We start from the raw sequence: 288,358 nt of genomic DNA on the forward strand, positions 1-288,358 counted from the left end.
ACCAAAACTATGTAACGACTAAAAAATTATGGCTCTAAAACAAAATGAAACATATTTTCAAATATTTTACATAAACAATTTTATTGTTTTAAAAAATCTTACAATTAATAAAAATTACAATGTACTTTGTGCATTGCAATTACTAGATGCTTTCTCAGTGGAAAATCCACTACTTAAAAAAATGTATTTTATCAAAGTAGAACCAGAATGTACATTAAAATAATAATTTAAAAAATCCACATGACTGAATTGAGAATTTCTTTTTTTAAGTTTGTTAAAAATCACCATGGTGATTTTTAAAAAAAGTTTGTTAAAACATCGTCATAAAATTAATATTTATCACGTGTCAGATGTTCAACAATAAAAGCTGGGTAGAATATATCAGCAGTTTTTAATAAATAATTTCTTATTTGTGTTACGTTGGTTTCCTGCTTAACTTCACCATGAAATTGAGCTGATTGTTTTCAAAATTTGAGTTTAGAATTTTTGACTGACATGGGGATTTGAGTAGTTTAGTTCAGTTTTATTTTACATTTCTGTAAAACAATAGTACTCATTTTATAATGGAGAAAGACTTCGATTATTTTGTGTCAGAGTTTAGTAAACTTGTTAGTGGAAGAAATGAAAGTGATAGAGAACACATGAATAAATTATTTGATCGCTTGAATGCCATTAACTACAGAGGTTATACTAATTTAAATAACGATGTTAGTAAATCATTGGTTACGTTCTTACGCATGTTTTTTATACTTAACATAGTGATTTACATCTATGTTTAATTTTTATAGTAAATGCTTATAATGTCTTGCTTGTATATTAATCTCATTTAGGTTATGTTTACTGAAAATAGGTTAGTTGGTATTCATCAACCTTATTATTTCTATACTTAATAATGTTATGGTAGGTGCTGATTTGATGTCAACATTTTGTTGGTACATATATTTGTAAGTTTGTTGCAGTTTAGTTCACTTGTGTGTTGTTATTTATATACTGGATTTATTATATACCCGGGTTTTGGCAAATATCGAAGTTACAAAGCCCCCTCGTCCAAAAAAAAAGTTAGTTGCTTTTATACGGTTTTGAATACTAGACAGTGGATACTGGTGGAGAAGGTGGTTGAGGTTTAATTAACCACACATCTCAGAAATTATTGGCCTGAGTCTGTACAACACTACCTCATTTACATGTTGTACATATTCTCATCTCATTGGGCCATGGGCAAAGTTGCTTATTGTTCACTAGTTGAATAGATTGTAACACACATTAGGGGGAAAAAAATTATGAATTAGTGATGTTAAAATTTAGTTTATATTGTTACTTTTTTATTTTTATTTATTGTAAAGCGAATTACAATTTTTACAGAGAGCAGTTTTACTGATTCATCAATGCTGTACTTTAGTCTCACCATCAGATACATTTCTTGTTGCGAAATGTTGCCACCTTATTATGAACCTGGTTAGTAAATTAGGGGTTCAGATTAATGGTAAATCACTGGTGGTTGTTGTCAATTGGTGCTGTCAGTCACTTAAATCTTCAGCAGATGTTGCATTACTAGATGTTTTACAAGCATTACATGCAGTTATAAATAGTCAAGTATCATCAATTGAAGAGGTAAGGATAAATTTTACCTTAAACATTTGTAAGTCTTATTCTTAAAATGGGATTTTGAAGTTATTTATTTGTTTGATACTTATGAATATTATCTTATAAAATTATTATTGTGTAATACTCATTACTATATTAGGCCTTCAGATTAAAGATATAGTAATAAATACATACAGTAGTAGTAATTCTGAACAATTGCTTGATTACCTTCAGCTTTCTTTGTATTTTGATATATCATAGTAGATAGGATCAGGAAAACACAAAATCTAAATGTCAGAAAGAGGTTTGGACAGGGGTGACCCATGTAAGATAAGTGTATGTCGCGTTATCAGTAGTACTCTAGTCAATCAACAGTCAGTTTTGCTAGTTATGACGAACTGTGCTTTGGCGAGAGGTTAGGGTTAGAGTAAGGTTAAGTAAGGGTTAAGTAGAGTAAATAAGGGTTAAGTAAGAGAAAAGAAATAAACCATAAACTCACCTTAATATTCATCAGACTTGTAGTAAGCCATTGAAGATGACTGATGAACCTCTTCATAAGGTGATTATCTGTCATACATATGACTAGTAACACAGAGTATGTGGTGTAGTCTCTTTCTGTAGTGACTTTATTTCCGTTTAAACATAAATTTAGCAAAGGTGCCGTATGAGATGGTGTTAAATATTGCCATAATTTATCCCTAACCTCTCTTCAAAATGTCCAACCTTAACCGTAACTTCTCTCCACAGAATGGATCAGCATCACAAAACTGATAGCTAATTGTCTAGAGTACTGATAACATGGCATGGACTTTGACTTTGTTGAACCTGCTGTCTAAACATACTTTCCAACATTTTGTATGTTTTTCTGATCCTGACCATATCTACTATGGTATATTAAAGTATGAACAAAGTTGATAAATTAATTGCTCAGAAATACCAAAATAGTAATAAAGCAAATATGAAGATAATAAATTTTTAAAGAAGTACACAAAATAATGATAATAATTTGAGCACATATTGTTAACATTGTAAATAACAATACTGGGATTTTTTTTTAGCAATTAGTATTTTAAATATCCCTTGCCAGAATAAAATTTGTTTATAGTTGAAAATATTTTAATCTTATTTTAAATAAATTACTGGAAAGGTCATGTAAAATGGGGTGATTGTTTAAAACAGTTTTAAATAAAAATTGCAACTGAAACATAATAAAGCTTAAATAATTGACAGCTTAGAATCTTATTAAGTTGTTTAATATTTATTAATAGGCTGTACTTTTTATAGGCATTCGCCTCCTATCACAGCTCTTTACTTTGTATTATTACAGAAGAAAATTGAATATTACTACAGATTATCTGTTTATAATGTTTTGTTAAAAGAAACTTCATCTTTATTAGTTTGTGTAAATTACACATAATGTAAGTTGTTAGGCATCTCCTGCAAGTTGGCATTTGGGGTAGATACTCCCCTTGCCTACTTCCCTAGTTTTGTCTGTGTACTAGTAATATTATGATTGAAATTGTTAATAGTGTCTGTGCATTCTGAAACTTCTAATACTTTCTTTGTTGAGGTTTGGCCAGCCTAATTTCTAACCCAAATAACTAATTTGAACTCTAAAAATAATTAAAATATCAAAATAAAATAAAATTTTGAAAAACTAATCAAGAATGAAACATTAAGGAAAGTATATTATACATTATTTATGAGAAAAGAAACCAATATTTATCTTATGAAGTATTTCTTTAGAATGATGAAAGATACTATCTATATCTGAAGCCAATGAATCACTAATTTTACAGGCAATCCTCAAAGCTTTCTTCTTTAGTCTTTTTGTTCTATATGAAACAGAGCTTAAGTAATAATTAAGTGAAATCATCTATAAAATACAACATGACTGAAACCTGGTTAACAGATACTTTTTCAACCAGTAGTAATATTGGCAGGATTCTGTTCAGGATGACCAGTGACCCAATAAAATTGTTTAGCTAATGAATTCATAAGTATATCATGTTATTTATTAGATATTATTTTTTGTAAGGCATCACCATCAAAATATTCAATTTTATTATGTTAACTAACTGAATTGTAAATAAATCATGAATTTACAGTATGTTAAAAAATGCTTTAAGTTGGCAGATCTGCTTGTAATGTTTTAATAATAATATTTCAAACAGATTTATCTCCTTACATTATGTAGCCACACATTTCATTGCATGATTTCAAATTATCAAACTGTTGTAGCTTTTTTTTTTGTAGGAGGAGGGAAAATCTGCAACCAGACGCAGACGCCCAGCAGCCTGTGTTACTGGGAGTGTGGGATTTCCTGCATAATGTGGGGACCCACTAAAAACACCTCCCCCTTATGCAGCAGTCCAGATACCTGCCTTGTGGTATAACTCTTGTACTGCTGTTCTGCCTGCGGGTTTTCTTTGGGTGGGTTAGGGAGTCCCAGGGCAGCAGTGACGACCACAGGGGGACCCTGACTGTCTCCTTACCCAGAGGCTGTTCCCTCACCATTCACCCATGTCCCTTGTCCTCCAGCCAGACCTTCACCAATCTGATGGCCATGTTTGCTTTAGTGACCAGCCGCTGAGAGTCCTTGTGAACAGCAACTAGTACAACGTTGTCAGCGAAGGCCACTGCCTGCACTCTATCCAGTCAGTCAAAAGGTCAAATATGCCCATCATACATAAGATTCCAAAGCAGCAGTTTTCAATAATGACCCATGAGGCACCCCCCCCTCCTTAACTCTATAAAAAACTAATTTGCTTCTCTCATTTGATGACGTTCTCAAGATTTTTCTCTGACAGGTAGTCTTGAATCAACCTCAGTAAGTATGGGGAGATATTTCTCCTATACAATTCCTTCAGGATTGCAGACCATTTGATCATATTAAAAGCAGTTTTGATATCCAGGAATACAAACGTAGGTATTTTCCTGGAATGTCTAGTTCCTTGGACTGCTGTATCAACAATAGTATTGACTCTCAAAAGTATTGAGACAAACAAAAGTATTGACTCTCCTCCTTAGGGTGTCTATGGTTGATCTCTCTTCACGGAATCCAAACAGTCGATTCGAGAGGCCATCTCGACTTCTCTCTTGAGCTTACTTAAGAGTAGTGCCTTGAAGAACTTGCCATTTGTGTTCAGCAGGCATAATGGCCTGTAGCCCACAGGATAATCCATAGCACGCATAATCCTATAGCACGCTTCCACTTTGCTGGGATAATCCCAATGGTGATGATGTGGTTGGCTATTTACAACACTGTCAAAGGGTCTACCTCCAATAGGGCCTTCAGTAGTTCTACCAGAACCGTCGTAGCTAGGTATAACTAAATTATGACATTATCAAATGCATCAGTAAACTAGTAATAATAGGGGTCTTAAAAACAGAAATTTCTGAGATATGACACTTTGTTAATCAGTGACAATGGTATATATATATATATATATATATATATATACACACACACACACACACACACACACACACGAGGTGCGACAATAAAGTAATGATACTGGTTTTTCTTTGCAAGATGTGGCAACCCTGCAGCTTGCATAGGCACACCACCATCTTTGACCTTGGTCTATAACCTACTTCTAGTCCAAGCAGCACATTGATGCAACTGCTCAGTCGTGAGTTGTGCTGTAATAAGGGAACACGTGTTTGTTTCTCTCGTCACAGAAATGAAACTGCAAAATATTGCGCAACGGTATGCCATTTCTTTTTGTGTTGAATTAGGTGAAAACGCGACAACTTATGGTAAGCTTCAGAATGCTTTTGGAGAGGAGGTTATGTCAAGAGCTAAAGTTTTTTGGTGGCATAAAATTTTTAGTGAAGGCAGAACGAAAGTTGAAGATGAAGATCGCAGTGGACGACCATCAACCTCACGGACAGATGTCAACTTGACTAGGGTGCGTGAAATCGTACGATCTGATCGAAGATTATCTGTGAAAATGATTGCTGCAGAACTCAACATCAATCGAGAAACTGTTCGTCTAATATTAACTGAAGATCTTGGTATGAGAAAGATTTGTGCAAAAATGGTCACCAAAAATCTCACACAACAGCGAGAAACACGGAAAAATGTGGCAGCCGATCTGTTAGAGCAAACTGAAATCAATCCAGATTTGTTGAGCCGTGTTATCACTGGTGATGAAGGTTGGTTTTTTCAATACGATCCAGAGACAAAACGCCAAAGTTCACAATGGTGCTCAAAGGGGTCACCCAGACCAAAAAAAGCTCGCATATCAAAGTCAAAAGTGAAATGCATGCTTGTGTGCTTCTTCGATTCAAAGGGAATTGTTCATAAAGAGTGGCTGCCTCCTGGACAAACAGTTGCCTCCTGGACTTCGTAAACGAGTTCTTCGTGTCCATGCCAACATTGCTTGCTGATAATTGGATTCTACATCACGATAATGCGCCATCCCATACTGCTGTCAGTACACCAATTTTTAACCTCAAAACAAATTTCAGTACTACCACAGCCAACCTTATTCACCAGATATCGCTCCGTACGACTTTTTTCTATTTCTAAGAGTCAAAATGGCGGTCAAGGGACACCATTTTCAAACAACACAAGATGTCCAAAAAGCTGTGATGAGGGTCTTGGAGGATATTACAGAAGATGAGTTCCAGAAATGTTACCATCAATTGCAGAAGCGCTGGAATAAGTGTGCGCAATCAGAGGGGAACTACTTTGAAGGAGACAACATAAACATGACTAAAACGGTAAGCAACATTTTTTTCACATCAGTCTCATTATTTTATTGGCGCACCTCGTATATTATATTTATATTATTTTTGATATTAAATTATCAATACTATATGAAATCTTATATATCTATTTTTAAATTTATAATATTATATTATTTGATAAGTTTAATATTTCCATTTGCATGTAATATCTCTTTTTATTTTAAGTATATAAACAGTTTGATTATGGTAATTGAAAAATACTGAAATTTAAAAAATACTTGCTCCATCCAGTTAATACATTGTTTATTTGCCATTAAGTGTGTTAAATTTTCAATGAGTCTCAGATAAATAAAAGAGTTTTATTTCCTTTCTTTAAGGTTACCAAGGATTTAATAATGAAGTTAAGTGAAGAATTAGAAAGTGGAGCAACACTTTTATGTCCACAGGAAGTGAAGCTTTGGAGGATTCGTTGTATTCATGCATTAGCATGTACTGGTACACTTAAACCCGCCCAAGTTAATCATTGCACTAAAATTATATTTGATATCCTTACTGTCAATGTAGAATTAGAAAATTTTGGATGTGTTCAGGTAAGATTTGTTCATTTGTTCATTTTTTTTTATATTAGTCCCAAAAAACTGTCTTTTGATAAAAAGTAATATAACGCAATTTAACTTAAAAAAAAAAATATTAGTATACAATCATATTGTTTACATCTCCATGTAAAATGAACAGATTGCTTGATTAGAAACACATCTTCTGGAGAGGCACATTTTTTAGGTGCAAAAAGAAAAAAAATTTAGCTCATAGTACTTGTGTTTTTTGAGTGAAAAGAAGAGATAAAATTATGTAATAAAGAACCAGAACAATCTTTAGTCCTTGAAAAATCTACTTTTGTTTTGAAAATACTGGAAACCTTGAATAAAAAATGATCAATAACTTTTTATTCTGCCATGTGAGAAATGAAAGAAAAAAATAAAATTTTGATCTAGCCCTACCCAGTTCATAGCCCCAAAGAAATGTTTTTAAATTCAAGCAGATGTAATAGATTCATTTGAATCCTATTTGAATTGTTTATTTTTTGAGAAATATTGAATATAAAAACTTAAGATTAATTTTATACTAAAAGTTTATTTATGACGTTTTTTTACATACTAAGTCATAGGTGCTTGTATGTCGTGCATCCCCTTTGGATGCACAACATACATCCACATGACGTATCCCTAACCCTAGCAGTTTCTCTATTTACTGCTGCCTCGGCTGCTGTTACATGATTCTGCAGTTCGACCACTGTAGCTGGAAGGGGAGGCACGTTGACAGAATATTTTACAAATCTCCCCACAAGTAAAAATTGCGCACAGTGAGGTATGGTGATCTTGGAGGCCAGTGATGTAAATCTGAATTGTTAGGTACCATACAGCTGATCCATCATTGAGGAATCCTATCATTCAAAAATTCTTGAACATACAGACTCCAGTGAGGTAGTGCTCTGTCCTGCTGGAAAATGATATATTCTGAATCGGCCTCCAACTGAGGTAAAAGCCAGTTTTCAAGCATGTTAAGGTACATTGTTCCCGTAACTGTTCTCTAAGAAAAAAAGGGACCTTACACCTTTTTCCAAGAAACTACACAAAATACATTAAGTTTGGAAGAGTCTCCTCTCATGCTGTACTCATGTGGCTTCTCCATATCCCAAATTCTAACATTGTGGTGGTTTACCTTCACATTTAAATGAAAAATAACTTTGTCACTAAGCACTAAGCTTATTATAAAATTATTATCTTATGCCATCTTGTTAAGGACGAATTCACAAAACTCCACACATTGTTATTTTTCATCATAAAGAGCTTGTAGTAACTGAATACTGTACGGTTCAATAAGCAAACATCAACATAAAACACGCCAAATAGACATTATGGGAATGTTTAGTTCTGTACTGGTGCAGCGAGTTGATTTGTAGGAGCTATGTAAGAAACTCTGATGGATGTGCTCCACATCTTCGTCTGACACACAGGGTTGACCACTTTACACAGACAACCCATATCTTTATCTTTAAATTGTTTATACTATCGCCTAATGCTCTGAGCGGTAGGAGGTTCAGTACTGTATTCACAACAGAAATCACACTGAACAGTAATTACAAATTTACACTGTGCAAAGCATAGAACAGAAAAACATTTCTGTTGTGCAGTTTCCATTTTCTCTAACACTGAAGTGAAAGAACTTCTGGTGCTACCTAGCGACAACCCCGTGAAACTTTAGAGTTCCCTTTTTCTAACAGTATGCTGTTTTTTTTTTGTCTTCAGTTGTTTGACTGGTTTGATGCAGCTCTCCAAGATTCCCTATCTAGTGCTAGTCGTTTCATTTCAGTATACCCTCTACATCCTACATGCCTAACAATTTGCTCCAACAACGGGTAACAATAGAAGACGCTGGGCTCGCAATAAAATGTCCCTATAACATTCGAACTGTAAACGATGAGCCCAGACGGGTGCAGTGTACAATATTATGGCCTCGCAGATATCTTTGTTAAGAATACGCATGGTGTAATAATTTAACCTTCAATCGGGATGGATGTCTACGAACACCAAAGAAGGCATCTGCAGCCTCCTTGCGACAAACTGAAGGTGCTCCCTGAATTGAAACCTCTCTTCAAGGATGACATCTAGATATTTCTGCGGTAACACCTAAAATTGTCTACTTTAAATTTAAAATTTTTTAAATTGTCTATTTTATATTATTCCCTACAACATAACCTTTAATTCTTATTTCAACAAAAAGTGAAAGTGTGAACTTGAGTAAGCATTATTTGGAGATATCTGTAGTTCAGAAAAAGGCATTTTTCTAGTTATAGTTGATAACAAACTTTTATTTATATCAGTTATATGAATAACATTACACTACAGTCTACTGATAGATAAATTTGACAAATTAGCTAATGGGCCAGATATTTTTTTTTCTCTTCAGTCATTTGACTGGTTTGATGCAGCTCTCTAAGATTCCCTATCTAGTGCTAGTCGTTTCATTTCGGTATACCCCCTACATCCTACATCCCTAACAATATATTTTACATATTCCAAATGTGGCCTGCCTACACAATTTTTTCTTTCTACCTGTCCTTCCAGTATTAAAGTTACTATTCCCGGATGTCTTAATATGTGGTCTATAAGTCTGTCTCTTCTTTTAACTATATTTTTCTAAATGCTTCTTTCTTCATCTATTTGCCACAACACCTCTTCATTTGTCACTTTATCCACCCATCTGATTTTTAACATTCTCCTATAGCACCACATTTCAAAAGCTTCTAATCTTTTCTTCTCAAATATTCCAATAATCCAAGTTTCACTTCCATATAAAGTGACATTCCAAACATATACTTTCAAAAATCTTTTCCTGACATTTAAATTAATTTTTGATGTAAACAAATTACATTGCTGACTGAAGGCTCGTTTCGCCTGTGCTATTCGGCAATTTATATCGCTCCTGCTTCGTCCATCTTTAGTAATTCTACTTCCCAAATAACAAAATTCTTCCACCTCCATAAACTTTTCTTCTCCTATTTTCACATTCAGTGGTTCATCTATGTTATTTCTACTAAATTTCATTACTTTTGTTTTGTTCTTGTTTATTTTCTTGCGATGTTTCTTGCGTAGGACTTCATCTATGCCGTTCATTATTTCTTCTAAATCCTTTTTACTCTCTGCTAGAATTACTATATCATCAGCAAATCGTAGCATCTTTATTTTTTCACCTTGTACTGTTACTCCGAATCTAAATTGTTCTTTAGCATCATTAACTGCTAGTTCCATGTAAAGATTAAGAAGTAACTGAGATAGGGAACATCCTTGTCGGACTCCCTTCCTTATTACGGCTTCTTTCTTATGTTCTTCAATTGTTACTGTTTCTGTTTGGTTCCTGTACATGTTAGCAATTGTTCTTCTATCTCCGTATTTGAACCCTAATTTTTTTTAAATGCTGAACATTTTATTCCAGTCTACATTATCGAATGCCTTTTCTAGGTCTATAAACTCCAAGTATGTTGGTTTGTTTTTCTTTAATCTTCCTTCTACTATTAATCTGAGCCCTAAAATTGCTTCCCTTGTCCCTATACTTTTCCTGAAATCAAATTGGTCTTCTCCTAACACTTCCTCTACTCTCCTCTCAATTCTTCTGTATAGAATTCTAGTTAAGATTTTTGATGAATGACCAGTTCTCTTTATTCCGCCTAAGTTTGCTTCTGCTGACTAAAGAATTTCCTTTTTAACATTCTCCCATTCTTCTTCTACATTTTCTACCTTATCTTTTTTACTCAGACCTCTTGCGATGTCCTCCTCAAAAATCTTCTTTATCTCCTCTTCCTCAAGCTTCTCTAAATTCCACCGATTCATCTGACACTTTTTCTTCAGGTTTTTAAACCCCAATCTTCATTTCATTATCACCAAATTATGGTCGCTATCAATGTATGCTCCAGGGTAAGTTTTGCAGTCAACGAGTTGATTTCTAAATCTTTGCTTAACCATGATATAATCTATCTGATACCTTGCAGTATCGCCTGGCTTTTTCCAAGTGTATATTCTTCTATTATGATTTTTAAATTGGGTGTTGGCAATTACTAAATTATACTTCGTGCAAAACTCTATAAGTCGGTCCCCTCTTTCATTCCTTTTGCCCAGCCCGTATTCACCCACTATATTTCCTTCCTTGCCTTTTCCAATGCTTGCATTCCAATCTCCAACTATTATTAAATTTTCATCTCCTTTTACGTGTTTAATTGCTTCATCAATCTCTTAGTATACACATTCTACCTCAACATCATCATGGGCGCTTGTAGGCATATAGACGTTAACAGTCGTTGTCGGTTTAGGTTTTGATTTTATCCTTATTACAATGATTCTATCACTATACGTCTTGAAATACTCCACTCTCCTCCCTATCTTCTTGTTCATCACAAAACCTACTCCTGCCTGCCCATTATTTGACGCTGAGTTAATTACTCAGCGTGCTGAGTAATGATTACTGAGTACTGATTACTCAGTATGCTGTATATTAATTATATACTATTATACATATTACATCAAAATATATATATATATATAATTCTGTGAAATATCCTGTGTTAGAAAGTGAATCTATTACATCCACTTTAATTTAAAAAATTAATATAATTTAAAATGTATTTATACACACACACACACACACAGAGTAGCTTGCAAATTAATCTGAATACTGATGTTATTCAATGAAAAGTATATTTAAGGAAAAAAATGATACCTGTACAGTTTGTGATTATCTAGTAATTAAGATGACCTCCTTTATTCTTAATCACTTCATGTAAGTTGGCATCAATTTAACAAGTGTACTAAACATTTTTTTGGATTCATCAAAAACCATATTAGTACCACAAAAATTGAACTCACCTTATTGCTGTATAAGGAATGCTTATAAGCAATAAGGTGAGGTCAATTTTTGTGGTACACTTCATTTCTGATTTTTCGTGTTTTTTGGCAGTATGGCACAGTAGCAAATCTTTTATCTGATGCTTTTCAGACATACGGAACCCTTTGCCCCTTAAGATAAAAATGTGGCTCATTGAAAAACAACATTCTTCCAGTCTTTTTTTTTACCCAGTTATAATGTGTTTTGGCCCACAAGAGCTTTCTTTCACACTGATGTGTTAAAAGCTGCTTTTTAGATGCCCAACGAGCTTTCTGTCCAGTTGCAAGAAGTTGGTTTGTAACAGTTGTCATGTGTAAATCTGTTTCATTGGCTGCTAATTCCTGACTTATGTCCACAGCAGATAATTTTGGATTAAGTTAACTTTTTTTCACTAATAACCGATCCCGTGTTGGAGTTTTTTTTTATGGCCATATTTGCCTTTACTTTGAGGTGAAAAGAAACCAGTTTCTTTAAATGTTTTTAAAATAGCATTCACCGTCCCTAATCCAACACCATACTCAGAAGTTTGTTCTGTCATACTGGCATGCTCAGAAAGAGAAACAATTTTTAAACACTTTCTTATGAAAATATGATTTTGAAATAAAAATAAAATAAACTTTCAGAAAACACTATTTATAATATGAAAATTTCTAAATAACCAAAGAACAATAACCTCATATTGCACAGCAACTTAAAGAATGGGTGTGGTCAAGCAGTGTAGGAACATGGAAATAAACAAAAAAATCCCCTGTGTTTGGGTTAATTTGCATGTTACTGTAGAAGAAGGCTTTTTGCTAGCAAAAAGATTTAACAGAGAAAAATGAAAGTAACTTATTTAAAACTTCAAAATCTCAAAATTGTTAACTAGATCAGTGAAAGCTAATTCATTGGAGTCACAGATAACTAAACAATCAATTCGTTGCTAAGGCAAGAGAATAGAGGATACAAATTGTAACATAATAGCTTATCTTCTATCAGTTGAAAAGTATAGAATTTAATTGATTCAGCTTGTACTTCTATCATTCTTTTTAAAAAAATAATTATATGTAACAAACAGTTCAATTAGTAGTGCCTGAATATGTTTGTATTAAAATAAATCTTATTTAAGAATTCTAGTATGTATGTTTGTTGACATAAATTGCTATTTACCAAAAAATAAGTTTCTTCCTCTTAAAAAAAGCCATTTGCATTGTTTTTGTATAATATAAAGTAAAATAGTATTATATTCTCTAAATAAAATTGTACATAATAATCTTGCATATTTAAAAAGTACATAATAAAGATTTTAAAAACACAAGGAATATTCTAATTCTAGGGTAAACAATGTATAATTTATAAATGAGTAAATTTCTACTAAATTCTTTTCATTTGATAGAATCAATATGTGTGTAGATATTAAATAAGACCGAATGAAAGTAAAAGAAAAAGATTATTCCATAAAACATTTCTCACAAAAAAATAGTACTTAAGAATCCATGATTAGATCTATCATATTCTTTATATCTAAGCATTCTTTGACTTCAGTCACATAATTCATTTATATATATACTTGTCATTTATAGACATGTATTTTCTACCTTGAAATCCCACAGTACTGTATTTAACTGTCAGTTAATTCGCTTCTAGTAAGCAATACTAATAGAGAGCAACCTACTGTGAGCACTTACTAGAGGACTACATAAAGCCATGGATGTACTGTGATTTAAACTGTGTGCTGCTTGTCTTCAAATTCCTTTCTTTATACTAAGAATGAAGCTTCATCTTTTGAAAAAAAGAACAATAAATTCTATTTTCTAAGATTGAATCAGCATTTCCTTCTCATGATAATAACATCTTAAGGGATTATCAATGAATATGTATTTCCCACAAAGTTATTATTTTGATTTTTTATTCAAATTATCAAAGCATTTTAAGTTGTAGTAATTTTTAAAAATCTTGTTCTAATTAATTTTGACCAAAGAATTAAATAATTGGATGCAACATCAGTTCTTTCCCACTTAAACTTTTCTTGAAAAAGCGATCAAATATTTGCAAAGGTTTTGAAAAATCATTCAGTAATATGATGTAATATTGTTTTAGATTCTATTTATTAGTATTATACCAGAAGAAAGTATCAGAAAAATCATGTGTAAGTAAAAAAGAAAACTTGCAATTTCAATTCTGATATAAATTTTTGGCCAAAAAAGCTGACCAATCATTTTTGTATTTTTATAAAATAATATCAAGCCTTTCTTAACCTATAGTATTTTTTCAGTTTTTTTTTTTTTATAATTGGAGGTGTGAGAACTATGTCATTGGTTGAACAACAGTAAAAAACAACTAACGTGAAGGGAGCACATGCATATAAACAACAGTTCAAAGGTTTTAGCATGAAAATACAGTCTATTACCATTTTTATCAATTAAAATTTTCATGGAAAGGGATCCTACATATATCATAAAAGTCAGCCTTACTGAAGATAAAATGGGCCACCAATTAAAATTTTTAAAAAAGATTCTCCACCAGTGATTGCACGTTATGTGGGGCTATTTTCTTTCAAATATATTTCTTTATTAAATTACATCCTTAGCTAAAAAAGGAAAAGTTTTTTAGACTAACTAAATTTAAAACTCGTCTTAAATATTTTACAAGTAGAGTATTTCTACATATAAACATTTTTTATAAGTAACTATCGTTTTGTTATAAAAAATATTAAGCAAATTTTTTCTAAGTGCCATATCAGGACTATATGGTGGGGGATGAATTTGTTCCCAGCCAAATGATGCAATGAGCCGCACATGGTCAAGCATTGTTATGAAGCAGCACAATTCCCTACAGAGCATACCATGCCTTCTCTTTTGGATTGCATGATTAGTTTAGTCAAGGACTCACAATATGTCTCCTCTACCTTTACAGTTTCACCCAAGACAAAAAATCTACAAGCAATGGCCCCATCTGTCCCAGTAAACAGTGCATGTCATTTTCTGGGCTTACATTGTTCAGCCTGGAAAATAATTCAGTCATTCCATGGATTATTATTTTAATTCCAGTATAATGTGAGACCCACATATCTCCTCACCAGTAACAATTTAGCTTAAAAACAGATTGTCTTTATTGCTGTATCTCATGAGAAAATCAAAACTCTGGCTGAACGTTTGATTTTGTGCTACTCTGTCAGCATTCAATTTACATCTTGCTTGAGCACAATTTTCAATAATTTAAGCATACAGACACAGTTTCATAGAGAACACTTCCTGAAATTAAAGGAAATTGATGAATTTCGGCTGCTTTTACAGCATGTACTTCACAATTAGTAGCACTGTTTTTAGGCATAGACATTTTAAACACTCACAAGAAACTGTAAACGAAGACTAAAAATCATGTAATGGCATCTGTAGCAAGCCAATAAGTATAGTTACTCAGTGCACCTGCACAAAACTATGACAGCTACAGCCATGTTGCATATTACATATATCAAAATGTTACTTACTTAAAAATATACCTCATATTGGTTAACTGACTGTGTAGTTTACCTTGCATTATCTGAGTCGAGGTCATGTGAATGTCCTGTAATAGATTGAAATAATATCTTTTAAGACTTTTCTTAGAATCAGCAGCTAGTTAACCCCTAGCAGAGAGATTAAAGTATTTTCAACTAAGTACTCAGTAAATTTGTAAATGTTAACTTATGTAACAATTTTCTCTAAGTAAAATTCTAGTATAATTTACAGGAAAAATATTATTTTTGTGTAATATATTTTCCCCCACCCCAAAAAATTGTTTTTATTTTTTTTTGAAAAAATTTGTGAATTTACAAAAGTTTTTTAAATTCCAGTATATACATTTTGCAAAACATTTTTTTCAACAAAAATTGTATACTTTTATACGTGTGTAAAACATGTTAACTTTAAGAATAAAAGTATTGTATACATGCACAATTATTCTTATCAAAGTTTTCACTATGATGCTGTACATGATGTCAGTAGTATATTGTTTAATATTATAATAATTTATAACTAACATAATTCTGTTTTGTAGAAAACCCCTTAATATTTACATATCTCTTACAAAAACAATACAAAGGTTGTTTTTTTTTTTAAGAAAATGAAATTGTTTCTTTCAATTGCCCTAATTGATCACTATTTAAAAATCTAGAAAACATTTTTAAAAAGGTAAAAATAATAATAATAAAAATGAAATTTGTTACATGCAGAATATAAAAGTACCATATACTAGAATTACCATGTACTAGAATTTATAGATAAGATGGCAGATTTTATCATTGAATAAATATTTTTGAAAGAATAAAAAACTTGTTGAAAATATGTTTATCTTATTAATTACATTTTAAATTAACAAAATTAATATAAAAAATATACTGTGATGATCGTCAATATAATATCTCTATGCTACCATTTGAGATGAACAGATATGAGTAAAAAATTGATTTACACTAACCAATTTTATGTCTAATTTTAATTTTCCAAATCTGTACAAATTTTTGTAAGATCCATATGAAGACAATAAAAAATTGATTTTATTTTTAGTTTTGATAAGTTTATTTATGGATAGAATATCAGGAGAATCTACTAAAAAAAATTTTTTATTAGAAATGACCTAGTTTATTCTTATTTTACCAGATGTGTAAATATGAAACCGGAATTTTTGTATAGAAAATACTCGTTTATTGTATGAAAATGATAAAAAATATTTTATTCGAAATATTTTCCATCGCTAGCTATACATATTTCCCATCTCTCTGAATATTTATGAATGCTATGCCAAAAAAACTATTGCACTTTTGAGGCAAACCAGTCATCGAGCCATTTTCATAATAAGTGAAGCGCTGCTCAGCAACTGCATGTCCCATCGTTGCAAATAAATAGTTTTCGGACAGAGCCAAGTCTGGTGAGTAAGCCGCTTGCGAAAGTATTTCTCAACTGAACGCCTCAATCGTTTCCTTGACTGGTTTTACTGTGTGTGATTGTGCATTATCGTGAAACAAAATCACTTTGTGTTTCCTTTTTTAATATTCTGGTCATTTTTCACGCAATGCTTGATTCAAATCGATCACTTGTTGTCGATAGCGTTCAGTATTAATGGTTTCACCAGGTTTTAGCAGCTCATAACAAATCACACCCTTCTGATCCCACCAAACACAGAGGATTGTCTTCTTTCCATAGCGATTTGGCCTTGAAATCGATGTTGATGATTCACCTGGGGTTACTCATGATCTTTTACGCTTAGGATTCTGGAAATATATCCAGTTTTCAACACCTGTCACAATTTGGAGAAATGAATTTCTTTTGTACCTGGCGAGCAGCATTTCACAAGTGATTTTTTGGTTTTCTTGCTGTCTTTCATTCAGTTCATGTGGAACCCATTTTCCCACCTTCTGAATCTTTCCCGTGGCTTTCAAAAGTATGGAGATGACTTCTTGTGTTACATTTAATTGATCCTGAGTTGTTGTTGCATTTGAACGTCATCCTCATCCAACAATGCTTGCAATTCACTGTCTTAAAACATTTTCAGTGGTTTTCCACGTTCTTCATTTCTCACGCCAAAATCGCCACTTTTGAATATTTTAAACCATTCAAAGCACTGTTATTTACCAACATCATGCTCACCGTAAGCTTTGACAAGCATTTGATGCGATTCTGCAGCAGTTTTCTTTAAGTGGTAACATGAAAATCAATGCTGTCCGTAAATTGTACTTTATAGGTACAAAACTCAACATTTTCAATTCCAATTAAAACTGTGTTGTTTTATGAAATTTGTATTGTTGTGAGTTGAAAATCTTTATCAGCTGTTAAAAAAAGAAAATGATGCGGTTTGGCAGTAACTACATTGACAACTAGGGCCATCTACGGGCAAATTCTGGTTTCATATTTGCACACCTGGTAGTTATTTTGTTTGTTAAACAATTGAGTTTCAAGGGTGCGTTATGAAACGTCACCACCTTCAAAAAGAAACAAATTTATTAAGTTAAACTGAGCAGAAGTATTTCTCAATGATTTGCAAAAGAAAGTCAAACTATTATTTTTAATGTAATGATTAATAGAGTGAGACTAAGTTAAAAAAAAAAATTATGATGTAAGATTAAACCAAGGTAGTCAATATATCAATGTATGTTTAATGCAGTATCCTAATTTTAAGTTATATAAATGTGTTAATTCATCACAACAAAATAATTTTAAAATTTAAGTATTTATTTTGTTTTTATTTTATTTTAAATTAGGTAATAGCAAGTTGTATAGAAGCTGTACAGAGTATATGTCAAGGTTGCCCTGATTGGTTATCTGATAATCTTGGAGATGTCATAGGTGTTACTTTAGCATATTTACATTGTGGTCTTCCTGGATGGAACTATAGTCCACCACAAAGGCTTTTTCCAATACCAACACCTGTTATGCCTCGTACCTCGGAACCAAAAGTAAATATTTACAGTGAAAACTACATTCTTTTATTATAACATTTTTATTTGTTTGTTTTTTTAGGATCTTTTTGCTTATAAGTTTTAATTTGTTGTATGATTATAACAGTGACACTAATTTATATTGTGTGTTACTTTCACAGTCAACTACTATTGGTGCAACAGTATATTTATAAAGAGAAACTCTAGTGATCAGCTAAAATTTTGGGTATCAAGGTTTTTTCAAATGTTGACATTTCAAGATCTTTAGCCCAAAAACCACAAAAGAAGTTAAAGAAATTCCCAGAAGACATATGTACATGTTTTGGCATGTATTTTGGTTAATATCTTCAGTCTGGTCTACATAGATTCTTTGAAAATGGCTCAGAGAAATTTCTACATATGAGCCAATAATGTCATTATATTTTGGGCAAAATTAATAAAGGGAAGAGGGGGGGTAGTGTTTGCCATTTTGAATTTTTGACTTTTGTATAACGATCATAGAAAATTAAGCTTTATAATAAAATGAAAGTACTTATTAAATTATTTAAAATTCCAAACTTTTTAGGTCAATTGTTGTTAGTGATGGGGGAATATTCAACATTATCTATAAACAGCTTTTGCCTCATATCTCGTAAACACTAAGACCAAAACAAATTAAATTTTGCTAAATGTATAGCTGGTTTGATAAATATATGGGTCAGAACCAGGAAAGTTTTGCAATCCTTTGCCGGCTTTTCTTTTTCTTAGTGCAAGATGTAAAAATAAGTATTAATTTTTTATCATATATAGTAAATTCTGAATAGCATGACAGTACCTCCAGCCTTAGGTTGCAACCTAAATAGAAAACATAATATTAGAATTGATTTTGAACGTGTACTAAATCCATCCAAAAAAAAATGTACGGGGTACAATTATGTTATTTTAAATTTACTATATCGTATACTTCATGCTACTTATGAAGATGCTGTTTACATTTTTTGCTATTTATTATACACTGTCAAAAATTTTTTTTCAATTGATTCGTATTATAAGTTATTTGTAAACTTTACTGTCATTACTTATTTACTGTGTGAGACAAAACATTGTTGTTTCAGCAACTTGAATTTTAATCTAGATTAAAATTATATTTTTGTAGTAATTTGTTTAATCTTAAAAAATGAATAACACTAAGGTGATGATGATATCAGTTCCTGTTGCTTTTTAACTCTTGCGTAAAGAAGCAATATAGGGATTGAATAATACGTTTGGCAGCAGTATAACAATCCAGGGGGAGAAAATTAGCATATTAAGATTTACTGATAACACTTTATATAATTATATCTCACATGCTTTAAGTATTTAGGGTGTGACTTCATTTTATAAGGATGAGAATCTTTTATATAAATTGAGGAAATGTAGAGCTGTCTTTGAAACAATATATACTACTCTTAAAAATAAGACTAGAAGGGAAATTAAACTAAAATTTCATAAAACATTTGCTGTTCCAATCTTACTTTATGGGAGTGAAACATGGGTGACATTGAAAAAGGAAGAATTTATGATTTACGATAGGATATACCAGACTAGACAAGAAACATAACAAAGATGTTAGAGGAGAACTCAATATGACGCCATTGTTAGACACAAATATGAATTGTAGAGCTAATTGATGTGACCATAAATAGAATACCATCAGAACATTTGCCAGTCAAAGCTTTTGAATATGGTCCTTGAGAAAAAAAGAGATCGAGGAAGACCAAATAAAAGATGGGCACCGGTTTGGGCTGAATAAGCCTATCCTTGTTTAGCAAAAATAAAGAAGATTTACTGATGGCATGGATTTAATGGATTTGCAGAAATTTATATTCCACTATAATAAATGTCACAATTTGAGTGATTACTGTGTAGAAAAGTAATGTAGACTTACAGGTAGCCTGTATATTAATATAAATGAACTTCACTTGGCATGAAGTTCTGGGACTTGCATAACCTATTCTATTCATGAATATAACAGAAAGGCTTCATATAAACATTTGTCCTAAAATACTTTCAGCTACCCCATGAAAGGAAGTTGTATTGAAATTTATATTTAGGATATTAATTAAAAAGCCATCAGGTTGTTCTATTGGTGAATGTCTCTTCCCAAATCAGCTGATTTGGAAGGCGAGAGTTCCAGCGTTCAAGTCCTAGTAAAGGCAGTTACTTTTATACAGATATGAATACTAGATTGTGGATACCGGTGTTCTTTGGTGGTTGGATTTCAATTAACCACACATCTCAGGAATGGTTGAACTGAGACTGTACAATACTACAACACTTGATTGACACTCATACATATCATCCTCTGAAATAATGCCTGAACAGTAATTCCCAGAGGTTAAACAGGAAAAGAAAGAAGGATATTAATTAAAAGGCAGAATAAGTGATTACCAACAAACTGGGCTAAAAAACCATGCTTTTATGTTTGACATACGATAACTTTATTGAATGGAAAATAAACACATAAAACTTCTAAACAAAATTTGTAGAGAATTTAAATCTGAACAAATTGGTAAGATAATTTAAATAAAACAAAGAAAAGTAAGAAAAATATGAATTTTATTTAAAAACAGTATGTTTACTACATTTGTCAGAAAAGTACTTATTTATTGTAAACAAAGTCCAAATTCTTTTCTGGTGATGTGAAACATTTTTAAAAACAAAATTTACTGTAAAAAATTGCTGTTAAAATATATTCTTAAAAATTTGAAATTACATAACAATTATAAAAAATTAAAATTACTTAGGTAATTTTTTTATTAATGGCAGAAATATAATAAATTATTTGAAGAATTATTTCAAAAATAGAAATAAAACAACAGCTGATATCAATGCGCAATATTGTATTACTTTTTAAATCATTCTGAATGTACATTAAGTATATCGGGTACTATGAACTGTGCTGTTGTTAGCGAAGGTTTTCTGGAAATTTTAGTTTGAACGTGATTGGTTTGCCATTGAAGTAGTGCCATCTTATTTGCAAATTTGCAACAGAGGAATACACTGATATGGTATTCATTTTAGGTATGTGTGATGGTAATGCTGTAGCTATTGCAGTAGAATATGAAATATTTTGCAAATCACAGGATTCCAGATCTCAAAGTCTTTGGAAAACAGCTTCTAGTGTTTGTACCAGCTACAAATGATCTATCCAATGCGACATATTGATGAAACTATTATCGATGCAGTTCAGCACAGTCCAGGTGTCAGTACACGGTGTCTTTCTAAGTGGATTGGAGTTTCACATTCAATGGTTTGGAGGACACTTAAATGAAGCAAGTTTTATTCTTATCATAAACAGCCAGTTATCTACACCTAGAAGACTGTTTAACCCACTTCGCATGCAGTTCTGCAACTGGTGGAAACAAATCGACCACTTTAGAAGTATGCTTTATTTACTGATGATGCCATCTTGAGTGAAATTTGCCTTATCATATTTAACATATGCAATGAGCGTACATGGGTAGAAGTAAATCCTTATGAAACAGTGGAGGGCAGTTTTCAACATGGATTTATTTGTGTGATGTGGCCTACTCTCACAATCAGGAGTTTGTATCGTTAATATATTACCTGACCACTTAAATGCTGAGATCTACTTGCACTTTCTTCAAGAAGAACTGCCACAGCTGGTGAAGATGTTCCTCTAGCGCTGAGACACAAAATATACTTCCAGCACGATGGTGCACCTTCCACTTTTCTTTTGCGGTTTCCACTAATATAAATCATCATTTCTCTGAGAAGTAGATCAGTCATGGAGGTCCACATTCCTGGTCACCAAGATTGCCTGATCTAACATCTCATGAGGATGCCCACATTATGGATGCGGCTGAGCAACTTAAGAACAGCCCTGAAGAACTAAAAATAAAAAAGCAGTGCAGAAGCTTGCCAAAAAATGTGTGCCAAAAAATTGCAGACTCATTTTTGAACATTTATAACTGCTGATACATAATGTACTTTGATCTAACATACTGTTTCTAAATAAAATTCTAACTTTTTTAAAATTAAATTAAAATTTAAACTTTTTTAAAATAAAATTCTAAATTAAATTTTCTACAAGTTTTTTTAAAAAGTTTTATGTGTTTATTGCTCATTTTAACTTATTGTACGTCATTCATAAAAAAACAACAGTTTTTTACCCCAATTTATTGGTGTTCACCGCAGATTTCTTAAACTACTGCAGATACAGTTTAGGATTGTATTTTATTTTATTTTTCAGGTCAAAAACCATAAGAAATAATTAATTCTTCCTTTTAATTAACATCCTAAAAATTAAAGTATGATCTCATTTCACTGGGTAGCTGAAATCTGAGAGAAATCTTTCTCGCAAACAGAAAAATCTCTCAAACAAAGCATTTTAGAACAAATGTTTATATGAACTTTTTCCATTTGTTTTCACAACTAGAACAGGTTATGAAAGTCCCAGGGGAATTTCGTGATACACTCTGTATATATAGTGTGACAAAATATTGTTGATTTTTTTTTTAACTACAGTTACACTATTTTAAAGTTATCAAATGTTTACTTCAGCTTTAAGCTTACACTCTTTTATTTATTTATTTATTTATGAAGTTGAATATATTTGTGTTTTTTTTTAAATATTAGTCAATGTATGGGAAATGTTACTGTAATGACTCTTTATTAATTAATTTTTGTTTCACATAGAGATTTCTCTGTGGATATATTTAATTGGGTATTGTATTATATTTTTTCAATATTATTTTACCTCCTATTATTAAAAATATTGATGAATCTTTAAAAAAAAGAGAAGAATTACATTTATATTAGACTGAATCTAAATCTTCGCTTTTCATTGCCTTTTTCGTTCATAGGAGGTAGTGGCTGTTTAAGTGTGAGGGCTGGTTGAAGGCAGGAGAATTTCTTTTTAAAGTAGTTAATTTTGTGTATAATTTATTACTCTAGTACTTGTCTGCAAACTACATTTTCAGTGAACTCTCCATTTGGTTTTACCTGTACTCTAATATTTTTAAAAGATCTTTCATATGAGAGAGACACATACAGTTGTCCATTGTTGGCTGAAGAGATGTCTATTGCCGTATGAGATAACTTCTTTAATCTAATTATGAATTTTTAATAAATATGAACGGTACAACTCTTCTACACTGTGTAGTTCTGATGGCCAGCATACTCTCTGAGAATATAGTGAGTAGAGATAGTATCAGCAGAAATTCTGATAGATCCAGAAAATGATGATGTATAATACTGTATATCCTTCTCTCATCAGCAGTACTGATGGAATTAAGATGATGGATGCAGTTTTTACTGTTTTCTAAATTAAGATTTTTTAATTTTTTTTATTTTATATTTATTTCTTAATTTGTTTTATTTCACTTCACTTTAGAAATTGATTATTTATTCATCCAGTTTTAAAGAATGATTCTAATGTACAATAAAATAGTGATTTTGCAATATTTCTTGAAAATGGTGGTGTTGAGGAGGGCAGGTGATCATTGATAACATATCTAGGGATCATAGACTTTCATTTGACCAGACAGTAGTAAGAATTTACAATGTGAAAACCTACACTTGTGGAACAAGGCAAAATAAAAAATAAAATAAATATAAATTTCAGAGGTAGAGAGGCATTGGCCTTAATAACACCTCTCTTGCTATTAGGTATAATTTAAATTTTGTATATCAGATATTCTATTTTTTTTATGAATAATCATTAAAACCTGATCTGTAAAATATATTTATCTTGCTTTTTCATACTTCTTTGCTTCTACTTTTCAGCATTTGATTCTAAATACAAATATTTGTTGCTACAAATCTTAGTTTTTATCTAATTGATATAATAAAAAATTATTTATTATTAAACATATAATTAGAAAAGATTAGCTTCAAAATGATATATATCAGTAATATATATGTTCAAATCTAAAACAATCAAGCAGGTTAAAACAGTTCTTTTCAGAACTCAGTATTACCAAACTATTTACTGAACGAATTCAGTAAATAGTTTGGCATTATATAGAACTTTGTTATTGCCAATAATTTTAAAATATTTATATTAGTTAATTATTTGACTTTTATAAAAAACATTTTATTAGAATATGTAATAGAAAAAACTAGTTTACTGAGATATGTCATGGGATTAGAAAAATTGTACAGCGATTGAAAAGTGCTAAAAGTGCATTGCTAAAAGGGTCTGCATAAGGTGCAAAAAAGAGATGCCAAAACAGTTTGGATTTAGTTGATTCAAAAGGAAATGGGTTACAGGATGTTGAAGGTTTAGCTGGAGATAGAGGGGAATGGAGACAAAACATGGTATAATGGCCTGCCTCAGAGCAGATCACCATATGATGATGATTATGATAAGACATTTGTTTGTATTTCAGGGGCCATCAGTTCGAGGAAAACAAAGAAGTAAAGCAATAAAACAAGGTTTAAAGTCAAAAGAAAATGAAATCCAAAAAGAAGATTTGTCATTTTGTAATGCAAATTGTTCAAGTACTAGTTTTTTTAATGATACGCAATGGCCAACTAGCGAGTCTGATTTTTCTGATAGTGAAGGCGGTCGTATAGCAAAATCAAGATGTATTCAAGCAAATGTTCGTCTAGCTGTTCTTAATTTGTTATTGAAAATTACCAAGGTGAGTATTTTAACATTTTTATGTAGCAGTTGCCTCATTATCCTGTAATAATTGCATGTTAGTTAATAAAAAACGACATATGTATTTTTCATAAGACATTGATAGCCAAATAAAATACCAAAAATATGGAGAAAAAGTGATGGAGTTGCCAAAATTGTACTGTCTTCAATAAAACTTACATTTTTAAACAGTTTAGTAAACTTTGTGTTCCATCTTTATTTACATTTTCTTATTTGTAACACTGTTTCTTGAAATGTTTCATGGTGGAGAACCATAAGATATCATGTTATTTTAATTACAGTCTTTTTATATAAACATATTCCTGTGTTTCTAGCTTTATATATGTTAAATATTTTTGTAAAAGAAGTGTTATTCATTATACTTGGCTTAAGTTTTTGAACTATAATACTATAAGTATTTTTGAAAAGATGTTAATTAAATGCAGTTTTGGTTTTTTACTTGATTTTTACATATCCTTATACATTATAAGTGTCATTATAATTCTATATGCTATGATAGGTAAATTGAGATTTGAGGAAATAATAAGCAGGATTAAAGAAGAAAGAGAATTTATGCAAGAAGTACACTCAAGGAAAGGAAACCAGTTAGAGGGAGTGGAATTGTGACAATTGCATTTGAAGAGTCAGTAGAAGGACAAAGGAAGTGGGGAAGAAGGATGAATTTAAGAGATAGGTGAAGACTGGAAACTTCAAGGGGATGAAGAAGAAGACTTGGGACAGTGATGGATGAGACAGTAGTAGCATAAAGAATGCCAGGCAGAACACATTGATATTTACAAGTGTAAATTGAATTGAGTTAATTGTTAAATCATATAGGTGTAATAATTAAAGATGTACTTAATTTTAATGACCATCTAAACATTGTAACTGTAGAATAATTTCAGAGGCTTGGTTTCATAAAAAAAAATATTGATTTAAAGTAGGTAATATGTTATATGGCAATAAATAATTTTAAAAGTTGTATCATAGATGCAGAATAAATTGCTTTAATTAATTGAAAATTGGTCACTCACTTCTTTTTTCTATTGTTCCCATCAATTAATTTTTCAGAGAACTCTGCTTCTTCAGAACAATTTTTTTCTTAATACGACAAATTAATAAAAAAAAACAAAAGTCATTATTTTCAAATTTTAGAATATTAGAGAATTTTTTTTATTTTCGCAATCATGGAAATAAAATATTATTATTTTTAATAATAAATTATTATTTTTGGAACATTAATAAATTTATTTTTAAACAAATGTAAATTATGAATTTTGAAAAATGTTTAATTAAAATGTATTATTTCTTTAAGGTGACTATCATGTTTAAAAATTTTTATTTTCATTAATTACCTTCTTCATTCCATATTTCAAAAATTTTTTTTTTTCTTTGATGATATCACTACATAAGCTTGAAACTTGTGCGTGGGATACGGAAATGGAATTTTGTAGTGTGTAAATAATGCCACACTTGACCCGGATTTGAACCTGGGACCTCCAGATGAAAGATTGAGACGCTACCACTCTGCCATATAGGTCAACATTTTATTATATTGGCATTCTTAAAGTGCAGATACAATTGTTTTTTAAGTATATTTAACCAACTTAGGATTACTTTTAAAGTTAACAACAAAAAATGAAATTAATAGATTAATTGCAACAAATAGAATTCTATCATTTTTTCACTTTCAAAGTGAAAGTCTGTAAGTTGCAGTGCAAAGATAGAATTGTAAAAATTTCAATAAAAGAATGGTAAATAAATATTAATTTTAAAAATACAGTCAGAAACATATACTACATATAAATGTAATAATCTAACAAATAATTTAATTATCCAGATCTTATCAGAGAAAATAAAGATGTATTTTCTAGTGTAGAAAACACAGAAATTTTAAAAATCAGTAGTAATAAACTGAAATCCCTCACACTCAAAATAGTACAGGTAATAAAATAATGAGCAAAAGATAATGAAACAATAAGATTTAAACTTGTCTTAGAGAAATATTAAAATTTAATTTCTTAATTATGTTTTAGAATTATATTTTTGGTACCAAAATAATAGTTCTTCATCTGTCAATATATGAGGTGCGACAATAAAGTAATGAGACTGATTTTTCTTTGCAAGATGTGGCAACCCTGCAGCTTGCGTAGGCACACCATCTTTGACCTTGGTTTATAAGCTACTTTTAGTCCAAGCAGCACATTGATGCAACTGCTCAGTCATGAGTTGTGCTGTAATAAGTGAACACGTGTTTGTGTCTCTCATCACAGAAATGAAACCGCAAAATATTGCGCAACGGTATGCCATTTCTTTTTGTGTTAAATCGGGTGAAAACGCGACAACTTATGGTAAGCTTCAGAAGGCTTTTGGAGAGGAGGTTATGTCAAGAGCTAAAGTTTTTCAGGGCATAAAATTTTTAGTGAAGGCAGAACAAATGTTGAAGATGAAGACCGCAGTGGTTGATCATCAACCTCACGGACAGATGTCAACTTGACCAGGGTGCGTGAAATCGTACGATCTGACCGAAGATTATCCATTAAAATGATTGCAGAAGAACTCAACATCGATCGAGAAACGGTTCGTCTAATATTAACTGAAGATCTTTGTATGAGAAAGATTTGTGTAAAAATGGTCCCCAAAAATCTCGCACAACAACAGTGAGAAACACTGAAAAATGTGGCAGCCGATCTGTTAGAGCAAACTGAAATCAATCCAGATTTGTTGAGCCGTGTTATCACTGTTGATGAAGGTTGGGTTTTTCAATACGATCCAGAGACAAAACGCCAAAGTTCGCAATGGTGCTCAAAGGGATCACCTAGACCAAAAAAAGCTCACATGTCAAAGTCAAAAGTGAAATGCATGCTTGTGTGCTTCTTCGATTTCAAGGGAATTGTTCATAAAGAGTGGGTGCCTCCTGGATAAACAGTTAACCGATATTTCTACAAAGAAATTTTAGAAAGACTTCGTAAACGAGTTCTTCGTGACCGTGCCAACATTGCTGATAATTGGATTCTGCATCACGATAATGTGCCATCCCATACTGCTCTGTCAGTACACCAATTTTTAACCTCAAAACAAATTTCAGTACTACCACAGCCACCTTATTCACCAGATATCGCTCCATGCGACTTTTTACTATTTCCAAGAGTCAAAATGGCGGTCAAGGGACACCATTTTCAAACAACACAAGATGTCCAAAAAGCTGTGATGAGGGTCTTGGAGGATATTACAGAAGATGAGTTCGAGAAATGTTACCATCAATGGCAGAAGCGCTGGAATAAGTGTGTGCACTCAGAGGGGAACTACTTTGAAGGAGACAACACTAAACATGACTAAAACGGTAAGCAACATTTTTTTTTCACATCAGTCTCATTACTTTATTGTCGCACCTCGTATACTAACCTGCCAGGTTAGTCTAGTGGTTAAACTCATCATCACAAAATCAGCTGATTTTTGAAGTTGATAATTCTAAGGTTTGAGTCCTTGTAAAGGCAATTGCTTTTATTTGGATTTGAATGCTAGACTGTGGATACCAGTGTTCTTTGGTGGTTGGGTTTCAATTAACCACACATCTCAGATGTGGTTGGCCTGAGACTATTCAAGACTACTCATTTACTGGCACCTTTACACATACACATCAGACTGCGAACAGATATCTTGGTGTTTCTGAAGAGTACTGTTGAGATCATGTCACTGTGCTGTTTTTCTGTAACCTGGTATTACATAGATAAATATTATAGATTATAGTAGCAATAGAATATTTAATTTTATTTTAGTGACTGAGATACCTAGTGTGTTTACAATTATGACTTTTTTTTTGTTGAGTTGTCATATTAAAAAAAAAATTCATTCTGAAAACAAAGTTCTTGACAGAGACAAAAGAAAACAAATTGAGTAGTAGTTAATAAATAAAGCTGTAGTACATCAGTCCTTACTTTACATTACAGATTTGGACCAATATAGCTCAGGGTGTCAGCATTTTAAACACTAAAAAGAAAATAAAAAATAAAAAAAAACAAAATAACCTGAAACTGAAAACAAGACTATTCTCAACTTTTGACCCAATAATATTTCATATTATTAGATTAGTTACATTAAAATAATATTTGATTATATTGTCATTATGTACTTATTTTTAACATTTTGATTTTTATTATTAATGTTTAAAAAGATCTGTTCAAGTATCAGACTCTAGGCCAAGAAAAACAAAGCTTACCCTAGTATTTTCTGGTCCTACTTCCTATAAGTAGTTTTCATGTGACTCATCATTTGCATTTTGTTAGCTCTTCTATTACTGGAAATATTTTTCATAATCTTTTTTAGAATGGCTTTCAGATGTCCTTTTATGTTCGTTATTATGTTTTCTCTGCTTTCAAATTAAGGTCCTTTTAAGTTGCTTCTTCAGCTTGGGGAGCAATCAGAATCACAAAAAGCTATGTCTAATAAGTACCCAGAAAACCTGTAAGATTCATGCTTGACCAAGAAATGTTGGATTTGATGTGACAGTGATTGTGTGAATATTCATGATGCAATTGCCACTTTTGTGGCCTCCTTGGTTCTAGTCTTTTGAACTAAGCTGCATCATATAGATAATGCAGATACTATATTATTAAACTATACTATTGTTTATTAACAGTTTGTCCACCTGTTACATATTCTTGATACTCAACTCTGTGATAGTAAAAAATAAAAAACACAGTACGCATCACTTTCATTTTACTTCATTTTTATTGCTTTATTCAGCCTTTAGGATGATAATCATTGTTGCAGTAAACTTTGGTTTCTGTATTGTACCCATATACCAAGATAATTAATTGGATTGTATCAAGGTACTTGTACTTACGTAATACTTTACCTCTTCACTTTCCAGCAACCACCCCATTTCTAAGTATAATCTTTTTTCCAGTTCAAACGGAAGTGTTTTTTTTTTTTTAATATTCTCTGTTTCAATTGTCAAAACAGCAATCTCAAGGAAGTTGGGATTCATGCTTAATGCACTTGAGCTTGCTGAATGCAACATCATTGTTGAGGTATGTGTATATCAGTGCACTGGTCACTCGACTGAAGTCCAGCCATTTTGAAAGCAATGAAACCATACTTTAAATTGTGAAACCCCTATAACTTTGTTCTTAATCTTACAAACTGTATCACTTTGGTTACCCCCAAGATTTGGTAGAACATGATGCAGAAATAATGATCAATGCATTCCATCATTAAAAATAAAAGAAAAATGGGACAAATATTTGTACTCACAATGAGGTTGCTGGACAGTAGTTAATGTTCTGTATTATGTTACCAAAAAATATCACATGCACTAGGTACTAGTCCTGTACTTTACCAGGTTTTACCACTTGTACTTAAAAACTTATTGATAAAAGAAGTGGTTGGATAATTTTTGAACAGACCTTAAATATTGCATTTTAAAAATGAAAATGCATAGTGATAATTATAAATATTGTGCTAAAATTTATTTATGAGAGTTACTTTCCATATGTATATTCACTCATTATAATTAATATATATGAAAATAAATTTGAATAAGTTGTTTAAATAAGTTTAAAATTGAATCATTGGAAATTTTTTTTGAGAAAGTTCAGAGTTTGTACCAAAAAGAAAGGCAGTAGAAAAATCCTGTATGTTGTAAAATAAAATAATAAATGTAGTTTTAATTATTAACCTGTAAATTTATAAAATAAGTTATTTTTGTTTATGCCTTATTAATAACAATCTGTAAATGCCCAATGTAAACAGAAATTATAACTTAAATATAAACAGTATTTATAAATTGTAACTAAAATGTAATTTACCTTAAATTTTTATTTTTATTTATTTATTTTTTTAATGTATACAGTAGGTAATTTTAAGTGTTTAATCAGTCATTTTTTTCATATTTAGTTATGTGGGTGTAAGGAACTCTTTGGCTATTATAGCAGTTTGTTAGGCAGCAGTGGATTACCATTTAGTATTATTCATGAACCTGCTATTAGAGTTAGAGGTACTGCTATTGCTACTACTACAGCACTTATATCTGCTAGTAAAATCTTCTTTGCAAATGCTCAGATCAGGTCAGTATGTAAATACATTATCATGATGTATTGTATAATCCTTAATAATCTTTATTAGCAGGTTTTAACAAAGTAAAATATCTGTTTATACTAACAGAACTGTTCACTGATAACAAATTCTGCTTTGCGTTGTTTTATTAAATTTGGATTTCAGCTTGTTGATGGTGCAAGTAACTTGTACCATCAAATTACTTGAATCATTCAAGTCGCTCTGAATTGTTGTGTAAAATGGTTATACTCTTTAATTTGTGTAACCCCCATAGCTTTCTTCTTGAAACCTTAATATTATGAAATATTTTGTTTTGATTATCACTAAACGTTTGGCAGAACTTGATGAGTAACATTGTTATTATACACGAAATAAAATTTTAACAAGCACCTCTCATACTTACATGCACAATGGTTACTGGATAGCAGCTGATGCATTTTATGTAGTTATGAAAAAAAACATATGCGGACTGTATGCATCTCTTGAATTTCCACTTTGCTTATGTAACTGACATGTAATAATATTTGGACATATTCAATCTATGTTACATCTATGTATTGTTCCTTAGTAGGTTAAATGAACTATAATTTTACTATTTCTTGTTTCCTTTGTTCACATAACTACAAATTATTTCAGTTATATTAAGTTGTTGTATGACATTTCTGTTTGTGTGTAACTCTGAATTATTTAAATTCTTTTAATATTTGATTAGGTTTGTAATAATTTGTTTCATTTCATATTAAAAAAGCTATGAGTTTAGGCAGGTGGTATATATGATTTAGTACACTTACCTTGATATTGTGTGCTCAGGATTAGCATTGGGCCATGCTGCCTTGGTTTGAACAAACTAATTGTATTTTGTCCTCCAAATGAGTGGGCCAAGAGTGTGGTGTTACATACATATGATGGATCATTTTTATCTTACATTTAAATCATATAAAGACTACAAATTTGGCTCACACAATACATATACACAATTGCCTTTAGTGAATGTTGGTAAATTTAAGTAATTTTAGACTAAGTTAAATATTTTATGTTGGAATAAATATTTATATCACACATCCGGTGATTTTTTAAATTAAGTCAAGAAAATGACATAGTCTACTTCAAAACATTTTTTTTAGACCAGATCCAACATAGACTGAATACTACAAAGTTTTGTCACTTTCATTCAAATACTTTTTTAAAAAAATTATTAAATACTTTTTAAACACACTTGTCTTAAATAAAGAAGATAATAGGCTGCACCCTTGTTGTACTGTTGTTTATTGGTTTATCCTGTTTTTTCACAGATGTATAAAACATATTCCTATTATCTTTTTCCATATGTTTAAACTCACATCTTTGTCTTTCTATACACCTTTCATCAATAATTCTTAGCATAATTGTATCCCTTTTGCATCTTATATTATTGAATTTACATTTCTCTCTAACCTTATTCACCATTTTTCTGTTTTGTCTTTTTCAGTATTCTCAAACAGATCTTTGCTGAATGCAATATTAAACTAACTGATTTGTGATCTCAACACTTTACTGTATCATACATTTTTGGGATTGAAATCATGATTTTTTCTTTATAAAGAAAAATCTTCTTTCCACATGCCACTACTGTAGACTGCATTACACAAGTACACAGTTTCATCATTTTCCATATTTTTCTCCATGACCCTTAACTTCTTTCAGTATACACTTATCCCCAAAGCTTTTCCATTCATCATATCTTTTATTGCTTGTAAAACTTCCAATTTTAGGATCATTGCTTTTACTTCATCCTGACTATCTACAGGGATATCATTTGTTTTTTTCTTGGAATGGTTACTTCCTCCATATCTACCTTCCATCTTTTAAATATCATTTCCTCTTTGTGTAACTTTTTGCCATTTCTAGTGGCAATATCTTTAGTCCTTGTACTCTTCCTTTATTTATCCCATGTTACTGTTTTTACTTTTTTTGTGCATTAGTGTGTGCAACTCTTTTCTTTCTAAACATTGTTTTCTATGTGTGAACATTTTCCTGCAAGTCTTCATCCTTTTTCTTCCTCTACCTTTAATCATCATGATTTACTTTTCAATTTTCTGTAGATCCTCTTATGTTTATTTTTGTTTTTTTGTATATTTTTTGTAAATGGGCTTTCTATTCTTTTCTTAATGAAATCAGTTGTTTAATTTGTTGCTGTCTTTATACTTTATAGCATCTTTTATATTCACCTAAAATTCATTGTGTTGTTGCCTTTTGTAATTCTTTCTTTCAATACTTGAGTTAACTTCTCACCTTCTATGCCTTTTCCAAACTGTTATTTTTTCCAGGTTCCTTATTTATTTTCTTCTCTTTTTTTCTTTTTTTGGCTCTCTTTAACATTACTTTTACTGTTGCAACAGAAATAAATGATTGTTATTTACAAGGGAGAGTCAAAAATTATCTACACTTTCACCATAACACTCCTTTAAGGTTGTCATACTGCCTTATGCATGTGCTTGCCTAGAGTTGGTATGGTTGTGGTCATGTATTCAAAATTTGTTCCCGATCACATTTTCCTTTCGGCTATTACAGTATATATATGTCCGCTGTACTAGCAGTTTGAACCAAGCAGGAACAACGAGCAGCGATCCAATTTCTCTGGTCAGATGGCATGAAAGCAGTTGAAATTAATTGTAGACTTTTATTACAACTTTGGAAAGTGCTTTATAATTTAAGTGTTTTTTTCTGGATTGAGAAGTTTAAAAGTGGCCGGATGATGTCGCATGAAGAGGGACCAGGATGTCCATTAACCTCCACCACAGACAACAAGATTCAGCAAACTCGAGAGATGGATCTGTGAATAGGCAAGTTACCATCAATGAGGGAGGATCTTCTTTGAATATCTGTCATGGTTCTTCCCATCAAATCATCCATGATGTCCTCAGCTTCTGTAAATCTATGCGCGTAGGATACCAAGCAGCTCACTTGACACATGGTCTGTCGCTATACTGTTCAAACTATCAAGTTGAATTTTGAAGTACTGGAACATCCTTTCTACAGCCCACATTTTGCTACCTCTAACTATGTTTTTGGGCTGCTTGATTTTAATGCAGTGTGTGCGATTGTGCTAGTATAGTATTGTACCAGGTGACTCAGTTTGTTAATTCTCACTAGTATTTATAATACTAAAACATCTATCATGGTTTTTTCGGTAGTGATATATCTTTAAATGTAGTTGTCATGTAATTAATGTGTAATTTACTTATTTATACACAACTTTCAAGACAGTATTACAATAGCAGTTGTTTACAACAGGATAGCTCTTAAAGTGAATCAAGTATAAAAGAAAATTATTTGGATTCATTCTTACAGTGATCAACAACCTTCTTGTTTCTTTGTGTAGAATATCCTTTCTTTGTTCAGAATCATTCCTGAGCCATTTCCCCTGTTCTGTTTGCTAATTATTGTAACACCATCGTTGTTAACCTGATATTTACCTTCTCTCCTCACTCACTTACTTCAGTTTTATCTATTCTGTTTATTTTCATCTCAGATCTTATAATTTTTAACTTACCTCCATGCATAAGGGTCCTAACCTTCCATTATTATTTTCGTTCCATTTGATGAATGTGTCTTTCTAGCAGCTGATTGCTATGATGAACCTTTCATATTGCTTTCCTTGGATACCATTTCTTAGATGCTTTCATTTTTTAATGGAAAATGATTTTACTGTAGAAGATTAATAGAAAAATACATATAATATAGATAATGTTAAAACTTGGAAAAACATAGAGCGGTTGTATTCTGTTGCCTTCACCTGTACATCATCTGTGTTTAACACAAATTACTGAGTTTCTGTTTGCAGCCACTCATAACATAGTGAAAAGATACTCTTCTGAAGCCATCCTAACAGAGCTTTGTGTTTGTTGAAATTGGAAAGAAATTAATCATTATGAGCAGCTGCCGCTCGATCAAACAATTGATTCAGCCTCTACTGTCAACAACTGGTATCATTACGCCAAGTGATCAACATAAAGTGGCTAGAATTGATCAATAGGAGAGGAGGTGTCATCTTCCATCTGACAACACCGCACTCCACACATCTTTGGTAACTGTTGAAAATTGAGAGAGCTTGAATGGGAAGTTTGGATGCATCCACTGTATACTGCTGACTTTGCACTGTCAAACTACCATTTGTTTCAGTCTCTACAGAACTCTCTTAGTGGTATAGAGTTGGCTTCAAAAGAGACCTCATTTGAAGTACATCCGTCATTTAGTACAGTATTTTGTCCAGAAAATACAGAAGTTCTACAGTGACTGTATGAAGACTTTACCTCAAAAATGGCAAAGTGGTCAACCAAATCATACATGTTTGGTTTAATAAACATCATTTGAAATGTAATAAAACCTTTTACTTTAGCATTGTAATATGAAAAAACTTTTCCTCCAGCCCTTTATAACCTAACCTCTAAATCTAATAAACCGTAAAAAAAAATATTTAATATTTATATGAACAAAATTAACAAAACAAATTGAGTAAATAATTTTGTTTATGGTATTATCTGTAGAATCACCTGTGATCAGATTGATCATACTTCACTGGAAAAACAAACTCTTTTTAAACCAGTTTTACTGAACATATGAATGCATTTAAAACTGTTAACTTTAAATTATCAAATGCATCAACACAAAACAGAATTAAAAACATATCACTGTTATTATAGTTATTTTTAAATTTTAGTAATAAATAATATTTAAAAGTTACATTTTTACAAACATAAATTTATAAAATATCTAATTTATTATGAAAATTTAAGGTTTATTTAAATTTTTAATATTGTTAGAGTAATTGGAGCACCAGGTTTGACTTTTGCAAAGTCAAAACTGGATAATCAGAAACCCAGAAAATTTAAAAGGTTGATCGCATGTAGTGGACTATCATTCTAATATTTAATAGATATAACTCTTAATAAAAAGATGAAAATATAAAAAAAAAAAAAATTAATTTATTTCAGTAAAATTAAAAGATTGTCAGAACATATGTACAATATCATAAAAAATAATACAGTAATGTTACAAAAAAGTCTGTTCTGTGTAAAGTTATGAAACTTAGATTAGACAAAGAACACATTATTGTTGTCATTTATTTTGACCTACTGTACATGCACAGCAGAATAAAAACAATTATCATTATGATAGTTCTTGCTTGATCAATCAATGTGTTTCCATTGATCCTTTAGAAGTTAATTTTATAACTATGAGTAGTTTAACATTGGCTAAATTTATGTATTTTGTGCTATATGAATTGCAAAAAGTTAATCAAAAACCCAGTAAAAACAAAGATTGATAACAATTCATTTCCTGTTGAGGCTTTATTTGAATATTTTTTAAATAATGTGTTAATTTTTTTAAATTGCCTACTGCAAATGTAAACAGTTAAGTAGTTGGACATCAAGAAAATTAGAGTTTGTATGATCGGTGTCCAACTGGAGTATAGTAAATTTTATATTCATCATATAAATCATGTAATTTGGAACAAAAAACAGTAAAAACCATGTATACTTTGTGTTCTGCCTTTTTCATTATCTTCAATATTTAGTTATTTTATGTACTGCTTTTGTTTATGAGGCCTGTTTTTTTCAACTTCTGATGAACTTTAAAAAAAGACACATTGACCATAACAAAATGATATTATTACTAAAAGTTGAGTAGTATCTCAACTTATTTTTCTGCATAATTGCCAAAACAAGGTATTTGTTGTATCGCGACACCAGCTTTCCAATGCTCTCTTCAAAGATGTTTGCTACCAGTGAGGTACGGAATGTCTTGACAGCCTCCTGAAGTTTTTCATTGGTGGTGAAGTATTATCCACTCAACCACGCCTTCAATTCTCGAAAAAGGTGAAAATCGCTAGGTGCTAGGTCTGGACTACAGTGGATGATCAAAAACTACCCACTTGAATTGCTTGAGAAGGTCTTGTATCACGTTGGCACAGTGCAGTCATGGATCAAAACCACACCGGACAAAAGCATGCCTCTTGATTTGTTCTGGATCACTCTGCAGAAGCAACGTAAAGATTAACAACAAACTTCCTTTGTTATTGTTGTCCTCTGCTTCATAAAGTCCACCAACAAGACACCTTTATGGTCCCAAAAAGCTGTAGCCATTCTTTTCTGTTGCTCAGTGTCTGTTTGAACATTTTTGGTTTGTTTAGAGAAGAAGAGTGTGCATGCACGACTTAAACTGTTTTTAGTTTCTGGATTGTCATACTGGATCCAAGTCTCATCACTACCAATGATAGTCTTTAAAAAACTCTTCCCCTTAATTATCGTAATGCATCAGAAACATTAAGGCTGACACCATTCAGCCATTCAGTTGCATTTTGTGATCGTCAATCAACATTTTTGGGACCCAACATACACACAGTTTCTAGTAACCTAGGTCTTTAGTTACAATTGTGTACAGAGACCACCTTGAAATTTCTGGAATTACTGCAGAAAGTTCACTTATTGTAAACCTCCATTTGTTGTGTAAAAAATCCGACATGCTCAACCAGCCGTATAGTAGCAAGACTTTCGTCCTTGCCCATCTTCGTCATGGACGTCTACTTGCCCTTCTTTAAATTTCCTACACCACTAAAGTTTTCACCATACACTAGGCTCATTCTGCAATGAATTTCAGCAGTGCTACATCCTTGTGCTTGCAGAAAACACATCATACTTTGCAACTCTTGATGGGAGCATCAATCGTAGTGGCCATGTTCAGTTGCTCGTAGCTGACGCAATGGAGCTGACAATGGCAGAAGTGGTGGGAGGCAGGTGCAATTGCATGATACGCAGACCTGACTCCCACCTATCTCTTGTTTACTTAGATGCACAATCAGGGGTTGAAAAAAAAGCCAGTCCTCTTATTATTATCTTCACATACTTACATCATCATTATTTTATTAAAAAATTATCTTGTGTTCAATGTGGATTATAACCATTTATCACCTTAAAATGCTGAGACACTATCATAACACTATCAATGAAATGCTGTATCAGTTCCTTTCTATTATCTTTGGAATAGCAAACTTCCATTCTTGATTATATCTGTATTTTGTGTAATTATCTTACGACCTGAATAGGTATTTATTTATTTAAAAGTTTTTTTATCTTGAGCTATACGCTTCTTATTTAAAAAAAAATATATATATATCTAACTCTAATTCATAGAGATATCTGATAAACGTAATCTTTTGAAATTTTAAAAATATGTAAAAATTATTCATTGGTTTAATGGTAATAAATATATACATTTTTTTTCATTTTTTCTAGTGAAGTTTCATCATATACACCGTTCTCTGGAGTATTAGCGGATTTACTAAAATCATTACATGACTGTACAATAGAAGCATTGAAATTATCTAATCCATCACTAATATCCACTAGTCTGCTTCACTGTGCAGCTGCTTTAATCAAATCAACGCCATATCATCGTTTACATAGCGGTTTATTAACTCGTCTTTTGAACATTATTTGTTCATTCTTACATCTGAAAGGTATGTTTTATTGTATGTTACTGGTCATCCATAAATTGTAATGCCTCTTTTTTAATGATTCTGTTATAGCCCAGTGATATCTTCCTATACAGTCTTCATTACGCCAATTAATTGGAAATATACAATTACATTATTTACTTAATAATTTAATATGTTATTTAATAACTAACGTTAAATTATAAATCATTTAATAAAAAATTAAACTGTGTTTATTATTTCATATTCACATTCTGTGTCTCTCATCATTATATTTGCAGTTGAAAAATGGCAATAAGGTGTGATTGAGCATTAAGTTTATCCACACATGTCATTCTTCTCTATTTTGGTTTTCCTTGAAATTAATACAGACAGGAAATTGAGACGGAGGTAGCTGTATAAATCACACCCTGCTGACTCTTACCTATCTATAGGCAGTCTGTTACGTTGATTTCATTTTATCTGTAACTAGAATTTAGTTGAATGACTCTGTTTTGAAAATTACCACAGGTTATCAGACATATGTTACATCATTTACATGTGGTGGTGGTACATTATTAAAATTAACTTGAATAATCTTAATGATGAATTAATAGTTAATTAGTAAATTTGGATTATTTATTTTAGTAAATATATTAGATGTTTATTATGATGAAACACTAATAAAAACTTTAATCACCACATGGAAAAAACACTAGGACCATTAAAATTGCATCCAGAGACAAGATTTAGCTATACTTTAAGTTGTATAATTGCTGGCCATTAAATCAAAATAGTAGTAGTGGCACAACACTATAAACATATCAGTAATTTTAAGTATAATATTCTCAATCAAATCTGGATTACCGCTTCTAAATTTTTGAAGTAGCAAATAAGAGCTGTACAAGGTAAGGAAGTAGATATCCAGAGTTTAGACCTTGTGCATACATTATTATGCATAGAGATCAGTAAACATAAGAAATATTGCAGTGTTTGCTTATTAACTGCAGAAAGACATTCTGTATTCTCTCATCTACATTTGAATATTCTGTACTTCTTATATTTTTAAATAATATCTGCTGCAGTATTTTTTATGCATAAAAATTTAATTTTTAGTGGCAGGGAAAGTGGTATGGAGGTAAAGCGGTATGGAGGTAAGGCGGTTAAACCTTCTTCAAAAACAAATAAAAGAAATCTCTCAACAAATTCCTACCCTCTTATTTCAATGAGTTTAAGTATGTATGTACATCTATGAGTGCATGTGTATGTGAAATTGATCTTATAATCTGAACTGCAACAAAAGTTTAAAAGAAGCCGATGTTTATTCCAATCATATTTGTAAGGCAGCAGGTGAATACATTGTTGGCGAATAAATACTTATAAATGCTGTTATAAGAGTACAGAGCATATTATTTTCAACCCTTTAATACTTATGTTTCACTTGAAATACTACTGTATTTTTAATCCTGCCTGATTCTTTATTTGAATCTCTATTTTCATAATCTGTGCTTTCTGATAAAGGTGCACCTTGTAATACCTCCTATTCAAAATACTAATTTTAAATAAATTGTGGTTTTATTTGTTTCAGAAAGGAATACAACTGTAGCAATTTTGACCTGCTTTGGTGCTATGTTATGTCAGGATCCTGCAACTGATGAATTTATTAACATAATGTCATCTGCTCCTCCTATAAGTAATATAAATTTACTCTATACTAAAAGCACTGAAATAAATTTATCTAAAAACAAACAATCATGGATGATTGAACTGGTTATAAAAATATTAAACGTACGTATATTTTGCTTTTATTTGTAAAGAACAGAGTAGATCGTGTTTAAAAGTGCCAAATACACAAACTTTCAAAAATTTTCATTAGATTTTGACTTTCTAAACTATAGATTCATGTTCTAAACATGTTCAATCCTTAGGATTGTAAATCCACCAAACTGAATCATTTTGGTCTGTCTGGAAAGTATGTAACTTCAGCTGTTTTAACTCAGTAGTTATATAATTTTCAAGAAATAGAAACATTATGATTGAATTTTAGTGCTGATTGATGGCTTGATTAGTTTTTGAGAGAGAAAAGTAATTCAACTTTACTGAAAATAATATTATTAGCATATCAATTGAAAGAAAATTAAAAACTTAGAACCTGCAAGCTTATACACTAATTAGATTACAGGAGGCAGTGTAGGTAACTTTCATTATGTGAAGAGGTGTACTCGATTCACTTTAAAGAGTTTTCTATTTTAAACAAACATGTGGCAAAATAGACTGTCTCAAAAGTTGTGCTACAAATTATATGTTTTAATATTTTATGTTTGATGTATGATCTGATTTATTTTTTATGTTTCCATTTGGCGCTGACTGAATCATGTTATTTACTAATTAATTACATGGTAGCTGTATTTAAACTTAAATCTAAACTTAAAAACATAATAAAGATGATAAAATATTATGTAAATACTGGTGAGGACTAACAAATTGAATTATCTGGTACATTAGTGCGTTACACAATTGCACATGCTGGAGTAAAATCTCACTACTACAAACAGCTAGGATATCTCTTATGCTGAAGACATTATGCATTAATTTATTATTTATATTATGTTAATCTTTCTTATAACTTTGATCCATGTAAAGAATTTGTAAAAAATGGTGCTATTCACAGTACATGTGGTGAAGACAGTGATGATTGGTGTCAGTTGCAGGGCTGAATATTGCCAGCATTTTAGCATGCTAATGCTCAGGAGGACATTTGGCTAAATGAAGAAGGTTATAGAGAACATTTACATCTCAATTATCACTGTAAACCTAGTGTGAGGTAATTTTATTCTTGTGTGTGGATACCCCATTTTCAGGAATTAATTGTATTTCATGTTAGATTGTCTGCAAATAACTGCTTTGGGTATATAACCGAAATACTATACTCAAATTATTGACAAAAATTTGTTAGATTTTCATCATTATGGCATTTTTCAATTTATCATTCTTGCAAATCAGGCAGTTGTAGAAATTCTTTTATTCTCCAGTGTACTGTTCTAAACTAATGCAGCTTAGAAAAAGAAGCATTATTAATAGATATTGGGGTTAGGGAAAAGTTTCTTCTTATTCTCCCAATACTAATCAAATCTGGCAACATTTGCATTGCATGTTTTTGTAAGGTTTCATATCAGTTAGTATTTTTAGAAAGGGTATAAGTATACTAGTTTTATTTATTTAAAAGTTATTGCACCTTGAAATTGAGTAAAAATAAAGAAAGAAATTTTATTACAAAAAGTGAAGAATGAGAATAAATCATTATTGCTATAAATAAAAATCGCAGACTATATATAAAATAATTTGTCTAGTTTATGGACATGATGCAGTATCTGTATGTAGCACAAAGCTGGTTCATGCATTTTTAATCAGGATATTTTGATGTCAATTAGCACCTTATTCTGGTCACCCAATAACTAAAAAAGTTGAAATAATTGAAAAAATTGAGCAAGACCAGCACATTAGCAGTCCTCATCCACCACAAAACTGTTTTACACGTTTTAAAGAAAAAGAAACAAAAACTCAATATTTGTGTCCCATATTATTTAACAATGAAAAATTTAACAGATCAAATTTCTATCTGGGAATCGTTGCTAAAACAGAATGAAATCAAACCATTTTTGAAATGGCTCTTTATTAGGCAATGAAAAGTGGATCATATACAACAGTATTAAAAGAAAACAGAGAAGTTCTGCTGAGGCGGGATTATAATTTTACCTCAAAAATGGCAAAAGGATGTAGATTAAATGGTACATATATGTATTAATAAACTTCATTTGAAGTTAAAAAAAACCTTTGTTTACTTTTTGCATTAACTGCAAAGAAATATTTTCCCAAACTGTATATTAAGTTATTATATGTTAAAACTTGATATGGTTTGTTTCATATAGGACTGTTCAAGCTCTGTACAGGTTTGTGTTGAAGTATGGCAAGTTATTTACCATATGGCACGTCATCATTTTAACTTTTTGCATTTACAATTAAGCTCAGTTATTATATCCTTGCAGCTTTCTCTTGTTAGTTCATCAGACGTTCTACAGTTACATGCTGGTAGAGCTTTAGAACAAATTGCTATACCGATGGCAGCTACAAAAGGTAAATATTTTGTACTTTTATACATAAATTTTGTAAAAAAATTTTTTTTGTTTTTTAATTTTAAAATATGCGCTGAATTTATTTTATGTAGATGAAACTAAAATTTGACGTTATACAGTAAAACCTTCCCAAAACGGAATCTGACAGGACTGAGTAAGAATTCCATTTTGAAGAGGGTTTCCGTCTTGTAGCGTTATTAAAATTCAAGCTAATTTATCATGAGGTCCTGTGCTATGAATTATAGAAATGTAAAATGAAGTTAGACAAGGATAAATATTTGGAATAATCTGGAAATTATACTGCAGATTAAGAACATTAACCACTGATTTTCAAAAATTGTTCAGTTACATTAAAAGAGGGTGTTTTTTAGTTTTACAAGTAATTCATTTTTCATTTAAGTTATGTTTAATTAGAAAACATGTTGTTAGCCTAAAAATAAAATAAAATAATTTTCTGAAATAATAAAGTACAGTTTTGTTTCAATAACTTAACCCTTGGAACTTTAGTTTTCAATAATTTATACACTTCACTTCAAGTACACACTTTAGTAATACAAGTAAATAGAAAAAATTCACTTAACCTAAAACACAACATGATCTAACACTAATTCTAAAATAAAATCATTTTCTAAAATAGTCAAGTAGTTTTCCGTATCAGTAATTTACTCTTGAAACTTTGTTTTCAATGATATTTCTAGCGGTTAAAATATTCTGGCACAAATTATCGCTATTTATACGAATCACAAATTCTTCCAGCTGTGCGATCATACCCAAACTGTTGATTTTGTTTTCTGTGTTCTTCTTCTTCTGAACTTTCGTTAGGCTTGCTAATTGCAGAGAAAATAATTTCATCTACAGTCTGAAATCTTTCTTTGGTTACCAAATCACTATCAATACCCATGTAGTCTTCAGCATGAACTTATGTTTGACCACTTTCTATACAACAGAAATTCAACATCATGTAATATTGTTGTACTGCGCATAATACGTGTATCAGAAGCATAATCATCGGTTTCCGTGCAGAAACCAGCTTCTTTAAACGCATTATTAACACAGTTATTTGTAATTTGTTTGTATGATGAAGAAAGCCACCTTAGTACATCCAGAACAGTTATGCGCCAATTCTTAAACAGATGAACATGAATCCATATTGGTGATATTGGTGACTAGCGACTGCAGAATGTGTTTCCGATAATGAATTTTTATTATTTAATAACCCCCTGATCCATTGGAGAGTTACACTAGTTCTGTTTGGAGGAAAGAACACGTTTTATGTTAGAATAATTTCCATGAGGTTGACACGACACATTGTCTAAATACATTAGAATATTTCTATTTTCACTAACCATTTTTTAATTTAAATTATATAGCCATTTCTCCATTATGTTAAATGTCATCTAAAACTTTTTATTAGTGTACGATTTTAGTGGTAACTGAATGACATCTTTGAAACAGCAAGGCCTCCAAGATTCACCTATCACCAATGGGTTAAGCAACATACCATCTGCAAAACCGCACACTAGAGCACTCTTTCTTTGGATTGTTTGTTCCAATACACTTTTCATTTTTGAAAGTGTTTTTTTCACTAAAACTTGAAAAAATAAACCGGTTTCATCACAATTACTGATATTTTTTTTGTTTGTAACCTGTGATTATTTCTTTATTTTATTTTTCCAGTCGATAACTGTTTCTTGTGTCTACATCTTTAGCCTCACCTGAAATTTGATTGTAAGAAATAGAATGTCTCCATGAAATTTTTCAAGTCTAGAAATTCTTTCTAGTTGAAAGAAGCTTCATTGTTACATTGTTACAATGGTCAGCAGTAATATTTGCTGTGTAAAATTATTCAAAAGTGAAAAATTAATATCAGTTGTTTTATTATTATATAACGTTAAATCTTATTGTGGGAAAATTATTACTTAATTTGATACTAAATTACAATGTAAGAATTAACAATAAATAAAAACAATTAATATTTAATAGAATTGAACATAAAGTGGAAGACATGAAAACACACAAAATTACAACATCAATTTTCTGCCATAACTCGGCTATTTGTTAACCGATTTAAAAAAATAAAATGTCACTTTGTTCAAAATAAAAGGCTTAATATTTTATCAAAAACTTACATTTTGATGAAACTTATATTTATGGAGATATAATGGATTGAAAAATAAAAATGGCCGCCATTTTGTAATTTGCAAAGGTATTTAGTCCTGATTTTTTGCTAATTTTAAAACATTATTACAAAGAAGCTTACAAAATATTAATGTGGTTCCTCTATCTGAACTTTAGATATAAATTTTTATATAAAAATAACAAAATGGCGGACAGGGGGAGAATGAAGGAGAAATTGCCATTTTCCTTGTACGTTTTGTTTAGTTTTATAGGTAGAATCAAAAAAAGTGTAGCCAGCCCACCATTTTAGAAACACTATATATATATATATACCTATATTAAATTATATATATACCTATATACAACCTATATTAAATATAGGTTGTACAAGAATGTTAAGAGCATTTTATTATATGGTTCAGAAGCTTGGGAAACTAGAAAAACAGATGAGGGAAGGTTGTTTGCTGTGGAGAATGGATGTGCTGCACCAGAGTTGTGGAGTTTCAAAATTGCAGTGTGTGAGAAATGAGGAAATGAGAAGAAGAATCAGGGCAACTGGTACAGTGATTAATGTATTGGAGGGAATAAGACTACAATGGCATGTTCAGAGAATGGAGAAGTATAGATGGCCTAGGAGGATGTTGGAATGGACTCCATGAAAGAGAAAGAAATGTGGACAGTCTCCAAAGCAGAGTGGATGTCTGGAGTGCTGGAGAGAAGGAATTTGGAGGAGGAAAGTTGGCAGGATAGAAGAGTTTGGCAGTTGGGATGTGCCTTTATAACTGTGAGCACTTGCCTAGAAAAAGAAGATTGTTGTCTTTATGTATTGCTCACAGACATTGGGAATATTGTATAAAAACTCCTAGTAAAGGTGACCTGACCAACTCTACTTAATCAGCGGCTGTTTCAGCTTTGACTCATCATTTGAAGTGAAGATTCATTCAGCAAGCCTTTTCTTCAGATTTGGGAAAATGAAGTAATCGCTGGGAGTCAAATCCAGTGCAAGTGGAAGTACTTCAAAGCGTAAATCATGGAGTTCTACAGCAAAAATTTAAGATGTGTGTGCAAGAGCATTAACATGATAAAAGAGCATTTTCTTTTTGGCAAAAAATATACATTTAGCCTGAATATTACCTTTCAGTCAATCCAGTAGTGAAGCTTAAAAGCTTAATGCTCCCCAGTCATCAGGTGTAAAAAGGCATAGTAGTATGTAAGCAACTGCACCATAAGAATCCCAAACAGAAACTATAGCAATGTCTTTTCCTGTAGATGGAACTATCTTCACTTTCATTTCTTCTTGACCACTATTTAGACTGATGTTTGGTCTGTCGTGTAATGGTGATCTACATTTTATCTACTATTATAAAATGTTGAAAAAACTCAGTGGCATCACTTTTAAATAAGTATAAACACCCTTGTGAAATGTTCAGTCAAATATATATTTGAAATGATGTTCCACCACATTTAAATTCAGCAGTCATTACCATTGAAAATGAAGCGAAAAATTCTTTAAAATGGAATCTAACTTTGTACATACATCAGAGCTAAACCTTTTAAAATAAAGTACTTTGTAATGGCTAGAAGTTCACTTTTTTCCATTCAGAAGAATTCAAAACTTGTTTGTTTATTCAATCTCCTCCCCAAACAAGGAAGTAAACACACACATCTGAAACTTTGCACTAAGCCTTCTAAAGGCTTACCCTTATTACTTAACTAATATCATAATCATTTGGTTGTATTTCACCATCTCTCTGCCAGGCTGAGAACTTTCTGAATGGCCCTGCTATACTACATTTCTTCCCACTTAATTAAACTTGGCGGGCTGCCTGCAAATGCATTGGAAAGACATGCATGTGTATATGCATATACATACACAGTTATACACAATATTTACTATAATAGTAAGCATATTTCAGTATATTGCAAAAAAATATATATATTTTTTTGTTTTGTGTTTAAATTGCTTGCTAATGAGAGTGGTTTCTACACAGCTCAACATATCCTCTCATCATCACTTTAAAATGATAATTCTAATTAAATTACAATGAAGTAAAAGGAGTGGCCCTGTAATATAAACATTTTTCATAAGTTTAATTAATTATTCCTTTACAATTGAATGAATAAAGCATAATTATAATTTGAAATGATTTATCTTTTATAGGTATTGAAGAAGAATGTATTGACATGTGGAAATCATTACTTAAAGGACCACTTTTAAAAATATTACAAAGTACATTGCCATTAGCTGCTGTTGCTTGTGATTGTTTAGCAAATATCGGACCAAATATTTACCAGTTATTACCAGTAGGTTACCATTATTAATTTTTTAATATTGAACTCAGTTGAGTTTTATTTAATTGAGGTGTATTTTAATAGAATTATACTTCCCTTTTTATGGTAATCCGTAATGATTGTTGTATACACAGTACCATGGCAATTGATAGACTAAGCAGATTGTGGAAATGTGCTCATGTGGCTTTTTTTAAAAAACATTTTACAAATCTTGCTTTATTATTATGAAAAATGCAATTTCTCGGAAAAGTAACAAAGTATTATTATACATCTTCATCTCAACATAAATTTTCCCTTATAATTTTCTGCAGTTATAATTTGAAGCCAATGTTATTACTGTTAATGAATTTTCCATTAGATATTTGTAATCATTCAATAAGTAACAATAAAAACTCTATCTTAAATTGAAACAGAGTATTTCCTTCCTGAGGCCCTGTTTATTGATTGTATATATTCAGTAAATCCATTAAATTCTACCCTCAAATTTAATTATAAAATGGGCCGTGACTTCATTCCAATCTTTAATAGGATCTTGTTTGCTTTAAATATTACTTCTTTTCCTTTTGTTAAATAGTTATTTTCTTTTGACATTTCAATTTTTGCCTCCCTAATTTTGATTATTTATAAAGCTGTGACAGTGATTTATTATAAGATCTATGCAGTTTTGTTTCCGTGTTATCTTTTTGTCTTTTATATATAATAAAAAAACATATTTTACTTAAAAATATTATCTTTATTAATCTCTTTGTATTATCACCTGAGGAAGCTTTTTTTCCTGTTTAGCCTCGGGAATCATAGTCAGGTATTACTTCAGAGGATGAATGAGGATGATATGTATGAGTTTAAGTGAAGTGTAGTCTTGTACAGTCTCAGGTCTCATTTCTGAGATGTGTGGTTAATTGAAACCCAACCACCATAGAACACCGGTATTCACGATCTAGTATTCAAATTGGTATAAAAGTAACTGCCTTTACTAGGATTTGAACATTGGAACTCTCGACTTCAAAATCAGCTGATTTGTGAAGACACGTTTACCACTCGACCAACCCGATGGGTTGCCTGAGGAAGCTTAGAGAATTCTAAGTGAAAAATAGTGGATTTAATTTATAAGTTTGTATAGTTGATTGGTTAACCCAAGAGATTAATAAAGGTAATATTTTTAAGTAAAATATGCCTTATTATATTCTATCCAGTCAAGAAGAAAATAAACTTAATTACATTTAAGTTAATATTCATATATATATTTGAGATAATTATTTTAAGAATCATACTCCTCTGTACTATATAAAAATATATTTATTTTATTAGATCAACCAAAGTATAGAATAAATAAAGTAGGATGATGACGTACCTTATTCCACTATATATGCAGGAACACTTTCACGATTTACTTGCATTATTTAAAAATATCAAAAATTAATTAAAATTGAATTGTAAAAATTTTTACGTAAGTAAAAATACGACATCAAGGCATAAAATCAAAATAAAGTTAAAAATTAAAAATCAAAAGTTAAAATTAAAATAAAAATAATTTAAGGAAAGCAATTATGCATGTTGTCCATTTAACTGAACTTACTCTACTATACTGATTGAAATATATTAAATTATACATCACTATCAAAATAAATGGTGGTGCCATCTACTGCAGCTTTCAAAATACTGTCATCCTTAAACCCTGTTTGAAGGTTGATCGTATTAAATTTATTTTTATGTTGATATATATAGTATGTTTCTAAAATGTCTAATCCCTTACTATTTGTATTCGTATTATATTTTTTAATTTCCAGTATTTTTACATTTGTCCTAATATCAGATATTGTATGTTTATTCTTAATCAGATGATTAGATACATTAGATAAACCCAGTTTACCTTTTTTTATAATTTCTAAAATGTTCCAAGAATCTAGCCTTAAAGGATCTAGTGGTCTTTCCTGTATAAATATGGTCACAATCATTACATTCAACTCAGGTTGAAATGCCACTCAGGTTATATAAATCAGATGAATTATGTGTATTACTTATTAGGTGTTTTATATTGTATGGTTATTTGTCTGGTATGCGAGTTTAAATTTATTATTATCATAAACCTTTTTAATATTTTCAACAATTTTATCACTATATACATATTTTAAATATACATTGTCAACTTTTTTGTGTGCTGTTTAATGTTATTAAATGTGTATTATTTTTACTTTTTTACATTTGTTTATTATATTTATTATCTACTAAAGAATTATCATAACCATTATGTTATTTTTTATTTAATATGGCAGTTTGTTTTATAATACCTATTTCTTTGTTTAGTTTATTTTTATTTTCATTATACTTTGTGTGATTTGAAGATCTGTGTATATTAGTAGTTTTGTTAGATGTGGGTTTCCTATATACGGAATGTACACATTGATTATTTTTATTATTAATTTCAATATTAACATCTAAATTTATTTTTTATTAGTATCGAATTCAATGGTAAATTTCATTCCACTATAGTAGGAATTTAATTTGTTGAAAATGCTCATTACATATAACTGGATTATAGTCAACAAAATTATCATCAACATATCTGGTCCATAATAAAATATCATGCATATGAGTTATCTTGTAAACAACTTTACTTTCAAACTCCTGTAAATAAACCTTAGATAAAATGGATGACAAAGGAAAACCTATCTGTTTTTAAATCTTTTAATTTATTTACTAATTATTTTTTATATTATATTTTACCTAAATTTATTTGTTTCTAAGTATTTTATCAATTATTTTAGAGACAATGTAAGAAGGACCAGTTTTGAAGTTAATGAAAGGAGCAGTTTGTGTATTTTTGGTAGTCCTATTAATATAGGTGCGCTTGGTTCGTAAGGGTACAACCTAGTGTGATATGTTAAATTATTTTTATAACTGAAAATGTTGCGGTATTTTATTATTAAACTTTTAGTAATTCTTGGAAATGTTTTAGTAGGGTCCTTTATTACCTTGAAATCATTCTCCATTATATATTGTTCCATCAAATTTTAATATATCAGAATACATGATGACCAGCATGTTAGTTTTATCTGATTTCAGAATATTATTTTATTTATTTTTTTTTTTAGTTATTTTATTTATTTATATTTAGTTGTAAATTATTTTTTTATTATAATTAATAAAAGGTTTTTAATTTATATTTCCTCGTTCTATATCATAAATTTTATTACTAATGCTATTACATAAAATTTCTTTATTAGGATTTTCTCTATTTTTATTTATTTTGGAATCTACCACAATATTCATAACAATATCATTCTTATCATCCTTTGTTAGATAAAACTTATACGCATTAGCTACAATAAACTGTTCATCATTATCAAGGACCATATTTGTTAAATTATCAAATCAGGAAATGAACCGAATTTGCATGCATATTGTCTAGTTACAAATTATCATAAACGTTATCACCCAATGAATTTTCCTGTAATGTGAAATAACCCAAGCCTTTATTATTATTATTATTATTATATTAAAATTATAATTATGGTTATCATTACTCTTATAATTATTAATTTTTATTAAATTACCAATTTTATTATATTTATTGTTAAGCTTCTACTGATTCATATAACTTATACAATTTATGTGGAATTTATAAAATTAAATGTAATGATTGTGATCATATATATAGGTTGAACTAATAGATCTTTTAAGCCGATTTCTTGAGCATTTTAGACACTATAAAAATAAAAGTTGGGTTTCTCTAACATTGCTGACCACTTCATTAATAATAAACATTCTATTTTTAATATTGAATCTAATTTGGAAATATTAGAAATTAAAAAAAGGGGATATAAAAAATAATAAAAATCTTAGACATTTTGGAAAAATATTATTTTTATAAATACAACTTGATCAACTTGCAGAGTATGAGAATGACACACTTATAAGGGCGACAATAGATGGCAGCACATTTTCAGATAAAGATAATCATAATACATCAATTTTAATTACTCATGCAGTACTATAATATTTGCTGGCCAAACAAGAAGTATATTTTGTTTTTATCATATTTAATTTTATTTTATCATAATTGACATCATATTTTTATGTGTAACTTTTAATTTCAATAATTTAAATTAATATTAATTTTATCATTTTTTAAATATTATATATATATATATATATATATTAAATTTGAAAATTTTTAATTTTATATAATAAATATATATTTTAATTATCATTTTGAGTTTAATATTTAATTAGGTAGTAAACATTTTATAAAGAAGAATTATAACTGATGATGTGAATTGCCACAAAAGTACTATTGTAGACATTATGAAAAAGTAAGTTGAATGTCATTTTACTTTATTTAATTCTGTACTTGGGTGGATCAAGTTGAGTTACATACAATAATTATTAGTACAGAGGTGATATGGGTCTTGAAAAGATGGATTTTAGGGGGAAAATATATATATATATATATATATATATATATATATATATATATATACACAGCTTTTTTTTAATAGTAATTTTGAATTATATTTGTATAGGGTGATGTACAGATTCTTATAATTACCTTACTGTTTGGATGCAGTCAACATGAAGAGTCATCAGTAAGAGCATCTGCCATTCGCGCTATAGGCATGTTTCTTTCCTTTCCATGTTTAATGGAGGTAATTTTTATCATATTAATTGCATTATTTATTTTATTTATTTATTATTGCTTGCATATGTAATATTTACTTAGAAGGGGAGGCAGTCAGTTACAACAGAGTTTATTGATGTTCTGCAGCAACATGATAGAAGAGGTTCCCTCCTTTAAATCCAGAATGGCAGCTTTCAACCTCAATAGCAGCAGAAGCTGAATGGTGAGAGTTACATTCTCATAATCAAGAAGTCTTAGGTTCAAGACCCCCCTCCTATCTGTTTTATTAAATTTTCTTTTTTTCTTTTTCTGAGCAAATAATGCTTCCACTTTATCTGGACACGATATATATGTTTTGTAATAAATAAAGAATCACATTATTTATCTCAATTAAAATAATAAAATTACCATCTGCTTTACAGCAAATGGCATGAATAGCTGAAACACACTGCAGTAATTCAAATACTTGAATATAAACTGACAGCCCTAAGAAATCATAAAACATAAGATAACATTTCATTATCCCCTAGAATAGTAGTATTAAAAAATGTTAATGTGTTACCAAATTAAACATCTAAGAATTTTTAAAGAATAAATAGAGATGTTCTGGTTAAGAGATAAAATTTCTTTTCAGCTTGTAACATTTGAAAGAAAAATTAATTTTGATAATCTCTTGTTCCTGTATCCTATAATCGTGTTTGAAAATGTATTATCTTGTTTTGTGCTATCATTTAATAATTTCTTACCCTTAATTATTTAATTTCTTCACCTCTTCTCATAATATGTTCCAATATAAACTTTATTTAACAACATGATTTTTAGTGCTTTTTATTTCATAGTATCCCTGTACATTTGGATTCTGTATCCCCAGTATCAGTTGTGTGTATTAAAATATCCTAAAAGTATTAAAAGGTTTATTTTTAAAAAAAAAGTATGTGTATGATTCAATGAACTCCTGATTCTTCTTATCTATCCTTCCTTTGCCTTGAAGCATCAGACATCTTTAAACTTTGAAATTCATTTTTATTTGGTGTTATTGTATTTTTACATCTCTATTTCACATTCAGATTAGTATTCCCATTTTCAGACTGTATTTTTCTGAATCTTCTACAACTTCTCTTCATGTCGATTATTAACCCTTTAATGGAGTAACCTGGGACAGGGATTGCCTCTGTGTAGTCTTCTAAACTCACTTTATTTTGAATTTTCTTCCAAACAATTTTTTATTTCACAGCTTACAGTACTTCATTGCTAATACCTGATATGTTAGTCATTATAGAATTGTTGGGATGTAAGTGTGCTGGAGACAAGTCAGTTGCAGAAAACTGAAGAACAAGCCTTCAGTAGTACTAAACACAAATCTGTTCACTGACCCAGTTTCCTGCCAGAGTCAGATAGCCAACCTTCCACCAAGTTACTTTAACAAATGCGCCTCTTGCAGGTTTAGTGTTGCTAGTGAGAGAGGTGCTAGGTGAATTCTTTTGATTGGATTCATGTATTGTATGATGCAGCTTTTAGCCCTCATTACTTATAAGGATTCTTTCTTTTAAACGTATTCTCACTGGTAATTACAGCAGTTACCAGTTATAAATATGAAGTAATACATCTTAATTTTATGTAATTTTTTTAATTATTATTTTAATAAACTCACCGTTCTGTTCTTCAGTGTTTTTTTTTTCATGTATACTCATAAAAATTTCTATAAAATTGAACTTCATATATGAATTAATGATTTATTGCTTAGTTTTTATTACCCAGTAATTAATTTACAAAATTTAGTATTCTAACTTATTGGATAATTTATTAGGAATTATTTTTCAATTAGTATACCTTCATGTTAATAATATTGTATTCTGCATTAGTTTCAATTAAACTTATTATGTAACTAATCTATATAAGGAAAAATAATATATACAACTTCTAATAATCACACTTTTAGTGATCTGTAGTGTATTTGGATGTAATACTCATAGAAATAGGGAACTGTTGTATTTTAGTTTACTAATATAGAGCATAAGTCTTTATTACTTTATTTTTGTATTTTTTTTTTTAAATTTATTTTTAGATATTGTGTTATATGTTTTAGGAAGAACAGTTTGTATTTGATGTAAGTGAAACAGTCATAAATGTAATTAAAGATCCAGTTACTACAGTTAGAGTAAAGGCAGCCTGGACACTTGGCAACTTAACTCATTGTTTACTGAACTCGCCGTAAGTAATGATTCTTTTTACTTTTATTTCACAAGAAAAGCTATATTTTATCTCTCAGTAATTGATTTGATGTGATTTTCTTTATTAATTACTTAAAGTTCTGTAATGACTAAAATTCACTTCAGATAAAATAACTATTAACAAAAATTTAATTGTTTGAAATAAACAGAATTAAAAAGAACAATGTTGTGACACATTTTATAAAATGAATATGTAACTACTTTGTTCTATTTTCTTGTAAATTCTCTAAAATATACTGACAATCTAGTTTTGTAATACATACTCTAGGATCAAACAGAACGAATATAAATGAAAATGTTTCTTAAAATCAGATAAATGTCTTTTGTATAAAAAAGTCTTTAATACTGTTTGGATACCAAACCCAGTAAAAGGTTATTCAAGAATGTTTTTGAGCAATAATAAGTTTTCATTTGATTTGACTGATTTCCCTTCGCAGTTTATTAAAAAATTTGTTTGCCTTATAATATGGACCATTTCTATAAAATGATAAATTATGCAGATAAAAATAGTTTTCTATTTTTTTAGTCTGCATAAAATTTAGTGTTGTTCTTTTTTTTATTACAAATATATAATCATAAATTGCTGGAATTTGTAATTAATTGTATTTAAAATGAGATAGCATGATTGAAATAGAACACCTTACATTCTCTTCTGAAGAGAAAGAATATTAATTTTGAAGAATTCCTTGTAAAAATAATCCTGCAGCTCATAAGGAAAAGGAGATGACCATTACAAACTATTAGAACTGTTTTCAAAGAGGCTACCGTCTAATTTATTATTTGATCTAAATATTAACTACTTCAAAGCCACAATTATATGTATCACAGTTGTATACATTTTCAGCTTTTGAACCTGATTTAATTTTAAAATTAATTTCTTTTTTTCTCATAAACTTAGCTTTATAACAACAGTTAAGGATTTGGCAATTGCAGTAAACACTCAAATCATTCAATAGTTTTGTTAATACATTCGGTTAATTGTTTCCCTAAATTATCAAGGTTTCATTCTTTCAATCAGTTTTGTCAATAAATTGATCTATTTTAAGAAAATAGTTTGCACAAATCAGACTCAACAAGGTGCCAAGAATCTATGTGCAACCAATTCCACAAGATACAAACTTCCATCAGAAAAATATCTGTTACCATATAGTATGTCTATCAGTCATTACATCACTCATGACAAATTCCGACCTCAACCAGCATTGTTTAGTACAACAAATATCATACCAAACTAACTTGATGAGGAGTCTGTCATGTCTTACACAATCGAACACATTTGATATGTCTCAGAAAAACAAAACAGCAAGATCCTATGACCTATCTAGGTTAGTCAGAATCTCTGAAATTAAAGAATAGACATCATCAACTGTTGTACCTCTAAGACACTCATGATTTTCCCAGAACAAAATATTATTACTTCCCTAAAAGTAATAATCACACTTTAGGGGGTTTAAATTTTGTGTTATGAATAACAAATTAAACTAAAAGTCTATTTGCTTTACAACAAAACTAGGATTGAGCCAAGAATTTATCTTTTAAACTTTTTAATATTTTCTTCAGTTAAAAAGAGAGTTTGAACGATTGCCTACAGACATTACCCACATTAATTAGCTGTGACTCAACAGATGAAGAATACACTATTGTGTTGTTTTAAGATACATTAATAAAGTGTAATTAATTGCAGTGATTCAGCTAAGGTCAAATTGTTACTTGTTAGGAAAAACTTCTAAGCTAATAATCCAAAAAAGTGTGCCAGTCAAAGTGCTTTTTAAACCAAATTTTCTGTATTTGTTGATGTGTTCACAATATAAAATTTAATATATGTGGGAAGATGGATTTTATGCCTCATACTGCTAATGAATACTCATCATTGTTTGATTATCTGTTCTGATCCCTGTTGTTTGCACCAAGACCATCTAATAATAATGAAGTGAACTTTATTTTTACTGAAAAATAAAAATATACATTAAACTAGTAATTATAAAACCGAAAATGTTAAATAACGTATAATATATTTTTTTTCTTTAAATTTTCAGTTCAACCATACCCAAGACAGTTTAAAAAATCATTATTTTTATGACCTAGTACATGCTTTTAAATATATAACAAAAAGCCTGAAACTTGCTGGGGTTAGTATATAAAAATTGAGTAGAATTTATAAACTTACTCCAATTTTGTAATTTAAACAAAATTACAATTGTAATTGAGTACACCAATTGAAAAGCATACAAAAGAAAAAAAATTACAGAAACATTCTGCTTTTAAAGGGTGCAAAACACTTAATTACCTGTAGTTCAATTATTAAAAGTTGCATAATTAATACAATTTTATAAAAATAAATAATCATATAATTAAGATATTCTCTCCTATTACATTAGTGTTACAGGGTGTCCCATTTAAACACAACCCACCAATCAGCCTTCTGTAATATTTGAATTGACTGTCCAACTCCCCTACATTGCTGGAATGAACTCATCCAATAAATGAACATTGCACGAACACAGTAGACTGCTACTGAGAGCCACATCAAAGCAATCATATAAAGCTCAGTGCATTGTTAGAAAGATGTTATTTTCACAAGATGAACATGTTTTTATTCTTCTTAGCACACGATCAGTGGTTACAGTGCAAGAATCTTTTTGCCATAAGTACCGTGATAAACCAGCACCTAACAAGACATCAGTTTTGAGGCTAAATTTAGAGAGACATGTTCTGTTAATGACAAGGAAAATGAAAGATCAGTGACAATGTTGAATGCAAACACAGTCGCTGAAATCAAAGATCAATTAACTGCCTCGTCAAAACATTATTAGATGCTTATCAGCTGAAACTAATTCGCCCCGTGTAACAAAAAAATTAAACTTACAACCATACTGAATTAAAACAGTTAATCAACTTCTTGATCCAGAAAAAGAAAAACAGTTAGAAAATTGTAATTGGTTATGTCGATTCATACATGAGGGTATTCATGTTATGGACTTTATTTTTTTTAACAGAAAAGGCGTGGTTTCATCTGCATGGCCATGTAAACAGCCATAACAGTTGGATTTGGAATGCTGAAAATCCCCATGTGTATCATGAGAAGCAATTGCACCCGCAGAAGATGGGAGTATGGTGTGCAATATCACAGAAAAAAATTATTGGTCCTCTTTTCTTCGCGTATGTCTTTACTGCAAAACAATATCAGAATATTTTATTACAATTTATTGCACTTTTGGAGGATGAAGGTTGATATTGCTGGTTCCAACATGACTGTGCAGCATCACACTAAGCGCATTCAACTTATGATTTTGTTAATGAATTCTTTGGTGATTGCATTATTGGTCATGGCTTATGACCACCAAGATCTCCAGATTTGACTGCACCAGATTTTTTTTCTTTGGGGTACCTCAAAGAAAAAGCGTACAGCAGCAAACCACAAACACTTGAAGAACTGAAGGTCAGTATAGAACAAGCTGTTTTACATATCAACCCACAAACTCTGAAAACAGTTGCAAGAAACGCAGTGAAAAGAGTGGAAACGTGTGTTCATGAATATGGTGGCCACTTCCAGCATTTACTCTAGAATTTAAGGTATTGGAAAGTTTAGAAATAAAATATTTTATTTAATTACAACAAATTCCTTTTTTATATAAATATACTTACTGATATTGATGGGTTGCATTTTATATGATACACCTTTATTAGAGCCCACAAACACAGATAAGTGAGAGAACCATAACAGTGAGTCCACAAAATCAGAGAGCTTGTTCAGGCACCATATAATTTACCTGTTGATAAATAAAAATCTGAAGTAAGGGTAATAATTATTATTAATAACATTATTAGTTTTCAAATTGATCCATTTTATGTATATTTAAAAACAATTTTTTTATGTTCAAGTTTTACACTTCATCCATAAGGATCAATATTTTTATTTTGTACGGAAAGTTCTCTGGTGATCTTATTTTTCCACATAATAGAACAGCAAAAGTTTTGCATACTTATGTCTTCATCAGTTTTCTGATTGTTATAGCGTAGATAGGCTGTAGAGTTTAACACATTATAACATTCAAAATATTTTGCTTAAAAGTTCCAGAAAGTCATTTCAAAGATTAAGAGTAAAGAAATAATATATTGGGTTTGGGGAAATTTTCTTCTTTTTCTTCTGGTAGATGACTTCAGGAATCACATGGTAATCACTCTGGTAATATTAATTAAATCTGGCAAAACTTCCTGGTTTTGAAAGGTGATATATAGCAATGAGTATTTTTAGAAATGTTATGATTAAATTACTTTATTTATTTAGAAGGTATATTCCACCTTAAAAATTTGTGAAATGTTTTTGTGAAGTATTTTTTTAAAGTTATTACAAAAATTAGGAAAAATACAACTCAGACTGAAAAAAAATCTGATTTAAGAACATATCAGAGGTGTGGTACAAAGCTGATACATACGCTTTCATGGAAATTTTGATGTCAATGTTGCACCTTGCTCTGATCGATTGATAACTGAAAAAGTCAAAAAAAATTGAGCAACACTGGTACATTAGCAGTCTTGATGTCTGTAATGAACTAAACATTGATCGTAAAACAATTTTAAGCCATTTGAAGAAGACTGAATACATAAAAAAAACTTTATATTTGGGTCTCACATTATTTAACAATAAAAGATTTAGTGGATCAAATTTCCATCCGAAAATCATTCCTAAAATGAAATAAAATGGACCATTTTTGAAATGGCTCATTATGAAAAATGAATCACGTATTACAATAATAATTGGAAAAAATTATAATTCAGCCACACTGAAGCTACATAAACAGTTGCAAAGTCAGGATGGATACCAAGAAAAGAAATGCTGTATATGTGGTGGAATTTGAAAGGAATTGTTTACTATGTGCTGCTAACAGTTTGTCAGATGATTGATTTTAATCTCTACTGTCAACAACTGGAATGATTATGCCAAGCAATCAAGATAAAACAACTAGAATTGATCAGGAAAGGTATTGTCATCTTCATCACAACAACGCCCGGCCCCATGCATGTTTGGTGACATATCAGAATTTGAGAGAGCTTGGATGGCAAGATTTGGTGCATCCACCACATAGTGCTGACTTTGCACAGTCTCAGTCTGTACACAGCTCTCTTAATGGTATAAAGTTTGTTTCAAAAGGGGCCTGTGAAAATCATTTAGTATAATTTTTGTCCAGAAAATACAGAAGTTCTACAGCAACGGAATTAAGATTCTGCCTCAAAAAGTGGTCAGTCAAAACACTTATTTATTTTAATAAACTTCATTTGAAATGTAAAGAATGTTTTACTTCTGCATTTAAATACAAAGAAATATTTTCCCCCTGCCCAATATATTTTGCATTCCAGAGAGCTTTATAAGTCATACTCAGTCTCTTTACACTGTTCATTCCTCTGTTCTCCTTTAATTATTTTTATCTCCAAGATGCAGGTTTATCTCCTTTAAATTTCTTGTGAACTGCTCCTTTTTGTTTTCATGCTGGCTGAAGTTTTTTTAGAACTATCCAAATTTTAATCCTCTCCCAGTCATTATTTCAGTTATCTATTCGGTGGTAACTTACCGTATTAATTTGAAGAAACATCAATTTTAGGTTGACTCACTCACATAATGTTTATTTTATTAATATCCATCCTACAGCAATAACGTTTGGTCTATAGTTAAAAAGCGTACCATTAATTAATGTAAAAAACTAAGAAAAAATTCAACTATTAATTGGGACACTTCTATGCCTCTCTCTTGATGATACTCAAGGAAATATCCAACTGTACATAATGGAAGATTGCACTGTTTAGACTTGATTGAAGACCATAAACTCATAACATCATAAATTCCGATGTATATTTCTATCCCAATAAAGGTTTTCATTTCAACAGGTGAAATGAAGGCCTTCATTTCAGCAGACTCCCAGATCAATGTTATTTTTGGTTTGCTGTACATAGTATAAGCAAACCATATTGAGTATGACAATAGTGACTATTGTCACTATATTGTGTGTTGTGTGATAATAGTGAGTGTGGCAATCAATCATATTGAAAAACTCATCACCACCTATAAGCATTAAAAATCTCTCATTAGAACCTTGTGGTAAATCATGATTAGGGCCATAGTCATGCACAAATAAATTAGGTTTGTAAAATTATTTGGATTTACCCAGTCAACAGCTTGACATAACCTGTTATCACCTCCGGGGTCCCATCATCTAAATTTTCTCATTGCTATAATCACTGTCGTCAGAAAAATTACTAAAACTAACAGAAGAATCACTATCTTTTAAAACACTAAATCTTTAATATCACTGCCAGAAACACGATTGGCACTCGTAGAAGCAATTTTCACATAAAATGTAAATCAACAACAAAGTTTGAAAACAAAACACAGCTGTTCACATCTAAATCAGACAGTTAAAAACTTTGTACTGTGTAAAAAAATTAAAAACAACAGTTCTGTGAATAGTATTATAAAGTTTAGTTCATAAAAATAAATTAGATAGCATCAACAGGCCCATGTAATTGATGTGCGACTTTATGCATTTTGAGCAAGATTTTGGTACAGGATGCCGTGCGCTTCCATACATCACGACCGGGAGATGGTTAAATGTGAAATAAAGTAGAAAAAATTAAATCTGACAAAAATGCACTGAAAAATAGTACATTTTCAGTTTAACTGTATTTTTAAAACAGTGCCAAATAAAGGGGGTAATTATATTATTAATTTGTCACTGCTTTCAAAGTAAAAATTTATAATACATTTGAATTATTATTAGTTTATTAAAATATTACTTTTATTTTTTTATACTATTTATTTTACATCTATCCCTTACCACTTCATTTATAAGTTATCAGTTACTAAACAGTAATAACATTAATAGTTTTATTAGGAATTTTAAAATTAAATAGTTAACTTATATTTACAAATTATACATATTTGATTATAGATCTGCAGAACTTCATTATGAGGTATCATTGGAGGTGTTATTTGAAGCAACCCTTACTGCAGTACAAGATACTGAAAATGTAAGTTCCAAATTTTATTAAAGCATACAATATTCTAATCAAAATATTTATTTGCTTTTATGTATATATATATATATATATATATACTGTGTATGTACCTATTATTTAATAGTTGCTAATGCTGTAATAAGCTCCTATTATTTTATTTTCTTATGTAATTTATTTATTTACTGATCATTACAAGGTTGTAGCATAAAATAGGTAGTCTAAAAATTAAGCCTTTTGCACATGAAATAGCATTAGCATATTCTGGCAAAAGTTGAAGAAAACCAGCATGTAAGCAAGCAGTCATGACATCACCAATGTCCTAAACATCCGTCACCAATCATGTTGCTGAAAACTGGCTACAAAAAGAAGCTCAATGTTTAGGTGCCACATGATCTAACTCAGAAAAATTTACTCAGTTGAATTTGTCTGCAAAATTCTGCTGAAATGTAATGTAATTGAGCCATTCTGAAATGGCTGATCACAAGTGATTAAAAGTGGATAACCTACAACAATAATGAGTGAAAAAGATCATGGTCAAAACAAGAAGCTCCAAACTCTGTGGAAAAACCCACACTGACACCAGGCAGATTATGCTGTGCATATAGTGGGATTGGAAGAGCATTATACATCATGAGCTGCTGCCGCCACATTGAACTATACACTCAGGCCTGTACTTTCGATAATTAGCATAATTGCACCTAACGGTTCAAAAGAAACAGCCTGAACTGGTTAACAGAAAGTATATTGTATACCGTGCTGACAATAAGAAATTGAGAACTTGACTACAAGGTTTAATGTATTCACTGTTAATGGTGTTGTTAGTTTCCAAATTGGCCTGTGAAAACCACATGTCACAGTATTTTGACCAGAAACCACAGGAGTTCTATAACGACAGGATTATGGTGTTGCCAGAAAAACGGCCGAAGGTCATTGAAGAAAATGGTGCATACATGATCTCATAATGTTATATTCCAATAAAAATAAATGTATTCTCAGTTTTGGTCTCCAAAGGCTCAATACTTTTTAGATAACTAATATAATCACATAAATCATTACACAGCTACACATTGAACCCCACCGAGATGCTTAAGCATCTGTATTCATTCACTCATTCATAGTGTTCTGTCATTAGGACAGCTCCTGTTATGCTGCCGCTCTACACCTTTCCTTTGTTAACCTCTTTGTTTCAGCTTATTTTCTCTTTTCCATAATTCCATCCATCACTTGAGATCTTTCTTTCCTTCCATTCACCAACCCTTCTATTGCATCCACTTATAGCACCTGCTTCTCATACAATATTCTAGCAATTTCCTTTTCCTATATTTTATCACATTTAGCATTTTCCTGTTCTTGCTGATATTCCTTAACATCTCATCATTTGTTACATGGTCTCGCCATCTGACATTTATCATTCTGTGCCACACCCACATCTTAAAAGCTGCAATTTATTTTCTGTTTGCCTTTCTCATCATCCACGTTTCACCTTCATAGAGCATCACACTCCAAATAAAACATTTCATTAATCTCTTAACACTAAGTTTATCTTTCCACATAGCAGTCTTGCTTACTTCTTGATATTCTTGTTGTAATTTCCTATCTTAATCTCAATTCTCTCCTCTTTTCCGCCTAATACCATACATTCTTCTTTTTGTTGATCATCATACCCTGACTTTCACAAGCTTCATTTATTTAAATCTTCAAACATTTCATTTAATTTACGTAGGCTCTCCATCAGTACCACCATCTCATCAGCTAAACATATGCATTTTATTCTTCTTCTTCCCCTGATTTTATTCATCTTTTTCCTATTCAGACAGCATTTAATTATTTCTTACAGATAAATACTAAATAGTGTTTGTGACATGCAGCATCCACTTCCAATCTCTTTTAATTGATATAAATAATGTGGTATTATCTTTGTATTTTTATTTTGCTTTTAGTATAAATTATAAGCTTTTTCCTTTTAAGATCTATTTTTACACTGCTGAGTTTTAGTTTTTAATTGTCAGTTTTTAACATTTATTTATTAGCGTCAAATATATCATGTTCAGGTGATAACATGAAAGCATTTTTTGCCCAGGAAAAAACCCTTTCAATCCCTGTCTTCCTGTCATTTCATCTCCTACCCTCACTTTTATTCTCTAATTATAGTTCACCTTATTTATTACGCACCTCTCTTTCCAGTCAGCTCTCTTCTTTTTCAAAATTAGCAGTAATTTTCCCCATTTAACTCTGTCAAACACCTTTTCTTGTTCGATGAATGCAACATTCACTGTCTGCCTTCTTTCCATGTATCTCTCTCACTTATTACTCTTAGCAGCCCTATAACTTCCCTTGTTCCAAATTTATTGTATATCCTCTTATTTAGAACCCTTAATAGTAAGTACCTTAACTGCATGTCATATTAGGCTAATCATTCTATGTTCATCAAATTTCTTTTCTTTTCTATTGGTATCATTATTATATCTCAGAAGTCCTCTGACCACTTTCCTTTTTCAAGTATTCCATTGCATAGATCTATAAGTAACAATTTTCATGCCTCTCCTAGTGTTTTGAAGAGTTCAGTTGGTATTTCATCACATCCCTCTGCTTTTTTTTTTCTCATTGTTTTAATTGCCTCATTTATTTCACTTTTTAATAAATATACTGTACTCTTTTTGATCATGAACCTTGTTCTCTTCTTTCCCTTCCATATCTATTTCTCTTCGCTTTTCTCCTAACGCATGTAAGTACGCAATGTATTCTCCTCATTAAGTGTTTCCCCATCTTTTTTGCCTCTATCAGATACATTTTCTTCCCTCATTTCTCTTTAAGAACTATTTTTGAAACTTCTTTATATATTAGCTTATATTTCCCTTCTTTTTCCAAATTTTCTATTACTGTACATTTTTCTTCAAGCCAATTTTCTTTAGCTTTCTCAGTTTCCCTTTTTTAGTTCATTATTCAACCTTCTAAATTTCCTTCTACCTTCTTCTGTTAATACATTTTTCCTCTTTCTCCTTTTATTCATCTTGTCTAACATATCATTTGTAGCCCACTCTTTTCTTATTCTGTTCCTGCTTTTAAATCCTATCGTTTCTTTTGCTGTTTCCTTTAAATTCTTCTTAATTTCCATTCAGTTACTTGTGTATTACTTGGTGTACCTCCCATTCTCATTTTTTCCAGCATAATTTTTTCCATTTCCTCTATTATAGTTTCCTGTTCCCTTAGCTTTCCAAATCATAGTAATCTCTCTCCTGCCAATCCCAGTTTTCTTGAGCCTAATGTTTGCTTCTGCCACAAATAGATAGTGATCTGAATTTACGTATATCTGCATCTGGATATTTAGCATTCTTTAAACATCTAAATCTTTGTTTTATCATAATATAATCAATTTGATATCTTTCTCTGTTCATTCATGATACCCACATCTTCTTTTATGATTTTCAAACAGGTGTTTCCCAACACTAATTCCTTCCCCATGCAGAATCTAACCAAACTTTTTCCTCTTCATTTCCAATTCCTAGACCATATTTTCCCTCCACCTTGTTTTCTATCCCTCTCAACCACATCTTTCCAATCAGTTAGTATCACTACACATGCCATCTTCTTTCCTTTCTCAATTAACTCTTCTTTCCTTTCATAACACTGTTCTACTTCCTCATCTGTGTGCTGAGTGGTTGGCATGTACACTTGACTTATTACAATATCTTCTTCCTTTATCCTCATCATCATCATTACACTTTCATCAACATTCGCAACCTTTAACACTCTTCTTACCAGTTTCTGCCCATGAAAAGTAAAACTCGAGATTCCTACTTGATATCTCTCCTTCCCTTTCCATCAAAAAAATACTAAATACTGATTTAGTTATAATACCTGATGGTATGACTTAACAGGTACAGGTTTTGGATGTAATTGTGAACAAGTTTTTTAAAGATAATCTTTAAAAAGATTGTGATTATTGGATGCAAAGCAAGTCATCAGCTAAATCCTACTGGAATAATAAAAAAATCTTCCATGAGCTTATTATGTGAGGGATTATTAAGACATGGAACTTTATAACACCAGATAGCATTAGATAAGGATTTAAAAAATGTAGCATTAGTAATACATTAAATGGAACTGAAGATGATATTCTGTGAAAGGAAGAATTGAATAAACAAAACAGCATTTTATTTTCAGATGGCAGTAATGATGAGGATGATGATAACATTAATTTAAATGTTCATTTGTTGTGAGTGAAATTTTAATGCAATAATTTTTTTCATGAAAATATAGAAAAACTGTTTAGATAAGAATTTAAAAATTTCAATCATTATTTCTTTTAAAATATTTTTTACTGAAAATCTTGTGTACAATTTTTTTTTATGATGCTACTTAGATATAAAGTTTAAGCAAGTACGCAAAATATGATAAAATAGTGTAATTAAATACTTATTAAAAAAACCAAAACAGGATGCAGATGAGAGAAAAAAGAGAGGATGTGAAGGAAATTGTTCTTACACCAGAAGATAACACAGACAAGATAAAATTAAATGAAAAATTCAAGGACAAAACCACTTACTTCATACTCACAAGAAAGAAAATCACAACACGAACATTTTTAACACCAGAAAGAGCACAGAGATTGAAACATGAAAAAGTACTGGGAGGGACCGCAAGGCCTAAACAATCCTTTAGAAAAGATTTGGATAAGTGTTCCTATGTAGTCATAAAATATAAAAAAAGAATAATAATAATACTAATACAGGATGTGTTCAACTTAAAAAGACCCCATCACTCAATACTATATTCTGTTTTGTAAAAATGTGTATATTGGCGTGAGATGGGTTAAATAATGTGGAAGATGTTAGTACGAGTTAATCTAGACTGGGGAGCAACAGTCATCAGCTAAGTCCTACTGGAATAATAAAAAAACCTTCTGTGAGCTTATTGTGTGAGTGGATTATTAAGACATGGAACTCAATAACACCAGATAGCATTAGACAAGGAACCCACATTTAGACATATTTCTTTTTCTAATAGGTTCCTACCTATTTATTGCCATCACATTTGAGTATTGCCAGTCTGTATTGAGCATTGGCTTTTGAACAAGGTTGCATAATTTTGTATTGTTATTTGTTGAAATGCGATTAAATGTTCAAGAACATGTATTCATGATGGAAACATTTAGAGATAAAATGTTGTGTGTCAACAAAAATTCAGGGAGAACTCTGAAAAGAAAGCATGTCTTAAGTGTTAAGAAATTTCATGAAACAGGTTTGATGTTAGATTAGGAACATGCCTGACACAGGTCAATTTTAATGATGCAGATCATACAAGACAGTTAAGCGTCAATTAGACTAAGCCGGGAAAAGAACATTTCACTAGAGTCAAACCACATTGCATTGAGAAAAATGCTGAAATGTTATTTGTATCAAATGCAAGTTTTCCATAAGCTAACTAATGCTGATTATGTAAAAAGGTTCACTACTGTCAGTAGTTCAAGAACTTCATTAGAGGCAACGCTGACATTTTAAATGTAGTATTTTTCACAGATGAAGCATGGTTTCATTTTGGTGGATATGATAATAGTAATTTTCTTTGGATCTCCCCTACACCCGCAAAAAATAGGCTTATGAATTGTGGTTTAAATCCTATTATGAATAATAGGACCCTTTTTTAAAAAAAAAAACTGGTTGCTGCTATTTACCAAGAAATTATCCAACAGTTCACTCTTACTGCAAGTGCATGAGCATAACTGCTGGTTGCAGTAGAACAGAATCTCTTGCCATACAGCTTGCTTGACTGTGGAGATGATATAGGATTTTTTCGGTGGAAGGATCATTTCTAAAGGATTTTGGCCACTAAGATCTCCTGAATCTGATTGGTCCAGACTTCTTTCTGTGTGGTTGCTTGAATGAAATTGTTTATTGGAGCAATCCACACATCCACACAACAAGGGGCAACTGGTAGCCGATTACTAGTGCAATCCAGGTAGTAGTAGGAAACCCTTAAGGTGTGTGAGGCGGGCGCACTTGATGGGAGGGTATGCGTGGGGTACATACCTGGACCCTGCGAAGGATAGGACAAGGAAAGGCATCTCGGTAGTCCAGAAGAGAAAGTTGGGATGTTCTGATGAGCCAGAAGGGACCCTGACGGGTGGACAAGGAAGAGTCCAAAGTCAGGAGGGTGTTCCTACGCCACAACACATGGTTGTGGCCGAGGTAACGTCTTTCAGGCGGCTACCAGTTGCCCCTTGTTGTGTTTTAAAATGGTAGTAGTAGAGAACAGCTAACAAGAGTAGCCAGGAACATGGTCAGAAAAATTAATCTTTTATTGGTGGAAAGAAGAATTTCTACAGACTTTTTTTCCTGCTAATTAAATTAAAAAAGGGGGGTCGACATACATTTGAGCAAATACAGCATTTTTTATTTCACATATGCCCTACATATATTAAATATTTAAGATCTAATCCCTTTGTTCTTTAGTATGGTGACAAAATTTTTGTACTTACAGGTCAGAGTAAATGCTATTCGTGGTTTAGGCAACATAATAAGATTAATTCAACCAGAGCATTTAGTACAACCCAAATTCAAAGCATTATTAGAAAAAGCAGTTACGTTCCTTACAAAATTTGCTGTTACTGGTGGAAATATGAAGGTAAGTAAATCTTTCTTATTAGTTATCAGTAATGAATCACTGATATGTTAACATTGATTATTTTAAGTCTAGTTAACTGAACTTATGTTAGTAGTTGACATTTTTTATGTAATATAATACATAATCATACTGAATAGAACAAAACTTTTTTATTTTTTGGAGAAAATTTGTCATAAACTGGTGTTAGTAATGTTACATAATAAGGTTTGCTCCTAAAGTTATCAAAATTTGTTTTAAAAATTATTAGGTAATTTACTACTGCGCAGTGCAGGTGAGGAAGCGATTGATAGATTATACAAACTGGTGTGTAATATTTATGAAAATGGGGAATTTCCATCAGACTTCAAAAAAAGTGTTATAGTTATGATACCAAAGAAAGCAGGGGCAGATAAATGTGAAGAATACAGAACAATTAGTTTTACTAGTCATGCATCAAAAATCTTAACTAGAATTTTATACAGAAGAATTGAGAGGAGAGTGGAAGAAGTGTTAGGAGAAGACCAATTTGGTTTCAGGAAAAGTATAGGGACAAGGGAAGCAATTTTAGGCCTCAGATTAATAGTAGAAGGAAGATTAAAGAAAAACAAACCGACATACTTGGCGTTTATAGACCTAGAAAAGGCTTTTGATAACGTAGACTGGAATAAAATGCTCAGCATTTTAAAAAAATTGGGGTTCTAATACAGAGATAGAAGAACAATTGCTAACATGTACAGGAACCAAATAGCAACAATAACAATTGAAGAACATAAGAAAGAAGCCCTAATAAGAAAGGGAGTCCGACAAGGATGTTCCCTATCTCCGTTACTTTTTAATCTTTACATGGAACTAGCAGTTAATGATGTTAAAGAACAATTTAGATTCGGAGTAACAGTACAAGGTGAAAAGATAAAGATGCTACGATTTGCTGATGATATAGTAATTCTAGCCGAGAGTAAAAAGGATTTAGAAGAAACAATGAACGGCATAGATGAAGTCCTACGCAAGAAACATCGCATGAAAATAAACAAGAACAAAACAAAAGTAATGAAATTTAGTAGAAATAACAAAGATGAACCACTGAATGTGAAAATAGGAGGAGAAAAGATTATGGAGGTAGAAGAATTTTGTTATTTGGGAAGTAAAATTACTAAAGATGGACGAAGCAGGAGCGATATAAAATGCCGAATAGCACAAGCTAAACGAGCCTTCAGTAAGAAATATAATTTGTTTACATCAAAAATGAATTTAAATGTCAGGAAAAGATTTTTGAAAGTGTATGTTTGGAGTGTCGCTTTATATGGAAGTGAAACTTGGACAATCGGAGTATCTGAGAAGAAAAGATTAGAAGCTTTTGAAATGTGGTGCTATAGGAGAATGTTAAAAATCAGATGGGTGGATAAAGTGACAAATGAAGAGGTATTGCGGCAAATAGATGAAGAAAGTAGCATTTGGAAAAATATAGTTAAAAGAAGAAACAGACTTATAGGCCACATACTAAGGCATCCTGGAATAGTCGCTTTAATATTGGAAGGACAGGTAGAAGGGAAAAATTGTGTAGGCAGGCCACGTTTGGAGTATGTAAAACAAATTGTTGGGGATGTAGGATGTAGAGGGTATACTGAAATGAAAAGACTAGCACTAGATAGGGAATCTTGGAGAGCTGCATCAAACCAGTCAAATGACTGAAGACAAAAAAAAAAAAAAAAAAAAAGGTAATTTACACGTTATTCTGTTTAAAGAATACCTCTATACTGTTTATTGAACGTAATGTTTTTCCACTGTTTCCACTGTTGGAACACTTCCTGGAATTTTGTTTTTGGTAGTCTCTTAACAATTTTCTTTATCTTTTCTATTTTTTTTTTTTAAAGGTAGCCTGTCGAAAATTCATTTTTTTGTTTTTTTAAAAAGTAAAAGGCTGCAGAAGTTGAGTTGGTTTGAGAAACAGAAATCATTGTTTTCCACCAACAAATTATTGATAAAGAGTGAAGTGCGTGTTAGTGAATTGTCATAACACTATACTATCATATTTTGAATTTTATTAAGTATGACTTAAGGTTAAAATTTTATTCTTATTCACATTACAAATTCCCAGTTATACCAAATCCTTTTACAAACTACATCATGGTGTTCACTTTTATTATCTTAACCAAGACCTCTTCTTGTTAGTAGTCTTACATTTTATAGAACTGATTTTTATGCTTTTTTTCTTTGTGGCTCTGATATTGTGTCCTCCTTCATTAAAATTTCAGTTGAAGCACTGTTCTCCTTCCAGGTTTAAATTTAATATCCAAAGAAAACATATTGATGAACTTAAATAAACTAAAACACCTCTACTGTACTGTACAACAGGCCAAATCTGGTGAGTATGGAGTGTGTGGAATAGATTCAAATTTCAATTTCACAAGAGCATCAGCTATTGTATGTGATGTGTACAGCTAAGCATTATCATGTTGCAGAATTATTGGCTCTTTGAATTGCTGTACATGATTCACATGTCTCCTAAGGTATTTACAGAATTTACAGTTAACCCAGCTTCCAGGTAGTTAGTCTCGCATACAAATGTTTGGAATCACAGAACACTGTCATGAGATTTTTTTTGCAGAGAATTGTATTTTGAATTTTTTGATTTTGGTGAACCATATCCCATGGTGCCAATATCCCATGCTCTGCCATTTTTCTTCTGGATTGTAATGATGCACGTAATTGTCATCTCCCATCAAAATAATGAAAATGAAGTCATCTCTCCCATAATGAAAATATCTCAGAAGTTGTTCACAACATTCCTTCTGTTATTTGTTTTTTTCTGTGAGTTTACCTGGCACCCGCTGCAGGGAACAAATTTTACAGTAGCCCAGTTGTGCAGTAGTTGTCCAACTTGTTCTTTCGATATGCCTATCTGAGTGGCAGTACATTGTTGTACTGCAGTGATGCAACATTCATTTTGAATCAATTCATCCACTTCCTTTTGGTGTTCTCATCATCTGATTTACTTTTTCAATCACCCTTTATAACATTGTAGGTTGGTTAGCAGAAATGGTTAACTTTAAATCTTTCTTTGCATATACCCTTTCTCAATTTTATAATAATCTCTTACTCAAATATAAGAAAAATTGAAGAATTTCTTGCAAATTTGAGAAAAATCCTTTCTTTAATTTTTCTCAAATTTGCGAGAGATTCTTCAGTTTTTCTCAAATTTACAAGAAATTCTTCAATTTTTCTCAAATCTGTAAGAAATTATATAATTTTTTGTTATATTCTTATTGTATCTTTGCTATTTAGTTATAGTGTATCATTGGTTGTAAGTGTATGTGTTAGCTATATAAAAGCAATTTATAAGAACAGTAACTGTTTTGAAGGTGTGTAATAAGAATTTTATTCTCATGATTTGGTTCAATCAGCTCAGACTGCAAGGACATGGGTTGAGATTCAAAGCTACAGGTACATTGTCATGTAAAGAGTGATCATGGCCCAATATATTTGTGAACCAGAACTCATTTTGTACAGCAGCTTAATCTTCTCATGTCTCACTTTGGGTATAATATTTATGCTAGATTTAAAATTTCATCTGGTGGTCCAGGAATTGAAACTTCAGATATTAATGAGAAAGTTATTTTTGCTTCACAATTTTTAACAAAGTGTGACAAAAACAAAACTTTTTGAAAAATCTTTGATGAACCCTGCTTTCACCTGTATGGCTGTGTTGATGAAAAGAACTGTTATCTTTGGGCTGCTAAGGTTCTCCTCATCTTTTACACCAGCAACTATCATTGAAAACGTGAGAGATGATAGGTTATGTTATGGAATTATGGAGTCATATTATTATTTTTATTTTTTTTTTTAAATCAAAATAGCTGTGAATTTATTTCAGATTTCAAAAGATTACAACAACATTATTCAAATATTTCTTGGCTGTAAATTTAATAGTTATCATAATATTTATGAATATAATTTTCATACTGTTTCACTTGGTTTCAGCAGGATAAGGCTACAGCCCATAAAGCAAGGATTTGAATTTCTGGTCTACGTGATCATTTTGGTACTGAGGTCATTGCAAGGTCTTTCAATATGTGATTTTTAAATAACCAAGTTTTCATTCATTATAAAGATGAAGAAAACTTTTCGAACAATAGAGGCAAAATGGAAACTCAAAAATCAGAAGAAACAAATATAAAAGAAGATATTTAATAAATTTAACATCGTAACTGTAAGTTAACAGTTAAAAAAATAAGATGGCTGGGACACATCATTCAAAGAGAAGATGAAGAAAATTTTAAAACTGTACTAAAGAGTAGGTTTGATTGTATTAGACCATCGGGAAAATCCAAAGACTGGTGGAATGATGGAGTTATAAAGTACTAGAACGTATCAGTGATTCAAAGTAATAGCTGAAAACAGACGTAGATAGAAGTTGACATCTAAGGGTTTGGTTCACTCAGCTAATGAATTAATATTCCACAACTAAATACCTACTATATATACTCCCAAAGAAGTAATAATTTTTGTATTATAGAAAAACTATATTATATTAATGAGCTCAGATAAAATAATAGAACAGATGTGATAATGTGTTTTTATTATCTAGTTGTTGTTTTAGGAACCGTCAAACTGTTTTATAATAAGATGAAAAGTAACTTGTTTTAGAATAAGTTACCTCATATTAATGGTACCATATTTAACTAATTTATCACTTGATTGTCACTTTTTGTGATTGGCATGACTCCTTTATCAGTTTTAATTCTGTGCTAATCTCTTCAGTTCAGCTAATCAGTTCAGCTCCCTGAACTGATAATTTGGTTTCTCCAAGATATTTGATATAAAAAACTCCTCTGCATACATCCAATTCAGGTTTATATTTTCTTTCTTAAGTAGTTTATACATACTGAATGACTATTTTTTTTCTTTTTGAAAATTTTATATGTTATTTGATGTTTTTTCAAACTAACTGAAACCATTCAACTAGTACTTTTATTGTAAATATTATGTAAAATCTTTATTTCAGGAGATACGATTAAATTAATAAATCACTCTGATTTTTAAAAAATTAATATGAAAAACAAAATTACTTAACAAATTTTTTGTATGCCACACTTTTCTTAATAATTTCCATTTGTTTATTTTATGTAATTTTTATTTTACAGTTGCGATGGAATGCATGTTACGCCCTCAGCAGCTTATTAGAAAATGATGCCGTTCAGGGAAATAATTTGTCTACTTGGCAGGTAAGTTCTTCTCATATTCTATTACAGTGTTAGGTGTATGTGTAAATAAATTAAAATTTATATTTACCATATTACCATTCTGTTAAAATTATTATTTTGACAAGGAAATCATTGTTCTTAAGTTAGTAAATTTTGTGACATCATGGCACAATCAGCGTTGAGTTCATATTTGCGTTTTAGACAACAGCACAGCTTTTTATGTGAAGTAGAAATGCCATCATCACCATTCAAATTGGCAACCGCTGAACATAGTCAAATTTTTAATTTTGGTTTAAACATACTATAAAATGGCAATGAAAAATAAACATTTATGAGTGGTACAAGCATTGATGTGAAACTCATGTTAGTGATGATGATGATGATTATCTATTTCCGACTCAACTTGTAAAATTAGGAACATCAGTGGAAAATTGTCACAATATTTTCCACAACAATCTAAAAATGCATCGTGTTTGTCATTGCATTGTTCTAAGAATATTATCTATAAATGAAACAGAAACACAAGCGACATTGCTGGAGATCTTATCACTGTTACATTGCACAAATGCTACAGTAGTGACTATCATGCTCCCCACATCTGGCTCCCGTTGAGCTTTCTTAAAAGTATTGTTTATCCAGCTTTTTCTTAAAATTGCTCCTGAAAGGAAGGTGGTACAAGAATGTTTACAGTGTCATCACTGATGGGTCAAAGCAGCTGAAGAAGTTTTCCAAGATTGATTTTCTAGAACATTTCTAAAAACTTTATAAGTTCTGTAAAAGTATGTAGCTGCCAAAGGAAACTAGCTAACTAAATTTAATATATTATTTTTTAATGTACAAAGTTTTTCTGTAATTGTTTCAGGAATTGTTTTTGGCAACCTCATAAATTCTTTACTGGTTTTATAATCTAATTTTGTCGTAATTTTCTTTACCTTCACCTTTATTATTGTTTCAGGAGCCTGTTCTGAACGCATTGTGCACTGTACTCGTTAAGTGCAATAACTTTAAGGTGCGAGTAAATGCGAGTGCAGCACTTTCGAATGCCACATCTCGTCATCTCTTTGGGTCCCAGTATACTTCAGCATGGCTAGCAGTTTTAGAAGGACTTGATAATTCGCATAATATGCCTGATTTTAGAGAGTTCAAACATCAGGTCACATTATTCAGTCAGGTATTTTTCACCTTTTTTATTGTCATTTCTTTTCACGTATGCTTATTTACATATCTTTTATATATACTTTTTCTTCAGAGTCTGTTTATGATGAATGTTGACCATTCAGGTTAAGATTTTCAAGTAAAAGATTTTGAAAGTGAAAATATACAGTTAATTTTTTTTTTTTAATTTATAAGGCTTTCTTTCAGTATTATAAAAAAAAAACAGAATCAGAACTAATACTGCCACATCTGAATAAACTGTACACATTGTTACTTGGGTCAATCCATTTGAAATGAACCAAGGGTGGTTGCTTGATCAATTCAAAAAAAATTGAAACTTAACCACTTGTTTCCAACATGTCTCACGACCTTAAAACTGTTTTTTTTAATTTTCTATTTAAGCAGTTTACCTGTGGTAGCCATTTTTGTTACAGTGCACACACCTATTTTTGTGACTGTAAGGGTTTACGGAAAAAATCATAACTAAACAACTATTGGTCCTGGAAGGATGTAAAAAGCAATTTTTATTCTTTCTTTAAAGTATTTTGGTTGTACAACCTCCATCAAAACAGTGATTGGTCATTCTCACACAATCAGACAAAATATCACAGCTGTTTTAACCACACTAAATAATAAACCTTCATTGCTACAAAAACAGGCTATTTCATTGAAGAATAATTAAAATTTTGCTACAATTAATTTTTACTTCGACAGTGTTTAAAAAAATAAATCAATATAAAATTAAAAACAAATTTTAAAAAAAGATGTAGGCTACTCATTGAAAGCTCAATTTGGGTAAGTTTTACAAACATTTTTGAACCAAAATTATATTAGGTTACTGGTAATGCCTTAAGTTAAGTTATCATTAAATTACAACCTATCATTAATAATTTAAAAAAAAACTACTATTTTAAAAGTATTGAAAAAGTCAACTTCAACAACATAGGGGCTAAATATAAAAAATGTAAATTGTAAAGAAGACAAGAAACCCCTATGGAGCACTTATTTATATTTAGTGAGTCAAAATGGTAAGTTGTGCAAATTTGAGATATTTATCACCCAGCCCCATCAAGAGTTATTTGAAGCCAAGATTTGATTTAAAAAAAAAAAATTAGTTTTCAAAAATTCATAAAACTTTATGGGTAAGTATATCACTACTAATATTATTTATAGTAAAACTACTAACATATCCCTACATATAAAAAATAATTCAAACTATTTATGCCATCCCTGCCTCTTGAAAAATAATCAATAGTGAAATTTCACTGTTTTTCATGCCCAACTTTTTTTTTTCATAGAAAGAAGAGAGATAGGTAAATATATCATACCGCTAGTCCAGTCTTTTACCTTGAGAAAATATGAATAAATTGCTTTTTGTTTCATCCTTCCAGGACCAATAGTTTTTTTAGTTATGATTTTTTCCATAAACCCTTACAATCACAAAAAAAGGTGTGCACACTGTAACAAAAATGGCCACCACAGGTAAACTGCTTAAATAGAAAATTATAAAAAAAAGAAACAGTTTTAAGGTCCTGAGACATGTAAGAAACAAGTGAGTAAGTTAAATTTTTTTTTTGAATTGGTCAAGCAACCAATGTTTTTTTGGGACACTTTAAATGGATTGATCCACTTGTGAGTATACACTTTTTAAAATGGATGCTGTTATATAAGACAGTAACATATTATTTTATTATATATTAAAGTATTGCTTTACTTTTACTAAACAAGATATTGTCTTACTTGTTTAGATGTATTGTAAGAAAAGTTGTGGTCTAATCATGTACAAAAAACAAATTTTCTATAAAATAAGGTATTCTGTTTGAAATTTTAATGATTTTTAACATTACTTTTTTAAATCAGTTTTTTAATTTCTCATGCTATTCCTCATTGCTTTCTGTTCTTTGTTAATCTTCTCTATTCAACATAATTACTAAATTGTACATCCTCTGCTATCTGCTTTTTAAATCCTAATCTTTTTCTTCCTATACATTTTTTTCACTACATACTAAGAATACTACATGAACTCAAATGCATTGAAATTCGGACTCTACCATTTTAATGATGGGTTAATAAATTGAAAAAATTCTTTAATTTTACTTTTTTGACGTTTTCCAACATTTTATCATTCTTGGTATACTCCAGTTACAAATGCATTAAACAATTTTGTCATTGTTATTATGAACTTTCAAGACATAGATTAGAAGTGTAATAATTAGTAATTAATGTTCTAAAAAATATACAGCTTGTTGGCATTTAAATTGCTTTTTTCTCAAGATTTTGTGAGAATGCTCATCGTATACCATTATTAATCATTATTTTATGTAAAGTTAGAAAATATAGAGCTACCAATCTTCAAAATAATATAGTCTATTTAAAAATTCAGACACATCATATGCATTACCTTGTTTATTGTTCATATTATTCATTGTAACAACTTAATGCTATAGTGATTGTACACAGTATGTCTGAAAAGTTCCCAAACTAAATAGATTTCAAGATAAATGAATTTACTCACATCAGGCCTCTACATAGAACCCTTCCCTAGTTATACATACGTTGCAGCTCCAGTATAGCCCATCAACGCTGTGGAGAAATCACTTTGTGGGATCGCCTTCAACTACTCTGTGTAACCCCTTTGGACGGCTGGAATGTTGTTGGAAAAGCGGCCTTTCATCTTCAGCTTGAATTTTGGGAACAAAAAATAGTTGCTGGTTCCATTTCATGAGCTCGCACAAGATCACATGAACATAACATATGTGCCCAAATATAACTCAATACTGGAGTGACGAAACGAGATGTAATTTTGTACACACTCATCAGATGTCGTACTACAATAGTTCCTTGGTTGTCTGAGAGATGGCGCTACTTGTATACAGAAATTTAGTTCATGAACTTTTTGGACATGCTATGTAATTAAATCATTATTTTCAAATGAGATGTTTCTTGCACTAGAAGAAGATGATAAAACAACTGTGTAGGAGAGATTTTTGGAATTACTAAAAAAGATATTTGTAATAGTAAAAATCATTGTTAAATTAATTTATATAAATAATTTTTGTTTTAATTTCTTTCAGTTGTGTATTACATTATGTAATTTGGGAAAATTGGCTGAAGTTGAAGATTTAACACCGCTTCATGATATTCTTGTATATCGAATGGACATAGCAAAAGAGCACATAGAAAAATTTCATCAATCAGCACTTCCTGAACAAACTACTCCAATATTAACAGTAAAAAATCATGTTGCTAAACTTTCAAAAGATAAAAGAAATTTGAATAACATTCAGAAAGCAACATTATCTATGTTATCCAATATATTTTCAGTTGGATCATAGCATTTGAGGTTTATTTTATATTGTTTAAAGTGAAAGATATTCTACTTAAATACCTTATGAAGTCGATGATAATCTTTAGCTGTGATCTTGAATAATAATTAATTTTGTTAGAGTATTTATTAATTTTATAGTTCTTAACTGCTGCCTATATTATGTATCCTTTTATTAATATGTAAACAGAAAACTCTGCTACCATTTAATCTGTTACTAACTTAATTGAATTTACATTACTTGGAATCACTGGTGGTAACTAGTGATTCCAAATAATAAAATATAAGTTACATTTCTTTTAGAAATACTTATATTACCTTATAATGTTATGTTTCATTTTTGTGAAAAGTCGGCCAAACAATGCTTACCTATTCTTGTTTTGCCTGGCAGTAAAATTGTAATGTTATTAGTTCCTTAATATTGTCTTCCAGTTAATATTTGTCATTTTCTAATTTAAAACACTTCCTAACCTGGTAATTCAAGTGTTAACACAGCACCACAAACAGTACAACTACCTGTCAGTCCAGACCAAACAAAGCTGTATCAGATTCTTTGAAAATTTTCTTATCATAAGACTTAGTCATTTATTTAACATGATCATCAAAGGCATGCAAACCAGTACTAAATAAAAATCATATATTAATATATAGCATTTACACTGCCCAAATGTTTTTGTTTTTTTAATTTTATAGCATATTTTATCTTAGCCTTATTTCCTCGTGTTATTTTGTAATCTTGTCCCTATCAGATCATTCCATAAATATCATATGATTTACAATTAAACTGGTTGTAGATACTTTTAGAAAGATTTCATATATTCATCATATAATAACCTTTTTATATAAATTTCAGAAATGTGTTTACTTTATGTGACTACCATTTAAAAAAAAGTCAAAATGGTCATCTTCATAAAGCAAAATTGAAATCTACAGCCCATTTCTTCTTGGTATATTTTATAAACCATTATAGATATTAGAATCAGTTAAAAAAATTAACTTAAGGTAGTCTGATGTATAAAATAAAGTATTAACTTTTTATTTTGTGTGATACAGAAAGAATTGACTGAAAATACAGATTTTCAAATTAGTATTTATAACTTATAAAGGAGTTATTTATTATATGAAACTTTATAATTAAATAAAGGGCATAGGAATATACTAAGGAAATTAAAAAGTGTTAAAATTAATATTAAAACTCTTATTTAAAAAAAAAAAATTTTGCCATTATCAGCCATATTTGGTAAGCTATATGTAAGGAGTGGATACAAAAAAAGTTTAAATTTCACAAAATATACTCCTAGTACCCTTGGTAAAGATGTTTGCACTGTTTAATCCTCATAGTGTGATTTGATTTGGCTATTGAAAATTGTAAAACATAAAAAATACCAGTTAAAAAGTCAGGCTTTCAAATCAATATTTGTTACATACCATTCACTTTTATTTAATTTGATTCATTATGTAAGAGTATTTTATTTATAAAAATGTTCTGTTATTATTTTGATGTTATGTTGACATATTTTTGTAAAATAAAAAAATTGTTTAATTTAGTTAATGTACTTTTCATGTATGTTTTAGTTAGAAAACAGCTGTATGCTCTATTAAAAACTAAACTGAATTTATTGATATCAGTCATACTAAAATATCAAAAAAGCATTTTGAAATTCCAAATAAAATTAGAAATTTTTAAACAAAACTATTTCATCTGTCACTTCACCTGTAGAAAAAATTATTAGTTTGTCTTCAGTTCAGAACTAATGTTTTGATTCCATCCAGTTGCTATACTGAGTTCCACTGGTGAGAGTTTTCTTAGTAAATTTTCAGGCTTAACCTAACTTTATCGCCTCTGACAGAAATAATTACATCACTAGTATGAAAAATTAATGGAAAAATCATTTATTCAATCACATTTGTATTCACCTCCACTTGGCTTCTATTAATGAAAGTTGAGTAGATGCATTATATTATAATTATATTAATCCGATCAACCCATATATGATTCCCAAAAGGATCGATTTTAGAAAAATAATTACATTATAATTATAATACACAATTTTTTATCACTTAATCAGTTTTTTTATATTACTAAATTTATCCGATCTTGAAACAGTACTCACTTGTGTCTATATTTTTACTTCACTTGTGTCTATAGTTGTAACAAGTAAAAATTTGATTTTCAGTTAGACTTTGGAGATATGCTTCTTCCACTAATACCATTGGAGGTGCTTTGACATTACCTCCATCACCATTATACAACCCTTTTTGATGCACAAGTATTCCTAAATCTTTATCGTGATAATACAACTTTACAATTTTTATATCAAGCATACCATTCAGAAAAGTAGTGTATTTTTATAGCATGATGAAATCTTTCTTTGTAACTGTAAAACAAGCTCTTTTTAAAAATAGTAAAAATTATGTACTTAACTACACAAAAATAGTTGGAAATTACTTCAATCTTCTCATTTTTTAAAATAATAACAGATGGGTAAAAGTTAGCCTGTGATTCACTCAAAATGGCTGAACGTAATGCCGCATGTCTATAGAATAATGTTCATAAAATTAACCTGTTAATAGTTTCTTATACAAGGGCAGTTCAGAAAGTAACCTCAATTTGACTTTACATAAAAAGCCTGCATAGATAAAAATATTTTATTATATACAGCTAACTATTAACTATTTTTCTACATAGTTACAAATACCTTCTTCATAAAATTCAGCCGCCTAGGTACTTAGCCAACCTTTCACAGCATTTTTAAGTTTGTCATTGCTATTGAAGTACTGCAACAGAAGCAGCTACTTCAGCAGTCCACTGTGAAACTTTGAAGAAACTTAGACGAGCCAGTCAGAACAAACATCACAGTATGCTGTCATTCGTTGTTGTTTTTTGCATGACAACACTCGTCCTCACAGTGCTTGAAGAACTCAAGAACTTATGAAATAATTACAGTAGGGCATTTTTTATCATCTCCTACCATTACAGACCAGACTTGACACCAAGTGATTTTCATCTCTTCACTTACATACAGAAATGGCTTGTCACAGCACTTCGATTACGTCGAAGAATTTTAAAATGCCGTGAAAGGTTGGCTATATTTGGGATATTTCAGATGCTACAAAATTAATTTTTCATCATAAAAAAAAAAAACAAGAAGGTAATTTGGACTCCAAATTCAAAGGAATTGGTAACAGACTCCATTTTCCAGGCGAATAAATAAATTTATTTAAGACCAAAACAGATAAAACCTAGATAATTCAAGGTCAACCAGTTAAGTGACTCTGGGTGACATTATTTGCTGCATCTTACCACTTTCTATGCCTCCCTCTGATCATTTATGTATGAATTATAAAGTTTTAAAATGAACAGATTAATTTTGCTGCAATTGTGAAATTTGAGCTCCAATACATTTTTTTGGATTTCAGAATGTGATAGTGACTGAGTTTATTGACAGCTTACTGCTGTATAAAGTTAATTTTTTTTTTAAGTTATATGAAAAGTAAAAAAGTAAACTTACATGAAAAGTTTCAACACATTAAAATGAACACTCATGACAAAGAGCATTCTGGCTAACTTAAAAAGTCAACACCAATGATTTGATGAAGCATTCTGATTATGTATTTTTTTTTTAAATTCATTGAGTCACCATTTCAGATTATGAAAGTATAAGCAAAATTACCAACATACAGGTTAGTGGTAACTTTATACCAAAAAAAAAAGAAGAAAAATGCCTGCTGTAAAATATGCTCAAGATGTCGCACACTCTATACAAAATCTGCGAGGCATAACCAGCAAAATAACATGTATCCACATTTTCTAGTGGTGATATTTTGCTGAGAAAAGTTTAATAGGATAATTTCTGCCTGAACTTTTGACTTTCATCTTTTCCAAAGTTGAAAGAATTTTTGATGGCAAGCACTTTACAATGACAATGAATTGAAAGAAATTGCTGAGCAGTGTTTAAATTGACTGGCTATAAAGAAGTATGATCAACAAACGCCTCAATATTTTCAACTGTTATGTAGAGAAGTTGGCTAATATATGTTGTTCTAAATATTAAAAATTGTGTAAACAAAGTCTTTACTTATAGTCCTACTTACTTCTAGATAGTCCTTGCAGCTCATTTGGATACTTTTATATGCCAACATTGAGGAGATATGTGGAGTTTTTTTTTGAGAGCCTTTGCCTATTTTTGAATTTTTTGTAATTTCTGGAGTTAAAGAAATCTGCTTGCATCATATTCTTAAGCTGTTGATAGTAGTAGTGAGATAAGATGCCTGAATCTCCTCAAGGGTTTTGAGTGGACTGTGTGCTAGCTGTTTGTAGGAATAATGAAACTATCATCTAAGTGGGGTTTAAATCTTGTGCTGCAGTTCTTTCATAGGTATATTATCCTTTCTCATTTACGGGCCCTTTTTCCTTATCCTCTAACACTGTTGATTATGTAATGGCCTATAAATTTGGTGTAATCTAGTGGGGCTGACTGCATGTGACCCATCTTCCAGTAGCTGCAAAAAGCCTGTTGAGTAAAAAGTATATATCTTTTTAAGCCAAGCTTCTTAATCCCTAATATACAATACAATAATTGTAATCTTCATGTTGTTAAACTTTCCATAGAATTTTATAAATGCGTAAATGAGGAAGGACTGGAAGAAATAGTTGAACTATGTAATAGGTTATACCATACAGGAGAATGACTTAAAGACTCTATGAAAACAGTGATGATACCAATTCCAAAGAAAACTGATGGTACCAGAAAATTTACAGAACACTAATAGCCCATGCTGCAAAAATATTCTTAAAAGAGTTCTAAATCAGAGATTGGTAAGAATAATGGAAGAAAATGCAGAAAAGAAACAGTTTGGCTTCAGAAAATGGAAAGAAACCATTAGACTACTTAGGATGGTTGGAGAAAGATATTTAGAGAGAGGAAGAGGAATGAATGTTCTTTGTTTCATAGATTTAGAGAAGGCATTTGATGGAGTCAAATAAAAGAAAATGAGGGAATTTAAAAAATTAAAATGGGAAGACAAGGTTAATTAAAGAACTGTATATGAGACAAACAGCAGCAATGAAAGTTAGTAAGAATATGACTGGATCTAAGTCAAGGTGTTAGGAAAGCATCCTGCCTTACACCAACACAGTTTAGTATTTACATTGAAGATATACTAAAGATTATATTAAAAGAAAAAGTAATAAGTATTGGAGAATAAAAAATAGGATGCATATGTTTGCTTATGATATAGTAATTCTAGCTGATAGCATACACATGCTTCAAGGATTAACAGCCCTGGGGGAAGGAATGAAAATAAATAAAGGATAATTTAGTGGTGAAGGAAAAGTAGAAAAACTAAAAAATTCCAGATAAGAGGGTAATTCAATTATTATCAGCAATGTAGTTAAAATTTTATTGCAATACAAATAGGAAACTTACACGTACATCATTTTTCAACATAGTCCCTTTGCATTTCAACGCTCTTGGTCCATCATTGCACAAGCTTCCTGATGCCCTCATAAAAGAAGGTTTTTGGTTGAGCTGTGAGTCAGGAATGCACCGTTTCTTTCACTATTTCGTCTGAAGTAAATCAATGGCCCTTTAATGCTTCTTTTAGTGGATCAAACAAGTGGTAGTCAGAAGGAGCAAGATCAGGACTATACGGAGGATGAGCCAGTACTTCAAAGTTGGGTAGCAGTGTGGGCAGCAGTGTGGGCAGCAGTATGTGGACGAGCATTGTCGTGCAACAACACAACACCTTTCAACAGCAGTCCTCTGTGTTTGCTTCGAATTGCAGGCTTCAGCTTGGCAGTAAGCATCTCACTGTAATGCACACTGTTTATTGTCGTGCCCCTTTCCTCATAATGTTTCAGTACTGGGCCTTATGAGTCCCAAAAAAACCATAAGCATCAGTTTTCCTGCAGATGGTTGGATCTTGAACTTTTTTTTGCAGAGCGAATTTGGATGTTTCCATTCCATACTCTGCTGTTTACTCTCTGGCTCGTAATGATGGATCCATATTTCATCACCAGGGATGATTCTGTCTGAGAAGATGCCCCTGTTCATTACGATAGCAATCCAAATGTTTTTGGCTGATGTCCAAGCGCATTTGTTTATGCAACTGTGTGAGTTGTTTTGGGACCCATCCTGCACAGACTTTATGAAACCCAAGTCTACTGTGGATGATTTTGTATTCAGAACCATGACTACCATCATCTGCAAATGCAGACGATGTGCCACTTCATCAATAGTTACTCGTCTGTCTAAGAAAACCATGTCACGTGCACGCTCAATGTTTTTCTCATTTGTGGCGGTAAATGGTCATCCGGCTCCTTCGTCGTGCATAACACTTGTGACCATTTGTGAATTTTTCAATCCATTTGTAGACACTGTTTCAGCAACACACTGTTCCCATACTGTACTGAAAATCTTCGATGAATTTCGGCCCCTGATACACCTTCCGACCACAAAAAACAGATTACTGAACGTTGCTCTTGGTGCAAACAGAAAGCGGAGCAGCCATGGTTAATGGCAGAGCACCAATAATGGAACTAACCTAGCAGCATCAAACCTGCACAGACATAACAACAATTAAATCATGTATGCATAATCTACGCAACACAACAGTACTACCAACATAAACAAAAATATAACTAAATTGCCAATAATAATTGACTTACCCTCATATCTGGGGGCTACGATAAGACTGAAAGAGCGCAATGGAAATAAATGGAAGAATAGCGATGACAAATAAAACCTTCAGTAAGAAGAGGAAATTACTATGTACAAAATTATGAACTTTTGAATTTAACCAAATGCCTATGGAGTGTTTTTTTATGAAAGTGAAGTATGGACAATGAAAAAGAAGCAGAGGGCTGGATTGAGGCTTTTGATATCTGGATGCAGAGAAGGATAGAGAAAGTAAGATGGACAGATAAAGTGGGGAAGTAATGAACAGGATTAAAGAAGATAGAGTATTCAGGCAGAAAGCAAACAAAATAAAAGGAAACTGGTTAGAGCAAGTAGAATCTTGACAACTGCATTGGAAGTATCAATAGAAAGAAGGGAATTCAGGAAAAAGAAGATGGATTTTCTAATCTTCACCTCATCTATTAATTCCAAGATGATGAAGAAGACTGTGAGGCAGAAATGGAGGGAGACAGCAGTGGTGTAAGGGCTTGCTACCAGGCGGAATACCAGATTATTATTATGATGATGATGTACATTCTTCTTTTTATGAGATCAGTTCTTGTTGTATATAAATAATGTCAATAATTTTAATTTGTCTTTATGGTAATTTCATGCTGTATTGTGATGATCTGAGATTCCTTGCATTCATACTTCATAGCATTATCTAATGTTTTATTATATTTTTTTACATAATTTTCCAAGTTTTTTACCTCAAAGTATTAGGCAAGGGATTTAATGTTTAAATAATTTTTATCATCTTGTTGTAATGAATATGTTGCTAAAAAAATGACTTCCTTGTATGCCTGTTAAATTATTAAAAGTAATAAATATTAATTTAAAAGTACATAACTATTAATTTTTTAAAAGCATGTAAAATGTAATTTCACTAATAACTTCTCATTTTTTCATATTTTTTTTTACTCTCATTATTGAATTATTCTTTATTGTAATTTTTTTTACAAGTGGAGGTTAATATATCAATATATTTAAATTAAAAAAAAGTAAAATGAAAAAAGAAAGAAAATGTTGCAAACCAAAAATAATAAACAGGAAGAAAATGTTGCAAACAAAAAAAAAATTAAAATATTAAGAGATGATAAATATAAAGAGGAAGAGAACATTAAGACCAAAGAAAAAATAAAAAGATTAGGAGAGGATGATGAATATAGAGAGAGAAAATTTTAAAACTAGAGAATGTGTACACAAATTAAGATAAGAAGAATTATGTCAAACCAAAGAGCGATTAAATGATTGGCAACAAAAAACAAACAAAATAATGATTAACTTTGACTTAGGGAGAATATTGTCTGACAATATCAGAGGAGTAATAAAGTAGATAAAAATTTTTTGCAATTTATCAAAGATTGGGTATGTATGCCTCAGTGTATATGTTGTTCTTGTGAGGGTCTATTTTTCCGTCAGTCTGTAGTTAACTTTAATGTAGATAAAATTAAACAGAAATTCCAGAAGAATTAAATAAAATTAAATAAACTAGAAAATCCAAAATTAATATGATTCTAAATTATAATTTTTAATTAATATTAAATAATCAGATGTTTCACCAAATCTATTACATATACACATACGTAACAATGTCTATTAAATTACATATACACATATTTAAAAGTACATAAAATTTTATTTCAATAATAACTTCTGATTTTTTTTTTTTTTTTGTTATTGAATAATTATTTATTGTAACATTTTTTACAGTCATGGGTTAATAATTAGTAAATCAATATATTTAAATTAAAACAAAAAAAGTTAAAAAAAAAAAATAAAAGAGATTAAGTCTGTCAAACTGATGTGCCTTCCCATTTAAGATCCAAATATTTCATTAATTAAAATTTTATTTGGCTATAACTCTGGAACCAATGAAAATAAGTACTACTTACAGTATGTCGTTGAAAAGCTCTCAATGAAGGCTTATTACTACAGTTAAGAAAAAGACTAAAATTAAAATTTTTGGGGTTTTTTTATTTAAATTTTTGGTTATTGATTGCTATCAAAAGAGGGGAGGTGCACAACTAGATGTTAGCAGTCCTAAATCCAAAATTTCAACATCCTGCGGCTAATCATTTTTGAGTTATGTGAGATACGTACGTACATACATATATACATACGTACAGACCACACCAAAACTAGTCAAAATGGATTCAGGGATAGTCAAAATGGATATTTCAGTAGAAATCTAAAGACCAACATTTTTTGCAATCACAATACTTTATTTACTTCATACAAGGAAGTAAAAACTGATGACCATATATTTTTCTTATCTAATAATAGTATATTTAACATTAGATGAATAGATGTTTAGAAGCAATCAATTTTATTTATTTCTAGTTAAAATACTAGACTCTGCACTGTTTACAGAGCCACCCACTATAGTCCTGCATTTATTAGGGTGTAGAATAAATAAATCCAATAAAGTAACCTAGATTTTTTATCAGAAAAAAAAGTTGGAAGTGATAAAATTTGGCATAAATCTTAGCTTTTATTTTCAGGAATCAATAATTCAATAGAACAATCAAGGGAACCATTAGTTTTAGGGAAGAGAAGGGATACATTTTTTTTGTAAATATCCCTAAAAAAAAACAATAAACTACAAAGTTATGAATTTTTTTAACTAAATTTTTTTTATTTTTTAAATAAAATTTTTTTTTTCAAAAAAAAAAAAAATATATATATATATATACACATGAAGGGGCTGTTTTTTCAACCTTCGATAGGCTATAAAAAAAGATACACTGACAACAAAGTGATTTTATTACTAAAAATTGGATTGTATCTAACTTAATTTTCTACATAATCACCAAAACAATTGAAGCATTTGTCTTATTGTGACACTAGCTTTCTGAGAAGTTTGCTGCCAGTGAAGGTAAAATACATCTTGACAGTCTCCTGAAGTTCTTCATTGGTGGTGAACCACCATGCCTTCAGTTCTCGAAAGAGGTGAAAATCGCTAGGTGCTAGGTCTGGATTATGCAGTGGATGGTTGAAAATTTCCCACTTGAATTGTTTGAGAAGGTCTTGTGTCAAGTTTTGGCACAGTGAAGTCGTGGATCAAAGCCATGCCAGACGAGAGCATGCTTCTTCGTTTGTTCTGGATCATTCTGAGGAAGCGATGTAAAGATTCACAATAACAAAAAAATAGCAGGACTTTGTTATTGTTGTTCTCTGCTCCATAAAGTTCACAAACAAGACACCATTATTGTCTTAAAAATTTGTAGCCTTGTTTTTCTCAGTGTCTGTTTGAACTTTTTCGGCTTGTTTGGAGAAGTAGTGTGCATCCACTGCTTAAGATTGTTTTTTGGTTTCTGATTGTCATACTGGATTCAAGTCTCATTTCCAGTAACGATAGACTTTAAAAACTCTTCACCTTCATTATTGTAACGCATAAGAAACATAAAGGCTGACGCCATTTGTTATGTTTTGTGATTGTCACTGAACATTTTTGGGACCCAACATGCACATAGTTTCTGGTATCCTAGGTCTTTAGTGACAGTTGTGTTCAGAGAAGATCTTGAAATTTCTGCAGCAAGTTTACTTATCGTAAAACTTTGTTTGTCACAAACAATATAAACACACTCAACCAGGTGTACAGTAGCGACAGACTTGTGTCCTTGCCCACCTTCATCATGGACATCCATTCGCCCTTCTTTAAATTTCCTACACCATTCCCGTACAATACCATCCATCACCCATAAAGTTTTCACCATACACTAGGCTCATTCTGCAATGGATTTCAGCAGCACTATATTCTTCTGCTTGCAGAAAACTTATCACACTTTGCAACTCACACTTGGCAGGAGATTGATTGTAGCAGCCATGTTCAATTGCCTGTAGCTCAGCTCAGACTGATGCAGTGGCAGAGGTTGGGGGGGGGGGGGCACAGCATGCAGACCTGGCTCCTGAGGTTGAAAAAAAAAACAGCCCTCATATATATATATATATATATATATATATATATATATATATATATATATATGGTGGCGTTTTGAATGGATCACTAAAGTAGAAGTTAAAATTTGTTTTCTTGAGAAAGTTTGTGAAAGATAGATAATTTGAAATGTTATATCTGTCAATTTACACTGTACAGATACCATACAGAAATTATTATTATGGGGGAGATTTTGATATGGCTTAAAAATCGTTATCTTGACATATTTTATAAAACTGTCTGAAAAATTTTTAGATATTTGCAAAATTTCAGTATCCCCTCCCTTAAAAACTATTTACACCATTGATTGATTGTTCTTCAAACCCATTGATTCATGTAAGAATCAATAAAAATTAACAGCTCAATTTTCATCCCTGCAGTGTGACTTTCTGTTTATTTTTTTCTATTTGCTGACTGTAAGAGCATTTATTACTAAAAATAGTTTATGTACTATTTTCTGTGCGTTCCGTCAATTTTATTTTTTATTGACGAGATCTAGTTTTTAGTTTTGTTTTTTATATTGTTTATTTTTATGTTATGTGTTAGTTCATTAGCAAGACTCAAGTTGCTTTTTAATTGTGAAAAAATGTTATTAATCATATTTAAACTCTTATTAATTAAAAATTAATTTAAAAAAAACAAATTATTATTTTAAAATAACTTCCATGTACTGAAAAAATCAGTATTATAAAACATTGAATTGAATTGAATTCAGATTCATTTGTGAAAAAATTAAATTTCCATATATATATATTTATTATATTATATATATTTATTATATTATATATATTATATTATATTAATTTATATATTATTATTATTTATAAATTTTTATGTTTTATAGATGGAATTGGTTAATTTCCAAAAGCCATGTCATTTATTCAGTATTAAACATGTGTTCTTAGACAATAGTTATCAGAACACTTTCTTTCTCTTTTAGAAGCACAGGCAGTTAATTGCTTGTTGTCCACATAAAATCTAAACTTAAGGCTTAATATGCCTTCACCATGTTCTGACATTAATTGATGATCAACCTTGTTTTTGGTTGATGGCCAAAGGGAATCTTTCTATTACTATACTGCTAATGTTTTAGATTTACAATTCCCCTACAGACATGATCCTGCTTGATTTTATTATTTGGTTAGTAAATTAATATTATGATACTTATTAATCTGACAAATTTTTTGTCTTGATGGTCAGTCAATTACAAAAATTAATAAATTAATACTTTTTATGGCAGACTGAACTAAAATGTAACAGACATATTACTTATACCAAAAGGTTTCTTGTGTATAGTAATGAAAGCCCAAACATACTGTGCAAATTCATGAATAAGCTTACCAAATTGAACTTATGAATTCTGTATTAACAGATAAAGAAAAAATCTAAAAAAGTCTTTGATAGATGCAAAGAAGTTTCTACAAGTAGAAGATTCAATCAAAGTAACCACAGGTGAGTCAGAATTCATTCATTTATTTTATGGATTGCAATACCAGACTTCATTATTGGAAAGAGGAGGAAGATTCAGTTGCTGATCATCACTATTATTCACTGCTACATGATGGTTTATTTTTGTGTAATTTTGGATTAAAATAAATTGTGGTTGTATGACTCTTTTTTTAATATTCATTCATGTTGCTAATGACCTTCATGGCATAGTGGTAGCATCTCAGTTTTTCACCCAGAAGTTTTGGTAAGAATCACAGTCATGTTTGGCATTTTTTGAATGGTATAACATTTCCATATCTGTTCATAAGTTTTGTCAGAACTACTTGACACATAACATAGAGCACAATGTGGTATGATGATTTACACGAGACCAGTGTAACATAAATTTTTCCATATTAAAAAATTGTTTTATATCATTTAGAAATCTATTATAACGCCAAAAAATAATCAAGCTCTTGAACCTTTTTTGAAAATAAATAAGATGGAAGACTTTTAAATGGATGATGAGAAAAAAGTAGTTGCTATGAAGGTCTTTCTGTTCCTCCGTGTCATTGTACAGTAAAACTATACTGAAGAAAGGTGTAATAAGAAAGTAATTAATGACCGTTGGCTTTCTGTTTTTTTATGTTTATAGTTTTATTCAGTTATTAAAACTGGTGAACTCTACAGAACAGGGTGATCTTGATGTTGGGAGGAGGGAGAGGGTTTTCAAAATATGTCAAAGGTTATAGGTTTTAGCAGGAAAGTAATTAATACAAAAAAACTAATACGTTTTTGTAATAAGTCCTTTAATAAAGATTACAAAATTCCATCCAATTTAGTCTTTCTCACTTCATTCAATAAAAAATAAATGGATTATTATGTGTCAAATGTTTTCATTTTTTGACTCTTCAGATTATTTCAAACACTGGTTACAGCTTATATAGAAAAAAAAATATATAAATGTTTTCAAGTTGATAAGTTAAAATATCACACTAATGTCATGTTTTTAGGTTAGACAATTCCTGAGATATGTGAAAGGGCCTTGTGCATCAGTTGCCAGTTTCAACTAATTGCAGAACCATTTGAACAATCTTCCCACCAGTTTATTTAACATACAATTAAAAAAAAATCATTCAATTTAATTAATGAATTTTTAAATAATACTAATTAATAATAAATGATTAATGATAAAAAATTAATTAAAATGATGCATGATTAATCTTCAACATGTTCAAAAATACATGTGTTCAAAATAATTTTCAATATAAACTTTAAATACATCTACTTTATCTTATATTGGAGTGATCTATACAATTTATTTTTGTTTCAATAGAATAAAGGTTTATTTAGACTTATAAAGTCAGGAGGGAGAATATTTTGACCGATACAAATATTTTCCCTCCAATTATACATTGTAACAGCAAAGAGTGAAAACTGGTACTACTACAGAAAGAGTTGAATCCTAAGAAATTGTCTGTTTATTTACTTCCTATTTATTGAATTCTACAATATAAAATAACTCAGGTTAGTATTATTCACTTATAATAAAAGACCCATAACAATTTAATTTATATTTATAAGTAATTTTTTTTCTACTAAAACAACAGGGTAATTGGGAAATTACACGATTACTGTCTTAATTGTTCATTAACCGATGGTGGTATAGTGGTCACCATAGTGTCCATCTATCGATATCTTAATTGTTTAGAAAGAAACCATGAATGTTGTCTACCTTCAATAAAATGCATATTAAACAAGGTGGTTTGCTGGTGATAGGCACCACTTTTGCCTTACTCCTTTTCTTTCAGTTTGTTCATACTTTAATTTCACAGATACAATAAAGTACACTTTAATTTACTTATTTAATGTAAAAGAAAGTAATAGTGCAAAATATGTGTAATATATTTATTCATATTTGTGACAACCATCTAATGCCCAGTTCTAACCACCCTATTATTTTTCTTTGATGAGATGAAATTTATACATTAATTCAAGTATTGTTACTGCTAGATTGAAAATAGTAACACTATATTAAAAATATATTTAAACATCAGTTGCATTTTAAATTCATGTATAACATACATGATGATATATATGTATTACCTTATTTATTATCACAATACTGAAAGTAGTAATATTACAATATTAATTCCATTATTTTCTAGAGAAAGAAAATATAAGAGGCAATCACAGTCTGGTTTTTATTTTTAAAATTTCTTTCTTAATATATTTTTATGGTACTTGCGTATTAACGCCACCGCAGCTACAGCTTTATTTAAAAACAAAGTAGTCAATCGGATTTCGGTGGAAAATGAACATCTATTAATTTTAATAAATGGTTATTTATATATATTTATAAACCAAACTTAACCTACGCTCGCTAACCTTGACTAATTAATACCGTAATTTTTTGAGTATTTAATAAATTTAGTAATTATTGCAATTATTTATTATTTATTTAAATAATCAAAACACTCCTGTTAATTAGTCAAGGTTAGCGAGCGTAGGTTAAGTTTGTTTAAATTATATTTATAAAATAAATAAATATAAATAACCATGTATTAAAATTAATAAAGAAATCCGATTAATTAATACCGAAATCCGATTTATTTTATATATGTGTTTTATAATTTTATTTTGAGGATTAGAACACTTCTCAAAAGCAATATTCAAAATTACTTCTTGAAACACTTTTGGGAAATGTTTTTACTGTTACATTTTACCTCATTATCATATCTGGTGGTTTAGTTTTTGTTTTAATATATAATATAAATATATGCATCATGTACCACTGTATGGTGATTGATAGTGTTACCTTTATTCAGAGGTTCTGGGTTTAAACCCTGATTAGACATAGCTTTTTTTCTAAAAGCTACAAAATTTATTATCAATAACCATTTTGGGCATCAGTCTGTTGGTAGTAAATAAATAAATAAACGCACACTTTGTATCATATTTAATTATTTATCATTGCCATTGTTCCAAGCTCAACAGCAGAGTGATCACATCTCTGTTTCATCCTAAAGGATGCAGGTTTAAATCTCTGTTATCTGTAGTTTTCACTTACCACAAAATTCATATTTAAAAAAAGATTAGAATGTAACTGTAAATGAGCACTATCCTTTCATTAATAAGTTAATAAAAGTGTAAACATATAGTCTCCTATTGTAGTAGAAAGAGTAAACGCCCACTAATTTTAAAAATTACAAAAATTGAACTTTCTCCTTATTGCTGGCCAGAAAATTGTATTAAAAAATCTAGGATCAAGAAATAAAGATGTTTTTAGATTTGTCCTGATACCCTTCAATAAAATTAAATGTTTTCAATATTTTTTTAATCTTAAAATGGGGTTTCCTCTAGATCCTAGTAAACTTTAATAAATTGTTGTAATTCTGTTACCATAAGTTAATATTAAGTGATGATTGGGCTTGGGCTGATCATGTATTGTTAATTCTCCAAATATTTTAAACAGTAAAAAAAAAAATGATGCATTAAAATTAGTTTCATTTATTCTTTTGGTATATTTTTAATATCAAATCCTTAGCAGATAAAAATGTGTGTGTAACCCCTCACATAATTTATTTTCTTTTTTAGGAGGGGGTTACAGCTCATTACAGCTTTGGCCTCCTACAAAACAGCTGTCCAGGTTCCTTTACCGACAAATTTTCTCATCCTTTGTACTCTAGTGCAAAATCACCTCCAACCACCCATTTCCTAACTGCTCTATGTCTTTTGCATCTTGTATTAAATCTTTCTTTTAAAATTATCTTTGGTATTCTTGTATTGTCCATTCTACATATTCCCTATGCGTCTAATTCTTTGAGATTTAATAACCTTCACTATGATCCAAATTAATTCATTTCTCAACTTTGATATAAACAGTCTCCTCCCTTCACCATACTCGACTGGTCAAAAAATTCTTTGCTGCACTTTACTCTCACATTTTCTAACATTAGTTCAATCTTTTTTAACCATACATTAAAATTTGTATTGCTAAACTTTCATACGCTTAGGTGAAAGCTCAAATAATAACTGTTTATTTTAAAAGTGATTATCAGGGTGTTAGTTACATATTAGTAGTAATACCTATAGATGAATTCTTCAAAATACTTATATTATTTTTTAAATTATCAACCTTATTTCTGAATATAACTGATTAATGATTAAAATAACCTTACTTATGTTTATTCAGTTTATAATAATTCTATTTTTAAAACCAGTAGTATAATTATTATTATCATTTTATTTACTACAACTGGTATATTCATAGGGATGTATATTGATCATTATTTTTAAAATAAAATATGATAAGGGATCAGTCATATACTGATAACTTTATTGAAAATGTTTTTAATTTTGATAACAATCATTTTAATATTATTATTTTTGCAAAGTATAACTTGTCTGTTTGTTAGTACCAGGACAGAAGTGTTACTGTAAAGATGAATGAAATTATTTTGTGTTTTTTTACTATTTTATTATTTAAAGGTAATTTATCATTTTTTTCATGTGTTCTGTTATCTCCTTTATGATTTAAATTTATTTTAGTGTAATACAATAATATTTAATCAAAATTTGCTTTTTTTGTGAAATATATTTGTGAATTCAAATTTTTGTGTTGTAAGTCTTTTTACATTCTTATACAGGCTTCTCTCCTTTTTCAACATGTTCTGTTTAAAAATAGAAGTAGCTATTGATGAAAAGCATGTGTATTTTTTACGTGTTGCACATCTTTTTCTTAAAATTGATAAATTTTGATTTCACTTTTTTGTTTAGAGAAAGAAAATTTTTCTTCAAAAATTATATCGCCCATATAAATGATTTGAGGATAATTTATTTTTTTTTTTGTTGTCATTACTTTTTACTGGGAATAATGTAACATAAAGATACAAACCCTAATGCCACTTTGGTATTCAAATTATTTTTACACTGTTTCAAGAGGATTACCCTGAAAAAATAATGCATTCCTAAACTCCAGAGAACCAAACTTTATGCTTTGTAAACTAGTTGCCTTTGTAAATCTCTTTCATTATTTTTTCATACAGCACATTTTTTTATTAGCCTGTCCATATTTTAAATAAAAATTAAATTAAATTATATTGACTTACTTGTATTGTTAATTAAATTAAAGAGTCTGTAAACATTTTTTTTTTTTATTTTCAGTAATTTTAGGAAATATTAATGATGGAAAATTACAAAGCAATTCACAATATGTGCGATGCTTGCTACTTGAAAATCATCAAGATCCATGCATCATAATTGGAGGTAATGATCTTTCTGAAGTTTTATTAAACCTTCGTATTTATTATTTTTTTATTTAATATCAGTTTTTTCTGAGAATTTTTTAACTAACGATTGTCATTTAATTGTCTTCTCGTGAATAAATGAAACATTGTAAATGCACAAGATTTTTTTAATTAATTTTTTTTGTTAAATAAAAATAAAACTAAAGAAGGCAAAGAGTTATTTTATAGCCAAATAAAATTAATATATTATGCATTTATTGATTTTCCAAATTGTAATCACTGACTTCAGTGCATTTTCAGTATTTTTATACTATTTTTTTCACTATCTTTTCAAAATGTTACCTACCAGTAATTCAACCATCTATTAACATTGTTCTTCAGGCCTTGATTGCATTTAAAATCTATACAACGCAAATCATTTTTTTTTTTTTTAATTAAAATTTGAATATTCCAGACAGGAGCATTTTAGATTGACTCCAGTACACCTTAATTTAAGGTGAATGTTACAAAAAAAGTTATGTAAATCTGAAGCAGCTTTTACTCAAATAAGCTTCTTCAAAAACTCAAAGAAGTTCTCTATTCTTAAGAAGCTAAATTTTAAACAACTTAGGATCAGGTAAAATTTTCATAATTTTCTAAAAGAAATCAATTTAGTTTTTTGAATGCATGTTAAATTCATGATAATAATTTAAAATCATGATAAAAATAAGTATTTGATTTTTATTTTTGGTCTCAGGTAGTCCTGTTCCTGAACATTTAATAAAAGTATTTATAAGTCTACCAGAAAATGTTAAAAAAGTTATTAAATCAAATACATTACTTCATAAGAATACAGCTGGTCTTACATTTGATGAATTTAAGTCTATTCCAAAAACATTTTGGTTTCTTACACCGGTAAGTTAAAATATTTTCTTAAGTAGATTAATACTTTTTTTTCAGAAGTACATCAAAACTTGAAGAATCACTCAGTATATAGATTAAGAATGCGTCAAAGTATGGAAATCAGAAGTTAAAATAAAATGTAATTAAATATTCCATAATGTGAATCCAGAAATACATTTTTTTTACACTTTCTGGAAAGTGATGTATTAATTTGTTTTATATGACTGGGACATTGTAATCTATTTTGATACCAAAATATGTTAGTAAAAGCTTCCTAAAGTAATGTCTCTTTGAAATTGATTTTGATTATCAATTTAATTTTAGTAATCATGTTCTAACAATAAATTTTCTGAATAGGACAGGCTTTCTGATAGTCACGATATGTTTCTGATACATTTCAATATTTTGAATTTTATTTTTTCATTATTCTGTTAGTTGGGGATGCATAATTAAAAAAAATATTTGTAATAAAATAAAAGATAATTCCTCAATTTTAATAGAATTATAGGCTGAAATACCCTTTAGTGTGTAAGAAATCTGTAAAAATATTTTACAGGAAAAAAATTATTTTATGAATGAAATGATGTTAGAACAATATTTAAATTAAAAATTTTTCTCTGAAAATTCATTATCTTTTTTAATTAAAAGTAGCATTAAAACACTCCATTTTTTTACCTACAAAAAAAATGGAGAGTTGGAGAGAAACCACTACATATATTGTACCTTTACCTGCTGTTAAACCTTTACATATATTGTTATTTTTTGTGTGAAAACTGGGTAATATCAATTCAAATTTTTATTCCACTTTAATATTTGTATTCTTATGTAAAATATTCATAAAATATTCCTGTAAATGTGCATTTTTATTCCACAAATAATTAATCTAACTGGTTAGAAGGACATAACTCTCTTAACCTGTTTGATGCACAGTTATACCAACCTCTTGCTGTAGTCATAACAGTGTTTCTCAACCTTATCTTTTTCCTGTTTAGCCTTCAGTAATTACCTTTCATATAATACTTCAGAGGATGAATGAGGATGATATGTATGAGTGTAAATGAAGTGTAGTCTTGTAAAGTCTCAGTTCGACCATTCCTGAGATGTGTGGTTAACTGAAACCCAATCACCAAAGAGCAACACTGGTATCCACAATCTAGTATTCAAATCAGTGTAAAAATAACTGACTTTACTAGGACTTGAATGCTGGAACTCTCAACTTCCAAATCAACTGATTTGAGAAGACCATTAGACCAACCCGATTGGGTTAAAGTGTTTCTCAACATGGGGGTAGTGATCTCCATGATGGTTGGGGAAATACAAAAGGGGAGTCATGAAATTAGCCTACACCTTTATACGAAAACAATAATGAAATCATTTTATGAGAAAAAAATCATTTATTATAAACATTTATAAGTAAACATGTAAAGAAAATAAATTAATGAGATGATTGTGTTTTTTGTTAACATTGTGCAATGTTAACGAAGTTCTGGGCCTGGTGTTTTTGTTTCTGAGAAGTCTTAGTATTTTTCATACTTTTTAATAGTGTTAAATTTTTTTGTACTGTAATGAATTTCATTTAAAATTTTTATTTTTTCTGTTATCCTAGAAGGAGCCTTTTCACTCCTATCGGAGTTCATTAAATTTACTTTAATTTTGTTTTAGCTTTATATCTGTATAGTTGTTCTTTTTTGAATATTATTTATTTTTAAGTCTTTATCTGTGTTAGTTATAATAATTTTTTTAGTATGTTAGCTGTGACAATAGTTGTATGTTTTTGTGTTTAATATTTTAGTTTAAGTTTTAATTTTTGTTGTTTTATTACATTTTATATTTTGTATTTATATTTTATATTTTTGTTTTCTGGGCGATGATAACATAAAAATGTTTTTCGCCCTGTCCCCAAAAAAAACCGTTTCACAGAGGTAAGACGTGGGGAAAGGAATTAATATTTTCAATGTTTTTGTGACTAATTTCCATATTCATTTCAACGACCCAAAACGTATCTAAATCTTCAGTTGTGAATTATAGTTGTAACATTTTATCGGCAGACAATTCGATGAGCTGGTCGTAAATCTCAACTGGTAACTTAGCAGCTGCAACAACGTTTTTACTGAATGGATTCAGTACCCATCTCTTCGAGAAATAATTTTTATCTCCGGGAAATACTTCGCACATTGAATTTTTAGCTCACGCAAATACATCTTCATGCTATCCAAGTGTGGTGAATAATAGTATCTTCTTCATCCAAATTTTATTCAGTATAATCAAAAGTGAGTGCAAACATAAAAATATTTGCTCTGAAGGCGAATAATCCAGATATCAAGCTCTTTAATGAAAGCATGAATTTTGTCTGTCATTAATAAAATGTTTTATCACGTCCCTGTAAATTCACATTCAAGTTGTTTAAATGTGAAAATACATCAACTAAGTAAACCGACAGCAACATATACTCATTATTCTGTAAAAATATTGAGAATGGCGTTTATTATCCTGGAAAAATATTATTAATTCATCTCGCAGTTCCAATAACCGGGTTAACAGTTTCCCCCCCCATTATAACCATCTTACTTCTGCTTGGAAAAGAAGAGATTTTTCTTTTTGACCATTTCATCGCAAAGTTTATCAAACAGCCTATTCTGTAATAGTCGACTTTTAACAAAATTTAACTATTTTTACAGCTTTACAAAGTTTGTTTGAGATTTTCCGGCAAATTTTTGTGGCAAGAGTATATCAGCAAAGGAAGGTGAACGTCTATTCCGCCCTTTGTATAAGACGATCTTTTAATTTTTTCAGAAATCCACTGTTCTTCCTGTTTATTGCCTTTGCACCATCACTACATACTGCAACACATTTTGTCCAATCTATGTTATAGTTTTTAGTAGCTTCGTAGAAAACATCAAAATGACATTGTCCTGTTGCACGACCAGATATTGATTTTCAAAACAAAACAACATACAGTAAACCTGAGTTAACGGAATCCTGAATACAACGGGAAATTTCCTTGGTTCCGTGAATTTTACCAAAGATGTGATGTTAATTTTCCCTGAGATAACGGAAACCTGGCTGACGCGGAACGGAAAAAATCTCACGAGTTTACCGAAACGTTCTTTGAGAATCGTGTAGAGTACTGTAATTAATGCAAAAAATACGTATACCCATTTAATGCTATAATAAAGTACAGTACTAAATTTTCCCACGATGTATAATAGAATACTCTGTACAGTATTCTATATTGCATACTGTATACTCTATAGATTATACTGTACTACTCTATATTGCAAATTATTCTAGATAAACAAAAATAAAAATTAGTCATGGAAGAGTTGTAACTGATAAATTCGCATTTAACACTACATAAATGTTTACATTTTCAGTAAACTTGTCGCCAATCATAATAGGCGATGACAGACAGACAGTGTTAAAACCTTTTACAGGCGACGAATAGTCATTGTTGTTTTGGCTACTTACAGTAAACTAGCCTTTATGTCTACTGCTTTGTGAATCATCATAACTTAACACACCCATCATTCCTTATTCAAGTCAAAATTTTTATTTAAATTAATTATGTAATAGCACTATACGTAACTTATCCATGTCTCGTTTTTGTTCATTACAACAAAGTCTTTACTGTGCGTGTGTGTGTATGCATTTTTGTTTTCGGTTGATTCGCTGAATTAGTCATTTTAATTTTAATTTTTTATTTTTACGGATCCTTCTTACGGTTCAGTACCTAAAGTACAAAACTGTATAGTGCGATTGCTAATTTAGTGTTCTTCCGGATATTGTGTATTAGTGCAACAAGACGACATCAAAAAAAAGAGTTGTGTTGGACAAATACAAAAATCAAGGTAATTGAAGCCAGCGAAAAAGACTAACTGTCCGTTAAAACTTAGTCAACAAATCTGGCGTAGGTAAGATTCAAATCTGTGAAATTAAAAAAAATAAAAACAAGTTAAAAACTGAATGGTTAAAAGGGAGCGGTTCAAATAAAAGGCATGTGCGAAAAACTGGCAACGAAGAAATAAACAAAATTGTTTGGAAGTGGTTTGTGAGTGCGGGGAGAAGAAAGTTACCGATTTCAGGAGAATTGTACAGCATCAAGCAAAGGAAATTGCAGAGAAATTAGGTAGCACCAATTTCAGCATTTCAAATGGTTCTCTGGAAAGTTTTAAAAAGCAGCATCAAATTGAGTTTAAAGAAGTATGTGTGTGACGAGACAGTAACTGACTGGAAAACAAAACTTGCTACTTCGACTGAAAATTACGAACCTAGAAATATTGCAAACGGGGACGAACCAGACTTTTTTATCGTACACTACGGAGTAAGAATCTGCTTGAAAGGAGAACGTTGTACAAGAGGGAAGCATTCCAAGGAAAGGTTGATAGTTTTTGTTTGCGGTTTTATGACGGGAGAACTGGAAAAACCGCTCGTTATTGGAAAGGTTGATAAGCCGAGGTGTTTTAAAAACATTAATAAATCCTCCTGTTGTATGGAGATCCAACAAAAAATCATGGATCACGTCGAGTACTATGGAGGAGTGGTTGCATTTAAAATTTACCAATTTATATAAAAAGGACTTTTCATATCCATGGATTCATCATCAATTAATTTATTAAAACACTATATTGCTATATTGGATAATGCATTTACCCTTGTTACTTGTTAAAACAGATGGTTATTTATTTCTTCATTTAGTCTTAACACCACTGTAGGCTTATTGCACAGTTTTCTACTAATATATTACAGTTTTATATAGAAAAATCCACATATTACATATTAAACATATATATATATACTAGAAAACTCGTCATGGCCCGCACTCAATGGTTACTTGCATTTCCCGTGGCGGTCAGTTTTTTAGTCAAGTAACCGGAAGCAAGTGTAGCCAATTACGTTACACATACAGTAATAGTGGCAGTGTCTGTGTTGGTTGAACTGCCATTCCGTACACCATCACACACATTAAAAAATAAAAAAAACCCAAAAACTGTTTTTAGGTATTTATCTGAATAGTATTTGCAAGCCCAAATCTAGTGAAAATCTTGTTTGTATAGTCAGAAATGTGGAATATTTGCAGTCATTGTTCAAATTTTGTTTACCTTTCTTCACCCCTTTCAGCATTGAATTTAGAAAATTTAGAGATTGGTTTTTGATATTTATATGAAGATTACACGTACCAAAAATCAATCTGATATCATCATTTGTTACCTAGAAATTAAAAAATTTGCTAGGTTTCAAAAGAATTGGAAATTAGTTTTTAGATGTTCACATGAAGATTACACACACTAAAAATCAAATTTATATTCATTTGTTACAGAGATTTACAATCTTAAGGGTAGATACAGTAAATAAAACAAAATACCCTAGTACTAAATACACTAATTTCAAATCTTGAAAAATATAATTAAAATTAAGTTAAATTGATTTTTAATCAAATAATCCAAATATCCCTCCTATGTAAAGATTTTATGTAGAAATTAGGTAAAAGAAAAAACCTCTGTCATAAAAGAGAAAACTGTGCTGATTGTTACCAGCCTATTTTATATTAACTACGAACTTAACAAAAAAGATATACAAAAAAACAAATGAAAAAGAAAACAAGTGAGTACTGTAGCAAGAAACAACCAAAATATGTTCTTAGTATTAATTAGAAGAAAATACTAATTGTGCCTAATAACATTACCTAATACATATGTTATGCCTAATACATATGTAAATACTAATTGTGCCTAATAGCATTGAAAAGCATATAACATTTTGACCATTGGTTCTTAAAGTACCACTCGTGTAAATTACAGATCTATACCATTGAACTATTAAATATATATTTCATGTATGTAATATGCAATAAAAAATTACAATCTTTTTTGAAATATCTATTTATTTTTACTAAGATCATGTATTACGATTTTTTTTATTACAGATTTTTGATCATTTTTTACAAAACAGCTTCTGCTGTGCTTGTGGTTTGATAAGTTAAGATTTCATTATTTTTATCCAAAACTGAAAAAATGCCTTAGTTAAGAGTCCTTACCAATATATTTGCAGATATTTTTAATAGCTTAACTAATGAACAATATTCAACATTCATGTGAACTTTGAAGCATCAGGAAAAAATAGGACAGCAAAAAAATCCAGTGATTGTCTATAATATGATTTCATGATTCTCTTTTAATTTTATTGAAAGGCCACCATTTTTTAGAAATTATGTAATAAAAGGGATAACTGTAATCATCAGTAAGTTTCTTTTAGAAACTATTTTAAAAAATTGTTTGAATAGCTCCCATTGCCATACAAGAGGATTAGGGTTCAAAAGTCTGCACAAACCATGAACCATCTGCCTGACTACACTTTTGTCAACAAAGGATTTGAATGTGGATTGGATGAACTGATAATCAAACCTATTGTTTCTTGTTGAATTTTAGTTCTAACCACACTAATAGATGAGTATGTGGCAATTGTCTTTTCAGTATTCCACAGTGTGCATATACCATTTAGCAATCAGAAATCTTATATTTAATTAGATCTAATAACTGTTTTTAGTTTAAATAGAAAACACAAGCTAATTTATCATACATACCTCAGGGAATTTTAGATGATATTTTTCTTATTTCAGTTTGATTAGTATTGCACATAAATGTAATAAAAAGGCCTGTCTGGTCGTACTTCTGTATATAACACATAGTATCTTGCATTTTTTCATGCGTATATCTTGAGCCTCTCCCAAGATTTCAAGCAAATTAACTTTCCCATTATTACAACAGAAACTAGAATTTATCTCTCCATACAAATTTTTAGCTTTACAGTAAACAATGCTAATCAAACTGTCTTAAATTTAGTAATTTATCATTTTCATAATGACATTTTGATAATGTTTGGATTATAACTATATGCAAATTTACTCTGTCTCCCAATCCAGGAGTATGATTTCATCAGGTTCATTATTATTTTTTTGTAGGAATAACTGACTATTCATTCCTTTTAGCAATTATTGCTCATTTATAAATTTAGATGATAATGTTTTTTTTATCCTATAAATGTAGGATAAGCCAACATATTTAATTTTCTAAGATTGGTCAATAAAATTCATACTTTAGGCATCAAACAATGATCTGACAACCCATTTTTCATAAATCATTTATTATGAGAAAAATAGAGAGAGAGAGAGAGAGAGAGAGAGAGAGAGATGCTGATTTAATGAAGGGAAATGCCAATAACCTAGCCTTCTTTATATTTTGTAGTTAGCTTGAAGAAAAAACTAATAATGAGAAGTATAAATGTATAAGATTCATGACTCCTATGGTGGTGACAACAAATAATGGATTAAACTTGAAAGTAATTGAGACACAGTGTTACAAGAGTTTTACAGGTTTTTGGATTGAAAAGGTTACTAATGTGGACAATCTTTTAGAAATACTTTTAAAAACATTCAAATAGATTTTTATTATAAGTAAGTAAACACATAAATAGAAAGATTAAATTTATAAATAAGAGAGAAGAATGTCTGATTTAAATTAATTGTTAATTTTTAAAATGTTACAGGTGGAAAGATTATCACATTTTTCTGGAAAAGACCTGTCATCTATTATATTATCATTCCCAAATGATACAAGTATTGCTGCACAAACTGTATCAAGTTTACGTACTCCAGAACAACGGAATTCATTTTTAATTTCGGTATTTAGCAGTTCTTTTTTCCCAACTACATAATTTTTAATGCAGTTTGTAAATCTACTACCTATAGATATAATTATACTTAGATTTTTCTTTAGTCTCTGCTCATGAAGAAGGGCATGTCTCAAAATCTTAAACCTAAAATTTATATAATTACCCTTGGCCCATACCTGTCAAGCAACATTACAACCTTAGGCACTGTATATGTGAATAACAAACCATGAACTGTTCTTTCAAAAAAAAAAAAAATGTTGTTTTCATTTGGTTGGTGATTATTTTTCATTCTACAGTATGTTCCAAAAGTAATTATATTCTTACACTTATATAAACACAATATGTATTAAACGATTGTTTTTCATGCATTACAAGTAATGTTTTCTACAAAGGTCAGTAATCCTGTGTTGTGTGCAGTTTGCTTCTGCAAGCCAATCAGGCTGGTGATCTTGAGATGAGTAAATATGTCTGGTTCTTTGTTGTTCATTGTGTGTTTGTCATGTTTGAACAATTGAGGCTGTGTCTTTCAGTGTGTTCAGAATGGTTTTAACTTAGGAACAGCAAATATTTCTCATTGAATACATATTTCCACATGCACAGTAAGTACACACACACACACACACACACACACACACACACAGTGAAAGATCAGTTTTCCATAAGATTTTCAGGTATATAGATTCTTAATCGACATAGTATAAAAGCACTAATTGAGAAATTTAGAAAGATGGGATCGGTAAAGGACCACAAGCAAAGCGGTAGACTATCAATACTACAATCTGTTTCACGAAAGCATGCAGCTAACCAAAACATAACAGTAATTTAATTTAATTTAAGGCATTCCATCTGAGTAAAAGAATACTTCTCTGTACTTTTAACATAAAAACGAAGTAAAGATAACTTGTGATACAAAAATTAGAAAATTGTGATAAAGTGATATATTTATCATTTAATGATAAATATACCTATCATGCAGAAGAAAGCAGTGTGCGTAATATGGTTTCATGAAAGCGGATATGTTATTACTGTTCAAAGACTGAAGACTCTATTAAATGTTGGTATCAGCGGTTTAAGAATACCGGAAGTGTAGTACACAAAAAAGGACTGACAGACCCTGAGGAAGTTGTGGATCAAGTAAGAGAAACCTTTCAGAGAAGCCCGAATAAATCGAGTAATCTTGCGAGTTTAGAACTGGGAATACCAGAATTGAAAATTGTGAAGGCTTTTCACAAGCACCTAAAACTTCATACATACAAAATTCAGTCATTGTGTGTAAATGAAGATAACAATAAACCACCCTTTTACAATTTAGCCGTGGACATTCTTGACAAAATGAATGAAGGTAATGCATTTTTAGAGACTGTAATTTTCTCACTACCTTCCATATCACTGATCATGTTAACTGTCAATAATATAACTGTCAATTATAATTGTTGGATTTGGGCTAGCGAGAACTCTCATGTCGTTTGACAAACACAACATGATAGCCCAAAATTTAACATTTGGTGTGCATTGATTGCTTGTGAAGTTCAGACCATATTTCTTCGTCAAACCAACAGTTAGTAGTGTTACTCATGTTACAGGAGTATGCCATACCACAAACTGAAAATCAGCAATACATTGTTTAATTCCAACAAGATGATGCCTACCACACTAGGGTTTACATGTTAGGGACTACCTACAAAAACAATTTCTTCAACGTTGCATTGGCTGTGATGGACCAGTTCCCTGGCCACCTTGATCACCTAATGTTACGTCACTCAATTTCTTTCTTGAGTGTCAGAGACAGGGTAAGTTGTCAACATCAATCAACTAAAAATAAGAATTTAAAGTGTAATTAATGGATAACTCCAGATATTCTTCATAATATGAAGTGTGAAATTGAATATCTAGACATTTTACACACCACATCTCATCTGGAACTTGTTTGAAGTTAATAAATGTAAACAAAACTATTTGAAATGTTCTGTTCAACAATAAAACGGTCCTAGTCGAAACAAGGTGAAGCTCTGCAAATGGTTGCAAATGGAGGATTGACACCAAGAAAAGTGGTGCTGTGAATGTGTGTGGTGGGATTCAGTATGAGTTGCTGTCACATGGCCAACGATTGGTTCTAACCTAATCAAAAACTAATCTAATCTAATCAAAAACTGGAAGAATTATGGCAAGTAATCATGATAAAGCTATTACTTGGCAAAGAATTGATCATTAGGAAATGTGTCATCTTTCATTACAACAAACCCAGACTCCATACATCTCTAATTACACAATGAAAATTGAGAAAGCTAGGCCGGGAAATCTTTATGCATTCACCGTATAATCCTGATCTTGCTCTGTCAGACTACCTTTTTTTTTTTTGGTCATAATATTTTTCATAATAATTTTTTCAGTCATAATATATATAGTTCTACAGAACCATCTGTGTAAAGTTGACTTCAAAGGAGGCCTGTGATAACTACTTTTTTTCAAGAAAATATAGAAGTTTTACATTGATGGGATTATTATTTTACCTCAAAAGTGGCAAAAGATAGAGTCAATCAAAATGACACATTTTTTGTTTAATAAACTTCATTTGAAATATAAAAACACCTTCTTTTACTTTTGCATTATAATATAAAGAAACTTTTTCCCTGCCACCAATATACTCTATTATTATTGTTCACCTACCTGAATAAAATTACTTATTCAGTTGCTTCAAACATTTTCCAAATAATAATGAAAGTTTAACTTTTTTAGTTACCTCACATTAATGTTATCATATTTTTTCAGTTATCAATGAAATTTAATTTATCAGAAAAGGTTCAAGATGTTATAGCTGAAGCAGTTAGTACATGGAAATTAGATAGAGACTGGAATTTTATACGAGTAGTATTTGTTGGAAGTCCACTGCTTGCTCACTTCCCTCCACACTTCTTGTTTGCAAATCCATCTTCTATTACCAGATTGTAAGTATGTAAATTTGTTTCCTTACTGTGGTTGTAATTTACTTGTGAGGAAGTACTTTTATCATAAAAGTTTACTTCCTTGAATTTTTATATTTTTCATTGTTATGATGTTTCTGAGTTAAAAAAAAAGATGATTTTTAATTAAGGCTATCCATCAATTTGATGAAAGATGAGGAATTTAACAAAAATTTACTTCACTTTATTTGCAGGTGAAAGAAGTCTGCAGGACCAGGGAGGTAGTCTTTTAGCCTAGGGTGTTCAGGTCTGCCCACATTCAATAGTGGGGGGGATTGGGACTCCCCGATGATGGCATAAAGAACCCTCAAGGTATGAGTGGGTCGGAAAGTGAAGGATGCGCGAAATGCACATCTGTAACTGTTAGAGTAGGAACAGAATGGATAGCTCCTTAGCGGAAGGGCATATTGTCTATCTGGAAGAGGAATTCGGTGTATTCTAGTGAATTTGGGGAGACCCGAGTGGGAAAGTCCCAGAAGCAGGCTAGCTAGGGTGAGCAGAGACTGCTGCCGTGACACTCTGAGGTGACTGTGTTCTGCTTAACGGCGAGGACTGATTGCCTTGGGGATGTTTAAAGAAAAAAAAAACAAGATGAAAGAAGTTTATTTATTCTAAAATTTAAAATAAAATGATTTGTAAACAATTTTTTAGTAAATCTCCACTTTTAAAATAAAAAGCTAGACACATAGCTACAAATAAAAGTAAATAAAAATAAAAAATTAATAAATAGGTACAAATTTATTTAAAAATAGTTTCATTTTATTCTATTTTTTCATCAAATTTATATTGATCTGTCCAGGGTATATATAACACTACAAAAATTAAATAATTTTTTAATAGTTATTCTTATATAAAAAAAAACCAAATGGAATATCAGATTTATTTTTAAGTTTCATTTTTAAATTCCCAATTTTAAGAGAAAAATATATGTAGTATGCTTATTCTATGAATCAAGATTATTGGTTATTAAAGTATATTTTTTTTTAATTTAAAAAAAAAGATTGTCAGTATATTGCTGCTCCTTCGCTTCTATTTTATTAAATAATAAAAAAAGGACAAATGAAGTTTTTCTTATTTTTGTGTTACTTATTTCTAAAATTTTTTTTACAGAAAATTTTGATAGATTTAGTGGAGGGATTTCTAACAAAATCTGACAGAATCAGACATCTGGCTGAAGGAAACCTAAATAAAATTAATGACCCCCATCACCTTTATATAGAATTATATCATCCAATAAACTGTTGAATGAGTTTTAAAAAAATGTTTTTGAATAAAAATACTGTATAAAAATATTGATTTAATAGATTTTTATAATTTTAGCTTTTTTCTTGAAACTTTTTTATCTTAAAATCTTTTGCTTTAAAAAGAGAGTAATAAAGTTGGGGAAAATTTTCAGAAGATTACCCCACCACTATGATATGAGTTCTATAATTATTTCTAATTAAATTCTTTCAATTTGTACATTTAAAATTTAAGTTATCCAAAATGAGAGGTATTTACGTAATTAGAAGACCAGAAAAGTTCAGCTATATGATTATCTAGTTTCAGTGATCTGATAATTTGGTATATTGCTTTAGACATTACATTTAGCATATTCAAAATCTAATTTTGCTAAAATATTAAGTTTACATGGTTCAGTCACTTGTAATTATAAAAAGAAAATTTTTTTAATAGTAAAATTTATTGATTTTTATTTCAGCTCATTTTTCTTAAAAACTTGGGACAATATGAGTGATCCTGTTTGGTTAATGAAACCTGGACTAATTCAACGGATTTGGGGAAATATGTTAGCTGAAGAATATAAACCCTTATCTAATTGGTCATATGTATATATGGAACGGTAATTATATTTTATTTTTATCAAATATGTATGTATCTTACGTAAATATATTTATTTTTCCGCTCCTGTTTCTCCTTACAGCTTTTCTTTTCACATTATCCAAGTTAGATGTCATCTACAAAATTGTGATTTGCCTTATTCTGTAAGGCAAATTTGCCTTTTTGAAATTTTTTCTCCCAAGACATTTAGTCTGTTCCTCTAAGTCCTGTCAGAGCCTCTCCTAACATTTGCTGTTCTACATTATTTCAATTCTGTAACCTCTCTAATGACTCAGTTTGTCCAAACTGGCCATACTCTATGTGCAGTTTCCATTATGATATATTCTTCTGACAGCTATATACTAATAATGTAACTCACTGTTTCTTGAAATGAAACACTCATACATTGTTACAGCAACACATGAGTCAATACATTTTACAAGCAATTACAGAATGCTTGTGCATTGCTTATCATTTTCATACCTTTCCATAAAATGCTTATAGAGAATATCTTATAGTTGATTTTTTTCAATTGACACCAAAAGTTATAACTACAAAAATCAAATTGTTTTTTATTAACACTTTCAGTGACATATATGGCAGATTTATTTTTTTACTATGTACACTTCAGTAGGTGTAGTAATATTTTTTATAACTTACATTTAGAAGTAACAATAAATACTTTTTTATTCTGTTGGGTATTTATTGCATTAAATAGATCACATCAGAAATGGGCAGATAAGTTATTCCATGAATAAAAAAAAAGTAACTGCCACAGCATTTGTCTGAAAGGATCAAAGTAAATTTTGATGAAACCTTCTCAGTCCAACATCATAAAAGGCAGAATTAGTTATAAAAAAGAATGTATTTAAAGTCCACATTAATTATAAATATATATATATATATATGAAACAGTATTAAAGGAAATGTGGGGAGATGCTAAATGTTACTACAAAATTAATCACAATTCTAAAGACATTAATGAAAATTTACAAATTGATGGAAATGTACAAAATACAGGGATTTTAAACTTTTTATTATTATTCTTTAAACATTCACTTAAAAAGTAATATTGTTAACATAAAAGAAAAGCTTTTAATTGTATTTTAAATAAATTGTTGGGAAGATTTTTAAAATGATAGGTAATATATTAAAAATGACAATGGTAGCAAAATGCCCTTTCTTGTAAGTCAAACTATTGTGTCATGTTATGTAAAAACAGTTCTGTTGTCTGGTTTGACAGAGTGGATAGTGTTATCTTTATAAGAAAAGTGACTATTTTTTTTAGCAAAGATTGTACATTCATAAATATATACTCGTGGATAAACTAACATTTTTAATTTACTAAATATTGGTCTACGAGGGCTGTCCATAAAGTAACTTACATTTTGAAATAAAAAACCAACCAAATAAAAAAAAGAAATTTTATTATATACATTTGAAAGGGACAATCTTAAACTATTTTTCTACATAATCACCATTTAAATTGAAGTACTTATCATAATGATGCACAAGCTTTTCAATTCCTTCTCTGTAGAAATCTGCCACCTTAGATTTTTGGCACCCATCTTGCACAAAACTTGTGATAACCAAGCTTCTCCGATATAATTTCATGCAGTAAACTTCATGAAATTTGGGAAAATGAAGCGGGAGTTCCATAATCGTAATGCAGCAATTTTCAAGAATTTTATTGTTGATTTTCATTGTCAGTTCATCAGTCACAAGGCTAGGCCAACCACTGCGGTCCTCATCATGACATAGGTGCAGCCATTTTTAAACTGAATGCACCACTGCCTCACTCCACCTTCACTCATTATTCCATCTCCATACATTTCACAAAGTTGCCGATGAATTTCAATTGGTTTGTGGTCTTATGCCAGTAAAATCCTAATCACTGAACGCACCTCATAACTTGTGGTATTTTCTATTGAAGAGTACATTTCAATAATTCACAATGAACAAAGTAGAAAAATCAGCCTGTCATTTATATCACTGATGATGACTACTCAATCCTCTGGAATAAAATCTTTATATGTTTTAACCAATGAAATCACACAGTTGATTATGTAACTGTGAGAAATACTCATAAAAATTATATCTTATTATAGCATAAGAGATATATTTTAGCTTCATTGAGAAAAATCAGGAGCAAAAGAAAACCTTTAACAGTGAGTTCTGTTTTATTATAATATTTTGATGGTTCATTTCTTAATTACTAATAACTATTCATTTACTGTGTTTGGGGAAAGTGTATAATGCATTATTTCACAACAAAAGGGTACATAAATTTGTGGCTTTGTTTCTTTATTCTATTTGTCCCATTCTTTATTATGGCTTTGCTGCATATAAAGTATTAAAGGTACAAGAAGCACCAGCCAGTGTTGACTTCTCTGAAAGTAATGATGATGATCACCATACAGCCAATTTCTGTGATGAATAGATTAAATGTGCCACTTGTAGAGCTGAATTTCAGTGGACTTGCATACTATTGTATGGCAGTGTGTCTGGCTGAGTGGAAATGTGTTTAGGATACTAGTTTACTCTCTCTTTTTTTAAAAAACATGAATTCTGATTTTTTTGACAATAGCTGTCCATTTCCAGAAATGACTTATTCTGTCATCACTCAGAATTCAGTGATGACTTATTATGTGGTATTCTCACTTCAACTACAAATTTTTAGGTTATAATACCTACATGTAGGTTATATGCACATATTAAAAATTATTAAAATAGAGCCAGATACTGTGTTTTAATCATTTAAAAAAAAATTATATAAAGAATTAAAGGAATCTGAAATGGCTTTTTACAAAATTAAGTGTTACCAAATGTAGATACATACACAGTTACAAAAATACTATTTTATAGAGATCTTACTATCTTGAAAATCTGATTTTAATTTTTAAACGGTTATAACTTCTTATTCAGGTAAAATTTGATGAGAAAAGTTACAATAAAATCCGTTTTTTGATAGCTACAAGAGAAAATATGATGTTGGTACTTATTTATTGCATCTCACCTTCAGATTGATCTCAATAAAATACTTGTATTAATTAATATTGTAAAACAACTCCAATAGTATTATAACTATTTAACTTTTTTTTATAACACAAGACTGTGTGCTCAATTAAAGATATTTTGCAAACTTTATTATGAATAAAATGGCATTAATTAAATACTGTTATATCAGCTGATTTTATTTATTTAAAAAGGTACAAGTAAATAATTAATTTCAAGGTTAAAGATATATAAAAATGTTTGTCTCTAAATCATGTAATAAAGGAAAGTAATGAATTAATTAGGTAATAAAGTAATTTATTCATCTTTTCCAATGGAAAATATGAATCATCCTCAAAGCTAAATGAGGCAATGCAAGCATTACACAACTGGGCTGTTAAAAATCGTATGACCGTTAGCGTAGAAAAAATGTTTTATCATATCTTCTCACTGACTCACCCTGTGCCAGAAATCACCCTAAAATATGAAAGTGAAGACATAAAAAAAAGTGATAACCCCAAATATCAGGGTATTTACCTTGACAGGAAGATGACGTGGAAGAATCATATCAAACAGGTCACCAGCAAAGTAAAGGATAAGCTAAGTACTCTCAAACGCTGAACTCGTAAGAAGTGTGATAGCTGACTGTAAGTCTAAATGACACCTTCAGGATTTATATAAAATCAATGATCCTGCATGGTAGCAAAACTTTATAAATGCTGACACATCTGGCCTATAACTAGTTTAGAATCAGGCCATGCAGTTCATTACAGCTGTAAAAATAACTCCTATTCCAGCTTTTGGTCACTACTGAAAAGACTCCTACACATTCTGAGGTGCAGCAACTGGCTGTATTACAATATGAAGAATTCTATTCAATTACCTTTCATCATTTTCTTGCGAAGTTATCAGGCAGAAAATCATCACTTGAAGACACAAAAAGATTTCTTCCAGTATGTCACAGAATTAAGGAAAAGGTTTGCCCACCAGTATAAGCAGAAACTCTATTTACACCATTGTGTCATATAATCTGGAACCGTTTCTCAGCTTCACTTGATGTACAGAAGCTGGAAGTCAGGAAGCAAGACCTTATCCTATTGTCTGGCAGAAGATTTCCATTGAGCATGTGGATCAGTAATAATAAAAATTACACTTACTGCTTTTTAGTTTTTTATATTATATGAGCACTTTCTTAGTGATCACTATTTCATTAGATAAAAAAATCTTTTTTTTGAAACAGAAGAGTGTTTCATCTTCTAAGTCAGTTAATTAAAATTATTATACTGATATGCTGCTCAATTACAAATTGACAAACATTGAAATTATTAATACATTTAAAAAAATATCTAATAATAAAGAAGTGGGTGTGATCAAATTGTGTCGGAGTTTTACAAACAAGCACATTTGCAATGCAAGAACTTGCTAGTAAAATTCTTTAATAGTATTTCAGGAAGTGAATTGATGCCACCATAATTCACACACTCTATAATATTTCTGTTGTTTAAGAAGAGGGCAAAAGCAGATATTTCATTCATAAATTTGTTAACAAAATCTTTTGTTGTCATCTTATTAGAGAGATTAAGCAAGTGAGTAAAGTATAGGGAAATTATAAAGGAAAATCAAACAGGCTTCAGATCTGCATTTACATCGTTTTCATCTGACTATAGACAGATTTTTGTCTATGGAAGAGCATTTTCAGAATCGAATGGTAGCAATAAAATATTGTATAAGCAGTATTTGGAATTAACTAATTATTGAGGATAAAGTATATGTGTCAATAAAATGGGAGGTTTATGGTGCTGTGAGTAGGGCAATTGTTTCTTATGGACCAAGTCTTGGAGTATAGTATTCTGTTTCATATAAAATTCAGACCAAGGAATTGAAAGGTTTTGTTAGATTTGCAATAGACAAATGCATCGACAGCAATCGACCTTTTGTGACCTGGAGTACCAGTAGTATCCAGTGGCTCTGGGACAGAAAGGTTTTGTCTCTGTCAAACCTCTCTAGGGGTAGAGAGGTTTCATGCAATAACTGACTTTGTGACAAGGACACTCCTGCACAAAGCTAGGGAGGATGGGGTGGCGAGGAGTTGAGGGACAGCCCCCTGCGGAGCTGCCGTTCATCTGTGCTTGCACGGATGGACTTCCTCATCCTTTCATGAAAAATACTGATACCCGGTGGGTCACAGGTGCTTTATAATTTCCCTATACTATACTCACTTGCTTAATCTCTCTAATAAAATGACAACAAAAGATTTTAACAGATTTATGAATGAAATATCTGCTTTTGCCCTCTTCTTAAACAACAGAAATATTATAGAGTGTGTGAATTATGGTGGCATCAATTCACTTTGACCCGGTGGTCTTGACTCATTGGCATCAAGACCGAGTCACCGCTTCTGGGATGGGGTCCAGGAACGACATAGTCAGGCTTGGATACCTTACCTTAGGGGTTGGAGGCAGGCAAAGAAAAGATCTAACTGGTGGGCTGACCTGTTGGACTACTAGACTTATGGTTGGCGGACAGAGAGGCCCATTTGAGTAGACAACCCCCAGGGCTGTGCTTTGCTTTGTTGTGGATCCGGCCCGGGGGTAGGGAAAAAAAAGTTGTTTTGGCCTTCAAAGAACACCTCCAATTACATGCTTACTTTACATAGATATTATGTGGATTCATATGTTAAAGACGTATTATCAATATATTAAAATCTTTTTAACTACCTGCATGTAGATTGCCTTGTAAACTTGTTCATTTTTTTTCTTTGGGGTACCGTTTGCTGTAAAGAAAAGGTTAATCTGGATAATACTTACAGGGTGGAAGAATTAATAGATAGAAAAAATTAGTTGTCCATAACAAATATTTTGATAGCATAATAAATAAAATAAAGGATATAAGTAAATGGTTAGGTAGAGCAGATGAGATATAATTTCAGAGTTTGTGCATGAGATTAAATTTGGTGGATATGATTAGGGCAATTTTCATGAATGTTAAAAATATAAGTAGTATACGATTAATTCTCATAGTAAGAAGGGAAATTGTTTCTTAACTATGGACTGCACAGAGAAGAAGGAGGTATGAATCGTCTTTATGAATGATGACGTGAACAAGGATATATTCCATTTTATGGGGCGATATACTATACTGAGGTACAAGAAGTAATTAATTGCCTGAATGAGAGAAACTGGAAAAATTGCTCAGCTATGTTAAGTAGACACTAAGGTATTGAAAATTATTGATTGATAAATGTAATATATAGTTGTACTTTGGTTAAAACATAAAGATAGGCTATTTAAATTGTTTTGATCATCATTAAATTAAGGAAATGGGTTGATTTTAGTTTTTTTTTTTTTATGAATTGAATAATTTAATTTGAATAGTTGTTTAGCTTATGCAATGGAGCATGGTAGTTGATGAGTAATCATTGTATGGTGGTCACTCAGAATTTTTTTGATTGAAAATTTTTTTATAATTTTTATCAAATTAAATAAATTTTTCATTTATTTGTTATAATTTAAATTAAGGCAAAATAAAATTTACTTGTTAATCTGCCCAGTAACCACAGCCAAGAAGTCTTGTGAAATGTCTTTATTTTGAGAATTGTTTTTATTTTTACATTTAAAAATAAGCATTGTCTGTAAAATTGCCGTCTACTAGTAAAAGACTTTGTAGAATGATGCCCAATTGTTTTTGCCTAAAGTTTCAAATTTTGAGGGCATTCTAAAAGGGCCTCTATACCATTAATATTCATCAAAACAAAGTTATAAACAATTTTGTTTATTAACATGGCCATGTAACAAAAAAGTATCATCATCAGTTAAATTACAAAAAAAATTTGGGTTAGTATCAATTTTTTTCAAAATATCACACTAATTAACCTGGCAATCAAAGTCATCTTTTGAAAGTTTTTACACAAGTTGTAGCATAAAAGGATACTATTTGTTATTACAAATTTTGTGAATTGAGAAACTACTGATGGTATATTCAATAAAATCATTAAACGAGGGCCTTCAACAATACCAACAATTCATATAATGAGTTCCTCATTGATGAGAGATTTTTGGTCATGTCGAGCAGAAATGATCAGTTATACTACTCATCAATTCAAACCATTTTACTCTCTTGTGCACAATTGATTTAGTTATCTGTACTCAGTTGAGAAATCTCTCACAAACTATTTATTCTTTGAAAAAGACAAAGATTTGATTTATTACTCATAATTCTTCAGTATTGTTAATTTATAGAATTTGTAAGTTTCATATCATGTAGATGTTCTTCTGTAGTTAAATTAAGCAAAGCGTAAGATAAAAATATTTAAAATTGTTCAAAACATCTAAATTAATATTTAACAGCCGAGTTAGCATTTGATTTTGTAGTTTTGTTTCATATAAATAATATCAGCAGATTTATAGTTGTATCATTTAATGTTATGTCACAGATAATTGTGACATAATAATGTCACAAATTATCTGTAGTAGCATGTATTGTTTCTAAGCTGGCCAGTTGGTGTAATGGTTACACTTCTAGATCAGCTAGTCTTTAATGTAACCAGGCAATAATCTGGTATCTTTACTTCCTTGTACAAAGTAAAGGAAGTATTGTGATTGCGAAAAATTTTGGTTTTCAGATTTCAACGGAAATATCCATTTTGACTAGTTTCAGCGAGATGTTTCTACGTACAAAGTACATATATATCCCACATAACTCAAAAACGATTAGCCATAGAATGTTGAAATTTCGGATTTAGAACTGTTTTAACATCTAGTTGTGCACCTTCCCTTTTGACTGCAATCGACTGGACCAAAAGTGTCCAAAAAAGCCCAAAATCTAAAAAAATTGGATTTTGCAGTAATAAGCCGTCATTGAGAACTTTTTGACAATATATCATAAGTGGTACTTATTTCCAGAGTTATAGCCAAATAAAATTTAATTTATGAAATATTTGGATTTTACAAGAGGAAGGCACATCGGTTTGAATCCAACTTCATCTCCTTTTTATTTTTTTAACTTTTTTTTTAATTTAAATATATTGATTTATTAATAATTATTAACCTCTGACTATAAAAAAACCTTTTACAATATATAATAATTCAATAAGAACAATATAAAAAAAATATATATATATATATGAAAAAATATCAGAAGTTATTAATGAAATAAAATTTTATGTACTTTTCATTTTTTTTTAATGTGTATATGTCATTTAATAGATGAACAAGGAAGTCATGTAGCGACCAAATCAGTCTTTTTCACTTATCCATTTTACTTTCCTCTTTATAATATACTCAAAACCATGCCCAAAGTCATAATAATAATAAATAAATTTAAAAAAATTATATTTATCAGTATTACAAGAATATTTCTGAATATTGTTGATATGAAATACAATAAAAACATTTTAACAGCATGTTTTGTCTTGTTTGTTTTTCATGCACAGTTAATGGATATTTGCAATTTTAGTTTCTGATTTCTCAGAACAAATCATTATTGAACAATAAATTTCATAATTTCTTTTCTTACCAAATTTTACAGAAAGTAATATACTGAACATTAACTTGCTGTTTAAAAAACTAAAGTTGCATTGAAGATGACACATAACAAAAGTTTCAAAACTAATATTTTGGTAGCTGTATAAAAATGCAATTTTTGTTTTTATTCTAGTAACTCTAGACAAAGCATCTCAGTTTTTATATACTTTCTGTATAATCACCAGTATAATAAATTTTAACTGGATCAGTATTATTCAAAAATTTAATTTTTTTTTTAAGTATACTAGATTACCTCTTCATCACTTTTTATTTTTTCAACTTTTTGTAGTATTTTTCTTTCAGTTTATTATTTAAAACTTTTTTTCTTTAGATTTCACTATTTCTTACCAGGAATGTTAACGGATCATTTAGAAGATTTAAGGAAAATGAATGACACTGATTCTATTATTAACAGAAAAACTCTTTTAAATCTGCCTTTTGATATGCAAAAAGTAAGTTAATTGTTTAGTTATAATAATAAATTGATAATTTTATTGTTTCTTTAATTTTCTTCTGTTTTTTTTATTTTTTTTTTTAATGTTGGTAAATTTCTTTATTGAATGGAGACAATTAATTATAATGCATTATTTCCTACAAAAGTAGTGCATTTGTTGTGTAGTGTCAATATTGTGACATATAGATTCACTGAGGTGATAGAGTACTTATTGAATAGAATGAGACAAAAGTTAATCTATGTAAATCTCTATGATTACCTGGTTCACTTAAGATTGGGGAGAGAAATAATTCTTCAGTACAGTAAAGATACTTTTCAATTTAAATATATATTTGTGTGGCTAAAATTGATTACTGCTTCATAAATAAATAATGAATCATTTAATTTTTGTGTACATAGTGATTGTTTACATGAGAGTTAATAAATGACTCAGTTTTTTGTTACCAAATCCACATGTTAGCTTACAACAAAAAATATTTGAGCTTATTTTTTTGTTAATATGGTATAATTGGTTAATTATAGCCTCTCTTTGGTCATTCCACAGAGAGGGTATGATTAACCATTACATCTTAGCACTTCACTAACAAATATGTTCTATAGTATTATTACCCATCATGACATTAATATTATTTTCTTATTTATTATATTTAACTTTATAAAATTAATAATTAATAATTTTGTCCATAAAATTATATTTATTTTCATTTATTACTAAATTACACAAATGAGATACTGGATAGCTTAATATATTTCTATTAAATCTTCTTTCTTTAATATTTTTGTAGCTTTATATTTGTTTTGAAGGACTTCAGTTAATGTTATGATTCTTTTCTTTTGTTAACTTTTGATAGTTGTCACTTTTAACATACTTTAGAAACAAATTGCATGTAATTTTGTCTCCACATGTAGTTGTGGTCAATTTTAACATGACGTGCTAAAACAAACATTTTCAACAAATGAAAAACAAGGTACCAAAATTTTCTTACAAAAATTTTTGTATGCAAAAACTTATAAGTTATTTGTACAGAGAAAAATAAAAATTCATACAGCAAATCTATATAGTTTTCATCCATTTCTTAATTTTACATCTGTTGATATTTTTGCTAATATCTAAAGGTTTTAGGTTACTTGACAGTTTATTATACATATTGGTAGAGTTAATTTTACTACTTTTTCTATATGCTGTTCTGTTTACTATTGGAAGAACAATATTCTGACTTCTTGTTACACTAGTTATTTGCATTTATTGATTTTTCAGTTCATTATAGTGAAATTTAAGTGGCTCAAATGAAATGTTTGCGTATTTTTTAATGATAGTAGAAAATCATTATTTTTTCTTAATAATTTCAATAATCTATTTTGTAGATTTTGTATCTTTTATGCAGTTATAAATTGTACCCCATGCAATAATACCATATGTTACTATGCTCTGAAAAAAGTCTTAGTAAATTGTAAATATCGATTGCCAAGACATTATTCAACTTCACAAATATAAAAAGTAAATATTTTGTTCTCTTAATTATGAATTCAATATGGAAGTCCCATTTCATGTTAAAATCTATATTTACTACAAGGAATTTTATAAGAATCAACTCTATGGGCAGCTTGTTAACATAAATGTCAATTCTGGTAGGTCAACATTTAAGGATAACTGATTTACTCATAACCGTTCATATATTTCATTAAGCTTTTTGTTCATATTTAGTGTAGCTAAATCCCACGTATTACAAGTACCCAAAACTGCCCTATAATCTGCATAAGATGCAGTAGTAATTTCTCTAAGAGATGAATAGAATATATAGTAGGAAAACAGAGGTCCAAGTATAGTACTCTGGGGTACATCATTAATTAATTAACTTCAGAGCAGTTAAACATTTGTTATTTTTGTTGTTTGTTTTCTATTTGCCAAGCAACTTTAAAATAGATCTAATTCCACACCTTGAATGCCGTATCTATATAATTTTTGGAATAAAATTTATGATTTATACTATCAAAGGCTTTAAGCAAGTCTAAAAGGGTAGCAATTAATGGTTCTCCTAAGTACAATTGGTCGTAAATAAAATTGGTAATATAACCTAGCAGTGTTTCTCCAACATAGCTGATACTGTGGACCGAAAAAAAAGTTGCAAACCAAACTCAAGAAAGTGCAGTTGTTTTTTTAGTAATTTGCAGACTAATTACCAAAACAAGTTCAAACAATATTGTAAACTCACAGCTGTATGGCAAGCAAGTGCTCGGTTTTCTCAGTTGTATGCATTATTATTGCCATTGAAAAAACTGTTATAATGCATTTAAAGGTTGTAAAACTATGTAATAAATATAAAGAAGTTCACAAACCACTAAAATTTTTCTGCAGATCACCAATGGTCCTCAGACCACCGGTTTAGAAACAGTGACATAGCGCATCCTTTGTGCCCTTGTTTTTAATGAAACCATATTGTCTTGTCGAAATAATACTACATTCATCAATAAAGATGAAAATTTTTTTATGAATATTTTATTCCAATATTTTTGAGAAAATACTCTATTATATTTTTATAATATATAATATTTTATTATACAGAGCAAACATACTCCACTTTCCATTTGGCGAGTGATGTAATGTTACATTATTTTTCCGAATTGAATTCTATCAACTTCATTTCTGATGGAAATTTACTCCCAATATCATCATGCTTTGATTCTGTTTTATATTTAAATATCAATGCTTCCATTTCTATGAGAATTCTTACATCAGCCAATAAATAATTTACAATATTAAATTGATTTATTTATTTTACATGTTGATGTCAACCCATATTCTTTGTTGAATAAGGTTACCTTTTTGTACAGATTGTATGAATTTGATGAATTTTGTACAAATTGATTAAATTCTGTTCTTTTGACAAATATCGGATATTCTAATGTAATGTACATTTTTCTGAATATTTTAGTAAACATTTTTTTTTATTCTGTTCTACCAGGTGTACAAATATGAAACTGGAATTTTTGTATAGAAAATGATAATGAAAATGATAAAAAATATTTTATTTAAAATATTGTCCATCGCTAGTCATACATTTTTCCTACCTATCTGACAATTTATGAATGCCATGCCAAAAAAAAAATGTTGCTCTTTTGAGGCAAACCAGTCATAAAGCCATTTTCATAAGAAGTGAAGCGCTGCTCAGCAATTAAATGTCCCATCAATGCAAATAAATAGTTGAACAGAGCCAAGTCTGATGAGTAAGCCACATGTGAAAGTATTTCCCAACTTAACGCCTCAATCGTTTCCTTGACTGTTTTTGCTGTGTGTGATGGTAGGTTATCATGAAGCAAAAACACTTTGTGTTTCCCTTTTTTCATATTCTGATCGTTTTTCATGCAGTGCTTGATTCAAATCGATCATTTGTTGTCAGTAGTGTTCAGTATTAAAGGTTTCACCAGGTTTTAGCAGCTCATAATAGATCACACCCTTCTGATCCCACCAAACACAGAGCATTCTCTTCTTTCTATAGCAATTTGGCCTTGAAATCAATATCGATGGTTCACCTGGTGAACCATCATGGTAACCCATGATCTTTTATGCTTAGGATTCTCAAAATATATCCACTTTTCATCATATGTCACAATTCGATGGATAAATGACTTTCTTTTGTACCTGGCAAGCAGCATTTCACAAGTGGTTTTTCGGTTTTCTTGCTGTCTTTCAATCAGTTCATGTGGAACCCATTTTCCCATCTTCTGGACTTTTCCCATGGCTTTTAAACATATGGAGATGACTTCTCACATTACAGTTAATTTATCTGCGAATTGTTGTTGCATTTGATCATCATCCTCATCCAATAATCGCTGTCTTCAAATGTTTTCGGTGATCTTCCACATTCTTCATTTCTCATGTCAAAATTGATCTTTTTTTCTTCATCTTTTGATCTTTTTTTTCTTTTTAAACCACTCAAAGCACTGTGATTTATCAAGAGCATGCTCACCATAACCTTCGACAAGCATTTGATGTGATTCAACAGCAGTTTTCTTTAAGTGGTAACAAAAAATCAATGCTGTCTGCAAATCGTAGTTTGTAGGTACAAAACTCGACATGTTCAGTGCTAATTAAAACTGTACTGTTGTATGAAACTTGTATTGTTGTGAATTTAAAATCTTTGTTAGCTGTTAAAGAAAGAAAATGACACCAATAATGCGGTTTGATGGTAACTACATTGACAGATAGAGCCACCTATGGGCAAATTCTGGTTTCATATTTACACACCTAGTATATAAACTTTGAACAATTTTTGCCAAATTTACTTAAATTAAAGGAAGCATATTTAAATCCCTTTCCCAGTTTAGTGACTGTAGTAATTTTTGGTTCTCTATTACAGCTACTAATATTGTTTTTCATGCATCATTATATTTTCCAAGCTTTTTCAATCTTAACCTCTCCTTGTTTCTCTCTGTTTTTAGTCACTTCATTAAAAAAGAGTTTTAGATATTGTGTTTATTTGGATCATTTCATCTGGTTATGGTAAGCAGTATGTTATCAACATAACTGATCTATTTCATACATATATTTTTGAAAGCTTTATTTTAAGTGCAAACTATGCTTAGTAAAATGTTGTTTTTTAATCTTTCATTAATGATGCAACTACCCAAGAGTATACTTTTTGAGATTTTATTAATTAATTTTTTTCTTTAGTTCTAGCTTTTTCATATCTATCTGGCATTATGTTAGTAGTTAAGTTAGTTTTGCCTGATTGGAATCGAACCATTTAGTGTATTACTAATGAGGAAAATGATTAAAAGTTGTACCGTCTGTGATGTTGATTCTACTCTTCACTTTTTACATTAGGAATGTAGAATCAAATAAATTCTAAATCAAATTTTGGTGAGCGTTTGGTTATAAATGACTATTCCTAGTGGTGGTATTTTAATGTCTATTTAGTAAATCTGGATGTAGTGACATCCACCAGTGACTGAATGTAAAAAGCAACATTTTATTCTTTTAAGTGTCTTTGATTTTTGGCTACATTTTTCAAAAAAACAATGCTGTAAACCAGTTTTATCTAACTGTTTATTTAGAGAAATATTATTTGACTTGCTGAATATTTAAGTTAATCTGTAATTCTTTTCTATTTCATAATATTTTTAAACATTTTAATTTCTTCAAACAAAGCCTTTCACTTCGAAATTAGATTTAAAATTTAATTTTGTTTCTTCTAACAGACTTAAAACTAAGTAACTGTATTTATTCTACACCTAATTTTTCTTCCTCTGTTTGTTAATTTGTCAATTCTGTTTTATTTTTTAATTTATCTTGCCCTATAAGCTTTGCAACCTTGTCTTCTAAGTTTACTACAGATGAAGTTTATGATTGTTGTCGGTTGTAATAATTATAGTTTTAATACTGTTTTGTTTAATGGCCATGTGTTTCAGAGTGAAATTATATTTTATGTTTATTAGTTTGCTAACTCCCCATCGCAGCTTTACCTGTGCTATATGGTTACTTGCATTTCCCGTAATGGTCAATTCTTTTATTTTACATTCTTTAATAAAGTAACTGAAGACAGGTGCAGCCAGTCACACGTACAATTACAGTGGCAGTGACTATGTTGATTGAGCCACAACGCCATATAACTTCACACCCTTAAAAAATTGGAATTAAAAAAACCCTAAAATTTTTTTTAAATATTTATCTGAAGAGTATTTGCAAGCTCAAATCTAGTGAATATCTAGTTTCCCACCAGAACAACACATGCCAGGTACTCTATCTTTCCATTTTTTGCAAACCAACGATCGCATATTTTAATCATTGCATCAATTTGTAAATCATTACTATTAATAATCCAAATGAGGATCATATTCAAAAGCAGATCTGAACTTTAAAGTGGCTTTCCTATATTGTACAGCATCGTAAAATAAATGAATATGCTCTTCATAGTCTCATGTAAACGCCATGTATACATTTGCCTCGCATCTGTCGATTTTTATAGAAAAATTTGTAATTTTATTAATAAAAGAAAGAGATTGTTAATTAATATTTAGCAGTAAAAAAAAAAAAAGGTTTCTTTATTTAGCGTGGAGAGCCATTGCACATGGCTCCATCCATGACTCTCTCCCACTAGAAGCAGTCTCTTGCCAATTAATTTACAGATTATTTAATTTCATTTCTAAGCATAGATTATTTTTATTTATATTTTATATTTGTATTTTTATTTACTTATTATTATTTAATAATTTTATTTATTTAATTTTATAGATTTGAATAATCAAATATTTATCGCTCACAAATACCGTGAAAATAGATTGATAGATAAATAAATAAATTTAAATAATAAAATATTTATTGCCTATCACAGAACCAATATATCATATTACCTGAGAAATTGAATACAACTGCATTAACCTTACTACTACATGTAATCAAAGAAACAAATTAAAATTGTTTGATAGTCAATAATCATCGGCAGCTTACGTTCTCATGATTTTATTTTTTTAACCTTCGGTACCACTGTTAGGTATTACTTCAGTGGATGAGATGAATGACAATTTTTGTAGCGTATTAAAATGCCATGCTTGACCAGGATTCGAACCCGGGACCTCCGGAGGAAAGGCCGAGACGCTACTGCTCGCGCCACAGAGACCGGCTAATGCTATCGTAATTTTTTCCCTTTTTAGCCTACAAGAATCACCATCAGGTATTACTTCAGAGGATGATATATGTATGTGTGTAAGTGAAGCGCAGTCTTGTACAGTCTCAGGTCGACCATTCCTGAGATGTGTGATTAATTGAAACCCAACTCCTTTACTAGGACTTGAATACTGGAACTCTCGACTTCCAAATCAGCTGATTTGGGAAGACACGTTCACCCCTAGACCAACCCGGTGGGTTAATGTCTCTCGTGACATTAACCCTTTTTTTTTTCTTTTTTAAACCACCGGGATCACCGTTAGGTATTGCTTCAGAAGAAGAGATGAATGAAACACCTTTCATCCGGAGGTTCCAGGTTCGAATCCCAGTCAGGCATAGCATTTTCACACACGCTACAAATCATTCATCTCATACTCTGAAGAATGCCGAACGGTGGATCCGGAAGTTTAAAAAAAGGCCAGCGTGATTAAATAGACTGAATTTAACGCAACATGTTCGTCACCTAGCGGAGAGCTAATATACTACGTAAAAACTTGTTGCCAGAGCGCAACCTATTCGCCGCCTATTCAAGAATCAACATACTACATATGACGACGGCGAAGCATTATCTTTTTAATGGCTCTTTTTTTGTTTTTAGTGTTTTTTTTTAGATTTTTATAAATAAATATATCTACAAACCATCTCAATCATGCCAAGAAACATGGGTAAAAATTTGGTTGCGATTGATCCAGTAGTTATTTTTTTTTTAATTTACCCCGTACAAAAAACCCCCTTCCTCTTTATATAATAGTATAGATAAGCTGTAATAATATTAAAATAAATTTTATTTAGTTATTTAATTTTACTTGTAAGCCACATTTTTATTTAATAACGTAGATTAATGTAAAATAGTATTACTATTGAATAAAAAGAATGATTTCAATTAAACTAAAGCATAAATGGCAGAAAATAATCAAAATAATAATATTCATATATATCACTTTGGAAATAAAAGTTTTAAAAATAAGTGAAAATGATCCTTTTAAACTATGTAATTATTAAAAAAACTGTTTAATTGTTAAACAGGTTGTTGGATTGTTTGGTTATCAGGTTATATCAAAACGGATTTGAATACTAGATCGTGGATACGGTTGGTCTTTGGTGGATGGGTTTCAATTAACCACACATCTCAGGAATGGTCGAACTGAGACTGTACAAGACTACACTTCATTTACACTCATACATATAATCCTCTGAAGTATTATCTGAACGGAGGCTAAACAGGAAAAAAAAGAAAGGTTATATCAAAAGAACTCAGAAAATTATTATGAAATCATTAAAATCCAGGAGCTTGATAATTAATCAGACTAGTTGTAATCAAGTTGCTTTCTATGATATTAATGATGTTCATTATATACTCTTTGGCTGATAGAATGATGGTGTCATTTGTACAGCTAAATATTACTTACATTTTTTTGTTCAACATGGTATTATGTAACACTGTTTTTAAATTAATGACAGAAAACCACTTTACTCCTTACTTTCCCCAGTAAGCCTGTCTCTGGGTATATGAAAATGGATGTGCCATTTAATACATATGTAATATATAATATTACTGATACATAATATACATATATAATATTGATAAAAGTTGTCTCTTTTTGATTGTGTTAGTGATAAATTATTCACAGAGTTAATTTTCTATGTCAGTTTTTTGTAAGCTAGCTTACAGTAGATAATTTATTATATCCAAAAATGTATCTACACAACATGTAGAAAACAGGCATTTATAATTACCTTACAAGAAATGTAAGTCTTTTGCTGTATGAAAATTTTCAAAAATTTGAATTATAAAACGAGTGAAAATTGATAACTTTGGTGTGAAAGACAGAAACTATGCCAGAATACCTCATTTTGAGGTCTATTGAAAAATTCAGGTCACACTTAACAAGTGTAACCTGATGTTTTCAATAAACCATCCTTTCCTTATAAAGTTGAAGGTACTGGAACCTACCATATTTTAGTATAAATTTTATAATTTAAAATAAAAATTACATTATTTTTAATTTTTTTTTTTTTCAGACACAGTTGCTATTTGATATATTCTATTCTAAGGAAGTATTGACAAAAAAACATTTCAAAGCTTTTTCTCACTTTTTAATTAAATTATCTCCTAAACAACTTCAAAAATTTTCTATAAATGCTACAAATTTTCAAAAGAATGATGTGATTTTGAATCTTGATTATGATAATGTTAATTTTATTAGTATGAAACAGGTAAAATAGTTTTCTTTTCTTTTATTTAAGGAAATTTATTTAATTTAGTATTATTATATTGGATATTTATAAGTTAATCATAATTTCCAGTCCAATCTATTGAAAATAAATATTTCAAGTTAAATTTTCTTTAAATTAGAGAATCTCTAAATGATTCTAACATTTTTTTATTTATTTAAGATTATAATATGCAGCCCTAGCTTCCCCTTTAAACTCTGTTAAATAAATATATGGTAGTATTTGAATCAAAAATTATTTTTTTTATTGAGTGTTAGTTTTGAAATAATTAATAAAAATTAAAAAATGAGACCTAATCTTCTTTGGTTTCCTCATTTGTAAATTACAGTTGTTCTTCCATAGTATTTATCTTCTAACCTTTGCTCTCTAATTGGTTTTTATTAATTCGTAATGTACTTTTATTTAACATTTTTAATATTATTTAAGTATATTTTTGCAGATAACACAAATGTTTATAGCTGAATTGAAATTGCATGGAAAATTGAAAAGTGTTAATAGTTCACATTGGGGTTCATCGATCGGTTACTTAGGTCCATGTGTATACACGATACCTTTGCATGATTTGTTACCATATTCTATCAAACCTCCTGATGCAGTCACTTTGGAGAAAATTGAATCATCAAAATTAAGTTTTATGCAGGTAGTATTTTTTATTTATTGAGTTATAATACATTTTAAATCCGTCTACTCTAAGAAAAACTAATAACAGTAACAAACACTACAAGGTTGGCGATGGGTAGTTTTGTGAGGGAGAGTTGCTGATCAATATGGGTTGCAATGTTACACAAGCTTAGTGTTGGGGACAACACTGTGGAATATTGCGTATGACAAAGACTGTCCTTCCCATTTACCATTGGGACATCCCTGACCAGGTTGCCAAAGACTTGACAATCGAGGTCATGACCAAGTCGAAATGGTTGGTTATGGACACTGGGAATTTGGTGATAAATATTATTTTCTCATGCTTACAGGAGATTGGGCTTCAGCATTTGCCAGAGAAGACTGAAGTGATCATAGCCTTGGGTAGGTATAAGCACTCCCCCTTTCGATTTAGCCAGAACTGGTTAAATGCACTGGATCCCCAAATGTCTGTTATCCTCATGATTGTGAGAATAATGATAAATAACAATTAAAGCCTAAAAAGCTCTCTTTGCTTCATTTCCCTCGTTCTTGACGTAGAAGCTCTGATATGCTCCAGCTGTGGTAGACGAACATTCTCCTTTCCATTACCCTAGAATATTCTATATCTTGGGAAGCGGTCAAGATTGAGAGATGAAAATCTGATTCGTTATAAAACACTTAATCTATTATTTTTATGTCATAAAACGAAATCAAAAATGGTATTAAGTCTTCATCTAAGAAGAAAAATTCACAACTTCATCCCCAAGGGGGCTAGGACCTTGATGTATGACTTAAAGCCTTTTCTAGAATAACACAATTGTATCTTGAAAATTTAAAAACAATCAGTTGGTTGGTTCTCGTGTGATGTTGCAAACTTTCACATTTATTTAATAGATGATGTAAATTTATGCAAGATCTATGGTATTTTAAATAGTAATAAAACTGTTGTCATAAATAATAAGTTAAGTAATGTTAAGTAGCGCTTAAAAGGATAAACCCCTGCATAACCTGTTATCCTTTTTAAAAAAATAAACTCTACAGGATTCCTAAAAGAAGACCGTACAGTGTGGGTTTTAATATAATAAAAAATTAGTATTGTTATAATTAAACAAAATTAAATTGATTTACACAAAAGTTATTTCTATTCAACAAAAAAAAAAAATTCCAAGCATAAGGTGATGAGCTGAAGGATGGGAAATTAGTAATTGTTTAACTGGATCAGATTTAAATAAAACCATTGATAAACAATATTAGATAACGGTAATAATATTGTTACAGATGAGCAAATTATTGATACCTTGTCGGTGTACAAGTAAATGTAAATGATCAAACTTGTCTTCATAGGCATAAACTGATTTTTAAACTAACTTAAATTATTTTTTCATTACCCCAATTATTGTTGATAAAGTGCATTGTCATAAAATGATTAAAAATAAAAAAATATTCAGGTTACAGGATGAGTTGAAATGTATTTCTAATCAAGAATATTGGTGAATTTATCGCATTGATATCAGTTCATATAATAGTTTAAGCTTTGGTAATGGAATTTTTCAAAACAAATTAAAATTAGCTACTATTGGGCCATTATTTAAAAAAAACCAATTCTAATAAGTTAAGTAATCTAAGGCCAATAGCTTATCGATTTTTTAAAAACTCATTGTAAAAATTTTGAACAGATTTCTAATTTATCTTAACAGAAGAAATCTTTTAGCAAAAAAGCATTAAATATGTCATTTTCACAAAAGGAAAATCTATTAGTGATGCACTCAATATATTTTTGAAAAGTTTTATGACAGCTTAAACAAAAAGAATTAAAATAATTAGACTTTATATTGATTTTAAAAGAGTTTTCAATTTAGTCAGTCACTTGGTTTTGTTCAGGAAAATGGAAATGAGCACCATTAGAGGCAAAGCAATTAATTATTATAGATTTCCTTCCTGGCCGAAGTCAGGATTTGAATTGGAGGACAGTTAACTTCTCCTCCCTAAATATAAAAATTTGATGGTTTTAGGTAAAATTAAAATAAAATTAATTTTTTTTTAAATGTTGTTTTAACTACATAGAGTAAAATGTATTTTTCTATAAGAAAATGTTACTTCCTTACAAAACTTTACAATATGTTCTGCTGTGTGCTTTATTTTTTCCTTAATTCATTCAAGGTTACAAAATGGAAATAGTTGTCAGGGAAGGTATATGCAAAACTTACTGATAAATAGAAAATAACTAAAGTAAGTTTTTAAATATTCATCTAAGAAAATTCGGGAAAGAAGGCTCGTATCTGTTACATATATTATCTAGGGCATATACTATCTATTCAATGTTTATTTGCTTATAAATTGTTATAATTATTCTGTATGAGAACTAGCCACAGAGAGGCACATACAACAAACACATTTAAGAACTTTAAAAATTCCTAAAGTTAATAAAACAATTTTCAGGCATTCATTTAAAAATTTAGGTTCAACATATTTTAATCATTTACCTTACAGAATAATAGAATGTAGTATTTTAAATGAATTATGTACAAAAATCAGGTGTTTGCTTTTTTTACAGAGCAACAGCATTTTTAAACTGTGAATATAATTAGGATTATAGGTTAATTTTTGAGGTACCATACCTTAATTTAGTTATTTTTAATTTATTTAGTAAAATAAATTATGGTAATCACAGGAAATAAATATTACTGGTTGAGTTATAAATTGGTATGGTATATGGTTGATTTATTAAATTTTATGATAAATAGTGGTGTGACCACTTTGGATAATGTTGCATAGGCTACCTATATCTTTTCTTACATAAATAAATTTTAATGATACGGTGATAACACTAGATGAATGATGATTGAGCAAGTATGACTGTTATCAGTAAATGAAAAGCTGTTCATTAATTATATCTTTTAATTAAACTGGATTCAGTTATTAATAAATTGTTTTGAATTTTAATACAAATTTATTATCATTATTTTTTTTTAAGTTTCATTATTTTGTATATTTTTGTTTATGTATTTTTCTTATGTATATAGCTAGCTAAAATACTGAAAAACTGGCCAGTTTTTCCTAAGGCCAGTGATTATATCCTAAGTCAAGATCATATATTTTCAATTTTTTGTAAAAAAAGGAATAAATCAACTTTTCTCGGTTTATTCAAAATTGTGGTGAGCTGATAGTGTTGTGGAGGGATTAACTTGGTAAGATATACGAATAAAGTGACAAGAAGGGATAAGATAAAAAAATTAATATGTTTGAAGTACAGGCAAGGTTTACTAAAAGAAGAAAGCTGGAGAAATATAGACCAGGATGGCAAATGGTTTGGATATCTAAAGCAAAGGAGTAAAGATTGTCTGAAATGAACTTCAAAAATTATTAGTGGTTAGAAAAGAAAGAGAGGGAGGTCTGAAACAAGATAGAAAAATAAAGAACCAAAAGGCCTAAGGGAATCAGAGAAGCCTAGAACAGGAAGAAATAATGAAGAATTAAAGATGAAAATGTTGACTCCCATATGACATGAGAGAAGTAAAAGTAAGAAAGAAGATCACTTTTCATAATAAAACTTGATGATATTTTTGTTCATTTTATATATATGAAAAGTTTTTTGCATTAATGAATGTTACAATTTTTCTAAACTAGTAAATAGCATGTAAAAAAAATTATTATACATACACAAAATTCAGGTAGCCAAACTAAATCAAAATTTAAAAAAAAATTATATTTATGTGTTGACGATTTTATCGTTGTCACAAATTAGCTATTTAACAACTGATTTTTGAAGTCAAAGGTTTTGAGGTTCAAATCCTAGTAAAGGTAAATCACTTTTATGTGGATTTGAATATTAGACAGTGGATTTTGGTGTGTGAGTTTAGTTGTTGGGGTTTATCTCGCCATCACATAAATCTCAGGAATGGGCAGCATGAGTCTGAACAAAACTACGTTTCATTTACATATCATTCTCATCTTACTGGGCTACAGGGTTGTTTATTTTATTCAAGTTGAACAGATTGGAACCTACACATTAGGAATATAAAAATAAAAAGCAAATGCATTATTGTTATAAACTATTCCAAAATGGGAAAAAGATTCTGCCTAAAAATATCAGTGAATTTGTTAACTTTAAAATATTTATATTTTCTTATTATTTACAGATTTATTATTTAACTGGAAATGGTACTGCAATAAAAGCTAATAAACCAAGCACAATGAGATCATTAAAATGGATGCTAAAATCATTTCCTGCGTCAGACATAAGAAATATGAATGTGACTGATGTTGGTAGCTCAATATGGTTAATGCTGTTTTCTAATCTTCCAAGTGATAATGTACCAAGAACAATTGCATTTATAAGACAATTTGGCCATCTTTTATATGATTCTGGTAATATAGATAATATTTATTTATTATTTTTTCATTATTATAGTTATATAGTAATTTTTCACAATTCTAAAAAATTGTGAAAAATTATCTTCTTAATAATACTTTTAATTAATTATTGCCTCATATTGGAAATATACCAGCAAAATTCTTTTATTGACATTGATGTTAATAGAGAATTAATAAGATTTCAGTTAAAATCTGCTTAAATCTGCTTAGATTTCTTTTTAAATTTTTTGCAATATGTCTATTATGTTTTTAGCTATGAATAGTCCACCAAAAGATGCTTTCAATTTCAGGTAGTCATTGTTTTCATCCGGGTTAAAATATATTGTTTTCAAAAAACATTATAAACACATTCAGAATATTATTTTCTTCCAAATAGATATTTCCATACCATTGAAATTATGTTATCATTAGTATTATACTGTAACTATTCTAGTGACTATTTTTCATTTTCACTACTGAGATATTTAAAATTTCTCCTATTTTGTAAATTCTGAAAATTATTTACTATTCTATAGTACACAAAAACCAGATGGACAGTGGTCTTCAAACTTATGTTCCAGCTTTAAGACAACTTGAAGCTACATGAATATAATTTAGACTATGATTATATTGTATTTTCACTCAGAAAACAACATAATTCTCTATGTATTATTTATTTAAATGTATTCTGAACATCTTTGTGTCATTTACATATAAATATAAAAATTGAATTTTGTGTAGATTCATAAAGAAACTAATTGTCATTAATTTTATTAATTAAAAAAGGTAGTAGAAAATTTTGTATAAATTAGAAAGCTTCACTCGTCTTTTATAAGAGAATGTATTGTGATGATGCAAAAATTTTATTTCCAAATTTTATAAACCTTGATGCAAAGGATTAATTTAATTAATAGATCTAGACCTTTAAGAGTATAAGATGGAGAGAGTTATGGAAATCTTAAAAATGAATGAGTGGATTGTAAAAAAAAAAAAGGAAATAAGCTTATACTTTTATCATTATTAAACGTTTATCTTAATCACAGATTACCAAAATTATTGCGATGAAAAATATCTCTAAGCATTAGGTAAAATCAACTTATAAACTATACTGATGTGTTATTTATTTACGTGAATTAATAATTAATGAATTGTAACTTGTTAGAGTTTCATAGTGACAAATCTGCACATTGTATATAATAAAATAATTTAAAATAGTATAACATAAAAATTACTCCATTAGAAAATAATAATAATAAATCAAATTGCATTTTTTATTTATGTACTTTTTTATGTATTCTTTCAGTTACTCAAACAATCACCTGATTATAATTTCATTTTTTTTATGTGCGTGAGATGAATTTTGTGGCATATAAAAATTATATTACAAATAGGTATAATAAAATTACATTGTGGCATATTAAATTATATTAAGTATGTGTGATAATTATTTTGTAAGACGCAAGTTATATTTCCATGTCCTCAATTTGTTTAATTTTTAACCATGTTAGTTAAAAACAATTTTAACCACGGTAGGAATTGTTATTATTTTATTAATTACAGTTTAATTATTTATTTAATATTATTATTATTATTATCTTTTACGACCACATAGGATCACTTTAATCAGTCCATTATCCAAGTCTCTTCAATGGGACTGTTTGGGCCTTGCTGTCCATGAGTACTTTTTCTTACATTCCAATCATTGTATCCTTTCTAGTGTTGAAAATGTTCATGTTGTGAGTTTTTTCTTGTGAGTGTGAAGCAAGTGTTTTTGTTCTTGATTTTCTTGTTTAATTTTATCTTACCTATGGTGTCTTCTGGTGTAAAGCCAATTTCCTTCAGATCCTCTGTTATTTCTCAGACCCATCTGCATCCTGTCTTGGCATTTTTCGAGTCAACATTGTACTGTACTTGCTGTTTCAGAAGTCTTGAATCTTGCATCTTCATATGTCCAAAGAATCCTAGTCTCCTCTTATGCATGATATCAGTGATGGGTTCTCACTCTTTGTACACGACTTTGTTGGACACAATCCACCACTGCCCATCTTTCTGGTACTTTCTATTGGTGCAGGTTTTTCCAGTTCTTTTTTTATTTTCTGGAGTCTGTCTTTGATTGTTTGTTCAGATAGAAGAGTGTTTCTCAGTCATTGTCTTTTTATTCTCCTTAGGGTTCGGGCATTTCTTTAATTTGTTTTACTAGATTTTGGAAGTATGTTTCTGATATTTGGGATTGGTGAAATAACCATGCTTGATATCTTTTCTCCACTATTTCATTCACTGTTCCACCACTGGTGTATTTTAAGAAATTTTATTGGGGGTAATTCTGAAATTTGTGTAAGGTTGTTGACTATATCTTTGAGTTTATCCATGATTGTTATTTTTTTGGTTGCTTTTTCATCATTTTTATTCTCGATTAGTTGGGTAGGGTTCATTTTTCTTTTAGTTTTAGGGACTTGGTTTTGTTGTTTTCTTTGGGGAATAGATTTAATTTTAATTTTGAGTACATAGTGATCTGAGCCTGTGTCTACAACTTGGAGGAATTTTACATTGTAGATCTCCTTGTGTTGGTGTTTGTCTAAGAAGATATAGGGGCAACTAGACCATGTCTACACTAATTCTCCTTTAGTGTAGTTGGGTTTTTCCTTTGGGCGGGCCATTTTCCGATGATGTCGCAGTATCTTCTTTCTCTGCCTAGTTAAGCATCAAAATCTCCAGTTAGTTGTTTAACATGGTTTTTGGGGATGTTATTTATAAACAGGTTGAGTAAATCCCAGAACTTTTCTGTTTCTTTACATTCTTTTGGAGAGTTATTTGTATTATTAGTGGTGCATGGGTGTTTATTGTAGTTTAGATTTTATTAGATGCTTTTAGGGCGAGTGTTGAGATTCTTAGGGATTGTGACTTGAATTCTTGTATGGAGTTGGAGGCTGACTAAAAAGCCTGTTCCAAACTGTGGGACTTTTTCATCACTTTCTTCCCAGGTACACCTTTGTAGAGCCTATATCCTTGAGATTCTATGGCATCCTGGTCGATGTTTCTTATTTTCTGCAGACCCATGATGAGAATTTCATGTTGGTTCATTAGGATAGTTATTATTTTTACTTTACCAGTCTGTATGAGCGAGTTTACATTGTGTATGGAAATGTACGTAGGTGATTTGCTTTGGTTTGATTTTGGAATCTGTATTTTTCTTGTTCATGTGTGTAGTGTTGTGGCATTTCATCTGCTTCCAATCACATGTTATCTTTTAATTGGCAGCCTCCCATATCCGAATGCTGCCTTCTCTAAACTCTGGTGTTGCTTGGTTCAGCCAGTGAAGTATTCCTTAAAAGTTCTTTCATGGTTGACTGTCAAGGGGTCACTCAGGACCTAGTACCAAGTTGCAACTCTAGATGTGATCTAGTGAGATATGATTTGATGATAAATGAAGCTGTGAAGTTTGTTTAGATTCAGTTCACCAGACAAGTTTCTCCTATTTGTTCTGGATATATACCCTGGTGCAGCTTCTGGAGGCTCAATCCAGCTTTTGTTAAAGTTGTTATTTTGAAGAAAAGTTATAGTCTGATCCTAAACATTACACCTTATTTATTTATTAATGATAATTATTTTATTGGTTAAGGAATGGTTAATGGTTTATTATATATAATGTTAAAAACAGCTTACCAATATATTATTTGATTTACTCAAACCTTTTTGGTTATTCTGCCATCTTCAGGAGGAATTTATAATAATTTAAAATTAGAATATATAAAAATATAAAATTCATATGATAAATTAAAGACAACAATTGATTGTCATGAGATAAATTTTGTAAATGTTGACATAACTTTAACATTTACAACATTTATCTTATGACAATCAATTATTATGTCTTTAATTTATCATGTGAATTTTATATTTTTATATATCCTAATTATAAATTATAAATTCCTCCTGAAGATGGCAGAATAGCCAAAAACGTTTGAGGAAATCAAATAATATATCAGTAAGCTGTTTTTAATATTATATATAATAATTATTTTTTACCAATGATGCCAAGTTTGAAAAACTTAATGGTTTATTATTTTTTTTATGATGTGGGTAAAATGAATTTTGTGGCAAATGAAAATTCTCATGCCTAACCCGTATTTGAATCCAGAACCATCTGAATAAAAAGCAGAGACTGTTACATTCCATTACAGAAATCAGTAGTTACATTACATGAGGGACAGTCAAAACATTAGATGCATTGGCCAAATTTTTTTTCTAAAAGAATGTTTTGGTAAAAGTTGTTTGAAATACAAATTATATTTCCATGTCCTCAACTATGGTAACTTTAATCATTGTAAGAATGGTTAATCCATTATTGGCTGTAAATATCCTGCTTCAGTTTCAAGTAGCATTCAAATTAAAAGTCTACACAATGAATCATTTTGTATGAGTAAGGTGTAACCCTACTGAAACTTGCTGCCTCTTGAGTGAAGTATATGTTAATATATGATTTTTACATCAGATATCACAAAATTGTATGCATTTTCAAATTGGGTACACAAATATCAAGAAGAACATTTACTAGAGGGGAAGGTCATCATTTTCAACAACAGATATTAACATTGAATATATTCACAAATTTGTTTCAGCAAAGTAGGACAAAATTATGGTTGAGTTGAATATTTTGCATGGAAGAGATGATATGCACAACACCATCTCTTGCATGTCTGAACTGTCTCATGCGTGTTTGAACAGTTGTAAAAGTGAGTATTTGAACTGTGCTTGGTGAGTGCCTCATTTGTCAACAGAAGCACACAAGGAAAAACATCTTTAAACCACCTCAGACATTTTTAAACTGTTATAAAAAGGAAAATAATGAAATTTTAGAAAATATTGTGAGTAGAAATGCTTGATTAGATTCATAAATTTTGACCTGAAGTGAAATTAGAGTTCATGTCAGTGAAAAAGATCCTCAATTCCACCTCCTAAAATAATCCATCTGCCAGAAAGGTGATGGTGACCTTTGTCTCTGGCAATCAAGGTATAGTACACTCTGAATTCATACCAAAGGTTTTCTAAAAAAAATTTCATAAATATTCCATATACTTTTTTTTTATGTAGGTGCAATTAACTTTTTGATTGACTCTCATATTGTATAACTTACAATGTATTAATAATGTAATTGATATACAGTGTTAAAAAATAACCATAAAATATTGCGTAATAAATATGAGTAACTAAGTTAGAAATGACTGAATAGTTTTGAAAGACATCACATTAAAAGAATTGTACAGTGTCTATTTATCATGAGAAAATATTCAATTAATCATCAGATTGAGGTATATATAAAAAAAGCTTAATTTACCAATGAGCCGTTTTCCATTTGAGTTTAATATCTAGTAAATAATAATTGAATATTGTTTTCAGATGTTTTTACTATTGCTTTAAAAAGATTATTAAAAAATTCTTCAAAGAAAGATTACTTTCAAATTTTTCCATCACATTTTATAAAACATACTGCAAGAAAAATAAGTAATAATTTGGAAAATTTTGATTTCCATGAAATTCTGAATTTTCCTGCCAGTGTTGTAAGTAAACTTTATTTTATTTTATTTTTTTAAGCAATAAAAAAGCTGATGAATTATTTTTTTTAATATGTTTGATTATTGAAGTTTGTATTTTAAGTGAGTTATAAAAAAAAGAGGTTCTCAATTCGATGCATATGTTTTGTTTTGTGTTTTCTTTAAATAATTGATTACTTTTGAATGGCTGAATGTACTTGGTCCCATACAAAAGGGGATGATCTCTAGTTGGTCCCATCCAATTTTGGTTTATTGTGTGTGTGTGTGTGTGTGTGCACATGCACGTTTGGTTTTTCTGTCTTCTGTCAACATGTGCTCATGCGCATGTGTGTGAAGCTGAACGTCTCAAATTTGTGTTTAATACACATTATTTACATCAATTTTGTAGATAATTAGATTCTCTACAAAGTTAACTAAAAATTTTTATTTGTTTATTAGTAAATTAACAAAGTTTTTTATTCTAAACCTAAAAAAGTGTATTTTCTGACAAAACGTTTTCGTGTTTACTCTGTTTTTCCCAAAACCTAAGCGAGACAGAGATCTGAGACCTCTTTTATTCAATTTCTCTGAATAAAAACCATAAGAAGACACTTATGGTCTTCCCTTCAATTTATTTTCCCCTCAATTTGTTTCCTAAGAATTTTAGTGTAGTTTAATTTAACAGAGAGAGCAGAAAGCAGGGCTAAATTTTTGCGAGCCTAATTTGCTAATGAACCATTCTCTAACCAACATTTGTATGAACATTTTTCTTATTTTTGACTATAGATTCATTTTCCAAGAGATTTCTGTGCAGTTTGGAATCACTTTGTTTATTTTATATTTGTCCATTTTAAATGGATATAAAGAGAATTTATTTTTTATTTTTTATTTTAATTTGTATTATTTAAAAATTTATTGAAAAAGTTATTCGTCTCTATAAGAGAAAATCTTATAATTTTATTTTAAGTAAATTTGTGAGAAGATGTTTGAAATGGTTCATTAATTTAAACAAAAAAGCAATAAAAAATATGTAAACAGAATGAGGCTTTTTCTTGTAAGACAACTAGTGAGTTGAATTACATGAAAACTGTTCTGTTGTCTCTTTTGATTGAGATGGATATTTTAATTTTTTTAATAATAAGTGACTGTTTATATTTATGAATATGCAGTCTTTGATTGCATATTCATAAATCTAAACATATGGATAAGTTAATATTTTTAATTTTCTAAATATTAGTTTACATGATTCATAATTATAAGTATCAAAGTCTGATAGTCCACTGTACTAACTATGCTAACTTAAAAGTTTTTCTGACTTTTGAGAGAGTCTCAAGAAATTATTTTCAGATGGTAATGTACATAAATATTTAGTGACAAGCTTAGTGTTTTATTAAGACATGCAAATTAAACAGTATTGTTTATATATTCCAGAGGCATTGTATTTATCTGTTGATTCTGTCCTATGTGGAATGATTTGTTTGTTTGAAGGCTACATTGTATCCAGATTTTTTTTTAAATTTGTGAGCTATTTTCTCTGAGTTTTGTTTATGTATCTTGATGTAGCATATTTTTATTTTTGTTTTTAATTTTATCTATTTTATGTAGGAATGTTTTAATGAGTGTGTTGTTTTATTTGTGTATGCTAGGTACTTAATAGTGTTGAGTTCTTTTATATGGTCTTCAAGTGTCTTGGCTGTGTTCAATAGTCTATGGATTATACTTTTAAAAGGATGTAGTTTATATGAGGTCAGGTGATTTGAGGTATTGTGAATGAGATGACTGTCACTGTTGGTTTTATTTGTAATTTTAAAGTGTGTTTTTGTTGGTTGCTTTTTGAGATGATGAGATCAAGAAAATGTTTATATTTTGCTTTAAATTTAGATTTGTGGTGTACTTTATTTATGTGTATTTGCAGTTGATCACATTGTCTTATATTTGGATTCATATTACTCAAGTGAGTTTAGTTTGTGGCTTTGAACGAGATATGTGTTAAATTTTTTCTGAAAGTTTAACATATTGATATTTTTTATATCTTTACATTTGTATACATTTTGAATGAGGTCATTTAAAAGGTTAATTCTGTTGCTGTCTTTAGTACTTATATGTTTTCTTTGTATTAGTTGGTGAATGTTTTTACATGTTTTCTTTGTATTAGTTTGTGAATGTTTGTATATTTGTGCAGTTACCCTAAGTATCTTAGTACAGTTTAATTGGAATACTCTATGTTTATCATATTCATCTAAATGTGTTTTGATAGTTTGCTGAATGAGCTTGTATATTTTCAAAGCATTAGAGTCTTTTCTTTCTTTTTATGAAAATGTTTGCAGTATTTTATTGTTTAAGATGATTTTGTGTGAGCACAGATGTTTGTTAGTGCTGTGTATTTCTGTCACTAATGAATGTTTATCAATTAAAATCCACTACCAACAACCTGTGGCTCCATCTGTATAGCCTTGGTATAATCTTTTCCCATTTCTCAGTCTATGGTCCCACAATCATATAACATCCAAATTATATTTTATAATAATAGCTGAGCTTCTATTAAACTAACCGTCAGCTGTTTTCATATTATTTCTCTGGTTCAAACTCAGTAAGCATAGACATAGACCTTCCTCATTTTTTATTCTCAAACATTTCAAGAATCTCTTCAACCTCTTTTTACTTTCAACTTGGGCATTACAATCCCCAATGATGATACTGATATTTGTTTTATCCATTTCCTTCCCTTTCAGTTCCAATAGTAAGGAATCTTTCACATGTACAATTTTAGTAATTTCCTGTATGTTCCCAGTAAAATTATTCTTCCTGAAATATACTTTGTTCCTTTCAAAGCACCACAACATTTTTTCTTAATAATTGGTATTCTATTGCTAGAATTTGTACTAATTCCACTGCACAATAGCTTATTCCTCAGTTTCTTTCACTTTGTTTCTATATTGCCTTACTCGATTCAGATGCACTCAACTCTCTCACCTGTTTAATTCCACAGACTCATCTAGCGTCTTGTTTAAAAATAATACATTCACTATTACCAAATTCATTTTCTATTACATTCCAATCCAAGGCTTGATTTCTAAACTAGATTTAATTTCTATCTTCAGCTACCAATTTACTAGACTTGATCTGATCTGTGTCCAGATTATAGAACTCCCATTGGCACATGGGTAAATCTCTTCATAGCACTCCTTTAACATGCAGATTCTTTCTTAGCATGATTCCCAAACATTTTGTGACCGATAGGAGGTAGTAAGCATGTGAAAGTATGAAATTAAAATTGTACAGGTCACTGTTGGTTTAGTTACAGTTATTAGGTTTGAAATGTTTTTTTTATTTTTATTATTCATTTTCTTTTCTATTTTTTTGTTTTTTTAGGTTTCATTGCTGTTGAATGAATATCATAGTAAGAGTTGGTTATGGAATGATATTTCAAACAGCACTGCTGTACCATTACAACTTTTTATCAGAGGATTGACATGCTATGATATACAAAAACTAGAAACGTCAGAATTTATATATGTTATATCTGAATATAACAGAGAAAGAATTGAGGCTAATCATGTAAGTACATTAAAGTTATAAAATATAACAAGTTCATCCCTATTAGTTAGATGAATCATATTATTCAATTAATCAACTGATCAAAATATTTGTACAAGTTTGTCTCTAATTCTGCATTTTGTAACCTAGAGAAATGCCAAAAACCTTAAATTAATGAAATTTTAAATTGCAGGAATTTAGGTAGATGCAACTAAATTTTCAGAAAGTAATTCCATATATTACTCGCTCTTTTTTCTTGGCAACCAGAGTGGCTTTTAATATTCTCTACAAGTATGACTGCTTATCATTTTTAATGATTTTTCTGTTAGTGATTGAATTCATTATCTCTTTTATCATCTTACTTTTCTTTTTATCTGTTTCAGTTTCTTGCTCTTCCTTATTCTTTACTTCCACAATGTTTTTTTTTTTTTTTTTTACTTGTTTCACATGTAGAAATTAAGTCATCATGCTCAATAAAAAGCAAAAACAATGTGCCACTCTGTCAACCTCTGTGTGTTTATTGAAATCATTTTTTTCAAATGGTGATCAGTGGATTCATTTTCAACATGCTTTTAAACATTGCTTGTTAATTTCATCTTGTATTACTTTCAGAGGTAGAAATCAATAGTAAGTTGAATTTCAGCTATATTTTCTCATAATATTAATTTAAACATTACAAATCATAACTGTTAGCATTGGAGGAACTTCTTTCTGCATACTGGAAAATAGTTTCTGAAAATAAAACATTTCATTTCAGGAAAAAAGGTGGCATTTATAGGAAAAATAATTATCTAAGTATTACAAATATAAATGTATAAATATAATATAGATATACTATAGATATACTACTGCTGCAATTGAGAATGTATAGAATAACTTTTCATCCTGGTCAGTTATTAATTTCAACTTCAATATGTTAATAATTTTGATCTTCATGAAATATACAATCTTCTAATGCTATTATGAAGAAGAAGAGTATTTTGATCTAAATCTACTCCATAATAATCTTCATCATCTTAATCCATTTCCAGAAAAATCACATTACATGTTCCAAAAGATAACCTTAAATATTTATGTCTGTTTAGTGCAAAGCCAGAATTCTATTGCATCAGTAGAAAAGTCCATGAATGTTATTACTAAGTAATGGAAAACAATAGAATTTTTCCAACTACAAACAAAATATATAAACAATGTAAGAAAAAGGCTTGTTTTAGAAAGAAAATAATAACAATAAATAAAAATAGTATCCTTAAAAAAAGAATTAGTAATAATAATACTAATAATAACAGTGGCCGCTCATAGCTAAAATTAGTGGGGGTGCTGCTCCAGAAACATTTTTCTGGGCCTTTTCAAGGACATGGTTAAAATTTTCTGTAAAATAAAAGAACCGAAAAAAAAAGAATCATATAGAATAACTGGAAGCAGGATAATAATCATCTTAATTCTACACTTTATCACATTCAAGAATATGTTACATGGTTTTTAAGCATATTATGCTTAAAAACTGTATTCAGTTTAACCTAATAAATAATAGAATGTCAATACAGATAATATTTTTTTAGCATTATTAGATAATAACTTAATAAAATGTCCGCTTAAAAACACTATAGTCCAATGGTGCTTGATTTAAATTTCTTTGTACACAGAGACAAATACATAATTAGTTTTTACTAATTATCTTCTCTTTCATCCTTCCAGCGTGTTTTTGGACAGATTTGGCAATCAAAGATGCCTTGCTTTCTGCCATCTTTTGATCACTACCGAAAAAACAACCAAACCACTTTCATATTCCTTCCACCGACTAAACTAGAAAAGGGAATGAACAAAAGGAACGTTCCATACACATGCAAAGTAAAAAAAACTACCTTCCACCAGTACGCCAGGGTTGGCACTGTGGGAGCAACAGTGCTCTCTCTCCCTCGCAGCCTTGCGTGCAGCTTCCTATGTCCGCATGCGCACTACAGCAAAACACCATTCTGCTGGAACTGTGAAGCGCACAGTTCCATGAAAAGGTTTTTGTACCTTTTTCATAAACTGGCAGATGGCTACTTATATTAAGCTTAAGGATTATATATTGTACAAGTACAAAGAAAGAACTAAAGAAAAAAGGACTCATATTAAATGTTACCAATAATATTAAATGGAAATAGGGGATGCTGAAATTCCACAGTGCCTATACAAGAGCCATCACTCAATAACAATAAACAAAATGATTTAAGTAACAATTATTTTTGTAAAAATCACAATAATAAATAAAAATATTATAAATGAAAAAAATAAAGGAAATTAATTTTAAAAAATTCTGCTGGCATTTGATTAATTTAATTGTTTCTAAAATCAAATTATTTTTTGTTTCTTACGAGGGCTGTAAATAAAGTAATGAGACTAGTTTTTTTTTGGCAGCCAAACTGGCAACACTGTAAAGTTACTAGTAAACATATGGTTATATGAACAGCTGATTTATATTAGGTATTAATATTTTTAGTCTATTGTTGCCACATGAGACTTAAACTTTTCATGAAACGAGTTTTTGTTGTACGTTACAAAAATGAATGATACTAATTATGAACAACGTTGTACAATTAGATTTTGTGTTAAACTTGGTGAGAATGTTACTGAAATTTTTTCAAAATTGAAAAGGGCATATGGAGATGATGGTCTGTTATGAGCCCAAATTTTTAGGTAGTTTAAAGCATTTTCAGATGGTCGGGAATCAATCTAAGCTCTGGAAGACCGTTAACATCAAAAAGTGATGGCAGTGTTGAGCGAATCAGAGATTTGATTTGGTATGACTGGCAGTCATACCAAATTTGATTAACTGTCAGAATGATTGCAGAACAATTGAATTTGAGCCATAGCACAGTACATCAAATTTTGACAAATGAATTGGACATGAAAAAATTTGGTCCGAAAAACCTCACTGTTGAACAGAAAAACAGTGTGGAAGTGATCTTCTAGGGCGAATTGAAATTGATCCTGATTTTCTAAAAAACTGTTATTACTGGTGATGAATCTTGGATATTTGAGTACAACCCAGAAACAGAACGCCAGAGCAAGAAGTGACACACTTCAAACTCATCACGTCCCAAAAAACAAAAATCAGTAAATCAAAACCATCCTAATTTTTTTTCTTTGATAGTAATGGCATTGTCCATAAATAGTTTTTGTCCACAGGATAGACTATAAATCAATATGTTTATTGAGAAATTCTTGAAAGACTGCGGAAAAGTTCCCTGTGTGAGATCAGCCATCACAGATAACTGGATGCTGCATCACGACAGTACACCTTGTTACATTGTACTCTCAATTAATGAGTCTTTGGCAAAGAAAAACATTCCTGTAGTTCCTCAACCACCTTATTCACCTGACTTTAAAGTCCCTGCAACTTTTTCCTATTGCTGACTTTAAAAAAACACCTCAAAGGACACTATTTTGAAACAGTAGAAAACATAAAATGTAATCGACCATCTGAAGGATAGTTTAGTTTCTGAGTTCCAACTGCTATGAAGAGTGAGAAACCCGTTTGAAGTGTTGCGTGGTTTCCCAAGGGAACTATTTCAAAGGTGTGTAATTGGATTGTATATAAAATGTTTTTCTGATCCAGTCTCATTTCTTTATTTACAGACCTCATATATGGACTTCAATTTTGAGTAGTCTAATAGCAGGTTATTCAAGAACATATTAAGGCTTTTTAGCTGTTTTACTGTTTATTATATCCCCTTTATCCATCTAAGGTGATAAGGATTAACTGTAGGGGCACAAGTGGAAAAAAAATTATTTTAATTCTAATTAAATCTTTATTTATGAGAAGTGGGATCTGGGGAAAGGTGAACCTGTTAATTACACTTACATCCAGGGTATTAGATGTGATCAAAGTTTGTAATAATTACTTAAAAAAACATGAAATAATATTAAGGTAAATTCATGAAGATGTTAAATATAAAAAATAACAACAAAATAATTTACAATTCAGAGGGCATTAATGAAAATTATTTTAACACATATTTGTGTACTTGAAAGTAGAAAATTCAGCATTTTGTTTTTTAATTAATGTTACTTTTAGAAATTCATCAACAAAAAACATTATAGAAATTGTACTTTAAATAAATTGGTGAAGAGTTTTTAAACGGTTCAGTAATTTATTATTGGAACATAATAAGACCCTTTATTATAAGCCAAAGAGTTACATGAGAACAGTTCTGTTGTTTGGTTTGATAGAAGTGAATATTTTTATTTTTTAAGATTAAGTGACTATTCTTTTTAAGCAGAGATTGCAAATTCATAAATATAAACAAAAGGATAAGGATAAGGACAATTTTAATTTTCTAATTATTGCTCTTATGATTCATACTTACGGGAGACAATGATCTGCAGCCCTTTTTTTTTATCTTGAAAACTAATTCTTTGAGGAAGTTCAAGAGATGATATACTTAAAACAGGAATATACGTAAACATAATTAATACTTAAAAATAATGGCAAGCATAGCATTTTATTAAGACACTTAAAAGCAAAACAGTATGGTTGGATTTTGTTTGCTATAACATCAATTTGGTCATCCCAAGAGAATTTGTCATCAATAAAACACCTACAAATTTATCTTTAAGGACACAAAAATACTATCATTAATGGATATTCTATCCACATGATTAGCAATGTTACATCTACCTGAGAAGCACACAATGCAATGCAATTGTGTTGTTGAAAGCGAAACAAAGAAATCATGGGTGTACTTTTTGTGTTATTACTTAGAGGGTTATGTCTAAAGGTGATATATTTATTTAATTTTTTTGCAAATTGTTGAGGAACAACTTTATTGATTTTCATAAGAAATATATCAAATGATAAATCTCTGCAAAAATTTGATAGTTTGAAGAAACAAAACAATGCACAATAAATGTTCTGTTTTAATAATCAGTAAGTAAACTGTTTAAAACTTATGTAGTAAAAATCATTTAAGTGTACTTAGAAAGCAGATTTTAAAAATATCTGTATTATGTCGTTACATATTAAGGCAATATAGACATAGAAAAAAATAACTATATTTGAGTTATGACAATTAAAAATATATGCAATTTATTAGAAATCATCATGGAAATATTAACAAAAACAATTTAAATAAACTTAAAGCTCATAAATCATAACAAATAATAAATCAATACAATTGTTCAATTATTAAATAAAGGTAATTTAAATATTAATTGAATAACTAGAAATTAAGTATTTAGAAGTAGTTGAAAACTGGTACAAAAAAAAATAACTGAAAGAAAGAATACAAATTAAATTAATAAATATTGTAAAATTATTGATTTTACAATAATAAAACGTAATGAAATTCTATTAAAGGTATCAGTTGATATGCTATGACTAACCACATATACTAATGTTAATTGCAATTTTAAAAAGTATTATTTGGTACAACTCCAAACTACAAGAACCTATCATTAGAAATCATATGGTTTTATTTGTCTTTAATAATAAAAATAATTAATTTACTCTTTTAATAGACCAGCTGATATAATTTAATAAAGATTAACTAATGTCATTTTACATAATCTGGTTTTTGTTAATTTTTAACATTGTACTTTTCATATTTGTAATGTTATATTATTCAGTTTCTCAAATAATATTAATGTTTTTTTTCATATTTTTTTGTTGATATTTTTAATTAATTTTTTTTTTAAAGGTATTTCCAAAAAATTTACAACACTGCTGTTTTGAAAAGCTTATTAAATATTTGGAAATGAAATCACAAATAATGCAAGAGGATTTAAATGAAGGTTTAATAATGCTACTTGAACCTGGAGATATTGAAGCTGTTGGAGGTAATTTATTTGTTTGTTAGATGACAAGCATAAATATTAATAGTATAAAGAATTTGCCATTAACATTTTTCATACATATAACTTTTAATCTTGTAAATGTGATAATGTAAAGATGCTGTTTAAAACAATATGATGTCAAGTTTTCTTAAAGTTGTTTACAAATATAATGTACTGCTAATGATAAAGAGATCTATGATCTGACTGTGAATGACTATGTTTCGGACATTGCGTTTACCTAATTATTATTTGACACTACATTGTTGTCTAATGTCACTGAATTAATTGTAATAACAAATAAATAAATATATAAAACTAATATGTGCTTTATACAAAGAGTTTTTGAACATTTAAGAGCTTATAAAAATATAAAAAAGAATTTTTCAAATGTTGCTACACACCTTGTTACACACATACGAGATGTGTTCAAAAAGTAACGAGAATTTTTGTTTTATGGAAATCTTGTCTACATTAATGTTATTCCCTTCAAAATAGTCCTCGTTAGATATACACTTATGTCAGCGCTTTTTCCAATCCGCGAAACACTTCTGGAACTCGATCTTTGGAATAGTGTTTAGCTCTTTCAGCTATTCATTTTAATCACATCTATGCTTGTAAAACGACGGCCCTTTAAGGTTATCTTTATTTTTGGGAATAGAAAAAAGTCCCACGGCCATGTCTGGCGAATTTAGTGGCTGGAGTATCATTACAGCGGTGTTTTTAGCATATGGTGCAAAAGCCATGAATTGTTTCGCCACAAATCCGGGGATTGCTTCACGCAAATGGTGTTGAACTTGTAGGTAATACTCCTTATTGATCATTTGACCTTGTGGCAAGACCTCATGATGCACTATGCCGTTAAAATCGAAGAACACAGTGAAAATCCTTAGGATATACCAGAAAAAAGTCAATTCATCTTCAATGAAGTTTTGAGGAATATTACATTTTTACAGTGTTCTGAAAGTGTTCCGAAATTGATACGATAGTTATCAAACTTTTACGAAGTTATCCAACTTTTACGAAGTTATCCAACTTTATTTATTCAAAATAAAACCATTACAATTGTAAAATTTACAATCATATTCAAAACTTTTTTAACCACGATATATAATATCTATTGATGACTAAAATAATGCTAAAATTATGTTATTTGCTAGAATGTATTTCATTTTATAATTATACTATTTTAAGAATGTGTTTTAATTTAGCCTTATATCTCGAAATTAATTTTTTAAATTATAATCAAGTTTTTACTTAAAAAAATATGAATTGGATGTATACTATATAACATATCAACCTAATAAAGACCTAATTAAAATACACATTAAATATTACTCATTGTTAATTAACATTAATACTCCTTAACATTAATACAAAGGTAAAAACTTCAAAAGACATCTTATGTTGCACTGAAGTTATTAAAGTATTTTTATTTTGTGTTAATATTGTTAAGAATGAGAGCATCAGAATTATAATTCAAATTACCTTTGAAACTAATACTATGTAGCTGATGATCAAGTTGAAAAGATATTGCCAAATGCACTGAAAAAAATTTAACCTAAGTTAAAGAGAAAGATTCCACTCAAGTAAAACATCTCGACCCCCCCTCTCCACCGAGGGGAGAAGATCCCGCTTCATAGCGTGTCAGGTCGCTACACGACCCCCTCCGTTCCTTGCCAATGCTGGCTTTAACGGAGGACTCAAGTAGAACAGTAAGAATATACTAATAATGTTTTTTTTTTTTTTTAAACTCAGACGGGGTGGCCGGCATTTGCCTGGAAGGCATTACCTCAGCCGTACAATCTTGGTTTTCAGGATGCCTGTGACAAGGTTAGATACTTTTTCCCACTACAGCCGCCCCTGTAGCATGTGCTCTACCGCGTTGTCCGGCATCATCCACTCCAAGCCTGACAGCCGCCGATGGCCTGCCCATCTGGCACATTCAAAAAAAGTGTGTGCCGGGGTGTCCAGTGAGCTACAGTATTCACGGTGTTGTGTGTCCCGTCGCCCAAATTTGTAAAGATACGTGCCGAACTCCCCGTGACCCGAGAGGAATTGTGTAACACAGTACGTCACCTCTCCGTGCTTCCTCCGTAGCCACGGGGCGATGCGTGGTATCAGACGGCGGGTCCACGCACCCTTATCAGAGGCATTCTAAATCCTCTGCCACTCTTCCAGTAGTGTGAGTGCATCTCCTCTAGGTGTTTCCTCCTGCATCTCTGCATCTTAATGAGTTCTTCAGCACGAAGTTTAACCCGAGGGGGGAATCCCCGCAATGACCTCGAGCGCTACTCCCGACACCGTTCTATGTGCAGCGGTCACCTTGATTGCCGCTCTCCGTTCAAAGGAGGACAGCCGTTCCACATTCCACTTCCTGTTCAAGGCCTCAATCCAAACTAGGACCGCGTACATTAGAGAAGATAACGCGACCGTCATGATCATCTTTCGTTTGCTCGCCTTCGGTCCTTTTTGCATCGTCATCATCCTTCCCAGTGATGCGATCACCTGCTCACACTTCTTAGTCGCTTCTTGCAAATGTGCGGTGAATAGCCCCGACCAATCAATCCACACACCAAGGTATTTTTCTCAGCGCTGTTCCACCACCCTTACTCCGTCGACGTCTATTCGCAAAGGCCTCAACCGTCATCTGCCTACAATAGCGACCGCTGCCGTTTTGGTGAGAGCAAGCTTCATTTCCTTCTCCCGCATCCAGCTACTAATCCTTGCTATTGCGACACTGGCAATGTCTTCCACATCCCCTTCTGAGCCACCGGCAACCAGCAAGGCCAGGTCATCGGCATTCGCGACCACCTCTGCTCCCTCCGGGGGTTCTATCCTCACGAGGCCGTCGTATAACAGATTCCATAAAAGCGGCCCTAGCACCGACCCTTGTGGCACTCCATATGTCATATGAAAATCCACGTCCCCATTTTCCGTGTTTGCAAAGACTCTCCTATCATGACGATAGTCGTTAATCGTTGCAATCAGGTAATCGCCCAGTCCCCAAACCTGCAGTGCCTGTACAATCATGGACACTGTTGAACGCGTTGTCCATAAAGGGACAAGGGGGATCATAAGGTAGTACCACAAGGGGGATCTGTCTTCGGCGCCAGGTGCTGGCCGCCTGTTCCCTGGCCCAGTTTACCACATACTTGATGGTATCAACTGTTGATTTCCCTTTTACGAAATCGAATTGGGTTGGAGAGAGCCCTCCACCGTCCCCAATTTCACTCCACAGTCGTTCTACAATCAGGCGTTCATAAAGTTTGGCCAACTCATTAAGGAGGCAGACTGGTCTGTACTTTCCTTCCGGTTGGTCTCCTCTTCGAGGTTTCGGAATCAGAACCAGCCTAGCCTCTTTCAGACATCGTAGGAAACTTCTCGCCAGGGTCTCGATTAACGCATCTAAAACGGTCCAGGGATCTAATAACTCCAGGGACCCCGTCCGGTTCGGGACATTTTCATGGACTAATCTGCACGGCCGCCCGTCGAAGTTCATCCTCCGTGAAAGTCCTGGGTGCTATGCCCGGAATCTCCTCCCAGTCCAGATCCATAGTTGGGAAGAGACACTGCCCTCATGATCTGATCTCTAGACAGGAGAGGGAGTTGCTTACCAAATCTCTTCATTACGATCTGTTAAGCCCTCTCCCACGGGTAGTTGTTCAAGGCCTCAGTTAGGCGGTCCCGGTCCCAGGCCTCCCGTTTAGCCTTCCTGATCTCGTCCCGGAGCCGTCGTTTCGCTTGTCGAAAGGCCTCTTCAGCTTCTGCCTGTCCATCCCGTTGCCTCCCCCTGCGTCGTAAAAGGGTCCTCCGAACCCGACAGGCTTCCGTTTTCATTGCATCAATCTCATCGTTCCACCAGTATATTGGCCGTCTCTTCTTGGGCTTCGCATCTGCTTCCATGCGACACATGACTTTCAGGAATTCTTCAAGTCCGTACTCGGATCCCCTTGCAGGGCCACATCTGTCGCAGTGGCATCTACTATCCTGACCACCTGCCTTTCCGTGGGTTTCCACCTTTTGGGTATGTGATTGTCCCCTGTTATGCCCAAAAGTATATCAAAGGCTATGGCTTGGTGGTCACTTCCAGCTCATCATCAAACACCCTCCAATTCACGATTCTGGAGGCAGCGTTGTCCATTGTTCTTCTATCCGTAGGGCAGAAGAACAAAAATCTTACATCTTCAAATTAAAAAAACGTGAAATTACAAAGATTATCACATATTTACAGAAAAAAACCTATATTCATTAAGAACATCTATTTCTGTGATGATATCTAGCTTTATTTCATCAAAATTAATATTTTTTTTTATATTGTGCCGTTGGACAAACTCTTGCCGTAAATAAAAATCGAATATTTAAACAATATTATATTCCCAAACATAAGCATAAACACAGTGTGTGAATGAACATAATACATTATGAACATAATAGATTATAAGTTAGAAAACATGTTTTAATAACTAGTTAATTTGTTACCAATATTTAGTTAAGATAAACGTGGCACTTTTTTAAATAATTGTTTTTACATATACCTGATGTAATATTTTAAAACTAATGACAACCCATAAATTCAAAAAAGCTTTTTGCTAAATTGTAAGTTTACGCTAGGCTTAATACTTTGGTATATTCAGTGACTTTTGTTAATCATTTTTTAAATAATCTTTATTATAAGAATCAGACCAATTGTATGCTTATTTATAACAAAGTTTGGTAAAAATTCAAGAATTATTTGTTTAATCTGAATGATTCTTTTACAATTTAATCCAGTCCCAGAAGTAAAATTTTTGCCAAAATCGCAGAGATTTTCAAATTTATTGTATTTTTGCATACAGGTCCTATTTTACGCGCAAATTATTATAAAAAGAAGTTTGAATAATTTCTTTTTGTTGGTGTTTTTTTAAAAATGGTGGCTAGATTATTTTTTTTAGTTTTTCATAAATATCAACAAAAATAAATTTAATATGTAAAAACTGAGATCATTAGACAAAAGAGGAATATAACAAAAAGGTTCTAACAATATATTAAATTTTTATCATAACAACTGTTGTTATTTTTCTCATGCATAATGCATTTTTAATTTATGAATGAAGAGGCCAACAGTCTATACTATATGTAATGGGAAGCATATACTTGAAGCTTCAGCAACCACCAAGTTAATATCTTCTTTTTTTAAATAACAGTTTTATTTACAGGATATGTATTAGCAAGTTTACCAAAAGCTGTAATTGCCAGTTCAGAATATCGAAAGCAAATATTAAAATCTATTGGTAAACTTTCAATGCCTGAATTATTGCTTGCTGTTAGTAAACAACAAATGGATGACTTATTGAAACTTGCTTTAACTGAATTTGTAAGTATAGCTGAGCATTTATAAAATTTAAATATTATCTCTTTTTAATTTCACATCTTATAAGAATAAATAATACTAGCTACATTTTTATATAGTTTGAGATAGAGTAAAATTTATAATTTATTCCCTAAGAACTTAAAAGATTGTTGTACTTTGATATTCCAATCCATGATTCAGTTGAACTGCAGTATTGCAGCTGGCCAACTAAGGTCATGTGCTAACACTAAGCAATTACTTAGTCAAATGAAAACTTATACTATTTAATTCTCTAAGTTATATTCTACTGTGAGCTAGCATTGATAGATATTTCAAAAAGGACACAATCCTTAAAATGAGAGTGTATAATCTTAAGTGGTTTCCTTTAGTCTGTTACATCTTTCAGATGGTGAACCTTTACATAAGGTTACATTATTCCTAAAGTGATCTTAATATTTCTTAAGTGGTTCATTAGATATACACCTGAAATTTATTACTGTAAGACACAGTAAACAGGAATGGATCCAGTAAGGAAATCAGGGATTTTTTTCAGCTGGTACCTTCAACAATAGAAATAAAATGAGAAATTCATTAAGTCCTGAGAGTTGTAATTATTTCCAGCACTACATTCTAATTATATACTGTGTCTGAAGAATTCATCGGTTCATTTGTGTGTCTGCTTATAATACTCATTCTTTCAACATTTGATGTATAAAAATCATGGCAACTTTAGAATATTTCCCTACAACTGAACATTGTCTCTAATGGCTAATGCATGTAAGAATGTACTATGCATTCTCCTAATTTAAATACAACCTTCTCTAAAAATAGAATATGAATGAAATATCTGAAACTCAAATTAGTTGTTACAAAGATAGTTTTTACATATTAATAGACATACAATTTCTTATAAAAATAGTTTTATATTATAAATAGGTATAAAATTTGAATTTAAAATAAAGTGCATGTATTTTGCTTATGTATTTGTTTATACAGATGCAAGGTGAAGTCAGTAATTTAGCATTGTTTCAACTGGGGAATCTTACACTGTTTCTACGAGCTGATGATCTCCACCATGTACAACCGCCTGCTTTTAAACTTTTTATGGAACTAGATTACAGTGATAAGCGATTGTGTGCTGACAGAAGAGCTCGATTGCTGTGGTCTGATATTGTCATCAAAGCATTTGGGTAAACAATCCATTAATGGTTTGCAGCTAATTAAAACTAAATTAATGCATGATTTAAGTACTTATGATATTTAAAAAATACTGAATTTTCTTAAAGATGTTAGACTGTCTGTCTACTAGTGCACTATAAGGGACCATTAGATGAAAATTTGAAAAAAGGCACTAATTAATTGGTATTTGTGAAGTAACTCCAGTCATTTCTGGTCTAGAAAATCCTACCACAACAAATCGTATAGTTTTATTTTTTTATGATAAGAAAAATTCATTTACTCGTTTGATAGTTGTTTGCACATAATTTTTTCTTTGTTTATAGATCTCTAAAACGTTTTTTATTGAAAAAATTTTATTTTAATTTTTAGCATCTTATTAGTTATTGCTTTTCAAAAAAATTGCTATTAGTATTGGTGAGAATAAAACCAGCATTCACCTACAGTATTCAACCGCTTAGTGAGCAAAATCTAACAAATTGCATATCTTAGCCAAGAATTATATTCCAGATTTAATACATAGTTAGTTTATGGAGATACATTTTATGACATGTAAGTGAAAAAATTAAAAGAAAATAAATAATTGTATAAGTTTTTTTGTAGGAATGTAATACATTTTTGTAATGTGTTTATGATATTGAAATTCAGAACCATCCAATTGAAAAGCAAAGAAGCTAAAGAGGTTGGTTCCATTTTTTAAATGGAATTAGAATTTCTAAAAATGAGTTGTCACATAACATGATAGTTATTGTCATAATTTCCACCTTAAACAAATAACAAAAAAATAAAATAAATAAATTTTAATTATTTTTGATTCTATTTTGTTTAATTTACTGAACTTTTTTTTAGGAAACCAGAGCATTGGAGTCAAGGCACTATTAAATCACTTAGTGATTTTCTTTTGGTTATGAATGAAGAGTATCTAAATAGAATAAATAAATCCATGTGGCTTAGGCTTGGTGAGTCACTAGATTTACATTATGGTGATTCAATTGAATGGTGGTTGGAGGATACTCCTTTTTATAAGGTAAACTTATTGGCTTGTTATATTAATTTGATATTATTTAATTAATATTTAGATTATCTTCTGAATTATCAAAAAGATAAACCCTGAAGTGATATTCATTCATTTGTTTTTAGAAATTTAATTTAAAAAATAAATATTACAATTGCTGCTTATAATTTTACAACAAATCTTAAAAATATGTACTTGCTATGTACACTATTTCAGATTAAGTAATTATAAATGAATGCACAGTACCTACAAGGTAACATGATAGAGAGGAATCTTGGAGTATTAATGTAATGGGAGAATAGCAGAAAGAATAAAAGCCAAAATAGATTATTGATTGTTCAGTGTTCCTAATACTCCTCTCTCTTCCATTCATCCTCTCTATCTTTGATTCTAAGGATAGCCCAACTCTTTCCTATCCAGTATCAACAGTCACATTGCATTCCTCTGCACAGTAACTGTTATAAGATTAGTTTGGTATGTTACAAGGGTCATCTGAAAAGTTCTCAGCCAAACAAAGAAAACACAAGATTTTTCAGAATTTTTTCAATGTAATCACCATGCAATTTGATACATTTAGATCAATGACTCTCCAACTTTTATATCCTCAGTATAATGGAATTTGTCCAACTGTGCAAAATAATCAGTTTTGACCTCATCAGTTGAAGTGCATCTTAGTCCAACAAGCCTTCAGGTTTTGGGACAAGGAAGTAATCGCTGGGAGCTAAATATGAAACATGCAGAACTACTAGATCATGATATTTTGCAACAACAATTCAAGAGGCATGTGTAGGAGCATTATTGTGGTCAAAGAATATATTCTTTTTAGCCAGATTTGGGTATTTAGCCTGAATAACATCTTCAATCTGTCCAGTAGTGAAGCATAATATTCCCGGTTGTGCCTATTTCCAGATAATCTAAAAGCACACACCACAAGAACCTAAAAAAATTGTAGCCACAGCTTTTTCTGAAGATGAAACTATTATTGCTTTCTTTGGTGCATTTTCCCCTGCTCTCACTCATTGTTTGGTATTTGGTACGTAATGGTGAATCCATGTTTCATCTGTTGTTATAAAACATCAAAGAAACTTAGCAGAATTAAGTTCCCTTGAGAAGTATTCAATCTAGTGCATTTTTGGTCATTTGTTAACAGACAAAGGCTCCCATTGAGCGGAAAGCTTTTTCATACTTTAAATATCATACAAAATGTAGTATCAAGTTGTTTGCAATGTCAGCAAGTTTGCATATCTTCAGTTCATTTAATACTGCACTGTGAACCTTTGTCAGGATCTTATTGGTCATAACAGTATTTCAACGTCCCAAACATTCATCATCTTGAATGGTTGTGTCGTCAAAATTGAAGGAGAAGAATCCTTTAAAATGGATCTCTCTTTTTGTCTGTATGAGTTAAACTTTTAAAACCAAAGACTTTATAACAGCTCAAACTTCAATTATATCCATTTTTTGAAAATGTCAATTTGCATTACTCAGTCACCAAAAACAAGCAACTAAACACATGCATCTGAAACTTTGCAGCTCACTATCTAAAGGATCATACTTAACAAATATCATAGTCATATTTGGTTGTATATATGCCAGCTCTGTGTCAGGCCAAGAAATCTCCTAATGATCCTGGTATTGGCGTTATTATACTTATGCTGAAATGGTAAAATCTAAATTTGTTACTAATCAATAACAAAAACAGTTTTCCTTATTTCTTTCAGGTTTTTCTTGTTTCTTTCTCTTTTGTATGTATGTATATATGTACATATGTACATATTTGTGTGTGTGTATGTGTGTGTGATGTTTTTTTTAGAATAACAGAAGGTATATTTTTAATACTTCTAATTATTTAATTCATTCTGTAAGCAACTTATGATTTGTTTGATTATTATTATTGCTGTTATTTTTATAGGCTTGTTCTGAAGTTCTTGATAAAAGTGAACGTGGTGATTACTTAGAAGAAGTTAAAAAACTTGTAAAATGGCAATTAAAAGTTTCACAGTGGCAGTTAAACACTGTGAAGTATGCAAATGATTTTATTATTGATTATCGTTCTACAGCACCTCATTATAGTAAAATATCACCCAGTTTTTATAAAATAATAGATGGCATTAGAAGTAAAATTATTAATTTTAATAGTAACATTAAGGTTACTACAACTGATGTATTATTAACGACTTTAGTATCTGAAAAACCAAATGTAACAATTACTACAGCAACTGATGAAAATTATCCTACAAATAAATTATTAGAAGATGATAATACTAATAATAATGATAATTTTAATTATAACAGTTCAACAGCTAAGATTCTTACAGATGAGTCCATTTCATCAACAAAGGGATTTAATAACTTTAATAATAACGGCAATGAAGATTTAACAACAGTTTCTACAATTAATAATAAACCATTAAACAATAACCATAGTGTACAAAAACAAAATAGAACTTTAGTTGACACTATTGTATCAATTTTCACATTGCTTAATTCAGATAAATCAGTTTCTAAAACTACAACAATGTCTACTTTTACTTCAGAATCAGATTCTTGGGAATTAACTACAAATTTTTCTTTATATAAAAGTGATGATTTTATGCCAGCATCTACTGAATCAATGGTAACAGTCAAAAAATTAACCAATAGCACAGATATAGAACCGATTATTTTTAATACTTCAGAGTTAAATAAACCTGAAAACCTTTCTTCAACAGTAACTACAACAATGATAACTGATTTCTATTCCACTAATTCTCCTGATCACATTTTTACTTCTACTATTTTTCCTACTTCTTTTTCATCTTCATCTGATCAAAATATATTTAATGAGACTGCATCTAATATTAATTTATTCAATTCAGAAGATATAGAAAACAATACTTCAGCTGAATTAAACATTTATAACGATTCAGAAGTAACTGAAATACCTTTTTCAACAGCTTCTACCATGGAATTATCAGAAGAAAATGTTAGAAATATTACTTCTGATATGTTTTTAAATTTAAGTACTTCTGATTTATTTTCATTATCGACTACATCTGAATTAACACATCATACTACTGAATTTAAGTATCCAGAAGATTTACAAGATGATAATACTGATGTTACTACATTGTCTGAGGAAAATTCAACAGAATCTTCCCCAGAAACGACAACACATGACAATTTTTATGATATTAATGGTGCTGCATCAAGTAATAAAGAATTTTTTAAAAAAGATAATGAAACCTCTGCAGAAAATGATTTCTTTAATGATGAGCCAAATAGTCATCTCATTTTAGAATTTTCTCCTTCAGCTGAAGAAAGATTTGATCTATTTGAATATTATCATCAAAATGATTATAATAATAATGATGATGATAGTGATTATCATTTAAACATTGATATTGATGATGATAATATGAACAAATTTAGATATAAACGAGATATTAAAAACTACATTGAACAGAATTACAAAAATAGTAAAATCTATCGTACTAATCATCAAGTGAAAAGAAGACATATAACACAGCAACATAATGAGTTCAAGGTAAAAACAGTACTTTATAATATTATAATAATGTATTTATTTCCTTTAAAAAAAAACATTATCAATAACATGCATACTAATACTGTCATTACACTGTACAGTACTTTCAGATGTAGCAAAAATTAAAACTATCTTATATAGAGCGATTCAAAATTTCACAATACTTAGGGAGCTAAGTTTGCATTTACTTTGCCCTGATTCTGCTCATAGAGTAAAATGAAGTATACTGAAATTCTTAGGACTCAAATTAAGCATCAGATTTAAGGGGATTATGGTGTTTTGGCCCAAAAAATTTGAATAAAACAGGTTCAGAAACTGCATCTGTAGTAGTTTTAAGAAAATGTAGCAAAGTCCAAAAGATTGGAGTAAAAAATAAACTTTTTTAGATTTGCCATAACTTAGCTTCGTTAAATTTCAAAAAAAAAATTAAAACTCCTATCAAAATCTGTACTGAATTTAATTTTGAAAATATCAGTGTAAAGAAATTCAATAAAAAACCAGTGCAAGTTTCAAAACTTTTGGCATTGTGGTGCAAAATCCAAGAATAATTGTTGCCCATGTTTATGGTCATAACTGTACAAACTTGTAAGAATTCATAATGCATGATGCCATTCTAATAAAAAAGGAATAGCAAGGTGAACCATTCAATCCAACTTAGCATGCTTTTTTCGATCTTGGTTTTTCTGGAATCTTCCATTGGAATGATTAGATCTGCGTTTCAGTAACATAACTGTTCACCCATGTTTCATCATCTGTTGTGACACATTTGGGTAATTCTTACCACAAGATTCCCATTCTTCACAGCTTCTCTAATAGCTATTGAACAATCATTGATCATAATGTGCTTTATTTTGTCAATATTTTCATCAGTTGTTATTTTAGGATGTCCAACTATTTTGTCATCTTCTCAGCCTTCTTAAAACTATACCACTTATAATCCTAGTGTCGACATAATGTTCTCAACAAAAGCCTTCCCTATCTTCATTCCTTCACTGCACTTTATTGCATTTTTAAAGAAAAACTTAATGCAAATTCTTTGGTCCATTATTTTTAAACAAAATAAATCAACATTCATAAAAAATTGTGATATATATAAATTGTGTGTGTGTGTGTGTGTGTGTGTGTGTGTGTGTGTGTGTTACGCGTGCACACGCGTGTGATATATTTTTATTTTTCATACATTTTAATTTATTGTATCTATACAGATTATTTAGACACATTATTTAACTGCATTATCAGGTAAATAATTAAAACTTATACATACAAAATTAAAGTTTTATTGCAGATACTATGGATTATTGTTTATTAAAAATGTTCTTTGCTGTCAGTACAGCTTCATAATGAAATCTGTTGAAGCTCTTTCTTTGTTAATTAATCATAGATGAATGAATTATACAAACTATAGAACTGATGTTAATTAAAATAACAGTAGCTGCAACAGCTTTCATTCTGTACTTATCACAAGAGGAAGGAAATATTTGTAATAAATGATAATGCAAAAAAATTAAAGATTTAATTTTACATATTTTCTTAATCAGCACTTCTTTTTTAGCAGAGTCTGAAAGTTATAAATATTACCTCTTGCTTATCTAGAGTTGTACATTGTATTTTTTATTGAATTTAATTTTATTATAATATAGAGAAAAATATACATAACGTAAAGTAGAGGATGATATGTGAGTATCAGTGTTATTTGCATCTGTTGAAATTAATTTAGAATGTACATGAATATGATTCGTAACTTTTATAATTGAACTATAATAACTCATAGCTTATGATTTATAACAATTTTTTTTATACAGATATCATGTGATGCATTGCGAATTGTTGGAAGTATTTCACAGTTAGTACTTGATGAAAATCATATTAATAAAATGAGTTATGATGATATAAATGATTGTTTAGATGTATTTGGTAACATGAATCTTTCTTACAAACTGAAAAAGATGTTGTGGAATTTAACATATAATGTAAGTAATAGTAAAATTATTTTATGAATTCAATTGGTCTCAGAGTTTATGTATAAGCAGCTTATGATTGTCTCTGGAAAGTCTGTGACACACAATTTAAACTGGTTTATGACTTATATCCAAGTTTTGAAATTCCTGTACACTGAAAAAACGTTGTACTTATCTAGTGCACCCATTGATATTCAAATATGGATAGATTAACATGTAAAAAAATCAGTGTTATATGGAGGTGTTTTATCACTTTTTAAGTTTCTGGAAGACACAAGAGATTGTCCATCAGTCCTAACGTTTGGAATTAGTAGCTGCACTAACTGTTCCTGATATAAATTCTTGAACAGATTTTTTTTTTAACGTGAACACGTTAAAAAAATTATTTTTATGAACACGTGTTTTTTATTTTTCAAAATAAAAAACAAAAAATGTGAGACAAAACAGATAATTTATGTGATTACTACCTATAAAGAGTTAAACTATTGTTTCCTGTTCAATAAAATGCATGTTACATAAGCACAAAAACAAACAAAAAAATACACAAGTAATAATTAAGAAATAAACTCTAATCCAAACCAAAGCGAAATACAGTGCAGTCAAAAAGTAACTATTCCTTTGCATAGAAGTTCCGTAAGCCGAAATGGCAAATGGGAAGGCAGTTTAAAAATATTCTTTTTACTTAAAAAACAGTGTACATATTTGTGACTCAAAAATTGATTAAATATAGAATATGTTAAGAATATCAATCTAACAATTTATATAATAATTTGTGAAAAATTGATGCATTCCTGCTAGGCCAGAAGGCACTAGCACTGTCAGGCCTTCAGCAGATGGACTAAAGGGGAATAGCACTGGGAGAACAAACACATAAGCGGCTTCTTTCCCCAGGTCAGCCTTAGTAACAATTTCGGTTTAGTCTAAAGGATTGGAATGCATTCCAAAATTCCATCCATTACTAAATAAAATTAATATATAACCATCACTTTAACAAATACCCACCCGAAAATAAGAATGACAGCAGCTAGGGATCTTTGTTGAGCCTCTGCAATTAGTAGGGAGATACATAAATTTTGTGCTATGCTTGCACTCTGTTCTATTCTGAAAAACTGATCTGATCTCTTACATAAATAAAATATAGCACATTATTGTGTACTTTAGAAATAAGTCTGAAAAATTGATCTGTTGGTTTGTAAGTTTTCTAAACATTGACCTATATATATATATATATATATATATATGCAGGAAAGATTTTTTTCAAACAAAAAAAAAGGAAATATTTTATATTCTGAAAATTCAAATAATTCATCATCATACTGACCGCTGTGCCAATTAACCTCAAACAACAACAAATTAACCACCAAACACTGTAACAGAATATTCTTAAAAACTAATACTAAAGTGGACTTTCGCAGGATAGTTTTTGTTTTTGTTTTTTGATGTAATTGTAGAATTATGTACCGACTGATGATATAGGTTCCCATAAAAGTCGACTTTTGTATTACATTTTTAGGTTTTTCTGTTACTGTGGTTTGGTGATTAATCTTTTGTTGTGTGACATATATATATATATATATTATCTTGATAAAATGTAAAGATGAAATGAATTCATTCATAGTTAATGGGATTTTAGTTAGCTGTATCCTTGCTTTAAGCAAGATACTCTTAAGACTAACCTATGAGGATTTTTGCATGATTTTTCATGAAACAACAACAGTTAAATGTCCTCCAATCGGAAATTATATAAACTACAAGATGATATTGAATTAAAGTATTAAATATGATATATTCAAAAAACATTTCTCTTACATTCATGTGAGATCAATAAATATCTATTTAATTTGATGGTGTAACAGATGACTTTTATCTTATGTCATCATAAAAAACAACAAACTGTAAACATGTTTTACTCAAGAAAAATACAGTTTTTAAAAATATCTAATTTAACTAAATTTATAACTGTTTTCCTTTTTTTGTCTTATAATATCTTTTGACTAATTAAAAACTGGATGTCTGTTTTTACTTTTTGAAGGACTTACAACACTGGGACATAAATGTTACTCTATTTTATTTATACTATACAAAAGATTAGGATATTTTTTATGTGCACTCAAGCAGCAATTTTGGATCAATGATTACTGGTTATACAGGCCCTCATATCTTCAACTTTTTGGATGAATTTGTGGAGGAGGATTTTGTGAGGTCCTAATTTAAATTCATGGAACCCAAATATTTAGGAAAATAATAGGTGTGCAATTAGAAAGGGTAATAATCTATCCAAAGAGAGGAACTTGAGCTGAGTTCCATCTCCATCTAAAGAACAAGTCTTGACTAATCTGTGGCACAAATGAGAGGCTCAGTTCAACAAGTGGGTGCCCATCCCACTTTCAACTTCTCAGTTTGGATATTTTACCTAAGATATAAACACCAAATTATTGGTCAATGATTTTTTGTGTTTGAAATGTATACTGTAACAAAATAATTTTACTACCATAGTAAAATAGTGAACAAACACAATCTTCCAAAGAAACATTTTCTCCCATGGAAGCATTCATCTGAAATATAAACTGTTTGGCGAAACCTAACTTGGTTTAACAAAATATTCCAAGTACCTGATGAAGAAAGTTTGAAAATATTTTTCTATATGGAACAGATATGTAAATGTCTGTTTTTACTAATTCAAATCCTAAGAAAAAAAGAAATAGGTATACTTCCAAAACAACATTTGTAACTGAGAAAAATGCAGCTCAAAATCAGAATTTTTCAAATTGCATGTTATTAATTGTTAGCAGCAGTCTTTTATTTTTATTAGTCTTTATACAGTAATGTAATTATTTTATTCCAAACTGAAACTGTTCAACTCTATAAGCAATAAACAAAAAACAAGTTGTTGCAATATGAAATTTTATGGAATGACATTAGTTTACACCACCTCATTATGTTCATTATAATACCTTCAATAACAAAAAGGACTTAAAATCCCACATAAGTGAACGTCTATAATGTAAGAATATTCGAAGATAATTTCCTTAGCCCACCTTCAATACTAAATATTCTAATAAAACGTCAGTCTTCATATTAATTATACATTGTTCAACCTGACCCTCACTGCAGGCTACACTCACTTGTAACCTTAAGGATTCAGGAGGAAAGGGAAATAATTTGGGAGCTGATTCTAGAGCTTGAAATAAGAAAAAGGTTCATACAAACATGTCCGAAATTGCTTTGTTATCAAGTTATGGTTAGCGTAAAACTTTGCCTGGATTTCAGTTCTCTCGATGAAATGAAGTCATACTGAAATTTTTAAGGCATTATATAAGTGGGGTAGACTTGATAGTTTTTATGTTTTTGACCTGAATTATTCAAAAAAAGAAAATCTGGTCCCACAACTGGATCTCCTGTTTTTATGATATACAATATAAAACAAATATTTTCGGAAACTTATTTTTTTAGTTTTGAAGTACAATAACTTTGTTAACTAACTAATAAATGCATAAATGTTATTATCAAAACTAGTAGACAATTTAATTCTGAGAAAATTGATGTCTATGAAAAACAAACAAAAAAGATCAACTTTTATTATTAAAAACAAAACAGAACAAAACTTAACAGAATGTTATGAATCTGTAAAAATTAAAAATAGCTGTTTGAAGTAAAATAAATTTTAAACCTTTGAAAAATTAGGTTGGCTGCCTAATTTTAAAACAGGTTCAGCAACATTGAGAATGCAAGCATTCTCAATGCTTCCCTCATCAAGGAATGCTAAGATATCATTAGATTGATAACAGAAAATGTAAGGAAACTAGTTGAAAAGAGCATCAATGTCAAAGTTAGAATTTTCAAACATTTATTATAAATTATACAGTATAAACCAACCTGAGTCCTTTTTTTTAAGCAAATTAAAAGTATTTTAGTTTTTCAAATTAAAATAGAAATAAAAATTAAATTGTATTAATTTTCTTTAAAGGTCTGAATTTATTGTGCTAATTCAGCTGTTTTTAATTTTTACAGTTTCATAACATTTTTTTTGTTAAGTTTAGTTCTTTAACAAACACTTGCATGTATAATTTTTTATATTTTAATGAGTATTTTTAACTTACACACTCACAAATATTTTATACATGTATGCTGAATATATTGTGTTATAATAATTATTACATTTTATTGTGAACTTGAAATTTGTCATGTTTTATTTCATCCTTACTTCAATATCCATGTTTCTAAGTATTCCATGATCTTAAATGCCAAGATACCATTATTTTAAAAGCAAAAACTAAATTTCCTTTGGTTTTCTAGTTCCAGCCATTAAAAAAAATTAATAATTATACAGAACCCATGTTTTTACTTTCATTAAAAACTCATGGAAGATAGCTGTGAAAAGTAATACTGCTTCACATCGAAAAGCGTTTAATTGAACAGTGAAGTTCCTTTTCTTTTGGCAATTTTCATATCAAAACCATAATGAAGTAAAGGGTTTGAAATGGATGGTTTTTCTTCAACCTCTCATTAAAGGAAGTCATAATTATACAAGCACTAATATTCCCTTTCTAAAAAGAAGAATCATTAAAAACATACTGAGTGTATTTAAAATTAATGCATGGCATGAGCGCTTTCTTACTCCTAGGATCAATTATGAACCATCTTACCACTGAACAGATATTATTTGGCTACTTTGTATATGTTAAAATCAGGATTATATTAGTCAATCAGTCTGCATTCAAACCCAAGAGGGAAGATACCAATCTTGTAGTTACCCTAGCATATCACTTTAGTTTAAATTTATTAACTGTTTTTTCTGGTCTGATCTGCAGTGGGGAGTGAGGTAAATGCCACAATCCCCACCGTAGAACCATCATGGAATTCTCTAAGCTAAACTAAGTCTCTTCTGATCTGCCTAGGGAGGTCTGCCAGCTCAGTCACTCTCCCACCACTTCTCTATCTTAGACTTTCTTAATTCAACTTATGAAACTAACATAAACACTTGTATATCCTCTAATCAGGGCTCAGTGCCAATAACGCTTATCTTCAGCCAATTAAGAACCCTTAGTTCCATAACTATCCAGGCTGCTACTCTAATTTTATTGACTTAAAACCTCTTCAGCAACTATTTACACAACTAGGGATTTCTGAAAGCCTTCTATGTATGTCATGGACATAGTTCACGGTGTCCTTAATTCTATAATCCGGGCAAAGGCATGAACCAAACCAATTTGTCCCTAAATACATGGCCAATCAGAAACTGAAAGTTATACTAATTGAGAGAAACTTACCTAATTGCTTCCAACCTGTCACACAAAGGAAAATACTGCCCTTTAGAAGATTTGTTCCATCTAACCTGCCATGATTGAAAACCATATTCTTCAGTGTCTTGTCTGGGCTGGGGGGTATTACTCCCCCAGCCCAGACAAATGAGGTGAATACTCATTTACATGTCATACATATCTTCCTCAACTGATTGAGCCGTCAGGGGTTGTTTAAAGTTTTATTCTTTTGTTTTTGTTAATAAAAGTTATTTTTTTTGTTTTTCATAAACTTTATTATATTATTTTTTCAGAATTGAATTCTCTACAAGTTTTGATAATAAAATTTATGCATTTATTAGTCATTTAACAAAATTATTGTTCTTCAAACCTAAAAGCATGTTTATCGTCACTGAATTTTTTCTATTTTATGTTGTATAACATAAAAACGACAGGAAATACAGTTCTGGGACCTGTTTTATTTAATTTTTCAGGTCATAAAAAAAATCATCAAGTTTACCCCTTATATAACTCCTCAAAAATTTCAGTATGACTTCATTTTAATGGGGAACTGAAATCCTGGCAAGATTTTTCAGTAGTCGTAACTCAAAAACAAAATGTTTTCGATTATAGATTTGTATGAATGTTTTTCTTATTTCAAGGCTAGAATCAGTTCCCAAATTATTTTTCTTTCCTTCAGAATCAGTCTGTATATTAATGTGAGAGTTATAGAAATCTGTACACAGTTATTTTATATTAATCATTTTTAAAAGTGTGACTACAGCATGCACGGAGAAAGATTCTATGCAACATGAACCATCAAGTAATTAATTAGGAGGTTAAAGACACAAAAACTTGGATGAAAAGTGTATTTGTATTTATAGCAAGAAAATCTGTATAGATTATGTTTTTAGAATGAGTATTAAAGGTGAATATGAATAAAGAAAAATAAGTATATTGGATGTTTTGGAGATATAGAAAGTATTTTTGAGATTAAGAAATGAGCAGTGCATAGAGAGTTGAGACTAATAGAGAATGAATTCCTGATAATTTTGCAATACTTAAGAGTATTTATGAATATTATACATATAACATATTAACATATGTTATGGTAGACATGATACTGTACATGTTGTGAGTTTAATACACATATTAGTATTAGCAAATCTAACATAACTATTAAATAATTAACATTAATAGCATTTTATTTATTAATAATACTCAATCAATTTGTTTTACATTAAAAATGAATTAAGAACATCACAGTACACGTTTATAATTAATGTTTTCTTTGCTTTAAATAAAATTATAGAACGAATTACACCTGATGGGTTCTCTATTAGAAGCAGCAGAAGTAAGTGATATTGAAAATATTAATTTTAATTTTGATGAACGTTGGATTTTAGAGACTGTACATCTTTTTTCAAAATTTACACCAGAAAAGAAGAGTTTAGTAAGTACAGCATTTTAAAATTAGTTTTTAAAGTTATTGTTTAGTTATTTTTATAATTAATACATATTTTTTTTTATAATCTATACAATAGTCTCATTACTTGATCTGTAATTTTAATTGATATTACAACACATTAATGTGTTAATGTCTAGTTGTTACAAACTTTATTTTGACTGCTAAATTGTGTAATTTTACTTAGTTAATGCAATATTAAAAATTAGGAAAAAGTAAATTTTAAAAATTTAACAAAAAAATTTATTTTAATTTATAAACAAGTTTTACATATCAGTTAAAAATAAAATATCTTTTATAAATTATTTTTTAAATAAAATTTCAGTTATATAAATTTCCATAAATGAACAAGAAAATTATCAAGGTGAGTTCCCTCCTCCCCACGAACTTAATTACACCCCACCACTATTGTTATGGTCCTACTATATTTTTTTCTTTTAATTAAATTACCTTAAACTTTAATTAATAAATACCTGATGTTATATAATTGTAGTATTAGGTGTTGTCTTCTTTTTGGTCCTTTTTTTTAATTAAATTTATTTCTGCTTGGTTTTATTACAACTTTACTTCTTAAATTTCCTCTTTGGTTTGCTTTTACTTGTTTACTCACTTGATCCTGTTTTTTTTTTTACAATTAATAAATTTTCTTTAGTCTTATAGTTATGTTTTTACAAAGTTTTATTTCACTTTAAACTTAAATTTCTTCTTTCATTTTTTGCAGTCTCCTCTTATTTGTTTTCCTAGATTCTTGTTTAAATATTAGTAGGCTTATGTAATACTCCTACTGCATGTTGTCTTCTTTTTGGTGCTTTTGTTTATACTTTTTTTAAATTAAATTTGTTTCTGCTTGGTTTTATTACAACTTTATTTGTTAAATTTACTCTTCAATTTTAGATGTTTTTACAGCTTTTTTTTAGCAAATTTTCTTCTTTTTTTTACCAAATTAAAGTCTCTCGTTGTTTATGTCCTTTTAGATTCTTGTTTAAATCCTTTCGATTTTATAAAATAGAACTATTCATTGTTGTCTTCCTTCTAATCTCTAATGTTAAAGTGAGCTAAAGTGTTGTGGTTTTTCTTAAACAGGTAAACTGTTTAGATTGGGCCTTTTTAAGGAAGTATTATAGTGCAGCAAAACTTCAGATATACTGTTGTCTGAAGTAGTATTAAATGTAATTTTGAAATATCATGGTCGTTGTTTAGTTACCTGTTTAAGCATTCTTAAAAAAAATTAACTTTGTGTATACAATTATTTGCAAATCTTTATGTAAACACAATTAGCAGTTCAATATTTTACATTATTTGATGTTCATAAAGTCACTCAACCCACATGTAAAACAAGTTGTATTTATTTAATGAAAGAATAATTTATTATGATAATGGGAAACTGGAGTCTATATTTACATTTTTTTCCCCCACCTACATGTCATAATAAATGTTCAAACAGTCCACTTTGAGAGTTGATCAAACGTTTCTTCACGAGTTCAGTGGAACCTTCCTTAGAGTTGTTGCTGCCAAAAAAAGATGCTGTCTATTTACGATATTTTTTCAATTCATCCAAGGTTCTGGTTCTTGAAAACTGTTTTTCAGATGGCCCCAAAAATAAAAATCTGGTAGCGAAAGAACGGGAGGGGATCCATTGAGGTCAGAGTTCTTCATATTGAGTTCTGAAAATTATATGGTTATTGAAATATTCACTTAACAACTACATAGTCAAATCAGCAGTGTGGCACATAGCACAATCTTACTGTAACCAGTAGAGTTTTGCCCTTAAATTTCAAGTAAGGCCACAAAATTTGTGATATCAATGTTATCTTTAATTCTGAATAACATTCTGCAGGTAATGTTTCTGTAAAAAAATTTGTCGAATTGTTCTTTGTTGTGAAATCACATACTCTCTTGTTTTGGTTTTTAATATATCCAGAAAAATGAAACCATTTGTAATCTGAACAAAAAAAATCATCCAAAACACACACGACCCCCAAAAAGTAAAAAAAAATATATAATGAATATTTTGTGAACCCCAATGAAACCTATTTAAAACTATTCAGCTGCATTGATAGCGACAGGTATGAACATGCATATATGAAGTGTACAAACATGAGTGATTTACAGGTTCCAACTTCATGTGTACCTGGTAATTTGTAGTTTTGCTCTTAAGTGTACCTTGATGTGCTCCTTGTAATTTGGTTTGCTTGCATAATATTCACTGTGAGAGTGTCATATTGGAATATGCATATGATACATTTGAGCACATCGTGCTCTCAGCAGTGTGTCGTGCTCTCAACGCAAAGCGTGAGTCTGGTGCCTTTATTTAAGTTTTTAAAATCGTAGTTTCATTGAAAATAATAATAACTGAGGTTTCGGGTTTTAGTGTGCAGCCAAACAGTGTAACTGGTTTTTATCTTTTTTAACTGGTTTAGATTCTTATACAAAGTGAATAAATTGAACTGATTGGTAAAAAGACAAGATTGTCCAGTGACAGTTATTTAAATTATGGTTTTACCTGATTGGATGGAAAGCCACAGTGCGTTGTTTGCTTTCACATCCTCTCCGATGAAAGCATGAAGTCAACAAAATTAATTTGTCACTTGGAACTAATCATTCAGATCATAAAAATAAACCCTTGGAATTTTTTGAAAGAAAATTATATACTTAGAGAAATTAACAAGCTTTTATTTGTAAATCAAGCCATACTGATAAAAGTACATTTGAAGCATCTTATCTCGCAGTATGAAGAGTAGCTAATATGTCCAAAGCCCATACAATCACAGAAAACCTCATATTGCCTGCTGCAATTGATATGGTCAGTGTTTTAATAGGTGTGGAAGAAGCAAAAAAATTGAAAAAAAATTCTGCTTTCTAATGATACAGTATCAAGACAAATCAATGACATGGCTGCCGATGTTCATGATCAAATAATTCAGCAAGTGAGTTAAAGTGAATTTTTTAGTATTCAATTTGATGAATCAACAGATGTGGAAAAAATTTCTCAGATCTTACGTTTAGTGAGATATGAATGCAATAGGAACAGATCATCAAAGAAAATATGTTGTTTTGCAAATCAACCTGGTCTTGCAACAGAATGTCAGTTTTTATTTCTTATATGAAGCTACTAAAACTATAATGTAGATTGGACAAGATGTATTGCACTATATAGTGATGGTGCAAAGGCAATAACAGGAAAGAACAGTGGACTTTCTGGAAAAATTAAAGAACATCTTATAACAAGGGCAGAATGGACACATTACTTCCTTTACAGACATGCTCTTGCCACAAAAAATATGCCAGAAAATCTTTAATGTATTCTTTGTAAAGCTGTAAAAATAGTTAATTTTATTAAAAGTCGACCAAGGCTGTTTGCTAAACTATGTGATGAAATGGATAAAAAGAAAAAATCTCTTCTTTTCCATACAGAAATCAGATGGTTATTGAGGAGGGGGGCAATGTTAACACAGTTATTGGAATTGCAAGATGAATTAATAATATTTTTCTGTAATAAACAAACACCATTCTCAGTTTTTTTTTTTTACAGAATAATGAGTATGTGTTGCTATTGACTTACTTAGCTATTTTATTTTTGCATTTAAACGACTTGAATTTGAATTTACAAGATTGTGAAAAAACATTTTTTTAATGACAAACAAAATTCATGCCTTCATTAAGAAGCTTGATATTAGAATAATTCGCCTTCAAAACAAATTTTTTTTTTATATTCACCAGTTTGAATAGCATGAAGGTGTATTTGCATAAGATAAAAGTTCAGTTGGCAAAGTATTTACCAGAAGATAAAAATGATTTCTCAAAGAGATGGGTACTGAATCCATTTAGTGAAAACACTGTTGCAGCTGCTAATTTACCAGTTGAGATTCACAACCAGCTCATCAAAATGTCTACTGATAAAATATTACAACTACAACACATCTGAAGATTTAGATATGTTTTGGGTTGCTTATCAAAGTAAATATGGAAATTTAGTCACAGAATCATTGAAAACATTAATCCCTTTCGCCATGTCTTACCTCTGTAGAAAGAATTTTTCGTCTATAGTTACACTAAAAACGAAATATAGAAATCGCCTTTATCACTTGAAAACAATTTGGTTTTGAGTGTTGATACCATAGATCGATGCATAGAGAAACTTTTGAATAAAAAACAAACGCAACAATCTCATTAATTTGATTTTTTTTTTAATTTATATTATTTATATGCTTATAAATGCAAGTAAAATGTTTATAATAAAATGATTTTCTTTCTCATAAAATGATTTCATTATTGTTTACGTGTAAAGTTGTAGGCTAATTTTGCAACCCCACTGGGGGTTATGACCTCCAGGTCGAGAAATGCTGGTCTACAGTATTGAAGTCATTAATGACAGATTCTCCAAGTTCTTGCACTACTTGGAATTCAAAAATTAAATATGCTTTAAAATTTTCTATTGTTTTTTTTTTGTTTTGTGTTAGTTTATAGATTAAAATATATTATACTATTTCCTAGAACTGAAAAAAAAAAAATATATATATATATATATATATATATTTTTAATGCTTTATTTATCTTTGGATATTAAATTATACTCATTTACATGCGATCTTTATTGAAATATTTTTTTTATAATGATAAAAATAATTTTAATCAGCCTTTCAGCCGGAAGGTCAGGTTTGTGGTGGTCTTTGTGGTGGTAGAATTAGCTAAATGGTTGCTAGTAATGTTACACCATAAAATATGTGTCAATGATGGAATCGTAAACGAAGCTATGGGTATAGTCAAGAAATCCAAATTGCCAGCTCTTATGAGAGAGACCAGTAAGAAGATGGAGAGCAGCCAGAAGCTGCTTTAATTCAATTTGGTAGGCATTTTCATCTGAAATTTGTGGTAATCGTGAAAAAATGCAGATGGCTTCAACCGTATCTCTCAGTGCATCTTTATAAGTCACTAAAGGATATGCTGTTCTATTAATTCTAAAAGGATTAGCAGAACCATTAATTCTTTTAAGAAATTAATTCCTTTAAGCTGAACTGTGATGGTACACAAATTGCAAGCCTCAACACGCAATAAAGGTTAAAAAGGTTTTTGCAAAAGCCCAAGTTGCTCTAAGTCGAACAGAGCTTAGAAGATTAAGCTTTCTGTGATTTGGAACCTAATAAAGAAGTAAATAAACCATATGATGACATGTTGCTGGCAGAGATGCAAAGATTTTGAGGCTGCCTATTGCTGAATTTAAAAAAAAAAATGATCTGTACTGATTTTTTGATGAAATTTATATGGAGCCCCAGGGAAAGATTTCCTTTTAAACAAAAAAAATAAATCATACGTGTTTACCCATTTCAAAATTATTTTTGAACATCACTAAAAAGTATAAACATAGATGTGGGTAAGTTCAGCTTTAACCAGATATCTCCTTACATGTACCATCGTCCTTCTCACTGAACTTTTAATGTTTAAGAATATTGTAATCAGCAATGTAAAGAAATCTGTATTATAACTTTTCTTTATAAAGAAAAACTTTTTAAAAAGGATGATGAAAGATCTGTACTAAATGAAAAAATTGTAATACATGATTATGTATAAAATAGATACTTTCAAAAATAATTGTAATTTTTTATTGCTTTACCATTGTGAGATGTAAGTCCATCACTATCCTAATGACTATTACATATTTAATAGTTCAGTGGTATACGCTATTGATCAGTAATTCACATGAGAAGTATGTAAAAACATTTCAGAATCGCTGTTCTAAGAGAAATCAAGTTTGACTACCACCATCAGTATAAATGATAAGAAAGTCTAAGTGAATAGCATAGTTTGCCTGGATGTCACTGTTCTATTGTCTCCATCTGGTTTTTTCTTCACTGGATCGCAACTTTGTTAGTCTGCTCTGGGAAAATAGCTGGGAAAGTTTGGAAGGCATTAAAATAATTGTTTTTAAATAGTTAAGTTTTATAATAATTTATTATTTGTTATAGGTTCAAAGCCTAGTTAATAAAGTAATTGAATCAAATGAAGCTGAAAGAATTGGTCCAGAGGGCTTAGCAGCTTTAAGTAAGCTTATTTGTGATATGAAAACTGAAGATCGTGAAGAAATCTTATCAAAATCAAGAAATATTTCTTTAGCTGCAATCATTCTTGGACAAATTAATGATTGTTCTACTCAATGTTTATCAGATTTAGCTGAATATATTATGAGTAGTGAATATGGTTCTCCAAGTAACTGGGATTCACTAGATGTGATGTCACTTGGTATTATTCCTGCTGGTAATTATCATTCTCTCATTAACCTTATTTTCAAGTAGCTTGATTTATATTTCTATGTGTGCCAGTAATAAATGTATATCATAAAGAAAATATATTGATAACTTACTGATATATTGATATTGAGGGTCTGATAAAATATCATTTGGTATTTGTGTATCAAAGAAAAAATTTGTCTTAACAATAATGAATTAAATGAACAGATATTAAATAACTGAACAATAAAAGAACTTAAATAAATGAACAACAATTATTTAAAAAGTAATCTGTTACATTTTGTCACATAATTAATTAGATTATTTTATGGAGTGCTGAAACTTGTTCTCAGATTTTTTTAAATTATTTGTGAAAATTACTAAATATGAAATAATAAAATCATGTCAATCGGTTTTCATACCACTTAGATTATTAAATTTTATATCCTTACATAAAAGCATTTGAAGTAGATGTGTTTGAAATTTCATTATAAAAAAGTAGATATTGATCTCAGTACAAGAAATAAGTGCAGAATATGTTTTGGGTTATGGTTAAGATAGTGCATCTCTTACTACCTGATAATTCCACAACATTTGGACAACTCAGAAAGTAGCATCCTGTAAAGAGTGAATAGTAAAGTAAAATCCCAAAGGTTAAAATTAAATTTTATAAACTAAGTTACCAAAGTTAAAACAACTTTAGATACAGTTCACTTCATCCTTTTGACACATATAATGGTATAAGACCACACGTTCAATGTAACATGTATTAAAGTATAAATAAAAAAATATTTTCATTTTTTTATATAACAAATATTTGACACACCAGAACCAGAAGCACATCCAGTTAGCAGTTAATACATGTAGAGGTTTATACATTTTATACATTGTAAATGTCATTTTTTATATTTAAATTTGAAGGATCACAAGACATGTGAAACATATAGAATAGAAATAAACAGAATATACGCATATGTAGATTACAGTGTGCATAAATATACAAGAATGATGAAATCTAATTAATGAATGATGGTTTTGAAGAATGGTGTGGCACTTAATTCAGTCTGTAATAAATGAACACAATTAATTTTTCTAATCCTTTTAATTCATTTACAGAATATCTCATATCCAGTTGTATAACTAGTTGTATATTCTTGACTAGTCTTGTTTATCAATTACAATTTCTTTGATGGTTGAGACAGATTCTCATTCTAGCACTACAAATTTTATAAAATAAGCACATTAAATTATCCATTAATGTTTACTTATTGCAAATAAAAACAAATGATCATAGATCACAGCTAACACTGAATTTCCCCAGCCAAGAATTTCTCAACAAAGTGAAATTTACCCTATCGTCTCTTTTAATGTATTTATAATTTGGTTTAAATTTAAAATTATTAGCAAGATAAATATTTCATCTGTGAGCACGGTGAGTACACAAAGACAATGAAAAACTAGTTTTCCATTAGATTTCAGGTACACAGAAGACTATGAGCAAAGTGGTCAAATTTAGGAAGACAGGATCAATGAAAGACTATGAGCTAAGTGATGGACCATTACAGTTCTAGACAAAAAAACTGCAATATATATCAGCTACTATACAATCTAGTCCCAACAAGTCTATGAGAAAGTTAGACAAAAAAACATCGATATTGCAACTACAAACGAGGCAGTTCATAAGAAGTTCAGATATCATCCCTTATAAAGTGAAAACTATTCAAAGGTTATTGGCCACAGACTGTGGAAACCAAATTCAGTTCTGTGAGTGATTTCAGTAGTTTCAACTGTACAATCCCTATGATATTTTGGATCATGTTTTCCATACTGTTAATGCGTAGTTCCATTTATCAGGATATGTGGACACATAGAGCTCATGTTTATGGTTTGCTAACAATCCACATACCACACATGAAATTCCTCTACATGACCAGGAGATTGTGATATGGATTCCAGTATCCAGGAGAAAAATAATCGCCCAATATTTTTATAGAAACAATAAATTCAGTTCATAATTGAGAAATCATTTACCAATTCATGGGAGAGGAAAGGATGAAATTGATAATGCCTGGATACAACTAGATGACACAACCATGCATACAGCCAGATAGTCTATGAAATTATTGCAAGAAGTTTTCGAAGATAAAATCACTTTTAAGAGCTTGTGACCACCTTCATGAGCTGGACTTAAGCTCACTGGATTTTTACTTCTGGGGTTGTGCAAAAAGTAATTTTATCAAGGAAACCCCCACAGCCTCCAGGAAATTGAAATTGTTATTTGTGATTTCACCTAGAGCACTCCACATAAGAACTTGTGGGAGTTTTCAAGAACAAGAAGTTACGCGTGTAGATTCAGTCCTGATGTTCATGAAGACCATTTCCAGCAACTATTGTAAAATAAGTCGATTGTACATACTGTTATACTATTGTGTGACATGTGTACAGTTAATTTTCAAACTCAGTATACATATAACTTCAGTACAGTTTGTTCCTCTTAAGAAAAAAAAATCCTGTCAAGAAATGAATAGAATACAAAGATTTGGTAAACTTAAAATCCGTAAAAGGAAAAAGTATATTTAACAGAAAGAAATAAGAACCATTTTGGGTAAACAAGTATATAATAAAATTTTATTAAACACTCGTGCAAAGGAAGTAAAAAATGTTTAGGCTAAAAATACTAAAAGATTTTCAAGTGTTGTCAAAGTTTAACTCGACAGTGTGTAAAAGGTAATAATGATGAAAAAGGTAATGTTAATACAGTAAACAAAAACTGTTAAAAGTGTGGATTTTTAATGAAAGTTTGCATCAGATAATATGGAAATTAATAACTCATTTGATAAATATTTTCAAACAGTAGCAGACAAAGTTATCCAGAGCAAGAAAATAGGGTATAACAAAGATTCAATTCCCATAGAAATAGTTTCCTAAATTATTCTAATACTGTCTTAGAAAGGAAAAATTTAAGTTCAAAAATAATAGTACTGATGAAGTTGCTATATAAATATAATAAAAACAAAACCAGAAAATTACAAAGTTGGAAGTTTGCTTCCAAATTTTTTTAAGAATATTTAAAAGTGTAATGTTCAATAGGGTAGAATATCATCTAAATTAGAGTAATACATTAGTAGCAAAGTAAGAAAGTGAAATCTGTAAAAGTACATCACTAATATACATATGTATAAAAGGTGGCAGATGAATGGTTCAAGAAAAATGTTATCAGATTCTTACAATCTAATAATGATGTGACTTAGGTGTGAATTTTGAACACCTAAAAAAAAAATGATAGATGTAACAAGTGTAACTACAAACTGGTTTACATCATACCTTATAATCATCAGTAAACAATGTGTAGATTAAAGAAATAGATTGATGGAATAGTTTTACGTTATCAGTCCTAACTTCTCAGAGTATTAAATAACTAGTATATTGTAAAATTTTAAAAAACGACTATGCTTATTAGTTTACTAGAATTTTATATAGTTTATTAATTTAAATTTTTAACTTTTGTAATGACAACTCAAACTAAATCAAGTAATAAAAAGTTCTTAAAAAACTGATTTCAAAATGTTTAGCTTCTTTACAGTCATCCTCAGTGAAGAGTGCTGCAGTTTTCGTTTTTTGTCACCTATATAACTACTGGAGGTTTTTTTTTAATTTGACAGACTAATATTAATGAGTATGGTAGAAATGTTGTGTGATTTGAGTTATGCCTATCCATTTAATTTGTCATTGTCAAACATTGCCATGTGTTTGTATCATTCATGGTAAGATGTAATTCCTTTATTATAAATGGAATATGATGAATTCATCAACTTTGATGGATTTGTTATTTGTATTAATGAGGTGTTAGCAAATTTTAATTCTATTGCTGCAGAGGTCTTTTAAATATTCATCATATCTTTGTTTAAAATTGCATCCTGTTTAACCAGTATAGAAAATTGGGTATTCAGAACAGTTTAATTTATAAAATCTGGTTTCTAATCTACTTTTAATGATTTATTTTATTTTCTTCTTTTTTTTTTTTGTTCGGCAAATTTCAACCAGAATTTTTCAGTGTAGCATAATAGTGTAATATACTAGGTCTGTCAATCTTTATTTCTAATATCTATACCTATAAAGCAACTTGTCCTGACTGACTGATTCATTGACGCCTAGCAAAAACTACTGAAGCTAGCATAAATTGATGAAAATTGGTATGCCATGTTCCTTCTGGTGTAAGTACACACTAAGAAAGAATTTTAGAAATTCTGAGTATAAAGGTTTAAAGTGGAGTAACAATGAAACTTACTATTTTTTTTTAATTTCTCTGTAACAAATGAAGATATTAACTTGATTTTTGTTGTTGTAATCCTAAAAACCAATTTCTAGGTAAAAAAAATTGAACAATGATTGAAAATTTTTCCCCATTTCTGACTATACTAAACAATATATTCACTAAATTGGAGCTTGCAAATATCCTTCAGATAAATATCTAAAAAACCATTTTTGGGTTTTTTTAATTTTGATTTTTTAAGGGGTGCGATTGTGTACAATGCAGCAGTTCAATCGACACAGCAACTGTTACTGTATGTGCAACACAACTGCCTCCTGCCTCTGTTAACTACACTAAAAAACATAAAATAAAAGAAATTAAAAATTAAAAAAAAAAGAGAAATAAAGTATATCACCTCATAGTGGTGTTTGTCGAGTAATGCTAAGAATTGGGCAAAATACATTTTTACGAAGTACAGGTAACCAGTTATAACTAATATTTTTAAGATGGAAGGAAACTGTTTTGAAACCTACATTCTTAGATCACTCAAAAGTTTTGTGTCCTGTGTACTGATCAAACTGTTGCTCTGAAGAAATTACAATACACTGACAGTTTTTATAAATTGAACAGGCTTTATTTTTATTTATCATTACTATTCTTACAAGCATGAGTTTAAGCATTAGTGGGGTCCAGGGGGCAGAGCACCCTGGCTAGACAGATAGGATGCCGGTCTCTGTGGCGCAAGTGGTAGTGTGTGTCAGCCTTTCATCCAGAGGTCCCGAGTTCGAATCCCGGTCAGGCATGGCATTTGCACACATGCTACAAATTATTCACCTCATCCTTTGAAGCAATGCATAACAGTGGACCCGGAGGTTAAACAAAAAAAAAAGAAAAAAGACAGATAGGGCGAGTGAAGCGAGCCATGACCGGCTAAATATCACTGCAACAGGATGCTAGTATATATATATAAAAATCAATTACCATCTGACTTCTAGTCATTAATTCCATTCCTAATAGAATGATTTCATTCCCAACAGAGATCTCTGTTTTCTGTCTGTTGGTTGTCTGTTACTCATAGTTATCTAATACAATCAATTCTAGGTAACTAGATAAAAGGAATAAAAGTTCTTCCCAAGATTTTTAATGTATCCATAAAACAGCCATACTAGAGAGGAATGAAGTGGTCTCCCATTACCTTTTTCACTGAACTGAAGAATCCATTACATGGATTACATTATTTTGTATATATTTTTTATAAAAATATTACTATATATTCGATTAATAATTAATATGATAAATCTCTTACAGTCCTATTCAGATAATTTATCTCTTATAAATATTTTTATGATTTTTGGAATGTTAAGGTAATTCAGGAAGTAAGGAATCAACAGCTCTAAATTGTTATTTTGTTACATTTTTTTCTTTAAGGAATTACCACATTATTTATAACCTTGATGAATTGACTATATTAAAACTGGAAGAATGAAGAAACTTATGTGTGTACTACATTGTGTCTTAAATGAGTGTAACCAGAGTATCCATTCAGTTTTGTAGTTGCTGATATAACTCACAGAAATAATTGGCAGAGTGATTTAATTATGATTATTCCTAATCATTCAACTGTTACATTGACGAATCAATTTTTATAACTGTCTATCTGACAATATAAAGTATGACAGAGTTCAGTTTGGTAAATTAGTAAAATTGTTTTTGGTAATACAGTTGTGATGTGTTATGATTGTAGTACAAGTGTCTTTGATGATAATTTATTTGGTTGTGCTGTTGACTGTGTGTGTGTTTGTTCTAAACTTAATGTTTTAAATTATATGTGTATTGTAATTTAGCCTTTCACTTATCTGTTTGATAGTTTCTCTCCATAAATCAATAGGATTTGCAAAAAATAAATGATTAAAATATGTTTTCTTAATTTAACAATTTTCAAGACTCTATTATAGAGAAAATGATTTCTGTTTTATGATTATTTTTTTTGCATTAACTATTTTATACTTGTTGTTGTAAATAGATGAATTAAAAGCGACTCTTACAGCCCTAACTTTGTCTTGCTTGTGTGTGCATTTTTTTGTGAAAAGACAATATAATATATTCAGTTCATATGAAAAAATCATATCACCAATATAAATAAAAAATATCTCATAAAAAAAGTTACAAAGTCTAAAAAAAAGTAAGAAACAATTAGATAGTTACAGACTATTATTTTGTTTGAGTTTTAAACATAGTTTTTTTTTTTTTAATACAGGTTTGTTACATAAAGACTGGATTGAATTGATAATGAATGGGAAGAATCCGCTAATGGGATTACAGCCATCAGCTGCAAAATGTTTACCTCCAAAATATCTTATGGTAATATATAGTTAATTTATGAATTAAGTGCTCTTTTATCTCTCATAGTCAAACCCTTCAAAAGTTTTGTAGGTAAAATATTCTGAGTATTTTTAATAGACTTCAAAAAGGAGGTTATATATTCGTCCAGTATATTTTTTTTATCTTTGTTCATGCATAACCTTTTTTCCTATTAACCTGATTGAAATAAATTGTGTTGTAATTGATGCAGCTGCCTTTCATAGTGATGCCATGATGTTGAAAAAACTTTGTAGATGCAGAAAATTGACAAAAAAAAGAATTTCTCATCGTCCAGTGGGTAGGTAGGGATACAGGGAATCCTGATATTCTATATGTTGCATCACATTAGATGGTGTTATATGATCTTGTGTAGAAGACCATATAACAAAAATCGCCCTGCCTGTCAAAAATCAAGATATCTTTTTGAACTCTTTCAGATCCAATAAACATTATATATAATATACAGCATCGATAGGGACAAAGGGAATCTTATAATTCTATAAGACATGCGTCACATTATATGGTCTTTATGTCGGTTCAATTTTTTTTTCAGATCATGTGTTTAGTTGCTTGTTTCTGGCAATCAAGTAAAGCAAGCAAGTTTGATATTTTCTGATAAATGAAAATAGATAAAATTTAACTTTGAGTTACTTTATTTATAAGTACTTTCTTAACTAGTATAAATTACCTTATTTTAAAAGTTTTAACCCCGACAGACTTAAAAAAAGAGATAGATAACACTTTACAGTATTTTCCACTTTCTTTTCAGTGGTAAAAAAGTAGGCTGCTAAATTTAAATGTGGTCGTACATGTATTTAAGATGACAATGAACTCTCAGGACGCCCAAACCATTACGACCTACGAAACATCATAGAAATTCACAATGCCATAATAAATGATCACCAACTGAAGGTTGCGGGCCTGCTGACATTGCAAGTATCTTGATAGACAATATCTACTATATCTTACACGAATAAAATATAGTACACGAGTACTATATTTTAGAAGATATTTATTTAGCGTATGGCACTAAAACATAACACCAATTACAGTCATAATTATAAACAAAGATTTAACAAACTAATATATGCTACCGATTCTGGAGTCGCCATCAGGAAATCTTCAGGATTTCCTTCATAAGTTGTCCTAGGGCAAATTTCTGTGATGTATCTGATAGTTTGATTTTCACCACACTCACAAAGGGGAGTTGTTGTTTTACCCCATTTATACAAGAAATAGGCACACCTACCATGCTGAGTCTGTATTCTGTTTAGCGTTGACCATGTCTTACGTGGCAAGCCAAAACCAGGCGGCCTTTGAGTAATACATTGGATTTGGTTATTCTGTTTTGTGGTCCATTCTCGACGCCAGGCATCAATTAGGCCAAATCCGTTCCTCTGTAGCAGCAATTGCTGTTTTGATAGGTGGCTTTCTAGATCGAAGGCAACCACGATTGTCATCCTCAATGTCCTCATGTATTGGCAGGTTTTGATTGTCCATAATCTGTGATATGTGGCTCAATACGAGGAGCCATTCCACGGGAGTAGACCTGATAACCCTGGCAATCATTCTCATAGTGTTATTAAGTTGAGCATCAATTCTACGAACATAAGGGCTGTTAAGCTACACTGGCACACAATATTCAGCAGCCGAGAAGACAGGCTCAGAGCCGATGTGCGCAAAGTGGAAGCCGATGCTCCCCACGTCGTTCCACAGAGCTTATGTATTTTGTTGTTTCTCGCTCTCAATTTCCCTGCAGTTTTCATTAGGTGCTCCTTAAATGAAAGCGTTCTATCAAGTGTCACGCCTAAGTATTTCGGTGTTTTAGTGTGAAAGAGCCATGTATCCTCAAATAGAATTTTAAACTCCCTATTAGCAAACTTGTTACTCAGATGGAAGCATGACACCTCTGTTTTACTAGCATTTGGTTGGAGGCGCCATCTACGGAAGTACCTCCCCAGTTTCTCCAAGTTAGCCATCAGGACCTCCTCCAACTCTTCAAATGATCTACATTTTATTGTTAGCACCCAGTCATCGGCGTAGCCATGCTTTTTAGATCTTGTCTCTGGCATGTCCGCAACATAGAAGCTGAAAAGGAGAGGCGCAAGTACAGACCTTTGTGGCAGGCCATTCTTGAGTTTCCTCGGTGAGCTTATATCGGATCCCATGATAACTTGGAACATTCTGTCATTCAACATGTTATTAAGGAGGCGAGCTGTTAGTTTGCATGGGATTACATGGAGGACCTTACAAATCAAGCCTTCTCTCCAGACAGTGTCGTAAGTGGCTGATAAATCAACGAATGTAGCAGAGGTTTTAAGATTTCTTTGGAACTCTGCTTCAATGTATGTTGTGAGCAAGAGAACCTGGTCGGTGCAACTTCATTTTGGCCTAAAGCCTGCTTGTTCAATTGGTATAACATCATATATCCTCTGACAGATTCTGTTGCAGATAAGCCTTTCTAGTAATTTATATGTCATTGATAGCAATGCTATAGGCATGTAACTCTTAGGTAAGTTTGCTGGTTTCCCCAGTTTCAAAATTGCTACTACATTCAATCGCTTGAGCTCTCTAGGCACGCTACCGGTCTGCATTATGTCGGTGAAGAATCTGGCTAGCCAAAGTTTTACGTATTTTCCGCAGTTTAATAAAAGTTCCACATTAATAGCATCAAACCCTGTAGCAACATCTTTGAGCACCGACTTAATCTCTTAAAATGTAAAAGAGTTGGTGTACTCAGTATCTCCTACCTTCCTCCTGAAGTTCCTTAGTTCACGTTTTATCTCAATTGCGTGTACTCTGTCTCTTGGTGCTCTGGATGTTGCCACTACGTGGGATGCCACAGTGTTTGGGAAGTCACCTGCTTTTGGTCTCTGAATAGGAGATACGCTTCCTAATTTTCTTCAGAGTCCTTGCATAACTACTCGAGGTCTGAAAGTTCAGGCTTTCCACCGTTTCCGAACACTTCTGTTGTCTTGCAGCATCAAGGCTATGGAGAAGCTCGTCTGCCACCTCTTGATCGCCTGTCTCGAGGAAGCTTTGGTAGAGAACTTCGCTATTTTGGGACCACCCTGGGACATATTCTCTGTGAAACCCTTTAGGGATGCACTTCTTAGCAGTACTTGTTACTGCTCCAATAAATCTGCTATAGTTTTTGCTGATTGGTGGTATCCAACCTAGGCATTTATCCAGACCCCTAGAAAAATTTTCCCAATTAGCCTTTCTGAAGTTCCATCTAGGGCAGGGTACAGAGGTCACGAGAGAAATTCGGCTACCTGCCTCTATAATAATTGGACGGTGCTGGCTGTGGGAAAAGTCGCAGAGAACTTTTCAGGTGACTAGCAACAGCCGACCTTTGCTGTCAGTTGAGGTGAAACAGAGATTCGGGTTATACTCCTACCTCCAAGCCGCTGATTTAAAAGTAAATTGGTCTTTAGCATCAAAGACAAGACTAAGATTCTCATCCTCAGCCCATCTCACCAGAGCCTCACCATTAGCATCACAATCCTTATATTTCCATTGCTCATGGTGGCTATTAAAATCACCCAAGCAGACCGCAGGATGAGGCTGTATTTGGATTACTGACATTGGCCATGATACAGCTGGTGGTTTATAGATATTGGACACTGTTATACTTCCAATTTTAACTACAACATTATGAATTTCATTGTTCTTGGAGGTGGAGATGAGAGTGGCATTTTCTATATCATGCCTAATGTAAGTAGCAACACCGTATGCATCATGGTATATGGCACCAACTAATTCATATCCAGGTATTTTACCTCTTCTCTGCAATTGTTCCTCAGTGTTACAATTTGTTTCCTGGATTGCAACCAGATCAATATTGTCGTTCCTCAGTAGTTGCGATAAATACTGGCTCTTAGAATAACTTATGCTTTCCATATTTATGTGTCCTATAATTTTATATCAAGTTGCCAGGACTACTTAAAATAAATTGTATACAGTAATCAGAATTAACTGTTATCCATAAATGAATCTGGTAATTTGTTTTATAATTGTAACATTATTTTTACTCAAACTGAGGATCAACATTACATTAAAGTAGCAGTACCGCTTGTAGATACATAAAGTTAAAATGCATTCATCACAGTTAATGTTTCTTAAGATAATGAACCATATAATTTGTTTTGTCACTGCATGACTTCCTCATAATGTTTGGATGAATTATTTTTTAAATTGCACTAATAAGTTTTATTACAACCTATTTTTAAAACAAATTGATGGTTCATTATTAGGCCATGTTAATGGATCCTCAACTGACAAACATTATACATTTAATTTGCATTTGAAAAATGGTGAAATCTCATACAAATTAGTTTCATAAATATTTTCTAACTCTTTATTTTAATTAGGTCTGAAATCTTTATTATGAAGTTTATTAAACATTAAATTGTTTAAAAACTCAACAAATACACTTTTTAATTTCATATTATATTTACTGTTAATTAGCAGCTTATTGTTCAACAATTTAATTTTCAAAGTAGTCATATCATCTTGGTTTTTTTTTTGTGTCATCTGTCAGTTTAATGCTCTTCTCCTGTACTAATAATCTTTTAACCACTGCATATTTATTATATCCTAGACCCTCAATTGTCTGTTTTGTGTCTTTCAATCTTTACCTTCCTCTACAGTTTTTACTTTTTACACAATCCCCTATCACCAAATTATCTTAATCTGGATGTCTTAATACAGAGCCTACCGATCTCTTTACAAGATCCTGCCACTAATTATTCCCCTTTCTTATTCAGTTTAAGACCTCTTTATTTTACATTTTAACAACCCACCCAATTTTCATCTTAATTAATCCAATTCAAAGACATATTCTTTCCCTTTCTGTTCTTACTACTTTCATTATCATAATGCACAATATCCTAATGAATATTTTCAAGAATGTCTTTGTAATATCTAAATTTCATAATAGGAGATTTCTTTTTAAAATGAAAACTCTCCTTGCTTGTGTAAGTCTGCTTTTAGTGTCAGCATTACTTTCCTTTGTAATTACCTAAATAAAAAATTGATGCAACTTCTGGTTTATTATATTCCCTTACCTCAATATTTTATCTCATTATCTCTAACTACCAAGTTGTACTGATTGTAAAATTTTCCAAACAGATGGATTTTTTTTAATTAATTCGATTTTGGTTATTATTTTCTTTTTTCATTTTCTTTTTAATGACTATAATAATATTACTATCATTAATTTTTCTAGGGAAACTGGTTATTATTTTAAATAAAGCCAGATGAAATTACAAATACTTTAGTTTAGAAATCAATTTTGATTAATATTCTGTTGTGATATTATCAACATATAGATTTTTATGTTTCTATTCTTGCTTTTCCCAAGCTATTTAAATTAAACGATGTTTAGTTGAATTCAATTTACTTTCATAAATCCTTACAGTTATTAATAATTCATCTTTTTCTCTGAATTGTCACATTGATGATCCTAGTTACAACACTGTTCTCATTTTTATATTTTCTAGTTCAGTTTCCCTTGCAAAATTAGTTTTACTGTTAATTAATCAATATTTACCATTTCAGTAATGAATCTAATATTAACCCATATTTTGCCGCACTCTGATGCACTGGTCATGAAATCATAATATGATTTTTTATTACTTTCTTAGGTTTATAGATGCTTCTGAATTATATATATGATTTTTGATCCTCAGATATGTTTATCAATTTATGAAATGTTGCGGAAAACACAACTTCTACAGGAAAGGTTTTCTAAATTAACGCAAACTGATTTAGCTTACTATGTTTTTATATTTACAAATCTAAATAAAACTAAACAAACAGAACTTAGGATACAATATAAATGAAATGTTTATGATTTATTTCAGTATACAAAATAAATATATGAATATTATTTATTTTATGGTAATAAGTTTATTTTTTATGGTAATGAATAAAACATTTTGGGTGAAGTCCAACTTTACACTTAAAAAAAAAAAAATTGTTCGCAGCGGATTCTTCTATTACTTACACTTTTTTCAGGAATATGCTTCTCAACTGAGTGTTGCTAAGTTGTTGCAGTTGAAAACTTGTTGCTCATTCAAGTCTTTATTTGTGGAATAGCAATTTCTTCTGTGTTATTTGCCTTTGATGATAATGCGGTAACTACAAGTTGTCAAAATTTGAGTTGTTCTTTGTTCTCGATTTGTTCCTTATAGATATATTGATAAAAATTCCATGAATTTACTAAAGCTACATCAAGAAAGTTTGAAAACAAAGGCCACCATCATTTTTTCCTTTCATTGTTATTCATTAGTTGCTGACACCATTGTCCAATGAATAAACCCCACCCATATAGTGATTGTATTGATTGATGAGATCTGGCTGTTGAATTGAAATTTTCTTTTTTTTTTCACTTTAGAATACCTTTTGACATTATTCTGAAGTTGACTGAACTGAAAATTTATAATTAGAGTAACAGGAAAGTTGTTCCAGTTTGTAAATTGAATTGATGGAATCAAATTGATAATCATGTCCCAAAAGGTTCCTTACAAAAAAAACAAGAATCTTCCAAAGGGGAGTTTTGAATTCTATTTTCAATAACAGTTCCAGTTGAAAAAAAAACCTTCCTTCAGTAAACTTAATAATTTTAATCGAACTAAAAGAATCTATCAAAATAAATGCTGTGCATTCCAGGATTGTCTACAATGCACAATAAATTTTGAACAACTGAAGAACCTAATCCAAGGCTAGAAACTACTTCTGCATCTTTTCCTTGATAAAGAGAATAGTTGGAAATGTATCCTTGTGAAGAACACCACACTTTGTAGCCAAAGCACACAGGTTTTCCTTTCATAAATATTTTACAAGAATGGCAACCAAAGTATGGGTCATATGTTCATCTATTGAAAGGTGATGAACAAAAACACCATATTTGCTAAGTTTTTATTCAAAAGATCAATATAAAACTGCACTGTGTTTATGTGATGAATAAACATTCTTAACACTAATAACAATGAGTCATTCTGAATAATCACTGCTGTAGAAGTTGTGAAAAAACAACATTAAGTTTTTTCTGTCTGGATATAGTCATAATAAATAATTGACAATAAGACAAATTTACAAAGAAAAACTGTCACTATTTTTGAGTTTATAAATTATTTGTAGGTCATCTCAGAAGAAGCAGAAAATTATTAAATTTAGTGAACAATAACATAAAATAATTATTACCAACAAAAACGTTTTTCCTATTTATTAATATGCATCATTGTTATAAAAACAAGCTACTTAAAAACAGTAAAAAAAATGTTATTTCATGTAATAATAATGCATAACAAATTACATTGCGTTATCACATCTTCAGCTGCAAATGGGTTAAGACACTAATCATGTTTCACAATTTCATCAATCAATACCTTCAGTACATGACAGAAGGTTTGTATGACCTGTGTGTAAGTTTATCCAACTGTTTACATTTTCTTCAATCTTCACTAAAATTTTATTCAAAAGCTTGTATTTATTACAAATTATTAAACAGTCCTACAGGAAAACCTTTGTCTATAAAGATGCAATGTGACATTTAAACTAATCATTAATTATGTACATTTAAACTTAGGTCTTATTGTAAATTACATTAAAATATTTTTTTTTAGGCTATACCTGCAGAATCATTACATCTTTTACCATACAAAACAGTAATGGTTATAATTCGACAGTATTATCATCTGTTAAAAGAAGATCAAAAACATGTACTATCTTCAAAATTAAAGATACATCAAAATATTACTAGAAAATTGTTACCAGTACGTACTGAATATGAAATCAATAATGCTGTTACATTATTTGTATCGCACAAATTTATTTTAGTTGTAACATTTATGATATTATTATATGTTTTTATTGATTTATTTATGGAAAATAACTTATTATTGAATATAGATTTGTATGATTATTAATAATGGTGGTTTTAGGTACCAGTTTTATTCAGCAATATTTAAATATTAGTCTAGTCGTTATTATATTGATATTATTAAATATTTATTTATATTACTATAATGAACTATATACAAAGGTTTATGTATGGAGGATTTATAAAAAATCATTGGTGTACATAAATTATTTATAAAATATTATATGTGTGGAGTGAACAGTGGAAAAAAGTTGAAATAAATTTAAATTAGGATGAGTAACCATTTTCTACTAATTTTTAATTATCAAAAATATAATTGCCTTATCAAAGTTGCTGTTGTAATTTGTAAAATTATTCATACTTGTAAAAAGCACTTAAATTTACTTGTTTAATATTTTATTATATGACATCTAGTGTCATTTCAGATTACAGTTTAAATTAAACTTAGTTTATTGCTAGTATTTACTTATTTTTTAAATTCTATCCGTTCTGTTCTGTACTAATCTTTTAACGTTAACTTTAATTATTACATTTTACATCCTCAGTTAACCCATTCTATAAATTTCATTTGTTTATTTCGCTGAAGTTTTTACTCTTTACACTTTTCCTTTACAATTTTTTCATTATTACTATTAATAAGACATTTTAATTTGTATATTTAATGTGTCAAAGAAAGTTTTAATTGTTATTATATTAACAATAAGTAATGTGATTTTATATATTTCATGTAATACAAATATATTTGTGTTAGGGTACTGTAAATGTTTTGTTATATTTTATATAAAAAAATAAAGTTATTTACTGTTTTAAATTTTCTTTAAGTTATTGATGCACTTATTAATATCTTCATTGTTATTAATTTTTTAATAAAATGTACTATTATGTTGTTATAAAAGTAAAATATTAATAGTAAAGTTTTAATTTTGTTTTGATTACTAAATACATCTAGATAAAACTATTAAGATTTTTTAATTGTGTATGTACGTGCACTTTGACTGTGCATATATAGACACACATTATGTAATGAAAACATATCAGAATGTTTAAATAAAACAGAAAATTTTCTTTCCTTGTTTTAAGAAATACCACAAACAGTACTTCTTTTAATATGCACAGTGAAGAAAAGTAACATACCTACTTATTCTCTTATTGAAGTGATGTTTATTTCAAGATGTAAATGACATTGTGATCATTGTTTGATAAAGTTTTTAATTTTAAAATTTAGAAAAACCCCAATTCAATAGAACTTTAAAAAATATACAGTTGATAATAAGTTTATTTTTAATATTTGCAACATAGTATTTTTATATCATATGCAGTAAAATTATTCTTTATAATAAATACCAAAAACTTTAAAAAAATAAGTAAAATGAATTAAAAAATGACAGTAAATCTTACTAAGATAAAACAAGTTATGTAAATAAGACTCAACATCGTTATACAGTATTTAATGAAATAAAATAATGGTTGACTATCACCTTTCAGATAGTTTTAATCTGTTTAAATATATTTTTCATGTTGTAGAAATAGTAGGCATTTAAAGTTTCTAATGATAAGTTCTTACCAGGTGTTACATCAATAAAAAATTTTGTCTTTCAACGAAAATATTTAAATTCAGTCAGGGGGCTCTTTAATATAAAATAATTACTATTCAGAACTCTCTATTATAGGACAATTACTATTCAGAGCCCTCAAACGCATTTAAATATTTTCCTTGAAGGACTAAATTTTCTTAACAATGTAAGAACTGGTGAGAATTTAATTAAACATCCTTAAAGCCTGCCATTTCTGCAACATGAAAAATATATTTAAACAAATTAAAACTGACTGAAAGTTGATTGGTCACCCATTATTTTATTTAATTAAATACTGCATAATGATTTTTAGTCCTTTATTTACATACTTTGTTTTCTTTTTTTAGTTCAACTTATTGTTGTTTTTTTAGTTCAATTTATTCAGTTTTTAGCAGTCGTGTTTTGAAATTTTTATAATTGTTTTTATTATTTAATACTTTAAATAATAATAGTGATAGAGAAAAATTCACAATTCGAAAACTTATGGATATAATGTATTTAACGTACCGAGTCAGATGAGGAAGCTGTAAATATGGCAGTTTAACTTACATAGTTCTCAAGCGATTGAGTTTCTCCAGATGTTTTTTATCATGTGAATCATACAAAAAGTTTCTGGGTTCAAAACAACTATTGGCTAAATTCTCTAATTGTCTCACATGACTCTGCTATGTAGATATGGCCCTTGGCAAAAATGAGTGCTCAGATCTACGACAGCTCTATCTAGGGTAGTCCCTTGTAGTTTCTGTTCAGTCACAGCTCAGCACAATATTAATGGCAGCATACACTGTTCCACTTTGCCTTGTCACACTAAAGCATCAAATTCAACAATAGTGGGCTCGAACTTCAATCTAATGCTGACAGCATTACCACTAATCGCACTGTCATCAAACTCTACAAAGATGGTTTCTGGGAGCTCACCAATCACCAAGCCCAACCTGGTTGGCATAGCACAAGCCACTCGATTTTTCTGAATATATTAGTTAATTTTTGTTCTGGTTTGGTTCCATCATGATTTTGTATTATACTAGCAAATACCCCATTTGAATTTTGAAAATTTTTGATTGGTTGCGAAGATATAACAACATTTCTGAATAACCATGGTCTGTTAGATTGAGAGTGTACCTAATCTGTGCAAAGGTTAGCCTTCAACCTACTAACAAATACCCCATTTGAATTTTTAAAATCGGATGATTGTTTAAGAGCACCCCATTGCACCTCCAACACCAGTTCCTCAGGGGCACCCTATTTGTTACCATTTGGTGATGATTGGTCTATCCTCACAGAAGGTGCTCACATCACTTCACCACTCTAGCCTCACACACAGTCCCCACAACAAGCCCATTATTATTAAGTAGAAATGTTTTAAATTTATTAAATATTATTTTATTTTATTTCACTAAATTTAATTATATTATTTTTGTAATATTATTCATTCAATTGGTTTGAATCATTCAGTTCCAAACCCAGCTAACCTTTCTTTTTCTGTTTTGCTTCTGGAACTACTGTAAGGTTATACATAAGGTGCTTGGACATCTCCGGATGGTAAGACAGTCGATTAAATCAACCACATTGTGAAATAAAGGAATGACAGACTTTCTAATGAGAATACTAGAATACTGAAGGGAAAGGGATCAGATCACTTTCTTGTGAAGGGAACCATAATTATACTGACAAAAAGGATCACAGAAAAAAGATTTGATAAAAAAAAATTGGAGGATGAAGAAATCCAAATGAAGTTTTAGATGGAAATTGAAAATTGTCTGGAGAACCCTACTTCAGAACACTGTATGGAAGAGGTATGGAACAGAATTAGATCAGCCCTGACAGAGGCAGTGATGAAGATTTTAAGAGGGAAAAGGGAGTAAGAAAATTTGGTTTAATATGGAATGTGAAAAGTCAATTTAAGAAAGAAGGAAAGCTAGAGTTATGGCTACAAGATGTTAATGAAGGAGATATGTTGTCAGAAAAGAAACCTCAAAGAAGATTAGAGTAAAGAAACAAACGTTCTTCAAAAGGTTGATACAAGAGGCAGTGGAAGATTTCAAGAAAAATAAACCAAAAGAACAATGGAGTTAATTTTTTTTAGAAATGGTGTCAGGTTTTAGCAAGCCCTTGTCAAATATAGAAATTGTATTCTATTGAAGATATTAATCTGCTAACCAATAAAACACTAAACGCTGTTGGACTGATACTTTGATGAACTGCACAATTGCAGATTACCAAATCAATTTGCTGGATAAACAGTGCTTTTAACGTAGTCTCAAAGGAAAAGTCAATAAGAATTAATTCTAGAAAGAATGGTGACAACTATATTAGACCACCCCCACATATTTTTTTTTTTAACTTATGTCCCACCAAATTCTTTGTTCAACCGTTCACACAGAGATCAGTAAGAATGCACAACTAACAAACATGAAAATTAAATTTAAATTACCATTTGCATCAATTAAATTTACTAGAACTGACCACACTTATTCCATCATTTACTTAAATTCTCTCCTGAGAGATTCATTTCAATAAAATTCCAGCTTTTCATATTCCTATTCCATAGAATTTTAAGCTTCTAAAGATTTTGATGATTGTGATGTTTATTTGTTTTTGTAGGATTATCATGACTCCAATGAAATCTCCAATTTTTAGTTGCTTTTCAATACCTGATAAAATTAGTCTCACCAGCAACAAATGCTAACCTTTTGCCAAGGTTCTATTCTTCTAAAAACTGCCTTAATTCCCACCTGCAGAAGCCAGTCTCTGTTGTGAATCAACTGAGATAATGTGAATGTACTTTTTCAGTCAATTCCCACCAAAGTGACATTTTTTCAGATCCTTCCTTGAATAGCATGTTACCAAGATAACTCAGGATACACAAATTGTATCACAAAGTGCTCCTGGAACTTTCATAACCTTTTCTACTGTTGAAAATAATTGAAGTTCATATAAACATATGTCTTAAAATGCTTAATTTGCGAGTTATGGCTAGTGAAAGATGGAATAATATAGGTCCCAGAACCTTATCTGCAGTAGTTGTTAAGAAATCTGGGGTGAAATTCAATAAATTGAGGTAAAAAATTCTGTTTTTTATATTTAACATAAAATAACTTTGTTAAATGGATAATAAATGAATAAAACTTAGAAATTTTTCAATTTTATTTAGAAATATATTATTAAATTTGTCAGAAAAATACTTAATGTGTACAAAACCCTAATTTTTTTTTGGGGATGTGAAAAATTTGTAAAAACAAAAGTTACTGTTAAAAATTGCTATTGAAAAACGCTATTACACAACAATTGTAAAATAAAAATAACTTAGTTTTTTTTATTAATACAATACAACACCTTTGCCCCACATGTGCCGAGGAGGAGACCCTTTACATGTTTATTATAGTTGTACACAATTTGAGAATGAACGCCAAGAGATGCTAGAAGCCTTGGGCGCAGAGGTCATGTTTAATCTGGAAAACACTCAGAGAATTATGATGAGAGGACTCCTTGAATGGAAGGGTATAGAGGACTACGTTAAATAAACAGATTACATGCCTCGAAGAAATCTCAACAGGGAATTGAACGCCAAAGGGAACCGGGCTGGACAGGCCTGCGACTGAGCGCGTAGACGTTTCATCGTCTTTTGTATCGACATAAAATGCCAACTCGTCAATAGGTTTAGGAAGTCTCTCATCAAGAAAAATTTGCCTCCAAATTGTTCCACGATTTTCAAAGTTTTTTTATTCCTATCACCTCTCTTCTTTGTCAACGCTCTCTAAAAGCTGACAAATCATATCTTCTTCTCTCTGATCCATAATAATATGTCCAGTTATTATGTAATGTAAAATTATGTACAAAATAAACCTCAAATTAATAGGTCTTTGCTGAATTGTGCATGGTCGATTAGACTGTGAACAAGGTAACAATAGGGGTTGCGTATGAACGAACAGACTGGATGGTTCAATAGTCACTCACTGAAGTAGTCGGTCGAGGAAACAATGGTGTTGTAGTGTGAGCGAGTTCACAGTAAGGTACTAGGGGGGGAGGAAGCATAATATACAGTGTTTGCTGAAAGATGAACCTAAATAAAGTAAACCGGAAACCTAAATAAAGAAACAACCTTAAATAAACCTAAATAAAGTAAAAGACCGGATGCGACCCCTCACAGGTAAGAAAATTTTTTTTACAAAATTTATTTCTTCACTCAAATTGATCGAATAATTTTTTTTTTTCACTAAAATAAATATCAGCAACAAAATCTGCTATTTATTTATATATTTATAGGTAATATATATATATATATATATATATATATATATATATATATATATATATATATATATATATATATATATATATACCTTTTTAAATTTCTTCTAAAATAAGCTGTATCAGCATCTTGAGACGGGTTCATTACATAATAATTTTTTTCCAATGGATTTTTTTAAAAGTTTTCAAGTTTTTTGCATTTAGAACCACTGGCATGAATCATTTCATACTGACTGAAAATAAAATATTAACTGTAAAAATGAGTTGAATCATTCGGTTCTGAACGTATCATCTTAAATTATTCAATACATGCACACCACTACAAATCGCACGATTCGTAATTAGTATGATAAACACCTTTAATTATTTTGATTATGTAATCGACAATTGAATATCATAATATTGACAGGGTTTGCCCATGTGCGTGATTTTTCCCGAAAAACGGGATTTTCTAATGGTTGCGGGATTGATTTGGGAATTCAAATTATTGTCGATACATTTACATTACAAAAATTAATTATTTATCTAAATATTACTTGCTTTCAAATTGAATTGACATATGGAGATCTTGATTTTTTTCCATATTGGCAGCGCCGGAGTAGTGGCTGTTGTAGGCACTGAAATATAGAAATACTGGAATGGGAACTGCCTATGTCCAACGTGAGCGGAAAACAAACGTGAGACAGATAGATTTAGAGGTGTAGTTGTCATTGTCGCACAGTGCAGCGCATGCGCATTGTACCTAACGTACTGTCCCTTCAGAAAGTAATTCCATTAAACTTAATTGTAGTTAATATTAAGTGATAAAATCTCATAATTCTATTTAATTAATAGAAAAATTTCAATGCTAACTTGCGATTTGTGATGAGAGAGATCGTCACAAACATTTTGAGCGGACTGTAGAGAAAGAGAGGTATACCTCTAAATCAGCTATCTTTGTTGGCACGGATTTCTAACGCAAGTGCACATTCCAGTATTTCTATATTTCAGTGGTTGTAGGTTTATGTTTGGTAGCGATAAGAAAGTACTCACCGGGTTGGTCTAGTGGTGAACGCGTCTTCGCAGAGCAGCTGATTTCGAAGTCGAGTTTCCAGCGTTCAAGTCCTAGTAGGTCGTGGATACTGGTGTTCTTTGGTGGTGGGTTTCAATTAACCACTCATCTCAGAAATGGTTGACCTGAGACTGTACAAGGCTACACTCATACATATCATCCTCATTTATCCTCTTTAGTAATACCCGACTGTGATTCCCGGAGGCAAAACAGGAAAGCGACAAGAACATGCACACTTTTCTAGTTACAGAATCTCAAGTCCGATAAGGCTGGACTGAATAACACACCATTTCTCCCCATCGTTCAACCAATGATGTTGCATTCCACTATTTCACCCCTTATTTTTTTTCTTTTTTTAACCTGCAGTATCACCGTTAGGTACTGCTGCAGATGAATGTTTTGTAGCGTGTGAAAATGATATAACAGACCGGGATTCGAACCCAGGACCTCCGGATGAAAAGCCGAGATGCTACCACCGCGCCACGGAGGCCGGCCCATTACTTCACCCTTTCTTTTTCCTGTTTAGCCTCCGGTATCTACCGTTTAGATAATACTTCAGAGGATGATATGTATGAGTGTAAATGAAGTGTAGTCTTGTACATTCTCAGTTCGACCATTCCCGAGATGTGTGTTTAATTAAAACCTAACCACCAAAGAACACCGGTATCCACGATCTAGTATTCAAATCCGTGTAAAAATAGCTGGCTTTACTAGGACTTGAACGCTGGAACTCTCGACTTCCAAATCAGCTGATTTGGGAAGACGCGTTCACCATTAGACCAACCCGGTGGGTTTTCATTAATTCACCCGAGTAAGCATAAACGAACGCATACTTTTTGGGACAAAAGTTTCTTAGTGTAATTTATATCCTCTTGTTTGTTAAAAAAGATTTAAGTTATTATATACAAAATAATTTTATTCTTTGTAATTTGATTTTTGAGATTTTTAATTTGTTTTTTACGTTCCTATGTACTTTGGTAGTATGGTTGATACACTCAATTCAGTATTCTATTTTTAATTATTTTATTATTCTGTTACTAATCAATGAATCACTTAATCGAAAAATATTTAAACTAATTCAGTAATGTAATTTAATTTCGTTATGGAATAAAAACTTGTTGGATAAATTCGGGAATTTTCATTTCCGTTGTAGGAATTTCGGGATTTTGATGAGATCCAGATGGAAATTTTCGAGTTTGTCATTGGCAACCCTGAATATTGAAACGGTAGAGTTGGCAGTTTACCGCTCTTTTTGTTTCATCGTATCATGGCTTCCAGTGGTTGCGTTGGTGCTGAGATTAAAGTTGATAAAACGGATTGTTTAAAAGATATATTTAGTTCAACATCGAATTCGAAAAGTGTTACTTTAGTTTCAAAATTTCCCGATGTTTGTAAAGATGAAGCGTGTGTACTAGGTGTAGACGAAGCCGGTCGAGGACCCGTTTTAGGTTAGTTGTAAACAAAAATGTAACGTTAAATGTTTGATATTTATTTGGGTCTTGTAGCTGTTCATCAGAGTATATGAACCTCCTCACTTTATTTATAAAGAAATTTATTTGATCACCAGAAACAAAAAAAAAATCACTTCCTAAACCCCATCTTTATATTTATCCTAGAACAAAAAAGAAGTTCAAAATTACCTACCGCCAAGATTTCATTTTCTAGTGTTTCACTATCGTCCGTTAGGTAAATTTGTTCGCTACTTTTCCTTTGTTATTAAAATAATTAGCAAAGGTAATTTATGTAAGTGCCCTCATTATTATTACAATTTAATTGTATCTAGCATTAAAAATATGTAGTTCATTGGTTTCTAGATTTAATTAGATGTTGTACAACAGTCGGTGTACACTGTAGATACAGCCAACATAGATACACTATCTAACTGAAAATAATTATTTTTAAAGAATTGAAAATTATATTTTTAAGGTTCAAAAAATTATTCATTTGTTTTGTTGTGACCATCTAATTTTAAATATGGATAAAATGTTGCATTACACTTCTCAGGTAGACATATAACTTTGTTGATTGCATGGTTAGAATTCCCATTAATGAAAACTCCATTATATCTGTTGCCCATAAAGTGAAATTTGCAGGTGTTAGATGAAAATTTCTGTGTGGGATGAAATTGATTTCTTATACACCAGAATCAAATCATACTAATTTGGTTTAAAGTGCCTTGTAAAATGCTAAGCTTTTTAATCATTAAACACTTATCCTTATGTAGATTTCCATCTGAAGTATATTATTTCCTCAAAAAGTTAAAACAAGTTTTCAAGATGTAAAACAAAATTGGGCTCTCAGCTCATTGTGTGGCTCCCTTAAATATGAATCATGTTGCCCAGTATTTAGAAAATTAATTGTTAACTTGCCCTGGTGTTTATATTTACCAAACAACAGAACTGTGTTCATGTAACTGAACTCAGTATTTTGATTTAGGAGAAAGGTTTCTATTATGCTAACATTACCATTTTTAATTAATCACTGAACCATTTAAAAAACTTCCCACCAATTTGTTTAAAATACAATGAAAACATTTTTTTATTGAAGCCATATTATCAAACTTAAATATTAACAAAGAATTTTTATTCTATTGTTTTTAAAAGAAGGCTTTGAATTTTACTCTGTTCAACTTGTACTTATATATGTGCTAAAAAATTTTCTTTACTGCCTTCTCAATTTAATTGCAAATTAATTTTATTATCAACTGTGGAGTAACAGATTTGTCCTTTCCTGAGTGATCTGTAGTAATGTATTATTTTTTTTCATTAACAGGACCTATGGTGTATGGTATTTGTTTTTGTCCTCTATCAGAGGAAAATGAATTAAAGGATCTTGGTTGTGCTGATTCTAAAACTTTAACAGAGGAAAAACGTGAAGCCATTTTTAAGATATTGTGTGATGAAAAAGATTCTGGTATCGGATGGGCTGTTGAAGTAATATCACCTAACACAATTTGTAATAGTATGCTTAGAAGGTAAGATATCCACGAGATAGATTTAATTTGATTAGATGAGGTATTAATAGTTATTTAAAGGAGGTATTCATAGCAGTTCTCTTAATAAATTGAGAATAATTTTTCTCTCTTAATTGTATGTTCCAATATTCTTTGTTCAAGTTACAGTGTGCCTGCAATCATATTACATTTTAAAGTCCTCTGTGATTAGTTTATTGGTAAATACACTTTCATCAAAATCTGATTTTAACCAAAGTATTAATTTGCTCATCTTACTTTATGGGGTGTTTTGCTATATTTTTGTATAAATTAGAATCTTTATCTGTTGTTTATATCAATGGTTATTTAAAACTCAAGAGCCACTGGCCCAATGCAAGTGACGTTTTTAAACCAATATATTAATTGAATGTTGACAAAGGTGTAAAATTACATTTATCCAGAAAACTTATTTATTATTGTAAGAAACTCTTTTAAGTATTAATTTGAAGTTAATTAATATCTTTTTTTAGATTATTTTGAGAAAGATATAGGTATAACTTTTTTAAAACCCATATTTGTTGAACAGTGCATTCCCAGTCAAAAGCTTGTTGTACAACTTCAATTTACAGTAACGAATCACACATAAAATGAAATAGAAACTTACTTTTTTCCCTACAAGTGTTCAGTGTGATCACCTTTTTGTTTTTGGCATACATCTAACTGATAAAAGAGTTCATTCCATACTTTAACTGGCATGTCTGGATAATGGAAGTGACAGTTGTTTAATCCTATGCCTCAAATGGGGTAAATGAGTAGGTAGTGGAGGCACATACATAAGATCCTTTATAAAACCCCAAAGGAAAAAAATCACATGGAGAATACATGGTTGTTCACCACTGTTACTTTTAAAAACAGAAAATTTACAAGTGTTTCTTCCCACTCTATTGACTTGGATTCTACAAATTATTTTTTTTTCTAGAACTATTATGAAGGATAAGACATAGTAGAGTTGCTTATAACTGTTAACAATTTATTGACTTAAAAATTATTTTAAACTTTTTACATTATTTTAATTTTCGTGCTGTTTATTAATGTTTTACTTATGGAATCATTTTAGGCAGAAAAAATCTTTAAACCAAGTGTCACATGATTCAGCTATCAGTTTAATCAAGAGGGCGCTAGATGGTGGTATAAATGTTACCCAAGTTTTTGTTGATACAGTTGGACCTGCTGATAAATATCAGGTCAGTACATTTACTTACTGTTCTACTGAAAAGTAGTTTGTTTTTTTTTTTATTTTCCTATTATTCTGGCATCTGATTTCAATTCCCAGTCTGTTTGGGAGTCTTCAAATTTAAAAACATACAGGTACAGAAATTCGTCTTGGTTAGGAGATTCCATTTATCAGTTGACAGTACAAAAATTAACTCCAGATATATTGACAGTGATGTCTGGAATTACCAGTTGTTTAATGAAAAGGTTAATGAAAATAATTTTTTTTGACAAATACCATATAGAATTTTTTATCTTCTAGGCGTGTGTTCACAGCTGTAAAGGCTGTATTTCACATCCTAACCACCAAACTCTTCTATCTCACCAACTTTCCTCCTCAAAATTCTTTCTCTCCATCACTCCAGACATCCATCCACTGCTTTGGAACTTGTCCACTTTTCCTCCTCTCATGGAGTCCATTCCAACATCCTTTTAGGCCATTTATACTCCTCCATTCTCTGAATGTTCCCATACCATTGTAGTCTTCTTCCTTCCAAAACATTATTCACCATACTGGTTGCGCCAGTTCTTCTTCTAATTTCTCATCTACCACATCTATCTATTTCTCATGCACCACATTCTAGAAACCTCACAACTCTTGCGCAATACATTCATCTCCACAGTCAACAACCTTCCCTCATTTCTTTTTCTAATTTCCCAAGCTTCTGACCCGTACAATAAAATACTCTTAGTAACATTCTTGTTTAACCTATACTTAGTTGCTTTCCGTATCCCTTAGAACACCACAAAGAATTGCACTTCTGGATAACCATCTGCCCCAAAGCTATACGATGACTTATATCTTTTACACTATTTCCTTCCTGTGTTAATATAGAGCCAAGGTACTTAAAGCCATCTTGTTTTGCACCAGCCACTAGATACTTCATCTTACTAAAATTTATCTTCAAACCCCACTTAATAAAGGTTTCTGTCAATTGTCTTATATATTTTTTTTTATATTAAGTTAATCTTCAGTTTATGGTTATGTATACAAATTCTTAATAGCAGTTAATATCCCAGTTAGAACATTAAATTTGGGTTATACTAGGCCTCTCCTTCAATTTTGATTAAATTTAAATGTACATTGTTTAAAACAAAATAGAATAAAAATAACTCGAGTTGTTTTAGTCATCTCAGTAACATTATGTCCTTCATAATTTTCATAGGAATTTTGGGCTTATCTCCTATCAGATTGCTTTGCCTGATTGCATCTGGCTTTTGCACTCAGTTTTTGATACATATTAGTATGTTACAATTATCAGAAACGAGCAGATTTTTCCATGGAAACTGATAGTGACATAAGATAAAAGTAGATAATGTTATCCCCTTACTTTATATTAACTTCCAACTCCACTATTGAATGACTCCATGATTTCTATGCAAACTAATTATTTCTAAATAATGAAACATTATTGTCTTTATTATTTTTTTTTACTAAAGGCAAAAGCAGGCCTCTTCAATTCATTTCTTAAATAATAAAATTCTGCATTTTAAAGTACAAATTAAAATCTTGAATTACATGAGGGATGCCTCCATAGCTAAGTCATTTTCAGCTTAATCTTAAATGTGTTAGCTAACTTCGTAAAAAAAATATTTATTTTAAGTTTCATTGCATTTTTAAAAATCTGTTTATTCCTTTTCCTTTGTGTGTGTTTTACTCCAATTTATAGCTTTTTGTAGGTGTTTACTCCAAATTTCTATTTCATGGTTAGACTATATTTTTACATTTATCTTCAGGAAATAAGATTTGATAAAATTTACACACAAGATAGTTTTGAGAAACTAAATACTGGTAACCTAAGAAAGGCAAGATACAGTCTTAAACATCAGGACGCAACAGTTTATTATAGATTAATTTTAATAATGTGTAAAATCTTAAGAAAATAAGTAAGATGCATAATGGTTTGCTATTTTAGCCTAAATTTTAATTAGCTGTTCTCTATTACATAATCAGCAAAATACAAGTATTTACCATTAATCTGCAAAGTGTAAGTACTTATGGGATTGTCTAATTTGGATTCTGATGTTTAGTTATTTTATGACCTAATACTTTATATATGCTGTTTGTCTTCCTGTATAAATTTCAGCCTCCCGCTTCTTCTGTTATCTTAAAATTTATTTCTCTGTTGTCTTACTTTCTGTTGATTTTACTTTTGTTTATTATTATTGTAATAAACTTAATTTATTTATTTTAGTAGAATTTCTATTGCACCAGTGATTCAGTATCATTCAAATATTGCTCCCAACTCATTTTTAATTCCATCCCAAATAATATTTTCAACAGATCTTGATATTTTTGTATGTTTTTCTGCTGGGTTTAGGAGGACTTGCACTATTTCTACTCCACTTACAAGCCAAAAACCATTGGGATAGGCTTTATTTTTTCCTTATTCCTTTTTATATTTGAGCGTGCCTGTTCTTATTTTCTACTTGTACCATAGCTTACCAGTTTTAAATAAAATTAAAGTATTAAATAAAATTTTTAATCATACTTTTCAAAAGGGGATAATGTATTGCGGTTGTTTGTTTTTACTCCTGCAATTCCAGAATAGGTGGATAAATTTAATCAAGTAGGACTGAACAACTTGTCCATCATATGAGCGAGACTTTGTTTCTTAGTAAAAAGTAGGTTTCTTAGAAGAATTCATTAATAGTTTACTTTAAAAAATTGTAGAGTTAAAAAATATTAACATTATATGTTACAAATAATCTTGAAGCAAAACAAAAATATTTAAAGTAAATTGTAGCTAATCATTTTAAAATTGTTTGTATTAATTTGTTACAAAATAAATTAAAAATATAGAAATCTTCTATAAATTAATTAAGAAAAAATATAGTTTAAATATTGATTTTGTAAATGTCAGTAAATTTTGTATCTATTTCAAAGTATTAAACTTTTCACTTCCATGATATTAGTGACAGTGGGTACTTGCCAGTTTTAAAAATAAATTTAAAACTTAAAAAATATCTGTAAATGTGAATAATTAAATAAGTTTTCACTGACTTGCTTATAATTAATTTTTCATTTTTCTAAATAGTTAATAACTGAAATTTATGATTTTTTTAAATTCCTAAGTGTTTAAACAAATATATATTTATTATATATAATTTATAAATATATTTGCTTACACTCACCATAATTAATTGTTTAACATGGTTTTTGGGGATGTTATTAATAGTCAGGTCAAGTAGATACCAGAAATCTTCTGTTTCTTTATGGTCTTTTGGAGAGTTAATTTTTTATTAGTGGGTGTATGAGGATTAATTATAGTGTAGATTTTATTAAATGCTTTTAGGGTGAGTGTTGAGATTCTTGGAGATTGTGACTTGAATTCTTGTATGGAATTTATTATTTTCAGGCTGACTAAAAAGCCTGTTCCAAACTGTAGGACATTTTTCATCACTCTCTTCCCAGGTATATCCTTTGTAGAGTTTATATCCTTGAGATTCCATGGTATCCTGGCCAATGTGTCTTTATTTCCTGCATACCCATGATGAGAATTTTGTGTTGGGCCATTAGATCAGTTATTTTTTTTAGTTTATCAGTCTGCATGAGCGAGTTTACATTGTTTGTGGAAATGCAGGTGATTTGCTTTGTTTCTATTTTGGACTTTGTATTTCTTGTTCATGTGTGTAGTGTGTTCCAATGCTTCCAATTGCTTGTTTTCTTCTAAGTGGCAATCTTAGCAATAAAATGCTGCCTTCTCAACTCTGGTGTTGCTTAGTTCAGCTGGTGGAGTATTGCTTAAAAAACCTTTCATGATTGACTGTCAAGGGGTCACTTGTTGTGGGACTAGGTCCCAGTTACAACTCTAGATGTGATCTAGTGAGGTGTGATTTGATAAATTTACAAATGTCTTCATATTACAATGGTAAGAAGTGTTAAAACAAATGATATATGTTTATAAACTAATGGATTTTATATGGTCAATAAATAATCAGTGATTAAAAGATATATTTTAAAAAGCATGATAGCATTTTTTTAAGATTAGCTTTTTCATTTAAATGACTTAACAGTAGAAATATTTCATTTAATATTAATATTGAATAAAGAAAACAGTGTGATTTTGTTTCTGTTGTAGGATAAATTGTCTGAGATATTCCCACAGTTACAAGTAACTGTAGCTTCTAAAGCTGATGCCACTTATCCTATTGTTAGCGCTGCCAGTATTTGTGCAAAAGTAATTCGTGACTTTGCCTTACAAACATGGGAGTTTCCTGAATGTATTGAATTGCCAGATGGTAAAAATTGGGGCAGTGGATATCCAAATGGTATGTAACAATTAAAATTTTAATATCTTTCTTGATTATTATAAAGTACTTTGTCTTTTTTCGTTGGTCATCTGACTAATTTGGTATATTCCATTTCATCTTTCAAAATCAGTATATATATTATCCTCAATTAATCACCAGTTATTTGCTGTATATATTCAACCTTTCTCTCTTTGTATGGTTTTCCTTTTTACACTTTCTTCCATTACTAAATTAACTAACTCTGGTTACCATAATATGTGATCTACTAACCTCCTTTTTTTAAAGAATTTACCTCAGTTTTATTTTTTCTTAAGTTTTTCTTATAAACTTTTCATTTCAAACTTTGCAACCACTGAATTTTAAATATTTTATAACACCATATTTCAAAAGCCCCTATTGAGAATGATGAGTGAAAATTGTGTGTTTTCCTCCCATGAATAATGTGAAACTTGATTAAGAGAAAGAAAGACTGGAGGCATTTGATGTATGGACATGAAAAGGAAATTGGAGAAGACTAAATAGACAAAGTGAAAAAATAATTTGTAAGAGGAAAGTTAACGAGAATAATTATGCAAGGTTAATTAGAACAATTCTAAATAGGAAATAATTTTTATTAAATGAATTAAAAATAATGTTTATATATATATTTTTTTGTCTTCAGTCATTTGACTGGTTTGATGCAGCTCTCCAAGATTCCCTATCTAGTGCTAGTCGTTTCATTTCAGTATACCTCCTACATCCCTAACAATTTGTTTTACATATTCCAAACGTGGCCTGCCTACACAATTTTTTCCTTCTACCTGTCCTTCCAATATTAAAGCGACTATTCTAGGATGCCTTAGTATGTGGCCCATAAGTCTGTCTCTTCTTTTAGCTATATTTTACCAAATGCTTCTTTCTTCATCTATTTGCCGCAACACCTCTTCATTTGTCACTTTATCCACCCATCTGATTTTTAACACTCTCCTATAGCACCACATTTCAAAAGCTTCTAATCTTTTCTTCTCAGATACTCCGATTGTCCAAGTTTCACTTCCATATAAAGCGACACTCCAAACATATACTTTCAGAAATTTTTTCCTGACATTTAAATTAATTTTTGATGTAAACAAATTATATTTCTGACTGAAGGCTTGTTTCGCTTGTGCTATTCGGCATTTTATATCACTCCTGCTTCGTCTGTCTTTAGTAATTCTACTTCCCAAATAACAAAATTCTTCTACCTCCATAATCTTTTCTCCTCCTATTTTCACATTCATTGGTCCATCTTTGTTATTTCTAATACATTTCATTACTTTTGTTTTGTACTTGTTTATTTTCATGCGATAGTTCTTGCGTAGGACTTCATCTATGCCATTCATTGTTTCTTCTAAATCCTTTTTACTCTCACCTAGAATTACTATATCATCAGCAAATCGTAGCATCTTTATCTTTTCACCTTGTACTGTTACTCCGAATCTAAATTGTTCTTTAACATCATTAACTGCTAGTTCCATGTAAAGATCAAAAAGTAACGGGGATAGGGAACATCCTTGTCGGACTCCCTTTCTTATAGGGAATTAATCATTATATATATATATATATAATGATTAATTATTTGGGCCTAAGAAATTTATTTTTATTTTTTTGTTTAACATGAATGAGATTTATTAAAACATGTCTTGACTCTTGAGTACACTAGTTGGATGTTGAATACAAATTTTTCTGGTTATTTCCTGTTGAAACTGACATTTGATCAAATTTTAAGGATAAACAACTGATTTATCTTATATTCTTTTAGAAAAGAAAAGATGTTCAACATTTTTACTAGAAAAATATATTATCCACAAAGAATTATTTGGCAGTAAGTTTCTTCATAAACAACATAACAATGGTTTAATTAATAATTGATGTAAACAAAGATGGAGAGACAGAATAACTATTCAGCTACCAGCAGTTTACTCATGTTTTGTGTGTATGACTTCATAGCTTACGGGTTACAATGATGTTCATTAAATTTTATTTGATAAGCATTCTTAAAAAAAAAAAAATATTTATTACATAATGGACTTTTTTCTTATTTGTTGTAAATTTTATGTAAAAGGATGATAAATTAAATGCACATTAACAAATTTTTGGATGTCAACATATCACCTAATCAACTACCTGGTGGTTGTTGATTATATTGGGTTTGACACTTTTCACACACAGTATTCAAAGCTCTCAAGGCTTTTGGTGTCTAAAGCGTTAAAATTAGTTTACATTTACAAAAAAAAAAAAAAGCTTACAACAAAACAAAGTTGTACTACATTCCTAGCATTGGTTATTTATTCTTATACAGTGAAAATATAATTACACATGAAAACAAAAGTTATTTAAGATTTCTTTGAGGTGGGGGTATTTATGATAAAGTTTTATTGTAAAATTATAATGTTTAAATAAAAAAAAAGTAAAAAAGTTTTAAAAATTTAAGAAAGATTTATTTTTTCTGGTCCCCCACCTCCAAAATCACCCTCCAAGAATTTTTTTTTTCATTTTTTTCTGTTTACTGTGTTATAATGAAGAAATTTTTTTAAAAATACACAAAAAAGTACCACCAATAAGAAAATTACCTAAGATTTCTTTTTGTGGGTTGGAATAAAATTATGATAAAATGTTATAATAATATTGCTAAAAGTTTATGATTTAAACCTTTAATAATATTAAAATTTTAAATAAATAGTTTTGAAAAATTCAAAAATTGATATTTTTAAACTTTTATTGGCCCCCCACTAATATTGTCCCCAAAATGGTTTTTTGGGTCACTTGCACTACTACTATGCCTAGGAAGACATAAAAAAAAAAATCTGCAATAAATAAAAGGTTTCAGCAGCTTTTCCCACTTTTGTGAAAAGGGGTATAATATTGAGGCCAATTTTTTTTTTTTAAATGGTACAATAGTGCCTAAATGTTGGTACTGCTCCACTAATACCCCATGTTTCTCCTAAGAGCACTAGTGGTTTTTCCCTTACAGGATTTCCAACCCCCTAATTATCTTTTGCAACTTTGAATATTAATTTGAATATTTCAAAGGTAAGTAGTGCTGGATTATCAGCTGTTATCTGCTGCAAGCAGGTGATTTAAATAAATAAATATTTAAATTGTATAAAAATAATTTGTCTGGCTAGGGTGTCTTGAACTGAGATGCCCAGTAAGTGGGGAGACTGATGGTATATTATATATATATATATATACACGAGGTGTGATCAAAAAATACGGTGAATAATTTTTTATTAAAATAAGTAATAAGGTTACATAGAATTCAATTTAATCTCCTTCAAAGTACTGTCCTTGGCTAGCAATGCTACCCAATGTTGACTCCATGACTGGAGACATTTCTGGAAGGCGTCTTTCGGAAGGACTTTCAGCTGCTTGGTCGTGGCCCTCTCAATGTCAGCAATGTCATTGCTGACATTGAGAGACATTGAGAGTTTTCCTTTAAGCACAGTTTTAATTTTTGGGAAGAGCCAAAAGTCGCTTTGTGATAAATCCGGTGAGTATGGCGGATGTGAACAGACAGGAACGCTTTTTTCGGCCAAAAACTCGCGAATGAGAAGCGAGGTGTGACACGGCGCATTGTCGTGGTGAAGAAGGAAGCCATTGGTCCATTTTTCTGGTCGCTTTCTTCGTACGTTGTTTCGCAAACGTTGCAGTACACCCTTATAAAATTCAGAGTTTACAGTTGTTCCCCTTGGAACGAACTCTGATTGCACTATGCCCTCACTATCGAAAAAACAACGAGCATGACCTTGATGTTGGATTTTGACTGACGTGCCTTTTTACTCATAGGACGAGGAGATGAACTGGTTTTCCATTGGGAATTCTGTATTTTGGTCTCAGGGTCATAGCCATAGACCCAACTTTCATCTCCAGTTACAATTTTGGCCATGAAGTCCGGATCTGCATGGTGACGACCCTTCAACTCCGTGCAAATTTACACACGATTTTCCTTCTGTTCATCACTCAAAAGTCTGGGAACAAACTTTGCACTCACTCGTCTCATTTGCAATTCATTAGTTAAAATGCTTTGAACGGATCCGTACGAGATGTTAAGGTCTTCCGATAGCTCTCGAATAGTCATTCGCCTGTTTGAACGAACCATTGTTTCCACTTTTTGCACATTTTCAACTGTTTTTGAGGTTACTGGACGTCCTGCATGCTGCTCGTCTTCAACAGACTCATTTCCGTTTTTAAATCGATCATACCACTTGTACACAGTCTTCAAAGTTACCACATTATCGCCGTACACCGATTCTAACATTTCTTGAGCTTCTTTGGCACTCGTTTGCAACTTAAAACAAAACTTAATGTTAATGCGTTGTTCAAAATCCATGTTGCGCGACAGACACGAAAAACACAACCTCACTCTAGCGGCTCTGGCAGCTGACTGGCAAGCTCGAACGTGTTACAACTTGTTTCAGTTGATCACGCTATTGGACAAATTACAGCATATGGATGTAGCGTCGGCAGTTGCCACTAAAAAATTCATTCACCGTATTTTTTGATCACACCTCGTATAATTAAAAAAAAAGTAATAAAATTGAATTTAAGTTTATAAATAAATAAAGATTCTTTCTTAAAGCATAAATAAGTTTAAAAAATATATTAAATAAAAAAATATATAAATATAACAAATATATTTAATTTTTGTGTGTGTAAATAAAATATAGATGTACTTTGAGGACGATCCTGATCATTGAGACCATCGCTCCGAGGTGACTCTTGCGTGGATGAGGTCCTTGTGATTTTCTAATGTGTAATGTTTAAACATTACATTATTGTTCTACATAATCTGTAAAAACATTTTTTCAAAGATTTAATTTATGTGTGTCTGTGTATGTGTGTGTAAATAAAATATAAACAGATTTCGAAGATGATCCTGATCGTTGTGGTTGTCACACAAGGAGGCAGTGCCCAACTACAATCCGCATCATCATAGCCATCACACCAGGAAGTGGGAGACAAGGTTCTTGTGGCTTGTGCAGCAGACGTCTTGTTCGCAGAGGGAATTTCACATCAGTAATAATTAGTGTGACAAATATAATTTTACAATACAGAAAGGAAATCTATAACTGTGTAAAGGAACATGAACTTCCTGTTTTGATTGTACCTCGAGCAGCCTCTTTTATTACAATATTTAAGCCTGAAATGGATAAAATATTACAACATTACAAAGAAATATATTTAAAAATAGATAAAGTAAAAATGTGTTGAAAAGAAATGAGTAATAATCTGTGAATAAAAAATGTAAAAGATACAGTTGAATTTCCACATCATAGTATAAGTGGTAACCAAGGTACGTTGAGGTTTTTTTTTTACCAGTGAAATCTCTCCCCGAGGCATACTATAAAACACTACAAATTTTTTTACCCACATGAACAAGATAATAGTTTAAAAAATCAACTCTTTCCCCTTTAGATATATCACCCATTAGTAATTGGGTGATATATCACTTACATGTGTAAACTTGTTTTAAAAAGATAACTCTTTTAATAGACAGTAGTTAGTTATATGTTACTGTATGCGGTTTAGGGCGGCCCTGAAAAGGGTCGTTATTGATTAGCTGCCATATCCTGAAAAGATCAGTTTATTCAAAGATCACGTCGAACGTCCTTGCGTATCTCTGCTTTCTTATCACCGGTCTTGCTCGTAAAAGCTCCTTCGACTATCAGAAAACTTATGCGGTACGTGTACACATCCTGTTGGTGAATCTGTATCCGAATTTCGTCATTGTTGTAAGTTGTGGACGCTTACAGTAAATGGGCATGATTGTGTTATCATAGGTGGCAGTTTAATCGACGTCCAACATTCCCGTTGCCGCTGCCATTACACTGTAAAACCACTGATTCACTGTAAAACCGAGTTTGCTAGGGAAAAACACGTTCTGCGATGTTAACGATCTGTGTGCGATCGTCGACCGACCGGTATGTAAACCGTCATACTGTTGTTTGTATATTAACCTCATCTACTGGCGTACGTCTTAATGAAATGTCACGGTCTCCGTGAAAATTTATCATTTTCCGTTCTGATCGGTAAACTTTAAAGTGATTTCGTTTATACTCTTGCGTTAACCGGTAGGTAAATGATATTCTTTGGCGATTCGATTATTTTGAAACCGGGTGGAACACCAAGCATAGCTCGTGCAACATGTGATCTTATCCGTTTGTATAGGAGGAGCCTCGTATAACATTGCATTCGACACACATGGTGTTCACGTTGTTAATGTCGACCGGTTTCAAGGATCTGCGCTGTTTATTCGGTGCAAGACAAATCTTTTCAAAACCTAATAGCCGATGCTAAGCTATCCTCCGACGTTAGGTCGATCGTCGCGGAACATTCTACTTCACACTTCGAGTGTGTGTTATTAAGTCTCGGTCGTAATTCCGTGTTTTTATTTTAACTGATCCCTTAAATTTTTACTGATATCGCCACTTAGTACGATCCGGTCGGCAGTCTTAGCGTCTCCAACAGTCTTATTCTTATTAAGTAGCGATACGGTAAACATGTTGTTGAGACCTTCGACATTTGGTATCGAGTTTTATGTGGTGGGGTTTATGAACGCCAATCCCCACTAGCCGTTGGTTAGATCTAAAGGTGTTGGTGGTAATGAAGTACTTCCGCTTATGCAGATCATGTTGCTTACAGGTATGACGAAGAACTACAACTGAGGAATTGAAGACCCAAATGTCCGCAAATAACTACATTTGTACGCTGTCTGGTTTGGTAATTGTAATTTACGATCTTGTTTCGTGGAAAATAACGCATCAACTCATTCAGCGGACACAAATTACCGAAACTATCAAAGTATTTCACTATCCGTCCGCGTTTCCGATTACATACCCAATGCGTGTTGTGATCGGTGGTGCGAACCAGCTTGGCTACTGTCATCTCGTTAATTGTCGGTTTAGGAGGTGCCGCGTTCAACGTGAAGACTCCTCGAATATCGGCTACTTTAGTTTTTCGTCTACCATGTCAATTCGATATCACATAGCGGTCTCATCGGTATTCCCTTTATCGGAGACGAAGATAGGTTTTATTTTTTCTATCAATCCCCGACTCAGTCGTAGGGAACGGTCCAAGGTATAATACTCTTCCACCGCTCCTAACTTTTCTTTTCATGATCTCGACTAGTAGACTGATTTCTCTTTGGCTTTATGTACGATAGTACGGCTAATACGATAGCCTTTTCGGCGATACTAGTCGTCGGCTTTCACCCGTTCGCAAGCGCAATCAACTAATTCCTGGTCGGCGACGGCTCAGCGTTATCGCTGTGCGTAGTGTATGCGATGTCGTTTAGTTTACAGGCTTTTTTTTAAATTCGTACCTGGTTCGCTGAACTGAACCCTGGAGTATGTAATTAGACCGGCAATAGGTTGATCCCCGTGTTTAATACTGTACCGGCTACTTTTTTAGCACCTTCGAGTGCTGTTTTCTCGATATAAGATCCTACTGTACCAATGACTAAACATGTTAGCAGTACATGCACTCGTTTGAGTGCAGTTTTTCCGATATAAGATCCTTTTGCTCCGGCGGCTAGACTTAAACAGTTTGCGTCCTACTTTACGCGGCGTTGCGTTTGGACTTGCTCATCCAACTCATGTCGGTGTGAGACAACGATTTGCGTTTCTGATGATCTAGAAACCCTATAAAAGTTATTCTATCAAAATTGTGAAAGCGAATTTATCTAAATACTTCATTATTAATCTGTTCACTGTGGTACTCCCTATCGTGATCGTGCGTGATCTAGTAATCTCTTAAATGTTAGTCAAAATTATGATATGGCGAATTTATCTAATTACCAAATTATAAGTGTATAATCTGAAAAGATATTCGTCACCGAGCCCTTGGTCGCTAGTTCCAGTGACTGGTTTTTGATGATTGCATTGGCAGGTTGGCGTTTGCAAAAACGCTTTTGACGTTGATCTGACCGTTTTCTCTAAACAGAAACCGTTTCTCAGAAATTCGATTTTTTGTTTTGCATGAAATCTTTAAAATCCACATAGGCCTTTGTTCCCAGATCTGTCGGTTTCTTCAGTTCGCTGGTATTACCGATGACACTTCCTCTTGCGTCAGCGTTAAATTTTTTTCTTTTCACTGAATAAATGTTGGCGTAAATAACTAATGCTAATGGGATCCCCCTTATCGATCGGTTCGGCCTCATTACATAAGCGTTTATTCAGAAATGATAGTCCGTTGTCAGTAGGTGACATAAGCCGGTTCATCGCCAGTTCAAGGTCATCTGACATCACAGGTTGTTGAAGAGATGTTGTGTCGCGGCGTGTGACAGAGGTGGTGGTGCCTCGAGGCGGTTGATCTGTCTAGGTGAATTCTTGATCCGTTGGAAGACCAATTCAAGGCCATATGACGTCAGAAGTGTGTTGGATCGGTCTAGGTGCAGAGACGTCCCACCGGGTTGGTCTAGTGGTTAACGCGTCTTCCCAAATCAGCTGATTTGGAAGTCGGAGTTACAGCGTTCAAGTCCTAGTAAAGCCAGTTATTTTTACATGGATTTGAATACTAGATCGTGGGTGCCGGTGTTCTTTGGTTGTGATACGCCGATTCGTCACAACATAGCAATTCAGCTGGCGACAAGGGTTGCCTCCTGCAGCCATAGCGGCCAGTACGACATACCACCCGTAGTCGTAATACCGTATGTGTACAGTATATATCTATCACATTGTGTAGTAGTAGTAAGTAGTGTAACGTCACAGCACAGCAGTACTTCGGTCGTAGCACAGTGTCAAGGTCATACGACGTCACTACAATGTAATCGCTTCTTCAATGCATGGTAGTGGTGGGGGTAAAATCTGTGGGTGTAAAATTCAAAACCAGACGCGATTGTTCATGTGCTATCTCAAAACCAGCCCACTTCTCTCATATTCACACATCCATCCAGGTTCTGTTCCTGGTAGAGATCACACCCAAGATAAGTATTTAGGATAAAATCTGTGCCAGTCGACTGTGTTGTCGTTAAGAATACGTGTAACTCAGGACCAAACACGGCCCCTCGTTGGTTAACACCAAAACCAGGTCACTTCATCAACCCAGGCTCAATCACTAGCACACTGGGCCGTAAAATGCATGCCAGAAGCGCTCATCGTATACTACTCTTGTCATTGATCGTCTTTAAATTGTGAATAAAATACAATTTTACCGCCTATCCTTCAGTTTCCCTTTTATGTATCCTTCATGGAACTCCTCGACAATCGATACGATCTCGTTATGACCAGTATGACCTGCCCGCTTCGAAGCCATTAAAAGACGGTCTATCGCAAAGTTAGTTCGAATTGTTCTAGTACACGTCGCGATTTCTTCGCTTTGATAATCAAACCCGATCTGATTGGGCATTCGTCTCGACTACCAATGCGTCTCGTGGGAAGCAATTCTTACAAGAATTACAACCACTACAATTGTAGTTGTTGGACCTGCTGGAAATTATGCGTCCAATTGTTTAACCTTTATGCGCTACCATGTATTGTAATTTTTTTTATAGTTCTTTAAATGTTTGATCATATAGCCTGCTGTTCGTTCAAGAATATAAATTGATATAAACCTTTGTTATTTTTATTATTAAGTTTTATTATCGATAATAATTTTATTTCTTGAACACAACCTCATGTTTTCCGATCATCCACCTGTTGTTTACTTTTTTACCCCGTAAACGTCGTTTTCTTATTTCTATCCGTTACAGTCAGATTGAGGTAATACTCTTGACGATAATCTGGTAATGTAAGCTTGGCGAAATAATGCGATTTATGAAAAGTCTTTCTCATAAATGACGGTGTAGACAACTCCTCCTCTTTTTTATTTCGGTATCTTCTTTTTTGCTTCCTTGTACGAAGTAAAGGAAGAAATGTGATCGCGAAAAATTTCGGTTTTCAGAATTCAACGGAAATATCCATTTTAACTAACTTCGGCGTGACGTCTGTACGTACGTACGTACGTATCTCGCATAATTCAAAAACGATTAGCCGTAGGATGTTGAAATTTGAATTTAGGACTGTTGTATTTTCATTGGCTCCAGAGTTATAGCCTAATGAAATATTTGAATCTTACAAGGGGAAGGCACATCGATTTGAATCTGACTTCATCTCCTTTTTTTAACTTCTATATTAATTTATTAATAATTACTAACTTCCGATTTTAAAAAGTTTTTACTCTAAATAATAATTCAATAATACGAGGGCGGTCCAGAAAACTCCCTGATCGATTGACAGGACCGACAGTTTTGTGCTCCGCATTTTTAAAAGTCGCAGATATTTTTACGGTACCCGCCCACACGGGAATATCCACAACCAAATGATCTCATCGAGTTATTTTTATCACGAATTTTTGGAAAACCGTCTGATCGGGTGTCATATGCCTTGCGAATACAGATGCAAGAAATAGCTGTTGATTAACCAAAATTCATCCGGTTTCGCACCCGAGTATTCATACCATTCTTTGTAGTAAATCTTCGTTTTCGATTTCATAGAAATTACGTTGATATTATATTTTAATCAGAATGCATAGGCATATAACCCTATCTAAGCAGCGCTGCCTTTAGAAAATGTTAGAAAAAAGGGCCTGAACCCTGTTAAAATATTTAAGGGCAGCCCGCTGCTTCTAATCGGTAAATTGTTCGATACATAGTCAGTCGGTAAATTGCATTCCGTATGCGATATTAATAAAACATTTACGACGGTGCGTTATCGCTAAGCAGTACGAAGTTTTAAACGACTTAGGGCGTCTTTCGTTCCATTATCACTATTCATCTCGTCCTTTCAGTCGGCTGCACTACTTCAACATGTGCATGTAAACATTCGTATTATCTATAGATGCGTGCTGGTTTCACAGATCAACAAAGGCTGTTTGTACGCGTGCGGAGAGGATCTAAATCTTGAAATGAAGTTCCAAGCGTGTCTGACTATCGTGCTGAATATGTTTTTGTCATAAATCACCATCTCGATAGGCAACTCGTATTTGTCGCATTCTTCTAAAATTTGATACATATCCTGTCGTTGAAAATCTTTCCTTCGTTGGTAATCATCAACAGCACCGTGATCAGATATCCACGATTCAATCGTTCCACGCGGCGCCAACACCTTCAGTCTTTATTTTCGTAATAGTTGTTTGTCTTTCGACAAACATAATTACTACAAAAATTTTCACGATCGCGAAAATATTTTTAAAGACAAAGTTACTTTTTGTTTTTTTTTTTTAATGTAACGCACCGCATACGGAATACTGACCTCGTTGATGTGTACTCGCTGTCGTTCCACACATCAACTGATATCTTTAACAAAGATATAAAAATTTATTCAATATCGCCCTTTGTCGACGTTGCTTATCGAAGGTCACAAATCCGTGCGATGTTTTCCAAGCCTACGCATACGCTTTTAAACTGATAAAATTTCAAATCTGTGTTCATAAGGTCTTGATTTTTTAAAAGAAACAATGATTTTTTTTGTCTTCAGTTATTTGACTGGTTTGATGCAGCTCTCCAAGATTCCCTTTCTATTGCCAGTCATTTCATTTCGATATACTCCCTACACCCTACATCCATCTCTAACAATTTGTTTTACGTAAAACCAACTTTCCTTGCCTGCACAATTTTTCCCATTTACCTGTCCTTCCAGTATCAAAGCAACTATTCCAGGATCTGTCTCTTCTTTTAACTATATTTTTCCAAATGTTTCTTTCTTCATCAATCTGCCGCAATACCTTTTCATTTGTCACTTTATCCACTCATCTGATTTTTAACATTCTCCTATAGCAACGCATTTCAAAAGCTTCTAATCTTTTCTTCTCAGGTACTCTGATCGTCGAAGTTTCACTTCCATGTAAAGCTACGCTCCTAACATACTTTCAAAAATGTTTTCCTGACGTTTAAAGTAATTTTTGTAAACAAATTATATTTCTGACTGAAGGCTCGTTTCGCCTGTGCTATTCTGCACTTTATATCGCTGCCGCTTCGTCCATGTTTAGTAATTCTACTTCCCAAATAACAAAATTCTTCTACCTCCATAATCTTTTATCTTCCTATTTTTATATTCAGTGGTCTATCTACTACATTTCATTATTTTTGTTTTGTTCTTGTTTATTTTCATGTGGTAATTCTTGCGTAGGACTTCATCCATGCCATTCATTGTTTCTTCTAAATTTTTTTTACTCCTAGCTAGAATTACTATATCATCAGCAAATTGTAGCATGTTTATCTTTTCACTTTGCACAGTTACTCCGGATCTAAACTGTTCTTTAACATCATTAACTGCTAGTTTTATGTATATATTAAAAAGTAACGGGGATAGGGAACATCCTTGTCAGACTCCCTTTCTTATTACGACTTCTTTCTTATGTTCTTCGATTTTTCGAAGGAACTATTATTTGTAAAATCAATTCAGTATTTTACTTTTTAACTGAATTTTTTAAAACATTTATTTTTTTTTCTCTGTTGCCGTTTGGTTCCTGTAAATGTTAGCAATTGTTCTTCTATCTCTATACTTGAACCCTAAATTTTTTAAAATGCTGAACATTATATTCCAGTCTACGTTATCAAATGCCTTTTCTAAATCTATAAATGTCATGTATGTTGGTTTGTTTTTCTTTAAACTTCCTTCTACTAAATATGAGCGCTAAAAGTACTTCTTTTGCCCTATACTTTTCCTGAAACAAATGGTCTTCTGCTAACACTTCTCTAAATTCTTTATTTATATATATATATATATATATATATATATATATATATATATATAAAGCGTAAATTGAGATAGTCTTGTTTGTATACGAGCCGAAAGTTGATGTTCCGCACTAGGTGCTTTCCCGCACTGGAATAAGTTTGTGCGAGATAAATGTCATCGACGTTATTGTAACGACCCATTCAAAGGACTCGCGAATATTATAGTGCTTTACGCGCGCTACATCATTGAAAATCATCGAGTTTGGTTCGGCCTCATCCGGTAAGGTAACGTGATCGTTCTCGGAAGAATACGCAGAATAATCGATCTGGGGTACGCTGCTTATCACGTTCCAAAAACTTAAATTTCGGTTGTTATAATTTTAAAAAAAACATTCTTGAATCTCACACCGTCGGGCGAGAACAAGTTGAGGAGGCTTGTTTTATCCTAATTATACGGTCTCCAAACAATACATCTGATCGTGTTAGGCGAAAGAGGAGCGTTTTTCCTCTTTTCTGCTGCAATTCCCCTTTGCTTGTGTATTTGTCGAAATTTTTAGTGCTATACCACCGACCTGTTGATGTTACAACGTCATGATTCCAACTGTCGCAATCACCGGACCAAGTCTCCCTTATTTATGTATTTCTTTTGCCTACTATCAAACCCTTGCTACTTGACCAAAACTTTGTCGCGTTTTAAAGTTTTCTCTGCCAAATACACATTATTGTAACGGATATTTTAAGATTTAGAGAGCTCCTCGCCGTAAAATTTACTGCTCAACATCTGACCGTGGCGTCCATCAGCGAATAAATACAGGGACGAGTATCGTGTACTTTATGCGCAGTAAATATTTCAGTGGTCGAATTGGATAGATATTTTGCGAATATTTTTTTTGCGAATATTTTTTTGTATTTAGGGTTGGAGTTCAGTGTATAAACTTCCTAGCTTACTAAATTTCCTAGCTTACTATTTATTTCCAGATTACCAGCCTTCAATTTCGGTAACATGAATTTGCGATACAGTACCGTATTCAAGTTTCATATAAGAAGGGTTACCTTTTCTTGTACATCTCTTTCGGTAACATTCCAATCGTGTGGTGACGGGTGTCGTATTCGGCTATCAGTTTTGGTAGTAAATCTAACCACTTGTAAGTACCCTGTTCGATATATTTTCTCCACATCATTGTTTTCAGAGTGCTGTTTAAGCGACGACCGACCCTTTCACGAATCTACGCTTTCTTATCCGAATGTGAAGAATGGTGATTTATATTGTACGACTTTAACGACCGTTTTAAGTTACGGGTTGTAAAACGTTACCGAAATCGACTTAAAATGACGCATCGTGTGTTTATCTATTAGCGTCTGAGGGCTTCGGCGATTTCCATTCACTTTTTTTCATCGGTACACCGAAGGCCAGTTTCGAAAAGCAGTTTATCATAGTCAAAGGAATGACCGTATTTGGTGATACCGGTTGCTCAAACAGATGGACCAATACTGATCATAGGAAACATTTTTGGTCGTAATGGTAGTTTTGAAAGTTGACGGCTTTTTTTGTATTTAGGGTTGGAGTTCAGTGTATAAACTCGTATTTTCCGTATAGTGGGCGGTACCGAACGATCCTAAGATCTAAGCGGTGTACTTTGCTTTGTACCCATCCACTCCCGTTTTGGAGGATCTGGTAAGTCTCATATATTTTTTCTACAGATTCTAACCATTTGTCATTAATAAGATCATCATTGCCATCAACTTTAATAACTATTTTGGTTTTCCCATGAAGGTTTAGGTTGCAGTATTTGACCTCTAACTCTTCTTCCATTCTTACTGTCTTCATCTGTACTTTGATGACCCAGTTCAGGTTTAACGACTATTAAACCTGTAGAAACAAAAATAACATTAGTACATGTATTGACTATTTTTTTTTTTTTATTGCTGAAAAGGAAAATGTTTTACGGACAAACAATAAAGTCAAATGAGAAACAATTTAGGTTACTAATATTTAGTAAGTTACTCACAATTTAATATTTCCAACATAGCCTCCCTTTTCAGGTGGTTCAGCACGGATGACTTTTACCAGTGGAGGACAGCCAACACATTGAAAAAGTCCTTCAAATCCCACCTGAACAGGATCATATTATTAATGGGTCAAATAACTTTAGTTGATATTTTTATGGAGTGACGAATTTAACTGAAACAAATAAAAAAAACTTTTATTAATTAACATATCATAGGCGTTAGCTGTTTAAATGTTTAAAACAGAATTATATTTATGTAACCGTGTGAAACATTGGCAGTTTATACAGATTATAATGTCGTTTGAATTTTTTCAAACGTATGCTTCTTTAACGAGATATACAGAATTGTGTGAGCCACGCCAAGCAAGTTTATATATATATATATATATTTTAAGAATATGTAGCTGATACGTATTAACAATCCATTTGAATTTTCTAAATTTATCATACCATTTCCAAGTTATCAATTATTGTGACCTGTGTGAAGCATTCATAGATTACTCCTTAGCTAGTACATGTGAAGATTCCGTTTGATTTTTCTAAATCTGTGATATCGTTCCTGAATTACAAATAGTTGTGAATCGTGCGAAGTCTATACCTTGGCTGATACATATTAAGAATCCGTTTGAATTTTCTAAATCGATCATACGTTCCCGAGATATAAATAATTGTCACCTGTGCGAAGTATTGGTAGTTTTAAAATAAAATTGCTCATTATAATCTTTTTGATATACTAATTTTTTTATTCAATGAATAGTTGTAAGAAGATTTGGTTATGATGCACAGTTTTTGAGATATGATTTTAAATATTTATTAGTCATTGTACTCGAGTACACCAAAACTGGGCCGGTCAACATTGCTGCTGCTGGCACCGACTCCTGGTGCAAGAGCCACAGCAAGGACCTTGTCCACTGACTCCTGGTGCGGGGGCCATGACAGTCAGATCATCCTTGAGATTTGTCCACATTCTATTTACATACACACAGATGCAAATTAAATATCTTTATTTAATATATCTTTTAAAGTTTATTTATGTCCTAAGAAAAAAAATATATTTTTTTTAAATTTTATTAATGTTTTATTTAAAAATGTTTTTCTCAATTTATGTAGAACTAATTTCACTTGACGGTCTGGCAGATGGTGTGGCCGCAAGGCTTAATGCACCAGTCTCCTTACTTATCAGCCGTTTGAGACCTAGCCAGACAAATTACTTTGTTACGCTTTAAATTACTTATTTATTAATTCTTCTCAGCAGAAAACAGCGATGAACCAGCACAACAAACCCTTGAAATATTCAAATTAAGTTGGCAACCTTTTGAAGGCAAAGGGATTTTCTCCCAAAAGAATCCCATCTTGGATTCCAAGATGGTGGCTGTGATACTAGTGATCTTAGTGGCAAACGGGATACTCGTAGCTCAGCTCCAGCATTTAGACATTACTATGGTAAGACAAGTGACCATGTATGTAATATAAAGTGGTATTATGGTGGCAAAAGTTTGATAAAGTTACCACCAAAAATCCCCCATCCCCCTCTGGAGATATTGATCACAAAATGTTATCACAGATTGCCCGATATACATGAGTCTCTGTACAAAATTTCATCAGATTCTCTGTATCCAGTCAAAATTTATTAACATTCTAACATGCCAACACATGTACATATGTATATGCAAACATAACCCCAATTTTTTTTTTAGGGGTTCCTTGGTCATAAAACATTACGTTACATTAAAAAACCCATATGTTTTGACTGATATCATACATTCCTTCTTGCAATACAGCTCTAGAGCTATGATGCCTGGAAAATAAAAATATTAGAAGTGTTAGTTGTTGTGCTTATATTAAATGAATGTTTTTGGTCTTCTAGATCCAGTAACAAAGAAATTTATGTTGGATAATATTGATCCAGTATTTGGTTATCCACAGTTGGTGAGATTCAGTTGGTCTACAGCCAGTAAACTGCTAGATGAAAATGCTGTAGATGTTGAATGGTAAATCAAGCAACTTTTTTAAACATGTTTATTAATTTAAGTTAAGGTTAACCATAGAACTATAAGTTTGCATATGGTTGTAAGGCTGTCAGAACCAATTCAATTCACAGCTAGTACTTCAAGAACTATTAATAACTTGCTTGACCTCTAACCATTTTATTCTTTTAGGGCATTAGAAATTTGTTTAATAATCTGCATTTATATTGATTAGTTGAAGTTCAGTATATTCGTAAATAAGTGATAACACAAAGAATATAGAGAAAAAGAGAAAACTGAATACTGAATTGTTAGAAAACCCAGGCAAGTCGAAAGCAGTAGTATTATATAATTATCTTATTTCGATATTTATTACTGTTTTTTTTTTTTAATTGTATAAGAAATTATTATTTAATGTGTTTATATCTTACAAATTTTGTGTACATAGCTCACCTTTGATTAACTACTTTGCCATGTTGTCTAAGCATCTGACTTGCATACTTGCATATATTTGTTCTCAACTATAAAGAGTGAGTTTCTACTCCTAGATAAACAAAAATTTTGTTTATTTAAATAAACTATTATTTGTCAAATTAATTCAGTATTTTACTTCTTAACTGAATTTTTTAAAACATTTAATTTTTTGTTTTTTTTTTCAGGGAAGTTGTTGATGAGACAGATAACAGTACAGTTAGTAGTAATACATCAATTACCTCATTTTTTAAATGTGACTCCGCAGCAAAGAAGAGAAGAACTAGTAAAAAACATTCATTTTTTATCGATAGAAATTTAACAAATACTATAACTTTTGACTCATGATAGATTTAATTCTGAGAATAATCATGTATTTTTAAAATATTTTTTTATTTTACTAACATTTAAAATACTGTATGAAAGTGACCAGTATTTCTGGTTTGCAAAATTAAATATAGTGTTTCTTGCCATAAATGAATTTTTAATTTTTTTTATATTTGACATTTTATCATTTGGTGGTTGAATTTACAGCTCTGTGTAATGTAAGGATATGTAGCTGTATTCCATTAGGTTTCAAGAAAAAAAGAACAAAAAGCCATGTTTTACCTTAAATTGAGTACTGATACTATCATACGTGTGGGAAAAATTGACTTTTAAATATGACTTGCATTTTGCCTGCATCTGAATCATCTTATGCAAAATAATTTGTTAGTTTATGAATATAAAAATTAATTCATTTTGTAATATTATTTTCTACTTAAAGCTTCCTGTATGCTCTAAAGTTTTACACAGTTTCTGCTGGTTATGGTTTGATTTTATCAGACTGATCCCATCTTTTTTATTCACCATTCCTTTTGTCTACAAATAAGTTTTAATTAAAATCTACTATGTAATTATTGCAATTCTTCATTTATTTAAGAATGATTCTGTTCAAGTAAGATAGAAACTTTTAAAAGCTACAGTAAATGCACTTGCTCAATTATCACTGGTAAAGTGGATTGTATGAGAGTGTAAACTCTCTGAACAGATTTCCAATCAGGCCATTATCTAAAGTGGCAAATTGCTCCTGGTATATAGACAAGGAGTAAAGATTATGTAACATAATCCAACATCCTGACCTTCAATTGGGGAAGATGATCCCTTTGACGATCCCAGTTGCCACACCACCCCGTCTGTTCCTAACCCTGATGGGCTTTACCGGAGGCCATCTTTTAGATCCTCTAAACTTTGGCCTCTTGTCAGGATGCCACCAATGCAAATGTCTCAGGAGATATTTCCATCGGTGTATTTATACAGCTTACTATTTATCACCTTTGTATGGCTTCATTCAACCTTGACCACCCACGTCTTCCTCTGACACCGAAGGTTTCACACAAAAACTATTCCCATATTTAACTTCAATTAGATTATGTACTCAATTTATTATTTGATTCAGTCTGTTAAACACCAAAAATACTATTATCATATCAACAAAACAAGTGTTGACCACAAAAACGACAATTTTGTTCAATTCAATCTACTCAAATTCTTCTTGATTTACACTCAAAAATCAAGAAACAAATTCATAGATTTGATAAACTTCTAATGAAAACATACCCTATTTTTCTCTCTGTTCTGTTCTGCTTTTGGAAGCGAGGTCAATGCCTACAGTGCAGCTCCATCACAGAGTTCTCAACACATCCATAGGGCTCGAAGTAAAAACGCCTATTTTGGTGAAGTAAGCAACCAGGCGGGCCCCTAGCCACCAAAACCAGCATTGACCTTTGCAAGCTCTCTTAACTACTTTGGTACGCTCAGCTTTATACCGGGGTCAGACATGTAAGAAAGACACGGTGCTCATCATCAATGGCCCTACACTCCAGGCAAAAACCTAAAAACCTGAATTAATCAAAATCCAGCTAACCTGTTTCTAAAGGCACCATGCCCAAAAAGAAACTATGTAATATGCCAATTGGGGGAACCACGTAGCAACCTGCATGATGTGAGCATCAGGAAAAATACCATGTGTGTGATGCCCATCGAATGATTCAATCCACCTGACCTGCCATAAATGAAAACTTTAGTCGTATATTTTTTTATACACCTAAAGGTAAGTTGGCCTACCATCTTGTCATCATAACATAATTGGCACTCAGTCGCAAGGATGTCAATAAACTTAATACCAAAATAACAAGGACTGCCTCTTGAGAGACAGTCCTATAGGCACCAATCACAGCTAGCAAAGAGTCTAGTTGAAAAGCCTTTAGTACACTTTAATCACGGTGTAATTTAGAAACTTATACTCTTATACATTAATAAATATTCTAGCAAATTGCATTTCAGCAGCAGAAAGAATACATTATTTATTAACATTAACTTTTCCACTTACTGCATTAATTTTCACTCTAAGTTGAATACTTAGTTCTCTGCATCATCTGAAAATTTTGTGGAAATTAAATTAAAATATTAAAAATATAGTAAGAAAAGTTTACCATCTCATTCATTGATATAAATGAAATACTTTTCTTCTGTTAGTCTTTGGCAGGTAGTGGAGCTACTTTTTTGGTATAATTTGCATATCATAAACCAATGTTGTTGTTATACGTTGGGAAAAGTGAATCAGTGTAATGTGGGATTATATTGAAAAATAAATACTGCATTTTGTAGCTAAGGTATTGTACTTCTATTCATTTTTTATTTCATTCCAATATCTCTTTTCATTCCCATGATATATATGTATGTATATATATATATATATATGTGCAACATTTATCAGTCGAGCATCGTATTTTCAAGATTGCAAACCACACAAGTGTTAGAATAAATAATAAATTTAAATACCTTACTTTCAATAAAATATACATAATAAAAAAGCGGCAATGAAAATTTAATTAAATGAACAAGTATAATTTGAACTTGATAAATGGTTTAGGGAATAATACCTTTAATTTAAATTATCCAAGTTTTATTTAAAATACATATTCAAATTATGGGCCAAAAACAGTAGTTCCGTTATTTGTCTTGGATTGTAATAGCAGAAAAATATTCCACTTTTATATTCTTGACTATAGTGGTAAAAATGACTTTCATTCTTTAATTTTATTTTCATATAATTACATTTTATTTTCATTTTAACACACTCAATGAGTGTTTTAAAATGCCTGGTATCATGAAGAAAAATATATTTTTAATTAAACTTTATTGTGTGACGTGTAGTACTGCTATCATACGGGGAAGATTTTACTAACTGATAAATGTGGTTACTTATATCACATGAGTCTGAGAAGGATTGCATTCATTTTATAGCATTGGTGTGGTTTGTAAAATTTTTCTTTAGTTCCAGTGTAATGTTGTAGGCAAGTAGAACATGAAGTGATACGAGTAAAAGTTATTCTTAGATATTCCATTCCATTTTGGTACTGTAAATTTTTAAACTTTTGTAATTTTTTCTTTAGAAATTTTCACTTCAGTATTACTTAAAATTATTTTTCTTTATTATGTCAGTAAGAAAAAAATAATAGAAGGACACAAATTATATGTGGTCCAATTCAGGGTTGCTTGAAAGGTCCTGATGAAGCTACAAAATATATTGTCACCTACAGAAGGTGAGTTATGCTTTAATTATCATTTTATCTTTATTTTATACATTTCTCAATAATACGTGTGCTAAATACTAAAAACCATTTTTTGCTTTAGGGTTCATCAGATCAAAAAGCTGAATATTAAGTAACAAACATTAAAGCATTTTTAATTTCTATTATGAAAAATTTTTCAATGAGCAATTTACAAAAACTGAAAATCAAACAAAGAATTACTTCTCTCCCATCAAGGGATGGAGTCCCTAGTTGATTGGCTGCCTGAAAGTTGACATTATATACTTACCTAATCAAACAGTACTATTTCAAAATGAATTTGTTATAAATATTGTATTTTATCAAGTATTATTATATTGTAAAGTATTTATAGAAATTATTTTAATTAGTGATTAAGTAGGCTAATTAGTAATTTTATAGTTACTTTTTTATGAATAAAATATTAATTTATGTAATTTCATTAAACAAATAATTAGTTACTTTGACACACACTTTACATCATTAAAACAGTTAAACTGTAATCATTTTAAGTAATTGAAAACCATTAAAATTAGAATTACTATGTTATTTTCATATAGCTAATTTAACTTATATGGTAATTTGGAATTACAAAACTCACTGTTCATAACTAATAACACAAACTGAATATTCTATCAAAAATTATAATAAGGCTTTTAGAAGCATAATCTTCTGCAATAAATATATTGCTGTCCTGGGTACCAGAAATATTTATAAAACATTGTTGCATTAGAACTCTCTCTTTTACTTTGAAATATGAAAATCTTCTGAGAAATACATCAAATGTTTTATTTCAAGTCCTGAAGTACATTTGGTTTCTGTCCCATTGTTACTACTGGCTTCACTTCATGGACCTGCTCCATCATCTGCTGTACTGTCACCCAAATTTGTACACCTTCTATTACCTACTCTCCAAAACGTACCTTTTTAGCAATTCTCTGAAAATTGTGAAATAAAAAAGCATTCTGACTAAAATTTACTTTTTTCTGACTAAGTTTATTTTTTAATTTAAAATTTCCTAGCACTGGATTTATGAATGAAATCAACCACAAATTAGTGATGGATTTCAAGTATGTGGAAATTAATTTTATATAGTTAGCTATTTTAATAATGAGCCAGTGAGCTCCTACAAACAAAAAAATTATGTAACACTAAGGAAACCAAGAGCAAAGATTAAACCAAGATTAAATTGTACCCAGAAAATCAATTGAATGTTTGTTATAAGAAGGGATCATTGTTGTCAAACAGCTGCATATATGTGATGGGTGAATGTTCTCCATAAACTTTCTGAGGAAATGGAAAAGTAAGTAAGCATGATGCTGAAATGAGAAAGCCAAAAATTGTAGCACACTTTTAACAAGAATATAGAAGTTGGTGATCAAGCAACCAGTGCCTTACTCATTATGTGCACCAGAGCATAAAAGTTTAAGTTTGTATGAAAAGTTATCAATTGAAAAAGGTGAAGAGCAGCAGCCATGACAGGACCTGCCCTAATGGCAGTACACTATGAATAAATGAGAGTATCAACATGCAGTAAAATTAAAATTTTGAAGAAAAAAATTTACTAGGAGTGCATATTTCATATGGAAAACTGCAAGAAAATTAGGGTTCCACTTTTGTAAGTGTATTGACAGCAGAAAGTCTTTGATGGAAAAGTCTGACATTGTTCTTGCTCAGGTAACATTTTTAAGGAAACTGCATGAAATTAGACAAAATAATTATTGATCAGTCAATAATTCACCTAGATGAAACGTGGATAAACCAGAACAATTCCAGGAAATGGTCAACCTGAGATTGTACAAACCTCTTCATTTACATTCATACATATCATCCTCTGAAGTAGTACTGTACAGTGGTTCCGAAAGCTAAACAGAAAAAGAGAGGAAATACATCTGGCAGAATTCAACTAGCAGTGGTGGCCTTAAGATTCTGGTTGGGAAAGGATCCATTTAATTGTATGCCACGCTGGTTGCTTATGAACTTGGTTTTATAAAAGACTGGTGCTCTCGTTTTTCAGTCAGAGCATATGGAGGACTTCCACCAAGAAGTGAATAGTGATGTATTCTGAGAATGGTTCATAAATTTGGTGGGATCTTTGGATATTTTACTAATATGTAAGATGAGTATATGAGACGTTGGCCTGTAAAGAGAAAAGGAACAATCAGTATTGTATTATTACTGTGGTGTAGGCGGAATGAGGAGAAATCTTATGCAGTGGAAGGGGAAACAGTCTGAGATCTTCACCCATAAGATGATTTCAAATCTATAATAGTGTTACTTGTATCTCAGATGTTTTACACGTATCACAGCTACAAAAAGACTTGACCAAAAATGTTAAAGTTAAAGAGGTGGTACAATAAAAATTTGTTTTTATCAGTTTAATAAAAAAAATTCTAGCAATGGAAATTATTTTTAATTCAGTTAGTAAAAGAAGTGAAAACAGACAGTTGTATTATGCATCATTTTTACAATCCACTAACTATTTCAGCCATATCCTTGCTGCTGACATATCCAAGGCTTAACATTTTATCTGATAAGAATAATATTTAAAAAGCTATTAATAATTAAAAAAATTGATTGGCCCTAATTCTAAACTCTTCAAAAGTATATTTTTATTTTCTATTTATTTTGAATAACATGATAGGTACATGTTAAGTGAATTTCATTAAAATATTTTAATCCATTCCTAATGTACTGATTTTTATTGAAAAACCCAAATGGCAGACAGTTAGATGGATAGACAATTAAGCGAGATAGGGTGTATATCCACTTGATTTTTTTTATGTTTATTTTGATGTGCTTAATCAGCCCCTTAAGTTTATCCAGCACCTACTAGGTCACCCTTTTTGAGTAACAACCTACTTAATAAATATGACTTCATGTTTAAAAATATATCTGTAAAGTGTAATTTTTTTTAAAAGTCAAGAAATTATTGATTTAATAACTAATGTATCCAAGACCAACACAAAAAAAACATTGCAATCCCTATTTGTTAACTACTGATGAATCATATTTCTACTACTGATGAATCACCATAGCAACTAATATGTTTACAACTACTATGTTTTTCTTGTACAGGAGTGTGTTTATTAAAGTAGTTTTGTCTTCTTCTCAGAGAGTTTTATTTAGGCATTAATAATTTTTGTTTTTGCTAATTAAATTTTTTTTTTAAATTATCAATATTTATTTGTAATTGTTTGTCAGCATTTAATTTTTATTTTATAATTGTTTTACTAAAATATAGAAGAAAATATACTTACCAATTTAAGGTAAGTTCAAATTTGATTTAATTTAAACAAAAACTGTTGTACATAGATCTAATTTTTATAAGAATTCTCTTATAAAAACAACTTGAATGAAATAATTAAAAAATCATTAAATATTTGAGAGAATCTAAATTTTAAAAATGCTCTCTATACAAACTAGTAATAGATTTTTGTTTTCATTTTTGGAATCTACAGAAACCAGTAATAGGTTTTTTTTGTTTCATTTCTGGGAATACTTCTTTTTTAAATCAAAATATATTTGTTCACATTTCAGCTTATTTTAAGATAATTAATCTGAAAATGCTGAAATCAATTCTCTAATTTTTTAATTTTTTTTTTATAAAGACAAATTAATTTACATACAAGTAAGTTTTCTAAAAATGTTTAAAATAATATCTAGCTTAAAAAATTAATGGTACCTTCGGATTAAAAAATATCACTTAAACGTGAACATCAATTTTTATAAAAAAAATTAGTTTTCTTTTACTTTTAAAATGTTAATTTTACTTTTGGAGATTTGAACCTCACAATAGGCTGTAAGTCTAAATATGTTAGGCCAGATTAGTTTAAACTAAGAATAAACAACATTAATGGAATAATTATGGTAGCAGAAATGTCACGTCCAGTGTTTTGACTTTACATACTGTGTTATTGAAATCTGCTGTTTATGCATAAAATAGGAGTATTGTGATTCGTATGAGATGAATAATGAAAAATTCTTTTATTAGGCCCAAAGTTTCTGATGCTGAATTTGCAACAAATTCTGAAGTTTGTTTTTTTTTTTATAAATTGTTAAGCATTCTTTTTTAAAAAAGAAAATAGAAATTTTAAAAAGCTGCATGATTTTAACCTGTAAGATTTCTTGGATAAAATAACTTGAATAAGGTAATGTGTCAATATTTTATCAAAGACAATTATTTAAATTAAATTTCATTACTGAGAAACTCTATTAAATTGATAAATATTTTTATCAAAACAATAATTGAAAAAATTGTTATAAAATATATATAAACTGTAAAATTAGGGCTTGAGTTACATAAGTAAACTGTATGACTTCCTACTTTGTGATTCTACCCCTGGAACTTCCCTGAGAGTAGCATCCTGAAAATGAAAGGATGAATTAAAATTCATCAATCAGCAAACTTAAACAATATTAGTCCAGTCTCTCTTGTAATAACATCAATAGGTGTAGTTGGCTGTTTATCATAACAGTTTTATAATGCTAAGTAAATGTAAACAGTATTTTTTCTTTGCCAAAAACTCATTAATTGAGAGTGGAGTGTGACAAGGTGCATTGTCATGATGCAGCATCCAGTTGTCTTTGATGGCTGATCTCATGTGGGCAACTCTTGTTCACGGTCTTTCAAGAATTTCTCAGTAAACATATTGATTTACAGTCTGTCCTGTAGGCAAAAGCTCCTTATGGACAATGCCATTACTGTCGAAGAAACAAGCATGATTTTGATTTTTGATTTGCTCATTTTTGCTTTTCTGGGATGTGATGAGTTTAAAGTGTCACTCCTTGTTGTGGTGTTTTATTTCTGGGTCGTACTCAAATAACCAAGATTCATCACCAGTAATAACATTTTTTTAGAGAATCAGGTTCAGTTTCAATTCGCCCTAGAAGATCGCGGCACACTTCCACCCTGTTGTGTTTCTGTTCAAAAGTGAGGTTTTTTGAGACCAATTTTGCACAAATTTTTTCATGTCCAATTTGTTTGTCAAAATTTGATGGACTGTGGTACGGTTCAAATTCAATTGTTCTGTAATCATTCTGACAGTTAATCACCAGTTGTACTGATTAAGTCTGATTTGCTCAACATTGTCGTCAGTTTTTGATGTTAACGGTCTTCCAGAATGTGGATTGTCCACAACTGATTCCCAGCCATCTGAAAATGCTTTAAACCACCAAAACACTTGGGCTCATGACAGAGTGTCATCTCTGTACTCCCTTTTCAATTTTAAAAAGTTTCAGTAGCATCCTCACCGAGTTTGATTGCACAATATTGCTCATAATTAGTGTCAACCATTTTTGTAACGCACAACCAAATCTCATTTCACAGAAAGTTTGTTTACGTCTCACATGGCAACAATAGACTAAAAATATTTAATTTAAAAAATTTTGTAAGTTTAATTTATATTATACCTAACATATATCAGCTGTTCATATAACATGTGCTTACCAGTATCTTTACAGTGTTGTCACCTTGGCTGCCAAAAAAACTAGTCTCATTACTTTATTTACAGACCTCGTGTGTGTGTGTGTTATATATATATAAATAATTAAAAATTTAATTTGAGCCAGAGGGGGAAAAAATCTTGGTCATTTACTCTTACTTTATAGTAACATGCTCCGCTGTACCATAGTTAAAGTAGATGATATCACCAATCTCAGGGTATCTTTTAACAGTGACATTAATTGAACCTCTATTAATAAAGTAGCGCAATATTTAAAAGATAAAATTGATTAAATTTGAACTAAGGTTTACAGCATTACTGTACAGCTATAAAACAAAAAAATATATATAAAATTACAATTAGTCTTAAGATTTGTACGCACAGTAGTTCATTTTATCCCCCTGGGTATGTATTGGTGTTGGGAAGCAGATGTAGTGTAAGTACATAGGGTGGTAAGGGGAATGAATCATTGTGATATAATGAACAATGTTCAGACTTCAATAAAAAAAAATATATATAAAATTACAATTAGTCTTAAGATTTGTACGCACAGTAGTTCATTTTATCCCCCTGGGTATGTATTGGTGTTGGGAAGGAGATGTAATGTAAGTACATAGGATGGTAAGGGGAATGAATCATTGTGTTATAATGAACAATGTTCAGACTTCAATCAGTCTCACATATGTGTGTTTCGCCCACTTTTTTGCTGCAACATTATATTGTTCCTTCTAAAAAACGTGACATACAAAATTTCATTTGTAGTAACTGTTGTATAAAACTGACTACTAGAAAATTTAACCTTGTTTATAGTAATTGAATAAATTACTAACAATTGAAATTTTTATGGGTTGCATTATTGTTGACTTTTTAGATAAATTTATGACATTACATAATAAAAAGGAGAGAGAGGTATTATTATTAAACTATTGACAATGAAATTCAAAAGATTATGCTATCTCTAATAGATTTGAAAACGACACAAAATATATTTTTATGAAGAAATCAAATAAAAGGGAGGTTCAATAATTTACAAGACAAATTGTTGTAGAGAAAAACAATCTATTCAACAACAATGACAATGAAACTTACACTCTTTTCCAACATAGATTCCAGCAACATTTAGACACTTGTCCCACCATTAAATGAGCTTTCTGATTCCCACAGTGTAGAAGCCTTTACCTTACTGTATGAACCATTCGTGCACCGCTTCGTTGTCAAACTTGTTGTCACGTAAGAAGTGTTGGAGTGGGCCAAACAAATGAAAATCAGATGGGGTGAGGTCTGGGCTGTACGAGGATGTAGCAACACCTCCCACCCCAACGGGAGAAATGCTCAAGTTTCTCCTGTTGTCATGCAAGAGAATCACACCTTTTGAGAGAGCACCCTGATGTTTTTGCCTTATCACAGGCCTCACTTTATGTTTGAGCATGTCAGAATAGTACTAGCTCTTTCATGGTATGTTGTTCTTCTAAATAGTCACTAATAATTGGGGCTTTGTGAGTCCCAGAAGAGTGTCAACATCATTTTACCGGCATGACACTAGAGTTTTGAATTTTTTTTTGTAGGTGAATCTGGATGTTCCACTCAAAACTTTGCCATTTGGATTCGGTCTCAAAATGGTGTATCCACATTTCATCACAGGTTATATATGATCTAGAAAGTTCAAAACCAGAATATAAGGCTACCCCTAACCTTACCCCAATTTTAATACAAAAAAACAAGGGTTCAAAATAGAAGAAAATCAACTTAAAAAAATTTGCCAATATATATTTAATTTAAACCTAAAAAATATAACTATTATAATAATAAATTTGTTTTTAAGAACCCAAACATAAATATGTAAATAAGCATGTATACTCTTATTAAACTGAATAAGTTAAACCATGAGGTTTTTTTTTTTAATAATTATGTATTTTTAAATATACTTATTCTAATATAATTATTTTCCTTAGGTTTGTTAAACTTTAAAATTTATTTCAATGTATTAAATTATTTTAAGTAAAATTCTATTTAATTTAATTAAAAATTTAATTAAATTAAATCCTTATTAATTAATTATCTAATTAAAATTAAAGTTTATTTTAATTAAATATCTAATAGATGCATTTAATTAAATAATTTATTTTAGATGATTATCTTTACAAAAACTATTTTACATTAAAATTAAATTAAATTTTTTAATTAAGAATAAAAAGGTAGAGATTATATAATAATTTTTTTAATTTATATAACACTTATGAATTAAAACTTTATATTTAATAAGATTAAATATTAAACGGAGAAATAGTTATATTTAAATAAATATATTACTATACATAATATATATATTATAATATAATTATCTTCTTTTTTGTAACATAATAATTAATCAATTGATTGATATAATATAAATATCTTATTATAACAAAAAAATTTTTATTGAAAAATTAAACTCAAAAAAAAAATGCAAAAAAATCGCAAAAAATTATCTAAGTCAAATAAACAAAACAAATTACCGAAAAAAAATTATATAAATAAAAAAAAGGGGAAAAAAATGGATTTTTATACTTAAGCAAGATGCCTGATTAAAGGATTACTTTGATGAAGTAAATTAAGTGAAGTCTCACTCATGCTAAAATTGTAAAATCCAGAATTAAACTGAAACTAAAGAAATCAAAATTCTTAATGAATCACACATCCTTTTACAAAAAGATAAGCTAAATTAAGCTTATGGGTTCATACCCCACCAATGAATAAATTCTCTTTTTAATTAAAATAAATTTATCAAAAACAATATTTATCCTAATAATAACAACAAGAGTAATTATGACAATGTCCTCCAATAGAATAATATTTTCATGAATATCTATAGAAATTTAATTTCTACACGAGCCTACTTTACATCCGCAACTATAATTATTGCAGTACCAACAGGAATTAAAATCTTTAGATGAATAGCAACAATACAAGGAATAACAAAAAAAAAATCACCTCAAATATCAATAGGATTTGTATTTCTATTCACTATTGGAGGATTAACAGGAGTAATTCTAGCAAATTCATCAATTGATGTTATCTTACATGACACATACTACGTAGTAGCACATTTCCATTATGTGCTATCAATAGGAGCAGTTTTCGCTATTATAGCAAGAATCATTCACTGATTCCCATTAATAACAGGTATAAGAATAAATAAAAAATGATTAAAAATTCAATTCTCAACTACGTTCCTTGGAGTAAACCTGACCTTCTTCCCCCAACACTTCTTAGAACTAGCAGGAATGCCATGACAATACTCAGACTATCCGGACAACTACATAACATGAAATATAATCTCATCAATGGGATCCTTAATTTCAATAATTAGAATCATAATATTTATATTCATCATTTGAGAATCAATAGTATTTAAGCGAATCACAATTTTCAAAAACAATAAATCATCATCAATTGAATGATTTTCTATTAACCCCCCTGAACACTCATTCAATGAACTACCATCAGTATTAAGGCCATTCTAAGAGTGGCAGAAAATTGCCATGAACTTAAAATTCATTTATAAATTAAAAAATAATTGCGTTAGAAATTTCATCATGAATAAAATTCAATATAATAAACAGAGCTAGACCAATTATAGAACAACTAATAAATTTCCATGATCACACCATAATAATTTTGTTATCTATTACAATAACAGTAACAGTTATAATAATAACAATAACAAAAAATAAAATATCAAATAATCTCCTAACAGAAAATCAAATAATAGAAACAATTTGAACAATACCAGATCCCATCAATTAAAATGTTATATTTAATAGAAGAAGTAATTAAGCCATCAATCATCATTAAAACAATTGGGCATCAATGATACTGATCATATGAATACTCAGACTAAAAAAAAAAAAAAAATAGAATTTGAATCGTACATAAAACCACAAAATGACAACTGCATTTCGACTAATTATACTAATAACTAATAAAAATGGATGTAATCCAATCTTGATTTTTAATTCCTATTGATGGGATTGTTCAAGAGTGGATTACATTGGATGATGTTACGATTATCCGGATTTGTGTTAAAAATGGAACAATTATTCGATTGTCAACTTCAATTAGTCGAAATGAAGTTAAGTCATTTTGTGGTTTTATGTATGATTCACAATCTCATCAATAGGAGTAAAAATAGATGCAATCCCAGGACGACTAAATCAAATTAGACTAATAACAAAAACCCCAGGAGTATTTTTTGGACAATGTTCAGAAATTTGTGGAATAAATCACAGATTTATACCAATCACTATAGAAAGAATTGACATAAAATCATTTATTAAATGAATAAAATCATTAAAAAAATAAACATTAAGTGACAAAGAAAGTAATAGTCTCTTAAACCAAAATATAGTAAACATCGAATACTCTTAATGAAAGACGCTAGTCTTTTATTAAAAAACATTTAATTGTCAAATAAAAAATATATAAAATGTGCGTCTTGATTCCACAAATGTCCCCAATAATATGAAACCTAATACTAATAATGACAACAATTACAATCATAATAAACATAACAAAATTATTCTTCATAACAAATGTAAAAACCCCCCAAAAAAATAAAAATAAACATTAATTGAAAGTGATAACTAGACTTTTTTCAACATTTGATCCAGCAAATAAACTATTCCAAAGAAACTGAATAATTATACTTATAACAACAATGATATTGAACAAAAAAATCTTGAATAAATATAATAATAAAATAATAGAAAAAACTAATAAACGAATTTAAATCAATAACTCACCAAAAAGAAATCCTAATTATAGTAATATCAATTTTTATATTTATTATAACTAGAAATGTACTAGGATTAAGCCCGTATGTATTTACATCAACCAGACACTTAGTAGTATCAATATCAATACTACCTAAAGGAACACCTTCCGATATCTCACCAATAATAATTTTAATTGAAACTACAGGAAACTTTATTCTACCAATTTCACTAGCCGTTCGACTAACGGCAAACATAATTGCAGGTCACCTGTTAATAACACTATTAGGAAACACATCATCAATAAAAATATTAATATTTACTATGTCGATTCAAATGATCCTAACAGCAATCTCAATGATTCAAGCATATGTATTTGCAACTCTCGTAACACTTTACTCTAGAGAAGTACCTTATGAAAAAAAATCATCCATTTCACATAGTTACAAAAAGACCTTGACCAATTATTTTATCAATAAATGTAATAATGATACAAACAGGAACTGTTAAATGAACTCAGACAAAAGAATATGAACTAATAACAATAGGTATGACTTTATCAACAATATCCATAATAATATGATGACGAGATGTTACCCGAGAAGCAACATTCCAAGGAAATCACACAAATAAAGTAAAATCATTAATAAAAATAGGAATAATCATATTTATTATCTCAGAAATAATATTTTTCATATCATTCTTCTGAATATTCTTCCACTCAAGACTAGCGCCGTCAATTGAAATTGGAATAAATTGACCACCAAAATCTATTAAACCCTTTAACCCAATAGAAATCCCACTCTTAAATACAATTATCCTAATTTCATCAAGAATTACAGTAACATGAGCACATCACAGAATCTTATCAAACAAATTATCAATATCAAATAAATCACTAATATTAACAATCTTACTAGGATTATACTTCACAATTTTACAAAAATGAGAATATCAACAATCAACTTTCACAATAGCAGACTCAATTTATGGATCATCATTCTTTCTAACAGGATTTCACGGTATCCACATAGGAACAACATTCCTTGCAATCTCAATAATACGATGCATAAAAATACACTTTTCAGCTTGGGTTAGAAGCGGCAATCTGATACTGACATTTTGTAGATGTAATCTGATTATTCCTTTACCTATCAATTTATTGATGAGGAAAATAAAATTAAATCTTTTTAGTACAAAAAGTATAATTAGCCTCCAACTAATAGATTAAAAAAATTAAAAAGATAATCAAAATCGCCTTAACAGTAATATCCCTAAGTTCAATTATTATTATAATAATAATCAACACAATAGTAATTTCAAAAAAAAAAAATAAGACGAGATAAAAACTCACCATTCGAATGTGGATTTTCTAAAATATCATCAACACGAAAATCATTCTCTACGCACTTCTTTCTAGTTGCAACCATCTTCCTAATTGATATCGAAATCGCAATAATTATACCCATATTCTCTACAAAAATAGTAAACATAGACGAATGATTAATCTCTTCAACAATCACAATCACAATTCTGATTCTTGGTCTTATACACGAATGAAAAATAGGAATACTTGAATGAAGAAAATAAGGAGAATAGTTAAATATAATATTTACTTTGCAAATAAAAATTATTGAAATATCAATTTCTCTTAAATATAGTAAAGAAGTAAAATTACAATTAATTTTGACTTAATATTAAGGAGAACCCTCATACTCAAATTAACTGAAGCTAAAGTAGAAGCTATTCACTGTTAATGAAAAAATTGATAATATCCAGTTAAAAGAATAAAAAGAAAAGGAGCCGCTAACTACCTTTCAAGTGAAATCACTTTATTCTTATTTATATAGTTTAAAAAAAAAACAATACACTTTCAATGTATAAATAAATAAATTTTGTAAATGTCCAGAGAAAAGAGAAAGAGTAAAAAATATAAATTCCAACTGTCTAAGAGTAGAAAAGGCAATAATCTTCCTCAAATCATTTTCTAAACAAGCAGCAAACCCAGATAAAATCATAGTGATCAAAGAAAAAATCATCAAAAAATAAGTATTACAAAAATAAATAAAATAATTAAATAAACACCAGAAGTTACCAAAGTAGAAGAATGAACCAAAGAAGAAACAGGAGTAGGAGCTGCTATGGCTGAAGGCAACCAAACACAAAAAGGGAATTGAGCACTTTTAAAAGTGGCGAGTAAAACCAAATTAACAAAATCATCATTAAAAAAATAAATATAAAAAATATAATGAAAAGAACCAAAATTAATAAATAAACCAATACACAAAATTAAAAATACATCACCTACACGATTCATTAGCAAAGTAATAAGACCAGAGTGTAAAGAAATTCTATTTTGATAATAAATAAATAAACAATAAGAAACTAGTCCAAGACCATCTCAACCTAATAATAAACAAATAAAATCAGCTATTAAAATAAAAAAAACCATACTTAAAATAAATAATAGAACCGAATTAAGTTTAAATCACCTGTTATATAACCAAGACTATAAAATAAAACGCAACCTCTAATTAAAAACACAAAAGATATAAAAAAACAAGAAATTCAATAAAAAAAAAATTAAACTCGGAAAAGAATTAAAAAAAAAACAATCAGAAGAAAAAAAAAGAAGAGATTGTAAACAAAAAAACATAGCCTATTCTCAAAAGGATCTTTGATATCACAAACCAAAATTTTAAATTAAAATAAATAAGCAAAATAAAAAAAAAAAACAAATCAAATATTATATAAAAAATAGGAAAACAATGAAGAAGTAATACATAAAATTCACGAACACAACAAGAATTAATTAAAATTTTTCTTTAACTCAGCATGATTTATACCATGCTGAGTTAAAGAAAAAATTATTACTCTATAACAAGCAGAAAAAAATAAAATAAATTAAAAAAATAATTGAAAAAATCTTCATCTTAAAATAGAAATAATTAAGCAAATTTCAGAAAACAAATTTAAACTAGGACAAAATATATTTATAACACAAAATAAAAATCAAAAAACTAAGTGAAGGTAAATAATTTAGTAACCCCTTAACAAGAAAAAATCTTCGTCTTCCCAATCGATCATAAATAACCCCAATCAAAAAAAAAGTCCTGAAGAGACAAAAGCATGAGCAACCATAAAAGACAATGAACCAATAAATCCCAGACCAGTTATAGTGAATAAGCGCCACAAATAACCAAGCTTATATGACAAACAGAAGAGTACGCAACAAGAACTTTTAAATCTCTTTGAATTATTCAAAATATTCTAACAAAAAAGCAACCAAATAAACAAATACTAACCATAATCAAATAATAAATATAACCTAAATGAACAAATCCATACCCCCCAACTTTAATATTACACCAGCTAAAATTATAGAACCTGAAGTAGGGGCCTCTACGTGAGTCCTGGGCAACCATAAATGAAACCCAAATAAGGGAAACCTAATCAAAAAATAAAATAAAATAAACATCAAATAATGATTAAAATAACATAAAAAATATGGTAATTAAAATAACCATAAAAAACTATTTAAATAAAAAATTCTAAACAAAAAAGGAAAAGAACCAAAAAGAGTATAAAAAATTTAAAAAATCCTGCTCTTAACCGCTCAGGCTGATAGCCTCAGCCAAAAAAAAATCAAAATAATAATGTAAATAGACAGATAACAAAACAATAATAAAAATTCAGATACTTAAACAACAAAAAATATATGATACCCTATCAATTATAAAAAAATAAGAAATAGAAATAAAAAAGTCTACCAAATAAATAAACCAATTATTTAAAATACAAAAAAGGATTAAAGAAAAAATAAAAAATAAATTTTAACATAAAGTCAATCTATATAAGTAATCTCTTCTAGAATTACGAATTTAAAAAAAACAATAAAGAAAGCCCTAAAACACCATCTCACAGACCCCAAACACCAAATAGATAATCAAAAAATAATCAAAATCAAAATAACCCATAAATCCAAAAATAAAAAAAAAGATTAGAGTAGTAAATATTCAAGACCTAAAAGACATAAAAGAAAATGCCTACGAACAAACAAAAACATGATTAATCTAAAAAAATAAATAATTATCATAAGTAAAAGTTTAAGATAGTTAAAAAAAAAAACAATGATCTTGTAAATCATAATTTAAAAAAAAATTATCTATACAAAATCAGTAAAGAAAAAATCATCTTTAGTGTCCAAAACTAATATTTTATATTAAAATACTTACTGAATTTTCACAAAATACATAATTTTATCTAATATTATTTTATTCCCAATATTAAAACACCCTATGTCACTAGGATCAATATTAATTTTCCAAACAGCCCTAATGTGTAGAAATCATTCAACTATAATAAAATCATCATGATACCTTTACATCATATTTTTAACAACAGTAGGAGGAGGACTAATAATCATATTTATATACATATAAATAAAAAAATACAAGAATTTTATTTAAAACAAGGAATAATGATGTTCCATTTGCATGAATATTCCGAATTATTCATCTATAATTTACTTCTCGTATAATGTGTACAATTCTTTTAAAAGCTTTGTCAATTCTTGGATGCATGGCTAGAAATAATCCTGAAATAATTTGAATTATTTGTTTTTTATTTATTTGTTGTTTTTATTTAATTCTTGTACATACAAGAATTGCATCAAATGAAAAATTTAAGCCAAGAATAAAAATCTTTTCAATTTGACTAATATCAATACTAACAACAATAATAGTAAGCAAACTAGACCCAGCCATTGAAACAGTTATTAAATTAAATGAAACAAAGGAAATAATAACCGAATTAACTGAAGAAAAGTCAACAAGATTTTTTTTTAATAATAATTTAATTATTATTTATTATAATTTTATAATAATTTTTAATTATTACAATAATCTCAGTAAATAATATCGTGAGAACATTTGAAGGACCATTAAAAAAAACTTATGTTTAAACCAGTACGAAAATCAAGACCAATAAATTCCTTTTTAATTGATTTACCAAGACCATCAAATATCTCATTATGATGAAATTTTGGATCACTACTAGGAATATGCTTAATAATTCAAATTATTTCAGGATTATTTCTAGCCATGCATCCAAGAATTGACAAAGCTTTTAAAAGAATTGTACACATTATACGAGAAGTAAATTATAGATGAATAATTCGGAATATTCATGCAAATGGAACATCATTATTCTTTGTTTTAATCTTCATACATACAGGATGAGGAATATACTATGGATCATTTAAGTTAAAAAAAACGTGAATATCCGGATCAATAATTCTTTTAACATTAATAGCAACTGCATTTATAGGATACCATGAGGACAAATATCATTTTGAGGAGCAACAGTAATTACAAACTTAATCTCAGCAATTCCTTACATAGGAGAAATAATAGTACAATGAGTATGAGGAGGATTTGCAGTCGATAACCCTACACTAAACTGATTTTTTACATTTCACTTCATTATACCCTTTATCCTATCAATAATAGTAATATTGCATTTAATATTTCTACACGAATCAGGATCCTCAAACCCATTGGGTATAAAAAACAATATTGATAAAATTCCATTCCATCCTTATTTTACAACTAAAGATATCATAGGAATAGTAAACAATAATTTTTATAATAATAATTGATATAATTAGGGCTACTACTCCTCCCAATATTGGAATAGATCATAAAATTGCATATGCGAAAAGGAAATATCATTCAGGTTGAATATGAGGAGGTGTACTAAGGGGGTTGGCTGGTGTAAAGTTTTCTGGGTCTATAGTAAGGAATGGATTTATATTGCACCAGCCAACCCCCTTAGTACACCCCCCATATTCAACCTGAATGATATTTCCTTTTCGCATACGCAATTTTACGATCTATTCCAAGAAAATTGGGAGGAGTAGAATTCCAAACAAGATCGTTTTACCCAATAAATAAAATCATATTTTGAACAATAATTAACACATTTATTCTACTTACATGAATTGGAGCTCAACCAGTAGAAGAACCATATATTGTTACAGGACAAATCCTAACCACAATTTATTTTTCATTTTTTATTATTAATCCACTAACCACAAAACTATGAGACAAAATATTTATTCTGACAACGTACAGAATTGTTTTGACATAAAAAACACCAAAATTAGGACTCAAAACTGGAACTTATTGGTTGAAGAAGCTATCATGGAAGTTGCTAAATTGTATTCAATAAAAAATATAGTTTGATTCTAAAAGAAAAAAATAGTCATTTTGTGTATTAAAATTTATTTAATATACCCATAGAAAAATAAAACAGAAATAGTATTTACATACTTAATGTTTTCCTTGGAAAAATTAAGTTTATCAGGAAAAAATTTAAAATAAAAATTCCTGAACTGTTTTACTTCTCATCTGTTTCTGTTAATAAAATAAAATGTAAAGTCAAACAAGTATGACTATGCTTGTATAGTTTTAGCTCAGACTTGATAATAAAAGTAACTTAATTTTTGCAATCTGTTTCAGATTAAGTATTTGTTTATTTATCAATAAAAAAAATTAAAATGCACAATCGGGCTAGACAGAATTTGATAACTGTTCCACCACCACCAGCTAGATTTACGATGGATGAGTGGCATTTGAATAATACCCAACAATATCGCATAAGTGAAGATCAGCGCCAATTAGCAGAACGTATTATTAATGAATCTGAACGTATAATTGATGAAACTAATAATATTGTTAATAAAAATAAAAAAGAAGTTGATCATCATATTGAAATTAAAATTCATGACATTAATTTTTGTAAAAACCAACTTGAATTTCAGAAAAAAGAATTAGATCTAGAAATTGAAGCTCTTAAAACATATAAAGAAAGAATAGAAGATGCACAACAATCTTTGCAAACAAATGCTGAAAATATATGTAAAAAATGCCTAATTTTAAGGTTTGTCTCATATCTTGTTATATTAAGTAAAAAAAAAATTTTCTTGTCTAGATAAGAAAAAAGATTATTAAAATAAGTTTGTATGTAGTGAAAAAGATACTGCTACAGAGAAATCGATGAGTTTGCTTTTCTTGAAGGTTATGTATGACATCTTTGTAAAGAGGGCAGGAACAAGTGTCAAAAGGTACATCAGCCATGTAGCATACTGTGCACTCCCCAAATCTGACTTTGTGTCTAATAAGTTATAATATTTCCACTCAGAAAACACCCAGGAAACACGCTCCAAAGGTTTGGAAACATTTCCACTCAACAGCCTCTCATTGTAGAAAGCTATGTTCAAATTTTCTGGCATTTGATGACAGATAGTACTACCTTAGAAAAAACCATATCACAAAGGTATAGACATGAAAAATTACTTCCTACAGCATATCTTTTCCAGTTAGATCATGTAGTCAAGAGGTTTAAGTCTGTAAATTGCAATTTTTCCCAGACTCTGTTCAGGTTATTAATCAACCTATAGAGTGTTCATGGTAATAGACAGATTTGCTATGGTTCTGGTCAGAGCTGAATTAATGAGACTTTTAATGAGGTTTTTACAGAGAAAGGGCTTATTTTTTATTTCAATATCCTCTGTATTCAATGTCCTGTCATTCAAAGTGACTAATCTTCACAGCCCTTTTTGATTAAGCTTCTATTCTCATTTGCACTCCTTATTTCTTCATTTTTCACTGTCTGTCAATTTAATATTTTCCAGTCTCCAACATGCTCACATTTAAAATCAAACAGCCTTTCTTTTGCCTTTTTTTCTTTGTGTACATGTTTTGGACCTGTACAGAAGCACTTTACAAATATAATAATACTTTACTTTTTTTCAAATTGAATTCAACCTTCAACCAGTTTAACATAGACATTTTTTTATTATTTTGGTGCTTCCTCAGCTATTGCTGTACTAATCTTTATTTCATTTTAATTTTTGGAATATCCTGTTAACATCCTATCATACTGTTTTAATACTTCAGTCTTCCTTTTTTTGTGTATACTGGTTGGCTTCCCTCTGTTGTGTATACCTGTGTTGGCTTAGTGTCCATACCTTCATTAATTTTTTTTTCATAACATTCATTTTCTCTCCATTTTGACTTGATGTCTTCTAATTTTAAATCATTTGATATAAGAATAATAATAAATGAATCGACAAAAGCAAACATTAAACAAAATTTTTGAAAGCATTGTTTCTGTAGTATCTATCCTCTGTTTTAATCTGTAAGTCACATAGATATTAAAAGGCGTTTTTAATTTATGCAGTGTTTTTTTAATATTTGTTTTTTTATAATGACCCAAACACTAAACTAAAAATATATGTTGTACAAATTGAAGATGATAAATAACCTACGTTTCTACTTTGGGAATTCAATTTTTATTATATATTTTCATGAATATATATTGTATATTCCATACCTAAGACAAGCTACTGCAGTAAAAGTAACTATTTTATATTATTGCAGAATTTTACATATTTGCATGATATATTATTTTTATAAATAAAGTATTTGTAACTTTTGTAAATAATTTGAACAACTTTGGTTCAACACAATGTTTTGTATCAATAAATAATAAATGAATTATCCTTTTTACTATTCATAGATTTCAGTTCATAGATTGAATACAGGTTAAAATTGTTAGATCTGACAGTGCGTTTTTTTTATTTTTTTTTATTAAGTTTCTGTAATATAATTTTTATGTAAATAATTTTAGTATTCAGTGACTTAGGCATGAAGCAATAATTTTTTAACAGCCAGGAATCAAAAGAAAAAATGAGCTAAAACATTTTACTTTTTAAAGTTTAATCAATTATTATGTAGGGATTTTATGTTGTAAACTTATTATTATTTGTGTTAATACATTGATCAGAAAATAAATTAGTAAAAATAAAACATATACTGATGGAGAGGAGATAAAAAAGTGTGTGTTCCTCTCACACTTTCTGTTGGCAATGCTCTTGAGTCAAGTGAAATATTTATATTTGAAATTATTTTGTGTTTTTTTTTATCTGTTAATGTGTATTTTATAATAGTTTTTATCATAGAAATGTTTTATATATTTTGATTTTTTTTATAATAGAGAAGGACGTCTTGGAATTGATCTTTGTTGTGATATAGTTGAAATTGAATTAAAAAAAGAATTTGAAGTCATTGATGGAGCTAGAAGTTTATTATCACGATGTTTAGAACAAGTTAAGGAACAAATTCGACGAACACGAGCAATGATTTATACACTCGTTAGAGACCTTGAAGATAAAACTAATGTGCTTGTTATTGATAAGCATAATGCATCTTTGAAAGAGACAAGCTTAAATTTGTCTATGTATCAAGGAATTGCATCACTTAATCCTGCGTATGTATTCTCTACTTCAATACATTTTTAGAAAACTATTTAAAATTTTTTTCCCTTTGTACAAATATAATGGAATGCTTTCAACAAGGGCTTATGTTAAATAACTTACAGTATGTATAGATGTAATGTAAGTAGGGACCAAGTGATCAGTGTTAATTAATTTTTCAAGAATCAAGCTATTCTTGTCTTTTTAGATCTGCACTATACTATCTTCTGTTTCGTACAGTTATATCAAATCATTCCATTAATACTGGATTAGGTGGTTTAATTGTTAAAAAATTTCACAGGATGGAGTACAATCTTTTCTTGCAAAATCATTTCCATATGAAAAAAGATTTATATATAGAGATGACATTCCATTTAAAGGTGCTAACCAACATGCAGCAAGTAATAACATTATATAAACAAGAGATTTCTCAGAACTTATCAATGTAGATGGTAATTCAAGTGTCATTGTCTTATCTCAGCCTGGTTGTGCTTTTAATATAATTTCACGTTTCAGTTTATTAAAGAAATGTCCTGAATTATATTATTTATGAATCTAGAGTTAATATCGATTCATAAATTATTACTAATATTATAGAAAAATGACCTACATTACTTAGACGCTCAATTAAGGAAATCTATTGCTATGAATTTAAGCCAAAGTTGCAATGTTTATGTAAATTGCAAAAATCAAGAAGGAATTTACCTATGAAACAGATTTTCAGAGATTTTAGCAAATGTCTATGTAGAGGCTTGTAAGTTCAACAAGTTCACACTTTGAATACATCTCAGTTGTCTAGAATAGAGGTACAGAAGCTCCATTCTAGCAATCATACAATGCAAATTTGTCTGGTTATTAAGTTTCTACATGCTGTAGTTACATATGTCTGATTCAGTAAGTTCATAATTGAAGTAAATACATGTAGATAATAGAAAATCAACCACTCATTTATTATTCTTTTCATCTTTAGCTTTATCAATGCTTGAATGTATTTAATTGGCATTATCGTCTTTTTCCTGTTGGGAATATTTTAGGTTCCTACAGGTGAAAACTTTTAATCTTTGTTTTAATTAATTGATTTTATAACAATTTAACATTTTTGAAATAAGTATGTGAGTCATGCTATGATAACATGTCACATAAAGATAATTTTTATGTAATTGGAAAAGACTGGAAGAATAATGTCATATTTTAAAATTGAAATGAAATGAATAAGAAAAAATTATTTGATTAAAGAGCTTATGAGTAAATACTTTTTTTTGGTTAGGTTAGAGTTTTTAGTTTTTATTTCTGATTCCTGCTAAGTCTTATCAGCTTCATGCTGAGTGATCAATCATTTTTATTAGTTTAATTCCATTGTTCAATTCTTTCAATACACAAAAGCTTTTCATCTGTTCTGATGCACCTGCCCTTACATTCTCTTAATAAATTTCTGGGCTATGTATAGACATAGCCCAGATATCTATATAGATATCTATATAGATAGATGGATAGTCAGCCACCACCAAGGAAGTAAAGAATTATAAAATTTATTTTACTAGTTATTTCATCTAACTTAAACTTCATCTTCATAATTATTTTCTAGTTAAAAAAAAAAATATATATATATATATAAAGTTTTATTTCATATTAATGTTTACCTTTTTTCAGTAATGAATTAACTTCATTTCAGTTCAGTTTTATTATAGAATGGTTTTCTATTCATGTGAAATACTAGGGTCATTCAGAAAGTTCCTAGCCTGACACAGAAATGGCACAAGTATGACCAAATGAATACAATATTTGTCAAGTATGATCATTAAGATGGCATGCTGTGAAGTTCAGGTGCATATGTTTAGTTGCTTGTTGTGGCAACCCACCGGATTGGTATAGTGGTGAACACGTCTTCCCAAATCAGCTGATTTGGAAGTCGAGAGTTCCAGCGTTCAAATCCTAGTAAAACCAGTTATTTTTACACGGATTTAAACACTAGATCGTGGATACCGGTGTTCTTTGGTGGTTGGGTTTCAATTAACCACACATCTCAGGGATGGTCGAACTGAGAATGTACAAGACTACACTTCATTTATACTCATACATATCATCCTCATTCATCCTCTGAAGTATTATCTAAACGGTAGTTACCGGAGGCTAAACAGGAAAAAGAGAAAAGAAAGAAAGGTTGCTTGTTGTGGCAATTGAGTTTTGACGTTTCCTGAAAAATGGATAGAATTAATGTTCAAGCTGTTATAAAGTACTTTGTTTTAAAGTGGTTTAACTATGATGGTCATACAAAAAGAGTTAGATACCACTTCAAAGTTTTGTTTGTTTACTATTGTAAAAAAAGTGGGCTGCTGAATTTAAATGTGTTCATAATATCCATTCAAGATTAGACCCATATTCCTCTGTACCAATATATTGCATTTTTTATAATCAGAAACCAACGTGAACAACCCAAGTACAGAATTACAAAGTAAATGTAATGATACCTTTTTTTTTCTTTTCTTTATTCCAGTAGCACTTTCTTGGGATCACACATCATAAGTTGTATATAAATTATACAAAATTACATATCAAACATAACAATTTTTTTTACAATAAAAATTAAAATTACACAAAACATAAAGTTCTTCATGTTTTGTGTAATTTTACTATTTAAATCATTTAATTTTTATTCTAAAAAAAAAAATTGTTAAGTTTGATATGTAATTTTGTATAATTTATATACAACTTATGATGTGGTATCCCTTGAAAGTGCTATTGGAATAAATAAAAAATAAGGTAAGTGTCATTTCACTTACTTTGTAATTTTGTACTTGGGTTGTTCAAGTTGGTTTTTGATTATAAAAAATACAATATATGTATATATATATATATGATTCACATGATTTTAAGAGAAAGTACTCTTTCACCACAACAATGTGCCTGTGTACACACCTCTGGTTGTTGCTGCATAATTCTGGACTTGGTTCTCAGCAATTATTTCCTCTTCCTAACCCTGTTGAAATGTCACATTGGAGAAACATTCACTTAAAATGATGAGGTTAAAGTTGAGATACTACTTATTTTGCAAAATTGGAAAAATCACATTATACTGAGGTATTACAAATTTGGAAAATTGTTGATCTGAATGTATCGAATTTCAAGGTGACTACGTTAAAATATAAAAAAGTGTGTTTTTTTATCAAGAACTTTCTTAACTTTCTTTCATATTTCTACTGCACATAAGTAAAACTTTAGGAGGAAGAAACTGGATGTAGCTGTAAATGGTTTGTCAGTCAATTTGATTATGTGATCATTAGACTACATAATCAAATAGAAAATACCATTTCATAGATGAAAAATTTTAATTTGTTTTTGGGTAAATTTATTCACACAGAGTCAACTTTTTTTACTAACATTAACTAATATTTTTTAGTGTATTGTAATCACAAAAATCAAATGTTTTATTGACAAGTTTTTACATTATTCACATGTAATACTAAAATTCTATTTACGTAAGAGTAAGTACCCTTTTCAGTAACACAGTCATCTTCAGTTTAAATCAATTTCTTTTTTAAAGTGTAATATACATATAGAAGAATACACACATCCTTATGTTACAGAGATATAACAAAAGAAGAATGGCGTGCTTTTTCACAACAAAACATTGATGATGCTGTTAAAGAACTTGTGGCTGGGCGACCATTACGTTCATATATTGATATGTTATTATTGCAGGTAATTGAAGATTTATTGAAACAATATAATATTGTCAATGAAGCTTTTAAAGAAAGAATTGAAGAGTATAAAGAATCAAAAGGAAAATTAGAAAAACAACATTTTGAAGTGAGTTATTAGATTTTAATATTATTATTAATATACTTGTAATAATATATAATGCATAAGAGTATATTGTATAATATATTTGTATTTGTTGTTTATTTAGTTTTATTACTATAAATTTATCACATGAACTAATTCTGGTTTTCACAATTGTAAAACATAGAACCATAAAAGAAGTTTCAAATTTTTTTTTCGAACTGGCATCAGTGTCAGTCAGAAAGTACTGATAAAGTGGCTTATTCATGAAAATTAAATTTTTTAGAACCCGTATGTCAGCATAAATTTCTAATCATAAAATTATGTTAAATTACATCTTCATATTAAAATTCATATCTCTTAATTTTATCTTTAATTAACTTCAAAAAAGGGGTTCTCAATTCAAGCCCAATTTTTTATTTTGTTAAGTTCAAGCTTTATTCTTCATCAGATGGACTAATTCTGATAATTTCTGTTTGGTTTTGTATGAAAGATTCACTGGTGGTTCTGTTCTAAGTTTTTCTAAATAACTTAAGTGGATGATTTTGTAAACAAAATATTCCAATCTACAAGATAAACGCATATTTTTTATATGCATGATTTGAAGAACATGATTTGAATGATTTTTGTCATTATTGGATATTACTGCATTAATATCATGTAGTCTGATGTCATTCTCTTATTTAAAATATTTTCACATGAGAATTCATTTAATAATCAATGACTATATTCTGGAATTACAGAGACCCTTAGTTTATACTCATTAGCAGTTTAATTTATAATGATTCTCATAATTGCTTAATCTATTTTTATTAAGACACAGATTTCTTGCTTATATCCATATAGGCAGAATTGTTTCTTATGGGTAACATTATTCTGAATAAAAATAATAAAATATGAAATAAAATAAACTATTTTAATAAACAATACTAATTTCAAACATTTTTCTAAAAACAACATATAAATAAATAAATTTATAAATAATAAATAAACATATAAATAAATTTAAACCCATATAATATGGGATAAATTTGAACCTACATACAAAACTAACAACCACATAATAAAATATTTAAAAAACAATAAAATTATTGATTTATACAATTTATGTGGGGTTTATAAGATAGTGTAATGATTGTGAGGATAGGTAAAACCAACAGATCATTTAAGCCAGATTTTATGAACATTTTAGGCATTATAAAAACAAAAAATTGGGCTTTTCTAATGTTGCGGATCACCTTATAAACAATAAACATTCCATTACTGATGTTAAAGTAGTTTAGAGATATTAGAAATTAAAAAAAGGAGGCATAAATAAAAATCTAGATATTTTGGAAAAATATAATATATATATATATATAAACAAAGATTTAACTGGATTAACATAGACAGATTTTGAAGGAGACACTCACAAAAGCTCCAATAGATAGCACTTTCATAGATATTTCATAAGTCATTTATTTAAATAATTCAGTACTGCAGTATTTGGGTGGCCACATACATGTTTAAATGTTTGTTTTTATTTTGTTTTTGATATATTTTATTTAATGACTTCATATACTATTGTATATGATCGCAATTTTAATCGTTTAATATATTATATAATATATAAATATCACACAACTGCTGATGCAGGATTCTGTGAAAGTACTTTCGTGAAAAATGATAAATATACAGAGTGATTCAAAGAAACAGGAAATTTTGAAAGTTGTGTTGGTAGCCGTGGGTGATTGGTACCACATAAATGGCGCCAGCCTCTCTAACCTAACCTGCCATTTAGTTGTCATGGATACTTGGAGTGGTGCGCAATGTGCATTTGCTATCAAAGTGTTTTACAAAAAAATGACAGTGTGGAGGGAGCGCGTAGAGAATTTCGCCTTCATTTTAATCTGGGACGGCACGACCATGTTCCATCAGCACATTCAATTAAAACATGGATATCTAATTTTGAGGAAACTGGTTCAGCAATGAAAAAGAAACCTCCAGGACGTGAGGGAACCGTCCGTACACCACAGAATGTTCAAGCTTTACAAGATGCTGTCACTCATCGGTCAATCCGTCGTCTCTCAGCATCTTTACAATTGCATAGTTCAAGTGTTCGAAGAATGTTAGTGAAGGACTTGCAATTCCATCCATACTAGTTGCAGATTGTCCATGAACTGAAACCAAACGATACAGTTGTGCTAGCACAATTCTGTAATGTAATGCTTCAGAAGATAAATGATAATGAAGAGTTTGTTCACGAACTGTGGATGTGAACGAAGCGCATTCCCACCTCAGTGGATTTGTTAACAAGCAAAATTTCAGATACTGGGCACAAGAAAATCCTACGCAGCTACACCAGCGTCCGTTGCACAGCCAGAAAGTGACCGTGTGGTGTGCTATGTCATCTTATGATGTTATAGGCCCTTATTTTTTTGAGGATGACAACGGTCTTGTGATTACAGTGACGTCGGCTCGTTACGTAGCCATGCTTGAAACCTTTGTTGTGGAACAACAAAAGAGATTTCCACCAATTCTTAACACAGCCTGGTTTCAACAAGATGGAGCAACGTCACATACTGCACGAATATCAATGGCAGCTGTATGCTGATTGTTTGGACAACGTGTCATTTCACGAAATGGTGACATTAGATGGCCTCCCAGATCGCTTGATCTCTCAGCTTGCGATTACTTTTTGTGGGGTCACCTTAAAAGCAAAGTGTTCCACAGTAGACCTGCTACAACGGAAGAATTGAAGGCAAAGATCCGAGAAGCAATTGCGGAAATTCCAGTTGAGATGAGATGTTACGTCAAACCATGAACAATTTAACAAAGAGACTTCGTGAGTGTTTACGTAGAAGAGGAGGTCACCTCCAAGATGTAATCTTAAAAAAATAAACTAAAATGTATGTATCCTAAAATGGCAACATTTGTACAATTACATGAAATAAAATTCATTTTCTACAAAAAGTTAAAATTTCCCATTTCTTTGAATCACCTGTACAAATAAGGTAATAGTTGTCTTATATCTGTACTTGGGTAGATTAAGTTGAATTTTATGTATATAATATATTATATGAAATATAAACCACCAAAACACAGTAATTAGATAAGTTAAACTTACCATATTAATTTCCAATAACTAGTTCTCGCAACACAATTAGGTATGACCAACGTAACAGCCTTTGTGATTCCATTCAAGCGTAATTTGTTAATGTTCATTTGATTTAGGCCCAGAGGTGAAAGTCTCAAGACATACTAAAGATTTAACGTCCACAATGGAAGTGGCTGTGCCTCCTACCCATTCGTGCTAAATAAATCCAGGAACATGCATTGTTGTCTTACTGTGGTGAAACACATAATAATTATTGCATACTGTACAATTCCTACATTTGTGACATTACAATAGGTTTTAAAAAGAAAAATCAAATACTTGTATCAAGTGTGTAGGCACACCATATGTTTATTTTGAGGCAGTCATGTTTGCACCCATAAAAGCATATACTCTTCCATTAGTCCACATTCTGATGATATTTAAGTGAATGTGAGATTATTTATAGGCTCATCATTGAACACTACCTTGCTTAAAATTCTATCCTTATCTGTCTCGTCATTCACACAAAAAATCGTCTGTCTCATTCTTCACAGTAAAAGGACATCTTTTGGGGTTATTACTTGGTCAGAATAAAATTTCTAACTTGTGAAATGGAAATATTTTTCAACAACGGATGACATTGCCAAGTATGCTTTACATTTACTAGTTCCCATCAGTGAATATTATTCTCATTCAGTAAGTCTTGATTAAAAACCAAGTGAACATGTGCATAATAATCATAGTTGTATTATGTAATAGTAAATTATTTTTAAAGAATATGTTTTAAGGATGCTTAATTTTGAAAATTCTAAAATTGCTATATCTAAATACTGAAAGTAATTCTCATGAATTAGATAATTAATATAAAAACAGTACAAACAGAGTGTAATCTTAGGCAATATATTCAAATATCAAAAGAAGGATGCAAGTCAAGCAAAGATAAGAAAGTGCTAAGAGAGTTTTCATGGCATCCATACAAATTTTTTTTCTCATTTATAAATTTAAAGTTCCTGAATAAATGGCACAATATAAGAAAGGGGCAATATTTTAATTTATTAGTCTATGTAAGGTATAATTTATAATAATATTAAAGTCTTAGTTTGATAAATATTTAAAGAGAAGTATAGAGGGTTACAGATTTTAGTTATTGCTTGAAATGTCTTAAGGTTAAATAAATAAAAATTTTAAATGTTTTTAATGCAATTTCTACATGTGAGATGATGCCAAATATGTTTAATTTAAAAGTAATTTTTTGATGGGATAGGCAAGACTTCCTGACAAAGTTGAGAAGTCTGCAACTCATTGTCATATTTTTTAAAATTGTTGTGTACCCAATATCATTAATACAAATATGAGTATTTAACAGCTATTTCATGAAAATCAGTGGAAACTTCCTGGAACTACAGGAAACAAGAATAATACCCAAATACATTACTTTCAGTCAGAAAGAAAAACAGTAACCAAGATTTTTTATAAATAGAATTTTTTTCCAGATTGTAAAGCAAGCTAATGAAATGATACGTAACATAACTCAACTTGAGAAAGCAATTGCTGAAAAGGAAGGTTTTATGGCGCTAGCTCATACAAGACTTGGTAATAGAAGTCAACGTCCTGGTGCTGAATTATGCAGGTATAATTAAATGCAGTTTTATGTTATAAAAGAAAATTTTTTTGCTTAAATTAATAAGCTACACACAGTTATATTAATAATCAGATAATACTTGCAATGTAATTCAAAAGAATTTTCATGAATAAAATAAATAAACTTTATTAAAAACTGAATTATTTGTAACAATAATGCAGATACTGCATGTTAATTGTAATTTTTGGTGTTGTTTTCCAAGATGATCAATGAAAATTATTTTTAAATATAAACTTTGAAATGACAAAACATTTTTAAAAACATTGTTAGTCATTTTTGAGACTAGTGTGCTGATGTTCTTACTAGTTTTCATTGGCAATTTGTATTTATAAATTAGTTATACTAAGAATATATTAGAGTGATGAAAGGTGTCCCACAGTTTGGAACAGGCTTTTTGGTCAGCCTCAAAATCATAAATTCCGTACAAGAATTCAAGTCGCAATCCACAAGAATTTCAACACTCGCCTTAAAAGCATCTAAACACCATAATAAAAGCCTACGCCCCCACTAATAATAAAAATAAATCTCCAAATGACCTTAATGAAACAGAAAATTTCTGGGACATACTTGACCAGATCATAAATAACATCCCTAAAAATCAGATTAAACAACTATTCAGAGACTTCAATGCTTAACTAGGCAGAGAAAAAAGATACCATATCATTATTGGAAAATGGCCTGCCCAAAAGAGAAAATGAAAACGAACAGTTGAAATCCACATATTTCAAGACGAAACCTCAGAAACTCAGAAAGGAGAATGGCAACTAGATCATGTGTTCATAAACAAACACCACTACAAACAGATCTACAACATAAAAGTCCTCTGAGAAGTAGACAGACTCAGATCATTATGTAGTAAAAATTAAAATTAAATTAACTCTCAAAAGGAAAGAGCAAAACCAAGCCCCTAAACTAAAAGAAAAAAGACCCTACCCAACTAATCAAGAATAAAAATTACCAAAAAGCAACCAAAAAAATTACTACTATGGATAAACTCAAAGGCTTAGTGAACAACCTTAAATTTCAGAAGAAGTGGCACCAATAAAACCCTGTAAAAAACATCTAATGGTGGAACAGCAAATGCAACAACAGTCACATTCATATCAGTGGAACAGAGACATCAAGCACTGCTATTACTATTACACCAATCCCAAAAATCACAAACATCTTTCTAAAATTTAATAAAACAAAGAAAAGAAATCACTTGAACCCTAAAGAAAATCAGCAGACAACACCATAAAGAAATCAATATGCTGAAATCAATAGAAGAAGAATTCAACAAAACACAGCCAGGAGAGTGCCACAAAACCTTCAAAAAACAACTCCAAAAATATGAACTCCCAACCCTACTAATGAAGTATGTAAACCATAATCTAGCCAATAACAATAAAGACAATGTGGAAATCCTAGCTAAATATTTCAAGAAACTGCTAAATTGTGAAGAACCACCAGAACTAAACTTTGACATCAGCACCCCAATAACAACACCGCCGGAAAACATCAACTCTCCTATAAAAAAGAAATCTACCAAGCACTGGGTGAGATAAAGAATTACAAAGTAGCGAGAAAAGATCAGACCTTTGTAGAGATTTGGAAAATCTGCAGGAAGTCCAGCAAAAATCGCCCTTCATCAACAGCCTGTCAACATCTGGAATCTGGATCAAAGAAGAACTACCAGAACCTTGGATGACAGACCTTATCCACCTGCTACACAAAAAAGCGGACAAAACAGATCCTAACAACTACAGAGGAATCTCACTCCTAGACACAACATACAAAATTCTTTCAAGACTCATACTTAACAGGATCGGTTTACAACTCAAGAAAGAACCAGGAGAATACCAAGGAGGAGCTGCCCAGTCCAGATCATGAGTCTCAAGCTAATAATGACTTAACGGAAAAAGAAACAGAGACGTGGTGATAGTGTTTGTAGACTAGACTTCAAGAAAGCGCCAAATTGCATCCATTGAGAATCCCTACTAAAAATTTGGAAATGGCTCTGGGAATGGTAATGAGGGAATGGCTCAAAAGCTGCTCCCCAAAAATAAAAATAAGCCAAAAACTCAAAACAAACTGTTTTGGTTTTGCTGACGACTTGGCACTACCAGCAAATGACATTGACAGAGCTAAAACACAGATACTAGAACTTCAAAATATTGCACATAAAATTGGCCTCAATATACCACTCAAAAAGGCTGAAATTATGCTCCAAAAACAAACACAACTAAAAGAAGTATACAAACAGTAATAAAGTCAACATAAATGAAAACACCTCAATCCAAACAAGAACAATTAAAATACAATAATATATTAAATATACTAACATATTTTAAATCCTAAATACCTTTTGACTACATTGTCTGAATTAAAAAACCATCGGCATTCACATTATCTGATACAGGATGAAAACTTCAGCATTGGTTGCTGAAAGTGGTCTTAAGGCCGACTGAAAATATTTTTAAGTTACTTATCTAAAAAAAATTTATTAAAAAACTTGGTTAGTTACAGATGTTATTACAGTTTTAAGCATTTTTAATTATACATTTTATAAGAATAAAACAACTAGTGTGCACTAGTAACTAGTATTACTCGTAGAGTTATAGAATTTAAAGTTGGCCAACAGAAACAGGTAATTACTTATTGATCTACAAAAACTGCCACTACTAATTGGTAAAAACTTTTGTTCATATGCTAAAAATCTTTGGTACTTTGTTTCAGGGATGAAGTTGATGCAAAGCTTGTTGAAGAAGTTAAGGAAATTAAAGATGTAGTTACAAACTTGCAACAAATGTTAGCAGAGGTATAAATAACATGTGTGTAAGTGAGTGTGCGTGTGTGTTTGCATGCATGCATGTGCACACACACAATATGCAAAAGATATATGAATAAGATCTTTCAATTTTTGTGGTTTTTCCAGTTTTACAACAATCACTGGTGTTTCGGCAGCTACCCACTGAATTCACATATAAAAGAGCAGAGAGCCATTGCCTCGATTTTTTTTATAACCGGGTGTGCATTGTTCATTTTTAAAAGCCTGAGTGTTTTCCAGAATAAACCTGTCTTGTTGCTATTGTATATTTGTGATTCCTTGTACCCTTCCTTGATAATTATTTGATGAAGTTTTACCCAAAATGGAGCTACACTTTCTTTGTCCGCACTTAAAGCTTCATCGTGCAATTTAACATTGCTAATTCCGTAGCAGTTTTGGACACACCAAGCCATCTGTAACTCGCCTTAAACTTTTCTGCTAATAAGTGTAAGCCACTCAGCAGCACGTTTTAGTTCAGCTACCCGAATTGGAACTCCTGCACATCTTTGCTGTAGATACCACTACAAACAGCATCTTCTAGATTCACATTTTCAGCTCAGTATTTAGATTTCGTGAATCCATTTTTACAAAAACAGCTTTTATTTTTCCCAGCTAGATTTTATACCTGAAATGGTACTTTTCCCATCCTGTATTGAGTCATTATACTTTTAGACGATGTTCTATGATCTAGGCTTTCAATAATTTCATGTTTTGGCTAAAGTAAGGACGACATGCTTTCTCCTGTCACACATTTTAAATAAAAAAATGAAACACATCTCAAAAGATACAGTCTTGAATATTGAAGATTTGTTCTTTATCACATGCAGTAAAATAGTAAACAAATAAGAATGTCAGTTTAAATCATTCGTTCTCAAAGTGGGCCCACAGAAAATTGGGGGTATTCAGGTGGTCTAGGAAGGTAATGGTTGATTAAAAAAAAATCTGATATGGACACCATGTGACTTCCTTGTACGCCTATTAAATTACATATACACATTTTTTGCTGCACTTCATTTAAACTTATTTCATTTGAAAGTGAGGTATGATCCTCCAATTCTTTAATAAAGTGGATAGTTACACAAGTGCTGAAATATTCGTGTTTATTAACATCAAATATTTATACAATTATTAATTCAACAATCTTACATGAGATATTAGGTTAGAGTAAAAGTAATTTTATTACTTGTATTACTAGATCAGTATTCATTTGAAAGTGAGGTATGATCCTCCAATTCTTTAATAAAGTGGATAGTTACACAATTGCTGAAATATTCGTGTTTATTTACATCAAATATTTATACAATTATTAATTCAACAATCTTACATGATATATTAGGATACAGTAAAAGTACTTTTATTACTTGTATTAATAGATCAGCAGTATTCTTATCTTCGTGAGAAGATAAGATATCTTTGCTGATTAACAAAAGTTTCAGATTGCTGATATGTTGTATAAATAAAAATTAATAATAATTAAACTATTCTGTTTAGTGAACTCCTGTGATTACAAATGTTAATTTCGACCTTACGGTGTAAAATATTCAGTTTTTGAAAAATCAAAAATGAAAAAGAAACAATCATACATGAAAAGAAAGATAACATGAAGAAATAAATCTCAAAAAAACAACAAGAAGATGAATATAAACAAGAAGGAAAGAATAAAACATTAAGAGAGGATGATGAATATAAAGAGAAAGAAAATTTGAAAACTAGAGAACATGTATGCAAATTATGATCAGAAAAATTATATCAAACCAAAGAACGATTAAATGATTGGCAACAAAAAACAAATAAATGAAATGATGATTAACTCTGACTTTGGGAAAATATTGTCTGACAATATCAGAGTAATGAACTAAAAGATAAGAATTTTTGCAATTTATTAAAGATCACATATGTATGCCTCAGTGTATATGTTGTTCTTGTGAGGGTCTATTTTTCAGTCACTCTGTAGTTAACTTTAACGAGGATAAAATTAAACTAGAAAATCCAAAAATAATGTTTCACCAACTCTATTACTTTTACATGCATATTTAAATAATGCTAGAAATAATTGCTGTTACTGTTTTTTAGAACGCATCTTAAAAACAGCAATTGCAATTATTATTTTTAACAGGTGGTAAGTTTAACAATTTTGGGGCACTTGAAAATCATGATTTTCAATCTGGGCGATGGGCGAAAAATTTTGAGAATCATTGTTTTAAATTAATAACCTGAACTACTAATCACACACCAGTAACATTACAACACATAACTATGTGAACTGTACACATATACAATACTGTTTGTACAGATACAGTATGTACGATATAGATAACAAAGCTTGTGCAAATTTTACACAGTACATAATATGACGTGTCATCAATATCATGGACAAGAGGTTACTGTTATCTGGTCTATAATGAACTTATGTTCAAACAAATTTGTCAAACAAAATTTTTTTTGACTTAGGTGCTTCAAAGTTTTGAGAAACAAAAAATTCTTCAAGGGTTTCATGGCTTTGTCAGTGATAAATTTTTATCAAGTATGGCATACAATACAATTTTTAAATAATAATGACTTAATTATGCAATATTTAGAGTACATTTGCAAAAATAATCAAAATGTTCAGTAAAAAAATTTGGTTTCAGTTTGACTCCTTTGATCAATATTAAATTATGCAGTATTAAATGTATAATGAGAAAAACAAACACAAAATTCTGAGTAAAAAATGGTGAGTCCTAGTTTACAGCCCCTTGACCAAATGATATCTCTGTCTTTAAAATTTTACTGTATTTAGAGGGGTCCTATTATTATTATTATCGTATTTAAGAATTCTTGATTCCTAAAAAATCAAAAAGAATGGTGAACAAATTATAATCCATTTGATGCCCTTGCTCAACAGCTACTTCTAAACATTTTTATTAATAGCTGCAACTTGAAAATCAGTTAAAAGTATTAAAAATTTATAAAAACTCAAAAAATTTGTTTATATTTAGGTTGAGTCCCACAGGAACCCTTTTTTTAAGAAGTTAACCATGATGTCTACATTAATAGTTGATAGTGGATTTTCAAAAAGTAAAATTTTAAAAATTGATATTTTAAGTGCATGTCTTACTGGTTTGATGCAACTCTCCAAGATTCCTTATCTAGTGCCAGTCGTTTCATTTCGGTATACCCCCTACATCCTACATGCTTAATTTGTTTTACATATGCAAAATGTTGCCTGCCTGTACAATTCTTCCCATATACCTTCCCATCCAATATTAAAACAACTATTCCAGCATGCCTTAAGATGTGGCCTATAAGTCTGTGTCTCTTCTTTTAGTTATATTTTTCCAAATGTTGCAACACCTCTCCATTTGTCACTTTATTTAACCATCTTATTTTAACATTCTCCTATAGCACCACATTTCAAAAGCTTCTAATTTTTTCTTCTCAGATACTCCAATTGTCCAAGTTTCACTTCCATGTAAAGCTACACTCCAAACATATACTTTCAAAAATGCTTTCCTGAAGTTTAAATTAATTTTTGATGTAAGCAAATTATATTTCTGATAGAAAGTCATTTTATACCACTTTTATTTTATATCACTCTTGCTTCATCCATGTTTATTTAGTAATTCTACTTCCCAAATAACAATTCTTCTACCTCCATAATCTCTTAATCTCATAATCTCTTCCTACTTTTATATTCAGTGGTCCATCTACTTTATTTGTACTACATTTCATTACTTTTGTTTTGTTCTTGTTTATTTTCATGTGGTAACTTGAACCCTATATTTTGCTTAACATTTTATTCCAGTCTATGTTACCCCTGCCTTTTCTAAGTCTATAAATGCCATTAATGTTTTGTTTTTCTTTTTTCTGCTATTAATGAGCACCTGTACGTTTCCTGAAGCCAAATTAGTCTTCTCCTAACATTTTTTCCACTCTCCTCTCAATTCTTCTGTACAGAATTTTACACAAAAATTTATTCTGTACAGAAAGTTTTTGTGCATGAGTAGTAAGCTAATTGTTCTGTATTCTTCACATGTATCTGCTCCTGCTTTCATTAGTATTATAACAATAACACTCTTTTTTATGTCTGATGGAACTTCCCCTTCATAAAGTTCACTTCTTCACCTGCACTGTGTAGTAATTCTGCGGGTATCCCGTCTATCCCAGGATCTTTTCTCCCATTCAAATCCTTTAATGTATTACATTCAGATCTCAGTACTGTATCTCCCTTTTCATCCTCTTCAACTTCCTCTTCTTCCTCTATAACACCTGTTTCTAGTTCATTTCCTCCGTATAACTCTTCAATATATTCCACCCACCGGCCTATCAACCTTTGCTTTCATATTATAAATCAGTAATCATATTATAAAGCTTCTCTAAATTCCACCAATTCATCTGGAACTTTTTCTTTAGGTCTTTAATAAACCCCAATCTTCATTTCATTATCACTAAATTATGGTTGATTTCTAGATTTTTGCTGAACCCCTCCGTATAACTCTTCAATATATTCCACCCACCTACCTATCAACCTTTTCTTTCATATTATAAATCAGTAATCATATTATAAAGCTTCTCTAAATTCCACCGATTCATCTGGCACTTTTTCTTTAGGTCTCTTTAATAAACCCCAATCATAATTTCATTATCACTAAATTATGGTTATTTCTAGATTTTTGCTGAACCATGATATAATCTATCTGATACCTTTTTATATATATTTTTCTATCATAATGTTTAAACTGGGTGTTGGCAATTACTAAATTATATTTCGTGCAAAACTCAATACTCAGTCCCCTCTTTCATTCCTTAAATTATATTTCGTGCAAAACTCAATACTCAGTCCCCTCTTTCATTCCTTTTTTCCAGCCCATATTCACCCACAATATTTCCTTTCTTGCCTTTTCCGATGCTTGCATTCCAATCTATTATTAAATTTTCATCACCTTTTATGCGTCTAATTGCTTTGTCAATTTCATCGTATACACTCTCTACCTCATCATTATCATGGGCACTTCTAGGCATCTAGATGTTAACAGTCGTTGTCGGCTTAGGTTTTGATTTTATCCTGATTACAATGATTCAATCGCTATGCTTTTTTAAATACTCTACTCTCTTCCCTATCTTCTTGTCCATTAGAAAACCTACTCCTGCCTGCCCTTTATACAACACTGAGTTAATTATTCTAAAATCACCTGACCAAAAGTCATTTTCCTCTTCCCACCGAACTTTGCTAATTCCTACTGCATCTACATTTAACCTACCCATTTCCCTCCTTAAATTTTCTAACATACCAACCTTTTTTAGGTTTCTAATATTCCACACTCCGACTCATAGATTGCTATCTTCTTAATTTTCTGGTGACCCCTTTCTTAGCAGTTCCCACTCAGAGATCCAAACATGGGACCAATTTATCTTTGGAATATTTCATCAAGGAAGTCACCTCCATCTTTGTTACATGAAAATGCAGAGAGCTACATTTTCTTGGAAAAGAAATAGCTGTAGTTTTCCATTTCTTTCAGCTGCGCAGTACTCAGAAGATTGGCTGTTTGTTGATATGCCCATTTAAGTCTTCCTGACCAATGCCCTTAAGATACAGAAAGAGCTGCTACCCTCTTTCAGGAATCATTCCTTATTCTGGCTCTCAACAGATACCACTCTGACACGGTTGCACCTTTGATCCAACCTTAATAGTTTTTTAAAAATAAATATATTCAGTAATATCCATTTATTCAAATTTTATAAATTTATTTGCAATATGTCATTTTTTCAAAATCCAAACTTTATCCCACCACCATTTTGGGTGCAGACATTGTACCATTTTTTTGTTTATACTATTTTAATTGTCTTAAAGAGAACTTTAAAATGATTTATCACATAAAGATGTTACCATTTAAAATATTTAAGCTACAACCTCTGGGCCCCTGAGAAGGGGTTGAAATTCTATTTCTTGTCAAAATGTGAAGGTAACTGATCCTTATCCTGAAAGTTAACAGTATTCTATTTGGAACAGTTGATGATCTTTTAATGGGTTTCCATCCTTTTCACTCATTAAAATGTTTAAGTACATTCAGTATAAAAAATAGATGTGAACATATGAAATAAAGTAAGGTAAATACATTAAATATAAAATTTACTACAAAGTAATCTGCAATTCACAAGGTGCTATTGAGAATTATTTCGAGCATATATGTTTTTTTAATTATATTTGAAATAAATTGGAGGAAAGATTTTTCAAATGCTTAGCTATAATAAATGTTTAATAATGGTAATTATGATAAACTTGGCATTTTATTAAGGCGCTTAAGGGCAAAAAGGTTTGATTTTGTTACAAACGAAATCAATTTGATCATCCCACCCAACAACTTATGTAATAAAACACCCAGAAAGTTCACTTTGTGTTGAATAGAAACAACTCCTGTAGTACATATTTGAATAACATATGTAATCTTGTGTTGTGTTCATTTAATAATATGTTTATATCAAATTAAATATGGCTGTTAAAAATCTAGTCGTATTAAAATTTATTTTATTTTTTGTGATCATAATCATATTTTATCATGATGGTCTACAAAAAAACTAAGAATATGGGTTAATATATAAATATTAATATTATTATTGAATTTAAAATTATCTATTAATATTTTGTTGTTGTAGTCACAAGCATCATTGCGCTATTTACTGAAATCACAAGTACAGTTGGAGGAAGATATTAACATTAAAACGAATTCGTTGAAAATTGATGAAGTCGATTGTATGACATCAAGACTTGGAATGGATTACCATATTTTTTAATAATTATAATATTTGTTTTTATAATTTTTATTACTTGACATAAATTTAGATTTTCATTATAGGTTATTATTATTTTTTTAATTAATTTTAATAACATTTTAACTTTTGGTTACAGGTAGATGAACAACAAATTGGTTGTTCATAGTTTTCATTCAATTTAAGATTTAGTTAGTAATAATTTGTAGACATATTTTTATGCAATTGAGTGTTGAGTACAGAAAAAACATTTTTGTTTTTAATAATTGAATTGTATAAATTTTTTTTTTAATGTTTGTATAAGTTGGTGTATGTTGTGTATTATGTTTAGTACAAAATTAAAAATGTGTCTTCTAACAGTTTGCTTTGTCTTTTTACTTATTACAATTACAAAATACATTGTTTTCCAAATTACTTAAGAACAATACTTATTATGAACTTTAATGAGCTAAATATAACTCCATAAGTGGAATTACCAATTTATGTGAAAATTGACGATAGTGTACAAAATAAACCTATTTAATAAAGTGATCTCAATCTTTCATCATTAATAAATTGCTTCTATTTAGAAGCAATTAATAGAAGGGTAATCAAAATGAAGGGTTATTATAGAGGACAACAAATTGAGGAAAATAGTGTAGTTTCATGTGAACAAAATGACATGAATAATCAGCATTAGGATACAAGGTATGATCAAAAAAGTATCTGACCTTGGCTCACAAACACAAAAATACTTTGAACTAAATTGACTTACCTCCTTCAAAGTAGGCATCTTTCTCCTTCCATCAGCATCTTTCAGTCATCTTTAGTTAGAACCGTAAGTCCTCTTGTAATTTCTTTTGATTTATTCTATGTGTTCAAATCTTTCCTTTACATGGAGAGGAAAGAGATTTTTATCTCTTTCCTTAAGCTTAGGAAAGAGATAAAAATCACAGGGAGTCATGTCTGGTGAGGAAAAAGCCTGTCAAAGTTGTTCAGTCGTGTGTTTTGCCAAGTATCTCTGGATAAGTTGTGAAGATTAGAAAATTCATCACAACAGTGAATGCTCCATTTTCCTAAAGCTGAGATCTCTTGCATCACACAGCATCGCTTAGCTGACAAAGAACAGTTATGTAGTGCTGTTAATTAACAGTTTGAATTTGTGGTATGTACTCTGTGAACTATGCCTTGGTAATCAAAAGAGATCTTCACATAACTTCGTGATTACCTGGCTCTCTTTTGCCACAAAGAACTTGGAGTTTTCCAGTGGGATCTGTCTCGGCGTCATTAGACCCATGTTTCATCTCAGGTTATTATTTTTGTCATAAAATCAAGATCACCATTAGCACATTTTAGCATGTTTTGCTGAGTACTCCTCAGAGATGGGTGCAGAGGCTGTGCTTGTCTCTGAGCCATATATTACCAGTTCCTGAACTGGATAGCTCCGGTCAGGGTATAGTTTACTAAATTATACTTCATGCAAAACTCTATAAGTCGGTCCCCTTTTTCATTCCTTTTTCCCAGCCCATTTTTATTTATTTAAAAATAAATAAATTAATATATAAATATATATGTTTTATCTTTTCTGATAGAGGTGTGTCTATGTGACGTTTTTGGTTGTTGCTTATTTCCTCGGGTGTTTTGTTGATTGTATGGGTTTTCATGTATGATAGCGCTATCTCCAATTGTGTGTGTAGATGTTGTACCCCCCTCCTGAAGTAATGCCACATCAGCAGTTTCCAGAAGGAGTGGCTAGCCAGGGGTGAAGGTTTAGTCGGTAGTGCACAGGTACACACACATACCCATTTAATACCATCTAGCAGATGATGACCTACTTATGGCAGCAGCAGCAATGGACCTTGTTTGTTTGAATGAGGGTGGCGCCTTTACATTCAGGAGGGGCCAACCAGGTCTATAGAAGACATAACATTTGTCAGTTCCGAATTGGCCTCAAACATTAGCGACTGGCGGGTGTGGGAGGGTCTCTCAGGGAGTGACCAAAAGCTGGTTATCACTATGCTAATAGAGGAAGGATGTAGCGGTGAAGGACCATTCGCATTTATGGGTTGGAGCACCAGGGACTTCAACCTTGATGCTTTTGCAGTGGCACTGGATTTAAGTGGAGTCTACAAAGCTAGTACTGCGAAGGATAAGGTGCACCACCTGGTGAGCTCTCTTGTGGCAGCGTGTAGAAGTCTTCCTCAAGATATACTAGAAAGAGGCCTCTTCCTACGTATTGGAGGACAAGTGAGGTGGCACAAAAGAGAAGAGAATAAGGCCAGAAGGCAGATGACGGGGACTCGCTTTCCTCCCCTGAGAGACATATGTGTGGCCCCATATAAGGAAGCCAAGAATAACTTAGTCAAATTGATTAGGGAGGTAAAGAGAACTGCTTGGACAAAGCTAATTACAGAAGTTGAATCAGACCCATGGAGGAGGCATATAGTGTCCTGGTAAGATTACTGCAACCCAGAGTCCCTGTAAACAGGACGCTTGGGAAGTTGTGAACAGGACGCTTGGGAAGTCCGAGGTATAATAGACTGATTCTTCCCTTGCAAAATAGGTTTAGCTGCAGATGAAAGGGGTGATGAGCTTCTGCCCTCCTTCAAATAAGGTGAATTAATGGATGCAGCATTGCGCATGCCTCCAAAGAAGTTCAAGCAGTCCTTGATGTCTACAATACCTGTCTTATGGAGGAGGTCTTACTCAAGAGTTGGAGATGCCAGCGGCTGGTACTTGCACCTTAACTGGGGAGGGATCCTGCACTTCCCATCTCATGTTGGCTGCTGGCTATGATAGATGCACGTGCCAAGGTGCTGGAGCTTATGCTCCAGCACAGGGTAACCGAGGTTGTGGAAGAACCTGGTAGGCTCTCTACAAAACAGGATGGCTTCTGAAAGGGAGGTCTACCCTGAATGCTGTAGCTGCTGTTGGTGACACAGTGAGAAGGGCCACGAGGTGTAACTGGTGGGGAATGTGTGTCCTCGTTACCTTAGACATGAGGAACGCATTCAATTGCGTTCTCACGTCGCCATAATGAGGTTTGTAGAAGAGCATCAGGTTTCTTTGTATCTGTGCAAGATGGTACAATCGTATCTAACAAGACAGGCTGTTGTGCCAACTGCAAGATGGACAAATTGAGGGAAGTCTACATAGAGGAGTGCCACAAGGGTTGGTTAATGACCAATCCTTTGAAATTTGATGTACAATGAGGTTTTTTAGTTACCCTCCTGTTGGATGTTATGTTGGTAGGCTATGCTAATGATATCACCTTAATGGTGGAGGCAGTCACTAGACAGGAAGCCATTGAGAAGGTATGAGACTCCTACCAAGTGATTAAAGATTGGATGGCTGGGGCTGGGCTTAAACTGGCTCCAGAGAAGACAGAGGCGGTGGTGATATCCTTTGTGAAAAAGAGACTGGTGTTAAAGTTCACACTTGAAAACAGAAGGATCATTTCAAGACCGGCGATAAAATACCTTGGTCTTTGGGTGGATGCAAGGTTGAGGTTTGGAGCCCAGGCCATAGAGATTGCAAGTAAGGCAGAGAGGACTATGAGGCTGATGTCTCTTTCCTAATTGTGGAGGGCTCTCACAGTTACGGAGGAGGTTGCTGGCTGGAACGGCATACTCTACGATGCTATAGGGGATCAAGATATAGGCCAGTGTGAGTAAATATGCCACACGCTTAAGCAAATTAGAGGCATTGCATAGAAGAAGCTGTTTAAGGATAATATCCGCATATCGCACAGTCTCCAAGGAAGTGGCCGAAGCCCTGGTGGGGCTTATGCCTATAGATTTGATAATCATGCATTATCTCTGCTGCTTCAGGAAGAAAAAAAATGTTAAAATACATTAAAAACTGCAGTGATACATCTGAACTAATGCATTCACTAAATTCAAAAATAAAAACAGTAGTTTTTATTTTAACAAAATAGTTCTGCTGCTTGGGTGCTGTTTGCTAAGATAGTTATGAACACTAATGAAAACATTTCAAAAACCTGAAATCCTTCTAAGAATCGCAACTAAATTTAACTTGCAAGTTTTATTTTAAAAAACACAAATTCATTACTAACATTAAAGACTCCTAAAGTTGATGGGAGTGTGGTTAACTCCCATCCACATATATGAGATCGATATGTTTATAAACCAATCTCAACTTCTTTTAGTGTAATAAATAAAAATTTTAAAATGTATTGTAAAAGCAATACATAGTTATGAGAATAACTATCAATTGATTAATGTAATATGTGTAAAACAAATTATTTTAGTAGAAAAGTGCAGAAACATACACAACACATATGTCAAATTTGATTAACAAAAATCAAATTTTTTAAGTTAGCAAAGTCAAGTACCTTGGGGAAATCATCAAGCCCAACATTTCTATAAAAGGAAGCAATGAACAAATGAGCATGCAAACTAGAACTCACCCAAAACATCTACAGTAAAATATGCATCGCCATCAACATAAAGATCTGTCAACATTTGATCAACAAGACCATCATTCAACCCAAATGCCTGGGACCATTAACACAACTAGACATCTAAGTAATTGAATGCAAAAATAAAAAGATCCTCAAGCAAATCCTAGGCTGACGGAAGACCAATGACTTCAAACTTCGAGCCAATAAGGACTCCAAAGACAATGTAAAATACTCTTGATATATTTTGAAAACATAAGATCACATTCTATGGCCACCATTTCTCACATAAATTACATAATACTTATAAAACATATCCTCTTGTACAACAAAACTCAAAAGAACAATAGATGGATCAAAAATATGCAAGAAACAAATATCACTGATAAAGAAACACAAGACCAGAACACATTTTGAGACATTTTATATTTTGTTTATATTTATAAATGTATTATTTCTCTAGTATATTAATTTTTTATCATTATTACAAACTTCCAAAATCTCTTTATTTTTGCAATCAGTAATACTTGGTAAAGTGAATAAAAGTTAGTAGTTACTATTACTAAGCTATTTTTAAGAAACTATTAAGTTTTAAGTGAATAAAAGCTGCAACTATTAAGCCTAACTAACTTTACTAGATTTTTACTGAGGCTTAGTAACTACTAATAGTTTTTGTTGTAAGTTAGTCGTCATGGTGATGTTTATGCCAGTTCATGAGAGTAAAGATTACATCCCAAGAAAATCCATAAATATTAGTAGGTGTAAGGACCTATTAAGGTTTGAAAATGAAAATGTAGATTTTCTAGCAGAAGAATTTTTGTCTGAATCACAAGGAGGTGCTCTATCGTCCAGGAAAAACATGAAAACTTTTTTAAGATTCCTTGGCGACCCAGGTTTTCAGTGGGATTGCACAGGACTTCAATGTCAATCTATTTACTGTGTGTAAAATGGTTAACTTTGTTATCGACAAAATTATTGCTACAGCAAATAATTGGATACAATTTCAACAGCAGAGCAAGAAATAAATGAGGAGTAGTTTTGATGGCAAAACATTTTACTATGCCAACAATAATAGGCACATTAGATTGTACCCATCAAGAATTAAACAAATCACAGCAATACGGGGATGAATACATTAACTCTAAAGGGTATGCCAGCCTTAGTATACAAATTACTTGTAATGCGAATGAAGTATTTACCAGTGTACACACTGAGTGGCCTGGGACTGTTCATGATGCCAGGATATGGCAGTGAAGCCCAGTTAGATTCATAATCTTGCAAAACAGTTCAGCGTGCTTATACCGAGAGACTCCCAGTATGGAATTTCATCCTGGCTAATACTCTAGCAACAATCAAACCTCTTCGCAACATGGAACAACAAAATTTTAATCATCTACATGCCAAAGAAAGAGTCATCATAGAAAGATGCTTTGGGCAAATCAAGCAACGCTTTCCAGTACTGGCGAATTGCGTTCAAGCATCTGTTGAGAAAGTACAAAACTTTGTTGCTTGTACTGTGTTACATAATGTAGCAAAACAATTAACTGGCAGATTTCATTTTGAAAATAACACGGTAGGTGAAGAAGATGGTGAAAATGGAGGAACATAATTTTGAGGCGAACAAAAAGTCAAGAAATATCAGAGTTTTTACTAAATGCATATTAACTTACATTTTTCAATCATTGTATTTTCTGTATCTTGTAAACTCATACTTCTCAGTTTATACTTATATACAAAACAGAAAATAACAGAAAATACATTTTAAATATTGAAATCGAAATAATCATAAACAACATAATAGAAACATCAGTTTATAGAAAACCCACAGCAAATAATATTACAATACATTTAAATTATACCACCCATAGTCACAAAAAATTAATACATATAAAAATATATTTTGAGCTTTTTTACACAAAAAAACAATAAAAACAAAGTAAAAAAAGGAATTGATGAAAAAACAAATAGCAGTATTTAATGATTTTGATGATAAACTAAAAATGTTTATAAAAATAAAAAATACCACCACAATTATATAAAAATTCAACAGCAGGAAAATAACTGAAAGATTAATAGGTCAAAAGGTACACATAACGCAAAAGTCTAATTTTTTCTGGGCATCTCATATTCATTACCTTTTTTAAGACATTTAAAATAATGATCAGTACTATGAGTATTTTTTACAATATGGTCATTCAGAGCCTAATTTCTGTAAAAAAATATGTAGCAGCCATTTACAATCCAGCTTTACCACTTTGGAGATTGACTGAAAGATTTTGAGATTTATATAGTATTAAACATTTTTCTTTTCTTCTTTGTTCTTTATAGTTCTAATTAGGCTGCATTACAAGTAACAATACCTTATCATAAAAAAATTATGTGAAATTTCGGAGAGTACTTGTGAATACTTTTCAAGAAGAATTTCTGATTTACATATTTAGTAGAATCAGTTTGGAGCAGATATTGAAATCTTGTATTGCTTCAATAATAAAAGTGATAACTTAATTGACAAATCAGCTCAATCAGTTTGAAAAATCAAATCACCTTTAAAATAACTTTTCACCAACTTGTTTAAAAACATGCAAAATATTTTATTTTACAGAAACATTTTTCTGGGCATGAATTTTTAAATCTAATAATAAATACGTATCCGGAATTTTCAGCATCTTCAATGTCTTGTATATTTATTTTAACATTATTTTGTGTTATTATATCTTATAACTATGTACTAATTAGAAACAAGGATTTATTTATTCACTGCAGTAAGATTGAACAGTTCAAGATAAAAATATGAAATGATAATATCTGGTTATACTAATATCTTTATCGATTTAATAGTCTTTTTTTCCAATTGCAATTTCAATTTATTCTTACTAGAAACAAAATATCTGATTGCCCCTTTATTAGGAGAGATTCTGAAATAATCTACCATGACAATTTTATTTTTTGTAAAAAATTATTTGAAATTTTCTTTAAATATGAAAATATTGATTGTTCAAAGGGAAGTACCTTTTTAAAATATTAAGTTTTTTAGTAAGTTTTTAAGTATAGTAAGTTTTTTAACAATTCTTTAAGAAAGCATTTAGCTTTCTTAAAGAATTAAGAAAGCATAAGAAAGAATGCAATCTGTGAAATTTTGAGGGCAGAGCTTGGTTTAATTCATGAAACATTTGCATTATAACTTTGCTAACAGTTCCCAGATGTTTTGAAATAAAGTTCAAATAAAACTTACTGAATTCTTGATTACAAAATTCTGTATGTTAAAGGGCATGAAGGTAGCATAATGCATGCACATATTTGTGTGTAAGAGTGACTAGTTTCTTTTTGCTTTATATCTCTGTAAAAGTTTAACCGTCCTTACTTTACTTAGTACGATAGGCTTGGGTAATATAGAATGGATTCTTTTCCATAACAGAAATCAACTAGTATTACTGCAGCCATTGCCAGGCTTTATTTAATCCCACCTTCCTCTCACAGCGTTTTCAGTCAATAATATGGTGTTAAACAGTACAATAATAGAAATGACTTGAAGAAGAGAAAAGCAATGAACTATTTAAATTTAGGGCTAAGTTTATCAAATTAAAAATTATTAATTGCAGTTGGTTTAACAAATATATTAATGTAGTGTGTAAAAAAATTCTCAAAAAACAAAATAAAAATCACAAGGAAATCAGAGGTATTTTCCTTTTCATATGTTAAATGATTGATAGCAGTTTTACATATTAAATGTGAATCTTAAATTATAATGTTAAAAAATGTTTAAAAGATTCTTAAATTGTAGTTTGTTATCAAAAATCTGACAACTTGGGTATATATGCAAATTTATTTTTGAGGGGTATTTAATACCAAAATTTATATTAAATTAAAAATACATCTGTATTTTACAGTAAAATGTGATAATCTATTTATTTTATTTGTTGTGGTGATATGATGTACATAACCTATGTCAGCTGATTATCAAAAGGAATTTGGATTAATTTATTGAGATTTATTAAAATGGAAGTAGTTTGTGTACAAGAGTACTCTTTGTGAAAAGAGTACTATGGCAAGGCAAAGTCGAGGAGAGTTATTTAAAATTAATGCTAGAAAAAAGTGTGCTTAAGAGAATTTGTAATATTCTGAGAAATTTTCAAAATATGTGGATGATGAAGATTAAAATTGATGCATAAATTTATCTTGTCATGGAACTTTTCCTTTATTTACAAAAAATTAGTGAAACATACTGATTTATTTAGCTCTGTTTATATTGTTTCTGTAGCAGTATTTCATTTCTCCGTTACTCTTCTGGTATTGGAAACTGAAAAATCAATTTAAAGAGTATAATTAATGTTTGTTAATTTTTGTTTAATTTTAAACAGATAATTCTTACATATATTTATTTTTAGAAAAATGAAGTCAGAGTAAAAGGATTTATGATTATGAAATTTATCAAACTTTAAAAACTACAATTCAAGTTGTACATTAAAGAAATATACACATGGGATGCTATTGTTTCTGTGAAATATATATTGATTTTAAAACCATTTAAATATTACAGCCTCATCCAAAAGTTTCTCTAAAGTATATTTAAAATCAGAAGTGGCAGTTTTTATTTTATTTTTTCACCTTGACATGTATGGAATCTTTTAATGTAAAATTTACTTGTATTTAACAAGATATTCATGGTGTTCAGCATGTTTTCTCTGTAGACTGAATCATGCCGATCCATGTCAAACTTCAGCGCCTTCATATTTCTATTTTGACACAACATTCATTTATCATACTGTCAACATTTTTAATTACCATTACTTTATCATTACTTCAACATTTTTTATTATGACTTGTCAAGGATTTTTATATTCAAGAAATGTGGCTACATCATACACTGCAAACCAAAATTGTCTTTCATCATTTCTTTTCTGTATAACAAATACCCAACATTAAATCTTTTCTGTATAATAAATACCCAGCATTCAAATTTAGTGTCTGATAATGAAAATATTTGTTTAGTCAAAGACAATGACTATCCTCTATAATGAAACATTGATTTCGCCATAAAAGATACGAAAGTCATTAAGAATTGATTTACAGAACAACCATCAGATTCTCCCACAGGAGATTAAAGACCTGCATTTGAAATCATGTCTTCAATAGAATTTCTGAATGATAAAGATTCTTCAGAATCTGCAACTATGACTCCAAAGTCATCATGTTCATGGTCAATTAAAAGAAAAGAACAAGATGATGCAGCCTTTAACTCAATGATAATTATTGTCAGTTAATCAGCATTTTAAATGTGTGCAAATGCCTAATAAGATTTGTTATATTTGGTAAGAAACTAGCAATGAAGTTATGAGATTTGCCTAAACAACAAAGGATCATCTGTGAAAAAATAATTAACAATACTTTGTGTATGCCAGAAATGGGCAGTTTAACGCATAACCATAAATTGTCTAATGAAAAATCTCAACTATTATTACTTGTAATTAACGGATTAATGGACCTTAATCCATTCCAAAAAGTGTGAACAAACTTGGAAGGCGCTGTACAATCATATTTACCCAAATTTTTTAATTTAAATTTTAACTGATAATATACTGTAACTTTTAATTTTAATAATGCATTTTGTATCTATCCCAGAATAAAATATTGTTAAACTAATTCAGTTTGAAAAATAATTACTAAAAAAAAGGTTAATAAATGTAACAGGAATGAGAGTTGATGAATAATTAAATGTAAGATTTACTATACAACAAATTATTTTACATCAGATTTTTAAAAAATGGTAAGAAGGTATCAAAAGTTGTTAGGCACTAACATTATTTAATCTGTCTTTCCTTGGGTAATATTTTTACATGTGAAATCTTAACAGATTCACGCCAGATCTTAATATAAAATTGAGTCATTTGATAATAACAGCATCTTGAATTTCAAATAAAAAATAAAAGAACATTATTAAATCCATTATAAAAATGAAAAAAAAAAAAACTGTTATATTCCACACAATAACATATTCATTATCATATTAATATATTCAGTTTGAATTATTTTAAATTCCTTTTTGTTATTAGTAATTTATCATTTATATTAGGAAATAAAGTTAGGTATTGTATCATTCTTTAAAATGACAGATTTACAAGTACATGTGAACTTGTTCAAATCAAACTTAAAAGTAAAACGAAAAAGTAAAAATAAAATGACTATTGTAGATAAAGATAAAAATAAAGTAACAGATTGGTGGTTTCATTCATGTACTTTTTTATCTCTGTCATTATATCAAGCCAAATTACTCAAAAAAAATAATAAATAGATAAATAAATTTTACATACCTTATTTTAATCAAATATTTCATTTTTTGAAAAGAATTTTTAATTTATTTATTCTGCATATGATAAATCTCTTAATTTAATGTTTAAAATCTTTTTTAAATTCACAAAAATTTTATGGCTGTAGAACACATAAAAGACCAAAATTAGATGAAGTTTATTAAACTATGAAATAATATTACAGAACTATAATAATAATTATAATAACTATAATAATATTTACAGAATAATCAAGTAGACAATCATATGGCTACAAACTTAAAATACTGAAAAATTATTTGACTTCCAGAAAGATATAGTGAAATTTCTATATATTTTATAAATAAATAAAAAATGACATAATATATTAAAAAAAAAAAAATTAAGCCTTAAAAAGTGTACATACAATCTGATTAGTACTTATTCATTTAACAAAGACTATTAGAGTGTTTTCTATGAAATAGATTTGAAAGGCTAAAATTGATTTTTAAAAATCATCCTTAAAAAATGTGGCTATAATACTGTAGCAACTACAACTTGTGTCTCAATATTTTCCATTTCTTAATTTGGGATTTCCTTTATCACCAATTATGTCAAATATATTTACATGATTTTGAGAGTAAATTGGTGTAAGGAATCACTCGTACACAAAGTTTTAATTGGTCACAGTATGTGGATGATATTATTATTATCATTATAATTATTATTATTATTTGCAACTGGACCATGTTGGATCATGCAAAACTATTATGATTCAATTTTTTGTTTCCATGCTGCTCTCTTTTTTTTAATGTTATAAAGTTCAGGTTTGTTGTCTTTTTATTATAGAAGTTCAGATAGCTGAACTTCTATGACAAGAAGTCCTATAATTACAGATGGATATTTGTAAAGAAGCCAGATAAAAAAAAAAAAAATAGAATAAAAAGAATAAAAAAAGACTAGTTTCAGGAAGAGGGAAGACTACCTTTTCACGAAAGTAATATATATATATTTTTTTTGTTTTGTTTAACCTCTGGCATCACCATTATGTATTGCTTCAGAGAATGAGATGAATGATTTGTAGTGTCTTTGAAAATGCCATGCCTAGCTGGGATTCGAACCCAGGACCTCCAGATGAAAGGCTGAGATGCTACCACTCACGCCATGCAGACCGGCAGGTAATATTATACATATATTTTTTTTCCTACATCCCCCAGCCGGACATCCAGTTAAGTATACTCGACTCGAGGACGTGTCCTTTGCTGATCTTTTAATTGCCTGCCTCCAACGCAAGGCTGGGAATGGCAAGCTCGGCTATGCCATTCCCAGCCCCCCCGCCGGAGACCGGGTCTCTATCTTTCCTTTTGCCAGCCTCAAACCGACGGCGCAGGAGCCGAAGCCGCCAAAGCGTATCCGGGAACCCACACCGCCGGCCGGGTCTCGGTCTTTTCATTCATTCGCACCTAACGGACCCCAGGAGTCCTCCCTCCATCACGGGAACCCACACACCAGAGCATGTGAGCCCTCAGGAACGGGGCTGTCCGCCCAGCCCTACTATAAGCTACACCCCTCAGTATCCCAGTCATCTTGCCTCATCTTCTTTTATTCTGATAACTGTTCTTGCAAATATTGCAAAATTATTCCAGTTTCCGTACATAGCCAAGAGCCACTCCGAGAGCTGCTCCGGTCGGGTGTGTATCAGTCATGCATTTATACGTTGTTCCTCCCATCGTCTGCACGCAAAAATAGTGTGTTTGGCATCGATCGTCAACCGCATCGCAGTAACAACAGATTGGTGACTCTCTCCTGCCAAACCTATGCAGGTATTGTTCAAACGCACCATGTCCCGACATGAGTTGCGTTGTGTGGTACTCTAATTCACCATGAGAGCGATCTAGCCAAGCATCCAGGTCCGGGATAATTCATCTTGTCCATGCGGCCACTGCTGAACCCGCCCATGCCACCTTCCATTGTTCTCGTATAATAGAACTGGCCTCATCTTTGGCTACACCGAACGCCCTTAGTTTTCGTCCTTTAATCTGCAATTCTATCGGGGGCACCGAAGAAAGCACGCACAGTGCATCATACGATAATGTTCGGTACCCCGAAACTACCCCCAGAAGCGACTTCCTATGACTGCTAGCCAGTTTTCTTCTGTTGCGCTGGACATTAACCGCATCAGCCCATACCGGGGCGGCGTACAACAGAGACGACGTTATCACCGAGGTGATAAGTCGCCTCTTCGACGCACGTGGAATTCCTTGTCCCGCAAAGAGACCTCGCATGGCTAGGTTGTTGTTTCCACTCTGTCGCAGATCATGGCCACATGGCTGGAGTATTTGAGGTGTTTATCCAGTAACACCCCTAGATATTTAGCCCTTTCCACCTCGACAATTGCCTCTCCTCTCAGGCGCAGATTTAATCTTCTGAGTATCCTCCTACCAGTGAAGAGGATACCCTTGCATTTGGAAGGAGAGACCTCCAAACTGTTGTTGACGAGCCATTCAGTAACTATTTCTAGGGTAATATTCCCCTTGTCTACCACTTCATCTAAGGTACTGGCCTCCACTAGTAGCGAGATGTCCGCGTATCCTACGACATTCACCCCGGCGGGAATTGAAGTCGGAAAATTTCATCATAGAAGATGTTCCAAAGTAGGGGTCCGAGTACAGACCCCTGCGGGACTCCACCGAAGATCTGATGACTTACCACACCATCCACCGTATTGATTTCAGTTCGTCTCTCGGATAGATAGCTGGCTACTTGCGTCACTATGTACTCGCTTATATTTTTTCTTTGAAGTGCCCTCAATATAGCTGGCCAAGGTACCGAACCGAAAGCGTTCTTTATATCCAGGAGTATCATTAGCGGGATTCGCCTGGTTCTCCAAGTCCCAGCCCTCACCGCAGCAGCCCATGAAACTACTTTGTTGATGGCGTTAATAGTTGACCGCCCCCGCCTAAAGCCAAACTGATTCTCATGGAGGAGGTTGTTGTTTTCCAGCTCCTCAATTAGTCTATTAGCGATGAGCCTCTCCACGACTTTTCCCATATTATTAATGAGACTTATAGGGCGATATTCGAGAGCCCCTGGAACTGACTGTTGTTTGGGCAAGAAAACAGTTCTTGACGCTTTCCAGCAAGCAGGAAAAAAGCAATTCTGGACCCCATAACTCGCAATATCTGTCATCTCCCACGGGATGACGGACATCAGACCCTTTATGACTGCAGCTGGCACACCATCGGGTCCTGGACTCTTCTTATTTTTTAGTCTTTTAACCGCAGTCGCCACTTCATCCTGGGTGAACCTGCCGCGTTCACCAGGTATTAGCTCCGTGACGCCCGTATCAACCCGCGGGAAAAGCGCTTCCATGTGTCGTGTAGCCTCTATCTTATTAAGAACGGGCAACCGTCTTCCCAGTCTCTTCATGACTACCTGGTACGCTCGTCCCCAGGGGTCAGCATCTAGTTCACTGCACAGCTCCCTCCACTTCTGCCTTTTTGCATGCTTAATCATGAAGTTTAACTGTTTTCTTGCTGCTCGGTATTGTGTAATCGCCGTGTTCAGGTCTCGATCAGTTCCGTATGGTCTCGTTCGAAGTCTCTGCACGCGCCTCTTCATGGATTGCAGAACCCTGCGTTGATCCGCAATATCGGAAGACCACCAATAGACAGGGTGATGTCTGGTAGCTCTTTCGGGGAGCCTGGCCAGCTCAGTAATCATGATCTGTTGTAATGTATCTGGCGTGACCGGTCTGCCATCCGTTATTTTTGTAGCAACTTTGCGAACAATAGTCTCTACCTGACGTTCCGAAAGTCTAAAGCATAGATGCTAATTTCTAATATGAGTCTCAGTATCAAGGATTTCAACAGAAACAGCCAAATGATCACTTGCAGTCTCAACTTGCAAAAGCTGCATGCTCACCATGTCTGGTGGAAATCTACCGTCGATCAATACCAGATCCAGGATAGAGGAATCCCGCGAGCGTAGAAAGTGGGCGACCCATCATTGATGCACACAAGCCCAGTAGTTCCTAGTAGTTCTTCTAGAGCTAGTCCTCTGTTGTTCGAGGAACCAGCCCCAGCCGCTACGGTACGGCAATTGAAATCACCCACAACAATTGTCCTCTTTGGGGCGTTCATGACCATCCTCTGCAGTCCGAGTAGTCTGGCTTCATACTCCGCGAGCTTCACATTCGGGCTTATATAGACCCCAAACAATATATAGTTACAGAGTTCTATCGGAACGACTCCTTCAGTCTTCAAATATAAGCTATAGTCCCAGTTTCCAGTAATTTTCTTGATAGCCACACATCCCATGCGGTATTTGGCACCCATCGAGACCCAGCCGCAGAGTATACGTTAGGCTCGGTAGCAACAACAAAGTTGTACTCTCCAGTATTAGCTGTCTCCTCCACCAAGTCATGGGATAGGAGGCTTCGATGGTTATTGATTAGTAAGACTTTAGGCATCGCGCTTAATTCCGCATTCAGTGTCCCCAGTGCGGTGGTTTAGGCTACGGCAATCAAGACATTTGGATGCCTCTCTGCATTCCCCGATACGATGTCCAGCGCCACCGCAGTTATAACAGAGATTGATTCTGTCCGGGCCCTTACAGTCTCTGCTACCATGTCCGGTGCTCCAACAACGGTAGCAGCGCTCTTCTTCTACACGAATATAGGTCCTACAATGGACCCAGCCAACTCGTAGTCTTGATGCCACCAGCTTTGTGGCGCCTCTATGTGTCGTGATGATGGTGGCGTTTTTAGTGTCACCATATGCTTTCCTGAGGGAGGTGACCTGGAATGTCTCCCCCGCCCCGACAACTCTGGAAACCGCTTCTCTCACCTCCTTTTCGGTTGTGTCTACGTCGAGGTCCTTAATATGGACCACAGTCCTTCTGTCACCCCTAGAACGTAGGTCCACCTGAAGTTCTGCTGCCCGATCTCTCAGAAGAGTGGTGAGTTCTCCTGCCTTCTGCGCCCCTTTTATCCTCACCTCTAATTCTTCATTTCGGCCCTTTCGGAGGGAAAGGACCTCGCCTGCCTCTTCCTGGGTGACTTTGTTTTTCATTGTTCTCAACAGGTCGGCATAAGTCTTACTATCAGTTACCGGTGGTGTGCCCCTTCTGGTTGAAGCCGATCTTGAGCGAGCCCGAACCGAGTACCCCAATCTGGGCAGGACCATCTTCGGGAGCTCCTTCTCTTTTCTGGTCAGATATATGTTCAATTTCCTTATCGTTGTACCCGCGGGTCCCGGTGGAAGCACGAAGACCGGAGCCCTAGTTTTCACCACGACTCGTTTCAACGCCCTAAGGAGAGTGGCGGTTGTAGCGCGGTCTCCTGCTGATGAGTCGTAAAGGACCGTGTATCTAGTCCAATTAGTAGAAACATTATCTTCGTCTAGAATGGCGGTATTGTCTATGCTGATTGCCCCCGGTTTAGCGTTAGCATATTTGCCGCTAGCAGCACTAGGTCTCATTTGCTTGTTCAAGTCTACAAAATTATATCTGTCAGAGCTATCAGATTGAGGGTCAACGGAAGTCACTCTATTCATGGCCCATGTGGACCAGCGACCAGGCAATCTATCGATTAATTGTTCGTCGGTCAGTTCGGATTCAAGAATGTCCGTCAGTTCTTCTGCCCTGGAGTGTTCGGTCTGTGTCCCCTGTGATTTAGTATCCACGTCAGCCATTACGTCATTAAGATGCTGAAAAGACTTATATATCTCCGTCAGCTCCCTCTCGTGGACCTTTTGATGAGTCACCATAGACTTGCCCAGATTTTGTCTAAATGTTAAAAGGGCATGGCCCAGCCTATAAGTGAGATCCCACAATGTAGGGGTAGTCTCTTCTTCCTCGGAGGAACCGGCTCTAACTCGTTTAGTTCCTCTGAGATCCGCTGCCTTCCATCCTTTCTTCTCTGGGGGGCCAGAAGGCCCGGAACCACTTAATCCCATCCCCTCTTCCATAGGGAAGGAATTAAAAAATCACCAGTATTTTTATTGAACTCTCGGCTCAATTCCAAGTCTGTAGATACCTCACTCGGGGGTGGAGGTGGGGATTTGGGTAGGGGGACGGGGGGAGTTGAGGGGGGTCGGAAAATGTATGATCCCGACCTCAGAAAAATTCGGGGGGTCGGGGGGGTCGAATATGTATCCGACCAAAAGTGCCCCCCAAAAAATTGGGGGGGGGGGTGATGGAGGGGTCTATGGAAGGTATTGGTCTCGGATCGGATAGATCCGAGAGGATTTTGGAAAATATTGGTCAGGGAAGGAGTTATTAGGCAAGGAATATCCCCTTTATACGAGACTCGAACACTTAGTAAAAAAAAATTCTACTAGTATAACTTATTTTGTCGATAATTATTCTTGTTTACGATAATTATTCTTGATAATCAAGTTGTTGTTTACGATAATTATTCTTGATAATTAAGTTGTTTACTACAACAGCCGTGACGTCACAAACTAGTGGTTACTTGTCTATTGACTTAACTTATTTTCACTAACCTCAACGGCCAATTTAACATTGGCTCTTATGGAAAAAAAAGTTACAAAAGAAAAAAACTTAATTTCAGCACAGTCCGGTCACCAAAATTCACAAAATTTAACACAATTGTCCGTTATCCTTACCTCGAAATGATTCACTACTTGTCCAATAAAAAAGCCGCAAAAAACCAAACCTAAAACGTATAAATCGCAGAGCTAGAAATACACGTCCACTCGGGCTGAGTATCCACACTCGACTCACCAATATATATATATATTTTTTTTTTTAACTGAATTTTTACGGGCATCGACTGCTAAGGTCATTAGCCCTCGTCAAAATCTTTAAAAGAAATTACTATCACCATCTGGATCGTCATATGTAAAGGTGTAAAGGGCCCTTACATTTTATTTAAAAGCACAAACTACACAAAACATTTAAGACATAAAAAAAAAAAAAAACAAGGACAATCACAAACACTTACGGGGTGTAAGGGCCCCGATATTAAAATTTGAGATAAGGTTCTCAAAAGACCATGAAATTAAAATTAAACTTATCAATACCATTTCTTTCTTTATATATATATATATATATATATATAAAAACTACCGCTTAGAGTATCTTTTATCACAGCTTTAAACTTTCATTTTATAGACTTTTAAGAAGTCCACTGGCGTGTAAAAAAGCAACTATATTTTCTTCATTTCCATTATCCAGACCAGCTCTAATATTATTTGTAAGACGGAACCTCTTTCTGAGGTCCTCATATATGGTACACTCTTCTATTAGATGCTTGATTGTCAGTGTTTTATTACAAACTCCGCACATTGGGCTCACTTCGCCGGTTAACATATATAAATTTGTTAATCGCGTGTGACCGAATCTAAGTCTGGTCACCGCTACTTGTTCACTTGTTTTTACTGAGTTTAATTTTGTATTTAAACTCCTCCATTCAGCGTTCCACTTATTTCTTACTATGTTTGCTAGACGGTTTTTAACATCTGCCACTCTTATAGGAAATGCATCCAAATCATCGCAGACTGTTGCCTTTCTGGCAGCTTCGTCTGCGATTTCATTACCTGTAATACCAACATGCCCCGGAGTCCATACAAATACGCATCGCTGTCCTCGTTGTTTTAGAACGTATAAAATGGACAGGATGTTTGCAATTAGGACATCCTTAATGTTCTTGTTCCGAATTGCGACAAGTGCACTTAATGAATCGGAACATATTAGCACTCTCTCTTCGCAATAGTGTTCAGTGTAGCGAAGAGCTTGCTGAATTGCAGTGAGTTCTGCCGTGTAGACACTGGCCACATCTGGCAGTTTCCAAAAGTGGGCTTCTTCATTTACATATATCGAGCATCCAACACCATGTTCGGTTTTAGAACCGTCAGTATAAATTCTAATATGTTCTTCGTAACTACTGACGGTTGCCAAAAAATCCTGTTGGATGATCACTGCTTGTTTCTTTTTTATTTCTCCTTGAGAGAGATCCAAATTTGTATTTACCGCTGGCAAGAGCCATGGCGGTATTTCTCTAGTAGAAATTACCAATGTATCTGGAATGGCAATTTCATATTTACTTCTTAATTTGTGGTACCTAATTCCGGCTGGTCTGGAATAGGTAGCACGACGTTCGTATAATGCAGCCATAGGATGGTTGTTAAAAAGTTTATTATTTATATGGGCAGGATAAGCCCATATATTTGCTGCATATCTTAACAAGAGGATCTCTCTTCTATAATGTAGTGGCATTATTCCGGCTTCAGGCATCAGACTAACCGCCGGACTTGTGCGGAAAGCGCCTGTTGCGTATCTTATTCCGCTATTATGAACTACGTCTAACTTTTTTAAATGCGACTTTCTAGCGGATGAATATACGATACATCCGTAGTCTAGTTTAGACTGAACCAATGCTTTATACAATCTAAATAATGTCTCTTTGTCTGAGCCCCAATTTAAGTTCGATAAACATTTTATAATATTTAGGGCTCTTTTGCATCTATCACTCAAATCCTGTATATGTAATCCCCATGTAAGGGATTTATCCAATACTAATCCTAAATATCTTACATTGTCTTTATATTGTATTGGATTATCATCAATTGTCAACGCAGGACTATGATGAGGAATTCTCTTCCTACAAAAGTGTACACAGCACGTTTTTTCTGGTGAGAATTGGAATCCGTTATTCTTTGCAACTTCATTTAGAGCATTGATCGCTCGTTGCAATTTGTACCTAACCATAGCAGTCTTGTTGCTGGCATACACAATTGCCAGATCATCAACATAGACGCTTTTGGAATGGCTAATATCAATTTATTAATGGCAATGGTAAACAAGGTACCGCTCAACGGCGAACCTTGTGGTATGCCACTTTCCAAATTTCTTACAGATGAATATTCGCTACTGACTCGTACTTGGAAAGTACGGTCATTCATATAGTTGCTCAGTAAGACTGGCAGGTTGCCACGAATGCCCCATTCATGTATCTGGAGCATTATACCATGACGCCAGGTCATATCGAAAGCCTTCTGAAGATCAAAGAAGACTCAGACACAATGTTTCCTTTTAATGAAGCTGTTATATATAACGTCCTCTAAGCTGATCATTTGATCAGTGGTAGAATGGTATTGCCGAAAACCTGCTTGATACGGTGATATCAGGTTTTCTTTTTCCAAAACCCAGACGAGTCAATTATTAATCATTTTTTCTAGTATTTTTCCCATAGCACACGTCAAAGAAATAGGACGATAGCTATTGGGGTCTGTTAAATTTTTCTTTTTCTTTGGTACTGGAACAACATGAGCTTTTTTCCACTGCTGCGGGTACGTTCCATCCCGCCATATTTTATTAAAAAGTTCTAATAATCTATGCTTTGCAGTGATATTCAGCTGCCTGATCATATTATAGTGGATCTCATCCGGACCAGCAGCTGTGTTACCTGATTTTTCCAACGCTTTCGCGAATTTTTCCATTTTAAAAGGTACATTATATGAGTAATTATACTCAGTTCTGAAGTTTAGTAGACCTTCAAGTTGTTCTTTTTTAGTACGAAAATCTTCTTCGTAGTTGGCCGTTCTGCTGGCCTTTTCGAAGTGATACCAATATATATATATTAGGCTATGTATACTGCACTCAGAACACAACGTTTACTGCTATATGTTCCAACAAAATGTTTTAATAATTTATTTATTTTTTAAAATAAATATTACATTCTAATTTTAGAGAAAAATATTCTGAAGGTAAGATAGTCCCTGAATTGGATCAACGGTGTGGACTATGGACAGGTTATCAAATAAATATGTGAACTGTTTCAGTTATCAAGTTGGATTGTGGAATATTAGATTTTAAGGAGGTTTATAATTTGTTACAAGAATATGGGAAAATTAACAAAATTATTGGTCAATGAATTATAGAATAATTAACACAAACTAAGAAATTCGTATAAAGGAATGAGTAATATTTAATGACTAAAAATGTAGGATAACAAGTACAGTATTCTGTTATTACAAGTGAAATTAAGAGGATTCTTTTACTAAGTGTAGATTCAAAACACAAGTTACAAGAATATATGATTTATTTTCTAATCACTATAGGAGAAGATAGGAGTGGACAGAATATATGAATAAATAAACAATAAAATATGAATAGCAGAAAGGGCATTTTAGTATTCCTTTTTTTATCTACAGACACTTGAAAAGACAATATCAGACTTGGCACCTCAGCGATGAACTGTTTATCCAAAAGAAACCAAAAACCAAACAAAAGGAAAAAAAATACTATTGAAAAATATTATGAAATTTTGACTGATGAAAAAATTGGATTGAATCAGATTCTAAATAACTTGCCAACCAAGCTGCCCAGAAATTTAAAAATGTACAGAGTATTTCTAAAATGGTGGACTGGCTATACTTTTTCGGATTCTACTTATAAAACTAAACAAAAATATCCTTACGAAAAATGGCGATTTCTCCTTTGTTCTCCCACTGTACGCCATTTTGTTATTTTTGTATAAAAATTTATATCTGAAGTTAAGACGAATTACTCAATCCGTTTTATCTCCGTAAATATAAGTTTTATCAAAATTTATGTTATTGCTAAAATATTAAGCCTTTTATTTTAAACAACATGACGTTTTATTTTTTTAAATCGGTTAGCCTAATTATAGTAGAAAATTTATGTAATTTTGTGTCTGTTTTCATGTCCTCCACTTAAGATTCAAATCGATTAAATATTAATTATTTTTATTTATTGTTAATTCTAGTACTGTAAATTAGTATCAAATGAAGTATTTCTTTCACAATAATAGACCTAATAATTAAAAAAATAAAACATCTACCTATGATAATTTTACGTTATTTACATTAGGTGTAATTAAACAGTTAACAATTGTTAAAAGTTATCAGAGATGTTCAAAGTGTCCACCATTAGAAATTACACAAGTCTCGTCTTTTTCTGAGAGATTATCTTAACCGTTGAAAAATTCCGGGAGTATTCCTAATTTCTTGAAACTCATTTTTGATCCTTTGTTTAAGATCCTCAATGTTGAGTTGAATGGACAATAATATGTTTCAAATGGCCACACTTGTAGAGGTCAAGAGGGTTTAAGTCAGGTGATCGGGCAGGCCAGGGCACTGGCCCTCCGTGGCCTATCCATTTTTCATTTTTCATGGAAAGTTTCATGCAGGAAATCTGATACCAATTGACTGAAATATGCTGGAGCTCCATTGTGGTGAAACCACATATTTCCTCTTAATTGTAGAGGTAGGTCTTCCAAAAAATGTGTTAGATTTTCGGTTAAATGAGCAGGATAATTTTCTCCATTTAAACGGTTTGGTAGAATGACAGGACTCAAAAGATAGTCTTTAAAAATACCTGCCCATATGTTCAGGGAAAATCTTTGTTGATGGCTACTTTGGAAGTTACCATGAGGATTCTTGTCGCCCCAGACACGCTGGTTGTGGTAGTTTTGAACACCACTCCTATTGAAGAAAGCTTCATTGTTACATTGTCAACATGATCAATAGTAATAGTCGCTGTGTAAAATTATTCAAAAGTGAAAAATTAATATCAATTGTTTTATTATAATTTAATATTAAATCTTATTGTGAGAAAATTATTATTTAATTTGATACTAATTTACAATACCAGAATTAACAATAAATAAAAACAATTACTATTTAATCGAATTGAACGTAAAGTGAAGGACATGGAAACAGACACAAAATTACAACATTAATTTTCTGCCATAATTCGGCTATTTGTTAACCGATTTAAAAAAAATAAAACGTCATTTTGTTCAAAATAAAAGGCTTAATATTTTAGCAATAACATAAATTCTGATTAAAACTAATATTTACGGAGATATAACGGATTGAAAAATAAACATGGTCGCCATTTTGTAATTTGCGAAGGTATTTAATTCCTGATTTTTTGCTAATTTTAAAACTTTGTTACTAAGACTCTTACCAAATATTGATGTGATTCGTCAATCCGAACTTGAGATATACATTTTTATACAAAAATAAGATGGCATACAGGGGGAGCACAAATGAGAAATCGCCATTTTTCCTAAGGATATTTTTTGTTTAGTTTTATTAGTAGAATTCGAAAAAATATAGCCAGCCCACCATTTTATAAACACTGTGTAATGTAATTTAAATATTCTGTACATACTCTTATTCTATGATTACTCCTAAAAAAAAACTCACAACATTTACAGTATCTTAAAATTAATCAAAATTAAATATACACAGTATTAGAAGGGAAAATATATACAATTATTTTTTAAGGAAAAAATAATACCCTTTTTTATTTCTGTAATATTTAAGTAAGTTAGTCTTATTTTTCATAATTAGTGGAAAACCTTTTTATTATAAATCATGAAAAATGAGTAAACGAAATTAAATGAACTACTTACAAGCACAAGATAAGAAACACAAAGTGTGAACAGTGTCAGAGAAGCAAAATTAAAATTAATTGAATTTATTAAAAATATAATTTTTTATTATATTATTTTTTCTGACAATACAATATTATACATTAGCTTACCTATACTGATGATAGTGCTTCTAGCATTCTTTCTCCTGCTGGGTTGGTGGTGGTGTTTCTGGAAGTCTACAACAATATAAATTGATAAGGGTATAAGCTAATGGATTATTGAATATTTGATTTAAAATAATTTAATTTTAAGAATAAACCTAATCTAAAAGATATCTTTTCAATTTTACCTAAATATTCATACTGTAAACTGCATTTTACAAAAACAGAAAACTTTGTAATCGGTGATAGTTGGTCCATGAGGGAAGCGCATTAAATTCATCATTCCAAACAAGAAATTCAGTTGAAAAATGAAATTATATTTATAAAACTAACATTTTGATGTTTTTATTTTGAATACCTAAAAGTAAAATAATTCTCAAGAAGCTTTCTTTTACCTATTACCTTTAACCAAAGTTACTTTATCAGGTTGCAAGAATCATAGATGATTTATTTATATGATATTCTGGAAGTCTCTGGGTATATTGTCTGGCTTTTTTAATAGACCCAGTAAGCAGCCGCATTCTTATTCATATGCGAGTATACCTGTAGTTTATTACATTATCACAAAGATAGGATGTTTAATTTATCAGCTAATATTTTTCTAGCTTAGTCGATATCATGTTTAATTTAATGTAAATTTGGCAATTTGATTTCTCGCTTATAATTATATCCCTCCCATCTTCTTTGATAAAATGTGTGTGTAGATATGTAAGCATCATGTATTTCCACATCAGTAAAATAATAAAAATTTAACATGTCTGTTACTGTTTGTTTCTTCTTTGTCATAAATTTACATAAGTACCTGCTCTTTTGATATCTCCTCAAGCAGCACCTTAATTAGGAAATGAGGTAAATGAATGTTTAGTGAGAAAAAACATCAAAATCAAAGTTTATTTAAATGTCAGTTTACTAAAACCCAAATGTGGTTTCTGGTAAGCTTTCAAATTCAAGCTGATGAAATGATCACTGATTATTCAATGGCTGATTTTGTGTAATTTTATTTATTGTAATTGTTAGACATTCATTCAATGTTTTGTGGAATTATTTTAGTATCTGTTTTCAAAGGGATTTCTCATCACATTAAAATTATTACTAACAAAATTCAGAGTAACATGAAATAGTCAATTAAATTATAATAATTTTGTTTTAAAATTTACATACTGGCAGGCCCATACTGTGACTGAAACAATGATGGCTGTGATTGTAATGAAAATTAGTGCACCTTTCATCTTTTAACTGTATCTTTGTAATTAGTGTGTAGTTTTTTTGTAATATTCTTTTAATCTAAAAGTTATTCAAATAGTATTAAGAGAAAATACTATGGAAATATGTAATTGTTACTGTTACTACGGAGTTTTTACTATGTATTGTTTTTACTATGGAAATATGAAATTTTCATTTTTATTTTTAATCATAGGACCACCTTGCATACTATTGTATATATATTTTTTATTTGATTAGGGACTTTTTTGCAGTACAATAAAAAAATATATAATTGTTTATACTTTTTTATTTCATGCTTATGCACTACATCGTTAAACGAGAAGTTAATATTAGATTTCACGGGAGATACATATCATGTTTTACCCAGAAGGTACCTTGGAAGCTGCTGATACAACTGGATAAGAAAAAAATATCTTTTCCGAGTTCCAAAGGTACAGTAGGTCCCCGACTCACTGAGCTTCAATACAGAAGTGACTGCTCTTCTTGCTAAAAGAAGGTGGTAGCCACATAAGGAACCAGGGTAGATGACCCACTTGCCTCAAATGAGAAGAAAAAACTGTAGGAAAGGGGTAAGAACAGTAAGGGGCAATCAATCAATATTTGGGTTGCCTCATGATCGTGACAGTAACAAAAGGGAAAAGGTACTATTGTTTTATAATACTTTTTTTTTGTATTGAAGTTATGGTTTTAGAAAATATTTTATGTGTAATTCAAATAGATAATTGTTTAAATTAAAAAAAAATGAGTCTAATTATATATATAATACAAATATCAAATCTATGAATAATTCTCAAACACAATGAAATTCTACATGCACACGGAAAACCTTACATTAAATAAACACAAAATTTAATCTGACTAATCTATAAAATTTAAATTTTAAATAAATGATTGCCGTATTAAATGAAATTGTCCACATCATCTATGAGACCAGGATGAGAGAGTAGTGTTAGCCATTACTTACCTTGAAGGAAGATATTAAAAACATTTTTTTAAAATAAAGTTTACACTTTTAAAAAATGCAACTGAAGTAAAAATTATCTACTTTTAAAAACTGTTGTTTTATTTCTACAATCTTCTGATTACATCTTTTTATTATTATTTTGATAATGTATAGTAAAGTAGAATGAACCCATTGAGTCCTCATTTATTGCATTAAGTACTGTTCAAGAGCAATTCTTATTTGCATTTTCATAATCCAAGCTACTAGATATTATGACTGATTCTGTTAATTATTTCAAGGTTTTATTCCAATGAACAATCAAGGAAAAGGCAGCGAGTGGAAGAACAACATTTTTAAAACATGCTGGGATAAGATAAGTCTGAGAGAGGCACACGTAATCATTTATTTTTTAAAATGTCATCAGCTAATAATGTTTTATAATTCTGTTACTGCTTCGTTAATATTTTACAATCTGTGTTAAACTTCAACTCTGTTAACAAGCTAACACAGTTATAAGACCGAGTTTTAATCAATAATATTTCAAATTATCTGGCAATTAAACAACATTTTTGATACTGCTATTTTAATTTTTCCTTAAAATGAGATGTTGGCAAAAATTTTATAGATCCCTACAAATACATTTCAAAATTAAAATTTAATATCAAAATAGACACACAAAATTTACAGACTGGCTTGTCCATGAGTAATAATATTCTTTAAGGAATAATTTTAAATGCTTTCTATATTATTTATTCATATGTTGACTTCTTTTGACAGTCATCCTTTTTCCTTTTTCCTATCTATAATCATAAATAGATTAATTCTATTTAGATTTTTTATAATAACTGTTTATTTTTTCGATCAATTTTTTTTTTATAAATCTTTTTAGATTTGGAATATGCCAATCCATGTCGTTCGTGATAAGAAACAAGGATGGTAACTCTCTGTCATAGGGCCAAGGAAGCAGAATAGTAAATGGTACTATGTGTAGACACTATTGATAGATTGGAAAATCACAGAAAATGTATTAATAATATTCTAAAATCATCTAATATTAAATTAAAAGTTTGCAAAATGGTTAGCAATTTTAATTTTAAAAATACTCATATTAAAAAATGTAAAAGAAAATTTCCATTAATTCCAATAAATTCTCCAATCTGAAATGAGAGTGATAAGCTGTCACTAATTATTATTTCTTTTTGATTTTAATCTAATTTAGTTGCTATTCAGGAAATCTATACAAATCTAGTAATATACATCTAGTCTATACATAATCTAGTAGAATCACAATCAGACAAATGTTATTACTTTCCATAGACTGAAAAAAACTTACAAACTGCACAAAAATATTTAAAACAAATACAAATTAAAAGTGTTAATTTTTTCTTTAAACTAATCCTAAATAATTTTTTTTATCAGATTATTTTACATAATGAACAAATATAATATAAAGATGAACAGTATACAAATACCTACAAAAACTTAAAATAAAAAAGACACAATAAAACACTACAACAACTTTACCAAATAGACATTTTGTTTTCTTGATAGAAAACAATTGGAATAATTCTTGAGAATTACCGATTGGACTAGAACAAATTTTGACGAATTGAAATATGTAATGCCCTTAAACACTGTGAACACTATATCCCATCCAGTTACAAAATCTCATATTTTATCAATCATAGACTGATAACCATTTGGACCAAACACAATTATCATTACAAATATGACATTAAAGTTTCTGATAAGGATGAAAAAAATATTAGTACCTCCATAGTTGGCCAATTCAAATCCATTTAGTAACATGTGTGTGAATATATATGTATTAACACATTGTATATATATATGCAATGTGTGAATATATATATATATATTGTATAGGTATTGTACTGTATACATTGTACATACAATGTATACTCTAATGGGACTTTAACTCTCGTTGACATCCCCAAAGAATTTTATTTTATTTTTTATTAATTTTGACTTATTTTAAATTGTGATATTATTATGTCTTCCATGGGTTAATTAACCTTATTTTTCTATTTACTAATACTGGAAAAAATAAAATTTGATATGATATTATTAATTTGATAAATGAATGAATAAAAATCTTATCATAATATATTGTTTTTCTATTTTTAAATTAGATGACTGGACTGCATGATTATTCGTGTCCATCGTGCTATAATGGCTATACAATTTACATCACATATTGTGAAGTAACGACCGTTACTATGATTTCTGTGCAAGAAAAAATAGAGGCAACAATCAATAAGTTAAATTTGTGGTTCAACCATTTGGAGAAAGGAAAATACGATTCTTTTCACTCACTGGGCGATTTCAGTTAACAACCTATTTCTAGTGTCTCCACTACATATGAGGTCACTAGCATCTTAGCTACGTCTGTATTTTATGATCTGTGCTGAAAAAAATGATTATTGAAAACTCCCATTCTAGTCTTGAAATATGAAGTTCCTTCTGTCAAAAAGTAACAACTTATTGAACTGTCTTGTGAATTGATGTTCAAAATACTGCTTCCTTTATTACCTTTACTGGAGTTTCGGTTCCAATCTAAGGTTGTTTATCCTGAAATTTTCAAAAGGGGTACAAGACATCTGTTGCCATTTGCCACTACATATATGTGTGAGAAAACATCTTCTCATATATCTTCTCCTACATATAAAAAACAAATACAGGAACAGGCTTAACGTGGAGCAAGATCTACTCTTGCTCCACTAATTACTACTAACTAATTATATAGTTTTGATCAAGATACATGGAAGATGACATCTGAACAGCAACAGGCATCGCATTAGGTGAATGTTGAATTCATAATACAAAAACCCTAACTGATAAAATCATATTTTTCCAAATATCTCCATTTACAATAGTATTGCATTGTCATAAATGACACATTTATAATGACAAACTTTTATTTATGGCATTTATATCACTTCATTTTTATGGTATGTAAAATATATTTAAAAAATCATTTTTAATTTCAAGCGGGATGGCGGAGAATTAAGACTCGTTACAGGGGGTCTGCAACATCGGAAAGTTTGGAAAAATCTCTTGATTATATTTGAATATTTTTTGACCTTAAATGAACTCTTACATTTTTTATTTTTGTAAGAATGTGGAAAAGTATAAGGAATAAAGTTATCGTTCATTGAAGCCTTTAGTATTATTATTTTAATAGATTAGAGCCCAGGTAATTGATTTTATTTTGTATTGTGCCCATTTTATGTGTATATGTTGTAGAATACGTTTTTAACATGTCATTAAAAATTATTGAGTATAGCACAGTCAGCCAGTTTGTAACTAACTTCATAAAATTTTTGATGGAAAGAATTTTGACAAATGGGATTTTAGAGTAAAACTTTTGTTGGAAAAAGAAGATTTTTACTAACAACTCTTAAAGATGAAGAGGAAGCAGTGCAAACATGTGAAGATTTCTGAAAGAAAGATGTAAAAGCTAGAAATGTTATCGCAGAATCTTTGGATGATAGTGCGATAAAACTGTAAAATTAAAACAACATCCAAGGAAAGGTGTACTCTTAAAACTTTGTATGATAAGAAGGGACTTGTTGCTCAAGTGGAATTCCAAAAAAAATTTATGAAGTTTGTAAAAGGTAATCTGGGTGAACTAA

The 288,358-nt window shown here is 30.8% G+C and overlaps 4 protein-coding genes across 5 annotated transcripts; all 4 read left to right on the forward strand.

The window, feature by feature from the left end:
• The first annotated feature begins 356 nt into the window (after window positions 1–356).
• Window positions 357–78,484, forward strand: LOC142324062 (HEAT repeat-containing protein 6). The gene is made up of 17 exons (XM_075364674.1): window positions 357–707; window positions 1,363–1,611; window positions 6,660–6,872; window positions 17,936–18,130; window positions 24,487–24,741; window positions 30,639–30,808; window positions 38,072–38,295; window positions 39,839–40,038; window positions 42,180–42,384; window positions 46,663–46,805; window positions 51,317–51,439; window positions 53,498–53,622; window positions 60,587–60,665; window positions 67,134–67,277; window positions 72,398–72,478; window positions 73,413–73,628; window positions 76,687–78,484. The coding sequence occupies exons 1-17, from the start codon at window positions 564–566 to the stop codon at window positions 76,945–76,947; spliced, it is 3,027 nt and encodes a 1,008-aa protein (XP_075220789.1). The 5' UTR covers window positions 357–563; the 3' UTR covers window positions 76,948–78,484.
• A 14,927-nt stretch (window positions 78,485–93,411) lies between these two features.
• LOC142322752 (uncharacterized) lies at window positions 93,412–186,334 on the forward strand. Its single transcript, XM_075361826.1, has 22 exons — window positions 93,412–93,476; window positions 94,152–94,253; window positions 94,971–95,128; window positions 102,659–102,793; window positions 105,554–105,729; window positions 107,444–107,584; window positions 116,410–116,530; window positions 125,219–125,413; window positions 125,871–126,071; window positions 130,192–130,420; window positions 135,803–135,963; window positions 139,309–139,494; window positions 145,158–145,296; window positions 150,489–150,646; window positions 151,619–151,812; window positions 152,648–152,825; window positions 154,726–156,339; window positions 158,142–158,309; window positions 164,850–164,990; window positions 170,966–171,254; window positions 177,736–177,839; window positions 185,471–186,334. The coding sequence occupies exons 1-22, from the start codon at window positions 93,431–93,433 to the stop codon at window positions 185,771–185,773; spliced, it is 5,139 nt and encodes a 1,712-aa protein (XP_075217941.1). The 5' UTR covers window positions 93,412–93,430; the 3' UTR covers window positions 185,774–186,334.
• A 7,498-nt stretch (window positions 186,335–193,832) lies between these two features.
• Window positions 193,833–218,661, forward strand: LOC142322965 (ribonuclease H2 subunit A). Of its 2 annotated transcripts, XM_075362066.1 has the most exons (6): window positions 193,836–194,051; window positions 195,376–195,577; window positions 196,653–196,779; window positions 200,890–201,079; window positions 217,614–217,737; window positions 218,373–218,661. In XM_075362066.1, the coding sequence occupies exons 1-6, from the start codon at window positions 193,871–193,873 to the stop codon at window positions 218,530–218,532; spliced, it is 984 nt and encodes a 327-aa protein (XP_075218181.1). In that variant the 5' UTR covers window positions 193,836–193,870; the 3' UTR covers window positions 218,533–218,661. The 2 variants fall into 2 exon arrangements, with proteins under 2 accessions (XP_075218182.1, XP_075218181.1); XM_075362067.1 differs by lacking the exon at window positions 217,614–217,737 and having other exon boundaries at window positions 193,833–194,051.
• A 19,870-nt stretch (window positions 218,662–238,531) lies between these two features.
• On the forward strand, window positions 238,532–259,369 carry Tektin-C (Tektin C). The gene is made up of 6 exons (XM_075361827.1): window positions 238,532–238,914; window positions 241,033–241,305; window positions 244,876–245,098; window positions 249,641–249,777; window positions 252,508–252,589; window positions 259,232–259,369. The coding sequence occupies exons 1-6, from the start codon at window positions 238,532–238,534 to the stop codon at window positions 259,367–259,369; spliced, it is 1,236 nt and encodes a 411-aa protein (XP_075217942.1).
• The last annotated feature ends 28,989 nt before the right edge of the window (window positions 259,370–288,358 follow it).

The sequence above is a fragment of the Lycorma delicatula genome, chromosome 4 (genome assembly GCF_047948215.1).
Source record: "Lycorma delicatula isolate Av1 chromosome 4, ASM4794821v1, whole genome shotgun sequence".
In the NCBI taxonomy this organism is placed as follows: Eukaryota; Metazoa; Arthropoda; class Insecta; order Hemiptera; family Fulgoridae; genus Lycorma; species Lycorma delicatula.

Excerpts from the sequence above, each read along its gene's own strand:
- LOC142324062 (XM_075364674.1), top strand. The coding sequence starts at position 564 with ATGGAGAAAGACTTCGATTATTTTGTGTCAGAGTTTAGTAAACTTGTT. Across the intron at positions 53,623-60,586 it reads CATTGTTTACTGAACTCGCC|ATCTGCAGAACTTCATTATG; the intron begins GTAAGTAATGAT and ends ATTTGATTATAG. Across the intron at positions 60,666-67,133 it reads CAGTACAAGATACTGAAAAT|GTCAGAGTAAATGCTATTCG; the intron begins GTAAGTTCCAAA and ends TTGTACTTACAG.
- LOC142322752 (XM_075361826.1), top strand. The coding sequence starts at position 93,431 with ATGAATGAAATTATTTTGTGTTTTTTTACTATTTTATTATTTAAAG. Across the intron at positions 102,794-105,553 it reads GGAATTCATTTTTAATTTCG|TTATCAATGAAATTTAATTT; the intron begins GTATTTAGCAGT and ends ATATTTTTTCAG. Across the intron at positions 139,495-145,157 it reads AAAGAATTGAGGCTAATCAT|GTATTTCCAAAAAATTTACA; the intron begins GTAAGTACATTA and ends TTTTTTTTAAAG.
- LOC142322965 (XM_075362066.1), top strand. The coding sequence starts at position 193,871 with ATGGCTTCCAGTGGTTGCGTTGGTGCTGAGATTAAAGTTGATAAAACG. Across the intron at positions 201,080-217,613 it reads GGGCAGTGGATATCCAAATG|ATCCAGTAACAAAGAAATTT; the intron begins GTATGTAACAAT and ends TTGGTCTTCTAG. Across the intron at positions 217,738-218,372 it reads AATGCTGTAGATGTTGAATG|GGAAGTTGTTGATGAGACAG; the intron begins GTAAATCAAGCA and ends TTTTTTTTTCAG.
- Tektin-C (XM_075361827.1), top strand. The coding sequence starts at position 238,532 with ATGCACAATCGGGCTAGACAGAATTTGATAACTGTTCCACCACCACCA. Across the intron at positions 245,099-249,640 it reads TAGAAAAACAACATTTTGAA|ATTGTAAAGCAAGCTAATGA; the intron begins GTGAGTTATTAG and ends ATTTTTTTCCAG. Across the intron at positions 252,590-259,231 it reads TGCAACAAATGTTAGCAGAG|TCACAAGCATCATTGCGCTA; the intron begins GTATAAATAACA and ends TTGTTGTTGTAG.